At 43.7% G+C, this 215,715-nt stretch overlaps 4 protein-coding genes, 1 long non-coding RNA gene and 1 pseudogene across 9 annotated transcripts; 3 read left to right on the top strand and 3 right to left on the bottom strand.

Moving 5' to 3' along the window:
- The first annotated feature begins 69,567 nt into the window (after positions 1 to 69,567).
- On the top strand, positions 69,568 to 71,489 carry LOC307182168 (histone acetyltransferase KAT7-like; annotated as a pseudogene). Its single transcript has 2 exons — positions 69,568 to 69,826; positions 69,992 to 71,489. The product of its transcript is annotated as a histone acetyltransferase KAT7-like (transcript).
- Positions 71,490 to 75,554: 4,065 nt separating this feature from the next.
- Positions 75,555 to 75,734, top strand: CTXND1 (cortexin domain containing 1; the record flags this gene model as incomplete). The annotated part of the gene is made up of 1 exon (XM_079915149.1): positions 75,555 to 75,734. One exon carries the CDS (start codon positions 75,555 to 75,557, stop codon positions 75,732 to 75,734), a length of 180 nt encoding a protein of 59 aa, XP_079771275.1.
- A 7,387-nt stretch (positions 75,735 to 83,121) lies between these two features.
- Positions 83,122 to 84,737, bottom strand: LOC307182514 (annexin A2-like). Its single transcript, XM_079913848.1, has one exon. It carries the CDS (start codon positions 84,295 to 84,297, stop codon positions 83,629 to 83,631), a length of 669 nt encoding a protein of 222 aa, XP_079769974.1. The 5' UTR covers positions 84,298 to 84,737; the 3' UTR covers positions 83,122 to 83,628.
- A 4,821-nt stretch (positions 84,738 to 89,558) lies between these two features.
- Positions 89,559 to 126,209, bottom strand: FAH (fumarylacetoacetate hydrolase). The gene is made up of 14 exons (XM_079915147.1): positions 126,012 to 126,209; positions 121,588 to 121,698; positions 120,147 to 120,268; positions 119,609 to 119,658; positions 119,158 to 119,248; positions 111,726 to 111,823; positions 111,585 to 111,637; positions 106,684 to 106,783; positions 105,787 to 105,917; positions 103,907 to 103,982; positions 101,712 to 101,758; positions 99,150 to 99,251; positions 98,268 to 98,385; positions 89,559 to 93,651 (listed from the first exon to the last, which is right to left on the bottom strand). The coding sequence occupies exons 1-14, from the start codon at positions 126,090 to 126,092 to the stop codon at positions 93,572 to 93,574; spliced, it is 1,260 nt and encodes a 419-aa protein (XP_079771273.1). The 5' UTR covers positions 126,093 to 126,209; the 3' UTR covers positions 89,559 to 93,571.
- A 277-nt stretch (positions 126,210 to 126,486) lies between these two features.
- Positions 126,487 to 129,445, top strand: LOC307183114. The gene is made up of 3 exons (XR_013827362.1): positions 126,487 to 126,686; positions 127,377 to 127,473; positions 129,095 to 129,445. It is a non-coding gene; the product is annotated as an uncharacterized lncRNA (long non-coding RNA).
- A 6,978-nt stretch (positions 129,446 to 136,423) lies between these two features.
- On the bottom strand, positions 136,424 to 212,372 carry ZFAND6 (zinc finger AN1-type containing 6). 4 transcript variants are annotated; one of them, XM_079910064.1, is made up of 8 exons: positions 212,177 to 212,281; positions 200,556 to 200,631; positions 161,351 to 161,474; positions 153,244 to 153,414; positions 151,888 to 151,996; positions 150,914 to 151,014; positions 140,546 to 140,659; positions 136,425 to 137,706 (listed from the first exon to the last, which is right to left on the bottom strand). In XM_079910064.1, the coding sequence occupies exons 4-8, from the start codon at positions 153,395 to 153,397 to the stop codon at positions 137,558 to 137,560; spliced, it is 627 nt and encodes a 208-aa protein (XP_079766190.1). In that variant the 5' UTR covers positions 153,398 to 153,414; positions 161,351 to 161,474; positions 200,556 to 200,631; positions 212,177 to 212,281; the 3' UTR covers positions 136,425 to 137,557. The 4 variants fall into 4 exon arrangements, with proteins under 4 accessions (XP_079766192.1, XP_079766190.1, XP_079766189.1 ...); XM_079910063.1 differs by lacking the exon at positions 212,177 to 212,281 and adding an exon at positions 202,180 to 202,566; XM_079910065.1 differs by lacking the exon at positions 200,556 to 200,631 and having other exon boundaries at positions 212,177 to 212,305.
- Between the last annotated feature and the right edge of the window lie 3,343 nt (positions 212,373 to 215,715).

The raw sequence follows: 215,715 nt of genomic DNA, 5'->3' as shown, positions 1-215,715 counted from the left end.
GAAAGGGAAAACAAGAATGCCTCTCTGCTAAGTTGCTGTGGTCATCTATGTATGTCTAGAACGGTTGTTTGGGAAAAGAGCTGGAAAGAGAGGTGTGGACCTTGGAGAGAGAGACTTCCCCTACTGGGGTGTTCACAGAGTTCTCAGGAAAAGGTCTTCTGGGGCCTGGGCTGGTGGATTTATTTGTGGAGGTCTGAAATGGGTATCAGACCAAGAGGTAGAAACCCAACTGAGGACTAGGGAGAGATTTGTCTAGAGCCTGAGAAAAAGGACAAATCCTGAGGGCTGAGTACCTAGAAACACCACAAGGAAAGATGGGGTTCAGAGATGGCATCAAGGAACAGGTGGGCAGAGGGTCTGCTATCCAGGACCAGAGATCCACTGAGCACCCGTGTAATGGATTTTTATAACATGGGACATACTGAAGATTCTGTTGTTTAGCCCATAACTTTTCAACCAACTCAGAGAATGGCCGGCAAAATAATTAATGATCTTCTTGGACTTGGTAGATTGTAATATCCTTCCTGTCATTTGAGCCTTACAGGAGCTATTTGTTTTGAAGTAAAGATATTAAATTCATGCTTGAGAGGATTAAGGAAGGAAGACAAATGGCCTCAAATGAAATAAACTGCTTCTAATGGAAAATGCCTCTTGAATTGCTCTAGCATTGTTGCTCTCCAAATGCCTTTTTTTCCCTTTTGTCTGGGCCTTGGGGAGTTGGACACTGTCTACTTTGGGTCAGTCACTTCTCATGCCCAGGCCTGATCCTTCATCTGGGAAATGAAAGGGGTGAAACAACATCTCAATCCCCGACCTTTAGGGATCCTGTGATTTTCCATTCAGACGATCTCTAAACTTTAGGTTTGTATATGTATGATTGCTCACAGAATTAGAATTAGAGATTAAAGTATAAGCTTTGGGAGGTATGCGTTTTTATAGATACAGCTGGAGTGAGCCATACAGGTTTATTTAAAGGGGATTCATTTGCTCAAGAGAATGCATCCAAGTTCTTCCTTTTACTTGAGTAAAAGATAAATTCATGGCCTGAGTTCTTTTAAATTAGGTTTATTAAGCTTCAGACCACGCTCTGAGTGCAAATTAATGTGCTGTCGAGCTTTCAGCTTTATTTAATATCACTAGGAATAAATGTGATGAAATCACACTTTGTATTTCCTTTGATGGTACAGGAACTGAGATTAGGCAACCTTCCTGGAAATTAAAAACTAAATAGCTGTCCACGAATCACTCTTCCACAGGCACAATTCCTTTCTTTTCCATTTTCTAGCTCAATCACTTTTCAGATATTACTCTCTGATTTTGAAATCACTGGTCTCAAAGACTGGATGGCTATAAAGCCCAAATCATCTCCCTTCCTTGACCCATCATCACCTGTATGTCTGTCGAGTCTGCCTTTCTTGGTCCCGGAAATAGTCTCCAAAGAATGGCTTGGAGCAGTGCACCTCTGGGGACACAGCCAGCTGTGTCCCTGTCTGGAAGCCCCTGTGCCTCTCTCTGGAAGGGCCCAGGTCCCACTGCCCTGGTGAATGTATGAGGTTCACAGTGTGACAATGCTAAATAGCTTCTACGTCCGGCCTGATTGTGTACTCCACTCATACATGGATTCATCGGCAATACCAGGGCCCTGCCCTCTGCTGACCTCTCTGTGCTGGCCGCCAAGAACTCCAAGGAGGAGCGACAGTGCCTGCCCTGGAGGGCTCCTTCCTGCAGGGAAGTCTTCCCTTCCCTTCCCATCTGTCCCCGCCTAGGCTCTTTGTTCTCATGGCTGCAGGAGAGCTTAGAGAGCCTTTACTTTCCCTTCCCCATTCCCCTCAGATGGGTGAAGCAGCCCACTTGCTTTCACGCATACATTCTCAATAGCTAGGCTAGAGTCTGACAAATAGTAAATCCTCTAGATTGAATGAATTCACCATACTTTCCCAAGGTTCCTCCCCCATAGTGCTGTGCACATATAAGAGCCTCAATAAATATTTGTTCATTATTTAGGAAACAGAAGACCCCAGTTAGTAAATACCACGGTCATTATATCGATAGCAAGGGCATTGTACAGAGTCAGATAATACAGAGTGTGCTGAAAAAAAGAGTCACTGAACTGCAGGCATAATGGTTGACTTACAGAGACAGAAAGAAAAATACTTCATTGAAGCAGCAAGAGCAAATACATATTACATACAGTGTTTACAGGGGCCAGCTCCAGTAGCACGAAGCAGAGTAATGAAGGATGTATTGGGAGTTGAGAGGAAACCAGTTGATAACTGGTACCTGGGGCGGGGCAGGGGAGAAGACATTTAAACTGAGAGGTACAATCAACAAGAACAAATGGAACAGCCATACACAAATGGAACAAATGGAAACCATACACAAAACGGAACATAAAAATATATAAAGCAAACGTATTCGATATACAAAGAGGAACTAAAATCTTGCACATTGCCTGAAGCATTGTGGGTGCTCCATAACTATTGCCTAAATGGTTTTTAAATGATTTGCCAGGATCACAGTTGCAATCGGCTTCAAAGGATCCATTTCGAATGGCTTTGGCAGTAGACTCTGATAGAAGAAGGGCCTGAGGGACTTACCTTAATGCTGTATGTGCACAGCAACGCAGAGCTGGGTTTTGTCTGTTTGCTTTTTAAATGGTATGTTTCTTTGGAATGATTTTAGAAGTTGTTGGCTGATAGAGAACATGCATAAATAAAAACCCTGACAAAGTCATTTGGCATTGCCTTTGGTACTGGGCGATTTTAACACAACACTCTCAATGCATTACAGATAAAACAGATGAAACTTGAGAGACTGAATACTTACTGAATCAATGGCATTGTATGTACGTATGTATATATATACACATATATACACTGTGTATATATGTGTATATATATATATTTGTGTGTGTGTGTACATACAAATATATGTATCAAACTTTGACCTGTAAATAACATACCGTATTTTCAAGTTACAATTAATCGTTTACAAAAATTGATTTTAAATTTTAAGATCTAAAAAGTAGGAATTGCTGGAGCCAAATTTAACACTCAAGAAGCAATAAAACTACAAAACATAAAACAAAAAAATCCAAATGGATATTAAGAAACACTCCGCCAAATTCTACCGGATAAAGGAGGGGGAAGTGACACCGTGTTAATATAATTGAGTATCATCAGTCATTACAAATTACATTTCAAATGTTTTTGACATCTGTCAAAATGTTCAAGATACAACCGTGAGTGGAATAATTGTAAACATTCTTTACAGACAGCATGATCTCAAACAGACCCAGATATGAGCAATCTGGGTATGGATAGGCACAGATAAAGATACAATAGACCCTCGGTTTGGTTGACAGATAGGTTCTGATATCTTCAACACCTTCTATCTTTGCTGATAACATTTAATAACTGCATAAAAATACAATAAAACATTACAACACCTTTTCCTCACTTATATCATCAACGTAGCAGTTGGCTTGGGGCACGGTGTAATTGTGGGGGGGGGGGGCGCAATTCCCAAGAAATGATGTATTTGTTACTTCAGAGCAATTAACAGCATAGACAAAATGAGTAAAGAGCAGCAATGCCAATAAGTTACAGACGCCAGACCAGTGCCAGGCTCTCTTACCAGTTAAAACATTTTGTTCCACACAAAAGACTCACAGTACATGTACTAGTCAGGGCTCTTGAGGTTGCAAGTGACAGAAACTTAACTAAAACTGAATTAAGAGGGGAAAGTGGGAAGTAGAATCTATTGACTCTTGGGACTTCCCTGGTGGTCCAGCAGTTAAGACTCTGTGCTCCCAGTGCAGGGGGCCCGGGTTCGATCCCTCGTCAGGCAAATAGATCCCACATGCTGCAACTAAGACCCAGCGCAGCCAAATAAATAAATAAATATATTTTTTAAAATAAAGAATACATTGACTCTTATAACTGAAAAGTCCAGGGGTTTCCAGCTTTAGGCATGGCTGTATCCAGGTGCGCAAACAAGGTGGTCCGTCCCCATCCCTCTCTTGCACTGCTTCCCTCTCAGATGCCTTATTTGTATGTGTAGTTAGCTGGCAGAATTCTATTCTATGGGCCACCCCAATGGAAAGAGCACATCTCCCTTCCAGCCACTGTGGAAGTCCAGGAGCTGACTGCAATTGTGCTGGCTTGGGTCGCATGCTCACTGCTGATTGGAGGATGGGATCTGCCAGTTGGCCAGGCCTGGATGACTGTGCATCTCTGAGCCCACTTGGACTTAGCTCTACCAGAGTCACGTGGGCTAAGATGGTGGTGAGCTATTTGACATTTTTTCTTTAAGTTGCTTCCTCTAGCACATGTGAGTGGATACATACCTAAACGAGGACATGGACGACCCATCCATGTCATGAGCCTTCAAGAGCTCTCAGATATATTCAGACCATGCCTCTAATGTACAGAAAATACATAGCAGTGTCCAACAGAAATACAATGAACCACACACATAATTTAAAATTTTCTAGCAGCCAAATTCAAAAAGTAAAAAGAAACAACTCAGGGGCTTCCCTGGTGGCGCAGTGGTTGAGAGTCCGCCTGCCGATGCAGGGGACGCGGGTTTGTGCCCCGGTCTGGGAAGACCCCACATGCCGCAGAGCGGCTGGGCCCGTGAGCCATGGCCGCTGGGCCTGCGCTTCCGGAGCCTGTGCTCCGCAACAGGAGAGGCCACAACAGTGAGAGGCCCGCGTACCGCAGCAAAAAAAAAAAAAAAAAAAAAAAAAAAGAAACAACTCAAGTTAATGTAATAATATAATTTAACCCAATATGTCAAAATTAACATTATTTCAACATGTAATCAATATAAATAATTATTCATGAACTATTTACGTTTTCCGTTTTTTTCCATGCTAAGTCTTCAAACTCCAGTGTATTTAATGCTTCCAGCACATCTCAGTTTGGACCAGCATACTTTCGAGTGCTTAATAACCGCGTGTGGGTTACTCTCTCAGACAGCACAGATACACATTATAACAAAATGTTAACATTATACAACGTTAACAGTGACAGTGTTGTTTCTGGAGAGATGTCACTTTCTACTGCATATTTTCCTATATCTTGTAAATTCTCTATAAGGAGCATATATTTCTTTCTAAATAACGGTAAAGTAGTAAGAAATATGTCAAGGCTGTTCCTGTAACGTGTTCATTAATGGGATAAGGCCAGCTGAAGGGAAGTATCTCGTAATCTTCCCCAAGGGTCTGGCCCTGGCATCATTCCCCCATTTTTTTTAGTGATCAGAATAAGGACAGATGCTTCTGACTATTCGATTTGCCAGTAATGTGATGCTGAAAGCCTTAGAGGCTTCTGCAAGTGCCAGAAGCGAAAGGCCAGATAATCTCAACAAGCTGGAATGATGGCATGAATCGAATGAAACAAAATGTACACATGAAACAATGCATCCTTGATTGGGTTCAAAAAGCTAAGTGTCCATGTACAGAAATATGGAGGTTAGGGCTAAGGGAGGTCATTTACCAAAGGAATGAAGAGGTTAGGTTGACACTCTAAACTTAACATCAGTCAGTTGTTGAGGAGGCTACTAATACTGGGTACTGAGGCTGTATTAATAGAAGCAGAGTGTCCAGAACAAGGGAGCAGATGGTCTTGGTCTCTACTCAGCCATCCACCACGAAAAGTATCTCATTGTTCTGGGTACCAGGATTTGAGAAGGATGAATTCAGTCAGATTTTCCCAGAAGAAAACAAGGAGAGGGAACAACAGAAAAGAACTGAAGAGCTAGTGCCCCAAGTTTAGAAAACTGGAGGAAATATAAGGCACACTAAAAGATAGGAAAAAATGCCTGCCTCACCCATGATAAGAAGAGTACAAAATAAGGCAACACTGAGGTGCCTTTCTCCAGTGTTCAGCATGGCAGACATCGACAGTATAATGACATCATCCACTGATAAGATGACTGGGGTCCCCCTTCTACATTGCTGGAGGAGGAGTACATACCAGGCATATTTTGACACCCAGAGCAGATCATATTTTAATACCTCTTCCTTTGTATTTATTAACTATTTTCAGTAAAAATGAGGTCAAACAAAAAGTTATTGTTATGGCCAGAAGAGAGGTGCAGTTATTTTGTTTTCTTTCTTGAACTTCCCATCTCTAATGAATCATACCATAAAAAAAGATTAAAAGGTACAAAAATAATCATTACAGTACCAAAACAATATGGCTCAATGCTTTCTAATTTTGTTAACAAAAATTTTTAAATGTGTACATATTCGTCTCTCAGAGTAATAAGTAATAACATTGCAGTCTCTGTTTTTAAGACTAATTTTTGTAAATTTTTAAAGTTTTCAATGCAAGTAGAAGCTTTAAGTGATCGCACAGAAGGACAGAATTGAAGTAACCTGAGTTCTGTTTCTTCATCTTTATTGTCACTGCATAATCCTAGTTTATTTTTAATCTACTGGTTAAGCCCAGGCATGTGGAGGACCATGGGGGCTTGAGACAGGATTGCACCAGAAGCCGGCCCCCATGGACATGCACACCCCGATTCTGGAAACATTTGCCTCTCATCCTGCACCAGTCGCTGACTCTGAATGGGGCCAACAGTATAACAATGAGCCCTCCAGATTAACTTTCACGTAGATAGAATGCAGTGATTGCATGTCGATTGTTAAAACCCAATAGTGACTGCAGCAATTATTTAGAATTTAGATCCATCAGAGATCTGGGGAGGGAAGAAGTCTTTTATCACAGACTGTCGAATTTCCAGTTCATGGGGTCAAAAAGAAAGCACACCAATTTTCAGTTGCTTTTATTATTGGCTTTTAAGTTTCCTACAGACAATAGAGCCCTTGTTGCCTCTACCAGGGGCCGAATTCCCCCACTTCCCTGCCCTCCATACACTATTGGGAGGCAGCAGAAATTCGTACAATACCACCTATGGAGGAGAATGTAGAACTGTGAATCCAGGTTACAAGTGCTTTCACTCTTTCACCCAGCAATTCCACTTCTAGGAATTATACCACAGATGCTCTAGCACTGGCACGAAATAACATATATATATATGTGTGTGTATATATATATATATATATATATTTTTTTTTTAAACTTGCTTTTTAATTAATTAATTTATTTATTTATTTATTTTTGGCTGTGTTGGGTCTTTGTTTCTGTGCGAGGGCTTTCTCTAGTTGCGGCAAGTGGGGGCCACTCTTCATCGCAGTGCGCGGGCCTCTCACTATCGCGGCCTCCCTTGTTGTGGAGCACAGGCTCCAGACGCGCAGGCTCAGTAGTTGTGGCTCACGGACCTAGTTGCTCCACGGCATGTGGGATCTTCCCAGACCAGGGCTCGAACCCGTGTCCCCTGCATTGGCAGGCAGATTCTCAACCACTGTGCCACCCGGGAAGCCCAAAAAGAACATATTTTTTATTCACTGTAGTTTTAAGTTTAAAAGACTGGAAATGACCCAAATGCCCATCAAAACAAACTGGTTAAAAAAAAAATTGAAAATGGTGTATTGTATCCATAGGGTGGAATAGTCTGCCACTGGATGGGGGACAGGGTGCGTAGGAATAAATCTCTCTTCTGCTGAATCAGAGAGTCAAAAACAACAAGACGCAGAACAGTATGAATAATATGCTATCTTTTGTATACAGGAGGGAGAATGTGCACTTAAACTTACGTTTGGGTCTACACTCTGGAGAGATATGTCAGTAATTAATGACAGTCGAGGTGTGGGTGAGGAGGTAAAGAAATGGATGGATGGGTGGATGGATGGATGGATGGATGGATGGATGGGGAGAGAGAGAGATTCAAGAAGAAAGAGGTCTCAGTGGAGACATACGAGGTCTCTTCATATCTGTGCTTGCCCATCCACTTCATGCTCGTTGCATGTGTCTCCAAAGGGCAAAAGTAGGACCCCTAGGCTGAGGTTACAACCAGTGCTCTGTTTAGCTCACTGTCTGAAACAGACAAGCAGGGGAAGGAGGGTGGGGGGGAGGGAGAGAGAAAATGAGAATGAATTCAACTCAGCATTTGGTCTATTGTTTTGATGCTCTAGGGATTTGACTCAAACTTGGAGCTTTCTAGAAGCAGTTCACTAGTCTTTCCCTTGAGACATTAGCACACAGGTCTTCCTGACATAAGTCACTTAGACAGCTTACACTCCAGGCGTCCTCTTTGCAAAACATTACAAATTCTACCAAATCAAAGCAGTGGCCTGTATGTGAGTGATTTAACGACTTTCAGCACAGGGTTACGTTGCCACGCTGACTATATGGCACAGACAAATGTAGCCGAGGGTTTTTATCTGTTGAGTGTGTATTTTTAATGAAGAACCCATTCAGTTTGTCTTTCTGATGAATGAATTTAACGTCCTTTTCATAAACTTGGAAATATCTCCAGTGACTTCCCATAAATCAGTTCTAATGAGCTCGGCACAAAAGTTGAAAGTACAGGGGAAAGTTTAGGAAAACTCATGTTCACTCCCTTCCTCATTTGACATCAGAAATTGCTTCTCATGGTATGGTAGAATGAGTATCCTCTCCAGATGAGTGTGAGCGTGACATGTAATCATCAATTATTAATTCATTGCATTCTACAGAAAATGTTTCATTGTTGTCCCTCAGCTACCCCAGCAGGCGGAGGCTCATGCCGTCTTACCTGCACATCTGTATAAGCAGGATGGGCGTTGACACAGACTTCAGATGTTGCCAAAAAGAGAAGTAAGGCAAATGAGGGTAGAAAACAGTGGAGAGGCTCAGATCTTGTAAATTCATGTGCCTGGCTATGTTCACACGTGACTGAGAGTAACTCTAACATTGGTCACAGTTGCATCTCTGCCTGAAGGACAGAGACAGTCCTTTGGAGAGGAAGATTCTGAAGACTGCAAATGTATTATTAGAATCTTGGAAAGCATCCACCATTAGGACATGCACTGAAACCAGAGGAAATTGGTCTCCTGGATGAAAATAAGCAATGATTTCAGAGAGGATCCATGATTTGTTTTGTTGTAACAGCCCATTTATCAGGGAAATAAACATTTCATTGGAATGAAAAGCCCTGTAGCTCTTACTTCTGTATTTTCTTCAAATAGTATTTAACACGTGGGGACACAAACATCCAGACCATAGCATAAGGCAACTGTAGTCCTGACTTGCCAGTAAATAAATGTGCAATATGTTTCTGTCTCTGTAACGATTTCAATACTTTAGCTTCTTTCAAAAGTGTAGTTTGCATATTGGTCTGTTTATTTGAACTTGTCTCTGTTAAAATAAAGGCATGTTTGACTACAACATAGAGGCATGCTTGACTACAACATAATGATTTTTTTTAAGAGAAATAGTAGAGGAATAATAGAAGAAAGGATCTCATAACAGATGAAGTAGGCTAGGAAACACAAATCAAAAAGGCATTTTAAGAACAAATAGACAACGTTCTTCTTTATTTTAGCATATAAGTATTTTATCCATCTGGAATTAACTTTGATATATATGTCTGAGCTTCTAGCTTTCTTTTTTTTCTTTTGTTAAAAAATCTCCTCATTCGTTTTAGACCTTTCCAAAGTATCTCTCATTAATACTTCCAAGTTTAATATATGTTTGTGCTTTTTGCATTAAGGGGGAAAAGTTTGGCCCAGGCATGAGTCTTAAGATTGAAAATGGAAACAAGCCAATTTAAATCAGTATTTCACTGAGCAGCATTTAAGGCCCAAATCCATTTTCATTCCTTCCTTCCTTTAGCATGTACTTATTGAGCATCTACTTTGTGCTGGGTATTTCTTGTGCACCTATTTGGTACAAAAGAATTGTCAGAGGCCAGGACATAACTTTAAGGGGCTGAAGCCAGAGCTCAAGGCCTGTCCAGAGTGGCCACAACCAAGAGGGTGCCATTTGGCAGCCATACTGGGATCCCCTTGCCGAGGTCCCTGTGGCCCCTGACTTGCTTCCTTTGTATATAACTCCCCTTTGGCGGTTTCCCCAGTTCCAGAGTCTTGGTTGTAGCTCTTTCTTTATTTTTTATTTTTCCTTTTTACCTTTTGACCCCGTTCACCCATGTCTCCCTGCCCCTCAAGCCCCTGCCTCTGGCAACCACCAATCTGTTCTCTGATTCTATGAGTTTGGCTTTTTATTTTGTGCTGTGTTTTAGATTCCACATATAAGATAGATCATGCAGTATTTGTCTTTCTCTGATTTATTTCACTTAGCATAACACCCTCAAGCTTCATCCATGTGGTCAAAATGGCAAGATTTCATTCTTCTATGGCTGAATAATATTCCATTGTATATATGTACCACACCTTCTTTATCCATTCATCCGTTGGTGGACACTTAGGTTGTTTCCATGTCTTGGCTATGGTAAATAACGCTGCAATGAACATGGGAGTGCATATATCTTTTTGAGTTAGTGTTTTCATTTGCTTTGGATAAATACGCAGAAGTGGAATTGCTGGATCGTATGGTAGCTCTATTTTTAATCTTTGGAGGAACTGCTATACTGTTTTCCATAGTGGCTGCACCAATTTACATTCCCACCAACAGTAGGATCTTTCAATTTTTAAAAATTAATATTATTTTGGCCACTGCTATGAAATGTCACCTTTATCATGTACTAATTTCCTTAAAATATTTAGTTTCTTTCTGTTTATCTGCCTATTTCTGAACTATAACCAAACTGGTTTAATTATCATGGCTTTCAGCCAATGCTCATAGCAAAAGCACTGACATCATTATTTTTAATTCCTCAAAAATTTCTTGCCTCGTTGTGACCGTCTATTCCTTCCGATGAACTTAAATCTATTTGACAAGTTCAAAAATGATCTTCCTGTTTTTTCATCAGAATCACATTTGATTTATAAATTGGCTTTGAGAGAATTAATAACTTGAAATAACTATTCCATTGCCTAGGCATCTCTCTTCAATTATTCAAGTTTACTTTTATGTCCCTCAGTAAAAAACAAAACATTGCTAAAAATAAAGACTCAGCCAACTTCATAGTAAGTTTACTCTTTTAACATTTTATAAATTATGTTGCTATTTGCTCATGGAGTCTGTGATATTTCCTATTTAATTATTACTAGGACAAGTATGGATTTTTTGAATATTTATTTTGCAGCCAGCCACTTTATATTAATTCTTCCAGTTTTCCAATTTCTTCTCTCAGTTTTCTAAGTAGGCAATTGTATTACCTGTAAATAAGTTATGGTAATTTTTCCTTCTCCTTCCTCACGATCAAGCTTCTTTCCCTTTCTTGGTTGAATGACAGAGAACTTTCAAGGACAGGGGTATACTGAGAGTGGTGTGTAACATCATTTTCATTTTGTTCCTGGCTTTGAGGGGAAAGCCATCACACACTGGCCATTGTCTTGGGAGTTACTCCCCGCCCTGGCAGAATCAGGTTAACCCAGGTGTGTCCACCCCTGGCCCTGCTCGCAGAGCTTTCCTGCGGAGGAGGCTCTGGGGGCAACGTGCCCAGGCCAGGCTCCACCCACTGTGCTTTCTGCATCTCTTTACAAGCATCTGCGATCACTGGGTTTGGTTGATCTTGGAGGGATGTGAGTGGACAGCACTGCTTCTCATTGGAGGTCTGCAGGTCGACGAGGAGGCTCTGCTCCATGTCCCTTGTCCCCTCCCTGTGACCAGCGCCAGCAGATGAGCAAGGGCCTCTCTTCCCCTGGTGGTGGTCGAGGGGCAAGAGGGGAAGCAGAAAAGGGGAAGGACTTTTTTTTTTTTTAAAGAGGCATCTACTTATTTATTTATTTATTTATTTATTTGTCTGCATTGGGTCTTTGTTGCTGTGCGTGGCTTTCTCTAGTTACAGCGAGCGGGGGCTACTCTTCCTTGTGGTGTGTGCACATCGTGAGGCCAAGGCTGAGAAAAGGGAAGACTTAGCAATGACTCTGGGTAAGTAGCATCATGGCCAAGTTAACCAACCCAAGAAGAAAAGCAGGTCTAAGGAAGAGACGCCAGCTCCATCCACTCAGTCATTCACTGAAGAACCGTCACACCGTTTCCAGGCAGTGGAGGGGCATGGTGAGTAAACTCAGCCGCACCTTCTCTGCAATCAAACAACTGCTTAAATAAATGGAAAATTGAAATGTCGGTATGTTTTAATAAGTCAGGGGACTGGGGACTATGCTACGAGAGCTTATCACTGGGGGAGGGTGTTGACCGATCAGGGGAGCCAAAAAAAGCATCCTGGAGGAGGTACCATTTGACCTTAGACCTGATGGATGACGCAGCATCTGGAGACGAGCATCCCTAACGACTCAGCATAAGCAGTTAACTCCCCTCATTCTTTTCTCCCTTCCCCTTGCCCAGTTTATTTTTATATCACGTGTCACTTCTGAATATGTGTCATTGATGGATTTGCCCATTGCCAGCCCTCCATCCCCCAGTCAACCCTAAGTGCCAAGAAAGTAGGACTGTGATTGTTTTTGTTCACCGTTGTATCCCCCAGACCCTAAAACGGAGCTTGGCACACAACGGGCACCAGATACATATTTGCTGGCTCCGTGGATGAATGTACGTGGGGCTGGACTCGAGGAGGGGAAGACCTTTGCTGACTGCGGATTCAGCCGCCACACGCCACACGTAGGCAGGAGAGGAAGGCTTGCTGCTGGTACAGAGTCCGAGAGGTGGGTGAGCTCCGGGGCAGAAGTGGAGGGGCTGGACGTAGAACCGAGGACAGCCAACCCTTTGTACAGGACGGGAAAGTAGGGTGTGTGGGTACAAATGCAGGCGAGCCGCCAGCTTGGTGGTTGAAAGGGCGTGATCACACACAGGGATGGTAAGTGTGACCTTTAGAATAATACTTCGGACTCGTCATGGGCAAATGACACACGGACTCAGGTCCCACCGGTTGGAGGAGTGAAGTTGGGGGTAACGCATGCATTTTTTAAAAATTTTGATGGGGGTATAATTAATTTACAATGTTGTGTTAGTTACAGGTGTACAGCAAAGTGAACACATGTACATACATACATATATATATATATCCACTCCTTTTTAGATATACATATATAACATATATATGTTATACATGTAACATACATATATATGTTATACATATACATATATCCACATTTTTAGATTCTTTTCCCACATAGGCCATTACAGAGTATTGAGCGGAGTTCCCTGTGCTATACAGAGGTCCTTGTTAGTTACCTATTTTATAATAGTAGTGTGTATGTGTCAATCCCAACTTTCCAATTTATACCTCCCACCCTGGCCCCCCCTCCCCGGTAACCATAAGTTGATTTTCTACATCTGTAACTCTATTTCTGTTTTGTAGATAAGTTCATTTGTAGCCTTTTTTTAGTTTCCACATATAAGTGATATCATATGATATTTGTCTTTCTGACTTACTTCACTCAGTATGTGAATGCGTTCTTCCTGAACAAGTTCATAAGGACTTGAGCTAATCTGCAGGAATCTGTAAAATGTTGGTGGGAAAGTGTGTAGGAGGAGTTAGGACCCCTGCGTGTGACTCCCCTTGTTGCCCCTGATCCAGCATCACGTGACCCTTGGATAAGCCCCTCCAATGATGAGTTAAAACAAGATCATCTCTTTTACCAAATTCCCTTCTCTCACTTCCCAAGAAGAGAGATTGCCTGGTCCCTGTTTTCACGTCAAGGATGAGTGTACATGGACCAAGAGCTCCCACCCAGACTGGGCTGCTACCTGCATGTGGAAACTCGAAAACTTCCTTGGCCTTTAAACAACTCCTGGGCTGCTGCAACCACAGGAAGTGAAACAGCACGACTGGCCAATGGCAAGTGGTATCATTTGGTTGAAACTTAAAACAACAGGGCCCATATGGGGAGGGAATTATTTTTAAATGACTGAAATGTCTAATTTGCATAACTTATAGTTCTTGTTCCTATTTGCACCCAGTGGGTGTTATATGAATATTTGAATACTTTATGCCTGATTAATATCATTTGGTAGGACCTCTCGTTGTTGAGAAGGGTTTAGACCAATTGTTTTTTTTAAAGGCTGCCAGTATCTGGAAAAAGTGAAAAAGCATCAGAATGGATTTAGGAAAATTTTAGTATACCTTAAATGTTTACATTGAGTGAAACAACACTTTAAACATACACACAAAAACACAAGGCATCTGTATACAAACCTCATTTGGCAAGAAGGTGCAAAGTCAAATTTGAGAACCTTGGTGGCCCTGATCCCATACGCACCCCTACACATGCTCCACCCCCATCCCCACCCCATGTTAGGTCCTGTAATTGACATCATACACTGTTCGTTTGGTGGGCTCACCCTTCAATTGCTAAACGTCCTCCAGATAAACAACCTACTGGATTGGCAATCAGAAGACCAAGAATCACCCCTGGCCCCTCCCTTCCAGTCACTTTGGGCAGCACCTTCCCAGGACATGGAAAAACAAAGACAGCCAGGTAGCCTGCAGGGCCCTTTCAAGCCCTGACAACATGACTAGGTTCACTTTGGATTCCTGATGTTTTTTTGCATCAAGACTTTTAATTCATGGCACTCCACAGAGCTGGTGCTATTAAGATCAAACTAGCAAGAGGGAAGAGATATGGGAACATATGTATATGTATAACTGATTCACTTTGTTATAAAGCAGAAACTAACACACCATTGTAAAGCAATTATACCCCAATAAAGATGTTAAAAAAAAGATCAAACTAAACTTTCAGGCCAATGGTTGCTCCCTCTCACCCACATAAATGGCCTTACTGGACCTCGTGTTCTCTCTCTGCGTCCATGGCAAGTTCATCGTGGGTCACAGCAGCTCTCTACAGACATTGATTTGTGGCGGAGAAGGGGACACTCTTACTGAGCGACAGAAGGGGCATCCAGGCCTCCTGCGCCAGAGGCTGGTGGGGAGGCCAGACGCGTGCCGTCATAATCACGATCAAGAAATGCCAAGTTGGGCTTCCCTGGTGGCGCAGTGGTTGAGAGTCCGCCTGCCGATGCCGGGGACGCAGGTTCGTGCCCCAGTCCAGGAAGATCCCACATGCCGCAGAGCGGCTGGGCCCGTGAGCCATGGCCACTGAGCCTGCGCGTCCGGAGCCTGTGCTCCACAATGGGAGAGGCCACAGCAATGAGAGGCCCGCATACCGCAAAAAAAAAAAAAAAAAAAAATGACAATATAAGTTTATATGTTTGAATATGCATTGTGGTCACTCAGATGTGCAAAGAAAAGGCAGCTTGTTTATGCTGTTTCTGATGTAATCTTCCTCACGAACCCAGCCCAGCTGGGTGATGTCACCGGTTGGCACAATGCCCCTTTGCCCTGAAAAAAAGGCCCTGGGGGCTGAATTCTCCACCTTCCAAGCTGTCTCTTTGCCCTTCTCCTGCCCAGCAGGGGAGGTGTGGGTCTTTCAGCCTCACTGAGTGAGCTGCAGATTGGGTCAGAATAAGAGTCATGTTTCGTCCCCCTTTTCCCCGTCCCCAGCCTGGTCACAGGCTGAGGCCGAGTGAGGCAGGAATCCCTCACCCTGGGGTCCGGGCCACCCGGACCTGTGCTCACGTTCTGGGTGCTGCTGGGGCTTCTGCAGGAGGATGCAGAAGCAGAGTTTGGTGTGCACAATATTTATCAGGGATCCCACCTGTGAAAGCAAGGGGGAAGCAGGACCAGGCAGGGGAAAGCCAACCTGGGCTGCAGCCCCAGCAAAGTCCCAGCCAACCGAGCTGTTCTCTCTGGGGCAGGAAGGGGCCCGCAGAGAGGGCTGGGCTTTTACACCCCTGCCGGGCGCAGACCCCGGGACACCTAGGACCTTGGTGAGGCAGGTCTCGGAGGCTGAGGCGGTGCCCACGGGGACAGCAGGCCCTTCCCTGAGGGGGGTCTGAGGTGATGGAGAGCGGGAGGTACCTGGGGCTGCCTGGCTACGCTTTACTTCAGGCTCCTGCCAGACCTCAGCCTGGAAGAGAGGCAGTAGCCGCTCAGTGTTCAGCACCTCCTCCCCTCGACCTCCAGGATTTGGGCCTGGACAGAGCAAGCCGCAGCCCACACGCCAGCCGCGTCTCCCTGCTCCGTCCACAGCACCCCCTACCCAATACCGCAGCTTCCTCTCTCCCCAGGAGCAAAGGGAGAGCTCCCCAGAGCTCGAAGAATCTTCCAAAAACATGCCCCTTGTCACACACACCTTCACTGAGAGCAAAGCTGACTCCTTGGTGGTCAGGCTTGTCCCTCAGGCCACGTGGGGCTCAGCTCTGACCCAGACAGAGACTCAGATGCCCCAACTGGGGTCACTAGGGACCACAGACCAATCAGCCTGTAGCCAGGAGCTGGGTCCCGTGGACCAACACACCACTGGCATCCTTTCAAGGAAGAAGGGCCGTGACCAGCCCACCACCCAGATGGTGTTGACAGCAAAGGCAGCTGGGAAATAATCCACCTTCTGTAGGACCGTGAGCACAGAGAGGGGTGAGTCATTTTTCAGTGCCTGGGAAGCCTTTTCAGCTTGGCACACAGCAGATGGTGCTAAGGTCAAGACCAGGAAGTTATTCAGTTCACTGAACACAGATGCCATTTGAAACTCAGCCCAGCTTCTTGCAAATAGATATCCTTGATCACTAAAAAGACGGCCCCCACCTCCTCCCATTCCAAGCCCACTCCACACATCCTGGCCAAGTGCATCCTGGCACAACCCTACCCATGCCACCCACATACTCAGGATGGTCCAAGGTCTCCCCGCAGACACCCCCCACCCAACACTGTGCCAGCCACACTGTCCCACTCACTGCTTCTTTTCTTTCTTTTTTTTTGTTTTGCCGCACCACATGACATGCGGGATCTTAGCTCCCCAACCAGGAATCAAACTCGTGCCCCCTGCAGTGGAAGCACAGAGTCTTACCCACTGGACCGCCAGAGCCAGAGAAGTCCCTCACTGTTTCTCCTTACACATATAACTTTGAGATGTAATCCACATACCACAACACTCACCCTTTTTAAAGTATACAATTCAGTGGGGTTTAGTATGTTCAAAGTTGTACAACCATCGCTACTATTTAATTTCAGTGTATTTTCATTATCCCCTAAAGAAACCGCATAGCCATTAGCAGTCACTCCTGATTTCCCCGTTCCCCCAACTCCTGGAAACTACTAATCTAGTTTCTGTCTGTACAGATTTGCCTGTTTTGGACACTTCAGATAAATGGAATCATACACTATGAGGCCATCTGCCACTGGCTTCTTTAACACAGCATAATGCTTTCAATGTTCATCCATGTTGTGGCATGTATCAGTAATTTATTCCTTTTCGTGGCTGAATAATATTCCATTGCGTGGATATACCACAGTTGGTCTATCCATTCATCAGTTGATGGACATTTGGGTTGATTACATTTTTCTGACTAGTACTAATGACACTGCTTTGAATATCTTTGTACAGATCTTCTTCAACTTAACAAGCCTGAGGTTACATCCTGATAAACCCATTGTAAACTAAAAATATCATAACTTGAAAATACATTTAATACACCTAACTTATAGAACACCATAGCTTAGCCTAGCCTGCCGTAAACATGCTCAGAGCACTTACATTAACCTACAGTTGGGCAAAATCATCAAACACAAAGCCTATTTTATAATAAAGTTTGAATATCTTATGTAATTTATTGAGTACTGTACTGAAAGTAAAAAACAGAATGGTCGTCTGGGTCCAGAATGATTGTAAATATATCAGTTGTTTACCTTCGTGGTTTTGGGGCTGGCTGGGAGCTCTGGCTTCTTGACCGTACCCAGCATCAGGAAAGTATCTACTGAATATTGCTAGCCTAGGAAAAAATCAAAATTCTTTTCTTAAAAAAAATTTTATTTATTTATTTGTCTGCGCTGGGTCTTAGTTGCGGCATGCAGGATTTTAGTTCCCTGACCAGGGATCAAATCCTGGTCCCGTGCACTGGAAGTGCAGAGCCTTAACCACTGAGCCACCAGGGAAGTCCCAAAATTTGAAGTACAGTGTCTACTGAATACATACCACTTTCTCAGCATCGTCAAGTCAGAAAATCCTAAGTCAAACCATCTTAACTCAGGGACCGTCTGTACAAGTTTTTGCATGAACATGTTTTCAGTTCTCTCTGGTATATACCTGGGAGTGGAATTTCTCAGCACTTGTTAACTCTTATGTTTAACATTTTGAGGAAATGCCAAATTGTTTATCAAAGTGAATGTACCATTTTGTATTCCCAGCAACAGTACATGAGAGTTCCTATTTCTCCACATCTTTGCCAAAACTCTTTATTGTTTATCTTGTTTATTTTAGCCATCTTAGTGGGTGTGTAATCGTATCTCATTGTGGTTTTAATTTGGATTTGCCTAATGACTAATGATGTTAAGCATCTTTTCATGTGCTTCTTGTCCATCTTGAAGAGATACATGATGATGATAGATAGATAGATGATAGTTAGATAGATAGATAGATAGGTATTCTATCTTGTATACATCTTTGCAGGAAAGTCTATTCAGATCATTGCCCATTTTTAATTGGGTTGTTTGTCCTTTTTTTTTTTTTTTGTGGTACGCGGGCCTCTCACTGTTGTGGCCTCTCCCGTTGCGGAGCACAGGCTCCGGACGCGCAGGCTCAGCGGCCATGGCTCACGGGCCCAGCCGCTCCGCGGCATGTGGGATCTTCCCGGACCGGGGCACGAACCCGTGTCCCCTGCATCGGCAGGCGGACTCTCAACCACTGTGCCACCAGGGAAGCCCTTGTCATCCCTTTGTAGGTTTGTGGGGAATATGAAATTACCAGGCACAGGATAAGAGTATAGCAGACACAAACAATTGGGGTCCCCTCCTTCTTCCGTAGCTAGAAATGACAGGTTATTGTCCTGTAATCTGAACCGCCAGGCTCTCCTGAGGCAGGTCATCCGAGGGTCATCAGTGGTGGCCATGGCCATGGGAATTACTGTAAAGGGTACCCGGGACTCTCACCTCACTACTTCCTCGCTGACCCTTTTCAATGACAAATTCATCAGCCTTAGGGAAGAAGACAAGAACTGATCACAGACAGAGACTGAGTGGTCTGAGATTTCATTTCAGTCTCTCTCCTTTCCTACCCTAAGCTCAGAGCTTTTTAAAAGTCTTATCTCTCCGCTTTTCCTCTCTTGCATCAGCTCTTACCTTCGTGGGAGCACAGCTTACTTGAATTAGAAGTGCATCCCATCTGCTAGACAATGCTGAGGTTTGGAGTCTGGAGTTAGATAGAGGATATGGGGAGATGCCAGCAGTGCCTGGAGCTGTGCCTCATACCCAGCCCCGAAGGGGAAGTGGAGGCACAGGGAGTGAAGAGGCAAATGGTCTTTTTGGAGAGGGGATTCCTTATGGATCTTCAGGGGACTGTGGGCTTTTGAGCAGGCAGTGCTTCCTGGGAAGCATCCATCCAGACCCACTCCCTCGTAGGAGAGTCAGGAACCACAGACCTAGGATCAGGACTGCGATGAGAGCTCTGTGAGTTCCGGAAACTCTGCACTCCGCCCGCCCCCAGCCATTTGCTACTGCCTTCTGCTTGCCCAGAGAAGGAGCCCCTTAAAGCAACAGTGCGTGCCTGTCTCTGGAAGTAAAGGAGGAGGGAAGCTGGGGCTCAGCCCCCCTCCAAAAGAAAGCCCAGAGACACGGGTGGGATGAGGAGGCCAAGTTCTCAGAGGACGAGTAACTCTAGACTCCAGCAAGGATGGAAAAGAGGGTCCACAGTAACCGGGGACTCTGTAGCACCAGGGTTCCTGAAGGGCATCACCAACTCGAACCTAATCTTCCTGGGAGTCGGTACGAACCTCCACACCACCTCCCAACACACACACACACACACACACACACACACACACACACACACACACACACACACACACGGTCACCCGTTCTGGGCTGAAGGAGGAGACGAGGGGCCCAAAGATCTCTGTACTGAATGAGGCAGATCCCAAAGAGGTCAGACTCTTCCGGGCTGAACTTTCAAACTCGATGGTTCTCGAATCACCTGGGATCGTGCTTGAACAAAGACGGCTGGGCCCTTCCGCCCAGAGACTCTGATTCAGATCTGGGATAGGGCCCACGAGTTTGTACCGCTAACAAAAAGGAGAATTCCCAGGTGACGCTGATGCTGGGGTCCTGGGGCCACCCTTTGGGTTCTCAGGGGCTGCTGTGGTCAGGCTGCAGGAGCGTTGACAGACTGGAAGGGCCTTGGGAAAGCCCGGAAAAGAGAGGAGGAGTCATGGAAATCGGTGCATGACATCCTGGCAGGTGCCAGGACAAAGGTTGTGACAGCAAAAATAAATGGGAAAGGGTCAGATGGAGAGCAGTTTCTTTTGCCTGGAAAATTCTACAGCCCTTAAGGCTCCACCAGTCACAGGATCTTTTATGCTTCCTGTGAACCTGCTGGCATTCCTCCAAAAGTTAAACACAGAAAATTACTATATGACTCAGCAATTCCGCTCCTGGGAATATACCCAAGAGAACTGAAAACACCTGCCCACACAGAAGCTTGTATAGGAATGTTCACAGTGGCACAACAGTCACACAGTGGGAAACAGCCCCAGAGTCCATCAACTGGTGACTAGATAAACAAAATGGAATATTATTCAGCCATTAAAATGGATGGAGTACTGATCCATGCTACAACACGGATGAACCTGAACACATGCTGAGTGAAAGAAGCCAGTCACAATGGACTGATATTTTGTCATCCAGTCCTGTAAAATGTCTACAGTAAGCAACTCTATGGAAACAGAATGCAGATTAGCGGTTACCAGGGTCTAGGGGGTGAGGAGAAGAGGAAGTATCTATTTTATGGGTGTGGGATTTCTTTTCGGAGTGAAGAAAATGTTCTGGAATTAGACAGTGGGATGGTTGCACAACATTATAAATATACTAAAACCCACTGAATTGTACATTTTAAAACACTTCAGATTGATATGTACACATTGCTATATTTAAAATGGACCTACTGTGTAGTACAGGGAACTCTGCTCAATATTAGGTAACAACCTAAATGGGAAAAGAATTTGAAAAAGAATAGATCCATGTATATGTATAACTGAATCACTTTGCTGTACACCTGAAACTATCACAACATTGTTAATTAACTATACTCCAATGTAAAATAAAAGTTAAAACAAAAACAAAAAAATTAAAAAATAAAATACTTCAAATGGTGGATTTTATGTTATGTGCATTTTACTTCAATGAAAAAAAATTTTTTTAATAACCTGCTTACATTTTCTTTCTCTCTAGATCCCCTTCAGGAGGGCAAGACTTGAATCCAGGACTTAGAAAGGAGTGTTCACATAGGGAAGAGCAGACTTTGAGGGAAACAGCTCAGAGTGAGTGCCCTGCCTTCATTTACCATGGCTCAGTAACGCCTGTAACTATGGGGCATGGAGAACAATTGCTTCCGTCCCATACACACAGCTCCTGTTACACAGCAGGAAAATGCCAACCTTCTCTTGGGCATCTTACGTTAGAAGCAAACATGCCTTACAAACAACAGCCTTGCTCCTGGTGGCAAAAATCAGTCCAGGGGACCAGTGCTGCCTGGCTTTATTATGGAGTCAGCGGGAGGGGTGGGCAGCTGGCCGCAGCCATCAGTGAGACTGCAACCCAGCACAGACTTGATACAGACAACGCAGCCTTCCCCCACCGAGGCACTGAGTCACTGAGCTTAACACAGGGCACCTGAAAAGGACCATGCCCTTCCCTCCTTCACTTGTTTGTTCATTTAGCATTTACTGAGCAACTGCTACCCGTCAGCTGCTGTACTGGGTGCTGGACAGCGTTAAACGAGTCAGGTGTAACCGAGCTGCTTCTCCTCTACCTCTGTGGACACAGGGAGACTCAGGTGAGGCACCTGCCGGCCTGCTTCCATCTCAGGAAAGCACTTCTGCACACACTGCTGTAGCAAGCAGAGGTATGGGTAAGGTATGGGCTGGTTTATGCTGTGCAAAATTTAACCAACAGATCTAGTGGTTGAATGCTATGAAATCTATTTCTTGCTCAAGTTGTCCATGACCAGTAGGGGTCAGTAGGGAGCTCTGCTCTATACAGTCCTTCAAGAGCCCTGACTGATGGAAATTCTACCATATTGTGGCTGTACTGTTTGGAATCCATGGCTTTCTCCATCACCTGGCAGGAGAAGCAGGTGCTGAGAAGCCTTTGCATTGGCAATTAGAGGCTTCATCCTGGAGGGGACACACTCATGTCCACTCACAATCCATTAACCAGAAAGAGTCAAATATAACCCTCCCATGTGCCCAGGAGGAGAGAATCACTGTGGGTGAGCACTAGAAGCCTCCACGATAGTCACCTCCAGGGGAGAGCACTCATTTCTTCCTGTGGATTTGGTGGGTACAAATATCACAACAATGTACGTAGTAAAAAATGCAAAGGAAGGGCTTCCCTGGTGGCGCAGTGGTTGAGAGTCCGCCTGCCGATGCAGGGGACGCGGGTTCGTGCCCCGGTCCGGGAAGATCCCACATGCCGCAGAGCGGCTGGGCCCGTGAGCCATGGCCACCGAGCCTGCGCGTCCGGAGCCTGTGCTCCGCAACGGGAGAGGCCGCAACAGTGAGAGGCCCGCGTACCAAAAATAAAATAAAATAAAATAAATGCAAAGGAAGATGTTCAGAATCCCATCACCCTAACAAATCAACCATTTTTGATTTTCATGTTTTTTCTCTTCCTTCCACTATTCATCTGAATAAATAATTGTACATTGTTGAGTGGTTTTCATCATGTTTTGCTCATTATCATATGACAAACATTTTCCTACAATCTTCATTAGCATTACTCTAATAACTGGCAACCATTTCAATTGATGCGTCCATCTTTAATGACTTTTAACTATTCTCTCACCCTTGGCGTACTCATTATACACCAGGCTCCGCACTCACGTTTCACCTGTGCAACCTGGTTCAGTCCTCACAGCACTCCTAAAATGCAGACACCCGTTTATCCTCCTGTCCAGGGAAGGAACCCGGGACGTGAAGATGGTGAGTAAAGAGCCCAAACCCTCTCAGTGAATAAGTAGCAAAGCCAGAATTTGAACCCACATCTGTCTGGCTCCAGAAGTTCACCCGTGGTCACAGCCAGCTGGTCTCTGTTGTGGATCTCGCTTCCAGAAAACCTTCGAGTATCTCATGGCACCAGAGCTTTTGCTGTTGCCCTGCACCCCACAGAACCCCCCCCCACCCCTTCCCTGGCACATTAAGACCTTCCCCAAAGCGGGTTCCCAAAGAATTCCAGGTATTGGGATCTTTACTAAGAATTTTCTCCAGGAGACAAGAGAAGGTTACATTGTAAACCATTCAGCAAGACTTTCTGAAAGCTTGTTCTAAACGTGTCTTTCTCAGAATGTGTATATATATATATATATGTATGCATATATATATGTAACTGAATCACTTTGCCGTATGGTAGAAATTAACGCAACATTGTAAACAACTATACTTCAATAAAATAAAATTTTTAAAAAATCATGTCTTTCTCTCTTCACAAAATATGAGCCCCTCTGGCAGCTGTTTGATAATCCCTCCCTCCACCCCCTTCCTGCCTCTCCCCTGCTGCCTCTCTCCAGAGTCCTCCCCCTTATTCTGCTGGAGCTGCAGCTCCAGAACCTCCCGAAAACTTGTCCTCTGCTTCCCAATCCTCTCCCAGATAGTTTCCTCTGGCTGCATCTCTTTCTGGGCCGGGATCTCGTACCCTCTCCCGGCTCTCCAGTTCTCTCCACCTCCCGCCCCCTTCAGCAAGAGGCGATCCTGGATGCCCATCCAAGATGCAGGCCAGCTACGATGTTCCCCGTTTAAAAGGTGACAGGAGGGTGGTATGCATGACTAAGGTAGTCAGGGGTCTTCCATGCCATACCCTTCCCCTCATACTTTAGTGTATTTCCTGAGGGCACGTGGGTACCGCCCGGAAACAGGCTACAGAACAGCAGCACCTCCATACCTCCTCCTATGGTACGAGGGACCATAGGCTGGGCTGACATCTCCCTCCTGCACCTCCTAGCTTTTTATGGTTTTGCTAGTAGTAAGAATGATATTTTTTTTCACTGGCATTTCTAACTGGTTAGTAAATGCACAGGAACGCTGTGAATTTGGGATGTTTATTTTGTAACCTGCCAGTTCCTTGGAAAAGACTACTGTTTCACTCAATCTTCAGTTTGGATTTTCCATCTAAACAATCACATCTGCTGCATATAGTCATTGCTTTTCTTCTACTTCCCAATTTTTTTAAAGCCCCCCCCCCCACCAATTTTTTGTTTTACAAAGGCACAACTTCAGTGTTTTTACACCTTTTTCCTTTTCTTGTCTGATTGCATTAACCAGACTTTCCAAACCAGCCTCTTGGTCTTGCTCCGAACTTTGATGGAAACGTTTGTCTCGCTATGAAGCATAATGCAGGCGGATCCTCTGAGAGAGGTATCTGCTTTCCCATGAAGGAAATATCTGATGGGAACGCCTGTGAACGGCATATCAGAGAAGCCCAGGCTGGTCTGTGCGCCTGAAAGGGGCTCTTGGGCCCCCCTCCGCGCTATCCACGCTCTGGTCTGGGGGCTGAAGTTTCTCCCTGCGTTTCCGCTTGAACAGCATCCAGCTGCCTCGCCTTTAAAATGCCAGGGCGGCCGCGGCTCCGCTCAGAGCCCCCCTCTCGGCGGCTGGCCCGCGCTCGCCCGCGCCGCCGGGGCGCTGACTCAGCCGCAGCCCGGCCGCTGCCCGCCGAGCCGGGCCTGGACAGCTCCCTCCGCGCCCCGAGCCCCTGGCCGGCACGCGCCGCAGCGAGCGCTTGGGACGGCCTCGCCCGGTAAGCATTGCAGGAGCATCCCGGGACCCGCCGCCGCGGCGCCTGCGGGGCTGGGGCGCAGCGCGGTCCGCGGTGCCGCGGCGTCGCGCGGGTGGGTTCTCGGCCGCGGAGCCAGCCCGCCGGCCACAGGCGGAGGATCTGCTCGCTGGGGTCCCGCCGGGCCCCGCCGCCCCCTCCGCGAGGGGACCCGCCTGGCCAGCCGGGACCGGGACGCCCCTCCTGGTGGCACGGCGCCCGGGGCGCGCCTCGGTGGGCACGGGTGGGCTGGCAGGTGGCAGCAGCCTTGGGCCGCCCGGGTGGGAGCCGCGCCGGGCTCCGCGTTGCAGCGGCCCCAGTCCTGCTTCGGGGTTTGGGTCTCTAAAGCCTGGAAGAGCGGTGTGCTGTGTTCAAGGCGTAGTCACTCTCCTGCGCCGTCCCCTCTCCCTTTGGGGGTCCTCGGCCCCTCTCCACTGGGGGGTTTAAGGAGTCTCAGTTGAAACTGAATCAAAGTTAGAAATTTCTTTTCGTTAAGTTCAGTGCCTAAAATTCAGTCCCTTCTTGTAGCTGACAGTATACCTGGAACAGATTTTTCTCAGTGTAGTTGATGAAGGTCACATTCGAGGTAACTTCTGGGGAAAGTTCTGTTGGTGGCAGCCTTTCTAAAATGTCAGGCCCCGTTGGATTTTGTCCTGATCTGCAGCGAAAAGCCTCATACAACCTTTCAAATATTTTTTCCCTTGTCAGTGTAGAAGTGGAGAATGACTGGGTGATTTTGGGGGAATGCATTATGGAACTAAATTTTATAATAGTCTCCATTGCTCATAAGGAAAGTTCTGGAAGGGAAAACCTGTCAGGAAAGACCAAGGTGATACACCTTCTCACTAGATGCTCAGTAAGGTCACAGTGTGGCTTTGGACCCAGAAATAAAGTCCCAGGCAGGGCCTCTCCTGGGAGAGATTCCATTCTAGTCCACTTCTGCATCAGCTTGAAGGATCTTCTTAATCACTGTGTGGGTGTACCCGAACCTCCCCAGATTCCAACCAGAAAATCAGAGTATCTATGATGCAGTCTTACTCGTTTACATAAAATATGTACCCAGGAAATTAGGGGGTTGATGCCTAGGTGCCAGGTAACTTGGGTCTCCTGTACTTTCCCTCCGTCTCTTTAAGCCACCACTCGAGATGAGCTGTAATAACCTGATTGGTGGTCTTTGCAAACCTACAAAGTGGGTTTAGGACATCAGAAAGCCAAACATCCAAGGCCTTAGATGTCATTTACGAGTTGGATTTGGAATAAGGCTACATTTTCAGGGATGGCTCAGCCTAAGACGTGTAGCAGCTTTGAGGAGAAGGAAAATTGTCAAGAAAAAACCTACCCTGGAAAACAGTTCTGGAACCAATGACTTCACAGTTATCCAAAAGAGATATTGTGGGTCAGCTGTTAGTTGATTCTATATGATCTTTAATATAGTCTTATTCCAAACGATTCATTTCCCAGTCACTTTTTTTTCAGGTGTATTTAATATTTCTGAACAACGTCCAAGTAATGAATGCTTGAAGTATAATGTGTCTCTGAACTCAAATATGTTTGGAAATTTATAGCAAATTTCCAGCTATTAGATAGTTAAGATGTAAATTTAAAATAGACAAGGTTATGGTAAAATAAAGGGCTTTTAAGATAGTAGGAACCTGAATTAGCCTGAAAAGAAATAGTTCTATTAACTGCTTATAAGTTGTGATTCAGAGGACGGCATTTCTCTCCAGTTCATTTACTTACAGGGTTAATGAAAAACGTAGCCACTCTGAATATACTGCCCCGCTAGTTAATTTTTCTCCAACAAATATTTACACGGCCAGGCCACACTGTCACAGCACAGACTCAAAATCTGCAGTCCTTAGGTGGTCTGTGTGTAGTATCGTTCAAATTCGACAACATTTCCAAGATTTACATGGAGAATGAAATGGTATCAAGGAAAATGTCCTTAAATTATCCTGTCCGGCCACAATAGAAAGAAGAGTGTTTCTAAAATTGACAAAGTTCCAAGACTCTGAGGCTACTGCTCTAGTAAGTCCTGACGTGTAGGGAGACCATAATGGCTCTGAATTTTGGCATCGCAGGCTCTGGAAATGGTCCACGTCAGTGAATTTTTTACCTAACTGAAGTTCACATTAAAACATTAAAAGCGGCAACGTTTTCAAATATTTGATTTGTTTGGGAAGAAAATATCCCTCAAGTGCATCCCGTGCTTCCCTACAATTAGAAAGCTTGCTAATGAGAATGTATGCGTTTCCTGACGCCTGGGGACCAGCCCCGTGAAAATCAGTTATCTTGTGTCCATAGCGGAGAAGGAGCCCTGACATTTGCATCCAACAGATCAGCATTTGGTCCTGGCTCTGCCTGTGCTCAGATGACCTTGACTTAATCGAGATGCCTTTCTGAGCTTCTGTTCTCTCATTTATAAACCCTAGGAGAACCGATACCTAAAAGTCAGTTCCATTTGTTAAGTACTTACTGTATGCCAAACATTTTATACATGCTGTCATTTAATTCCCAGAGAAACAATTATCATTCCCATTTTCCTGATGAGGAAACTTATGATCAGAGAAGCAACTTGAATTACCCAAGGTTAAAGGGTAGGAAAGCTGCTCTTCCAGACTGGGATCATCTGATTTTGAAACCTATATTCTTCTGACATAGCAGATGAAGTTGCTAAAACGAAAACATCCCTGATGTAGAGTCAGCACTCAAAAAAAAAAACAAAAAACAAAACAGAACGGTAGCTGCCGTTAACTATGATGACCAGTTCCACTTTGTGAGGGTGAAGTTAAATGAGGTCATTCACGTTTCAGCCCGGGAAGTGGTCCCTCTGTAACTGGTCTCTATACAATCAGTTATGACATGGAAGCTCCTAACTCTTTCTGAGACTCGGTTTCCCTGTTTTAAACTTAGGAAACCATTGCCTTCTTTGCTGGGTGGTTGTGGAAATCATAGTTGGTGATGTATATGAAAGAGCCTAGCACATAGGAACGAAGCCCTTGTGGACCCCCCTTCCGGAGTCTGCCCCTGTCTTTACCACAGACATCCGTGCTCCATAGGTTTCCTCTGTGTGTTCTTGAACACAGGGCCCTATGCTGGCCATTCCTGAAGGCGGTCCCCCCAGGAACAATGATGCTTCAAGCCCTTCAGATGGAGCCCCCTTGGAAAACTTATTTCAAGGGAAATATAGAAGGCCAACATCCTTGATGGGAACTGGTGAAGTTGGGATCCCTCATGCCAGCATCTCATAAGAGACCCCTGTAGCACAGAGCGGCGTCCATACAAACAAGCATCCTTCAGCGTGCCTGTCCCCTCTAGTCATGTCCTGCCCTCTTGCTGACTCAATGACAAAAGAGTGAACGTGCCCCTGGGTCTCAGTAAATGACTGGTCTCAAGGCTCACGTTTCATGTTCAGTATATAGTTTACACTCTGTTCTTATGGGAATTTAAAAAAAAATTTAATTCTTTTGATATTTTTTAATGTTTACATTATTTTTAAGTATTTTATTCTACTCCATAATACAGCTTTGTGTTAATATAAAGCAAGGCAGCCTACTACCAACACCACTCTGGGAAGGAAGCGCCCTTCTATCCTGGGCCACACCCCCTCCATGGTATGCATACCCCAGGTAGGGAGGCCAGGCCCTAGAAGGGTTTGGACCCTTCCTCTAAAAGATCTGACTCCTAATGCCTTGGCACATAGAACCCTACAGACTCCAGAATGGCATTTAATCCTTGCCCTTGGGATGGCGTGACAGAAAGGAGCCCTGAGTTTCCCCTACAGATTGAGCAGGGTTAGAGAAGCAGCCACTCCTGCAACCCACGCCCATGGCAGACATTGGGATTGAAATATGATGTTGTTTCCGTGGACATGAACGTGGACATGCACAGGTAGCCATAACAAGTTGACCAGAGGTGACATTCTATTTGTCCTCCAGCGGTTGGCATTAATAGTCAACAAGTGTCCTGGAAGCGTATGGCCTTCATCATGACGTCCAACTCTCTCCGGTGACACTGACTTCTTGGCTCAGATGGAGCTCCTTGTGTTCTAGAAGACTGCAAACGGATTGGACACATCTGTCACGCCTCCTTCACTTGCCCAGAGCAGACGTTGCTAGTCAATCATGACGTTCTTTCCCACGCAGCCAGAATGAGGCCTCAGAATCGTCAACAACTGCCTGGGGTTGGCTCCTGAAATGGTATTTCGTTGGGCATTGTAGGCAGTAAGAAGATACTGCGGAGTTTTAAGGGGCACTGTGGAGTTTTAAGACATAGGAGTAAGATGACGGCCCCCTCACCTTTCCCCAAGCCCTCTTATAAGCCATAGGGACATTGACAAAAGCTACCCCTGTGCGGCCCAAGCTTGCTAAGACAGAAGTACCAGCCCTCGGTGGTGGCCTCTAGATTATCCTGATGCAGTGTTGCCAGTGGACCTCGGGGAGCTCCCCTGTGCCCACCTTGGGCTGCCTGCATTGAATCAGGTGTAGCTTGTACAAGCAGGACATCTGTGTTAATTTCCTGGGGTACTGTAACACGGTACCGCAGGCTGTGGGCTTAAACAAGAACTTACTTTCTCACCGTGCTAGAGGCCAGAAGTCTGAGATCAAGGTGTCAGCAGGGTGGGTTTCTTCGGAGACCTCTCTCCTTGGCTTGCAGACAGCCGCCTTCTCCCTGTGTCTTCACATCTGGCTTCCCTCTGTGTGTCTGTGTCCTAATCTCCTCTTCTTATAAGGAGCCCACTTGTATTGAATTAGGACTCACCCATATGACTTCCATTTACCTTCATTACCTCTTTAAAGACCCCCATCTCCAAATATAGTCACATTCTGAGGTCCTGGGAGTTAGATCTTCAACATATGACTTGAGGGGAGCCGGGGACACAATTAAGACCATAACAACATCTGAGGGAATGATGCTTGAACCTGGCCTGTTTGAGAGGGTGCGGTCCAGGCTGGCACAGTAATGAGACCCCATACAGAGGACCAGCCACAAGTACCAGGTCTCTGGAGGGCGTGGATGGACCTGCATCCACACCTCCATCATTAAGGCAGTTGTTCAGCTTCCAAGATGGCCCTCCTCTTGGAAATAGTTTGCTCCTCTCTCTTATTAACTGATGTTTGGGAAGGGTGCTCTTGTCCAGTGGGCCAACGAACTGGCCAAATGGACGTTCTGGATTTGACTCCCAGGAGGTGACCTGGGCTCCATCAGTATCGACCATCAGGCGGAATTGTCTAGTATGATCAGAGCATATGTCTCCCTTCCCTGTGCCCCAGTTACAACACTAAGATAGTCGTTCTCAGTGTCTACAGCAGAAGGGAGAAACATTGCCACCATTGGCAAACCACGCTTTGAAACTCCTGCACCTCCCCACTGGCCGCATCTCCAAGCGACCAAGGACAATATTGTTAATCAATATACATGCCCAGCAGACTGAAACTCTCCTAACAATCTGTCTTCTGGTTCAGCACTTTCTCTGATTTCTGAGAATGCTCCTTAGAAAGATAATGAGTATGTGAGTGTGGGGAGGTTGGGTCTGCAGTATTTCTATCAAGAATTGATTTCCGGGACTTCCCTGGTGGTCCGGTGGTTAAGAGTCCATGTTTCCAACACAGAGGGTTCCCGTTCGATCCCTGGTTGGGGAACTAAGATCCCACATGCCACGTGGCATGGCTAAAAAATAAATTTAAAAAAAATAATAAATAAGCATAAAAATAAAGATATCCAAAAAAAAAGAATTGATTTCCCCTCTTACCACTCCGCTCCCCATCCCCTCAGTGCCTCCACTCCCCCATTCAGACGAGAGGTTCCCCACCTGTGATTCCAAGGAAGGAACCCTTAGGGTCCTGCTCGGTTACAAAATGAGGTGCAAGGGATGCTTTGTGGCTTCCGGACTGGGTTAGAAAAGGCCATTCGAGTAATGCTGGGGACACGAGGGACTCTGGGTTTCCACGTTCCCCGGACCTGTCTCCAAATCTTAGCTCCACTGCTTACAGCTGTGTGACCACGGACAAATCACCCTGCCACTCTGAGCCATAGCTTTCTCACGCATAAAATGGAGATACGAACGCTGAATTCCGAAGTTCCAGGAGGAGCATACAGAAGAGAACATGTGAAATCAAGTAGCACCGCGCTTACCATGCAGCAGGCCTGCAGAAGCGCGTGTGCAATCTGACTCTGATTGTACCTGACGTTGCAAGAACGAAACAGAGAAATTCTCGAAGAATCAGCTGGGTGGCTCGTTGTAAGATTCACATTCAGAGGCTCAACCCGGCACAGAGCTGACAATGCATGTTTCAACAAGCTCTGAGAGAGATGATTAGCACGCTAAACTTTGGAGCCTAAAGTTTGAGAATCACACCCCCTGCTTGGGGAAATTAGCACTGTTTGCACCCCTGCTTGATTTAAACTGTGGACCCCTCCAGGTCCACAGCTCCTTCTGTCTGGACAGAAACACGAATGCTCTCTCTCCTTCTCGACCTAGAGAGGCACATTCGTTCCCACAACGGGCTTCACTCAAGGGCATTTTGTAATTTCCTGTTTTCCACAAAAGTCACGACACAGCCGGCTGTTAGCACAACCTGTAGCCAAAGCTTTGCTGTCTGGGCTGACGTGGCCTCAATCTCCATTGCACCAGCCCTGGAAAATCACAGAAGGACAAACAGCGGAGGCTGTATCTGGAAAGAAACCTGTGCTTCTGGGTCTAAGGCAATTGTGTCTTTGACCATTACTTTTTACCACAAAAGTCCAATTTCAATCTATTGCTCTAATTTCAATCTATATGTTCATCTTTGATCTGTCTTGTGGTATCTTCTTCACCTTTATACAGAGTAAACTTTGAAATTATCTCAGTTTGCTTCTTTGGAGGAGAAAGATTTTAATAGCTTAATAGCTGAGTCCTTTGGATTCAGAGCAAGGAAGGTTTACCCTTTATTTTTAAAGGTATTTGCTCTGAAAAAAATTTTTTTCTGGTTATTCAAGTTATAGATATACTTTGTAGAAGTTTGGGGAAATACCGAAAAATAAAAAAAGGAGGAAATAACAACTACCTGCGATCCCCAGCACATCACTATCATTTTGGTAGTTCCTCCTGTACATACCTTTTCCCCCATGTACACATACCTTTTTGGTGTTATTTCTCATTTGCTTGTTTACATAACTGGAATTTGTGAGCATAAAATCAATGACTTGTGTCAAGAGCAGAGGATGCTGTAGGGCTCGGGGTGGCCCTGGGGCAGGGCTCACTCTTGGAGAGAGAGTTTGATGAGGACTTTGGACGATGGGCAGGGTTTGAGCAGTACAGGTAGGCAGGGTGGCATTTCAGGCAGCGAGAGTGGTGGCAGAAAGAAATAGGGGCAGCAGGGACAGAACCTCAGGGTGGTTTTGAAACATGTCCACAAATTCTTTGACACTCATTCCATCAAGAGGTGGAGCCCGTGCTCCCCCCACCCCCACCCTACCTTGAGCCCAGGCGGGCCTTCGTGGCTGCCTCAGTGAATAAAATTGTTAACACGAGTTTGTGTGCCTGAGACACCGTGAGGATGCACAGTGAGGCCAAACAAACTGAAACATCGGAGTTTGGAGCGGAGAAAGGTTTATTGCAAGGGGACGGGTGGCTCATGCCCTAAAATGCCTCGAGCTCCCCGAAGGGTTTTGGCAAAACCTTTTTAAAAGCCAGGTGAGGGAGGGGATCGCAGAGTTCACTGATGGGCTGATGATGAGGGAACAGGGTGGTGTCACAGGGGTTAACTTTGTCAGTCCTTAGGCTCTGGGAGGCCTGGGGCAATGTGCTCATGGTCATCAAGTAGTTAACATCTTCCATTTGATGGGGGGTTTTCACATCTGCAAAACAACTCCGGAAATTTGCATCAAATACTGTTACCTAGGTACTTCAGAGAGGAGCTAAAGCAGAGAATCTAGGGGGAAGGAAGGCCCCCTAGGGTCCTGCTCGGTTACAAAATGAGGTGCAAGGGATGCCTTGTGGCTTCTGGACTGGGTTAGAAAAGGCCGTTCGACTAATGCTGGCCTCTCTTGGGACACTTGCTCTGTGACCCTTGAGCTGCCTGAGGTCGCCACGTGGAGAGACCACGTCACGGAGGGCAATGCCCGAGGAGCCTGCCTGCTCCAGCCCCCGCTATGAGGCTTCCCAGCCTGGATGTGAGACCCGTGAGCGACGGAGCCTTCCAGAGGACCCCAGCCCCACCCAGCACCCGACCTTAACTGAACGTCAGAACTCCGAGCAAGAACTACCCAGCTGAGCCCAGTCAGCCTCCAGCTTCATCAGCAAAACAAATGACTGTTATTTGTTTATGAATAAACAACCAGAATAAGTCTCTTCAGGGACCATGTTTATTCCAGTCTTGAGGCAAACACACGATTGCCAAGGCAACACGAGGATGTCTGGGGTCAGAGCCTAGAGGCTCTTGATGCCCAAGGCCTGATTTCCCCAAACTGCTCAGCTACAAGTCATCACCTGCAGAGGGATAGAATAACGGCACCATCATCTCTACATGTGGGCACTATGCTTAGTGCTTTCTGTGACGTCACTCCTCTAATCCTTATCTTGACTCTATAAGGTTGCTGCTGTAACCATCACCCTATTTTACCCGTGAGGAGACTGGGTCACCAACAGATTAAATAATTGACCCAAGGTGCGTTGCCAGGAAATGGGATCGGGGCTGAGATTCAAAACCCAGGGACTGGCTCCGGTTCCTAGTCTCAACCTTTATACTCTCTCCCTGTCCAGGGAGGGCTGGAATACAGACGAGATCGTATATCTGAAGGTGTAGGTACTTAGCGTATCAGGGGCTGAACTGACCTTCTCTGTGGCAAAGATCTAGTCCAAAGAGCTCCGGGAGGGTCTGCAAAAGCAGCGACATCACCAGGAAACTTATCAGAAACGTAAGTCCTAGTCACTGTGTCACCTTTGCTTTGATTGCAGAGGACTGTGTCTGGGTCTGATTAACCTTTCTTACAACCAGCACTGTGCAAAGCTATCCAATCCTTGCTGACCAGTCCACCAGCATCACCCTTTGCTGTGAGCCCTTCTGTACAGACTCAGAGAGTCTACCCAGTTTTCATCAATGACGGTCCTTTACTTTCCCGAAAAAGAGACCCCTTAATTTTCTGCATGTCCTCCTGGGAGAGGGAGGTCTGGCTCTGTCCCCCGTGTCTTACCTGCAGAGCAGGCAGCTACAAGCCCAGCCTGCCATAGTCAACCGTGTGTCAGGCTGCCCCTCCCCACGTTTCGGTTTATCAAGAATAATAAAAGGATGCTTTTAGGGCTTGTTGATTTCAACACATCCTTTACCAGCGTGTCCCCCATCGTCCTGAGCTGGGGGGTTTGCACATAAATTCTCAGGCCTCATCTGTTCACTTGAATCTGGCTTGCTGGGCTCAGAGGAAAGAAAGCATTAGCAGACTGTGAGAGGATTGCTCTATGTTCTGCAGAAAACAAGCCGACATTTTCAAGGACTCTAAACAGAGAAGGGTGATGAGTAATAACAGCTGGACTCATCTTCCCATTTCCCACACCCTTGGTGACTGGGATGTGAAATTCGGCCAGGTGTTGCGTGACGATCTCCGTGCGGACAGGGAGATCCAGAAGATGGACGCTGCGCTGCGCCGTGCTCCAGCGGAGCCAGACTCCTCTCGCTCTGCAGATGGCCCAGAGCGTCAGACTCCTCCAACACCCGCTGCTTTCCCCCAGGAACCGCCAACACCATTCTTTCCACTTGTGCAAAATGCTCTCCCATGTTTGTTTTGTTTTTTTGCTTTTTTAAAATAAATTTATTTATTTTATTTTATTTATTTTTATTATTTTTGGATGTACTGGGTCTTCGTTGCTGCGTCTGGGCTTTCTCTCTAGCTATGGCATGTGGGGGCTACTCTTCCTTGCGGTGCGCAGGCTTCTCATTGCTGTGGCTTCTCTTGTTGCGGAGCACCGGCTCTAGGCGTGCAGGCTTCAGTAGTTGTGGCACGGGCTCAGTTGTGGCTCGCGGGCTCCAGAGCGCAGGCTCAGTAGTTGTGGCGCACGGGCTTAGCTGCTCCGCGACATGTGGGATCTTCCCAGACCAGGGCTCGAACCTTTGTCCCCTGCATTGGCAGGTGGATTCTCAACCACTGTGCCACCAGGGGAGCCCGCTCTCCCATGTTTCCTGCTCCATCTAAGCCGGAAGCCCCGAGAGGTGGGTGTCACTGCCCCATTCTCGTGAGGAAGCACAGCGACCCACCCAGGCTGCCCCACTGGTCACTAGCTCAAACTGAGCCCAGTTTGAGATGGCCACGTCTGGTCTGCATGCCACCTCATCTCACGGGCTCCCAGTTGGGAGGCATTCTTTACCCAAGGGGGTGGAGAGAGATGCTTTTGCATCTGAAATTTTGCAGGAAAGGTAGGAAAGGAGGTGATGACACTAAGGCGTTTGGATTCTCTTAATGTGTCACTACCTGGCTGGCCCTGGAGAATATCTCTGACCTCTTGTCCAAGGCGTGTGCTGCAGCTCTTGGGCACCAACCTGTGAAGACTCCCCCATTTCAGGGTCCTGCCCACCCCACTCCTCATTCACCCACCCAGTGGCCACCCTTCTAGGTCTCCTGGGGCCTGGTTCAGAGAACAAGGCAAGGTGACAGTGGACAAAGGGAATTCCCTGGGTGGTAAAGTGTGTAGTAACCATTGGAGTGGCCACTGCCCAATGTGTAATTTTTCCAGCATACCTTGGAGAGACCTAACTTTGCATTTACCAAGCTGGGGGAGCTTAAAAGCTCCCAACAACCAGGCCACATAGGAGACCCTGGAGGCTCCAGAAGCCAGGCCTTGCTGGTTGTGCTGACCCACATCTGTTCTGGGGGAAAGGTCAAGGGAAATGCACAGCCTCCTTCCTGAGTGAAGAGGATGTGGTTGAAAGGAATCAGAGGATTGGCAGATGGAAACTACAGCTCAGCATGGTCACAGATGAAATCTTTGACAAGTCCAAGGCTCTGGACCTCCCTGGGTAACAAAGATTGCATGTTCTAACTCAAGACCTGCTTCTTTAAGCAACACATGTCTGGGATAGCAAAATCAAATATCTCCAGAAGCTGGGCAGGGGACATAATGACTGAAGGAGGCTGGGTCTAAGACAATAGGGAGTGGTAGAGACTGTGGAAAATGAGACCCAGGAACAGTCTAAAAGGGACACTGGCAACTTAGCTCCGACTACACGTTGCCGAGCAGATATGTAGGCCCAGGATTGCCAGACCTGACAATCTTCCAAAAGCAGAAATTCTGAATCTTATCTAAAATCTCCCAATGGCCAATTCTTTAAAATTAAAACAAAATTAAACTCATAGCCATTCTGCAGCCCAAGCATAGCATAACTTTGCCCAAATCTACCAGAGGACACTTTTGTGACCTTGGATGTCCACACTACGCTGACGTTGTCTGGTGGAGTGACATAGGAGACCCAATTTAGAAAACAGACAATTCAGAGCTGTTCTGGTGAGGAGTAGCCGGATGGGACCATATCTTGGCCGCCCTTTGCTGCCCCAGGGGGTGTTGGCCCTGAGACCGTGGAAACTGAGGATTCTTCCCCAGGCTCACAGGAGCCCCCTGGTGGGCCAGGAGAGTTTCTGCAGGTTTCAAACTAGCCACGAAGTCCCTGAAAGCAGAGTGAAGGGCGTCTGGGGTGAAGGAGCTCATTTCAGGACCCGTCCATCTGGCCTGCCTCTCAACAGGGTCAGTCACTTGGAGTGACCGTGATGCAGTCAAAATGCAGTCACTTTAGGGTGGTGTCCCCAAATCTTCTCAACCTATGTCACGTATAATGGGCTCAGAGATATCTGCCTGGATAAGGAGGTCTCTCCGAACCTCAGTTTCCCATCTATAAAATAGGAATACTAGTTCCCACTCTGCCCACCTCCCAAGGGCGTTATAGGAATGCAAATGGGATATGGATGTGAAAGTGTTAGATGTGAATCAAGGCAGAAGATAGGGCTTATTGCCATTTTGCGTGTCTGGGTTCTTGGCTAGCAAGAGCAGACGAACTTGACTTTGGTCCTTGTCTCCTCCTTCCCCAGCTGCACTAGGCAGGCATCCAGGAGGCAGGCCCAGCATTATGGATTTCTGAATGTCAGAAGTCACATCAGGACGCCGTGGTTTTGCCAGTGGCAGTGTGTTTCTGTCATGATATGGGTAGAACGGGTGGGCTACTGCAGAGGGCCCACACTGGTCTTGAGGGGTACCTGCCTCCTTGACAGTCAGAGAGCCCGTCCAGTCCTCCAGACACTGGGTGATGGCAGAAGGTAGAGTAGGGGCCGCCATCCTCACTGTCTCCAGCCACTGAGCATCCCCTCTGCTCAGAGGGGTGTATGGGGGTCCCTGCCCTCAAACGGGGGGAGGAAAGGAAGATGGGCACATGACTGCTGAAGCCTTTCTATGTTGGACCAGAGCACACACTTGAAGCCAAGCCATAAGGAACCCGAAAGGAGATCTTCAATTCACATCAGAAGGGGTGGTTTTGAACTTGGCCTGAAATATTTCTCTGGGGAGTGGGCTTTAGAGGCAGAGGGGTCTGTGTGAACAAAGGCATGGACGTGGGGAAAGATGATTTTTTTTTGGAACGAAGATTTTCAGTTTAAGAGGTAAGAGATATATTCATTTGTTCATTTTAATTGGCATTATTATACATTTATGATTTTTTAAGATTTTTTCCTGATTTGATCCAATGAAAAGACCAAGAAGCAATACACCCTCGTAGCACTGAGCATCCCTAGGACCCAGATTTTGGTACCTAAGTACAAGTTCCCATTAAAGGGAGCCAGTGCTCCTTAGGGAAATGACTGATTCTAGGGAATGTTGCTAACTGATGCCAAAGACATCTTGTTGATCTAAAAAGCAAAGAAGATTTCAGGGACTGAATGATGTCAAAAGCTTATAAAAACCAGATTAATAGGGCTCCCTCTGGTCAAAACTGGGACAATTTTTGCCTGATTCTACTTGACTTAAACGTATTGACTATGTGAAAATCTACTGAATCGATCAAAATATTGTGTTTGTGAAACACAGTGATTGGAGTATAATATATGAGAAAAGGAGAAGCAGGAGACAGGAAAGGAAGCGGAGGGGAGGGGAGGGAAAGAGAGGAGGAGAGGAGGGGAGAGAGGGAACGGGGGAAGGAGGAAAAGAAGTGAGGGGAGCGGAGCAAAGGCCACCCTCCCGCCTAGACACCCACTGCCTTAGGAAATCTGGACTGTTAAAAATAGGAAGGCACATAGCACAGGGAGATCAGCTCGGTGCTTTGTGTCCACCTAGAGGGGTGGGATAGGGAGGGTGGGAGGGAGATGCAAGAGGGAGGGGATATGGGGATATATGTATAGGTATAGCTGATTCGCTTTGTTATACAGCAGAAACTAACACACCAGTGTAAAGCAATTATACTCCAATAAAGATATTAAAAAAAAAATAGGAAGGCCTTTCCTGCGAGCTCCCTGCCCATCCAAACCCTATTTGTTCTGGAGGGGGTGGGGGTGGGACTCTGGTGGGAAGGCTTCCCAGGAGACATCCCTGCAGGGCTCCTCCTGCCCTGAGCACCAGCGCCCTGGCCCTGGGGAGTGGTCTGAGTGAGCGGTCACACCCAGGGGCCTTGCTGCCCATAGATGAGCCTTTGACCTCCCACCCACTTCTTAGTTGCTATTGGCTGGGCCATTGCTAGGTTTCTTTTTTTTTTTTTTTTTTTTTCCATATGAATAGAGGTTTATTATTTGTAGAGCACAGTTCCAATAAAACTGGGAGACTTTTCAATATCCCTCCCTTAATAAAGAAAAATTTTAGTAAACAAGATGACAAGGTATCCACATTATTTGGAGAAAAATTGTAACACACCTTGTAAAACAATTCCTGAAATTGAAGAAGGTAAATTAAAATGATTATTCTGGACTACTATGAATGATTTAATGTTTTATAGGTGAATTTCTTAAAAGTCACTGAAGTTTATAGCAGAGTTGTATTTTCTATGTGTTAATACCTGTGTGATACCCTGGGAATCTGTTTCTTTATTTATAAAGCAGAGGTGACGTGCCTCTCCCCACCCCCAAGGCCTTGGCCAGGGGGCGGTGAATGAGCACTAAGGCTTTCGGGCACAGCAGCTGGTATTGGCTGGATTCCAGCACTTTCACCCCGTAGCGCTAGTCTCCCAGCGGCTTCCCCTCAGGGCCTGGCACGAAGCAGGACCCAAAGGTGAAGGAGGCCAGGTTGCTCCTGGGGACTTCTCTGTGTCCCAGGACGTCTGGGTGGCTTCAGAATAACGATGCTGGCTGCTGAAGAGAAAAGAATGCCCCTCGTCAAGGGCTGCTTGAGCGTTTATTCACTGGTTTTATTTTCATTTACAGGTGACACGTGCCACTGGTTTTTATATCTTGTACAAAGTGCCTGCAATAAACATGCATTTTTTTTTTTTTTCTGGCTGCACCTTGCGGCATGTGGGATCTTAGTTCCCAGACCAGGGATCGAACCTGTACCCCCTGCAGTGGAAGGGCGGAGTCTTAACCACTGGACCGCCAGGGAAATCCCAAACAGATGTATTTTTAAAGAGCTCTTATCAATGAATCAGTGAGACAAATCAGCTTCTAAAATCCTTTTCCCCTTAAGAGATGTCTGGAAAGTTCTCAGGACTTCCAGAAGGGAGTCTCCGTGGAGAAACTTCTCACTTTACACGGTGATTAGGAACTGATTCCGCTGCAAAGAGCTTATCATTTGGTGGGAGGCGGGGTGCTGGGGGGAAGGTGAGCCTGCAGTTCAGTGTAACAGATCCGCAGGCCGGGGGATCAGTGCAGCGTGGGCTGTAAGCCATGTCCCCATCGGGGTCGCCTGGCGGAACAGGCAAAACAAGATAGCCATATAGAGAGGGAGAGCTCGGTCCTCCCTGGGGATGAGGGACGGGCAGACACAGATTTTATGAGCCCTAAAATTTGTACAATTCGGGGAGCCCTCCTTCATAAAGCCACACAAAAGTATGAAAACAAAATTAAGAACAAAAGAGAATCTTTATTTCGAATGAGGAAATAAATCACAGCCAATGACAAATAATAAAAACATTTCAAAAATATTTTTGTTTTCAAAAAAAGATAAAAACCCTACAGACATCACAAAATCCATAAAAATTAACATAATTTTATAAATTCACTGCTTGCCCCACCTGGATGACATTCTTATTCCTACATTTTGGGCTGAATTTTGATCTCCCCTTCCTATTTCAACGACTTTGGTAAAATCATTTCTACAGAAAACAGAAATCGTGTCAATCTCCTTTCACAGTTGGCCAAACTGATTTCTTGGGGGGAGGCTTAATTTCAAATGTTTCTTTTAGCTTCGCACCTCATTATTGATAATGTCTTAAATTGTCATATGTGAGGAAACCTCTATCATGGTTTTTTCACTTATCAGGGGTTGAGATTTCAAGGCATTTCCAGTCTTCTCAGTCGCGGACTGATCGTAGCTATTCTGAATGATGACACGCAGCCAGCTGTCTTTTTTTTTTTTCTTTTTTTTTTTTTTTTTTGCGGTACGCAGGCCTCTCACTGTTGTGGCCTCTCCCGTCGCGGAGCACAGGCTCCGGACGCGCAGGCTCAGCGGCCATGGCTCACGGGCCCAGCCGCTCCGCGGCATGTAGGATCTTCCCGGACTGGGGCACGAACCCGCGTCCCCTGCATTGGCAGGCGGACTCTCAACCACTGCGCCACCAGGGAAGCCCAGCCAGCTGTCTTTGATGTCCACACTACAGGGGGGTGTTCAGAGCTTCCTCACATCTTCATGGGTGTCAGTATTTTATGCCAATGCAGTAAGAAATCAATAAGAGCCACACAGATGGCTGAACTAGGCCATTTCAGGCCAGGAAGAGCGGACCCAAGACAAAGGTGTAAAGTCCACTTTGGGGAAGTCCGGGCAGCTCGGGGGGTCCATGAGGCAGGAAAGCACATGGGAACAGATGCAGAGTGGGAAACAGTGTCAGAGGCTGGCAAGCCTCTGAAAATAGACTAACCTGCCTTTGCTTAAGGAATCCAAGGCCTGTCCATGACCATCAAAGCATGGGAAAGCCAATACAGTGGATTCTAAAGATCAAGTCAGACAGGCCTCAGTTTCAATCTTCCCTGCCACTCTGTAGCCAGGGAAACCTAGCTACACATGGCATTTTTATACACAAGTCATGGTGGACCAGGTAAATATATTCCAGTGATCCAAACTGAATGTATTTCCAACGGAACTTCCTCTTGGCCTGATCCCCCAAATGCCGCTGATTCTCAAAGGCCTCAGACTGGAGGGGAAGTGAGCCCGGTGGTGGGCAGCTGGAGTAGGAAGATGCAGTGTTCTTAATCATTTGAAGTTAATATATCTTGCTTTTGCAAATTTTGCTAAAATACATGACCATGAGAACATACTGTGAGAGCACATACCTCCCAAGGTCTTAGAAGGGGCCCATGCAAGTGAGGGGCCCTGAAACTTAAGCACCATTAGCCTTATGGGAAAGGCACCTCTGAAGAGGGACATAGAAGATCTGGGAGGGCTTCCTGGAGGAAAGGGCCGTTGAGCTAGGCCTAGGAGACTTTTTTTTATTTCCTGTGTAACTGTCAATTTTATTTAGTTTTATTTTTTAATTTTAAAAAATTGCAGTAAAATATACATATCATACAATGTTACCATTTTAACCATTTTTAAGTGTATAGTTTAGTGACATCGAGTACATTCACATTCTTGTATAGCCATCACCACCATTCATCTCTGGAATTTTTCCATCTTCCTAAACTGAAACTCTTTGCCCATTAAACAATAACTTCCCTCACTCAGGCCTAGGGGACTTTGGCTGGTCAATGAGAGTGAACATTTAAAGTGCAGGGACTAGAAGGAACCAAGGTCCCCAGTGTGTCAGGAGCAATGGAGAGGGGGCAGGGCGGCTTGGGCAGAGCCAGGCCACAGCGGGCCTTGAAGTCTTGGCCAAAGGGCTGACTTGACCCTAGGGATGATGGAGCTGTAGCACGTTGGTGATTAATGCGGCCCTTTGACATGGCTAGTCTGGCAGTGGGCATCGGACAGAGAGGTGGGCCGCAGGGGACCAGAAGGAGGGACCCGGGTCAGAGCGCTAGGGCTTATGAAAGAGCGGGAAGGGAAGGTCTGGACAGGGAGGGCTTCAGAAAGCCGAGCCTCCGGAGCTAGGATGTGGCTGACAGAAACAAAAGGTCCACGAGAACCCAGGCAGCACTGCTGTCACCCATCACTCAGAATGTGAACAGGTGTCACTTGAAAGAAAAAGGAAGATGCGGCCAAAGAAATCTAGGAAACACTAATTATGAAACAGCTACACTGAGGAATGGATAAAGAAGCTGTGGTACATATATACAATGGAATACTTCTCAGCCATGAAACGAACGAAATTGGGTCATTTGTAGAGACGTGGATGGACCTAGAGACCATCATACAGAGTGAAGTAAGTCAGAAAGAGAAAAACAGGTATCGTATCTTAATGCGTATATGTGGAATCTAGGAAAATGGTAGAGATGATCTTATTTTGCAAAGCAGAAATAGAGACACAGACGTAGAGAACAAATGTATGGACACCAAGGGGGAAGGTAGGGGGGTGGGATGAATAGGGAGATTGGGATTGACACATATACACTATTGATACTATGTATAAAATAGGTAACTAATGAGGACCTGCTGTGTAGCACATGGAACTCTACTCAATGCTCTGTGGTGACCTAAATGGGAAGGAAATCCAAAAAAGAGGGAATATATGTATACGTATAGCTGACTCACTTTGCTGTACAGCAGAAACTAACACAACATTGTAAAGCGACTCTACTCCAATAAAAATTAATTTAAAAAGAAAACAGCTACTCTGGATCTCTTGGGGCCTCTAACACAGAAATCAGCACACTTTTTCAGTAATGGTTTGGATAGTAAATATTTTAGGCTTTGAGGGCCATGTGGTCTGAGGCCACTGCTCCCCCTGCCACTGCCATGCAGAAGTAGCCATAGATGTGTACACGCAGGTGTGGCCGTGTTCTAGGAAAACTGCACTTATGGACACTGAGATCAGTATTACATATCCTTTTCGTGTGTCGTGATTTCAGTTTTTTTGTTTTTTCAACTACTTAAAAATGCAGAAACCATTCTGATCTCATGGGCTATGCAAAAACAGGAGGGGACCAGATTTGGCCCACGGGCTATAATTAGCCCCTGCCACTGTTCCATATCGGTGCAGTGGGAACATCCCAGAGGGACCAAGAAATGGGGTGTTTTGCAAATGGACTGAGCAATACTCAGGGGATCCCTTCCCTGTTCCAACATGTTCCAGGAAATGTTGGGCTAAGAATTTGAACCTGCAGGATTCAGTATGGTTCTCAGCCGCTACAGTTTCAATGTTTGTGTCCCCGCCAAATTCATATATCGAAATTCCAACTCCCAAAGTGATGCTATTAGGAGGTGGGACCTTTGGAAGATGTCTGGTCGTGAGGGTGGAGCCCTCGTGAATGGGACTGGCACCCTTACCATAGAGAGAGTTCCCCGGCCCCTTCCACCGTGTGAGGACACAGTGAGATGTCTGCAGCCTGGCAAAGGGCCCTCACCTGTCTGTGCTGATACCCCAGTCCCTGGCTTCCAGCCTCCAGAAGTGTGAGAAATAAACTTCTGTTGTTCACAAGACACCCAGCCTGCGGTATTTTGTTATAGCAGCCGGAACAGACCGAGGCACCAGCAAAAGACAAGTCCAGATAGACAGCTGGCTGAGGAGTATTTTGCAGTGCTTGCTAGGAACCAGACTCTCTTCTTAGGGCTTTATGTATATTAATTCTTCTTAATCTTCATCACCACCCCATGAGGTTGTTACTGCCGCTCTTCCCATTTTGCAGATGAGCTAGCTGAGGCTCAGAAGGGTTCAGCAGTTTGCTCCAGGCCATCATCATGAGGGGACAGAGCCAAACTCAAGCCTTTTGAGAGGAGGAAGGGGTTGGCAGGGTGGTGGGGCGAGGAGAGGGCTGCCTTCACTGCAGAACTACACACTGGCGACTCCACGCAGCCAGGAGCAACATACCGGGACATCCCAGTGAAGATGGCCCTCAGGAGAGAGGTCAGGCTGGAGATAGAAACCGGGACTTGATTTCCCCTGCAGCCTTCCAGAGTGACGTCATGCAACTCACTCCCAGCTGCTCCCTGCCGGACAAGCCCACAAGTAGGTTACGCAAATAAACACGATTCAGGGGGAGCTCGTTCTGAGGTGCTGAGCTGAGGAGGTCAGCCAGCCTGGACAGTTTTCCCCCGGGAGACACAAGTGCACCATGGCCCTTGGATCAGGAGGGCACCTGTCCTGAATCCCTTCTATAGCTCACATTGGGATGTGCTTCAGGGACCCAGAGAGAGAATCCCATTTTCTAGGCTTCTGCTGCTCCGGTGTCTGACTAGGTCCCTGTCAGCACTGGGGTAACCCCACAGGATACCATAAATGGAGGAACACAGGAGGCCCATACACTGGTTCTGTCTTGCAGCCCCTCCCCCTGCCTCATCATCTCCCCATGACTCCACAAGGAAGAACAGCTGAGGAGCAGGGAAAGAACTCTGGTTGCAAAGCACAGAGAGGCTACGCAACCTGACCAAGGTCACACAGCCACCAAGAGGCAGAGCCATTACTCAAACTCTTGGGGTGGGGGCCGCCCCTCAGCCTGCTGCTCTCTGCAGCTCACTGTCCCTGCCTCACTGAAGAGGGCCACGACCAAGAAGCAGGCTTGTGTCCAGAACTGAGCTAGGGCGTCTGGAACACTGCGGGGCGTTGGGAGGGTGAACCGGTGCAGCAGTTGTGAAGAGGGGGGCATTTTGATAGAGGTGATTTGACACAGCCAAGGTGTGGCGTCCCGGTTTTTACTTCTAGATGTTGTGCATAATAAGCAGCCCATCTCACCCTGTCCCTGACCCAACCTCTGCCCAGGCTCCATCCATCCCTGACCTCCATCACCCTACTAATTTAGCACAGTGCCTGGTTTTTAAAAAATATTCAGTGATTTGTTTTCCGAGTTTCGTCCAAATGCCCCTGGTCTCAGAGGATCAGCCTCCAAACTGTCAAGTTTCCATAGCCAATCCCTGTCCCCAAACCCTCCCCACCCCCAAGAAGTCTGCAAATGCATTGAAGGAAGGAGGCTGGTGTTCCTTGGTTTCTGGCTTCTGCACGGTGCCCTACACGCAAGGACGGAATCGGCCAAACCAACCTGCCCGTTTTCCTGGTGAGGACACCAGGCTCGGTGACTCGCTCAAGGTCATTCAGCTTTTCCACAGTAGATTTGCTCCCATTCTGAAGGACACTCTTCTCCTCTGTTTATGAGAATGGAGGAGGTAGGTAAGGAGCCCTGTGATGGTGACCCCATTCCTGACCAGTGTCGGAACTCGTGGGGAGCCCTGTGGATCCCCGAGGGCTGTGGACACCCACAGGGGTGTCATCTGTCCTCACAGACATCTTTGCATATGCAGATGAGTCTAGCAGCTTGAAGGTGCGCAGCCACCGTGGCTGCCTGCCTTGGAGGGATCATTAATTTCAGGGAGATTAATTACTCCCGGGGACAGCCAAGTCAGTCACCTGCAGCTTGCCTCTGTGGGTCTGAGTCATTGTGGGGAAACAGGCTTGTGTCGCTCTCCTGAGCCCCTCGACCCAGCAAGTACAGCCAGCGGAGTGCAGCCCTCAGCCCTCTGATCCAGCTTTGGGTGGAAGGAATGCTTCTTGGATAATTCAGTCATTGTGGTTGTTCCCTTTTCAGAGGACACCAGGTGATTTGCTGTGTGGTTGGCTGTGTTTTGGGGAAGCCAGCAGAGAGCCAGGCAGGTGTGCAGGCGGAAGGTTGGGAGCATCTTTACTCCTGCCGTCATCTTGGGGGACTCACACCTATGGAGGGACCATCAAAACAAAAATCAAAGCAACAGCAAATATTTTCATCACGTGTTTACTCTCTGTTGGACACTCTGCTTAGCACTTTCGACATACATCTTCCTTTGTTCTTTTCAGAGATCCAGTGAGACTCATTGGGATATTTTTATCTCCATTTTAAAGATAAGGAGACTGAGACTTGAAGAAGTTACATCACTTGTCCAGTGTCACATGGCTGGTGCGTCAGGTGGCCAGAATCTGAGCCTGGACATCTTGTCCCAGGACCTGAACTTGTAACCACTTCACTCCCCTCCTAAGAAGGGGACTGGTTTCTGTTTTCACGTGAGAAAGGGCTTTGAGATGTTAAAACAGCAAAAATGGCTCAATGTACCTGAGTCAGCCCGACTGTTTATGAAAAGACACTCCCTGCTGAGGCTCTCCAGGAGGTGGAAGGTTTTCTTCGGGAGGATGAGGGGCACGAAGAACCATGCATTTTCGGGGAGTCCTGTCCCCAAGGTTGTGGTTGAGGCCTGAAAGGGCCGCCTGAGCAGAGCTGTTGGATCACATGTACTGCTCATCTGTGTCGTGCGAATCAATTTCATTATGAGGAGAAGAAAGGTTGATTCTCTCCATTTAAAAGAAAAATCTGTTAAAGGCTCTTTGCCGGTGTTGAAAAGGTAAATAATTACATAAGGGCACAAATGAAATTGCTGTGAAATTAGAAATGTAGGTTCAACTTTCTAAACATCTCTTTGGCCGCTGGTCTGATGTAAGACAGTTGGATCACTGCAAATGAATGAGACTTTGTAAGTGAGTCCTCCGAGCTTCAGAAAAAGAAGGGAAGTTCACAAAAGCCAAGGGTTTTCCCTTTTTCGCTGGCTGCCTTACCCACACTAGGCTGGTCCTCACTGCCACTACCCTCGTTCACAGCCCTCATCATCTCTCTGCTTGTTGATTGCCGGTCTCCAGGTGTTCAGTGTCCCAGGCAGACCCCATCCCATTCCTAGGGCGTGGCTCTCCCCATGCCCACCCCAAGTACTTCCCTCCAAACATAGGAACTTACTATTCAGAGCCATTGTGGATCCCCACGCCCCAAAGGCCCCAGAAGCACCACGCTATCCGGGTGCCCAGACTGGAACATAGTCTCATGAACCTGTTTAGCTTGGTAACCAAAGCAATCCCATGGTTATTGCTTTAACATCACCATTAATGGAAACGCGTTTCCAAAATATAAACTGTGCACAGGTATCAGCCATTGCTGTTCTCAGCGTGCACAGACCTTTCCCTGGTCGCAAGATGGAAAATGTTTTTACGAAGTTAATGGGCTTTTCTCTTTCACCTTCACCCGGTTCATCCTGGGCAACGATCTGCTGGAGAGGAGATTAGAATGCTACAGGCAGCCTGCAAAAGAAAGGTCACGCTCATATTCAGTTCCTGACACAATCAAAAATACAATTATGCAGCAGAATAATAGCCTTGCAAGCCAGGCTATTTTCCTGAGAAGAAATTTTCCAAACTCCCTTATTTCCTTCTTTATTTAGCAAATCACAAACCAACTTAGAGTAGTTGGCTCATAAATTTCTGCCGTGGTTTAGAACCTTGTCTCTGTTCTTAATGAGATATTAGCTGCATTCAAGAAGGCGAATCAGACTCAGGGGAGGTAAAATTAGGAAAAAAAAAAGAAGAAGGCAGGACAAAAAATGGCAGGGGGGGTGGTGAAAGAGAGATTGAAGGTGGTGAGATGTGTCCCCCAACTTCTCCACACTTGGACTTGGCAGGGCAAGGTGCATTGGAGAAGTTGAAGGATCACTGAGGACTGAGGGTCCTTGCCCCTTGGGGATGGTGAGACACACACAGAGAAGCAGTGGTCAGATGCCAGAGCAGAGTTAAACTCGATATCAATAACAGGAAGGCAACCGGAAAATCTCTAAATGTTTGGAAATTAAGCAACACACTTTTAAAAAACGTATAGGTCCAAGAAGAAAGCGCAATGTAAATTAGAAAATATTTTGAGCTTGTGGGTTACAGCTAAAGCACTACTTATGGGAAAATGGATAGCCCTAAATGCATAGGTTGGAAAGAGAAGAAAGGTCCAACTTCAATGATGTATGTTTCCAACTGAAGAAGGTGGAAAACGAACAGCAAAATCAAAGACCGTCAAGTAAGCGTAGAAATCAATTAGATAGCAAACATACAGCAAAGCCAAGGGTTAGCTTTTTTAAAAGATTAATAAAATCGGGACTTCCCTGGTGGTGCACCGGTTAAGAATCCGCCTGCCAATGCAGGGGACACGGGTTCGAGCCCTGGTCTGGGAAGATCCCACACGCCGTGGAGGAACTAAGCCTGTGCGCCACAACTACTGAGCCTGCGAGCCACAACTACTGAAGCCTGTGCACCTAGAGCCCATGCTCCACAACAAGAGAAGCCACCGCAATGAGAAGCCCGCGCACCGCAACAAAGAGCAGCCTCCGCTCACCACAAGTAGAGAAAGCCCGCGCGCAGCAACAAAGACCCAACGCAGCCAAAAAAATTAATTAAATAAAATTTTTTAAAGAAATTAATAAAATTGATAAATTGGTGAAGAAAAAGAAAGAAAATGCTAATTATTGATACCAGGAATTAAAGGGCAGCATTACAATAGATTCTACATATACTAGAAAATAGTGAGATGGGACTTCCTTGGTGGTCCGGTGGTTAGTACTCTGCACTTCCACTGCAGGGGCCGCGGGTTCGATCCCTGGTTGGGGAACTAAGATCCTGCATGCTCCGCAGCACAGCCAAACAATAATAATAAATAAATAAATAAAAATTTAAAAGAGCAAAGAAAATATTAAGAGAGTGGTATAAACAAACAACTTGCAGTCAATTTGACAATCTGGATGAAATGGATACATTTCTTGAAAAACACAGCTTAGCAAATGTAGTGCTCCGAGTGTGGTGGCCTTGAAGTTTGGCTTTCTCGAGCTCCCCTGCTTTCTGTGTGGCCTCTGAGACAGCACCGAGGCTCAGCACCCCAACTCAGAGACTGAAGTGAGCTGCACGGCCATCAGGCCAGATGGAGGAAAGAAGAGGGCTCAGAGACTCTACAGTCAGGGAGCGCTGGTGAGAAGTCATACCAACCAAAGAACCAAAACACCACCGCCAAGCTACAGCAGCTGACAGCATGAGCAAAGAAGAGTGAGATGGGACCTAGCCCCAGTGACCAGGGGACGAGGACAGCCACCACACCCAGTGCCACAGGACACATAATCCACACACCCCACCTCCCTGGAGCCCAGACACCACCTTAGAGAAGGATGAACTAGAAGACTCTTGGAAGGACCTACCTTTTTTTTTCCCTAGAAAGCCCGACTGTTGCCTTAAGGTGCTGCGTACAATCATCAGATCAGACAAAATTTAAACTGTGTTTGACACTTGGAAAAAGATTACTTCAATAACAGGCAAAAAAGAAAGACGTTACATTTTCTCCGTGTATCAGAGTTGTGATGGGAATGATTTTCAATTTTCATACATTGTCTCGTTTCCAAGAGGACAATAGAAGTGTCAATGTATAATTTTCAAAAAGTTAAAATCGGACTTGCCTGGTGGCTCAGTGGTTAGGAATCCTCCTGCCAATGCAGGCGACATGAGTTCTATCCCTGGTCCAGGAAGATCCCACCTGCCGCGGAGCAACTAAGCCCGTGCGCCACAACTACTGAGCCTGTGCTCTAGAGCCCACGAGCTACAACTACTGAGCCCATGTGCCTAGAGCCGGTGCTCCACAACAAGAGAAGCCACCACAATGAGAAGACCGCGCACCGCAACGAAGAGTAGCCCCCGCTCGCCACAATTAGAGAAGGCCTGTGCGCAGCAACAAAGACCCAACGCAGCCAAAAAATAATTAAAATTACGACTCTCATGCAAATATATAAAGTGAGCAATGATTTATTCAATTCATTAATGAAGAGACCATCAGGATGGTAAGGCTAGCTCCAAGAGAACTGGAAAAAGTAAATTATTCCAAGTCCCTGAAAGAAAGCTGCTTGAATACAGTTGCTGATTTACATACAAAATTTTTAATGTCTTACAGAGCAATAAACTGTAAGCTCTGGAGTGATCTTTTCTACCAGGCAAAATTCTTTGCCTTTGCTATCAGGCAAGAGTCATCTGCATTGCCATCAGTTTTCTACAAGTTACATCTACTCTTCAGATTTGTAAAATAGTATAATCAATAAATAGTAAGGAGCAGATCAAACAGAGGCCCGCAGCCAGAGAGAATCAATACAGCCTGGGCAGGCCTGCTAGACACAAGCAACACCCAGCCAACAGAGAAAGGTCGTTCAGCAATCCTATGGCCCCATTTCCAAATCTTGCACACTTTTTCTTAACAGAAATGGGTGAGTATATGTTGACATTTGTGCCATTTGGGAAGCTGTGAGTATTCAAGTGACAGGAACTGGAAGTCCTCATTCTTTTCAGTGTGACATCCTTCCCCCACCCCCATCCCCAGGGGCATTTAGAGATTCAGTGTGACACTGGTCCTCAGGCAGAAGGTAATTTGCAATTACACGGCTACAGATCTGCAAACAGAACTGATTCTCTACCTTATGTAATTCTGTCAGCTCAAGAATTCCAGAAGGTAGCTCTAGAAACGAATCAATTGATTTGAGCAAAGTCTATAAAAGTGTCTTGTTATTTTCTAATAACTAGGCAAGCCTTAAAGAAAATTAGGTCCAGGCCCTTCAAATAATTCAGAACAGCACCAGGAATCATACTTTGCACCACGCCCACCATTGCTGTTTTTCTCAACCAGGACACATACCTGCCTCACCCTAATCAGCTCCTTCTGCCTCACTTCAGTATAAGGCCTTCCAGCCTCAATGTGAAAGGATTTAGTATCTCGAGGAACATCGTCCAGCCCAGATGGAACTCTCTTTGTTTGAGATAAATATAAAAAGGAATTTTTTTAACGATATGTATGTATCTTTTATATTTTTTGCACCTGTTGTTCTCCCCTAATCAGCCCAAAGCACAGCATCTCAAGGATTATTCATACTTTGTTGTACGGCAGAGGTTAACACAACATTGAAAATCAACGATACTTCAATTAAAAACAAAAAAGCTAAAAGAGTGGGTTATTCAGCGTTTGACTACCATATACCACAGTAGAATTTCTTGGTCAAGTCAATATTGCTTTGAAAGCTAGAATACCAAGGGAATAGGAGGTTATCACCCTTTCATTTCCGTGAGACTATCAAGGTCATGGAGTTCTTCCATCCTACAGAGAGGATGCTCCAACACAATCCCCCTCCCCCTCCCATCTAGCCAGGCCAGGTGGCTTGTGGTCCCAGGGTGGAAGGAGAATACGGTGGAGAGAAGCGCTTCTCAGACTCTCCAGCGAAGACCCTGTTGTTGCCGGGTTTCCCCTAAACTCCCATCTGCGGTTTTACTGCGCATGATCAGTACTCAGCTTGTACCACGTGACTCATACCTAGCTGGTCAGTGCGGTGTCCCGGGAGAGAGTCCGCTGTCACACACTTGGGCGTTACTGCAATGTCAAATTGCTGTCAAAGTTTCCTAACACTCACTCTCAAGTCTGTGCTGACCTGGTGTGAACCAGGAAGTTCAAGGACAGACATGAAGCCTGCTGTAAAACAGACGGAAAGCCTGAAGCCTGTCCCTTCCAGGGCGAGAGATCATGGGAGGGAAAAGGGGGACAAGGAAGGTGAGCATGTAGAGTGGCAGGATCTTGTATCCCAGCCTCACATGCCTTGGGGGTCACACCTTAGGGGCTTTCAGAACGCCCAGCTACATGTAAGGAGCTCACAAACATGGGGCCAGGAGCTCACTTTCTGGGCATTTGGTGAGGGAAGTTGCAGGACCTAAGATAAACCCACTGATGGTGACATGTGCAGGAGAAGTGGCACAGAGGTGGTGAGATCACAAGCCCGAGGTCGTGCTCCTGGGTCCCCACTGCCTGTGCACAGTGTGCAGGGCACCTAGACATCACTGCGCATCCTGGGGTGTGACATGTGACAGGGTCAAAAGCCTAGGGTTAGGAGGAAAGTAGGACCGTGGATGAGGACCTGGAAATAGGGGCAAAGCCCATCATTCCAATAGTCCGGAAGGGACCAGGCACACTGCAGCAGTCACTGTCCTAGGGAACGGAAGCCAGCGAGGATCCAGAGGAGGACACGTGGATCTGAAGGTCCTTATTGCCCATTGCAAGGACGTCATAACCGCTCGTGGACACAGATGTCAACTAGAGGAGGAGGAGGGGGGAAGAGAGGCAGAACTCCGAAAGCCTGCACGTTTACCTAAAGATATGGACCATCGAAGTCAGCCTCAGTGGGAAGTGGAAAGTTGAACGACAGATAATGAATGAATGAATGAAACTGAAAAGCTGAAGAAAGTAGAAGACTGTGATATTGTTAATGAGTCTGTCCCGTACTGCTCACCAGGGTGGGTGCCTGTGAAGGACATTCAATCTGCTGTAGGGAGCACAGGTACTTTTTCTTTGCACGCCAAGGTTACTGGGTTTGTTTTGTTTTTCTCTGTAACATTAAGGAAGGAGCTGCAATTCAAGAGTCAGGGGAAGCATGTAGGAAACTATGTATTTCATAGAACAGAAGTAATTTTTAAATAGAATCTGCTAGGCGCACTCAATAAAACTCAGTAAACCATGATCCCAACAAGTAAGATATGAAGACTAGAGCAGTTCATAGACAAAAGAGCAAAGATATGGGCGGGGGTGGTGACGGTTGCTCATTTCAAAATGAAGAATTGCTTCCTTGTTTCCTTCTCTTCATTCTTTATATCCCACTGAAATTACCAAAGAAATAAAATGGAGACACAAACGCCTGTAGCAGTGCAGGAAAAGGAGTCAGGGTGTCCTCAGAGGAGCAGAAGAGTATAACAATTTCTGGAAGATGTGAATCAGATGGGAGCAGGTGACAATCACTGGTTGAATGCTCAACACTTATGTCAAAAGTTGACCCCCGGAGGGATGTGGGACTTATCTCCAGCAGCAGCAGAAGGCCCAGGGCCAGAGCATCTGCTCAGCCCTGGGGCTCAGGAGAAACTGAAAAACTCCAATCTGAGAGCCGTGCCAGGGCCTCCTGCACGAAAGGCTTGCCATTTGCCCCAGGGTCTCGTGCATGGACTGCTTCCTAAATGAAGTAGAGAATTTGCTCTTGGAGACTGCTAACCCAAGTACGAGGGCCAGGGGAGGGGGGGGGGGGCACCCCACCAATACTGAGGGGGAGGGGAACTCTTAGGAAAGAACCAGACCTTGCAGCAGCATCCGCAGGAGAAGGCAGGTTGAGCGATGGACATTAGAGAAAAACAAAAGGGTTTATAAAGCTCTGCCCCGAGCCCAGCAGGGAGGATCCAGGCCAGGAAGGTGCCCTATTCCTTCTTAATTGGCTGCAATTGGGGATTTGCTTCTAGAGTGGATTTTGAGCTGCCCACCTTCCCGTGGGAGGAGGGAAGGGCTAATCTCTTCCTTCTGTTTCTGGCCCAAGTTCCCTGAAATAAAATTCGCCTCGTGCTCCCCACTTCAGTCACTGTGCCCAGGGTGGACCCTACCTGTGGAGCCCTGCAGCTCTTAAGAGCAGATGGCTGGGTATGTGGAACCAAGGCAACTGCTGAAGGAGCCGCAGCGGCTTCCAATATAAATGGATCTCCACCTCCTTTCGTAGAAGTGAGCAGACAAAAAGAGGAGGACATTCAACATCCCAACGAGCTGAGCAAGGCTCAGGATAAAGCTAAAATAAGAAAATGGGGGTTTGGTAAAAAGAAAGACAATGGGGCTTCCCTGCTGGCGCAGTGGTTGAGAGTCCGCCTGCCAATGCAGGGGACACGGGTTCGTGCCCCGGTCCGGGAAGATCCCACATGCCGCGGAGCGGCTGGGCCCGTGAGCCATGGCCGCTGAGCCTGCGCGTCCGGAGCTTGTGCTCCGCGACGGGAGAGGCCACAGCAGTGAGAGGCCCGCGTACCGCAAAAAAAAAAAAAGACAGACAATGGAACAGGATAGAGAAGTCCATAAATAGATGGTTCTGGTTATCGATTGCTGTGTAATTTGCCACCCAAATCTTGACTTAAAACAATAGTAACCTTTCATTTTGATCACAGATCTGGGAGGTGAAGTCGGCTCCGCTAGGCAGTTATGGTTCAGGATCTTTCAGGGGGTGGTGGTCAGACGGTGGTTAGGGCTGGGGTCTTCTCCAAGTTCTTTCACTCTCGTGTCTGGCACGTGGGTTGGGAAGACTCACACAGCTGGCACTGGAACAGCCTGGCTCTTCTGGCAGTCTCTCCACATGGCAGCCCTGGGCAGTTCCTGGCATCATGGCACAAGGCTCCCAGAGCCAGTGCCCAAGAGAGAAGAGCAAAAGTTGTGTGACCTTTTCTAACCCAGCCCCGGAAGTGACACAACATCCCTTCCACCTCATTTTATTCACTGAGGCAGCCACAGAGGCCCATCCAGGTCCAAGGGCCATGGACTGCCCCTTTTGAAAGGATTTGTGGACATATTTTTAAATCTGTACCTCAACCCAGTTATATGGGTCACTTGACTTGCAGTGAAGGGGCCACAGTAATACAGTACGAGAAAACACGGTGTTCTCAATCATCGGTGCAAAAGAGATTGGATATCTGTTTGGGAAAAAAAAATGAACCTTGCTTAACACCAAACACAGACATTTATTTTAGGGCATGGCAACATATATAATTTCTGGGAGCAAACAGGAGATCTTCATGATATTAGGGTAGGAATAAAATTCTTTAAAAGGATATAGAAAGCACTCACCATAAAAGGAAAAATTAATCATCTGTATTTTATTAAAATTAAGAACTTCTGTTCACTAAAGACATCAGTAAGGGAATGGAAACGAAACACAAAGACTGAGAGGAGATATTTGCAATATATATATCCGACAAAAGTTTCTTATCTAACATATATGTCATGCCTACAAATCAGAAAGAAAAAGACCAATAGCCCAACAAGTAAATGCTCCAAAGACTTAAATAAGCATTTCACAGAGGAGAATAGCCAACTAGCTAAAAAGGAAAGGAAAAAACCCTCATTTCATATTAGGGAAATGCAAATAAAACCCACACTATACCCAACAGAATGGCTGAAATTTAAAAGTCTAAAAATACCAAATGCTGATGAGGATGCGGAGGGACTGGAATTGCTGGAAGGAATGTAAGTGTGAACATCTACGTTAGAAAACTCTTTGGCCAGATATGCAGAAGTTGAACATACAACTACTATACGGTCCAGCAACCTGACTTCAAGGAATACAACCAATAGAAATGGGTACGTATATTCACCAAAAGATAAACAAAGAAGTCCAAAAATTTCTTAGCAGCACAATTCATGATAGGCACAAGGTGGAAATAACCCAAATGGCCCACAGCTGTAGAGTGAAAAAATAAATTGTGCCATGATCACACAGTGGAGTACTTCACAGCAATAAAAAAGATCTATTGATAGATGCAGAAATACGGTTTAAAAATTATAGACAATAATTTGAGTGAAAGAAGCCAGACACAAAAGAGTACACACTTCATTTCATTTATAGGAAGTTTATAAACAGATAAAACTAATCTATGGTGATATCAGAATGTGATTTCTTCTGGGGAGCAGGATACGTGTGTGTGTGTGTGTGTGTGTGTGTGTGTGTGTGTGTGTAACAAATATGCCAAAGAAATTATATGAAGTAGTCATAACCACAATACCTCTATCATAACCAACAAAAATTAACCCCAACTCTTTAATATCATACAATATTTAATCCATGTTCAATTTCCCCCAATTATTTCAAAGAAAAATATAAACATATATATTAAGTACTCAGAAATAAGCAGAAAATGTGCATTTTCTCATGGAGAAAATGATAAAACATGATTAATGAACATGGATGAAAGCCTGAATACTTTTGTCATGAGTCAAAGATTCCATATCATAGAGATGGCAATTCCTTACTAATTAATTTATGAATTCAGCACAATTCCAATCAACATCCCAACAAAATGATTCTAACATATCTGAGGAGCCAAGGTACTCTTGAATAAAACTAGAAAGTGGAGGACTTGGACTAGCATATATCAAGATGTACTATAAAGTCATTGTAACATAGTTTCAGACAGCATCCTACTGGCACAGGGAGAGACAGTAAACAAAAATAGATAACGAGCCCAGAAGTGGACTCCTGTGTAGATGGAAACTTGAGGTTGCATTACAAATCACTGGGGAAAGGACTGACTGGTCAATAGATGGGGATGAGATGATTGTCTATCCATATGGGGAGACATAACTGTACACCTCCATGTCAGATAACATGAAAATCAATTTCAGATGGATGGTAAACCTAAGTAAGTAAGAAAAACAGAATGTCAAAATTCTAGAAAATATATATAGGAGAATACATCGAAGACATCAGGATAGGAAAGGGTTTAAGAAGTCACAGAAAGCATAAATTATAAAGGAAAAGATGAATGAGGCTGACTATATTAAACTTTAAAACAATTTGAGGGCTTCCCTGGTGGCGCAGTGGTTGAGAGTCCGCCTGCCGATGCAGGGGACATGGGTTTGTGCCCCGGTCCGGGAAGATCCCACATGCTGCGGAGCGGCTGGGCCCGTGAGCCATGGCCGCTGAGCCTGCGCGTGCGGAGCCTGTGCTCCACAACGGGAGAGGCCACAACGGTGAGAGGCCCGCGTACGGCCAAAAAAAAAAAAAAAATTTGAACAAGTATAAATAGATTCTATGAACAAAGTTAAAAGACAAGCCACAGACTGGGGGGAAATTTTGCAAAGCACAGGACCAATGAAGAAATATCTAAAATGAAGAAACAGGGACTTCCCTGGCTGTCCAGTGGTTAAAACTCTGTGCTTCCAATGCAGGGGGCATAGGTTCGATCGCTGGCTGGGGAAATAGGATACTTCATGCAGTGCGACACGGCCATAAATGAATGAATGAATAAATAAATAAATAAATAATAAATAAAATAAAATGAAGAAACAAACAAGAAAAAGAAAAGTATACCTAGGAATAAACCTACCTAAGGAGACAAAAGACCTGTATGCAGAAAACTATGATACTGATGAAAGAAATTAAAGATAATACAAATAGATGGAGAGATATAGCATGTTCTTGGGTTGGAAGAATCAACATTGTGAAAATGACTCTACTACGCAAAGCAATCTACAGATTCAATGCAATCCCTATCAAACTACCAATGGCATTTTTCACAGAACTAGAACAAAAACTTTCACAATGTGTATGGAAACACAAAAGACCCCGAATAGCCAAAGCAATCTTGAGAAAGAAAAATGGTACTGGCACAAAAACAGAAATATAGATCAATGGAACAGGATAGAAAGCCCAGAGATAAACCCACACACATTGGATCACCTTATCTTTGATAAAGGAGGCAGGAGTATACAATGGAGAAAAGACAGTCTCTTCAATAAGTGGTGCTGGGAAAACTGGACAGCTACATGTAAAAGAATGAAATTAGAACACTCCCTAACACCATACACAAAAATAAGCTCAAAACGGATAAAGACCCAAATGTAAGACCAGACACTATAAAACTCTTAGAGGAAAACGTAGGCAGAACACTCTATGACATAAATCACAGCAAGATCCTTTATGACCCACCTCCTAGAGAAATGGAAATGAAAACAAAAATAAACAAATGGGACCTAATGAAACTTCAAAGCTTTTGCACAGCAAAGGAAACCATAAACAAGACCAAAAGACAACCCTCAGAATGGGAGAAAATATTTGCAAATGAAGTAACTGACAAAGGATTAATCTCCAAAATATACAAGCAGCTCATGCAGCTCAATATCAAAAAAACAAACAACCCAATCCAAAAATAGGTGGAAGACCTAAATAGACATTTCTCCAAAGAAGATATACAGATTGCCAACAAACACATGAAAGAATGCTCAACGTCACTAATCATTAGAGAAATGCAAATCAAAACTACAATGAGGTATCACCTCACACCGGTCAGAATGGCCATCATCAAAAAATCTACAAACAATAAATGCTGGAGACGGCGTGGAGAAAAGGGAACCCTCTTGCACTGTTGGTGGGAATGTAAATTGATACAGCCACTATGGAGAACAGTATGGAGGTTCCTTAAAAAACTAAAAATAGAACTATCATATGACCCAGCAATCCCACTACTGGGCATATACCCTGAGAAAACCATAATTCAAAGAGTCATGTACCACAATGTTCACTGCAGCTCTATTTACAATAGCCAGGACATGGAAGCAACCTAAGTGTCCATCAACAGATGAATGGATAAAGAAGATGTGGCACATATATACAATGGAATATTACTCAGCCATAAAAAGAAATGAAATCAAGTTATTTGTAGTGAGGTGGATGGACCTGGAGTCTCTCATACAGACTGAAGTAAGTCAGAAAGAGAAAAACAAATACCGTATGCTAACACATATGTATGGAATCTAAAAAAGAAAAAAAAAAGGTCATGAAGAACCTAGGGGTAAGATAGGAATAAAGACAGAGACCTACTAGAGAATGGACTTGAGGATATGGGGAGGGGGAAGGGTAAGCTGTGACAAAGCCAGAGAGTGGCATGGACATATATACACTACCAAATGTAAGGTAGATAGCTAGTGGGAAGCAGCCGCATAGCACAGGGAGATCAGCTCGGTGCTCTGTGACCACCTAGAGGGGTGGGATAGGGAGGGTGGGAGGAAGGGAGACGCAAGAGGGAGGAGATATGGGGATGTATGTATATGTATAGCTTTGTTATACAGCAGAAACTAACACACCATTGCAAAGCAATTATACTCCAATAAAGATGTCTAAAAAAATCATTGATGTTATAGATCAATCCTACGCTTTTCTCTTGCTTTCCAATGAATTGTTTTCTCATTACCTTTTTTTCTCAGTAGTATCTATTACCACTTTTTTCTGCCAGTATTTTATTTGAAAGAGCTAAACATGCAGAAAGTTAGAGAGAATATGGAGAATATCTATATATTTACTAGCCAGTTTTAACCATATTTATATTTTGGTTTTAATATATTTAATATATATTTTATATTTAACCATATTTATATTTTATATTTATATTTTAAATATAAAAATATTTATATTTCCATTAAAAAATCAGAGTGTTGTTCATCATCCATTTCCAAAACAGACCCCAGGCACAGGCTGAGTTTTAAAAACTACTAAGGAACAGATAATTCCTCTTCCTAAACTATTAGGGACACAGAATTATACAGAAATCTTACTCTTGTGCTTAGAAATTAGCACAACCTTGATACAAAAATCTAACAGAATAGCACATCAAAAAATCAATAGATCCATTTTACTTAGTAATGGTTGTAATAAAATAGATAAAACATTAACGTTTGAATCCAGCAGTGTTTTAAAAATAGTATACAGAGTAGAACTTATTCCAGGATATAAATTTGGTTCAACATTCAGATATTTTTTCACAGACAGTGAAAAACTCCACGTTCATCTCAAAAGATCCTGAAAATCATTAGAATACTAGAATCAATAAGAACAGCTAGCATTTATTAAGCATTTACTATGTGCTGAGAATTTCCCATGTTTTATTTAATCCTCATAACAATCCTATGAGGTCAGTGTCATTATTGTCCCCTTTTTTCTATATAAGGGAACTAAAACTTAGAGAATTTAAGTACTTTGTCCAAGCTAGGAATAAAACTTCCTTAACTCGGTGCAAGTTATTTACCAGAAGCTAATAGCCAACACCATAATCATTGAAATAGGATTCCAACCCCTTGTTTGGATCTCCACCAGCCCTCAACTTTGGCAGTCTTGTCTCAATTTCCTAGATGTTTCTTTTTAGAGCTATGTTACTATGCAGTCCACAGTAGGACAGAGGCCCTGCTTATAACTGGCACAGACGAAAAACGCAAGATGAATTTTTCCCCTCATGTCTTCGCACTAGAGCCTACCTTCTGCCATTGGAAGGAATATAAGGAAATCAGAGATTTTTGCTGGAGATCATGGATACTGTCAAGTCACTGCTCTCCCCAGCAATCAGCATTCAAGAGTGCTGGTCCCATAAAGGGATCCTTGATCACATCATTTGCCCTCTCTGAGCCTCAGTCTCAAAATAATGACACTGGATTGGATGCTGTCCAAGGTCATTACTTCTGATTCTATATTGAAAGACTAATTATCCCAAACAAGGCTCAAGTTACTTTTGAAAATCGCAGCAAAGGAATTTGCTTCAGCTTCTTGGCCCCCCTGCTGCTAGATAACACTTGTAAAATTTGTAAGAAGGAAATGTGAACATCTCAATTCATGGCTGGAAATGAATTATGTTCCTTAGAAAAGAAACATCTCTTCCCAGTTTGCAAAACTTTGGGCTCTTGTCAGTTTACCCTTCAAACCCAGGAAAGCAATTTGTGGAGCTCTGCAGAGGGGATTTGCATTAATTTGGGGGAAATACTATCAACAGAAAGTGTTCCCTTTTGCCATATGTTTAACACGAGGAGCGACAGAAAACATACGCTCATGCACTTTCATGGAGCCCCAGCCCTAGCAAACAGGAAGACAGTCTTCAAAGTTTTCTAACGCAAGATGAGATAAGGACAGACATTTTAAAATCTCATATTGGTTCTGTGTAGCAGGATATTCAAAGAGATGGAAATTTAACATTTCTTTCTGGGAAATAAACTGCTGATGAGCAGACCTAGAGAGATGCCGGGGGAGGCGGGCATATTTGCATGAGGAGCCTGGAAGCCTCGTGAATGGAAACTGATTGAGACTCTACCCCTTTGTCCCCGAGATTCAAGTTCCAGAAATCTGCTTCAGTAGCTCACGATTTGCCTAAACAATATCCAGAGGGAGGAAAGAGCAACGAAGCCTCTGAAATAAAATCATTGTGAGGATAAAAGCATTAGGCTTGGAATTGGTGTCTCTTGAGAGAGGAATGGTTTGAATCCCTGAGGCTGTGGATCCTGGGATCCGTCACAGTCCAGCATCCTGGAGGCTGACTAGAGTCCCAGGAATGTGGCTCATACATGGGAGCGAATCTAAGGAGCTGTGACGGGGGGTCTCTTGACAGAGCACTTTGGAAGGCTGGAACAGCCCACACCTGGAAGAACCACCTACGCTATAAAGTAAGCTTCCTAGTTGTCCACCAGCTTCCTGAGGTGATGTGGCATCCTTTGGCCTCAAGGGGGCACTCCACCTGGAAGGCATGAGCAAACTGGCCTTTTGGTCATAAATAAGCACGCTGGGGACTTCTTAGTCCCCGGAAACATATTCAAAGGTGGTGACTTTGGAGCTTGAGCTGTTCAGTAGAAGTAGTAACAAGAAATGTGTTCCTGTTGTTTTGTAATTCCAAACTGGCAAAGAGGAGAGGAAGCCTAGTGGTGGCCACCAGGCCGTCCCCAGTTCTCAGAACAAGGAAGGGTGCCTCCCCAGTCCAGGGAAGCTCCAGGGAGGCCATGATGCACTGGAGGACTTTAGGCAGCTTCATGGACTTGACCTTGGTCTGGTTGCGGGACCCCAGCCCAACTTAGGCTAAGCAGAGGCTCTTGACAAACCCCTCACAGAGACTGTTTAATTTTGCTTTCCAATACTGCATATTTTTAGTCCGTTTTGACAATTTACATTCTAGAAAACATCCACATCATTGAATTTTTCAAATGTATTGGTGGAGTTTTACAAGCACTGCCTCTTTATATTTTTAATCTCCTTAGTGTCTATGGTTATAGCCTCTTTCTCATTCCTAAAGGTGTTTACTTGCCTTTTCTCTTTTTTTCTAGATTAACCTTGCCAGAGGTTGGCCCAGGTTCAAACTACACAAAGACCTTTCTCTATGGTTTATTTTTAATTCTATTGGTGCTCTGTCTTGTGAATTGTTAATTTCTGCTTTGAATTTTACTAATTTCATCTTCCAGATTTCTTTGATACTGTTTTATTAACTGTCCCAGTTGATGTCTTCTTTCCCTTTGTTTAATTCTTTTTGTTTAATCATGAAAGCTATGATTTTGGTCCTGAGTGTAGTAAAGCGCTGTCACTCACCTCACCCCCTAACTTCTAATATGTAGTATTCTCATTAGAGTGATTTTCTAAATATTCTGTAATGGCAGCTTAATTTCCTCATTAACTCAATAATTATTTTTAAACGTTATTTAACTCAAATAGCTTGTTGGTTTGTTAGTTTGTTTAATCCTTTGTGGTCGGAAAATACAGCCTGTAAAATTTCTACTTCTTAAAATATGTGGGTGTTTTCGTTGTAAATTGACACTAAATCAATTTTTGTACATGTTCCATGGACATTTGAAAATAATGTATATTCCCCAAAGGCAACAAAAACGTCTCTTCAGCTTACCAATTATATTATTCAATTATTTTTTGTCATTCTCCTAGTTTTATCTTTAAATATTCAAACACATATCTTAATCTACACTACTCTATCAATATTAAAATAGAACTGGCATTAAATTATCGAATTAATTAAAATTATTAAAATATTTACATTACCCAAATAATATTAAAAATGTATTATATTCTGATTTCCTTCCCCCTTCCCTCCACTAATTTTTATTGAAATAATGTGGAATTTTTAGATACAGATTATTTTTATAAAGTCTTTATGTTATGTAACTTTTATTTTTAAAATCTTTTCTTAACATTTACATTGTTTTATACCTATATTTATTATAATTATTTACACTATAGATTATTTTATTGGTTTTATTATTCTCTGCACGTTTTCCTCTCCCTTGAATCTTTCACTTTGAGTTACTTAGTGGTATGAATAAATTTATTCATTTATATCAATATTCATTTATTGAAAGGGGTACCTCTTCAAGCAAGTTATTTTTGGCTGGAAGGATGGAGGACTTGTATGCATGAGATGGGTACTTCAAATCCATTAATATCTGAAAATGACTTTCTGTTGCTCTCACAGCTGAATAACATTATTTTATACAGAATTCTTTGTTTTTACTCTTCCCCTTCAAAACCCTAAAAATATTACTTCCTGTCCTCAGGTAGTTAGTGTTATTGAGGAGGATCTGATGCCAGTCTATTGACATTATTTTCTTACGCTCTGTGAATAGCCTACTTTTCTCTCTCTCTTTATATCCTCATAGATTTTTTTCTTCCCCACTATCTTTGAAAGTCAGAGGTCACCAAGAAAAATGTAGGTGTAAGTCTCTTTCCATTAAAAATCCATTATATTCAATTAGTCCTTTTAAGCTACAGACGTAAGGCTTTCTTCAGCTGAGGCAACTTTGCTTCTATTATAATTTCTTCTATTCTTTCCTCTCTTCCTGAAATTCCTATTCCAAGTATAATTTAGCTCCTAGGTATGCCATGATACTTATTGTTTGAGCAATCATATTCACTTCTGTTTTCTTTACTTCTGAGACCTTTCCTGTTTCCTGTAAGTTTGAAAATGTCTGAGGCAAATGACAGAAGCAGTTCATGGACAGGATATGACAGGCCCTTCCCAGAGGCTTGAGAAGTCACGGGCCAGGTGTGGAGGGTAGCTGTGTAGTCATCATCTACTTTTCAGTGGAAAGCACAAGCAGCAGTCAGCACGGGGAGGAGACCAGAAGGATGCTGTGAACTGTGGGGAAGAGCAGAGAGACCTGCGGGCCAGACTGAGACCAAGAGAGCCTGGTGACTCAACTCCACATCCCCGTATGCACACCGAACCCAGGAGCCAAGCAGGTGACTCGGGAACACGGTCTGAGGACAAACAGAGGGGAGTCTGAAAGCAAGCTTATCAAAGGAGGTAAAACAAACCAGAGAGCAGGCTCTGAGCAGACCAGGAGTCATGTAAAGCTTTCCAGGTGTGTTTTGTCCCTGCGCTCATGCGAGAACGGGAAAGATCTGGGCCAGAAAAGGACCATTCTTGCATTTGATCCACATGCCAACCCCATGAGATAGGCACAATTAGCCCTATTTTATAGGCAAGGAGATTGAGTCTTGATGGGGACAACTTTTTCAAGATCCTCCACTAGTAAACAGTGAAGTCAGAATTTGAACCCACATCCCTGTGTCCAGAGTGTGAGTTTTCCTCTGGTGTCACATTGCCTTATCTGGCATTTTATATATATATATATATACACACACTGTAACAATGTAGCATTATTTTTTTTTTAACCTGCTCCTCATAACCAGTAGAAAGCTAGTGCCCTTCCTGGCATTATTCAGCGCACTGCCTTCCAGAAATGAAGACGATTTTTTTCAGGTGTTTTCTATTTGAGAGTGACTCTATAAGGAACAGAAGTTCACTAAGTTTACCACAAAGAATGGATCTTTTGGTGTAAGGACGAGAGCAGCCTTGCCCCTGTTCTCCTCTCATTGCCTCTCATGGTCTCTACTGACGCGCTTGCTCTGGCTCCTCCTGTTGCTGTGACTGCCGTGCCTGATGGATCAGCAAACTGGGAAGGGCAAGAGCTACAGCTCCCACTGCACCAAGTTCCAGGCCTCAGTTCCTGATGCTACGACCTCAGCAAGACCACTGATGAAACTCTCTGTATCTTTTTTTTTTTTTTAACTTTTATTTATTTTTGGCTGCATTGGGTCTTCATTGCTGTGCGCGGGCTTTCTCTAGTTGTGGCGAGTGGGGGCTACTCTTCGTTGCGGTGTGCAGGCTTCTCATTGCGGTGGCTTCTCTTGTTGCGGAGCACGGGCTCTAGGCGCGCGGGCTTCAGTAGTTGTGGCGCATGCGCTTAGTTGCTCCGTGGCATGTGGGATCTTCCCGGACCAGGGCTCGAACCCTTGTCCCCTGCATTGGCAGGCAGATTCTCAACCACTGCGCCACCAGGGAAGTCCTCTCCATATCTTTGTGCAATTTCTTTCCCCTCGCTTTCCCCGACTATATGGCTGCCTTTGTCTGACTTGCGTCAGTGCCCGAAGCTGCTGTGCTCTTGTTCCGTCTTCATTTGGGTTTTCAGTTCCCTTTTAAGGTGCGTTTTTCTGACAGCCTGCCAGTGAGTCACTCCTCCTCTAGTAAGTAGACATCATGTTCTTGTGTACCTTTGATTGATTTGTTTCCATTTCTCCAAACCTGGGGAAATAGAGCATGTCTTTTATAGATCGAATATAAGAATCAAAAGGATTGTGTACAGAAATGCCTTTCTCTTAAACCTCCACAGTGACTTCCTGTTGCCTATGTAACAAATGACCACAAGCTTAGCGGCTTAAAACAACAGAAATATATTCTGTTACAGTTCTGGAGGTCAGAATGAGTCTTAAGGGGCTAAAATCAAGGTGTCAGCTGGGCTGGTTCCTATGGAAGGCTCCAGGGGAGAATTCATTCCTTGCCTCTTTCACTTAGAGAGGCTTCCAGAATTCCTTGGCTTCTGGCGTCATCATTCCAGTCTCTGCTTCTGTGGTCACACTTCCTCCTCCACTGTAGCCAAAAATCTCCCTGTGTAATTACTCTTCTAGGACACTTGTGATTACATTTAGGACTCAGCCAGAGAACCCAAGATGATCTCACCATCTTAAGATCTTTAACTTAATGACATCTGCAAAGTTCCTTTTGCCATATAAGATAGCATTCACAGATTCCAAAGATTCAGTTGTGGACTTCTTGAGGAGGTATTATTCAATCTACTGAAGTCCACTCTCTGGCTTCCAAAGATTCATCTCTATCCTATATACATTCACCTCATCCTGACATCCCCAAAATTCTCAACCCATTATAGCATCAACTCAAAGTCCAAAATTATCAACTCCAAATCTAAATTAAGTATGGGTAAAACTTGGCATATGATCCACCCTGGGGCAAAATTCCATCTGTGGAACTAGAAGTCAAGTTATCTGCTCCAAAAATACAGTGGTGAGACATAGGATAACAGTTACACACATTCCCATTTTAAAGGAGGAAAAAAAATGGAAAGAAGAAAGGAGTCACCAGTCCCAAGCAATTTCAAAATCCAACTGGGAAAACTTCATTAGTTTTCAAGGTCTGGGGAATAATCTGTGACTCAAGGATCCACACAGCTCCGCAGTCTGAGCCAAAGCTCTTCTTCTCAGAGTCATTACTCTATTGTCCTGAAGGGAAGAACACTTTGTAGCTGACTAGTTTTATCATCCTGCTCCTGCCTGTAGAAATTTTAGAGTCCAATAGCCTTCCTTTGTTTTATCTTGTCTGTGTCCCTTTCGATTCTAGCCAGCAGCATTTCTTTTTTTTTTTTTTTTTTGCGGTACTCAGGCCCCTCACCTCTGTGGCCCCTCCCGTTGCGGAGCTCAGGCTCAGCGGCCATGGCCTATGGGCCCAGCCGCCCCACGGCATGTGGGACCCTCCCGGACCGGGGCACAAACCCGCGTCCCCCGCATCAGCAGGCGGACCCCCAACCACTGCGCCACCAGGGAAGCCCCAGCCAGCAGCATTTCTAATGTAACATCTCAAAACCTTTGTATATTACCCATGCATGTCCCAGGGATACACTCCATTAGATAAGAGAGTCCTCCAGAGATCTTTCCTGGATAATCTCATTTCTATTCCTGGTTTCTGCTGAGATGGCCAAGTGGCACATCTAATCTCTTCGGCACTAGCAAAAGGCTGTCCAGTCCCACCCTTGGCCTTCTGTTCAGAACACGCTTTCCTGATAGTGAATCTCCTAATTTTAGCATCTTGTGCAGTCTGGGTAGGGTAAGAGTCCTTGATGTAAACTTCTAGGCATTTCGAGTTCTCTGCACGCATGGGTGAAGCAGCTGCAGCAGCCCAAGGGCAGTCTTCTAAAAAACAGTAGGTGTGAGCTGTTAGGATCAAAACATACAGAGGCTGGGGGGTGTGCACACCAAATAGTTAAGGGAGTATGAGATCTAAGTGAGACCAACAGCATCAGCATCATATTATAAAAGTGATACAGCAGAACCGGTGTGACGGCTTATGGAAGTAGGATACAAGGCTGATGCGTTCTCTTGGCAGAAATACTCTCTTTTCTTCTATCCGAAACAGTGCTGCTTCATACAGCCTCCTTGCTCTGGAATGTTTCTTAGAGGTTAGGGATATTTAAATATTGGAAGATAACAAGTTCTCACCACAGTATTCCATGAATCCCATCCCCTCCATACATCCTTCCAGCCCTGGTAGTGGTTATGGTCTTAATCATCTCTTAGCACATACTCATCATTTCTCTCTGGCAAGCCTGTTAATTGCTCTGATGGAGGCGTGGAGCCACCAAGCGCAGTCCCACAGGACGACGTAATTGGTGTCGGGTTATGACACTGGACATCTTCTGTGTCCTGAGCAAATGTCATCCACTTAATCCATCTGTCATGTGGGGAAGTGATTCTGACAGGTCACGTTCCATAATGGCTCCACTACTATTTATAGAACCAGTGGATGATTGCACGTGAGCAGCTCCAATCTTTGTTACCTGATTGAATTCACAATGTCGGTACAGCCCGTTGTTTCTCCCCACAGTAATAAGTGACATGCTTTTTCAGTCCCCTTGCTCCCTCCCATTGGTGTCCAGAGGGCAGCGGCTAGGTGCAGGTTTGCATCTTCTCTGACCTTTCCTGTGAACCCACAAGGGGCGGGCCTGGCCTGGTTCCAGGCTGGCAGTGCCCCTCGGGCAGACTTGGACCCTGCCCTTGAGGAACTGACACACTGCTATGGACTGAATTGTGTATCCCCCCAAAATTCATATGTTGAAGCCCTGACTCCCAATGTGTTGGAGGTAAGGCATTTAGGAGGTAATTAAGGTAAAACGAGGGAATAAAGGTGGGGTCTTCGTCTGATAGGATCGGTGGGCTTATAAGAAGAGGAAGAGTGGGCAATGTCTCGCTCCCTCTTCCCATTCTCATATTGGGCTGGCCAAAAAGTTTGTTCGGGTTTTCCGTAAGATGTTACAGAAAAACCCGAACGAAATTTATGGCTAACCGAATACATTGAAGAAAGGCCATGTGAGGACACAGCGAGAAGGAGGCTTGTCTGCAAGCCAGGGAGAAAAGCTCTCACCAAAAACCAAACCCGCCAGATCTTCATCTGGGACTTCTCGCCTCCAGAATTGTGAGAAACTTAATTTCTGTTGTTTAAGCCACACAGTCGGTGGTATTTTGTTATGGTAGCCCTAGCAGGTAAGACACACGTATGTACAGAAATAAAGAAATATGTCAGCCCAGAGAGTAAGGTCTTGAGCCCCCCACTCCCAGCCCTGGGGTGGTACACACGTTTGTATGTAAATCCTCTATTTGTGTGCCCTTTGAATTGTGGCTGCCCTATTGCTTGTTTTTTTCCTAAAACCCTGACTGAGATACTGGTTTCCAGGGCCTATATTTGGACGGGTCACTTTGTCCTGTGACTTTCCCATGGCATCTGGCAGGACTCTTTTCCATTTGAATCTTCTACACCCCAACCCTAAAGCCGCTCACTTAGACAAGTGTGCTGGGTCGGCCCAGAAGCCATTCCCCTTCAGGGTCATTCACTCGCCCAGATCGGAACCCCGGACTCAAGCAAGCTCACCTCCAGCCGCCCCCAGAGCATGGCACACGGAGCATCTGGCTTGCGCAGGCGCCATGCTGAAGGATGGGTCAACTCTGTTGGGGACCACTGAGCTGGCCCGTGGGAAGACCAGTTCCTCAGCTCCCAGGGAACGGCAGCTGAGTTCAGCGTTGCATCACTCCTGGGTGTCAGGTCCTCCCTGGGAAACGGGGCTGGAAGGGACATGTGCCAGCCCAGTAATTAACATTAATGAGCACACGCCATCTGGAGGGTGGAAAGATGAATCTGTTCTTTGCATCCAAGTTCTTGGCATTCATTCCAGCTGGAAGCATCCAGAAAATGCTGATAATCTTCCTCTGGGGCATGTTACCAGGTTACAGGGACCAATTCTCGCCCCATACAAGACACGGGAGGGTCACGAGACAATTTCTCTGAGGTCTGACTTTTACAATTGGTGCAGGGTATCTGATATTAACTTAAGGCAGACCGTTGGCCAGGGATTTCAGAGTCTGTGTTTGAGAGGTCACACTGGGTGCAGCTGTGAAACACAAGAGCATGAAACTCCAGCATGTCCCTCCATCCCTGAGAGCCACCAAGGACCACGTGGCATCGGTGCCTGTGGCCCAAAGCACAGACCTGGCTGGGGTCAGAAATGTGAGTGTGCTCCAAGGTCAGCTATGCTATCACTCTGAGATGCTGAGAAACCCCTCCCCCTCCCTCAATTCCAGTCTCTTCATTTCTGAAATGGAGAGAGGTGGACTAGATCCGTATTTTCAAAGTATGGTCCAAGGAACCCTAAAAGTTCTGTGGGTGCCCTGAGTGGAAAATGGACACCACACTCAAGATGGTGTCACCACTGGATAGGGTGAGAGGAAGTGGTCCTGCATGCTCCAGTAGTTACAACAGAGGGATATATTTCTGGAAAAAGAAAAGACAAAAAGCAAACATGATTAGGCAATACAACTGTCCCTCAGTAGCTGTGGGGAGTCTGTTCCAGGATTCCACTGGATACCAAAATCCACAGATGCTCAAATCCGTTATATAAGATGGCATAGTATTTGCATGTAATCTATGCACGTCCTTCTACATACTTTAAATCGTCTCTAGATTCCTCATGATACCCGATACAATGTAAACACCATGTAAATAGTGGCAAATACAATGTCTATGTATTGAATACCTCCAGATGAGAGGGATGTCTGAGGACCTCATAACAGTAGTTGTCTGTCTGGAAATGAACTGGATTGCTTGGAGAGAGAAGTCGTTAAAAACGGTTCTTTGTGGTTTTCTTCTTGTACTTTTTGAATTTTGAACTGTGTATAAGTATTGTTTTATACAACGATGTTAAATATGATCCTCAAATAATTAAAAATAGAATTACCGTTGATCCAGCAACTCCACTTGTGCAAAAGAATTGCAACAGGAGAAGGCTCTAGACGCTGTGAAGCAGGAAGGCACTTGGGATCGTCCGCAGGATCGGGACGCTACAGAGGCCGCCACGGAGCCCGCCGGAGCCACCCTTCCTACTGCTGCTGCCGCCGCTGCCCGAATCGGAACCGGTGGGCCGCAGCCGCCGGCAATGCCGCAAAGGAAGAGGAATGCAGGCAGTAGTTCAGATGGAACCGAAGATTCCGATTTTTCTACAGATCTCGAGCACACAGACAGTTCAGAGAGTGATGGTACATCCCGGCCATCTGCCCGAGTCACCCGCTCCTCGACCCGGCTAAGCCAGAGTTCCCAAGATTCCAGTCCTGTTGGAAATTTGCAGTCTTTCGGTACCGAGGAACCTGCTTATTCTACCAGGAGAGTGACGCGTAGTCAGCGGCAGCCGACCCCAGTGACCCCGAAACAATACCCGCTTCGGCAGACTCGTTCATCTGCCTCAGAAAGTGAGCAAGTGGTTGACTTTTCAGATAGAGAAACTAAAAATACAGCTGATCATGTGAGTCTCCACCTCGAACGCCAGCTGGAAATGCCCCTTCTTCTGAGTCTGATATAGACATCTCCAGCCCCAACGTGTCTCACCATGAGAGCACTGCCAAGGATGTGTCCCTGAAGGACTCAGGCAGTGATCTCTCTCATCGCCCCAAGCGCTGCCACTTCCGTGAAAGCTACAATTTCAGCATGAACGGTCCTACACCAGGCTGTGACTCCCTAGGACACCTTACAGGAAAACACGAGAGACATTTCTCTACCTCAGGATGCCCTCTCTATCGTAACCTCTCAGCTGATAAATGCAAGCTGAGAGCACAGAGCCAGGATAAGCAGAGAGAAGAAAGGATGCTGTCCCACAGGCAAGATGGCAACAACAGGCATGCAACCAGGCACCAGGTACCAACAGAGAGGCAGTTGCAATATAAGGAAAAGGTTGCTGAACTCAGGAAGAAAAGAAATGGTGGGCTGAGCAAAGAACAGAAAGAGAAATATATGGAACACAGGCAGACCTATGGGAACACTCGGGAACCTCTCCTGGAAAACCTGACTAGCGAGTATGACGGATCTTTTCGGAAGAGCACAAGCCCGGGCTTCAGAGGGTCTGGAGAAGTTAAGGCTGCAAGGCCACATCACAGAGGGGAGCAACATGATTAAACCTATTGCTTTTTGTCGCTATGAGCTTGATACTTGGTACCATTCTCCCTATCCTGAGGAATATGCATGACTGGGATGTCTTTACATGTGTGAATTCTGTTTAAAATACATGAAGAGCCAGACAATATTCCACTGACACATGGCTAAGTGTGTGTGGAAACACCCACCTGGAGATGAGATATAATGCAAAGGTTCAATCTCTGTGTTTGAAGTGGATGGCAAGAAAAACAAGATCTACTGCCAAAAACTGTGCCTGTTGGCCAAGGTTTTTCTGGACCACAAGACATTATACTATGATGTAGAACCCTTCCTGTTCTATGTTATGACAGAAGCAGACAACACTGGTTGTCACCTGATTGGATAGTTTTCCGAGGAAAAGAATTCATTCCTCCACCACAATGTATCCTGTATCCTTACCACACCTCAGTACATGAGACAGGGCTATGGCAAGATGCTCATTGATTTCAGTTATTTGCTTTCCAAAGAGGAAGAAAAAGTTGGCTCCCCAGAACGTCCACTCTCAGATCTGGGGCTCATAAGCTACCGCAGTTACTGGAAGAAGTGCTTCTTCATTACCTGCATAATTTCCAAGGCAAAGAGATTTCTATCAAAGAAATTAGCCAGGAGACAGCTGTGAATCCCGTGGACATTGTCAGCACTCTGCAAGCCCTTCAGATGCTCAAATATTGGAAAGGAAAACATCTTGTTTTGAAGAGACAGGACCTGATTGATGAGTGGATAGCCAACGGGGCCAAAAGATCCAACTCCAATAAAACCATGGATCCAAGCAGTTTAAAAGGGACCCCTCCGAAGGCCACTTAAAGTGACCGGTTACTCCGAGCCAGCAAACCCCAGCAGTAGGAATCTGTACTCTAGGGATCTGTCTGTCATTTGTGTTGCTCTTGTGATTGGCAAGTACAGTATCCTTTGGGAAGGCCATCCCCCTCAGGACTGTCCTGGCTCTGACCTTCGTGTACACTGCAGACGCTGGTTCTGAGGAGCTGTTGTTCGGCCTCAGTGAGGTTGCCTGGATGGAATCTGTATTAGACTTGAGCGCAGATCCCTCGTGGCACTGACCCAAGGTGTTCTGTTTTGGTACTGTACCTGTCCAGTCACTGGTTCTCTCCTCTGACCCCATGAGTTCGTGTCGTATCTTCTAAACCTTGTAATAGTACTTCTTGCCACCCCGTCACCAGGCCACCAACTATGGTTACCGCCACCAGGACCTTCCCAGTTATTCCTTACGTGTGTGTTTGGAGGGGCAGGGAAGAGGTAACACTTCTGAGTGTGTGTGTGTGCTGGGAGGGGTCCCTTCCCTTTGGGTTCCTCTCACTTTAAGTTTTTTCCTCCATTTTTACTGAAAGACCTGTTTTTGATCAGTATCAGGCTGACCAGAGCCAGACACTTTTGAAGACTCGCAGAGATTAGTCTTGGTTACAGCACATTATCTGAATGCGATGGAGAAAAGAATTGAGAGGTGGTGATTCTGTACTTGGATTTGAGTTCACCTGTGGGCAGTGGGCAACGTCTTGGTGGAAGGGAATGGAATGCTACTTTTTGCCTCACCAGAAAGCGCTCAGTAGTAAACGTTTTCTTCTCTTTACTCCCTGCCCGTTTTACATTTGCCCAAATAATTTCCAGTTCTCCCTTTCATGCTGCATGTTAACTGGTTAATTATACTGCAGAGACCTTTTCACCAGTACCAGTCTGATACAGCACACCTATGCTTCCACATAAGTTACATTGCTTTTGTCTGAACATCCTTGGAGAAGTGACTGAAAATGACTTCCGTGTCTCAGCCCATGACTCAGCAAGGCAGAATGGTCACCGCTGCCAGGGTTTGCTTTTCAACACTGCCTCCCCCTCCCCCTAGGACTAAAGTGCTTATGCCCTTCCAAGAACTCCTCCTCCATTTCCTTTTTGGGATTTACCACCATTCCCCCATTCTCTGGCCTCCTATATTTGGTGTTGTTTAAGTGAAGGAAGAGATGCTCCCTCTAATTTCTCTCTAGCTCATTATAACCTGCTACCTTGGGGCAGCTTTTGATGTACGTCATGTCACCCTTTCCTGCAACACCACTGTCTTCATGTGGAGCCCTCACCGCAATCCCAACTCTGGTCACTTGTGCCTTTCTCTTGTCATCTTTGCACACGGTTTATATTCACTGTGGGTCGGGGGGAGCTAATTTTAAGCATGTTCAGTGGCAGCTCCCTGCCAGTTTCAGTGTCACTGTTAAAATTTATCCAAAAGCAACTTCACTGGGGGTTTTCTTAAGGGGTAAAGGCCTTTTACAGAAGCTAACCCTTCCCCACATGTGGTAGAATGTGCTGTTCTATATCTACTCCTCAGTAAAGCATGTTCTCTGTTCAAAAAAAAAGAATTGCAGCAGGGTCTCAAAGAGATGTTTGTACACCCATGTTCACAGCAGCATTATTCACAATAGCCAAGAGATGGAAACAACCCAAGTGTACATCAATGGATGAATGGATAAACAAGACGTGGTATACTCATACAAGAGAATTGTTATTCAGCCTCACAAAGAGAGAAGATTCTGACATTCACTGAGTGACTCCTGAGGACATTACACTAAGTGAAATAAGGCAGTCACAAAAAGAAAAATACTGTATCTTTCCTCTTACATGAGGTCCCTAGAGCATAGGACTGTGGATGCCAGGGACTGAGGGGAAGGGGGAATGGGGACCCGTTGTTTCCTGGGCACAGAGTTCAGTTTTGCGAGATGAAAAGAGTTCTGGAGATGGATGGTGGTCATGGCTCTACAGCGATTTGAACGTCCTAAAGCCACCGAACTGTGCACTTAACCACGGTCACTATGGTAAATTTTATGTCATATAAATTTCACCACAATTTTTTTAATGTTATATATTTTAAAAGAGAGAAGGAAACAAAAAAGCATCAGAATAAACTGTGGTTGCTCCCACCACCATGCTCAGGGAGAAGCTGCCCAGGCCAGACCTTCCTGCCAGCCCAGCTCATGGCTGGGAGTGGGCATCTTGGGAGGTAATCAGCCTTCTTCTGTCCTATTCTGTTCCAGCTGCTGCCAGTGTGGGTACCTGCTCTATAAGGGAAAGGCCACTGCTCTCACTGACTTCCAGCTGTGATGTCTGGTCACTCCCCCTCCCTCCTGGAGCAGCCCCACCCAGGGTGCGAGCCCACCCAGTGGCCCTTGTGAAGTGGTGATCACTCCGACCAGCAGGTCAGTGCCCTCTGGAAAGGGGTGAGGATGGAGACGATGTCTGAAAGAGGGGCAAGCAGGACTTCCCTGGCGGTCCAGCTCCTCTAACACAGGGGGCATGGGTTCGATCCCTGGCCAGGGAACTAAGATCCCACGTGTCATGTGGCGTGGCCAAAAAAACTTTAAAAAAAAAAAAAAAGGAGGGGAAAGCATAGTCACCTGTGGTTACAGATATGTCAGGACCAGCCAGCCCAGGGTTGCATAGGTGCCCTTCTGAAGTTGCAAAGTGGGTGGGGGAGATGGGTCCCCACTTTACTTTCCATCAGAGAAGAGAGAGGCATGCAGAGGCCTAGGGTTTGGGATGTGGGACCTTGGGTAAGTCATTTCCCCCCTTTCTGTAACTCAGTTTCCACGTTTATAAAATGGGCATACTGATACACGGCTAACATGCCTCCTGGGCTGTCGTGAGGATCAAATAATAAACTGGATGTGAAAGCACAATGTACAGCTCAAGGGCTCTGAAAATTCAGCGGGGGGTGGGCGGGGGAGGGGGTGATGATAACGAGCAGCAGTGCCCCTCGTCCTAAGCTCTCCCTGACCGCTGGGCTGCAAGGACGTGACCTGCTATCTTGGCCTGCTCTGGGGCACCCACAGAGCCAGGGACCATGCTAGATGCACTGAATCCTCACACCCTTGTGATGCAGCCTCGTGCCCTGTATTATCACAGCAGGGAGGCGTAGGCCTGATACAAGGATAACCTTACACTGCCCAGGACTGCACTGCAAGGCAGCTGGGCTCGGGGTCCACCTGACTGCCAAAACCGTTCTTCCTTCACACCCGCAGTTTATCAACTGTGACTCGGGGGCTCAGCAAAGGTCCCTCAGGAGTTCCAGAAGGCCCCCATAGAGGGGGAAGGGATGCAGACCCTTCATGCTGCCTGCCCACCCAACTCTGGGACAGCAGCTCCCCTTCAATCTATTCATGTATTGGGATTCAACGTTCATTTTCATTTGAAACGTAAGTTCTACTGCTTTAAAAAATATATATTAATTACCTAATTTTTAAAAATGCTTTCTGGGGACTTCCCTGGCGGTCCAGTGGTTAGGACTCTGCGCTCCCACTGCAGAGGGCACGGGTTCGATCCCTGGTGGAGGAAATAAGATCCCGCCTGCCGATGCAGCACAGCCAAAAATAAACAACGATAATAAAATAAAATGCTTTCTGATCACCCTCAGTCAGTGGCTTGGCAGAGTTGAAAGCATTATTATAACTCGTCCTAAAGGGTTTCAGAGGGTGGAGGCAACTTCAGGGGCTCCATCCTCAGCAGGTGCATCCGCTACAGCCCAGCTCTACCCCTGCTGGGACTCCTCTGTCACCTCCCCCACCCGCCAGGACGCACTGGCTGGGCCCTGGCACCTGGGTTGCCTATAAGGTTCAGGGCTGAGACCACGTAGGCGCCTGAAAAGGAGGCACGTGACCCTTCCTCTCCTCGCTCTCATGAGGGGGAGGGGAGGGGGAACAGCAGACTCCCATGCCAGGGGGACATATAAGAAGGGGGAGGGCTGTGCCTTGCCCACACCCCAGGCAAGTTGGCACGACCCTCCGGTCCCCACTGCTATGGCTCTCTGCAGGGGTGGAAGATGGTACCAGTCAACCGTGAGCCGGAGGAGGAGCCCGAAGCCGCTGCCGAGAGATGGAGGACCCCACGCCTGAGCCCGTCTACGTCGACGTGGACAAAGGACTGACCTTGGCCTGCTTCGTCTTCCTCTGCCTTTTCCTCGTCGTGATGATCATTCGCTGCGCCAAGGTCATCATGGACCCTTACAGCGCCATCCCCACATCCACCTGGGAGGAGCAACACCTGGATGACTGAGGCGCCCGCGGGCGGGGGCCGCGGCGAGGGACCGAGAGCCCAGCGCTCTCTGGACAGGGTTGCCCCAGGATGTGCCTCTGTCCCCTGGCCACCGGCTTTCCAGCCCATGGAGGCGAGAAAGGATTTGGCCACCCGGGGATGGAGAAGGTTCACCTTAGCCTTGCCTGCTCTCACAGGAGCAGCAGGGTGAGATGCTCGGGATGCTGTGGGTGTTGCAGCGGTGGGCCAGTCTGGGGATAAGAGCGCTGGACCGGGAGTCAGGAGGCCCGGATTCCAGTCTGGGGAATCACTGTGAGCCTAGGGGGCGGTCATCTTCCCTGGCTCGCGCACACCTTTTGGCATCGGATACAGGACAGTCACCCACCATCCTAACAACAGTGGTCTCGTTTTGAGGAAACTCTTGCCCTTAACATGCAAAGTAGCACACACACTGGGAGGCTCCCAGCACAGACGTTCACCTGAGCCCCAGCCCCTTCCCAGTGGGCCAGCAATGGAGCACGTGGTGACGTGGGAAAGGAGGTGGAAGGTGAACCACCCCAAATTCACAAAAGGCACAGGGGCTGCTTCCCAACAGTATTTTTTTAAACTAAAATATAGAGGGGTATATTTTTCCTGTTATAAATGAAATGTGTATTTTGGAAGTTTGGGAAAATACAGAAAAAATAGAAGGATGGGGGAAAATAACCCTTATAATCCCACTTCCCCAAAGCCGCCATTTTGATATATTTTCTCCCAGCATTTTTTACATGTATTTTTAAATAGTCAAAATCATACTGTGTGCATGACATTGTATCACTTCATATTAGAGCAGGGACACTTTCTCATTTCATCAAGCACTCTTTATAGCCATCATTTTTACTGGCTGCAGAGTATTCCATCAGGTGGATAAGTCATAGTTTCATAATTATCTCCTTTGGTCTTACATTTCTTTTTTTTTTTTTTCTGCTAACTTTTCCTCATGCAAAATTATTTCACCCAGTGACCTCTTGAGAGCACACAGTTATGAGATTAATATCGGACAGGAAGACCTGGCTTCTAGTCCTGTCAGTCACTCTAAGGCTGTGTGGCCTTGAGCAAGTCACTTCACCTCTCAGTGCCTCCGTTCCCTGATTTTAAAAAGGGGAGGAAAAGCCTTGCCCTTTTTGTTTCGTGTAAACCTCGTGAATGAAAGGACAGGAGTGGGAGTGCTTTGAACGTAAACGTGCTGTGGGGTGAGACAAGGGATAAGTTGTTGATAATGACTTCTCCCTCTTTTCCCACCCTTCTGTCACCCTCCCACCCCATCACCTATATCTAAGACCTTGCAGCAAGAATATTGGACCAGAGCCCACAAACCTGGTCCCAAGTCCCAACTCCTCTACTTCCTTGCTATATGACCCCAAATAACTCAGCCTCTCTGAGCCCCCGTTTCCTCATCTGTAACATGAGGGAATAACATCTACCTCACAAGGTTGTTGTGAGGATGAAATGAGAGAACATGGGCAAACATTGGTGTATTTTCTTGATATTACCACCCCAGGAGAAGCCAGGGGTCTGAGCTGGGAGGAAGAGAGGTCTGGCTTCCCCCCTCTCTGCAGAGCCTGGAACCCTGGGCTTTTTTTCAGTTCCACTGCTGAAAGGCCAAATCTCCCAGCCAGGACCACTGGTCAGAGGAATACTCACAGCAACCTCTCCCAGCACCTGACCTCAAGGGATATGGTGTCTATTAATTTATGTAATTATCATGGTCATCGGTATTCCCACAAACATAATATGAAGTTAAACTAGACCACCAGAATTCCCCTTCCTTCTGAATGCATTTATTCCATTCCTCTAAGGCACACCTGCCACCCCCATCAGAAGTGCCCTGCAGCTGTGAAGAAGCTCAAGGTTCCCTTCCCACCACCTGCCTCCCAGCCATGGGTCCCACTCCATCCCAGGTCACCTGGGAAGTGGGTTTCCAAAGCACCATCACCACTAGGTGACCCCTGAAAGTGAACAAGCCCACGGCTGCTCAGACAGCTTTCCAGGGCATATCCAGCTGTTCCTCCCTCCACACCCTCACCGTGTGGGATGCACAAAGGGACAGCTGGCAAAGGCAGTGGACCAAGGTGCATTGGAGGCTCTGTGTGAGAGGAGGATCTAGAGCAAGGACCTTGTACATAGCCTCAGGCCTAGCGGCAGCCTTCACTCTGCAGCCTACCTCAGAGATACCAAACACTTCTGTGAAAAGCTCATCAGCATAGATTTACAATGCAAATCAGAACCAACGCCCAATCAGCTAATAACAGATCCCAAGGAACAAGAAGAGGTCTTGAAGACCTCACTTGGAGATACTTAGAGCTCTCAGGAGTGAAAAACAGGTGCCTGAGGGCCGTGCTACTCAAACCATGATGAAGGACAAATAGCATCTACAACATTGAGGGGCTTGTTAGAAATCCAAAATCATGGACCCCTACTCCAGACCTACAGAATCATAATCTCCGGAGATGGGGCCCAGGAATCTCTTAGCAAGATCTACCGAGAGATTTGTATGCATGTTAAAGTTTGAGAAGCACCACCCCGGGAATCCTTTGGTCTCAATTATTTCTTTTCCACACCTAGATTTGCTAATATTTCCCACTCTATCTCTTGACTCTTTTTTTTGGTGGCAAAGGGAAATAACATTTCAGAAAAAGATGGAAAATTTCAAACTCACTCCAAATCCAAGCCTCCACAAAATAGTGATTTCTATTGTGTGTCCATGTGTTCCCTTCTAATCCTTGCCCACGTGCAAGATATTTTTTCATAAAAGGCTTCAGTTATGTCATTTAAATCAATATCTCCTAACATTTCGTCATAAGCATGTTTCTGCTACAGTCTTCCTATTTATCATTTTACTGGCTATAAACCACGCCATCTAGTGCATGTACATAGTTATCCAGAGTCCTATTAATAAGTACTTAGATTGCCTTCATTTTCCCTATTATACATGTTGCAAAATAAAAAGAAAGAAAGAAAGCTAAAGACAGATATGACGAACCCTGGGCTTGCTCAGGTTGGCGGAGAATAAATATTTAAATAACACCCCCTCCAGCTTAGACACACATGGGGGACGAAGAGTCATCTAAACATTTGATCATATTAAGGGGAAAAACCAACTGAAATGTCAAGCTCCTGTCGTTGCTTTAGCTGCTAAAGGATGGAGGAGATGGTCCTTTGTCATCAGAGCATCTTAGCCAGTTTCTAGCTAGCTGAGATGAAGTTTGGGGTTTGGTATGGAGAGGTAAACTGTCCAGCAAAAGAAATGAAGAGAATTTTTGAAGACTGGAAGCTGGCAGAGAGCAAATGAAAAGCATCTGTGGCATTGGCCCTAATCCAGGACTTAAGGCAAAATATGATGAGAGAGAAACTCCCCGCTGCAGGGAAAGGGTGATGGATTTTCCGGACAGTGGTGTCTCGTGGCTGATTTTACGTTGTTGCCTGTTCTGTGCTCTGCTACAGTCCCCCCATGTTACTCTGTGCTCTGCTACAGTCCCCCCATGTTACCCCATGTTACTCCAAACCCTCAGTAAAGTCTGATACACAATCCACTTTGTGGTTGTGGTATTTGGGGGCAATAAAGACATCTGGAAGGGGGTCAATGTGAAGAAATGTAATCTGGAAAGGGAGAGTCATCCCAGGGACAAGTGAGGTAGCAGAAATAAGCAGAAACAGGAAATCAACTATAGTCCAATAAGAATTAATTTAAAAAAATCAGAATGATGGTTGCTAGCGTAAATGTGACCCCTGAGAATGCTCAGATGGGCTGATATGAATAATAGCACACTCGTTTTACCAGCCTGGTATATCAATTCCCATCATCTCTATTTCATTTTTTTCCGATTAGTTGCTCAAATATCTACATGCTCTTATTGAATTGAAAGACCCGTGACTCCCTCTCCTATAAAATTGCCCCAGAATTTCGAGGCTAACTCAATCCAAAAGGAGCTGATCCTAGGGCTTCCCTGGTGGCGCAGTGGTTGAGAGTCTGCCTGCCGATGCAGGGGACACGGGTTCTTGCCCCGGTCTGGGAGGATCGCACATGCCGCGGAGCGGCTGGGCCCATGAGCCATGGCTGCTGGGCCTGCGTGTCCGGAGCCTGTGCTCCGCAACGGGAGAGGCCACAGCGGTGAGAGGCCCGCGTACCACAAAAACAAAAACAAAAACAAAAACAAAAGGAGCTGGTCCTGCTTCCAAATGTCAGGTAGAGAGAATTTCAAAGCCTGGTGTGTCCACTAGTGTGGTTTCACACCCCGCAGTCTAGCTGTTGAAGATGGGTCCTACGTGCGTGACGGATGACAACCTGCAGTGCCCTCTTTGGTTTATAGCCCAGTCTGCTGAGAGGCGCTCGAGTTAAGCTCACTGGTCCACATTCCCATGCTCATTCGTTCTGTCCAAACAGTACAGCCAGGTTGGCTGTGTTCAGAGGGACAGGACGGCCTCGGCCATACCCACCGGCCCCCTGAATCCTCACGTCCTTGATCACCATCAGCTAAGACTCTCCCTCCTTCCTGGGGAGTTTGTCTTTGGGACCCGTATCACTCAGAACACTAGCAGGAAAGAGATGCACACCCAAAGCATTAAATGAAGAGGGTTTAATGAAAGAATATTTCCAGAGGCTGGGCAGGGTTAAGGGAAACGAAAGGGGTTGGCAAAATGCCCAAGGACGGGCAACAGGGTGAGTCCATGACCACTTGGGCCTGAAGCGACAAGGGGAAGGGGTGTTCCCAGAATCCAGTGGAAGCTGTAGCAGTGGGAGAGGAGTCCCCCAACAAAAGCCAAGGCCACAGGTGGACAATCAAAGCGCAACCCAGTGAGAAGAGACTATATACCTTGACTTCTCACCTCCTGCCCCCTAATCTCCTATGCCATCGGCCAAGAACAGAAGCTAAAGGACAGGGGACTCTGGGTGATATCCTTCCTATATATTAGCGAACTAGAGCAAATGAAAACTAACCAGTACACTGCACCCCTATTACCACTCAGCACCCATCGTGGATGGGGAAAATATGTATGTCCCCAACATAGGGGAAATATAAATTTCCATCAACAACCACATTGTCTGAGGCTGCTATCAGCTTAGTTCCACTCCCCCCAGAACTTCCATTGTAACGTGTCCACCTCTAGGTGAGTGAATGAAACGATTCCTATAAAGCACAGCTGCTGGAGTCCCGTCTTCTGTGGCTGGTCAGGAGGCCTAGGCTGATAACCACAGTGTCATTCTTCTGCCACCCGTTCCATATCCCCTCGACCTTCTGGCGGTCCCTCCACTGCCGGAGTCTTTTATCCAGTGGAATGACCCAAATCTTCCTTCACAGAGGATCCAAATTCTAGGTGCACTGTCTGTTTTTTGGTTGCCAGTTTCCACTGATCCCCACCCCCTCAAAGAACTTGACAAGGCCTTGAAGGCCTCTCCTGGAAACATTTTTGAATACTCAGGAGAGAACAGGTGCCCTAGGACAGCGCTAGTCATGCTACGGTCGTAGGACGGATAGCATCAGCGTCACTGGGGAGTTTGCTAGGAATCTAAATGCATGCCCCCACCCCAGACCTACAGAGTAGGGTATGGGATGAGGAATAACGAGAGATTCCCCAGTGAATCCCTGGGTTCCAGAGCTAGCCCTCCTTGCCCTCATTGTGGAGCAATACCGTTTCTTCTGAGCTATTGGAATAAATCACCCTGACAGCACAGTGATCCCCTTCTCCACCTCCTAGTCCAAGATGAGGAGACCCAAATGGCTACAGGATGATCTCAGTTTCCGATTTAACAGACCCATGACTATGTTCCCTGGTGGAAATATTTCTTCTTTGTTACTAGGAATTTCCAAACCCACCAAGTCCAAGGTCACAGGATGGAAAACAAAAATTCTATAACTGGGTTATTAGGTATCCTAGTGAGAGGAATCACTCTCGCTTCCATCCCTTGGTTCCCAGACTAGCATCATCCAGCTCAAGGGAAGATGCCAACGTATATTGGTCTCTGGTTTAAGGTGAATACTGCATCCTGTAGGTCAGCCACCATACCCGAGCCTTCCACAGGCCATTCTAAATTTCACTCAAGCCAACTGCTTCTGGGTGATGAGGCATGTGGTAAACCAGTGAATTTCCTGGACATGAACCCACAGCTGCACTTCCTTCACAAGTGAGTTCTCAGGGACTTCCCTGGCGGTCCAGTAGTTAAGACTTCGCCTTCAAATGCAGGAGGTGCGGGTTCGATCCCTGGTTGGGGAGCTAAGATCCCACATGCCTCGGGGCCAAAAAACCAAAACATAGAACAGAAGAAATATTGTAACAAATTCAATAAAGACTTTAAAAATGGTCCACATCAAAAAAAAAAAAACTTTAAAAAGCAAACAGACAAGAAACAAATGGGTTGTCTGGTTGAAGGTCATGTTTGTGAGATACGCTGAGATCAATGAAACACCACAAGCGGCGAGGAGGGCAGAGGTGGCTAATCCGTATGCAGAATACGAATCTATTCCCACCACCCTCCATGATGGAAGGGGTCCAGTGTAATCAACTTGCCAGTGGTGGCTGGCCTGCCTCGCACGACCCATCCCTGGGGAAGGATGCCGTGCATCAGGGGCTGGGCATTGGCTTCATCCTGGGCAGGGTGCATACCCAGAAGTGATGGAAACCAGCCAGGTGGGCCTTAGTGAGGGAAAGCCCATGTTGTTAAACCCATGTACAGCCTAGCCTCCATCCCTTCCACTACGGTCACTTTGTTCACAGTACCACTGAGAACACACCAGAGTGGAGAGGGGAAGGCATCCTCAGTTTGGGTCATGGTGTCCACCTGATTACTGACAGTCTTCTCTGCAATGGATACCTTTTGATAGGCATTTAGGTGGCACATGAATATCTTCACATTCAGGGCTCCTTCAAAGACATCCTTCTACATACCTCTCCTCAAGACTGCCTTGAGTCCTCTCTTCCAATCTTACTGCAGTTGGGTCAGCACTCTGATTCTCCTACTGGGGAAAGTCAGAAGCTCCCGACAGCATCTTTATCTGCCACAGACACTTCCTGTACCATTGGGTCTGCTGGGTCTTAAGGCTCAATTGGTCAGGTAGCTTTCGTCCCAGCCTGACCGTTCTAGAGCCCTTGATTGCTCTGGGTCCCATTCCGAGCCAGCAGCCTTATGACGTACCCGGTAAATGCAGCAGAGTGGCACACACAGATGTGCTCCACATTGCCTCAAAAGCCCAAAGAGGCCCATCTTCCATGGATGCAAGGAAAAGCAAGGTTTCTCACCTAAGAGGGAATGTCCCAACATGCCTCCGACTGCTGGAACCCTAGAAAGTTCTCCAAGATGGCAGGCTCCTGGACTTCCATAGGGGTTTTCTCTCACCCTCTGGCAAGCATGGGCCGTGTGTGGTCCTTGCTACTTCACCAGAGCCGGTTGGCATAATGTCATCTGTATAATAGACACTCATGAAGTTCTGTGGGTTGTTAAGGTGAGCAGGGCCCCTACAATACAACAGAGAGAAGGAAAATGGCAAATCCCTGAGGTAATGCAATTAAGGGGTACCACTGTCCCCTGCCCGATGAAGGTGAACTCTTTTTTATTACCTTTATTTTTTTTTCCTAAAGTAAAAATTCAGTTTATTCATCTGTTTACGACACAGTACTCAGAAGGCAAAGTGTTTCACATCATAGATTTCACTTCCAACTCCTTGGAATGTTCATTTCTTTGACTATAAAGAGAGACTAGATCGGAAAGCCAGGTAATGCTTAGGCAACTAAACTAAGGATGGAGCGGGTGGGGTGGGCAGTGCTAACGTCATCCTCCCAGGGATGGGCACAAGGGGACTGTTAGCCACAAGCTGATTGTGTAGAACTGTTAGCTGGGAGCGCGGAGCAGCCATCCTGGACCCTTGGGCCATCGCGGGCTTCAGTCATCCCTACCACACAGGTACAGCAGCGCTTTCTGGTAGTCGCCTTTGGTGTCTTGCTGAATGTAATAGTACAGGGACTTGTCATACTTTTTCTTGAATTCAGATCTAATTTTCAACATGTCCACTTCACTGTGGGAGATCATGATTCTAATCAGGACCTTATCGTGAGTGCCCTTGCCCTTCATGGAGTTGTACAGTCTGTCAGCAAAATACAGGGGCTTGGTCTGAATGCACTGGACTCGGTTCAGGAAGGCATTTTCTGGGTCTCTTCTGACCTCCTTCTTGATGCTCTCCAGCATGTCATAAGGGCTGTAGCTCTTGTACCTTTCAAACACTTTCTGGAGGTGGCACACGCTCCACTCGGTCATGACGCTGATCCACTTGGGAACATTAGTTCCTCTCCTCTTCATGCCAGCATCATAGAGATCCCAGGCATCTTGGTCAATCAGTTCATAATCAAAGACATAGCCATCCTCTGCTCTTTGACCCTTTGCGAGGGCAATCATCAGCTTGCGGAAGTCACCAGATGTGTCGGAAATGATATACTTCTCCAGATCGGTCTTGTGCGTTTCCTTGTAGACTCTGTTGATTTCCTGTAGCTCCTGGTTGGTCCTTGAGCAGATGATCTCAATGAGGGAGTCCTCATCGGTCCCCAACCCCTTCATGGAGGCTTTCACATCGGAAGCGTCATACTGAGCAGGTGTTTTCAATAGGCCCAAAATCACTGTCTCCGGGTGGCTGGACGAGGCTGCCTTCAGTACTTATGCAAGTTCCTTTTTGGTCCTTCTCTGGTAGGCGAGGGCAATATTCTGTCTCTGTTCATTGCTGCGGTTGGTCAAAGTGTTAACGATGGTGACCTCATCCACACTTTTAGTCTTGATGGCCGTTTCAATGTTCAGAGTGTCCCGCTCAGCATCAAAGTTGGTGTACGCTTTGACTGACCCATATGCACTTGGAGGTGTGGAGGGATCACCCTCCAAGCTGAGCTTGCAGAGAAGTTCATGAACGGTAGACATTTTGAGAGAAGCTGGGCCGGGTGCAGTGCGCTGCGAGTGTTCCCAGATGCAGAACCTATTATCTTTATTGACTGGGATGCAGTAGGAAGTATTTTCTGGTACAGTGGTTCTCAAACTTTAGCGTGCATCGGAATCACCTGGGAAGCTTGAGAGAGAATAACCTACGCTGCTCTTCCCTGCCAACAGATCTTAGGCATGGCCCACCGAGTGCTCCAAAACCAACTCTCTAACTTTGAATACTTCAGAAAGGGGATCAGAGTGTCTGTCACCGATGCCCCTTGGGCTTCTTACAAAGTCTGGCCCGCTATCTCTCCTCCCTTCTGCACCAAGGACGGGGTGACCTTGCTAAGTTCTGTTGTACTCCCTTCTCCAAGAAAAGGAGTGCCCTGTGGCCCTAATACAATAATTAAGAGGGACCACAGAACTCAGAAGCCTTCAGCCTAACTACACAGAGAAGCAGCTGGTTGACACATGCCTCCCCCCCAGCCTCATTTCATAACAGTCAGCCCATCAAATGGGGAAATGTTGGGTTTCACCCTGATGGTAGAATGGGGGCTCTGGCTTCCTATGAATATATACTAAGGAAAGAATGACCCCAGAGGGTTAAGAGATGGGATGACACCCAGCAGGCTGAAATTTGGGTACATAAGCAATGCTTCGATGACCATTCTTATGCACATGATTTTTTCCTTCTCTTAGATTACCAAATACAGCTCTAAGATTATTTGAAAGAAGAGCTTCGTGTTGAGCTCATAGCTGTGAAACAGGGAACTCCTTGATACAACGCACATTTATGAGCAGCTACTGTTTAATGGGGGGTTTGGACACAAAGATGAGTCAAGCACAGTCCTGCTCTTAAGAAGCTCACTTCCATGGGTCAAAATCAAAGTTCCAACCACTGTTCCACAATTTGCCAGCCTCAATGTTAAATTTCATGAGGTTGATAGCGGTACTGTGGTTATGTAAGAAAATATCTCTGGGCACAAAGTGAGAGAGTAGCATTGACATACATACACTACCAAATGTCAAACAGATAGCTAGTGGGAAGCAGCTGCATAGCACAGGGAGATCAACTCGGTGCTTTGTGTCCACCTAGAGGGGTGGGATAGGGAGGCTGGGAGGGAGACGCAAGAGGGAGGATATATGGGGATATATGTATACATATAGCTGATTCACTATGTTATACAGTAGAAACTAACACAATATTGTAAAGCAATTATACTCCAATAAAGATGTTAAAAATAAATAAACAGATAAATAAATAAAATAAACATTAAAAAAAAAGAAAATATCCTTGCGCTAAGAATACACTCGGAAGTATTTAAGGATAAAGGACCATAATATATGTAAATTACCCTTAAATGGTACAGAAAAACTAGTCTGAGTATATACATTTACATATATCATATTGGAGAGTATAAACATATGTACATGTAAAGACAGAGAGCACAAATAACACAGCAAATGGGGTAAAATGTTAACACTAGTTAAATACGGCCAGAGACTTCTGGTGTGGTCTTTATATGGTGTTCTTTATACTATTCTAATTCTTGCAAGTTTTCTGTAAGTTTGAAATTATTTCCAAATAAAAAGATGTGTTTCAATGGTAATAAAATGTTACCGTTTCTCAAAAAAACCCCACAAAAACACCACAATTTACCAGGCTGAGAAAAGTGTTGCCCTAGAAGTTCAAAGTTGCGGAATCCAGTCTCAGCTCTGCCACTCACTGGCTATGTGAAATGAACAAGTCTCTTCGTTTATACAAAAACTATCAGAGACAGTGGGGGGTCCAGAGATGGAGGTAAAGAAGCAATAGTGCCTTTAGGCTTGGGGAATAGGCGGGCTTTCCCTGGGATCCATGCCCCGGAGGGCTCAGCATATCACAAACATACACACACAAATGAATATATTCAAGAGCACGCGGGCCCCTCTCCCCTCGGGACTCATCCTGGTGCGGCCCCACCTGTATCCTACGTAACCTCTCAAGAGTAATACTGCCCAGGCCCCAGGGGAACGCCTCTTCACACCTCTGGGCTGCGTCCACAAAATAAAAGTGCCCACGTGAATGCCACACAGCCCTGTGGTGGGTCACTGCCAGCGCTGGCGATGGGGGCGTCCTCCCTCCTGCGGGGGTGGGGGTGGGGGAGTGAAAGCACTTTGGTAAGAGAAGAGACTGATCAGGTCACTCAATACTTCCTCCTAGCATGGATGCAACGGACTCTTGCCCCAACCTGTATCATTTTTCAGTTCTACCCAAAATTCATTTTCTTGATTGTTTTCCAATTCGTGGTTCTGGCACGGGATTCACAACAGCTGCACGTGGCAATTAGGGCACATTTTGCAATGTTAACTAATTCATATTAATTTATATGTACATAAGTCTCGACGTAACATAAATGGAGCGTGATACTAATCCTTTACTTTGGCAACCAGATGGACACTGAACGCTAGGATTATAAATAGTTTTATTTTTATAAAAAGCACTTAATAGGATTTAATCGAATTTAAAAAAATAAATTTAAACATTTCAACTTGATTTAAATAAGCTTGATATGAAATGCTGATGTCCTTTAATTATAATTTGTATCTTGCCTTTTCATTTTAACAGATAATTTTGAATGTCAAAGAAAAATAACTGGAAATGAATATAAAGTAAAATTTTCAATTTTTAACATTTAAGGTGTTGATGAAAATAGCTACATTTCATATACTTTGAGTATAACTCATTTTACTTTGTAATCATTTACATTAGTCTGTCAATAAAACCCAAATTATGTGAAAAACTTGATTAAGATAGGATAATTAGTGAAATTAATTAATGAAATTAATTAATTTATTATTAATTTATTATTAATTAATTAATGAAATTAAGGCAAGAAAAACTAACTTAAAAATAAAATTTTATTTTAAAAATATTGATATAGCAATTCATGTATTTGTACATCTTTAACGCTCATTCCAACATCACCAGTCCGTCAACACTCTTCAAGTGCAATGATAATTATATTCATTTATATTTGATATTTCGCCAGTTTTCAATCATATAAAAACCATAGCTTTGCAAATATTTTTGTTTTGTAATTACGAAAATGTGTATGCCAAGGTAGGAGAATAGAGAGGATTTAACAGTTTTTAGCTTCACTTGTATCTCTTAAATATTGAGACATAAGTGGGTCTCCATGTGTATTCTTGGCCAAGCAGGGGTAGACTTATGAATACAACATAATCCCTGTTCCCAATCATCTCCCAGATAGTCATTCATTTATTTAACAAGTATATATTGAGCGCCTACTCTGTGCTAGATAATGAAGAACTTTCCATGAGCAAAACTGACTCTGCCCCCAGGAGCTTAAAATCTAATGAAGACAGACATTGCTCAAAAATCACAGACAGCAATAGTGTATTCATCTCCGGGATCAAGTCCTCTGTAGACACAGAGAGGTTCCATCCAGATCCCGCTTCAAGAAAGGTTTTATTGTTCCAGCTTTTATGTGCTGTTGGCAGAGAGCCTCAAAATAAGACTGGCCCCAGTCTTATTTAGCTTCTCTCTAAGAGCAGAAAAGAAACAAAGCCAAACAGACAAAACAGACCCTTCAAGCAACCATCATTTGTAACCATCTCCCATAGATCGGTAGTTCTTTGAGTTACTTTCTGCCTCTCCCTCAGCCCTGGGGTATCAGAGAGGACAGAGAGAGAGAGATACACAGAAAACAAACTCTTACTGTGGAATGCAACCCTGACACATTAATTTTTCTGGGGTTGCTAAAAGGAACACGCTCCCAAACTAAAGAAAGAAAAGAAAATTTTAAATGTAAACACTTCGGAGGTCCATTTTGGTATTGAGACTCTGAGATAATTATTAATTATGATACTTATAATCCTAAAGTTCCCAGACTTCCCTGGTGGCCCAGTGGTTAAGACCCCGTGCTTCCAATGCAGGGGGCGTGGGTTCGATCCCTGGTCGGGGAAGATCCCACATGCTGACGGGTGGAGCCAAAAACAAAAAAATCCTAAAGTTCCCTTGCCTTCAAAAACATTATCTTGGCCGAAATCCACCCTCATCCTCAGAATAGCTCTGAATGGCTTTTTTTAAAAAATTAATTTATTAATTAATTTATTTTTGGCTGTGTTGGGTCTTCGTTTCTGTGCGAGGGCTTTCTCTAGTTGTGGCGAGCGGGGGCCACTCTTCATCGCGATGCACGGGCCTCTCACTATCGCGGCCTCTCTTGTTGCGGAGCATAGGCTCCAGACGCGCAGGCTCAGTAGTTGTGGCTCACGGGCCCAGCTGCTCCGCGGCATGTGGGATCCTCCCAGACTGGGGTCGAACCCGTGTCCCCTGCATCGGCAGGCAGATTCTCAACCACTGCGCCACCAGGGAAGCCCTGTAAATGGCATTTTAAGGTAAACCAGCATGAGTGAGCAGGTGAAGGGCAGGGAAGTCCCATGGTGAAAGCAACAAGGCTCCTCTTCCCTTGCTCCCCACCCGCCCAGGGCAGGGTCTCCTAGGCCCTGGTACCCAGTGCCTGCCAGGCCCAGGGCAGTGGCACGCCCGTGAGTCCAGCCGGAGCCCTCTGACACCCTCCAGCAGGCCGCATCCTGGCAGAAACATCACTGGGCTTGCTCCTCAAGTGCAGTTTAAAATGGATTCTAGGGCTTCCCTGGTGGCGCAGTGGTTGAGAGTCCACCTGTCGATGCAGGGGACACGGGTTCGTGCCCTGGTCTGGGAAGATCCCACATGCCGTGGAGCGGCTGGGCCCGTGAGCCATGGCCGCTGAGCCTGCGCGTCCGGAGCCTGTGCTCCGCAACGGGAGAGGCCACAACGGTGAGAGGCCCGCGTACCACACACACACACACACAAAAAATGGATTCTATTCTCAGTTGCATAGTCATTCATTTAGATTCATCATGGGCCACTGGTTAAAACAGGAGGCGTGAATGAAGTATGAATTAATAAGGAAGATACAGTGATAATTACAGCCAATTTGCCTTGAGATGTTCATCACTGGATCTGTCACCTCCATCTATTTGATCAAACGTCTCTAGTTCTTAACAAACCATTGTGAAAAAGAGAAGATTTGGCCATGAAAAGCATTTTTGTCTATTTCATTACCATTATACACAGGTAGGTTTCAGTGAGCTCGGTTCCCGAACTAGACTATTAAATTCACTTCTCATCTGGAGCTGGCAATGGGAATTTTGAGATCGAGGCTGGAAAACAAAGAGGCTCATGTTGCTGAAGGTTAAGGGAAAGTCATCGTTGGAGAAATCCCACGCCAGACCCCCTATTAACATCCACCCTGTGTGTGTCTCAGACTCCAGGGCCAGATCCAGAGGGTTCATCCAGCATCACCAGCCCCTAAGCCCATTAAATGCACAGTGAGGGGTAAGTATGTGATCTCCATAGCTGGCATCAGCACTCTCTGGTGCCAGCGGGCAAGTGGACTGATAATGATTTTAGATGACTTTTGCCCACGACGCAGGGACCTCTGGTGAAGATCTGCCATGTGCAATAGCTCTTTAGGTGTATTTAGGTGAGGAAAACAAGATGGGTCACTCATGCATGTTGATGCCAGGAGATAGAGCTAAGGGAACAATCCCAAACACAAGGTGAGGAACAGAGATTTCAGTGGAGCAAGCAGGAGCAGAGGTGGCCCTGGGAACACAGCCCACAGGAATTCAGAACAAACCCAAGGAAGACTTCGGTCTTCCAAATTCAGAGAATACGTATTTGGATCAATCTTATCTAGACGGTAGGGCTCTGAGAGACCCTGGTGACTCTACAGTAAGTCCCCTACATGCGAACCTTCAAGTTGTGAACTTTCAAAGATGCGAACGTGCGTTTGCATGTCCAATCACGTTAAGTTAGTCCACGTGTCTGGAGTATATTGTCACGTGCGTGCATCCTCTACAAGTGTTTGTGCTTTTGTGCACTTTACTCTGCAGTACTGTATATAGTAGTACAGTATCTTTATTTCAAGGCCAGGATGTCTGGAAGCAAGTGAAAAGCAGCAGTATACAGCCGATTGTGTTAGTTGAGCACCTAGGCTAACTTTGTTGGACTTTCAAACAAATTGGACTTACGAACGCACCCTCGGAACAGAACTCATTCATATGCAGGGGACTTACTGTACAGGATTTCCACTGAAATCAGCAAAGCATTGAAGACCATGGCCCCAGGGCGCAGCTTCGTGGAATAAAATCAGCTGTGCAAGACCAGTTCAGCCTCAGAGCACGATGCTTCCCAGCCTGTGTGTGGCAGAGACTACGAGCTGCACCCCACCCCCGAGGATTCATTCTCCCCTTCTTCTTCAGCAGTCGAGCTCCGATTTTAAGCTGAGGAAGCAATGTGTTCAGTTAAAAGACTATATTCCCAGCCTTCCTTGCAATGAGGTGTGGTCTTGTGACTATGTTCTTGGCAATAAAACGCAAGAAAAGTGTAGTATGGGGTTCCCAGGAAGGCTGCTCAAAGGGTACCTAACTCATCTAGGAGGAGGGCCCTTCAGCCCTTCATCCCCCCAACCCTCACCTCTTTAATTTTTCTTTCTGCAAGCCTGGAACTTGGGTGTATTGGCTGGAGCTCCAGCAGCTTTTTGCACCATGCGGTGACCTTGAGGTTGAACCCCATGTGCTGAGGATGAGGGCCCTGGGTCCCTAATGACACTGTGGAGTTGCCATACAAACTCCAGACTTCCTGGCTCCAAAATGCTTTTACGTGAGAAAGAAATACCTTAATGTTCCTTAGAATTGATAAGCATGCTCCACTCTCAGGTCTTTGCACTGGCTGGACCCTCTGCCTGGAGCACTCTGCCCCAGATGTCCATCTGCCTTGATCTCTCACTTTCATCAGCTGTCTAGCAAAAAAGCACTAAGAACCAGAGGCATTAAGGCCTTCTCTGACCACCCTGTTTATAACGGCACCCATGTCTCCCATTGTTCCATAGAATCTATCCCCATCTGTCATAGTGTAACCAAAAGTGGGGTCCGGCTGCTAGCCACTCAAAGCCAATGAAGAGGCAAGGTTGGTGGAAAGGAAAGTTTGCTTTACTTTGGATGCTGGGGGTGGAGGTGGAGGGCGGACTCCTGTCCTAAGGCTGACTCCCCCCCAAGCGACAATCAGGGGGCAAGAGCTTTTATAGACAGAGGGAGGAGGCTACATGCAGAAACAGCTCTGACAGTCATCTTGAAACTGGTCATCGGTGGTCTGACCACTGTCATCTTGATGGTTTTAAGTACAGTTAATCTTCAGTTCCAGGGTTGGTTTGTTTCCATTTCTTTGAGGCCAATTCTTGGAATTGTGGCAATTTATGTCATGGCTACAGTTTGGTCATCTTGTAGTTAACTTCTCCACCTGGTGTAGGTTTCAGTATCTATAACACAGCTCACAGGATATGGCTCAGAATATTATCTATAGCCCTTGAGAAGGAACTAAAGGTCCTTGACTTTGCTTAATGACTAAACTATTATTATTTGGTCTCCTTTGACTGTTTTCCTTTGTTTATGCATTTTCTCACTTCTCTGATTAAACTTATCCTTTGGCTAAAGTTTTTCCACAGACAGGAGGCAGGAGGAGGACATGGTGGGCACAGACCGTAGGGTCCTGCTCCATTTCAATAGTACGTATCTTTTCCTTGCCCATTTGTTTCCTGTCCATCTCCCTCCGCTAGGAAGTAATCATCACAGGGCACAAGGGCATCACAAGTCACAGCTATTCTGTGACTGCTGCACCTCTTGTTCCTACTACAGTGCCTGGCACAGAGAAGGCACTCAATAACGATTTGGTGAATAAATGGATGAATGAGTAGCGTGATCTAATGGGCAGGCTCCGCAGGCTCAGTCATCCTCCCAGGCCCTGGTGTGGGGTCCATTAGGCCCAAGATGTGTCACCAGGCATCCTCTTCCCCTGTGGTCACCAGGAACCAGGCTGCCTGTCTGCAGCGGGCAGGGCAGAGGAGACGGGGCAAGGCTCACTCTCCTGACTCTGGTGGGCTTGCAAGGGGAGAAAAGCAAGCCCCTGGCCCTTTTCCTGCCCTCTCACAGTTCAGGTGTGTGAACCCTTGACTTGGGGGCTCAGCCAAAGGTTCCTAATGTGCTGATACGGCTACAGGGCCCTTGAACCAAGTCTGCACCCCACATACATCCATCAGTCGGTCCCAAGAGGTACTGAACGTGAGGGGTGCTGTGGTGCGTAAATTTACGTGTCAACTTGGCTAAACCACGGGACTCAGATATTTGTTCAAACATCAGTGTAGATGTGGCTGTGAAGGTAGTTTCCAGGTGAGATTAACATCTAAGTCAGGGGACTTTGAGTAAAGCACATTATCCTCCACAATATGGGTGGGCTTCATCTAGTCTGCTGAAGGCCTTAAGAGAAAAAAGCCTGAGCTCCCTGGAAGCGGGGACTCTCCAGCAGACCACCTTCAGACTCCAGCTGTAGCTCTTCCCTGGGTCTCCAGCCTGCGGCCCACCCTGCAGATTTTGGACTTGCCAGCCTCTACAATCACATAAGCCAGTTCCTTAAAATAAATGTCTCTCTCTCTCTACACATCTACTTGGTCGCATTTCTCTGGAGGACTCTGAGCTAATATAAGTGCCGTTCTTTCTTCCACGTTCCAGAGAATACTGGGAGCTCTAGAATGTCTGAGGAGGAACAGCAGACCCTCAGCCTCGCTAATAAAAACTAGAAAACGAACTGGTCTCTCAAGGGAGCGGTACACACCTTGACCCACTGGGTCAAACCAAGAACACGAGGAGACGTTGCACACTCAGAGCCGTGCCAGGCCCAGACGGAGAGGGAGCACGACGGCTTTATTTATTACTGAATGAAGAACCAGGCCTGCGGCCTCAGTGGGGGCCCCTGGTCCCCCGCAGGGAGGTGGAGAGGGCAGTGCTCAAGGCTTGTGTTTCCAGGAAGGCAGAGAGAACCTCAGGCCGCTGAGAGGGCAGGCAGCACTTTTCCTGCACACTGGCCAAAGCCAATGCGGTACCCGTCCCCCTGGCACTGTCCTGCAACAGAGGAGGACAGGGGTCAGCCACGAAGCCGCTGGGCTCAGGGGAACCAACGCCCAAGCGGCCACGGTGCCGGTCAGCACACAGCTGGGCCCAAGGCAGGAAGGCGCCATCTGAATGACAAACAGGTATTTTCGACAGAAAAACCACCTTCTCCAGAAGCTGGGCAGAGCTCCAGGAGCACCAAGATGGAACTCCAGGCCCGCCCTACTGTCAGGGACCCTCACAAGCGGTGCAAGGATGGCACAGTGGCTTTCCTGAGAGGTAAAGCAATAGGTATAGGTCAACTCTCCCTAAGTAAGTCTGAGTTCAAATCCTAGGCTTGCTAATTAGCCTGAGGCTAGACTGACTGGGTTCAAAGCCTGGCTCTTCCACCTACTGGCTCCATGACCTTGAGTCCCCTTGGAACTCAGTTTCTTTTCTTTTTGTTTTTGTTTTTTTTATTTTTAATATTTATTTATTTATTTGGCTGCATTGGGTCTTAATTGTGGCACATGGGATCTTCGTTGTGGCATGCAGGCTCCTTTAGCCTAGTTGCAGCACGCAGGATCTAGTTTCCTGACCAGGGATCAAACCCGGGTCCCCTGCATTGGGAGTGTGCAGTCTTTACCACTGGACCACGAGGGAAGTCTCTGGAACTCGTTTCCTCATCTGTGAAATGAATCTAATGATAGTACTCACTGCGCAGGGCTGTTGCAAAGATGATATGAGTTAATACACAGAGAACTCCAAAAGAGTGCCTTGCCCAGGGGAAATGCTCAGTGTCAGCTATTATGATGATTATAAGCTGGGGGATTAGGGGCAACTTGTTTAACCTCTGAGCTCAGCCCCCTTGTCTGCAAATGGGAATAGCAATCCTTACCTCTCAGGGTTGTGAGGATTTGATGAAACACGTGGCTGAAGCCCTAGCATGACATCTCCCAGAGCAGATGTTAAACAAATTCACTCAATTCCATTTCAACAGAAAGGCAGAGAGGAGGAGACCCTTGTCCCTGGACCTGAGAAGGGTCCATTGAGTGGGAGCAGCTGTCTGAGTCAGAACAGACAAGTCTATGAGGAGCTGGGAGAGCAGCATGGAGGAAACAGGAGCACAAAGGAGGGAACGTCGGAGCTGGGACTTGACAGGTGGATACGAGTTCACCAGGGGGGACACAATGAAAAGGGTGTGCCAGACAGAGGGAACAGCGTGTGCAAAGACACGGAGACCAAGGCGAGAGATGCACGAGGTGCACTTATTCAGTGAAGCTGTTGTGTGGGGTCCCCTGAGAAGCCAGAGTACAGAGTATTCTTAGAAGCCATGTTAAGGAGTTTGAACCTCTTCCTGAGGGCACTGAGGTGACTCAGGAGTTTTCAGCAAGACAGTGAAAGCTGTGTTTTACAGCTATGTTTTAAACAGCGCCCTCTCCAGTGGCCCCTAGAGAGAAGACAGATGGAAGCACATAGGTTTACGAGTGTCAGGCCTATACAGAGGCTCCAAGGCTCCCCAGATTGAGACGCTTCTCAAGCACCACGAGCCACGGCAGTGCTGAGGTGACGGCCACCTGCCCATGACGAACATGAGGGCCACTGCAGGGGATGCCCGTGACCTTGAGTTACACAAAACACCACCAGACCCCCTCACCTGCCAAGGACGACCCCCAAATCTGGAGTTAGGCCTTCTGCTACCCAATGTGAAGAAGGGAAAGCAAGGAGTTGCGGTATTCCCACAACTGAGAGAAACAAATCGAAGCTCACTGCGGAGAGGACTCCCAGCCAACTGAACACTGAGACCAAAGACAGCTTTGGGAGACGGGGTCAGGGACGCCTCAATGAGCCCTTCCAGTGAGTGCAGGGACAGTCCTCACGGCCACCTGTAGCTCAGTACAGTCTACCCAGCCTGTCTCCTCCCACTTCCTCCCACCTGCCCAATCATCCCACCGGTCCTCCCTGTGAGGGCTGCTCTGACTGCTGGCCTTCTCTGGGGAGGTGGCAGCTTGGACACCAGCAACATCCCCAAACAAGCCCCTCACCCTCCCCGGCATCACCGAGGCACATCCTTGCCACCCCAGCACTGACCCTTAACACGCAGTGTCACCTTTTGTCCAGAGCAACATCCTTGCCTATTCTGTTTCATTATTTTTCCATCAGTCACTTTAGAATCTCAATGCTCAGAAATATTCGTGTCCCTGGGGGGGAAAAAAAGCCTATGGAAGCAAAACCTGGCAGAAATTCATCAATCATCTATCAAAGCATCTCACTCCAAGCTGCAGCATTTTTTTTTTTTGGTACGCGGGCCTCTCACTGTTGTGGCCTCTCCCGTTGCGGAGCACAGGCTCCGGACACGCAGGCTCAGCGGCCACGGCTCAGGGGCCCAGCCGCTCCGCGGCATGTGGGATCTTCCCGGACCGGGGCACGAACCCGCGTCCCCTGCATCGGCAGGCGGAATCCCAACCACTGTGCCACCAGGGAAGCCCTAAGCTGCAGCATCTTTAAAGCGCCTTCTTCCTGGAGAGCTGCAAATACTCAGAGGGTGTCTTTCTCCTCCCCACTCCAATGCCGGGTGCTCTGTCGTTCACATTGCTCCTTCCTGCCCTGGGTTACAACAGAGCCACCACCCCCAGCAAACAGCCCTGCCTGCTTCCTGAGAACAGATGCACGATTACATCCTGGTGGGAAAGCTGGCCACTTCCTCCCCATTTTACAGCTGCCAAGCAGATGGTCCACATGGGGTTTCTTAACGTCAGAGACGACCTTCTGAGTCAGATGATTCTTTCTCATGAGAAGCTGTCCTGTCCACTTAGGATGTTTAGCAGTATCCCTGGCTGCCATTCGGAGACAGCCAGAACTGTCTCCAGACGTCGCCAAATGTCCCCCAAGGGGCAAAGCCACTCTGGTTGAGACCACTGGCCCAAAGGATGAAAAGTGAGGCTCTGCACCCAGCTGAGGAAGGTCTTTCCAGGCTCCCAAGCTGCTGCTCTCCAGTGCAGGGAGGAGAAGCTGGGGGCAGGTGCGTTCAGGCAGGGACAGAGGGCCCCGAGAGGCCAGAGCATGAGGAAAGTTTGCACCCAAGTCAGAGCGTGTCACCGAGCCCTGGGCAGAGGGGAAAAGCAGCTCCCTGCCTCCCTGGGTTGGGCTCCATCAACCATGGAAATGGAAGCGAAAAGTATAATCTCCTCTGGAATGTTATCTGATCTCACTGGCCCTTTCCTGAAATCTGACCCTCTGCCTATTCCCCACTCCATCCCACCAATGGGAACGAGAACCCATAGCTACAGCTGCAGCCCAGTTTTCCAGGAAATAGGGGTGACAATAGGACCCAGGAAGGGAAATGTGTGGTCGGCAGGCAGAGACCAGGATGTGGAGAGGGAGTGCAGAGAACGGGTGCCCCCTTAACCTGCCTGCAGGGCAGATGGGCGTGGCTGATTCCCACGCTTCAGGTAGGGACTCCTATTAAGGAGGAGTCAGGATGCTGGGCATTCTCAAAACCGGGTTCTGGAAAAAGCAGCAATGACAATGAGGACAACGGTGAAGACCGTCACCAATTTTAAGCACTCACAAGGTACCTTGCACCTTGTTAGGCTCTTTAGATATTATCAAAGGGCTTAAGAATTGGGGTTCTGAAGATAAGCTGCCTGGATGCGAAATCTGATTCCATGACTTACTGGTTGCAAATCCTGGGCAAGTTATTTACCCCCTGCAAGTCATTTTCCCACCTGTAAAATGCAGGTGCAGCAGGGACAGTGGAACATGACCCCAGGGGGCAGATCCTGCGCTTGCCTTGTTCACCCCTGAACCCCAGCATGGGAGTCACAGCAGCTGCTCCAGAAACGTCCCCTGAAGGAATAAACTGGTTCGTCTCATCCTTACAACCATGCTGTGAGGTTAACTACTGTATCTATCATCAACTCCATTTTAAAGATGAGGAAACTGAGTCCAGAAAGGTTCAATAACTTGAGGAAGGTCACAGGGCCGGTGGGGATGTGGGAGTCCAACCTGCACCTGACCCTGAGTAGCGAGCTGCTGACCACGGCGGCTCCTTCCTCTCCAGCAATGATATGTGGTGGACAGAACGACCCCCCCAAGATGTAAGGGGTGCCCTGACCTCCTCGGAATGGGCTGCTGGGAAATCTCGTCACTAACTCAGCCAGGTCATAAGGCACAGGGTCATAGGGCACAAGGTCATAGGACACAGGGTCTTTGCACTGCCGAGTCCAGAACAATGGGAACCTGCCATTATTTTAGAATTTCGCTCAGGGAGGAAGGAGACAAAGCGGGACTTCTGCAGTCTTTTTGGTTCGGGGAGACTCCGATTTAAAGTCCCTGGCAGGGACTTCCCTGGTCATCTAGTGGTTAAGACTCTGCGCTTCCGATGCAGGGGGCCTGGGTTCGATCCCTGGTCGGGGAACTAAGATCCCACGTGCCGCGCGGTGCAGCCAAAAGATAAAAAAAATTTTAATTTAAACCAAAATAAAGTCCCTGGCAGGCAGCGTTGGGGCAAAGGCCAGTACAAGCAGACACAGACCTGGGACTGCCAGAGTGGGGACGAGTTGGGACAGATGGCTTCCTGGCCAGACGGTTAGGACAGCGCCCGCGGCCGAGGAGGAGAGGACACTCGCGGGTCCCGGCCCCCTCACCTGTGATGATGACTTCATCCCCGTCCAGCAGAAACTTCCTGGTCTGTCCATTCCCCAGCTCTATGGCTCTCGTTCCCTTCCACGACAGCTCCAGCATGCAGCCAAAGCTCTCTGGCTCCTTCATAACGGGAAAGGGAAGAAGGTGTGATATGTACTTACATCATGGTGAGCGTGGCGGAGCTGGTGTGGGCAATGGTTAGCAAGGCGGGGGCCAGGGGATGCTGGGAAGGGGCGGGGGATCCTGCGGCCCTCAGAGACCCTGCCTCGGTGGGACCACTGCAGAAGTGTCCTCGAGGCCGGGCACTCTACCTGCCCTGCTCACTCCATCCAGGACGCGGAGGTGCGGGATGCTGGACAAGTGTGCCCAGGCCCTTCCTGTCAGGCCCCTGCCGGCTCCAGAGGCTGCGGCTTACCCAGACGCTGTCGTGCCTGACCCCACCCACTGGGAAGAGATTCTCCATCAAAGAGCCTGGAGTCTCGACCTTGCCGGAAGTGACTGGTACATGCACCACCCAAAAGTCATCACCAAGGGCTCGTGGAAGGGGGCTGGGGGGAATCAGTGGGCCACTCCTCCTGGGTGGGGGCACTGTGAGGTGGTGACAACCAGACACTGTAGTGGCTTCCTGCGTCTGCCCCCGTGTCGCTCTCACTCTCCCCCAGGACACAGACACAGCCTCTCATCCCTACACCAGCCTCTCCTGAATTTGAAAAGGAAGGCCCTCCTGCACCCAGAGATGGATGAAGCTCTGAGTAGGACAGAGTTGAAAGATACACCTGCTTCGGGCTGGAATCCCTTCTCAGGGGAGAGCTGAGGGCCCTGCAGTCTGTAGGGGGAATAGGGGTGCCCCAGGTGGGCAGCCCCCAAGGCAAGCAGATACTCACCGGCCCGCTGATGGTTCCAGAAGCCAAGAGGTCCCCCGGCCGCAGGTTGCAGCCGTTGACAGAGTGGTGAGTGAGCTGCTGCAGCATTGTCCAGTACATATACTGCGGGCGAGGGACACAGAGGTGGGGACGGGCAGGGTGGGCTTCTCCCAGCCTCCTGGAGCAGTCTGCCAGCCTGCGCCACTCACTGAGGCCTTCCCTGGGCTCTCACCCGGCCCTCAGAGCAAGGACAAGCTGTCTTCCTGCAGCTACCCTGTGACCCTCCCCACCTCTCTCCCCACCCCTTCACCAGCAACAGACCCCGCTCCTCTGCCCCTTCCAGCCCTCCCCTAACCCACCTTCTCCACGAAGCGCTCCCCGAGGAGCCGACCTCACCGCTCAGACCCTCAATCTGCAATGTGCTCATCTGTCCATAATTCCACCCTGTCCTGAGATTACCCCTGAGTCCTAAGTTGACAAGGTCTAGGTCCTCGTCATAGCAGAAGCTATGCTCAAGCTTCTCATGAGCAAAGACCTCCTTTCCATTCTCCCACCCTGGGCTTTGGAACAGACACTGGGCAACAGAGCTGAACGACTCAAACAGGACCTCAGAGCACACTGAGGAATGAAGAAGCACTGAAGGAGGTCAGGCTTGGTGGGGGCAGGCTGGGGACCACACGCCCCCCGAGCAGCTCAGAGGCGGCACGCCTGCGCCTCTGCAAGGTCACAGCTTCTCAGATCTGCCACTCCTGGAGCGACACCTCCAGGCAGAGGAAATCTTAGAAGTGGATTCTTACCCAAGAGACCCCTTAAAGCAGGCCCCCTTATTCCTTCTTAGTAGCCTAAGGAGCCCAGAATAAAGTTAAATTAGAAGGGAGACTGGAGGAAAAAGGAATACATTGAATCAGAGGATGTTCAAATGGCCAACAAGCATATGACAAGGTGCCCGGCTGCAACAGTCTTTTTTTTTTTTTTCTGCGGTACGCGGGCCTCTCACTGTTGTGGCCTCTCCCGTTGCGGAGCACAGGCTCCGGACGCGCAGGCTCAGCGGTCATGGCTCGTGAGCCCAGCCGCTCCGCGGCATGTGGGATCTTCCCGGACCGGGGCACGAACCCGCGTCCCCTGCATCGGCAGGCAGACTCTCAACCACTGCGCCACCAAGGAAGCCCTGCATCAGTCTTTAGGGAGATGCAAACGGAAATCACAGCCCCCCAGAAAGGCGGAAATGAAAAGGCCGGCGACGTCACATGTTGACTTGGATGTGGAGCAGCCAAAACGCTTACATGCTGCGCGTGGGAGCATAAATCGGAACAAGCCCTTTGGAGAAGTGTTTGGATGTACCCCTCAGCTGAGTATGGACACATATCCTCTATGACCCAGCAATTCCATTCCTGGATATCCACCCAACAGACGTGCACACATACATGCACCAGAAGACTTGGACTAGAATGTTCACAGCAACTCTCCCCCCGAAAACGGAAACAACCCAAACGTCCACCAAGAGTAGAATGGAGTGCTCGCTTCGGCAGCACATATACTAAAATTGGAACGATACAGAGAAGATTAGCATGGCCCCTGCGCAAGGATGACACGCAAATTCGTGAAGCGTTCCATGTTTTTACCACACACACACAAAAAAGAGTAGAATGGAAAAATCCATTGTGGAACATTTATACTGTGAACACGATACAACAGCTAAGAAACATGAACTGTCACTGCAAACTGCAACATGGTTGAATCTCAGAAACATGATGTTAAAACAAAAGAAGCCAGGGCTTCCCTGGTGGCGCATTGGTTGAGAGTCCGCCTGCCGATGCAGGGGACACGGGTTCGTGCCCCGGTCCGGGAAGATCCCACATGCCGCGGAGCGGCTGGGCCCGCGAGCCATGGCCGCTGAGCCTGTGCGTCCGGAGCCTGTGCTCCGCAACGGGAGAGGCCACAACAGTGAGAGGCCCACGTACCGCCAAAAAAAAAAAAAAAAAAAAAAAAAAAGAAGCCAGATAGAAAAGAGTATATACCGTATGATTCTGTTTTTATAAAATTTACAAAACAGACAAAATGAATGGAGGGTAAGAGAAGTCAGGAGAAAGTTTACACCTGACAGGGAGAGCGGTGATGTGCCTGGAAGGGGCCCCAGGGCACAGCTGAGGTCCTGGAGGTTTCCCGTTTCTTGATCTGGGTGCTGGTTGCACAGGGATGTTGTTTTGTGAGAATTCATTGAGCTGTACACTCATAACGTGTGCATTTTCATATCTATGTGTTATGCTTCAATTAAAAGTTCACTTTAAAAAAATAAGTCACTCTGATCAACCCAGCCCCTGGCAAGACAGAAGTCAGGGACTAGCCCCTCAGAGGAGTATCTATTATTCCCCAGGAAAAGCACTGGCCGTGTCCATGCAGCCTCCATCTGGAGGGGTCTCTGTGACCTCCTGGCCTCTTCGGAAAGATACAGGGCCATGGAAGCTCTAGGCCCACACACTGACCCATCATCATAGCCCAAAGTGGATGCTATTCCCCTGGTCCTCCCAGGAAGAAAGGTCTCCCTCACTTCCAAAAAGCAGTCTGCCTAACTTCAAAGCTTACCTTAAAATTGGACCTGCATACGGTAGCTGCTTGGTTCATTCCTTCTCCTGTTGGGTAGACAAGACAAGTAACATTGACAAAAAGACCTAATTCTATTCATCAAGGAGGGAGGGACCCACCTCGTAGGGGGAATTGTTTTGTGGTTTAAGCTTCCCATTGTCTAATGTGATTCTACCTAAAGAGTCCATGAACCAATGAGCTCATAGGATATCAGAGCTGGGAGGCGTGCACAGAGAGGATCTAGTCCACGGATGGCAAAGAGATGCACACAAGACGCCATTTCCTCCTCCCACACCCACGGCAGACAGCACAAATTGATCACAGTTCTGGTATCCTCTGAGATCAGATGTAGCCTCAGAACCCCGCTTAACACGATGCTCCTGGAAGCTGATCATCAACTGGAGATACTGTACAAGTCGAAACCAACTTGCCACGCCCACCAGAGCCCTTTGGACAGCTGGGGCCATCTGTCCCCTGCCAGACTCCTCCCATGATGGATAATGTGTTACTATTTCAACAATATTTATTAAACCATTACACACCTACTACACACAAGGTACCAGGCCATTGCTGTACCATTTCTGAAGCGTGCTAATAATCAGAAAGCTCTTCTACCCCCTAAGGACGGGCCTTCCTCCCCTGGCCCTGTCTTCCTTTCTGAGGCTGCACAGAACAGGTGAGCTCATCGGCCCCATGGAAGGTCAGGGTCCCCCAAGCCTGCTTCACCCAGACCCCAATTCAGAACATCAGAAATGCACATTCAGGACTGGTGTGGGGAAGGGTCTTGGAAGCCATCCCTGCACCCGGTCCTCCCTCTTCCAGGTCTTTCTACATCTCTGGGCACTGCAACTTCTTGATAATCTTGTCCCTTTCTCCAACAGTGCACTCCCCTGGATGTTTCCAGATGGTCAGGAGGAAAACAAGAGAGAAATGACCTCCAAAGAGGCATTTGTGGGTAGGAGGACACCAGCCTAGGGCTTATGACATTTGGCTGTGGTCTCAGCCTTTCCATCGGCCGGCTAAATGACTCGGGGTGAATCCCTTTTCCTCTCTGAGCCTCACTTTCCCAATTGATAACGTGAAAGAGTGGGACCAGCACAGTTTTCCAGGGGTGCTCTGGCGGCTACGAGGCTCTTCCTAGGAGCCCTTTCTTGTGTGGAGCGACCTCCCCCCGAGAGAGACAGCTCCTTCCTCTTCCTGGCGGACACAGCCTGCTGCTAGAATCACCTCCATGAAGGATGGAGACCCTGGAAGCTGCAGCGAGAGAGCCACAGCAGAGCCTGGGGTATGTAAACAGGACAAAAAGAGGAGAGAGATCTAGGAAGAAAAGAGATTGGCCAGAGTGTGGCCCAGGAGGTCTGTGTGCAGCCCCCAGACTAGCCCTCTCCCAGCGCCAAGGGCCCCCCTCAGGATCAGAAAATGACACCTGATTCTACCCAGGTGCAGGTGCTGTTCTAGACCTTGATGTGTATCACCTTGCTTACCGCTCACAATTACACCTTGAAATCGATACCACTATTATCCCACTTTTCAGACGACAAAGTGGCACAGACAGATTCAGTAACTTGTCCAAAGTCCCACCGCTGGGCAGGGGCAGAACCAAGACTCGAACCCCAGCCGTGGCCTGCAGAGCCCAGCTCCCTCTTACTACTGCTCCACTGGCCTGTTACCTCAGCCCAGCTGGGCAGCCTCAGGGGGACGCAGGCCCTGCTGCGAGGCTCTCAGGGCTGACTGAGAGCAGGACCCGGGGGCTAGGTGTGCTGGCTCCGTGTGGTCCCGGAGGACAGAGCCAGGCCCACGAGGACAGGCTTTCAAACGGGCACTGGACAAAAAATGCCACCCAAGAGTGAGGGGTTGGCAGTGGCGTGTGAGCAGAGGCTGGGCAGACTTTGGTCGGAGAGGCTGGAGAGGGGATTCGTGTGGAGGGTGGAGGTCCCAGACTCCAAGGTTTCTGGCCCTAACAGCTGAGAGCCCGGTGCTATGGGGCTAAGGCCACATGGGCCCAGTGCGGCTCGCAACGAGCACAAGGGTGTCCCTTCCCATCCTTTACAAGAGCCCCACGTGTCTCCCAGTCTGCAGCAGGTGGCACCCCATCCCCTCCCCCCTTCAGAAGCTCAGCAGCCACCTGGGCACTGGCACTTGGGCACAGGGGTCCACCCAGCTGCTGGACACACCCTTCGACCCCACGACAGTACCTTTCAGGGTGACAGAGAGGTTGATGTCGAACGTGTAGGGCTGGTCGTGGCGGAGATACGGCAGGGGCTTGGGGTCCTGTGAGGGCAGAGCACAGCACAGAGGGGCTGAGCCCCACAGCCCAGCAGAGCAGCTGGCAGAGAGAATCTGAGGGAGAAGGGGTGTCCCCTCTCCAGGGCCCAGCACTGTGTCCCTGGACACTGGGGGGCGAGGGTGGTCATGTGTGCTGGACTCTGGGAAAAGCAGCCGAGGGAGGGGCCGCGGCAGGTCAAAGGTAGACAGAGGACCCAGAAAGCCCGGGAGGGGAGCGCTGGGTAAGGGGGACAGTGGGAAGCGGACAGTGGGAAGGCCAGAGATGCGGGAACAAAGCCAGGCCTGCAGGGAGAGGCCAGGCCAACAGAAAGGAAAGGCGGAAGGCAGGGGCGGCCGGCAGAGGCGCTCAGCCCTTCTAGTGCTGGATTCAGTGTGCAGGCAGCTTTGGTAGCCAGAGCTTTGGTAGAAGGTCTGAACTTTGGCCAAAAGCAGCATTTTCCCAAAGAGCAACCTGTACCTGAATCACTAGTGGGCCATGAGACAATGCGGGGTGATTTTATTTTAATGGTTATGTGTTTCTTTTTATGATTAACTTGTTGGCTAGTAATGAAGATAGGGACATAAAGTTCCTTTTCTAAATACATTATGAGAGTTTTCATATGGAAGCTGAAAAAGCATTTAATAAATAATTGTTCAGAAGTGGCAAGGGTCGTGAAGGTTGCACGTAAAGGGTATTTGGGAAGGGCTGGCATGAAGGGAGACAGAGCCCAGAGGTCTCTGGCGAGGGTGCAGCAGTGCCTGTGAACAGACATCTGGACCAGGGATGGAGCCGGGAGGGGACGAGCAGGGGGTGTGGCAGCAGGCCAGGCGGTCCTGGGAGGGCAGGACTCACCAAAGACGGAAGAGACAAGTCTGGGAGACTGAAAATGATGGGGAGGGAGATGCTGTGGCAGGAGCGGTAGAGGAGGGAGCAAGGGGACAGGGTGAGAGCCGCACGGGAGCTTCACGAGGCACCGGTCTGTGGGGAAAGACTCCAAGCGTTGAAGCACAGCTCCCTGGGATGACAGGAAGGCTGAGAGGTGTCCACGTGTGAGCCAGGCGAGGGGGAATGGGACCGGGGGAAGGGCAAGGCTCAGAGCTCAGCTAGGGCTGCCCCCAGGTGGAGGACGGAGTCGGCTGGAACATCACAGGACTCTAGGAGATACAGGAGAACCAGGACAGGTCACATGCCAGAAGCCAGGGGGAGAGAGCGCCTAGGAAGAGTAGGGGGCCACCAACGGGTCCACACTGAAGAGGGCACAAGGTCCCCGCACTGACCAAGGTCACTGGGCACTTTGGTGAGACCACCGGTGCTGATGGGGTGGAAGCAGCGGCTAGACTGTGACAGGCTGAGGAGGGCTAGGATTGTGAGACGGGCCTGGACAGTGGTGCAGGGACAGGAGGCTCAGGGAACACAAGGCCGAGGCTCAGCGCCAGGACGGACGCCTGGCTGTCGGACCCCATGCTGCATTCTATCAGTTGGGCTCCAGGGGGCGCCATCACACAGAACACAACTTGTTGACCTGGAAAGTTGTGCAATGTGGTGATACTGGAAGGGACGCCTTTTCCTGCCAACTGGCCAGTTCCCGGCCTCAGAGGATTCTAAAGGTTACAAAATTCCATGTTCTCCTCAAGAACTGTGCAGGGGGCAGGGAAAGCACAAGGCAGAATGATTAGTGCCATGCCTGCCTGGAGGTCCCCATAACCAGGACCCCCAGCACATGGGCATCCTCCAGGCCCTCTCCATGCCTGCTGGGCAAACAGCCTCGGAGGCAGAGGGGCCTGGACTTCTTGCAGAGGGCGTGCTTACCTGCTCCTGGTTGGGCACAGCAAAGGGCATAAGGGCATCCATGGGCACCACCCACGGAGAGATGGTGGTTCCAAAACTCTTCCCGAGGAACGGCCCAAGAGGGACGTACTCCCACTTCTGAATGTCTCGAGCTACAGAAGAAAGGCCGAGCAGAGCTTACAAAGGCTGACCGGGCCCCGCGGCAAGGCTCCCCCCTTCCCTTGACCAAGGAGCACAGACACTCAGCACAGCCCTCCCCCACCCCCGTGCTCTGGCCCCAACCAGGCTGGCTGCCCCAGGACCAAGGACAGAGGTCCTCTGAGGTCACTGTGCCAAGCTGCAGCAAAGAGGAGGATGACCAAAGGGCAGGCAGGATACTTCCCCATGAAGGGGCTGGAAGCTCATCCTCATATGGGGAGGCAACACTTGCTGAGATTCACGGCACCACGGTCCTCCTACCAATGGCAGAGGGGCTGAGATGGGCTCAGAAACTGGGCCCAGAAACTGCTCTGTTTGAAATCTTAGCTCAGCAACTAGCTGAAGCCGTCCTTGTGCCTCATTCCTCACCCGTGTAAAACAGGAGTAGTAGTATTATCAGTGTCTCGCAGGGACCTGACAGGAGAGTCCATGTGACGTATTCAGCCCTGGGCCTGGCACAAAATTGCTCAAGCGTACTAGCTGTGACATCAGCCTTGTCCCTGTTCATCTTACAAGAAAACCGGAGCTCAGAGAGGTGAAGTAACTGGCCAAGAGCTCAGAGCTGAGAAGTCTGTTTGATACCCAAGCCTGTGCTCTCAGCCACTTTGACCGGCACCAGACCCAGGAGACCATCCATGGCTTCCCAAATACCCAGCCTTCACCCAGAGCAGAGTGCGCGCAGGAAACTCAACACCAGGATGCCCGACATCCCGTAATTACCACTCCAGTCGTTCATAAGGACCATTCCAAAAATGTGCTCATGGGCCTTAGAAATGGGGATCGGCTCTCCAAATTTGTTCCCGGGGCCTACAAAGAAAGCCTGACAAGGGGAAAAGTTGATGAGAATCTGGCTCTGACCTGCTGCCCCAGGTCACTTGCCTGGAGGGTAAAGGTCAGGTATTTCCAAACCCTGGCTAGGGACCTGGACCGTTGTGTACGAATCCACAGTTTCTATGCCATGACCAGCACCCGAGTAGATAGACGGCTACCCCGGGGACATGGTGAGCAGCTGCGGGCCAGTACCCACCCAGGGCCCCCACTCACGGCCCCTGATCACCAAGGCAGCCCCCTTTCCCTCCTTCAGCCCACCCCACACCTCTGCCCTTTCCCCTTCACCCGATACCGTGCTCTGCATTTTAAGGTTTGACAGCTACACCAGGCTTGTGAAAAATGAAAATATCAGGGTTTGTATTCGTCTCACAAAACTAAGAAGGCCTCTGTGATGCAGCAAAGAGAGCCTGCCAGGGCGTACCCCACACCCCAACCTATCACCCACCGTCTCAGAGGAAAGCATCATCAGCACAACGTCCAGGAAACAAGAGAATATGTAGACATCATTGGGGGGAAAAAATTGAGAAGATAACTCAAAAGCACACAAAATCAGCTATGACATTTGCAGGACCTAGGTTGCAGTTATATCCATTCTGTGACAGTGTTTAAATGTTGCAAATTTTTGTCAAGATTCTAAAGAAAAAAAAAAAAGATGCCATCTTATAGAGAATCTTACCACCATCGTCAAGATTATCTGTGCTCCCTACCTGTCACTGTTTCTCCACACTATGACTTTCTATTTTTCCTCTGCCTGAGACCATATGGGACCTGGGACCCTTTGCTGCAGTGCTTGCACCTGGACAAACCTCTCCTTGAGCAACAAAATGCAAAGAAACTATACGGGACTAAAAATAACTGGGTGCATGCACAGGTGGGGCAAATTATGGACAAAAAGATACAAAAGACCAAAAAACCCAAGTGCCATTTCTGAAGAGCGGGAACAAAACCGGTGTTGGGAACAAAAGCAGGGTACTGCGCATGCCCCCTGCACACAACACCACCTAAGGGGTGGGCAGACCACCTAAGACAACCCTCCGGCCCAACCCCTGGACACACCCCTACCCTCACCCCAGATAAGGAACAAGCTCGGCTTGCCCCGCCCCCCCCGCCGCCCCCACACCCACCCCCCCACCCCGCTCAGGGAGCAAGCAAGGGAAACTGTTGTTTGTTCTCGCTGCCCCCCGCTGCAGCAGCAGGGGCCCCAATAAAGCCTTGCCTGAATTTGTCTGCCTCTAGTCAATTTCTATTAATTAAGGAGGCCAAGAACCCTGGTCGATATCATGCCCACCCCTTCCACCAACCCCGCCCCCCTCCCCCGGAAACAGGAACCAACACAGGTGAAGCATCTGTCTGCAGAGTCCTCCGTTCCCCCAGAGAGAAGACCCTGGCCCCCAACCGGGGGTCCCTGCTCTGGGGGATCTGGGTTGGGAGACCTCCTCTTAGGGTTCACGGGGCAGCCTCACAAAGGCATCAGGGGGCAGAGGGCTGGCCGGTAAGGCCCTGCTGGGACTAGGGGACTAGTGCCCACCTGTTCCCCTCCTCTGGACAGAATCTAAAGAAATCACAAGGCAGGGCTGGAACTACAGGGAGGTCCAGCCTGCCTCCAATCAACCTAGATTCCCACGCCCCCAGCCCTACCAGCGCACTCCGCAGCTCCTTCCCTCCACCTGCATGAGGAGACACTCTGAGCATCACCTGAAGCCCTGAGTGCTGACTTTGAGAAGCCCCCTCCACGGCCTGCCCGCACCTCCCTGCCCCGGCCTGGCTCTGCTACCCAGCATCCGATGACCCGGCAGAGACTGAAGACACTGCCGGTGTCCCGGGACACTCCCCTCCAGTTCAGCTCTTCCTTCCCATCTCTTTCCCGGTCCCTTGACCTTGGGGGCTTCCTGGAATTCAGTGTCCCTCTCAGAATGCACAGCCCTGCAGCATGAGGGGTCCTTGGGGTGAGGGAACCAACTGGATTGATGTCAACATCTGGCTGTGAGATGGCAATCTTGCTGTGCAGGATGTTACACTGGGGTAGAGTGTGTGAAGGATTCTGGAGCTCTCGGTACTGTTTCTTACACCTGCACGTGAGTGTACAATGATCTCAAAATAAGTTTAGTTTAAAAAAATGCACAGCCCTGAAATAACCACAGTTCTGAGGTTGTGCAGGTCCAGCCACAAGTGCAGTGGGGCTGATGTAGTTGATTCTTGTTATTGGTAATAATTATATTCTATAAAGTCATTAGAAACACCGAGTTAGCAAATACAGGTATATCGCTTCTAGGGGAAATACGGGGTTACGCTCCTGCCAGCCTCTGGTCACAACATTCACATCAACAAATCAGCATCTAACCTTGCTTTGTGTGTGCTTCTGTTTAAGGACAGCTGGTTTCATTACAGGACTACCTTGGTCATATTTCAGGTTGGTGCCAAACCACCACAATTAAGCGAACATCTCAATAAAGCGAGTCACACGAATTTTTTTTGGTTTCCCAGTGTTTATAAAAGTTAGTTATGTTTATGAAATAATGCCATTTGCAGCAACATGGATGGACCTAGAGATTGTCATACTGAGTGAAGTCAGGGAGAGAGAGAAATATCGTATGAAATCGCTTATATGCGCAATCTAAAAAGAAATGATACAAATGAACTTATTAACAAAACAGAAACAGACTCACAGACTTAGAGAATGAACTTATGGTTACCAGGAGGGAAGGGTGGGGGCTGGGGGGAGGGATAGTCAGGGAGTTTGGGATTGACATGTACACACTGCTATATGTAAAATGGATAACCAACAACGACCTACTGTATAGCACAGGGAACTCTGTTTGGTATTATGTAACAACCTAAATGGGAAAAGAACTTGAAAAAGAATAGATACATGTATATGTATAACTGAATCACTTTGCTGTACACCTGAAACTATCACAACATTGGTAATCAACTATACTCCAATATAAAATAAAAAGTTAAAAAAAAAGAACTTTAGAAAAAAAATTCAAAAATTAACTGAAACTCCAAAAAAAAAAAAAGTTATGTTTACACTATACTATAGTCTATTAAGTGTGCACTAGCATTAGGTCTAAACCATCAATGTACATATCTTAATTAAAAAATAATTTATGGCTAAAAAATGCTAACCATCATCTGAGCCTTCAGTAAATCATAGTAGTGACATCAATGATCACCGATCACAGATCACCATAACGAATACAATAATGATGAAAAAGTTTGAAATATTGGGACTTCCCTGGAAGTCCAGTGGTTAAGACTCCGTGTTTCCACTGCAGTGGGGCATGGGTTTGATCCCTGGTTGGGGAACTGAGATCCCACATGCTGCCTGGCATGGCCAAAAAAACCCAAAAAAGTTTGAAATATTACGAAAGGGGACTTCCCTGGTAATGCAGTGGTTAAGAATCCGCCTGCCAATGCAGGGGACATGGGTTCGAGCCCTGGTCCAGGAAGATCCCACATGCCGTGGAGCAACTAAGCCCATGTGCCACAACTACTGAGCCTGTGTGCCACAACTGTTGAAGCCCGTGTGCCTAGAGTCCGTGCTCCACAACAAGAGAAGACACTGCACTGAGAAGCCCGCGCTCCACAACGAAGAGTAGCCCCCCTTCACCGCAACTAGAGAGAGCTGGTGCCTGGCAACGAAGACCCAACACAGCCAAAACTTAATTAATAAATTTTTTTTTAAAAAGAGGGACTTCCCTGGTGGCACAGTGGTTAAGAATCTGCCTGCCAGTGCAAGGGATATGGGTTCGATCTGGGACGATCCCACATGCCGTGGAGCAACTAAGCCAGTGTGTCACAACTACTGAGCCTGCGCTCTAGATCCAGAGAGCCACAACTACTGAGCCCATGTGCCACAACAACTGAAGCCACGCGCCTAGAGCCCGTGCTCTGCAACGAGAGAAGCCACCGCAATGAGAAGCCCACGCACCACAACAAAGAGTAGCCCCCGCTCGCCACAACTAGAGAAAGCCCGCGCACAACAATGAAGACCCGACGCAGCCAAAAACAAATAAATAAAATAAATTTATTTAAAAAAAGAAAAGAAGAGAAATATTATGAGAATTACCCAAATGTGACACAGAGACACAAAGTGAGCAAACGCTGTTGGAAAAATGGCACCAGCAGACTTTGCTCGATGCAGGGTTGCCACGAACATCCAATTTGTAAAAACGCAGTATCTGTGAAGTGCAATGTAGCCAAGTGCAGTAAGACAAGGTCTGCCTGTATGTGGTCGATTCGTGAACGTGAACTCAAGGCACAGGCACTGTGAGGCCCCAGGGCAGCTTATCTAGCACACACGTTTTCTACAGGATGCGCATCACAACTTTCTTGTGCTTGGGAGCTACCACCTCAACGAAAAGCACAAAAATGGAAAATAACGCGGCACTGAACAGACAGTAAAAAGGACACTTGTTTGCAGTACGAGAGCTCAGACACGAAGGCAGAGCCGGGCCTTGTTCAACCTCAGATGGGGACACGCACATCGGGAGACTCAAATTTTTTGCCACCCTGTGCATGCCCTCAGGTGACCCCCAAAAGCTCCCGCTAGTATTGATTTGGAGGCTACGAACGAACTGTTAGTGAGTAGGTGAATTTTCAACTACGGAATCAGTGAATAATGAGGATGGACAGTACTTCCGATGGCCCAGTGGGGACCCAGGACTGCCATTAACGTGGCTGAGATGGGGGAACGGCCTGTCGTCCAGGGCGGCCATCCCAGGGAGCTCTCCTGCCCTAGTGTATATACAGACCCTACACCAATAAAACATCAAGACATGGCTTACTGTTTCCAACTCGAAGTCCAAGAGTTTGCAGGCACCATACACAGGAGGCTTAGCTGGAATCATACCAGAAAGAGGCTAGTGAGTGCCAGGCGTGGAACTCAGGGTGTGGGGACACAGAGCGGAGCACGGCAAGGTACTTACAGTCATCGGGTCTCATCTGTCCCTTGGGCCTGCGGATTGGGGTGCCAGACACCACGACGGAGGAAGCACGGCCGTGGTAGCCCACTGGTAAGTGCAGCCTGAGGAAGGAAGGAGAGAGAAAGCATCAACACTGTTACACGTGCAAAGTAAATTTCAAAATGTTTTCAAATTAAAAATGAAAGGGAGAAGGAATAGTCAGGGAGTTTGGGATCAACATGTATACATTGCCATATTTAAAATGGATAACCAGGGGCTCCCCTAGTGATGCAGTGGTTAAGACTCTGCACTCCCAATGCAGGAGGCCCAGGTTTGATCCCTGGTCAGGGACCTAGTCCCACATGCATGCTGCAACTAAGAGTTCCATGCCACAACTAAGGAGTCCATGTGCTGCAACCAAGGAGCCCATGTGCCGCCACTAAGGAGCCCACCTGCAGCAACTAAGACCCAGTGCAACCAAATAAATACATAAATATTAAAAAAAAAGTGGATGAGAAAAAGAGAGCTTTAAAATGGATAACCAACAAGGACCTACTGTATAGCACAGGGAACTCTGCTCAATGTTAAGTGGCAGCCTGGATGGGAGGGGAGTCTGGGGGAGAATGGATACATGTATATGTATGGCTGAGTCGCTTTGCTGCACACCTGAAACTATCACAATATTGGGGGTTTTTTGGTTTTTTTAAATTCATTTATTTATTGGCTGCATTCGGTCTTTGTTGCTGCGTGCGGGCTTTCTCTAGTTGCGGTGAGCGGGGGCTATTCTTCGTTGCGGTGCGCGAGCTTCTCACTGCGGTGGCTTCTCTTGGTGTGGAGCACAGGCTCTAGGCGCGTGGGCTTCAGTAGTTGTGGCACACGGGCTCAGTAGTGGTGGCACACGGGCTTAGTTGTTCCGCAGCATGTGGGATCTTCCCGGAACAGGGATCGAACCCATGTCCCCTGCATTGGCAGGCGGATTCTTAACCACTGCGCCACCAGGGAAGTCCTTATCACAACATTGTTAATCGGCTATACTCCAATATAAAATAAAAAGTTAAAAAAAAAAAGAAAGGGAGTCAACATACATACATGGTTCAAATATCGAAAGGTACTCCCAAGTGTCCAGCAATAGATAAACAGATAAGCAAGAATGAGGTCTATAGATACAATGGAATATTGCTCAGCATTAAAAAGGATGGAAATAATGACACAGGCTACACCACAGGCGAAGCTTGAGGACATTGTGCTAGTGAAACGAGCCAGACACCGAAGGACAAATACGGCCTGATTCCACTTACATGAGGTACTTAGAGGAGTCAAATTCATAGAGACAGAAAGTAGCATGGTGGTGCCCAGGGGCTGGCGGGGCGGCGGGTGGAAACGGGGAGTTATTCTTTCATGGGTCCAGAGATTCAGTTTGAAAAGATGAAAAACTTGTGGAGATGGATGGTGGTGATGGGTGCACAACAATATGAAGGTACTAATGCCACTGAACTGTGCACTTAAAAACGCTTAAGATGTAAATTTTATGTCATGTGCAATTTACATTTTTCAAAAAAGCAAAAGGTACTTAAACAGTGGGAAAAAGTATGATTTCCTCCCATCCTCGTCTCCAACATCAATATTGGTGCTGATGCAAATACACGCAGAATAACTGAAATGGTTACTGTGTACGTACTCTGCGCTTAGAATACGCAGCATCACACGGGGTGCTTTCCTGTTGTTTCCCTTTTCATGCCCTCCTCGCAACAGCCCTGCACGGTAGGCGTTATGGGACAGCGCTGAGCAAACTCAGGCTCAGGAGCGTCCAAGGCTTGGCCGAGGTGACCCCGTGTGAAGTGCTGCCATTGGAATTCAAACCTGGGTCTCTCCGACCACAAAGTTCTGCTGCTTCCCCTGTAGCCCCCTCCCTACCTACTACAATGGGACCCGGGGACTAGATCATAAAGCTCAGAGCGGGAGAGCCATCCAGAGCACAGGAACACCGTCAAGAGCTCTGTTTATAAGACAGAAATATGGGAGAGGAAATGAAAGAGGAAAGAACTTCCAAGCATCCAAACACCATCATAGGTGATTTACGGTACGGGACGGTACTGCTAGGAACAGACCAATTGAACAGACCAATTGAACAACAGACCAACTGAACAAAAGAACATAATACATAAAAAGTGAAAAACGTTTTTGCATGACAAGATAAGTTAGATCCTGTAATGGGTAGAATATGGTTCCCTGGAAGTATGTCTACGTCCTGACCCCTAGAAGATGCGAACTCGACCTTATTTGGAAAAAGGGTTTAAGTTAAGGATCTTGAGATGAGGTCATCCTGGATTAGCCAGGTGGGCCCTAGATCCAGTGACAAGTGTCCTTATAAGAGGCACACAAGAGGAAACAAAGTGAAGGGGCGAAGGCCCTGTGTAGACAGAGGCAGAGTCTGCAGTGATGCTGCCCAGGAAGGATGGCCTGCAGCCACCAGAGCGGGACAAGCAGGGAGATGGCCTGTCCCCTGGAGCCTCCAGAGGGAGTGGGGCCCTGCCAAAACCTAGATTCCAGACCTGCGGCCTTCAGACCCGCGAGATAATAAATGTCTGTGGTTTTAGGCCACCCAGCGTATGGAAGTTTGTTACACCAGTCCAGGAAACGAATACAGACTCACACCTCACATCACACACAAAAGGAAATCCCCAGTGGATTATAGATCAGAATTTATGCAGAGTAAGGCTCTAAGAAGTACTAGGGAAAAATACTCCCCAAATCTTCAAATTCCTGAGGTGGAGAAAGTCTGAGCACGACATAAAGGTAAATGCCGGGCTTCCCTGGTGGCGCAGTGGTTGAGAGTCCGCCTGCCAATGCAGGGGACATGGGTTTGTGCCCCAGTCCGGGAAAATCTCACATGCCGCGGAGCGGCTGGGCCCGTGAGCCATGGCTGCTGAGCCTGCGCGTCCGGAACCTGTGCTCCGCAATGGGAGAGGCCACAACAGTGAGAGGCCCGCGTACCGAAAAAAAAAAAAAAGTAAATGCCATGAAGGAAATGATGGACATGTTTGACTTTATAGAAAGGTAAAATTTCTGCATCAAGAAAGAGCAAATAAAGTAAAAAGATGCCACATTGGGAGAAAAGAGTTGCACCGCATTACAACAAAGGGTTAATTTCTATTCAGCACAAAACAGTCTTTCAAATTAATAAGAGAGCACTGACTGTGTAGAAGAGTATCTGTGAAAGAATCTCTAAGCAGCTGATAAAGGTTTTGCCTTCAGAGAAAGGAAGGAGGATGAAGGACAGGGTGGCAGAATCTTGCTTTTTTCCCACTGTTTACCCATACATTCCTTTGGAATTCCGGACTATGTACATGCATTGATGATTTTTTGTAGCTTTTAGTTTTTTAAATGTTTGAATATGTATTTTGCAATATTTATGATATACAAAAAGATATAATAAGACAAATAACCACACAGCACCAACAGGCTGTCTAAGCCAATTAAAAACGCCCCCTTCATAAGGACCTCCCTGGCGGTTCAGTGGCTAAGACTCCGCGCTTCCGCTGCAGGGGGCATGGGTTAGACCCCTGGTCTGGGAACTAAGATCCCGTGTGCCACGTGGCCAGAAACACCAAAAAATAAAAATAACACCCCCTTGGTAGCCCTCCCGGCCCCTTCCCTCTGCTTCCCACCCCTCCTGACCCCACCCCAGAAGGGGCCACCACCTGGAATTTACTGTCCCTTGATATTTCTATACACTTTTACCACTGTCTAGTATTTTTCGCATCTTGTTAGATAAACGGCAATTTACCATGCATTTGCCTTATACTACCTAATCAAAAAAAATCTATTTTCGTAAAAACTGAGGTAGATTTAAGTTTATTTACACGGAGCAATGTCAATGACATATTAAAGTGAAAAACGCAAATGTCAGTCAGCATGGTCTCGTTTTGTTAACTAAAGAAATGAAACGTGTATGTGGCCGTGCGTGTCCGTGTGTGTGTGTGTGTGTGTGTGTGTGTGTGTGCGCACCCGTAACCTGGAGAGGTGAAGGCGATGGGCCAGCCACCATTCAGAGTAATGGCCTCTGGGGAGTGGGTTGGGGGTTTCCCTCTTCTCCCCCTTTGCTCCCCTTATTGGCTTAAGTTATAAAATACAACTGTGTGCAATTACATTCCACGTAATGATTCAGACAGCACAGAAGTTAGTCAGCTCTCCCCATCCAGCCACTCCCCTGAAGGAAGTAAAGTTGGTCTGGAATCTATTATTCTATGGACTTTTCTCTATGCTCATAGCAGTCTCTGCAAATGTGTGCATGTGTGTGTGTGTAGGTGTATGTACGAGTGTGTGTATATGTGTAGGTATGTGTGTAGGTATATGTGTGTGTACATGTATGAGTGTGCATGTGTGTGTGTATGTGTATGTACGAGTGTGTGTATATGTGTAGGCATGTGTGTAGGTATATGTGTGTGTACATGTATGAGTGTGCGTGTGTGTGTGTGGCTCAATAATAGCCTCTCAAAAGATACCAAGGTCCTGGGACGTCCCTCATGGTCCAGTGGTTAAGACTCCATGCTTCCAATGCAGGGGGAGTGGGTTTGATACCTGGTCGGGGAACTAAGCTCCCATAAGTCATGAGGCACGGCCCATAAAACAAAAAAGATATTCAGGTCCTATTCCCTGGAACCTACAGATGTTACTTTCTATAGCAAAGGAGACTTGCAGATGTGATTAAGTCAATAATCTTGAGATGGTAGAGATTATGCTGAATCATCCAGGTGGTCCTTAAACGTAATCATAAGGGTCCTTACAAAGGGGAGGCAAGAAGGTCAAAGAAGGAATTAGGACAATTGCAGATGGAACTGAGACAGGATGGGACCTGGGACCCTTTGCTGCAGTGCCGCAATCCTTGCACATGGACACACCTCTCCATGAGCAACAAAATACTAAGAAACTGTATGGGACTAAAGATAAATGCGTGCATGTGCATACACAGTTGGGGCAAATTCTGGACCCAAAAGATACAAAGAGACCGAAAAAATCCCAACTGCCACTTTTGAAGAGCCTGGGGCAAAAACAGGGTGTCGGGAGCAAAAGCAGGGGGCTGCGCATGCCCCCTGCACACACCACCACCTACGGGGTGGGCAAAACACCTAAGCCACCCCCCTGGCCTGACCCCTGGACACACCCCGACCCTCACCCCATATAAGGAACAAGCTTGCCCCCCCTTGGGGAGTGAGCAATCAAGGGAACCTGTTGTTTGTTCTCGCTCCCCCACGGCTGCAGCAGGGGCACAATAAAGCCTTGCCTGAATTTCTTGTCTGGCCTCTAGTCAATTTCTATTGCTTGGGGAAGGCCAAGAACCCTGGTGGGTAACAGAACCAAGAGGGTGGAGTTATCTGAGGCAGGGGTCCCAAGCCAAGGAACGTGGGCAGCCTCTGGAAGCTGAAAAAGACAAGGAAATGGATTCTTCCCCTAGAGCCTCCCAGAGGAACCAGCCTTGCCGACACCTTATCTTTGGCCTAGTGAAGCTGATTTCAAACTTCTGACTTCCAGAACTGTGAGAGAATATATCTGTGTTGCTTTAAGCTACCGAGTTTGTGGTAATTGGTTATAGCCACCACAAGAAACTAATACAGTATGAATGTACATATATTTTTCTTTGTCTTTTTATAAAAATGAGAACTCACTTTACACAATACCTTCACTTCATATATCATGAAAGTGGGGCTTCCCTGGTGGCGCAGTGGTTAAGAATCCACCTGCCAATGCAGGGGACATGGGTTTCAGCCCTGGTCCGGGAAGATCCCACAAGCAGCAGAGCAACTAAGCCCACGAGCTACAACTACTGAGCCTGTGCTCTAGAGACCGCGAGCCACAACTACTGAGCCTGTGCTCTAGAGCCCGCATGCCACAACTACTGAAGCCTGCGTGCCTAGAGCCCGTGCTCTGCAACAAGAGAAGCCACTGCAGTGAGAAGCCTGTGCACCGCAACGAAGAGTAGCCCCCGCTCTCCGCAACTAGAGAAAGCCCGCGCGCAGCAACAAAGACCCAACGCAGCCAAAAATAAATAAATAAATAAAATCTATTTTAAAAAATATATATGTATATCATGCACATGACTTTTGATCCTAAATCTTTCTTTCGACAGCTACAAAACATTTCATATTGTGAAAAGACCATGATTTTTCAACTAGTCCTCCACCAATAACCATTCAGATTGCTTCCAGCTTTGGGTCCTTAGAAAGATGCTGGTAAACATCTTTGCCCTTGAATTCAAACATTATTTCTGTAGGATAGATGCATGAAAGTAAGACTGTGTGTCCAATGGTATGCACACTTGAAATTTTTACTTTATGTACTTTATGTATTTTCTGTTTCGGTTAATCACAACAAGCATATATTACCTTTATAATAAAGGATATATGCATAAAGTAAAAAAGGCACAGCCGCCAACTACTTTGCATCAAACATTGAGAGAGAAAGCCCGTTTGCTCTTACCCTGCAGAAGGAAACGGGCTGGGACTCCCCCACTTGGCCTGGACCATGCCCAGGGCCAGAGTCGTGACTCACTGGCCTCCTGCAGTCCTAGATGCACCCTGGCCTTGTTCTGCAACCTTGGCCTGGTTGCTTAACTTCTCTGGGTCGTAACCCACTCTCTTCCCCCTTCTTCCTCTTGGTTCTGACAGACGCAGCCCCTTCTGGCACAGCGTATCTGAAACACCCACTAAAAGAGGGGAAAGTCTCTGTCCACCCCAGTAACTGTGTGTGGCCCAGGGCACTCGGCCTGGGGCGTGTGCCTGCCACTGTGCTCTGAATAACCGTCACATCTAGAGGACAACACACAGCAAAGGGCAAGGATCTTGGCTCTGCGTTCTAGGCTCTGGCAATGGCCTTGACTTGGGTGTTAGGAGACAGCCTTTGGCCCTGTTTGTCCTCAGGCAAGTTGCTCCTTCTCTAAGTCTGTTTCCCTTCCTGTGAAATGGGGGTGTCAGTCATAGCCTTGGCGACCCCAAAGAACCCCTATGAGGATCAAATAAATAAATGCAGCCCCCGTTTCGAGCTGATCACTTTTTGAGAAAACACAGCACTGGGCACACTTGAGGATTCTCATTCTTCGGAAGAGTCTAAGTATGGAGAATGCTGGCATGGAAGACTTGCCAATAGAACCGTAATTCACAGCTTACAAACAAAAGGATCCGGAAGGATGTTAGTGAGTCAGGATCTAATTCCAACCCGTGTTCTCTAGATCAAAGAGCTCAAGGGAAGTCCCCATGATCCCATAGCAGGTCCAGGGCTGAAGGGGGAGGAGGACCAGAGTCTGAGGCCACTGTTTCCAGAAGTGGTGACATCATGGTCATTGTTAGCTTTCCTCCCGGGTTTCCTTAACCTGAGAGGACTTGGCAGCTCCTGGGACAACACGCTGCCGGGCACGTAAAGACAGACTTGGAACTTAGCCACACACTGGTCCAGAACATACCAATTGGGCATCAACGGGTTCTCTGTGCCCCTGAACATGACTCCGACATTGGTGGCGTGGTGCCGAGAGGAATAGAAGTCCGTGTAGTCGCCTGCGGGGGAAAGGTCGGGAGATGCCGTCAGTGACCTGGATTCCGCAGGTCGGAGAAGGGCCAGTTCCCAGGCAGGGTCGGAGCGGGAGAACAAGGAGGGGTGGGCGGAAGGGGCCAGGAGAGCACGCCAGACATGCAACACAAATTCGCCTCACTAAAAATTCGTTTTGAGAACTCCCAGTTGAGAAACGAAAAAGAAACAAGGAGCCCAGACTTCCTGAAACAGACAATGGAATTTGCAAAAGAGTGGCAGACCCCCCTCCCACCCGCGGGCTCCGCTCGCCAGGCCTTTGCTCCAGCTGTGCCTGCCCCGAGCAGCCGGCTGCTCCGTGTGCATCCTGGTAAAGGGACTGGACTCACCTATGGTGGCCGGAAGATGCATTGTGGCAGAAGCCTGGGAGGTGAATGCACTGAAACACAGAACAAGGGGCTTCAAGGTCGAGCTTTGGTCATTCACAGGCTCAGCCTAGATCATGGCCCAAGTCCTGCTCACAATCTCCAGCGAGCACTTCCAGACTGGCCTGGGGCCACCCCAGGATGGGCATCCACCCACTAAAGACAAGTTGCCTCTCCCCCGCTTCTAGGTTCCACTCTAGACAATGGGCTATATTACCCCTTGTTTGGAAACCAGACAAGGACACAAATGATGCTGAAGAGGAATGGCTGAGTGAGCAAGGGAGTGGGCCGGTGGGCCAGGCATGGCCTGGACACCCCAGTCCAGGCAGAGAGGGAATCCCAGGCGGCCCAGAGCCCTCTCACCAAAATGCAGCCCAGGTCCGGGCTGGATGAAGCCAAGGCAGCCAACCCGTGACTCAGAACGTCCCTGACGACCACACCGTCCTCTTCCGACAAGCCAGGTCCCCTCCTCCCCACCCACCACGGTCCACGGGCTCCTCACCGCTTCCGAAGCTCTGTGTCATCTCTGAGCCTGGCCTGGCTGGCGGACAGCAGGTTCTGCAACAATCCTCTTGCCTCCTTCCAGGCAGCCTGACCCAGGCCCATGAAGCTGTTGAGAGCTGGCTAGGACCAAGATGCACAGGAAGAAAGAAGATCACACGTGGGAAAGCCCCTTGTGCTACCCCTCCTACTGACAGGAGAGAGCCTGGCCAGCTTTCTGGGTCCCCTGTCACTTATCCCAGTTCATTCCAACTCTCAGGACTTTGGTTCTCAGTTCTGTCATCTGTTCATCGAGCTGGGGAGCTGTGTCATCTTTCCTGATGGGGCTTCATCCCCTCATGGACTTGCAATTGGCAAAGCCTGGGAGCTCCTATCTGGGACAGCTGCCTGGTTAAGCTTGGCCCCCGTGTGCAGTGAAGATGGCCGCGTTCCTCCAGTGGGGGCCTCCGGTCTGCAGGGGTACTGCAGTCTACACCAATCCCCTTCACATAAGTTAAGAAGAGGTTTCTGAGCCAGTGAAGTGTAGCAGAAAAAGCACTTGTGGATTCTCAAGGCCAGAGTTCCAACCCCAGCTCCAGTCCTTGCAGCCATGTGACCTGGGAGAATCGTGTCCCGTTTCAGATTAGACCCTCATCCATCTAATGAGGATTCCATTCCTACGCCAGAGGGTCGTCATGAGAATTGAACAAGAGATGTGTGTAAAACTCCTGACACATAGGAGGTCCTCAATATATATCATCTTCCTTCCGTGGAACGGGAGGGAGGATGCACACCAAAGCACTGGACTGTTTACAGGGAAGTAAATTCACGTCCATCACTCGTGTACGTATCCTTCAGGCTGACTCCTAAAGTGGTGGCAACACAGAGGGCACTTGGGGCAAGCTGTCCATTCTTCCCAGGCTGGAATCAAACCTGGAGGGCAGGGCCCATGGCTCCCTCCCTCGGAGGGCCCAGCACCGGCCTGGAACAAGCAGAGACTCAACCAGCTTAAAATGAGGAAATGAACCAGTTATTGGAGAGCATCATCTCAGAGACAACTGGGGAGGGCCTAGGACTGCGGAGGAACTGACACTCTTTTTTCCGGACGCGCAGGCTCAGCGGCCATGGATCACGGGCCCAGCTGCTCCGTGGCATGTGGGATCGTCCCGGACCGGGGCACGAACCCGCGTCCCCTGCATCGGCAGGCGGACCCTCAACCACTGCGCCACTAGGGAAGCCCGGGACTGACACTCTTCTCACCCAGGAACCCACCCTGCGCTGTCCCAAGGCTACCTCCTGCCAGCCTGTCTGTCTCACAGCCACCCCCCAACCTTACCCGAGTAAAACCTCTGAGCCCTCAAGGCACTACCTCTCTCAGAAACGGAAGGCAAAGGGCATTTTCTTAGTGGCATTTGCAACAAAGGCCACTGAGATCCAGGACAAGCCATGTCACAATGTCCTACCTGATCAAAGACATCCTGGTGTTGGGAGAGGACAGGCCCAGTGAAGAGGTGCTTAATGACACTGAGGTCTAGGATCTGGTCACCAATCGCCACGCCGATCCTTGGTCTTGGCTGGGAGGAAGGTGGCATGGTCAGCACTGGGCAAAGCCTCAGCTGGGCTTGGCTCACTTACCCAGCAAGTCTGTCTGTTTACGAGCCCCTGGCTCTTGTCTTTACATGGCCCTCTGTGGAGAGGGACTGAGGAACTGGATCCTTAGCACCGTACCCCAGCTCCCTTTGCCTCTCAGAGGGCTGAAATTGACCCTGTGATCTCTGTCCGGGAAGAACCTGGTGCCATGTCTGCCTCTAGGACAAGAAGGGAAAAGAATCTGTGTTTCCTCAATGGAAAATAAATCAAACACCCCTTGGAGTGGGTAAGTTGAAAGAGGCCTAGTCCAAGCCCCTCATCCAGGCAAAGTCCCCAGCAAAGCTCCTCAGGTGTTGCTTAAATGCCTCTGATGATGAAAAGCTCACCACCTCACCGGGCAACTGGATTATTTCTCAGGTTTAACCTAGGCCTTCCCTTGGGGGCAATTCCTCTGCACGGCAGAGCGTGTCCCAGGCACAGTGCTGAGGGCCAGGGGCTTGGACTAATGAGCTCTGTTATGGCTCAAACAGAGCAGAGCTCGGGTCACCGGGGAGCATGAAACCAGACTGCTCAGAGCAGGCAGGAAAAGTTCCTTTCTGCACCATCCAATCCCAGCTTCAGCCCTGAGTGTGATAACGTCGCAAATATTTGGCAAAGCCTGACCTTTGTCCACATGGCCCTGAAATTTGCTCATCAACAAGGAACTTGAGAGCACGTCTGCAGACTCGACCTCCTAAAGCTCTGTCCTGAGCTGAGCTTCCAGCTCTCCTGAACCACCAGCTTTGCCTTTTCAGTTCCAGGGAGTTTAGAGGTGGGGCTACTGGCTGGCCTTATCTCCAGTGGCTGCTCATTTCAGGGGGCTGAGAGAAGATGGCTATCCCTCCGTGCACAGGGGTAGACCGGAGCCACACCCTCACCTGGCCCTGAGGCCCCGGGCAGACCCTGCCCATGAGGAAGCTGCCTGGAGAGGCCGGTCCTCATTCCCAGCTCCCTGGGCCTCATCTCCCTGGGCAATGAGCTGGGCCACCTGGACCCCAGCGGCTGCCCACTTAAGGGATATGCAGGCAGACTCCTGGGCCACTTCTCTGACCCTGGCCCCCACACCAAGCTGCAGGAAGGAGCCGAGGCCACTGAGCAACATCAGAGACCTAATCACAAGAGTGGCTGCCTGCCTCTTCGGCTGCAAGCAATGGCGAGAAGCTGCCCTTGTGTTCCAAACCCTGGCAATTGTGAAACCACATGTTGAATCTTCTAGACCTAGACGTGAGGACCTGAGACAGTGAGTCCCTCTACTTTAACTGTTGGGAGTTATTTTCTTCAGTGTTAGACTCCCGATCCCTGGGGTCCTGCCTACTCTGTCATTCACCATCTTATCATTTTGGACAAGTCCTTGGTCCTCTGAGGGCCTCAGGTTCCCATGTATAACCTGAGGGAGACAAATTAGTAAGAGATATCCTAAGTCTAACTTTAAGAGAATGCGTGTGCATTGCCTCCGCTTTATAACATTTGGTCATATCCGACAGCATGTTGTCCAAAGGAGATCTTTACCCACCTCCCAGCTTGACAGAGGGAAAAGCATGGGGTTTGGGAGCTCACAGCTGTGGGGTGCAACCCCAAATCTGCCTCTTACTGGCTGTGAGACCTGGAGCAGGACTCTTAGCCTCTCTGAGCCTCAGTTTCCTCATCTATAAAATGGGGACAGTAGCACAACAGCAAGTTTGTAGTGAGAATTCAATTAATTAACATCTGTAAATCTCTTATCACCAGACCAGACACAGGGCAGACATTCACTCAGACAAAACAATTTATGGAGCATCTCCTTCAGCCCAGCAGTACACGAAGGCTGCAGAAGCACTGACGATCGAGGAGAGACATGGTTCCCACCCTCCAGAAGCAAAAGGAAGCACACGGTGAGGTGACAGACGATAACTGTGGCTGGAGTTCAGTGAGGGTGCTTAGGGGACAGCTCTCTCTGAGGAGGTGACATTTAAGCTGGGCCCAGAAGAGTGAGAAATCAGGCATACACAGAGTAGGAAAAAAAGAGTATTCCAGATAGAAAGAGCAATACGTGTGAAGGTCCTGAGGCAGGAAACTGCTCTTAGAAAGTTCCAGAAACTGGGACTTCCGTGGTGGTCCAGCAGTTAAGACTCTGCGCCTCCAATGCAGGGGGCCTGGGTTCGATCCCTGGTTGAGGAACTAGATTCCACACGCTGCGACTAAGAGTTTGCTGCAAACTAAAAGATCCCCAGTGCTGCAACTAAGACCCAGCGCAGCCAAAGTAAATAAATAAATATTTAAAAAAAAAAAAAAAAAAAGAATGTTTCAGAAACTGAAAGGCAGCCAGTGTGGCTAGAGAGAGCAGAGGGTCTGGAGGCAGAGGCAGGGCCGGAACCATGGGGACTTGAGCACCTTGGCTGTCAGCTCCAGATTACTGCAGCGTCTGTTTCTCAGAAGCCACGGTCCCTGTCTTCACAGAGAGAGCCAGGGTCTGCTCTACTAGTCCATGAGCAACCCACGATGGAGGGAGGGTGTCCCGTGTGCCTTTGATCCCCAACTCCCAGCCCAGAATCTGGCCCAGGGTTGAAGTTCATAAGCATTCACTGAATAAAAGAATGACTAAAATGAAAGCCGGATTAATTCACTATTGTTCCACCCAAATTATGCACGGCTGGCCACTGGCATGGAGGAGAGGGAGGCTGTGCGTGGGCGACTAGGTCAGCCTGGAGAGGCAGCCACCACCTTTGGAATGTCCAGTGCCTGCAGCCATAGCTTCAGACACAGCCTGTTCCACTTGAAGGCCCTCAGCCTTCTGCAATGCCCAGGGGGCCCACTCCCAACCCCCAGCACTCCTTTCAGAGGGCAGTGAACCTCCCTAGTGGCTGTCCTTGCACATTCTAATGTGGAACAGCTGGGGCATGGAGTCTGAAAGCCACTAGCCATACCCTAAGGGGCATTCATTCCAGAATCTTCTGGGAGAGCAAGTCAGAGCACCCCCCCCCCCAAAGGCTTCTGCCTAATGGATTTGTGGAGTAAAGGTTGAGGACACACAGCTGAGGACAAAGTGTCAGAGGAGTGCAGGGGAGGGCTCGCCAGCAGAGTGCACTTGGCTAACGCAGGTTAAGGTTTAACATGCCTCTTATTTGTATTTGCAGCCCTCCAGGGGACTGAGTGTTACCTTTTTGCATCCTTGCAACAACTGGCCAGGCCAGGCAGTTGTGAAACCACATGTTGAATCTTCTAGACCTAGGCATTTTTTGCCATGGGGGCAGGGAACCCAGTTTCCAGGAAGGGGCTAACTGACAGGAACTCCATTTAGCAAACAGTTCCCGAACACTTGGGCACAAGCAGATTCTGGGCTTCTATGAATCAGGAGTTTACCTTTAAAGTTGGGAGCAGAAAGCTAAGCCCAAAATACCATGAATAAATCCAGGGGAATCTGCTTTCCCCACACAGGGACCTTCTTATATATTTGTTGATAAACCCCCAGTTTTCAAAGATTTCTTTCTGCCAATCAGACTACACTTACTAAGTGAAATTTCATTTCTCTGCCCAAAAGGGCTTCTTCTGATCAGCAAGGGAATGCCAGGGAGCCCAGGGAGCTGAAAGAAGGCCAGCTGGAAGTAAAGAAACGTAACCTCTTAGATCCCAGGCCTCTACTGCCAGCAAAGGCGCTCATCCCTCCGAGCTACTGAAAATACCGGGTCAGTTAATATTTCCCGAGTTCTAGGGTTAGAGGCTAACCTGGGAGAAAACAACCGGTTACAACGTGGTGCCTTGGGGGGAGACAACAAAGCCAAATGACTTCGGAGTAGGCAGTATGATTGTGTTTCAACTCCTCTGTAATAATAAGAGAACTTGCTCTGCCTACCCGAAAGGGGGACTCATATGTACCGTTTCATTTTGCGTTTAATTCTCACACAAACCTGCAGAAACTGAGGCTGAGAATTTCAATAACTTGCACATCTAGAAAGTTACCAGGAGGGATCTGAACCCACAAGTACTCTCCATGATCGGCCCCTCCAAAGAAAAAAGGCCCTTGCCTCCACCCCACCTCCCATCGCACTCCCCAGGGAGGAGAATGCGAGGCACCGCTCGTTAGGCCCCAAATGACACCGGCGGTCTTCGCGAGAGGCGTCTAGCAGGGAAACGACGGGCCCGATGTCCTGCTCCGTCGGGTGCTGGCGGAGGTGGCAGGGCTGGGCTGAGGCCAGGGGCGGAGCAGGAAGGTGGCGTGGGGGTCCCGGGCGGAGGGGAAGCCCTCCCTCCCCGCGCCCGGAAGCCGAACACTGCAGCTCACGTTGCCTTTGGTGGAGAAGACGCCGTAGGGCAGGTTGTGGATGGGGAAGTCGGAATCCTCGGCCACTGGGACGAAAGACATGCTGGTGGCACGGAGCAGGGTGGCGGGCTGCGAGCTGCGCGCGACCAGCAAGACTGGATTCGCAGAGGTGGTCAGGCAGGGTCGCGCCCCCTGCGGGCTCCGCCCCTTCAGGCCCGTCCCTCCAGAGCTCACGCTGTGACACGGTAGGACCCTGCCCGCCCCCTCCTAGGGCTCCGCCCCTCCTGGAGCCCCCGCCCACCAAGAGACCGCCCCTCCACTAGGCCTGTGCCTCAGCAAACTCCACCCCTGCACAATCCCTCCTCTCCCTGTCACTCCAGCTTCGCAAGCTCCACCCCCGCACGGTCCTTCCGGGCTCTCCCACTACAGTTTTGACCCTTCGCAAGCAGCCCCGCCTCCTCTTTGAAGGTCCTCGTCCCGGAGTCCACCTCCCGGGAGACCTCGGTCCAGCTGCCAGGCCCAGGGGCCCTGGTTCTACCGAGAGCGATCCCCAGCTTGGCGTTTAAGGCTCTGCCCCTGGTGACTTCAGCCTCGTTTTCCCCCGGCTGCGTGGCCCGCTCTTCTGCTCAACAGAAGTCTTGTTGGGTTTCCGGGACACAGCAGACCCTTTGACGCCAGACGCTGCCTCTGGGGCTGGTACAATGCTTCCAGTCTCGTCCTTTCTGCCTTCATAAACCATGCTAATCTGTCAGCTATGGCATTTCCACTTTATCGGGGAAAGGAACAGTCGTGCCTGTTTTGTGGCTTACATTAATGAGATTAATATTCTAGAAAATATAACTCACCTGTTTATTTCATATTCTAGTGTTAAAATGACACTGACAAGATGTTTGACCTTGGACAAGTTACTTAACCCCTTTCTGCCTCAGCTTTCTTCTCTGTATGACATTGATGATCATGGTTTCTACTCCACAGAGTTGATAGGAGAATTGAATTAATTATGGAGCATTTGTGCCTGGCATAAAGAAACTATTTGTGTGTAAAGATTGAAAGGGGAGACTGAGAAAAAAAATACAGAGAGAAAAGAAAGAGAGGGAAAGGGAGTGAGGGAGAAAAAAATGAAGGAAGGGAGGGAGAGAAGAAGAACAAATTTACACCTTAATCCTCTTTGCAATGCTGGTGACTAACAGCAAAAAGGAGGAAGATTTGAGATCCACCTCTGACAGCACCAAAAGTGTTTAGCTTTAGGCAAGTTAAACTCTCCAATCATCCGTTTCCTCATCTGTAAAACAGACATAATAACAATACCTACTCCAGGATTTCTGTGATGGTCAAATAATGCCTGGCACAGAGTTAGTTATCAATTAACTACTTTTTTACCCCCAGGGACATCCAACCAGAAAGGTAGCCATTTCTTTGTGTCTGGGTTTTGCTTTTCTTTTTGAAGAAGACAATCAAAAAAGGAGAGAACACAGCTATAAAGGTAAAGTGGTCAGCACTGTCTGAAAATACATTTATAATAGAAATGCAATTTCTTAGAAACCTAACAAAATTATTTCTTTAAGTGGGTTAAAATTAAAGTATAGGCTGCACAATACTCATCAATACACAAACCAGTATTTGCAACACTGACTTTTGATTAATTTGCTTGGGAATTCTTGCGACAGTAGAGTCCAAAGTTAAAGAATTAATGGATACACAAGCAGAGCTGTCTGAAAATAAATTTGAAAACCAATTTAAGCCAAAATCCTAGAAATTATTTTTAAAGGTGGCAGAATCATCCTAAGGTTTGTAAACATAACAGTTTCCCTTCAAAAACATTTCATAATGAATAATAATGATAGATGGAAAGACCTAAAAGTAAATAAGAAGTTGCACCTCCTTTGCCTGCAATGTCTTGCCCATATCTCCTCTCATCCACTATCCTGCTCCCTAAATCAGGTTCAGTCATCTTCATTCTTCAAACACATTTGTCAACAGCCAGTCCCAAGTCTCCCAGCTGTTCCTCCCTGTCTTCCTTCCTCTGTCCTCAACTCTAAAACAACGCTGCCTTTTCAACAAGATCAGCAGTAAAGTGTGTACCAAAGAGCTTGTAGTTAGAATCAAGTATTAAAACTGTGGGTGACTGGGACTTCCCTGATGGCGCAGTGGTTAAGAATCCACCTGCCAATGCAGGGGACATGGGTTTGAGCCCTGGTCTGGGAAGATCCCACATGCCTAGGAGCAACTAAGCCTGTGCACCACAACTACTGAGCCCGTGTGCTGCAACTACTGAGCCCATGTGCTGTAACTACTAAAGCCCAAGCGCCTAGAGCAGGTGCTCTGCAACGAGAAGCCACCGCAATGATAAGCCAGTGCACCACAACAAAGACCCAATGCAGCCAAAAAGTTAATAAAAAATTTTTTTAATTAAAAAAAGAATACATACACACAACTCTGCAGAGTTAGGGAGGCTGCCCTGCAGTTTGGCTTGGAGAGAGGAGAGGCTGGGTTGGTGGCATCATGTGAGATAAGAGGGCCTGAAACCAGAAGGCCTGAGATGAGGGGGTATTACAAGTAGGGCTGGCTGCTGAACCTCCTCCCTAGGTCCAGATGGTTGGAGCTGACCAGTGGTCACCCTGCAAGGGGCTCCCTCTTGCTCAACCTGTTCTCGGCTCTCATCTCCTGCCCCGAGTGTCTGTGCCAAGGGTAGACCTCAGTTTTGGTTAAGTCTGCCCTGGCGGGGGGGGTGGGGTGGGGGGATGAAGGGCAGTCTCTGGCAGTGGTAGATGTTCTGACTCATTCTGGCAGGTTCCAGAAAGGGGAAAAGAAACAGGACAAGGTCCCAACTCTTGTTCTGTGGCCTTATTATAATAAGAAGCCTTCTGAAATGGAGCAGGACGCTATGGTCTATGCCCCCCATGTCCTCCACCTGCCTTTTGTCTGTGGAAAAACTTTAGCCAAAGGATAAGTTTAATCAGAGAAGTGAGAAAATGCAGAAGCAAAGAAAAGCAAACAGGACTAAACAATAATAGTTCAGTCAGTAAGCAAAGTCAAGGACCTTTAGTTTCCCCTCAAGGGCTACAGATAATATTCTGAGCCATATCCTGTGATCTGTCTTGTAGGTACGGAAACCCGCACCAGGTGGAAGAAGTTAACCACATGATGACCAGACTGTAGCCATGACATAAGCTACCACAATGCAGAGAACTGGCCTCAAAGAAATAGAAACCAACCCTGGAACTGAAGATTAACTCTAGCTAAAACAATCAAGATGACGCTGATCAGACCACCAATGACCAAGTTCAAGATGACTGTCGGAGCTGACTGTGCTGTTTCTGCATGTAGCCCCCCGCCTCCGTCTGTAAAAGCTCTTGCCCCCGATTGTCAGTGGGGGGAGTCAGCCTTCGGACAGGAGTCCACCCTCCTCCCCGCCCCTCCGTTGCCAGCATCCAAAATAAAGCAAACTTTCCTTTCCACCAACCTTGCCTCTTTATTGGCTTTTGAGCAGCGAGCAGCCGGACCCCACTTTTGGTTACTCTTCCAGGCAGCACCTAATACCTACAGAATTCTAGTGACTCTTTAGCTGCAGGGCAATAAACTATTTACTTGTTCTGTACTGGCCCTGCCCCTCCCCTTAGAGACAGGAACTGTCTTTCTTATTCTTTGTGTAGCTTTGTCAACGCCCAGCAAAACACCTAGCACAGAATAGGTACTCCATAAATACTTAAGTAAATAATAAGAAACTACTGACTAAAGGCAATGAATCAATAACCAGTGAGCCTCCTCCCCTGCCCCCCACCCCATCCAGGCCCTGGGCATACTGCACAGCAGCTTCCTTATTTTCTGAGCATGGGCTGTGTGAGCAATGGGCCAGGAGCTTCCCCTGAATACTCACAAGCTAATGAAAGCCTAGATGATAAAAACCATGTAAAGAGAAAACTTTTGGGGGGAAGGGTGTAGGGCTGATGTGTGTATGGGAAGGGGTGTGGGCATGAGATAGTTGAAGGGGGAGGAAGATTTCCTAGTTTTAAAATAGACTTGCCAACCCACTAATTATATATAGTGCCTGAAGACACCAAAGCTGTTCTCTATTTGGAAAAAAACATTTGAAGTAACTTGCAAATACACTATATTTTTTCTTTCTCCTCTTTTGGGAGGGAGTGTGTTGAGCATGTACATTACAACAATTATAAAAAAGAGTTTTAAGGAAAAAATATTGCCTGTAATCCCACCATCCTACAGTTTTCACATTTTCATGTTATTTGCTCGTTCCATTTGTTATGCACATGATTTTTCCATCTTTGTGAACTTTACAGAGAGGCAATTTTTCAGTCTTTCCTTACATTTTTCTCCTGAACATTTTTCCTTGTGGTCAAATAGGTTTCATTATTATCATTTTCATCACCTGAAGAAATTGCAATGTTCGGGATTGTAATAATAATGGAGCCATGAGATCTGCATGCACAAAATGTTTTCCTTTTCCTACACTTTTGCCGGAGGGTAAATTCCTGGGTCGAAGGGTATGGGTGCTTTCAGGACCGGAAGTGAGTTTTGGCACCTCCATCACGAAGGGCTGGTTTGAGCCTCTGTAGCACCAAATTCAGTACCTCCCTCGGATGCTAAAATGTAGCACCCAAGAGGCTCCAACAGCTGCACTGCTGGCCTCGTTCACACAAGCATGCCCCTGACTCCCTTACAAGAGAACTGGAAAGGGCTTTCTGAATCCAGTGCGCAGATGTCTTGCAAGGGCTCCGAGAGGCTGGCAACTGCCATCCAGATAAGCAGGAAGTGGACTCTGCCTGCACTGGGAGAAGGAGGGTGGCCTTTTTGGGCAACCCTAAGGAATCCATCCATTCCCTTCTCCCCACCCTACAAATTTCACTTGCACTTGAATTACTTGAGTCCAGTTGCAAGGTCCTCTAAAGGTTGAACTCCTTGGAGAGAACAGAATGTCACTCATGTTTGCACATGATACACAGCCCTCTGATGCTAAAGTGTATGGTATACATGCCAAACACATGGTGTCCCCTCTAAAACGTTCACAATAAGCATTTCTGAGCCTGAGCCTTAAGGAGAGAAGATATTTGCTTCATTGAAGAGCTCGGTCTCTATCATAGCTCCCTTTTTGTTTGTTTGTTTTGTTTTTTCCTCTTTTTCTTGATAATTCTGAAGTAGACCCAAATGAACCAGCTCAATCAGGGCTGGGTTTTTTGCAAGACAAATTTTCTTCTTCCTGCCCTCTTTTATTCTGTCTTTAGTCTGCTTTTATTGTTTCCATGTTTTGATGGAATACTACCTCAAAGCCATATTGGATTTAAGCAGGATCTGAAAGACCCATAAATAAGCAGCATGTTAAGTAGAGAGAATATCAGTGACAACTGACTGGATAATAATGTGTACCATACAAGGAGCTTTCGTTTATTGTTATCAAAGCACATGCAACTTTTCAGATCCTCCTTCTCTGTGATTTCAACAAGATACTTATAACTTTGTTTTGCTTTTTTGTATGAATACTTATCGAAGAGTTTTCCCATCCAAATTTTTCCTTTTCCCATCTGAATTTTCAGGGTCTTTTTGAGCTTTAGCTGTGGGTCACATCCTGTACCCAAAAATGCAGAGAAATTTCAACATTTAACATGTACTCTGTATCCAACCTGTTTGGCATAGTTGCAGAGACAATTCTCAGTGCCTCTCTCCCCAAACACTGCTTTCCTGTCAACAACAACTGCCCACTGAAATATGTCTCTCATAAACATCTCTGCTCCTTCCTTTCTAAGAAAACCCAGAAATACAGCACTAAGTTTAGACCGGCTTCTCTCTTACCTAAGGTTTTCAGATCAAAAGCTCTACTCCTGGGCTTCCCTGGTGGTGCAGTGGTTGAGAGTCCGCCTGCCGATGCACGGGACACGGGTTCATGCCCCGGTCCGGGAAGATCCCACATGCCGCGGAGTGGCTGGGCCCGTGAGCCATGGCCGCTGAGCCTGCGCGTCCAGAGCCTGTGTTCCACAACAGGAGAGACCACAGCAGTGAGAGGCCCGCATACCGCAAAAAGAATAAGTTAAAAAAATTTAAATTAAAAAAAAATTTAATAAATTTATTTAATTATTTTTGGATGCCTTGGGTCTTACTGCGCGCAGCCTTTCTCTAGTTGCCGTGAGCGGGGGCTACTCTTCGTTGCGGTGTGCAGTCTTCTCATTGCGGTGACTTCTCTTGTGGAGCATGGGCTCTAGGCGCGCGGGCTTCTGTAGTCGTGGCTCATGGGCTCTACAGTGCAGGCTCAGTAGCTGTGGCGCACGGGCTTAGTTGCTCCGCAGCATGTAGGATCTTCCCGGACCAGGGCTCGAACCCATGTCCCCTGTACTGGCAGACAGATTCTTAACCAATGCACCACCAGGGAAGTCCCTTAAATTTAAAAAGCCACGTATAAACTAGTGGTTACTCTACTAGACAGTACACCTATAGACTCTGCTGTATGTAGTGGTGTCCCATGGCCCTGAAATTTAACGTGACTTTTTTCTTTTTTAAGGTGAAAGGTGTGCTATGCTACCTAAAAGTAGACCAAACCAGAAAGCCAGAAGAAGCAGTCCCAGGCATCCTCTGCAGGGGTCTCTACAGAGTTGTCTGAACCTACCAACAGAGGACAGCCACTTTCCTTGTCTTTTTAACTAATAGACTTTATTTTTTACAGCAGTGTCAGGTTCACAGAAAAATTAAGCAGAAAGTACAAAGAGTTCTCATATACACCCCTGCCCTGACACAGTTTCCTCTATTATTAACATCTTGGATTTGTATGGTACATTTGTCATCATTGATAAACAAGTATTGATACAATATTATTAACTGAAGTCCAAGGTCTACCTTAGGGTTTTTTTTGGCTGTGCCTCGTGGCTTGTGGGATCTGACTTCCCCAATCAAGGTCGATCCTGGGCCCCTGGCTGTGAAAGCACCCAGTCCTAACCACTGGACCACCAGGGAATTCCCAGGGTTCTGCTTTTTGTGTTGTACAGTTCTGCGTTTGGACAAATGCATCCTGTTATGTATACACCATTACAGTGTCACGTAGACTGTTTCACTGCCTTAAAATTCCCTGTGCTTCACCTATTTATTCCTTCCTTCCTCTACCTAAACCCATAGCCACCACTCTTTAATGTCTCTATAGTTTTGCGTTTTCCAGAATGTCATATAGTAGCAAGCCTTTTCAGACAGCTTATTTCACTGAGCAATATATTTAAAGTTCCTCCATGTTATTTTGTGCCTTGACGGCCCATTTCTTTTTATTGCTGAATACGGTTCCATTATATAGATATACCACAGTTTACTGGTACATCTGAAGGACATCTTCGTTGCTTCCAATTTGGGGCAATTATGGATAAAACTTCTAAAAACATTTGGGTACAGATTTCTGAGTGGACATAGTTTTTAATTCATTTGACAAATACCTAGGAGTGCAACTGCTAGGTTGTAAGACTCTGATCAGCTTTAAGGAACTGCCAAACTTTCTTCTGTCCCATGTTGCATTCCCATCACCAATGAATGAGAGTTCCTGTTGCTCCACATCCTCAACAGCATTTGGTGTTGTTTTGGATTTTAGCTATTCTAATAGGTATGTAGTGCTCTCTCATTTTAATTTGCAATTCTCCAATGACATATTATGTTGACCATCTTTTCATTTGCTTATTTGCCATCTGTATATCTTCGATGAGGTGTCTTGATGTTTTGACCACTTTTTTTTTTTTTTTTTGCTGTACGTGGGCCTCTCACTGTTGTGGCCTCTCCCGTTGTGGAGCACAGGCTCCGGACGCACAGGCCCGGCGGCCATGGCTCACGGGCCCAGCCGCTCCGCAGCATGTGGGATCTTCCCGGACCGGGGCACAAACCCGTGTCCCCTGCATCAGCAGGCGGACTCTCAACCACTGCGCCACCAGGGAAGCCCCTTGACCACTTTTTAATTGGGTTGTTTTCATAAAGAGTTATTTTTATTTTTAGAAGTCTTTTATGTGTTTTACTACTATTTTCTCCCAGTCTGTGGCTTGTTTTTTTGTTCTCTTAACAATGTCTTTTGCAGAACAATTTTTAATTGTAAAAAAGTCCAACTTAAAAATCTTTTTCATGAATCATGGTTTTGGTGTTTTATCTAGAAACACCATGGAACAACTAACCATCTACATTAGAAATGGTCAGCCATACTAGTAAGCTGAGTTACTTAGAACTAAAGTCGCAATTAAGCAATTTGTATAATTATCTTTAAAAAGGATTACCTCTTTTGACTCATTTACCTGTATTTTGGACTTTTTCCTAAATATTCAATAAAAGTTTTTAAGAATAAACCATGTGCATGGAGAAAAAAAATAACAAACAAATCATTGCCAAAACTCCCGATTTTAACATGTGGTCATAAAAAAGGTTCATAATTATGACTTTGGACTTCAGGTACAGGAAATTGGATTAATCATAATTCTTGGTTCATAAGACTCTCAGCATTGGCTCACACATAGCCTGCTTTTAGTTATGTCTAAAAAAGTCAAGGCCTTGATCATATGGTACCACATGCCTGGCCTCTTCCCATCTAAGGATATCATACTGAATTTTGTCATCACTACCCTGCCTTCTCTTCATATAAATTCCATCTACGTGACTTGCAAAAAGGTGTTGGCTTACTATCTGGTACTTCTATTTTGTTGTCTGTAGGGATCTCTAGTTCTGATCACTGTATTTCTATTCCATTGTAATATATCACATTTTATTTACCCATCATTCTTCAGTGGGGACTTGAGTGGTTTCTGGATTTTTGCTTTCTGTAAACAATGCTATGAAAATTCCTATGTCTCCTGTTACACCTATGTGCAAGTTTGTCTTGGGTATACACTTAGGAGTAAAATTTCTGGATTATAGGATGTTTGAAAGTCCAACTTTAAAAGGTATTAATTACCAAAGCATTTGAAGGATTGAACCACTTTTGGTTAGTATCAGGAAACTTTAAGAGATTGTGTGGAATCCCTCCAACACTAGATACTGCAAGACTTTTACATTTTTGCCAATTGAATGAGTGTAAAATAGTATTTTACTATGGTCTTGATTTGCACTGTAACTTCTCCTGGTTTGAAACTTGGCTTTTCCCTTTCTTTGAAGATACCTTAAGGTATTTTTGGTTTAAAATGCCTCATTTTAATAGACAAATTCATCAATAATACTTTCAGTTAATGCTTTGTGTCTTAAACAGTCCTTCTGTATCCCAAGGTCTAAGCAGTAATCATCTTTTTTTTTTAAGAGTTTAAAACTTTTGTTTTACATTTAAGACATTAATTTTTTTCCCCTATGGTATGACATAGGGATCAATTTTCACCTTTTTCCACACTGAGTTGTGCTCTCAGTATCTAATAGTCTCCTTTCCCCAGTGTGGTGTCCCACCACTCTTATACCAAGTTCAGCTCATGCATGGCTTTTTCTGGGCATTTTGGTCTAATCTACTGGGATTCTGTACAGCCCTTAGCTAATACCACACTATTTTAATTAACATGGCTTCACAGTGAGTCTTAACATCAGCAGGAAAAATGCCCACCTCCCTGCTCCTTCCTTTCTGAAATGTCCTAGCCTTTTGCTCTCCTTTATCTTTTACTTTAGAATCACTTTAATAAGTTCCAAGAGAAAACTTGGTGGGATTTTTGATAGGAATTGCTTTGAATCTATAGGTCTATTTGGGTACAAATGACATCTTCATGATATTGTCTGCCTAGCCACGAACATGTCTATTTTTTGAGGTCTTAGTTATCTCTTAATGTTTAAGAATTTTTTCTTAAAGAGGTTTTCAACATACATTGTTAATTTCCTAGGTACTTGGTATTGTAAAAGATGTCCTCCAGTTTTCTAGTTGTTTCTGCTATAAAGAAATGCAACTGCCTTCTGAAAATTAATGTTACACCTACCACCTAACAAAACCCTGTATTTCTGGTACTTTCTCTTTAGATTTATTTGGGCTTTCTAAAAAACAAACACGTAATGTACAAATAATGAGTTTACTACTTTCTATTTCTTATAAAATTGGCTAGGATCTCTGACACGATTTTTAATATAAGCACTGATAGTGGAAAACCAGCCCTTTGTTTCTGACTTTAAAGGGAAATGAATTTTCCTCTTTTTGGAAGATGCTTGTCTTTTGTTTATTTGGTTTTACATAGAAACTATCACCTTAAGGAAATTCCTTTTTAGTCCTAATTTATCAAGGGTTTTTATCATGAATGGGTATTAAATTCTAATAAATACTTTAACTGGATCTATTGAGATAGTCATAATGGTTTTCTCTTATTTACAGATTTCAATGCTAAGCCATCATTACATATGACATATGAAGGTACAATATACATACTAAGAGTACACAAGTAGTAAGCAAACAAATGTAAACATAGACATTTGTATTGTAAAATACTATTTTAATCTGTTTACATATTTCAAGTTTTAAAAAGGTTGGCGGCCAGGTAAGTTTGAAACCACAGGACAAATGGTCTTTTGGAGGTCTTTCTACTTCACAATTCTCCAACTGCCGTGTTTGAGCTATGCTGTTTGTTTCTCTAATCCTACCAAAACGAAGCTTCTGCTAGATGCTAATTCAGTGTGACAGAGTTCAGAACAGAGAATCAGACAAGAGCTAGAAAATATGACATGTTCGACTCACAGGAATGTAAGATCACAGTTTGTCATCCTAAGATTACTCACAAACAGATGTGAGTTCATCTCACAAAATTAAGTAAAGTAGAAAACTGAAGGACCAAAGTCAAAATGAACTACCAGAAAGAATAAGAGAAAAAGTAATACAAGGGAACATTATGGTTTTCCTTTTTATTTAATCAAAGACTGGTAGATAAACATAAATACAGCACAATTACTTCAGATCATTCTTCATATTGTATACACACAGACCAATGAACACAATCTGAAAGAAACCTGCAGTCAGCAATGAAATGCATACAGCTTTTCCTTCCCTTGCTCAAAAAAATTTAAAAACACACAAACTTAGAATCTCTTCAGCACACACTCTCCTGTGACAAATGATTCAGACATAAATAGTGGGTGCAAAGAAACTATATGCTAACATATGTATAACCTTTGTTAATGAAAAACAGAAGCAGCCATAATGATTAAGATACATTCAGTTACTGATAACTAGTTGTGCCCTAAAGGGCATTTATCAAAAGAGAAATCGTGCTGCAGAGAAAAGCTATATATACATACACAATGAGAAAATAAACTGCAAGATTAACGCATGCATGTTTAATACTGGAAAAATCACAGCCCTCCAACATTTCTCCACGTTTGTTATAAAAGCCCTCGGCACTCAACTAAAATTAAAATGATCTTAAAAGGATAATACTTGTAAAGTTTACTTAAGTCTTTTCAGCCACAGAAACTGCAATGTAAATAAATGTTCAGAGTCATTTTCAAAACAAAAACAAAAATCTATTCTTCTGATGACATGCATGATTAAAAGGTCTATGCAAGATACATTGCTCTACATTCCCAACGACTAGGAAAAAAAACCTCAAGTCAATTTTTAGTTTGCAGATGGTCAAAGGATTTTGTATTCCAGGAGTTCAAATCTTCTGGATCTTTTCACCAACAACTACTGGATTTTCTTTTCTGATTTTCTCAGCAGCATCAGCTTTGTAATTGTAAGAGCAATTGTGTACATCTGAGTAACGGTGTACACCACAGTAAACATTTCCACACCGACATTCAAACCCTGAAAATGGATTAATACACATACGTGAGTTGAATGGAAGGTCTAAAAATATTAAACTCTCTAGCATAATTAATGTTAAAAAGATCATATATTTAGGGCAGCAATCTAAAGAATCATTCCAAACAAGCAGTTTCACAACCTAGTAACATTCTCAAAATCCATAGCTGATAGCTTCATTTCTTTTTCCTACCTACAAATACAAATACAAGTTTGTATCAGCAGACCAAGTCATAACCACTTCTCTGAGCTCAAGTTTTCACCCGTGACACAAATTGCTTCCTATCAAAAACAGGGTTGCTAAATTGAAACACTCCTCAAATACTACAATGTGAAAAAATAAGCATACTGTCAGAAGGCAATCTTAAGATTTAATTAAGGAAGAGGAAATGAAACTTTTGACAGAACTGTTAACAAATAGCATAGTATATTAGCTTTCCTTGGCTAACCTCCAATGGAGAGGTGAACTGTAATCTGGCTGAGTGATTTACAGCATGAGATGTTACGGTTGCCTAAGCCTGAATCTATTTACTAACACAGGCAAATTACTTGACCCTTAGCTTCTGCATCTCTAACTTTGGAATCGGTTACAGTAAGAATTAAATGAGGAAGTATTAAGTGCCTAACATATAGTAAACATGCAATAAATGCTACTGATTTTAGGGAAATGCCCCAAGAACTGAAGCCAAAACAGAGAAATAAGCAGTGTGGATAGTCTTTAAATAAAACCAGTCCTGCACCCCCAAATTAGGATTTTATGGTATGATGGAATTACTGGAAATGGAAGATAGGAATCAAAATTTTAAACATTGACATTTGATGTAAACTTCCTTTACCAAATTTTTTTAAACTTCAAAAAGATACTCTGTAACTTCATAATTTTCTTTTATTTTTAAAATTTTATTATTATTTTTTTGGCTGCACCACACAGCTTGTGGGATCTTAGTTCCCCGACAAGGGACGGAACCTGGGCCCTCGACAGTGAAAGTGTGGAGTCTTAACGACTGGACCGCCAAGGAATTCCCCTATAACTTCATAATAATGAATGAAAAATGGAGCCAAGAATAATACTAGACTGACAAGACAGAAATTACTAAGTCGCAGCCTTCTTTCTAATCGTGAAGTCCAAGTTTCTGAGGTTTAGAAAGACAGTATTTGATGCTAAATATGTACACTTTAAAATGCCTTACTTGTTCACGTCTGTACTCTTTAAATAAATACATTTGCCAAGGCATGGGCCAGTCTTAAACATCTCTGATATCAGACTGTAAATCTCCTTTCCTCTTTATCTACACCTTAGCCAGATAAACCTTCCTAAAACACAATTTACTCAAAATCTTATCTCGGGCTTCCCTGGTGGCACAGTGGTTAAGAATCCGCCTGTCAATGCAGGGGACACGGGTTTGAGCCCTGGTCCGGGAAGATCGCACATGCTGCGGAGCAACTAAGCCCATGCACCACAACTACTGAGCCCATGTGGCACAACTACTGAAACCCGCGCACCTAGAGCCTGTGCTCTGCAAAAGAGAAACCACCACAATGAGAAGCTCATGTACCGCAATGAAGAGTAGCCCCGGCTCGCTGTTACTAGAGAAAGCCCACGCACAGCAACAAAGACCCAACGCAGCCAAAAATAAATTTAAAAAAACAAACTTATCTCCTCTTAAGCCAATTTCTTAGAGTATTCAGCACAATGTCTGGCACATAGTAAACAATAAATGGTAACTATTTATAGCTGCAACTGTTCCCCATCAATTAACCACAGTACACATCATTAGCCTTATCTCTATGGTGGTATCTAACCCCCTTCTTCATATATTTTGTGCTACAATCCCCTTTTACGGTCCCCTAAACATGCCCTATCCTTTCTGTGAGCTTTTGTTCAAGGTATTTTTTTTTTTTTGCCTGAAATGCTCCCATTTCCATCACTTATTAAGTCCTACTCATCTTTCAAGACCCAGCTGAAACATTCTACCTTCATGACTTTGATGGGCCTCTACTCCTCTTCTTTTATATAAATTAATCACATCCATCCCTGAATTCCCAAAGAAATCTATTTGACTGCACTTAAATGTACTCTCTTTGCCAAATATCCAAGTAATATTTCAAACATTTTCTTCTCCCGCTCTCTCTCTTTTTTTTTTTTTTTTGCGGTACACGGGCCTCTCACTGTTGTGGCCTCTCCCGTTGCGGAGCACAGGCTCCGGACGCGCAGGCTCAGCGGCCACGTCTCACGGGCCCAGCCGCTCTGCGGCATGTGGGATCTTCCCGGACCGGGGCACGAACCCGTGTCCCCTGCATCGGCAGGCGGACTCTCAACCACTGCGCCACTAGGGAAGCCCCTCCCTCTCTTAATAACAATCCCAGCTAACAGCTCTGTTACAGTAGTCAACATGTATTGATTACTTATTGCGTGGCAGCACGCGGCTATCACCTTACATATGAGCTCTCTGAACCCTCATGACAACCTGTGACTAGCTACTTTACATAGAGAAAGTACTTCACAGTTCACCAAGGACTTAAATATTCTCTCACACACAACAATTTCGGCTCTCTGAAGGCAGGAGCCACATCTTTGCCCCTTCACAGCACCTGGCGCACTGACCTTACCTGTCTAATATTCTCAAACTCAGCTGAAATGAATTTTTAAAAGAAAAGCTATTCATTTTACTATTAGGTATGTAATTAAAGCTACTTTTATTTAAGAAAATTCAGAAGGTGAAGCATATCTATTATTAACTCATATGGGAACAAAAACAATCTTAATTGAAGCCATTAATAGTAAGTCATGCATCATCATAAATAAAATCTTAATTTTAAATCATGTGATTTAGGCCCTTACCAGTAAGTCCCACTTTCTTCCTGCACATGAAACAGCGATTCTTTTTTTGTTTTGGTTTTTCAAGAGACTTGCTTTCCTCTTCAGATGGCTGCTGTGCCGTTTCTGATACTGAAGCTGATAAAAATAGGAAGGTGGTAAAATTTAATTATTCAATGAGATTTTGAAATTTGGGTGGTTGTTACCCCTCACCCCACCCCCACTGATCTGTTTATTCAGAGGATAACTGAGTAATTTATCTATTTACTAGCATGGAAAGATGCTCACATTAAGTTACAAAGTAGTTTATATAATATGACCCCCTTTTGGTGAAATGCATATATGTATGTTAAGTATGCATGTATGTATACACACATGGAGAAAATCTAGACTATACACTGACTTGTTAACAAGTGACTATAAAAGCACTATATTTTCTAAAATTTCTAATAATTATGTATCTGACCAATAAAAGACATACAAAACACAAATACTACTTGGGTATTCTAAGGGAGTGTGTAAGAAAATGGTCACATGCAAACTTCTAAATACTGTTGAGCTCAGAACTATGTAGACTTCAAAGAGAATAAGGGGAAAAAGTCTGAAACCAAGATTTAGTGGAATACTAAGTATGTTCAAAATTCTCAGAATGTTTCATATAAAACCTTTAAAATATTGAGAATAAGATAAATTGATTAAAATGTTACAATTAAGATAATAAATTGATTTAAGTGTTGAAGCCAAGGCCAGCTGCATCAAAATTCAGGTCTAATTATTGCCCCTAAATCCTAACTAATGTGACCCCTGCCACTCCCTCTCACTAACTACCCTGGCCCTCCCAAATGCTGTTACTAGAGTTAGAATCTATCAGGTGACCTAGCAGACATGGTATCTTGTGCTAAAACAGTCAGTGACTTGCCAGGGATCAAGGATTTAACCTCTCCAATTTTATCACCAACCAGTCCTCCTTCTTCAGTAATCTACTGCTTAACCAATCTATGGGACTACGCCAGGTACCTCTGCTGTGTACAACCAATTCAAAAGGGCTTCCTTTCTCTCATTTCACCATTCAATTGCCCTTTAAAGCCTCCAGGAAACCCTGTCTCAGTTCTCTTGCAACGTTTCATTCTGATTACCCTTAATTCCCTTAAGTACTCTCTACCAAATTCTGGGCACTTCACATGAGCCCCCTCTTCCATCCATGCTTCACACATTGCATCCAAGTCATCTGCCTTACATGAGAATCTAATGATGTGCCCTCCAATGTTTAAAATTCTTTGACGACTCCCCACTAACCCCCAGGATAAATAAAGCCCAGAGGTCCTTCAGGATTTTTCTCATCCTTCTTTTCTAGCCTTGTCTCTCACCATTCCTCAACAATAATCCATGCTTCAGGCATAGTGAAGTATTTGCAGTTTCCCTGAACATACTAAATTCTCTCTTACCTCTGGGTTTTTTGTAAAAGTTGTCCTTTCTATGTGGAACACTTTTCCTATGCCCCCTTGTCCCTCTCCTCCTTACCTGGCTAACTCCAATGTGTCTTTTTTGTTTAAGCTTATATTATCAGCTCTTACTCCATTCCCTCCCCCACAACTTAGACTAGGAAACCCTACTATGCCCGGTAGCACTTTCTGCACTATTATATTATAAATGCCTTCCCCCCCCCCCCCCCCCCCGGTACGCGGGCCTCTCACTGTTGTGGCCTCTCCCGTTGCGGAGCACGGGCTCCGGACGCGCAGGCTCCGCGGCATGTGGGATCTTCCCGGACCGGGGCACGAACCCGTGTCCCCTGCATTGGCAGGCGGACTCTCAACCACTGCGCCACCAGGGAAGCCCTGTAAATGCCTATTTGACTTTAACCTGCCCTTAACCTTTCAGGGCAGGAACCTGTCATTTTCATCCTTGTTACCAGTGCCTCCTACTACACAGCAGGCATTCAATAAATATCTGTTGAACTGAATTAGTACTGAGTTATTTACCTATTGTATTTATGTGCTCCATTTCCCCAACTATACTGTAAGCCTGCTGAGAAGAGGGATAGCATCCTATTCCCTGTTTGAATTTCCAGCACCTATCACAGTGAACTACACACAGTAGATGCTCAAACATTTGATGCAATGGATTCTAACCTGCTTATGTCAACACATTATTAACAAAATATGACAAAAGGCAAAACACCACAAACTAACAAATAAATATGCATGAATGAAGAACTCTATAACATGATTATTCCACCTGGACATTCTAAAGCTAGATGGGAGACAGTGCTACCAATATCTACATTTTTTTTTTTGAAACAAAATGTGGATACATAAAGCCTTTTATTTTTAATAAGTAAATACCCCTAGAATGTAAGCTCCATGAGGGCAGGGGCTGAATGTCTCGCTTACTGTTTTATCCCCAGCTCCTAGAACAGTATCAGATAAGGTTGGGCTGTGTGTAAAGAGCTCAAAAATAGTTAACTTGCAATCAGAAAAGAATCTATTCTATTTATTACCTTTGAAATCTATAAGGCATACCTATTCTCCCAAGCAAGTCTGATACTCAAATATACTAATATAAATAATGCTTTACTGGCAGTAACAACACCACTATCCCACAAGATTACATATTTAACAGAACCAATTTAGCTACTGAGACACAAACTTTGGTATCTGGAATAGTGAAAATACATTTACCTACTATGGATACAAATGCTACTGCATACCTCAACAGAGACATTTCACAGTATTAACCCTAAAGATCTGTCAAAGCAAACGGTTTCTCTTTAACTGAGGTAACTGCATAACCTTTGAAGTGAAGGATCAGGTGGCACGCTAAAAGCTTATAAACTAGGGTTCAAATTTGAGGCTGACCAATGTCCACTATATCCTCATCAGACTAAGGTAACCTTAGCTTACCTGCAGTTAATGGCTGGTACCTGAATTTAAACATTTACCAAATGAATTCATGGGCAAGATGATAACAGTATTTTGTAAAAGTCTAAGATTCTTAGAAATTACTCCTGTTTCCCCAATTTTCATGTGAGATTTAAGATCAAAGCAAACCATAATTATCAAACTCTAAGTTACGTAAAAGGAAACAATCTTTTAAAACGGCCATACTAAATAAATAAATAAGCAAGCAAGCCATACAGTAGACTAAGGGCCAAAGGGCCATACTCTTATTGAACCTGAAGCCAAAATAAGGACAGTTTCCTCAGAACTAGGCAGTTTTTCATATTCTGAATTGAGAATTGTAAACAGAGAATACCTACTTGTTAATGATAAAGAACAGGTGGCTGCCTGTGTTGCATCCAGTGGTCCTAAAGGGCTATTTGGGAGGCCTATGCAATGGCATAAAGGCTGAGAGATAAACTGTACAGCACTTGCTAATAATTTTTAATGGTAATCTCAACTAGACAAAGTCTTCTGACCACTACTTTAAAGATACTTCAAAAAGCACCAGGCAGGTAAAACTGGTTTAACTACCCACATGGAGGACCACATTCAAGAGGAACAAGGCCCTATGCTCTGCATCCTGTGGAAGGAAGGAAGGAAGGAAGGAAGGGAGGGAGGGAAGAAAAGAAAGAAAAGAAAGAAAAAAGTACACAAATATAACAATGAGTACATAAAACTATTTAGCACTACCTGTTTGGGGGCATAGTCAAGACACATGGTGAAAAATAAAACTGAACATAAGATGACATTATTACGTAATCCCCAAACATTATCTTACAGTAGATACAATATCTATGTAATATAGCATATATACCTTACATATATGGATATATGTTATATATATAACATATATCCATATATATAACTTGTCATGACAAGTCTCATTCAAGGATTAGACTAAGCATTCTGAGGGTGGGGACTATTTCTGTTCACCACTGTATACCCAGTGCTTACACAGAGTGGTTGCTCAACAGATACTGAGTGAATAAATGTACACTTTTACAATGACCCATTGGGATAAAATTCATTTCCCTTCTCTGGACTTCACTTTCTTACCTGCAAAATAAGGGGGAGAACAAAATGATCTTTATGTTATTCTTAGCTCAAAAATCCATTACAAGCCTTCCCTGGCGGCGCAGTGGTTAAGAATCCGCCTGCCAATGCAGGGGACATGGGTTCGAGCCGTGGTCCGGCAAGATCCCGTATGCCGAGGAGCAACTAAGCCCCTGCGCCACAACTACTGAGCCTGCGCTCTAGAGCCCATGAGCCACAACTACTGAGCCCATGTGCCACAACTACTGAAGCCCGTGCGCCTAGAGCCCATGCTCCGCGACAAGAGAAGCCACCGCTATGAGAAGCCTGCGCACTGCAACAAAGAGTAGCCCCTGCTCACAGCAACTAGAGGAAGCCCTCGCGCAGCAACGAAGACCAACACAGCAAAAAAAAAATCCATTACAAAATGAAAATTTTTTTTAATATTCAAGAGAAAAATTAGCCTGCATAGCGGGCTAACGGTCCAAAAAAAATAGGGTCCAAAAAAAAATAATGAGAATCATATATTTAATTTTATATTTTCTAGCAGGTATGTTAAAAAGTAGAAACAGATAAAACTAATTTATGTTATCATTTAAATAAAAAATCAATATGAAAAGTATTAACAGAATATTTCACTTTGTCTTTTTTGCTACTCAGTCTTCAAAAGCACTGTATATGTTACAACTAGAGTGTAACTGGCAAATAAATATGCACTAAATATCTAACTTCGGACTAGCCACATTTCAAGTGATCACATGAGGCTAGTGGCCACCATCCTGAAGAGAGCAGCTCTGTAAATGAGATCAGTTTCTAATAGCAGCTATCTGGAGGCAAAACACTGTTAAATGAATCCTTAAAATACAACTTTGTGTCATCTTATAACAAACAAAAAGAAGCAACCAACCTTCAAAATGGCTCTCTTCCCTTATAATGGATTAGAACCCAATACCGTAGAGATTTTCCATGACCTGATTCTAGACAATCTTTCCAACTTTAGTTCCAACACATACTTGTCTGAACTGGCCACTCTAGCAACTGTTGTTCTATCTCCCAAATTTCGTGTTTTCCTACCAGTATGCTTTTGCTTTTACAAACTCTTCTCCAGCAAAAAAGCCCTCTTCATGGTGCCTATCTTTCACATAAATGGAGTCACACAATACGCTGGCCTTTTGTACCTGGCTTCTTTTATTTAGTATATTTTCAAAGTTCATCCACGTTGCAGCACGTATCAGAACGTCATTCCTTTTTACGGCCAAATACTATTCCAGTGTATGAATATACCACTCCTTGTTTATCCAATCATCTGTTGACAGCCATATGGGTTCTTTCCATATTTTGTTAATTATGAATAATGCTGCTATGAATATTCTTATATAAGTTTTTGTGTGAACACATTTTTTCAATCTCTTGGGAATTAGGAATGGAATTTCTTGGTCATTTAGTTAATTCTATTTAACTTTGAGTTAACTTTTTTAACTGTCAAACTGTTTCCCAAAGTGGCTGCACCATTTTACATTCCCAACAATAATGAATGAGGGTTCCAATCTCTCCACATCCTTAACACTTTGGCCATTTTTAGATCTTCTTTGGAGAAATGCCTATTCAAACCCTGTGCCCTTTTAAAAATTGGGTTCTCTTTATTGTAGAATTATATTTCTTTATATGTTCTAATCAGATATACAATTTGCAAATTTTTCCCCTTTCTGTGTTGTCTTTTCACTCTTGATAGTCCTTTGAAGCAAAAAGGTTTTTAATTTTGATGTAGTTCAATGTGTCTATTTTTTCTTTGCTGAGCTGTAGGTGTCATGTCAAAAGAAACCTAATCCAAGGTCATGAAGATTTATGCCTGTTTTCTCTTACATGTTTTATAGTTTTAGCTCTTACATATTGGTCTTTGATGTATTTTGTGTAAATGTTTGTGTACCGAGTGAGGTAGGGATCCAACTTTATTTGTTTAAATGGCCCAGCATCATATGTTTTTTCCCTATGGAATGATCTTGGCACCACCTTGTTGGAAAATCAATTGCCTGTAAATGTGAGAATGCTATTTCTGGACTCTCAATTCTATTACATTGATCTATATGACTATCCTCATACTAGTACCATGTAGTCTTGATTATTGTAGCCTGTATTAAGTTTTTAAATTGGGAATTGTTAGTCCTCCAACTTTGTCCAGATTGTATTGGCTATTATCACCCACTCTTTAAAAATCAATCTCTGATTTTTAATCCATACAAATTCCTGATTTTTAGTTGAAAGGGACTATTCCTCTCTGATTGCTCTGAACCACTGATCTGACAATTCAACTTGGTATGAAGAAAGGAACCCTCAGAGCTGAAAAGACTATGAGAATTCTAATTTACTCTGCCACTCAGTGCAGAGATCCCCTCTACTTTGTTCCTGACAGTAAGTCAGCTCTCTGAAAACACTTCTGTGACAGAGAGCTCACCACCTTAGTCATGATTACATTCTACTGATGGAAAGCTTCAATATTCTCTTATGCTAAGCCTCCCCAAACACTGGTATTATACAGAATAAGAATATCCTTTGTAGTTATTAACAAAACACATTTCATCTTATTTCACTGACTTCTAATAACTTCTAAGGTGGACATGGTTATGATTCTCCTTCAAAAGTAATTAAAATAAGGTTCAGAGAAGAGGAGGTGTCAAGATATGAAAACAGAACTTCTGAATCCAAATTCCATATTCTTTTTACTCTGCTCCAATACCTGAGGGACTGAGAGGTTAACTGAAGTTAAGCATATTGTTCTAATAGAAATGAAGTATGATAGTTTAGAGTGCACAAAGACACTTAAAAGTTTTCATTTTTAAAAAGCTAAACTGGGACTTCCCTTGTGGTCCAGTGGTTAAGAATCCGCCTGCCAATGTAGGGGACATGGGTTCGAGCCCTGGTCTGGGAAGATCCCACATGCCGAGGAGCAACTAAGCCCATGCTCCACAACTACTAAGCCCACGCTTTACAGCCCGCAAGCCACAACTACTGAGCCCACACACCACAACTACCGAAGCCTGTGTGCTCTAGGGCCTGCATGCCGCAACTACTAAAGCCTGCGCACCTAGAGCCCGTGCTCCGCAACAAGAGAAGCCACCGCAATGAGAAGCCCGCGCACTACAACCAAGAGTGGCCCCCACTTACGGCAACTAGAGAGAAAGCCCATGTGCAGCAACAAAGACCTAATGCGTCCAAAAAAAAAAAACTTGAAAAAAAATTTTTTTAATACAAAGCTAAGCTTTCATAAACTGGAAATCTGTCATTCCTAACTGATACTGTGTAAGTGAGGTACTGTTGTTTATTAAGTTAAAAGGCATAATTAAATGAGAAAGATGCAGTAATATGGTAAATTCTCAGGTAAACATGAAAAAAATTCTTCAGAGCTTCTCCGTTAAACAGGAGAAAAATTATTCAGAGCCGTGAGGACAAAATGGAAGCAGTACCAACCACCTGGTGGCAACTTACCTAATTATAAGCAGAATACCTACAGAGAAAAAAAGCTGTTTCAAGGACACTATTCTGAAAACTCCAACGACAATGTTAGGAAATTCTGGCTTAGGCACACAGATGCTACTCTTGTACCCTCTTCTACCTGGGATGATCTTCCTATCTAAAAAAATTTCCCTTGAGGAATACAAGTGGAATAATAAGGAAGAGAAGAGATACCTGGGTAGGTCACCAAACCAGTTGATCCTACCCTGGGAACTGAGGGAGGGCTGGATATGGCAACAGAAACACACACAAGAACATCCTAGTCCAGGAAGCACCACAACTGTCTAGTGGAAAGAATAATGGCCTAGAGTCAGGTGCCTAGGTTCCAGTTACAGCTCAAATGACCACAGGACTTGAGTCAAAGACTTCTCTTTTCGTCCATGTATTAAGTAGATGGAAAAAATATTCTCTGCATTTGTTCCTATCAAATAGGGAAGTCACAAGTACATTATGTGTTATGAGTGTATGTGTATATATATACACATATTCGTGTGCATGTTTATAATAAAAGACATTTTTAATTCAACAGTATATTTTTTAAAAACTAGGCTGTTAAGAGATTTTACCCATTGAAAACGAATCCTCTCAAACTCAGATGAAACTTACATCTGATTGTTCAAAGATTCTGCTATGCTGAAATTATGAATGTTAAGTTTTTAAAAGGTACTTAAAAGTTAATACTGGTTTAACTTAAAAGTCACTGAAATTACAGTGAAAAAAGGAGGCTATACAATTTAAAACCCCTCTACAATTTCTCCTAATATGGCATCAAGACCACTGTTTGCATTAATGTATCTATGGCTATGTGGAGAAAACTGTATTGTTCTCCATACACCATAAATGTCACTTCATATTACATTAGTTCACACAATCTTCATTTTTTGTCAAACTTGCAAAACAACTGCTATTTTATTCTTTTTCTTAAAAAAAAAATAAATTTATTTATTTATTTTGTTTTTGGCTGCGTTGGGTCTTCGTTGCTGTGTGTGGGCTTTCTCTAGTTGTGGTGAGCAGGGGCTACCTCTTTGTTGTGGTGCGTGGGCTTCTCATTGCAGTGGCTTCTCTTGAGGAGCACGGGCTCTAGGGTGTGCAGGCTTCTGTAGTTGCAGTACATAGGCTCAGTAGTTGTGGCTCAAGGGCTCTAGAGTGCAGGCTCGGTAGTTGTGGTGCACGGGCTTAGCTGCTCTGCCGCATGTGGGATCTTCCTGGACCAGGGACTGAACCTGTGTCCCCTGTCTTGGCAGCCAGATTCTTAACCACTGCACCACCAGGGAAATCCCTGCTATTTTATTCTTAAGCAGCATATATTTTCCCACTACCAACATTCTAAAATTTGTTCGATTGTAAGACATAAATAACACCTTCATGGTTGGCAGCCTATTCTCATTCTTCCTTACTTAGCTCTCTCTCAAAATTGCTAAGCAACCTTTGCTTCTTGAAAACTCTCTGTTGACATCTGTGGCCTAAAACTAACCAGGATCTAGATGACTTCTTCCTCTCCCCTTTGCTGACTCATTATCCTACTTGCTCTTCTTGATTTTGCCTCTCATTTTCAACCTATGCCAAGGACTTCCAAATCTCAGACATAATACTGATCATACATTTAAATACCTATTAACTATCTACAACCTCCAATTGAGATTTTAAGTTTTGAAATTTGACCACTTCCAATTTACTCTATCTAAAATCTTGTCTAACCATTACTTCTTTCAACCTCCCTGTCGCAAACAACCACACCATTGCCATTTCAACTGTCATACAACCGAAAGCTTTAATACCACCCCTGTCTTATTTCCCACGTCTAATGGATAACTAGATTTGGGGAATTTTTCTATTTCTGTTTTTAAAATATTCCTTATCTCTGCCCAACCTTAAACTTTCCTATTTAACTAAAAAATAAAAATTATTCACCTAATACTTATGTTATACTGGAATACTTATGTTGGTCAGACAGTATATTTTTCTATGGCAAAATCTACAAAGAGGCAAATTATGCCAATCATTTGTTGGGCATGAAATCAGAGGAAGGGGAATTAGCTAGCTTAACTGAATTTAAACTTCAGCAAACTTCAGCTAGGATTGCCAGATATATCTGTCACCACCCTGTGAACACCATGTACAATGGAAAGGTTTCACTGGGCATGGCATCTTCTCCCTTTAAATCATGCCATAGGTAAAATGACACACAGCTCATCTTTGGACTTGTCTTTCCAGAGTATCCTTCTCAATTTACACATTGTTTCCACACAGTAATAGAATATAACTAAGCACAGATTTTTAACAGCATTCTAAATGCCTCCTCCACCATCTCTGCCCACTAAGAAAGCCTTCAAACACATTTTCAAGTCTTCCTAGATCCACTTCACTTTAATCCACATAATGTGGATATAAAGAGCATGGGCAAGAACAAGAGACACCATGCTATAAGTAAGAGTAACTGAATGTGACTGTTGTGCTGGAAGTCACACACGGGGAAAGAGGGGGTCACTGCCAGTCAAAATAATCAGTCACTTAGATAACCTGAGTCAAAAGCAAGAGATTCCTCTCAAACCAGCAGCCCCAGTTTGCTGGGAGAGGAAATAGTATTTAGGTTAAATTGGGCAAAACAGTAAAAGAGAACAGTATAATACCACCACTTATTCATTTAATTATATTTCTTAAACAAAACAGATTTTTAATTTTCTATGTTTATGCTGATGACCTAATTATATATAAGTGGGAAATGGCTCCCAACATTGCAGTCAATTAAATACTTGAGGATATAAAATATTCTGCTCATAAAGAAAACAAACGTAAAAATACGTTATCTTAGGCAGGTAATTTAAAAAACATACGCATCTAAGATAGCGCCTGGCTTGTAATATTCAAATGTTAAATAAATGACAAAATATACGCTAGTTCATGTGCAAACCTTGCAGGTCTTCTGTTTCAGGTATTGCTTTATCCACAGATGTACTGTCCACTTGGGAAGATGCTACAGATTCTGATAAAAGTGACTGATTTGATACAGGGCTAGAAAAGCAAAAATATTTAGATTTTAAAAGATGATCTCTATGCATGAAGAGTAACTAAAGTGATTAATAAGTAAGAGTTCACATATGTAAGTAGATCATTAAGACAAGAATTAATCAGAGATACTTTTTTTTATAACTTAAACATAACTACAGAGCTTTGAAACTTGAGACCAATTTGGACCAGAAGTTTATTGCTTTGAAAATAAAGCAACAGTATATGTCCACTGTGTATGAATTCACTAAATGAAAACTAGTATGATAAAGACATAATTCAGGAACCCTAATACAAAGTTCTATATGATACACTTGCATAGCAGAACTCCCATCATAAACTGGAAAAAGGAACTTCAGAGTAGAAACTTAATATCTGTTTCCTAACAGTAGAGTAAGAATAAAACAAACATTTCTGTGTTTTCAGGCTTCTAAATGATGTGACTTCAAAGTTAAAAAGAAAAAATACACTACAGTACAAATAGGTATCAGTACCACATCATGATATTAAACGAAGGGAACCTGTGACAAGACTGTACTTTTTAATACAAAGCACTAGTACTTGCATAATAAGCCTACGACTAGAAGAACTGAACATGCTTCAGAAGGACTTCAAGGGTTGGTCAGGATATATTATGAAGAGAAATAAAGAAAAACCTGTCTGAAAGGAAATCTGAGACTTAAAAAGACAACTCCCTACTCCCACCCCAATTTAAAACCAATAAAAAGATTTTTCTGACTAGTCACTAATAATAATAATTTTATGCCAGTTAATCCTAAGCTGACTACACAGTTTTCCTTCTTAACAGAACTGATCATATGGAATATATGCTTTACTTTTCAATAGCTTTCCAATCACACTTCAGAGGCTACATCTTACCTTGGCTGCATAGATGAAGATGTAGAGTCTAACGCCGACTGAGTTTCTGGGACACTGCCATCTGTGCACTGAACTGGTAAAGACTCAGACAGACTACTGACAGAAGGTGCTGTAACAGGACCACATCTCAGGTTAGTGACTCTGTACCCTGGGCAGGCCAACACCTCATCTACAAAAATCAAGATCAGTTTTCCACGAAATATAGTATATGGATTTTGTTTTACTATATAATAAGCCGGTTCATTACTTTAGTTAAAATTTTTTCAATAGTTTGCCTATGAAAAGAATGCTGATTTTAACCAAGGAAACCATATACAAAATGTATATATCCAAAATTAAACTACGATTTCTTAGGACTGATTATTACCCAAACCCTTTAATTCACAAATGTCTTCCAAGTACTAGCGCACAAATATTTCAAATAAAAAAGAATTTTGCAGTAAGGCAAACATAAGTTCAAAATTAAAATCTGTGCTCAGGTTATATTATTCTACCTGTTCTTTATAAGGCAGAAATGTAGATGATGACTTAAAAAACAATAATTTATATTCATTTGATCTTAGCCTTAAGTAAAGAAGTTTTGATTAAATGATTCTAGCTTCTGGCTTCAACATGAAGCAATGATGAGAAAGACTCTACACACAATTTTAAATGAACTAAGTAACAGCCTGCACTTTCATTCACCACGAAAACCTATACATTTAGGCATTAAGCTACATGAGAACTATCCTAGATGAGTACCATTAACACTTTACTTTTGCAAAGCTTATACTCAAAATCCTCATGATCCTTCTTACACAACTACTGAAACAAAAGCCACTTCATTTCCAGGAAAATCCTTTGACATAAAAATGCATAAAGAACTCAAATGAACTGGGGATGAACATCCCTTTCTCTGAGTCAAACTGTTACATCTCTCCTTCCTAATGGAGAAAGGCTTTTTCTACAGTCAGCTGTGGCTATATATAACTCACTCTTTCCTTCTACAACTGTCTTGGCTTCAAAAGTCATCCTAGATAAAAGAAGCAAGGTCCTCGTACAGCCCTCACTCCCTTACACCTTATTTTCCAAGACAGCTATATATACTTGAATGAAGTGTGCCTCTATTTTAATAAGATAATAGAATTCTCTAACACAGCAAGTAAGAAGTAGTTCTTTTCAATGGGTAAAGATACTCCTATTCCTGTTTCCCTACCACTGATAATCACATTATGTAATGAGACATTTTCCTGATGTAAGTGTAGTAAAAGAAGTAAAATGTGAAAGTAGAAAAAGGTACTGGGTACCCTGTGCTATTCAGGTATATCTCAATTATGAATAGTGCTGTGTTTTACTTACCAGGTAAGAATTACTTACCAGGTGGGCTTATTCTACCATTACTACTATTCTGTCTTTGAAGATGTTCTTTATAACATACTGAACACATGCCATTTGTACGAGGGTTTCCATAAAATCCGCAGCCAGTGGAACAAAGCATAGGCACTTGGCTGTGATTAGTTTCTTGAGCCATGTTCCTCTGTTGCACACCTGAAATTTACACAGAATTAGCAAAGAACTCAGACACACACTACAATCATACATTATCCAAATTTGCTTTATATAATAAAGGAAAATGCACTTATACTCTGCCCTAAAGCACTCTGTGCAGCTGCCTCAACACATAGGCTGAGGTAGAGACAGAAAAAAATAAAGATCAAAAGGATACAAACTGAACTTTTATCTCCGACCCACTGTATACAAGTCGGTCTGTACTGGTTCAAAAAATGTTATGAACTAGAGAAGGGAATCTGTACTAAAGACTCCGCACCATCAGAATGTTAAGGAAAATCCTTTAAGTCTAGGTTCAGCTTGGACTCCTAGTAATGAGAAATACAGTTCGCTATGTGTTATATTATTAACTTTTAAGCATTTAAACTTTTGCTGAAAGTTCATGTTTTAACTTGCATAATGTTTTCTGTTTAAAAAGCATTGAACAGAATATCAATGCTGGTGAAGATGTGGAGAAATTGGCAGAACACTGGAAAAATGAGAAGTTGTGTCAATCTTTTTGGAAAGCTATGTGGCAACTCACCTTAAGAGCCTTGTAAAAAGATTGCCCTTTTGAATCAATTCTCGTTCAACAGAATAACTAGGCTATAATCAGGAGAAAATTATATATACATACATATGTATATATATATACATACACACACACACAAGGGATGTGTTTTACAGTATATTTATAATGCTGAGAAACTTAAAATAACTTAAATATCTAATATTAGGAGAATGGATTTTTTTCAAAAGTTAAGCAGTCATTAAAAATATTTTAGAATTCTTTTTGAAGGAGGAAATTGCTGATAATGAATGAAAAAGCACAATATGAAATGTATATACAATATGTTGCCAATTAGGACCAAAAAATGCATCTATTAACCATCAATAAGGATAAGAAAGAATATATCCAAGGATGGCAAAGCTAACTGTGATTTTTTTTTTTCTGATTTGTACCTTCTCTGTACTTTTAAAATCCTCTTAAATGAAGATACTACTTATGTAATTGGGAACAAAATATTTATTTATTTTTAGAGTTATTTAAAATTTAAAAACTAACAGGCAGAGGAACTGTTTGGGAACCACACAGGCAATAATCAATTACAGCAGATGGAAGAACCCCATGTGCCATTTCTCCCATACAGCAAGTGGTTCTTTGGCATAAATAACGTGAGAAGGTAATAAGAGGTTCTATCTCACTCTATTAAAAAACAAAACAAAACAAAAGCCTCACAAATGAAATGAAGTTTCCTCCAAAATGCGCGTATGTGTATTTACAGATGAGTGTATGTTCAAAGATCATACAGGACAAGACTAAGCGAAGGACACTGTTCTGCCACTGAAGTTTCCCTGAATTGATAAACATTCACTGTTTACCATTAACAGATTTTTTTTCTTCACCTAAATTATTTGAAAAGACAGTTGTAGAATGGGGGGAGGGTATTTAATGCAAATTTCAGAACCAAGAGCAATAATGCATTTGACTCTACAAAACAAAGCAGGTTTAGCATTTGCCTTTAAAAAGAAAAACCTAAAACTGTTTAGAATCTTTAGACCTTTAGGCCTAGGAATATAAATAAAAGATCTTTAGGGCTTCCCTGGTGGCGCAGTGGTTGGGAGTCTGCCTGCCAATGCAGGGGACGCGGGTTCGCGCCCTGGTCTGGGAAGATCCCACATGCTGCAGAGCAACTGGGCCCGTGAGCCACAATTACTGAGCCTGCGCGTCTGGAGCCTGTGCTCCTCAACAATAGAGGCCGCGATAGTGAAAGGCCTGCGCACCGCGATGAAGAGTGGCCCCCCCTTGCCACAACTAGAGAAAGCCCTCGCACAGAAACGAAGACCCAACACAGCCATAAATAAATAAATAAATAATAATATCACCCCTGATTTTAAAAAAAAAAAAAAAAAAAAAAAAAGATCTTTAGGCCTAGGAATGTAATTTGGGATTCTGACAAACATCTTTTTTACTTCATGATGGCAAGTCATTTCAGAATCTAATCTTGGCTGCTCTGCTTTATACATTATGCTACTTTTAAAAACCCTCCCTTTCCTGTAGTTCTGTAAATACATATACAGTGTATCAAACTAAAAAAAATCCATTAACAATGTTAGGATAGAAAAGCAAATGTCAAACATTTTGTTGATTTTGGGGGCCTATATTCATGAGGAATAGTGTGGTTGTCTGGTTTGGAATCAGGGTAATTGCTCAAAGTCATGGATGCAGCTAATAAGTGATGGAGCCGAGATTCAGTAGAAGTCCAAGCTCTAAATCAGTGGTTCTCAATGTTTGCTCCTTGGACCCCTGGGGAGGTCAAAACTGTTTTCATACTAATGCTAACTAGTTTGCCTTTTCCACCATGTTGACATGTGCATTTGCGGTACAAAAGCAATGGTGGCTAAAAACCTGGAGCTTCATCAAGGAGCCAAACCATAACAGTGGCAGTGAAGTATACTACCTTCTATTCTTCATCACCACACTGTGACAATAAAATTATTAATTTTATTAAATCTTGAGCCTGAACACACGTCTTGCTAATATTTTTTGTGACAAACTGGGAAGTACACATAAAGCATTCCTGCTGCATATAGGAAGTATGATGACTGAAGAAAAAGCACTTGTGCAATAGTCTGAGTTACAACCTAACCGAGTCACCTTTTTCACAGAACAAGTTTTTTATTTCAAAGAACGAATGACAAACTCTGGTTATTCAGACTTGAGTATGTGGCAGATATTTTCTCAAAAATGAATGAAGTAATAAGCCTGTCACTTCAAGAAAAATAACTAATACTATTTATTGCCGAGGACAACATTCAAATGAAAAAAAGCTTGACAAGTTTCTCCAATTTTTAGAGAGTCTTTGATGAGGTCAGTGGTTATATTAATGACATGTGAGTAGTTGGTACTACTATTGACATTTGGAAGGTCTGCGTAAGTCAGTAAACCAATATTTCCTAAGTGACCAATGTATGACAGTACAAAATTATTCATGAACAAAAGATTTATTCAAAGTGAAAGAACACTGGATTTTAGAGTAACAGACAAAAGGTTTTTATATAGTATGAGATCCTACATTGCAACTATCCCTTTAAGAAACTACAAATTGTTACATTTTGGTGTAATATCGAAGAAGAGAAACCTCTATTATCTGAAAAGGTTATTAAAATACTCCTTCCTTTTCCAACTACATATCTGTATGACACCAGCTTTTCTTTTTAACATTGTAACAGAATGAATGCAGAGGCAACTATGAGAATCCTGCTGTTTGCTATTAAGCCAGACCTTAAAGAGATTTGCAAAAATGTGTAACAATGCCACATTTCTCACCAAACCATTTGGGCAGGGGGGAGGGAGAAATGGTTTTTTCATAAAGTATTTTTAAATAAATTAATAAATATTTTGTGATTTTTCTCACTTTAATTTGTAGCATGATAAAATTTTCGCTAGATATGACAAACATAAACAAAAGCTCTTCAACGTGCTCAATAATTTTAGAGAATACAAAGGTTCTGAAACCAAAAATTTTGAGAATCCACTCTGTAAACCATCAATGCAGGCAGAATCACCTCAAGAAGGCAAGCACTGATCCTCTGGGGAATGAGAGTACCAAAAAAAAAAAACACCCCTTACTATTTATGTATAAAACACAGCTATACATATAATACATAAATAGATAACTATTATATATATGTGGAATTAAAATTTTATGGAGGTAGGAAGCCAATTAGGAAAAAACTGTTTTAAAAGGCTCCTGGGGATGGGTGGGAGGGCAATAAAGGAAAAAAGATTGAGAAACACTTGTTTTTTGGCTGCGCCGTGTAGCTTGTGGGATCTTAGTTCCCTTACCAGGGATGGAACCCGAGCAGTAAAAGCACCGAGTCCTAACCACTGGACTGCCAGGGAATTCTCGAGGAACACTGTTCTAAATCACCAACTATTCTATGCTACCTATTAATGACATTAAAATGATATGTTATAAGAATTAAAGAACCTTCCCCACCGGTACTGATAAATCTTTCAGTATATACTGGCAATGTACAAGCATCCGGAGAAGATAAATATCTTATTTCTATAAAAACTCAAGTAAATATTCACAGATTAAAAGTACAATATGACCACCAAGTTTTTTATATCACAATCCCTGCTTCTGAATAGTAAGACTAAAATTTAAAACATGTAACACTAGCAATTTCCCCAAGCCAAACTGCCCTGCACAGTTGCAAACTAGCAATTATTTTCATAAGTCAAGAGCTTTCTTATAAAAAGCTATTATCCTGGCAGATAAAAAGCACAAAAGATTTCACAGCTTACTTAAAAAGAAAAGAAAAAAAGAGAGAGAAAGAGAAAAAGGAAAAGAATCAGTGTTAGTTATTCATTTTTAGGCCACAAAATGTACCTTTCCATGAAGATTCAGGAAAAGACCAAAAGCCATAAAAGGGTATCTTAGTTTATCTTTATGTGTAGTGGCAAAGATGGGGTAGCTATGGAGAAACTGGAAATCTCGCATCCCCTTGCTACTGTACCTTTTTGGTAGGTAAACAATTTGGAGGACCCATTAGCTTGGCATTCAGGAAAGAAAAAGAGGAAAGAGCATGAGAAGGCAGAACAATTCCTTAATTGCTCTATGTATTGTGGGATTAGAAAACCACAAATCCAAGGAGGTAAAGAATGAGATTACCAGACATACAGAGAAAAATGGATTAGCATGGTGTAATTAAAAAAAAAAATTACAAATTAAAGAGAATTCAGAAAATGTGATTTCTGACTCTTAACATTCATAATTAAACCTACAACTGACTGTCCTCCCTACCCCACTCGGATAGTACTTAGTTATTCAGAGCTTACTATGGGCCAAAAACTGTCTTTATTGTTTTATTTATATTATCTCATTTAATTCTCTCCAGAACCCTATGATGTTGGTATTACTGATATCCCCATTCTTAAATGAGGAAACTGATATTCAAAGAGACTGAATAACTTGCCCAAGGTCACATATCTAGTAAGCAATTAGGTCAATGTCCTTTTTTTTTTTTTGGATCTAAAAAAACAAAGAGAATTACTTTCAAAGTCCATCCTGTCCCTGCCAAACATAAATTCATGAGCATTTATGAATTCTTATTCTTTTCATTTAAAGATAATTTAAACTTTCATTCATTTATTCAACCTTAAGATATTATGCAGCTTTAATTAGCTTAACCAAGTTCTTGAGAAAATTTGTTTTTCCTTTAAGTCTTTTAACCTAAAAATTCTCATTAGCATAAAAATTCAAGATCAAATATTAAGATTGCAAAGAAAATTCATTACCAATTATTCAAATTCTGACAAAAGGACAGCAATGAATGAATGCAACACAGACTCAATTGTAACTGCAAATACATGTCAATTAAACTTATTTCCCTCTGCTTCATCCCATAGAATTTTAAGTCACCAAGTTCCAATAATTTTCATTCTGAAATATCTCATGCTCTTTTCTTCTTTGCATCCCAATTCTGACTTTATCACTTCACATCTGGGTTATTTTAACAGTTTTTTTCTTCTGTTTTACTGCCTCTCCTCACAATCCACTTATTTAAATTCTCCTAAAACACTCAGTTCTCATCGTATTACTTCTGTTCTAGTTACTAAATAATTTCCCCAGAAAGGAGTACTAGACCTGGCATTCATGCTCTACATAATTTACCTTAACCAGCCCAATCTCCCTGGAAAGTAAGCTGAGTGAAAAGTGAACAGGCTTGGGGGTCAGATCCCAGTTTTGCCGTTTTAATTACCTATAAGAGCTTGGACGTGTTACTAAACTTCCTTAAGTTCAACTCCTTAAAAGTGTGCTCAGGTGCTTGCTTCAGCAGCACATATACTAAAATTGGAACGATACAGAGAAGATCAGCATGGCCCCTACACAAGGATGATACACAAATTCGTGAAGCGTTCCATGTTTTTTCAGCCATAAAAAGAAACGAGATTGAGTTATTTGTAGTGACGTGGATGGACCTAGAGACTGTCATACAGAGTGAAGTCAGAAAGAGAAAAACAAATACCATACGCTAACACATATGTACGGAATCCAAAAAAGAAAAAAAAAAGGTTCTGAAGAACCCAGGGGCAGGACAGGAATAAAGATGCAGACGTAGAAAATGGACTTGAGCACACGGGGAGGGGGAAGGGTAAGCTGGGACGAAGTGAGAGAGTGGCATTGACATATATACACTACCAATTGTAAAACAGATAGCTAGTGGGAAGCAACAGCATAGCAGAGGGAGGGAAACCAGCTCGGTGCTTTGTGACCACCTAGAGGGATGGGATAGGGAGGGTGGGAGGGAGATGCAAGAGGGAGAGGATATGGGGATATATGTATACGTATAGTTAATTCACTTTGTTATACAGCAGAAACTAACACACCATTGTAAAGCAATTATACTCCAATAAAGATGTAAAAAAAAAAAAGGTGTGCTCAGAACTTCCCTGGTGGCACAGTGGTTAAGAATCCGCCTGCCAGTGCACGGGACACGGGTTCGAACCCTGGTCCTGGAGGATCCCACATGCCCTGGAGCAACTAAACACACGTGCCACAACTACTGAGCCTGTGCTCTAGAGCCCACGAGCCACAACTACTGAAGCCTGGGCGCCTAGAGCCCGTGCTCTGCAACAGGAGAAGCCACCGCAATGAGAAGCCGGTGCACCACAATGAAGAGTAGCCCCCACTAGCTGCAACTAGAGAAAGCTGTACACAGCAACAAAGGCCCAATACAGCCAAAACTAAATTAATTAATTATTTTTAAAAGTGTGCTCATATTTATTTAAGACAGTGTATACAGAAAGCTTCCATATAGTGCCTGGCACCTAGCAGAAACTCAGTAACTGCTCTAACTCTGCTCTGCCTAAAAGCAGAGGGTCCTTTTGCGCCTATCTGTTTGAAACAAATCATCCTCGTTGCTGGAAACAAGCTTCCAGCTCATACTGCTCTTTCCTTCGTAAATGTTGTCCGCTTCTTCACTCTGCCTATAACAATCTTATTAAGGAATCAGCTTAAATTCTACTTCTTCTGGGTTCATTTCTGTCCACCTCGATCCTCCTCTGCTCTGTATTCCTACAGAAGCTGTCTGTACACCACCCTTTTGGGGCACTTAAGCTTACCATTACTCAAGTGCTTTACAGGTATACAAATCATTTCCCAGTTAAACAGTTTCTTCTTCAAATCCCCTTTATGCCTATATGAATATTACAAAATATTTTGTTGAATAAACACATTTCATTATTGTTAGAAGTATTCACATCAGGTGAAAAATGGTCATTTTCCATTGAAAAGGGGCGACAACAGATTGATGAAAAATGTTTCAATCACAGTACTCATAATTTATATACTGAAACAGTCATTCAGCAAGAATGATCAGTAACCCAAGCCAGTTACAAAAGGCATATATAATTTTTCATTTCATTGTTCTTCTCCCTGCTCCTGAAATAAATAGGGAGGATATATAATTTATAATGATGACTTAAATACAGAAGTTGTTAACTGGCAAACAAGTTAAATCTGACCCACAGGCATGTCTGGTAAGCCAGCACATATTAACTTTTAAAAATTATTGTTAGCATTCAGAAATTGGGGAATGTCAAATAAAAATCCCAGGTTTCCAGCTTCTCTTGAAAAACAGCAAGACCTGACAACAGTGGACTGATGTTCCCAAAATTAAAACCAATCAGCTAGGACCCTTAGATAGAGCTCTTAGATAGAGCTTATACTCTCCAATTCAAGGCTACCTTCACTTTCAGTTACCTAATCTTAACCTATGATGATACCTATCATATGGGCAACATACATATGTTCTGGAGGTCAAGAACCTTTGCAGAGATTACAAAATATCTAGGAAAGTTCATAAAGCAAATAGATCAGAAAGTATGACTCAATATAGAACAGTTGAGACGAATGCTACTCACTCTGATAAAAGTATAGGGACTTTGGATTAGGGTTCCTACTGCACTGAGGATGCTTTGTAGTTCTCTCTCTGTATAGCAGTCCCCAGTTCCCTATGTCAGGTTGTCTTTCCTGCTGTTTCTTGGGCTGAAAGACAAAAAGGCATGAGTCCAGCTAACATGAGAATAACATCTTTGAGGATACTATATATTCCTTCCCAGCAAATAATTCATCAATTTCAACATACTAGGTTGTGTAAGGATAAGAGACTCCAAAGCTAATTCTAATATATACAAACCTCCCAGTTATTGATATAAGGAAAGTTTTCATTGACTGGCATGATAAATCTCACAAAAAGAAGCCACTGTAAGTGTCTCCAGTTGAAGAAGACAGGTTTCAGAAAAACTCTGATTGGCATTCCCATCATCTGACTCTAATTTGTCACATTCTGCCCAAAAATGTATATATCAGTTGTTGGCAAACCTTTTGGTAAATGACCAGACAGTAAATATTTTAGGCTTCAAGACCATACAGTCTCTGTTACAACTACTCAATTCGGCTGTTGTCGTGTAAAAGCAGTCACTGACAATATGTAAACAAATGAGCTATACTTATGGCCACCAAAATTTGAATTTCACAGAATTTTCACATCATAAAATGTCCCTCTTTTGATTTTTCCTCCCACCACTTAAAAATGCAAAAACCATTCTTGGCTCATGTGCTGAACAAAAACAGGTGATGAACCAAAAATCCGCCAACCTCTGGATTAAATAAGCAAATGACTTTAATGCGGTCATCACTGAAGATGATGTGGGGAGGCTAGGTAGACATGGGACTCAAGCACAGGTAATATTATTAACTGTGGGAGTCTCTAATCCAAGTAATGTAAATTTAAAGTATTATTTGCTCTTGCTAAGCCTCATCTCTTATTTAAGTATATGTTCATCACCCAATAAGGGGAAAGAACTATGAAAGGCAATATTTCATCCAAATCTGTATCACCAGGTATAGTTTATACAGAAAGCTGTAGCTATGATGTGAAAAATGACAGTAATGTAATTGGTACAAACTGTCCTCTATTTTAGCACACAGTTTTCTATTCACCAAGGCTAAATAAAATCCGTGGTATCTTAATAATTATAAAATCATTCAATAACTGGACTGGGAAGACATCCATATTCCTGAAACTGATAGTTTCTGTCTGCCTGGTATGTTTCCTTCCTCTTTCAGATTAACAGAACCTCTTGTTCCTGTGGGAAGACCATTTCATTTGCTTTGGGTAGGCTTAAGCCCTCCTCCTCAGGGCCAGACCTGTCTCAGTGATGGGCACGTGATCCAAGCCTGGGCATTATGACTCAATCTGAGCCAATCATTCATTCCTCCTGGATTTTACTGGTGCTACTGGGAAAGAGGCAGACTTTGCTCTGAGATTACATTGAAGACAATACAATGTAAACCTGGTGCTGCTGGTGGCCGTCTCTGCCACAATGGAGAAAGAGGCCGCATAATTAATTAAAATAAGGTAAGCAAAGCCAAAATGGGTAGGAAGGAGACAGCCAAGACAAAGGCTTACTGAGGACAGCTCCACCCCTCAGACTTCCCAATTATGTGAACAAATTCTCATTTTGCTTTAGTTTGCTTTGGGCTTCTGTCACTTGCAATTCAAAGTCCTTACAAATGTTATAATCAAGTTGCTCTACTAAAACTTTCAAACAGAACAGAATAATCAATGCATATCAAAATGAAAGATACTCCCATTAGTTCAACTGAGATGTCCTATAGTAAAGAAACCTACAAAAGTAACCAACAACTCCCATTCTTTTTTTCTTTAAACATATACAAGTCCCAAGTGTAAAGCTTAAATTTTCACAAATTGAACACAACTGGGTAACTAAGCACCCCAATCAAGAAACAGATTATCGGGCTTCCCTGGTGGCACAGTGGTTGAGAGTCCGCCTGCCGATGCAGGCGACACGGGTTCGTGCCCCGGGTCTGGGAAGATCCCACATGCTGCGGAGCAGCTAGGCCCGTGAGCCATGGCCGCTGAGCCTGCGCGTCCGGAGCCTGTGCTCCGCAACGGGAGAGGCCACAACAGTGAGAGGCCCGCGTACAGCAATAAAAAAAAAAAAAAAAAAAAAAAAGAAACAGATTATCATCAGTACCCCTCAAAAGCTTCCTCATGCTCTTTTCCAAATATTATCCTTTCCCCAAGGATAACCATTATGCTGACTTCTAATACTCTAGATTCGCTTTTCCTATTCTTCAACTTTTAATAAATGGAATTATACAGTGTACACACATTGTGTCTGGCTTCTCTCAAATTGTTTTTGAGATTCAACCACGCTAATGTGTCCAACCACAGTCCACTCCTTCTCTTTGCTATCTAGTATATTACACTGTATTACACTGTATGAATAAACCACTATCTACTCTAGTGATGACAGGGATTTGGGAACTTTCCAGCTTATGACTATGACAAATATTGCTGTTATGAACATTATTTTATGTGTTTTTTGACTAACATACATACACATTTCTGCTCAGTATATACCTAGGAGGGGACACGTTGGGTCACAGGGTATATGTATGTTCACCTTTAAGCAGATACTACCAGTTCCCAAAGCGGGTTATACAAATTTACACACTCCTGGCAACGTTAGAGCCCCTGGCAAAGTATGAGCATTCCGGTTACTCCATACCTCACCAATACTTAGTACTGCCTGCTATACTGGGCAAAATGGTAGCCCCAAAGACATGTCTATGTGCTAATCTCTGCAACCTCTGAATACTATCTTATATGGCAAAAGATGATTAAGTTAAGGATCTTAAGAAGAGGAGCTAGTCTGGATTGTTCGGTTGGGCTTAAGATGCAATCACATGTATACTTATAAGAGAAAGGCAGAGAGAGTTTTGAGAGACACAGAGGAGAAGGTGATGTGAAGACAAAGGCAGAGACTGGAGTGATGTGGCCACAAGCCAAAGAATGCATGCAGCCACTAGAATCTGGCAGCAAGAAATGTATTCTCTCCTAGAGCTTGTACAGAGCATGGCACTGCCAACCCCTTGATTTTGAACTTCTGGCCTCCAGAACTGTGAGAGAATAAATTTTTGTTGTTTTTAAGCTCCCTAGTTTGTATTAATTTGTAATTGCAGCCCTAAGAAATTAATACATCTGCCTTTCTATTTTAAATATTCTTAAAATCCTCTTTTGTTAAGTGTCTAAGTTTTCTGTGCACTTTTTTCTGTTGGATTGCCTTTTGCTTACTTTACCTTCCACGATGGTTTGTCTTTCCATTTTTAATGGTGTCTTGAAACCAAAATTCACCTTAATATGATTTTGTTAACAATTATCTTTTATAGTTAGCTATTTTAAAAATCTTTGCCTACTCCAAGGTCACGAAGATGCTCTCTATTTTCCTATTAATTTTATTATTTTACCTTTCACATTTAGATCTGTAATCCATCTGGAGTTGATTTTTTGTATGGAATAAGGTAGGGATTAAGATTCATGTTTTTCTCCATACGGTTATCTAATTAACCCAAATCCATTTATTGAAAAGACTGTCCTCTCCCTACTGCACTGCAGTCTCACTCTTGTCCATACATGGGTTATCATACATGTAATGCGGGTCTTTTCCTAGACTCTCAATTCTATCCCACTGGTCTATTTTGTCTATCCTGTTTCAAGTTATTATAGATTTTGGATAGCTGGTATCAGTTTTATTCTTCCTCAAGATTGTGTTGCTTATTCTTGGCAGTTTCCACATTTCCATACAAATTTTAGATTCAGTTTGTCAATTTCTATGGGAGGGGGACCTGTTAGCGTTGTGCTGAATCTACAGATGTACAAACACAGCAGACTCTTAAATTTAGGTCTTCTTTAAGTTCCCTGTAATGTTTTGACAGTGTTCATGCAGGTCTTGCATATTTCTTGTAGATATTCCTAGGTATTTGTTAAAAGGCAATACATGGTATCTTTTTAAAATTTCATTTTCTATTTGTTGCCAGCCTCCAAGGTGGCCCCCAATGATCCCCATGCCTCCTGATATTCTGGCCCTTTGTAGTCCCCTCCCACATTTTATCAGTGTTGGTCTGGATAACCAACAGAATACTGTGGAAGTGTTGGTTTGTCATTTCTGAGTCTAGTCATAAAAGACACTGTACATTATGGCTACTGCCTTGCTCTCTCTCTCTCTCTTGTAGATCACTCACTCCAGGGAAGGCGGCTACCACTGTCATAAGGACAGCCCCACTTGCTGAGAACTGAGGTCTCTGGCCAAAAGGTGCATGAGTGAACTTGGAAGCAAATCCTTCAGCCCTGGTTAAGTGTTTGGATGACTGCAACCTTGGCTAATCTCTGAGCTGCAACCTCATGAGAGACTCTGAGCCAAAATTATACAGCTAAGCTACGTCTATATTCCTGACAGAAACTGTGTGAGACAATAAGTGTTTGTTGTTTTAAACCATGAAGTTTTTGGAATAATTTGCTATATAGCAATTGATAACTAATATAGTTACTGGTATATAGGTCTCCTTGCTTCTGTTCTTATCTTCCTATGGTGTATTTTCAATACAGCAGCCAGTGATTATATTAAAATCTAAAGCAGATCACACTGCTTGCTTACTCAAAATCCTTCAATTCACCAAGTAAAAGCCAAACTCCTTACCATGACTTAAAGGCTCTTTTATAATCTGTTCCCCCATTACCTGACCTCCTCTCCCACTCCTCCCTGATCATATACAGATATGCCAGCTATGCTCCTGTCATAAGGCCTTTGTAACTGCTGTAACTTCTACCCTCCAGAAGTCACTACAACTAGGTCCCCTCATCTCCTTCAGGACCTTTGCTCAAATGTCATCTTTTGAGAGAGGGCTTCCTTTACCCCATTTAAAATTGCAACCAGCATCCTTTATTACCCTTTCCAGTTTTATTTTTCTTCAATGCCTTTGATCTTAATTTACTATTAAATTACACTTATCTCTCGTCCCTTTACTAAAATGTCACCTCTGTAACAGCAGATTCTGTCCATTTTATTCACTGATGCTTAAAATAATGCCTGGCACATGGTAGACATTCAATATTTGTTGAATGCATGAATGAAACTGTGCTGGCAAGGTAGCGCAGCCTTGTACTACAACCTGTGGTAACCAAGAATTTACCACAAGGCAAACAGGCTGCAATAGGCTCTTTTTAAAGAAACTGAATTTGCTGTTTGAGAAAAGATCTAGATTTGCCAGCAGGGCCCAATACATATGTTATACAGTTTGTACACTGAACAAAGATGCTTAGCCTCACACTCTAAGTTTTGGGGTATCTTTTCTAATTCATTTCACTCAGAGAGAGGTTCATTTAGCAATTTGCTTAAGTTGGCATACCAAATCTAGTAGTTTTATAATTAAAGTTGCAGTCAATTTTATGTTCTCAAACCGACCTAGGTTCCATATTGCATATCTTAAAGAATTAGTTACTATCTGCACAAGGCAACCCAATACCTTTTTTTGCAAAATGGGGAACCCACTCAAATTTTCCCATTGGTTTCCACATTCATGGGCTTTCATTCACTTTTATTCTCCAAAAGACTAACAAAATAAGCTCTATGTATGCAAGATCCACTTGTATGAACCTTCTTTTTATTTCTTCTTCTCTGACCTTAAACCTCATAACTCAACACGCATGACTTTGTGCTTCACCTCTCTGTCCCCAGCCCCTTTAAGAAATCTCTTCTCCTAAGGCAAATCTCCAACTTAGTTTCCAATACTTGTAAATGAATGTTTCTCCCTGATTTCTTCCATTGTATGGTCAATCTCTGAATTTAAATCTCTCCTGTTCTTCTGAAACTTTGTATAACACTTTTTATACAAATAACCGGATTTACCATTTGGTTTTATTTAATAATATTTATATAGTGCTTTATGTGCCAAGCACTGTTCTAAGCACGTTTATAAACCTCAACTCCTTTATCCTCATAACAAACCTAGGCAATAGGTATTATCACCATATCACAGACAAGCATGGAGAGGTTAAAGTAAATTGCTTAAGTCATACAGCTAGTAGTAAATGATGGAACTAAGAGTCAACCTTAGCAGTCTGGCTAGAGTCCATGCCCTAGGTCAGTAATTCTCAAAGCTTATCTGTGGACCCCCTGGGGATCCGATCCCTGAGATTCTCTCAGAGGCCCAGGGGGTCAAAACTATTTTCATAAAAATAAGAACTTGTTATTTGCCTTTTCACTGTGTCGACTGGCAGCGTAAAAGCAAGGGAAGGTAAAACAAGCTGGAGCCTTGGCTTCATGCACCAAACTGTACTAGCAGTCAGCAGCCACTGTATTCTTCATCACCATACTCTTACCTTCTTCCCCCCCAAAAAGTACCACTTATGAATATTCTTGATTAAACAATAAAAGTACTAATTTTATTAAATCTTGAAACTAATTATACTTCAATTTTATTAAATCTTGAAACTAAGTATTCTTCCTCTTTGACCTATTGTGGGATACTGGTACTGCACAGTAAAGTCTTCCCTCATTCTAGTTTCCTACCCACATACCCCAAATTGAAGTCTACCCTTGGACAGAATCTGGGCATACGGCTCTTAGTTTCTCATTTCAGGGAAAGGCCTACTAAGGACACATACCCCACAAACTCAGAGTTATGAGAGCTATTTATAGTAACCAACATCGAATTTCAATATGAATTGAAATATGAACGATGAACTAATAATATAGTCTGTAAAGACTAATAGAAAAAGAGAAAAACCAAATAAAATACACAAAATGATTATTTAGTTTTTTCAGGGTTGTATCCCCAACACTGTATATTACGAGTTGGTAAACTTTTCCTCTAAAGGGCCTGATAAGTAAATAATTTAGGCTTTGTGTGCCATATAGTCTGTGGTAACTACTCAACTCCACTTTAGTTGTGAGAAAGAAGCCACAAATATTGTGTTAGCCAAAAAGTTCGTTCGGGTTTTTCCATAACATCTTACAGTCATAAATCCAAGACTCCTTCTTTACCCACAGCTCACAAAGGGCAGGTACATAAAAGGTGTCCTTTGTCTCACAGACAGTGATCGCCTGTTAGGAGATCTCTTAATCTTACTTCCTACCGAGCTGATTTCTTGATTACAAGTGTGAGGGAAAGGTTTCTAACATCCTCCTACCAAAGTTTATAAAAGGATACATTGATTAGTAAGTGCTTATACCTACTACTTATACTTATGGGGCAGGATAAAGTAAGTACGGTATCTTATCAGGGGAGAGAATCCTGTGTGTCTGGAATACAGGATGGACTAATCCTAGAAACAGTAAGGCCATATAGTGAAGGCTTTGTATCCACGCTAAGGTGTCTGAATTTAAACCTATAAGCATCACCCTATAATGGGACGGAGGGTTTAACAAGTGCTGTTCACTAAACACATCACTATGATTTTTTATATACTTCATGGTGTGTTGAAAAGGATTTAAGGTGACTTTTAAAATGCATGCTATATGACATTAGACAGAAGCAAAAATGGTCAATCCAAGACAAAGTGGTAGAAAAAATGAGGGGTCAGGTATATTGTCAAAACAAAACGCATGCCCATAGGGCTTTTTTACTAATTAGAAGCCATTCAGCTGACTCTACTCTTCCTAACAGCCAATGCAAAGGATATGACTAGTTAAGAGGTACAATATTCAAAAGAAAAATGAAATCATTCACTCAGAAATACAATTAACCTTGACTCAGATAACATAAGAGTGAGTATTTCACATATAGTTTATAAGGAGAACACAATGTGATATGTGGTATGGTCAACAATATCTGTAAAGTAAAATACAAGTTTCTGGGGTTGTTTATTAGTACCACCTTTCAAGATAAACCAGTATCATGGTCAACTTCAGTTAACAGCCAGTCTACAAGCAGCCAGAGTCAAAAATAAAATCTTAAAACATCTAAGGGTGTGTATGGGATTATGCATGCTTATCCATTCAGGCAATCATTCACTAAATTAATTTCTCATAAGTGTGCTTTTACTTCTTATAACTATGCATTCTATCAATGATTGCCAAGGCAGAGGGCACAGGTGAGGAGAAAACTGAGATGGTAGATTGGGTTGAACATTTCTGCTTCAAGAACAGTTCCTTTTTACTATTTTTAAATACCAGGTTTCTGTAAAAGACTTCATTTGAACAAAGGGTTCAAATGGCTAAAACAAATACGGAAAAACTATTCTAAGCTCCTGATTAAAAACATACAATGCTCAACAGTAAGCCAATCTAAGGTTAATAGAATATCATGAACAGTTTAGGGCATAACTACCAGCCCAGTCAGACAGCCACTCCACCTCTGAATTAAATGCTCTGAGTGAGGTATCCATAGGTCATCATTTAATCTTAAGTTCTCCAAACCTTCTCCCTAAATTAAAAAATCAGATTAGAAAAGTACATACTTCGATATGCATTAGTAAGTACTCACTGAAAACATTAGCTGTTATGTACTAGACCCTGTGCTAAGCACTTTAGATGAACTGTCTCATTTAGTTTCACCATATCTGTATGAGGAAGGTAATATTATCAGCCCCCTCCCTGCTTCCTAATCAGTTAAAGAAATTGCAGTTAGACTTGCCAACTATTGACTCCTTGTTAACATTCCCTTTTAATACAACCTGTACTACCTACAGGTCTTAACTCTTGTTGCTCCATTGGTACCATGGGATAATATCTCCAGAAAAGTTATGTAGACACGGGTGAAAAACTGACCCAATGAACCAATCTGAAAAGGTTGGGGTGGAGAAGAGGAAGAACACCAAACACATAGAAAGGTACCAAAGCTGTAAACTTCTTGCCAATTCCACAAGATTTTCACATATCTTTTAAAATAATCTCCCCCTTTCCCATTTTCAGTTAGAATGGGTATCTGTTCAGATGTGTTCAGGCCCCTGATTAGATTCCAGTAAACAGCAAGTTCTTACAGAACATAAAGCTGTGTTTCTACTTCTTGCTACAACCTCCCCCCACAACACCCACCATGTTTCTAAACACACAGTGAGAGTGATGGTCAGTGCTGAAACCCAGACTACTTTTAGGCTTTAGTAGGATCATCCCGAACACAGGAGATTCTCTTACAATAAAACCACTGACACCTAATCCTTCCTGAAAGACTTAATGCACCATCCATAACACTACCAGTGCTTCTAGATTAGAAAGCACTCTACCAGCATCTAAATGTAAAAAAATGGCTCACTTTAATCCAAGAAGCAGTCACTACCGACAGAACTCAAAACCTGCAACACCACTTAATTCACCCATCCATGCCTTTATTTTAAAATAACATTACAATGACTTTGCTGAATTTGCTAAAAATCACTTTACCTAAAACCCAAAGAAAATATACCTAACTTTCACCAACATTCTTTAAGACATATTTTTGCTTCCTTTCCTCCTCTTTTGTGGAGTTACATCTGATGCAAGACCAATCTTTCATGTTCCAGACAAATACAGCTGTGTGTCATCAAGAAATGTCATGTTTAGGGACTTCGCTGGTGGCGCAGCAGTTAGAATCCGCCTGCCAATACAGGGGACACTGGTTCGATCCCTGGTCCGGGAAGATCCCACATGCCGTGGAGCAACTAAGTCTGTGCACCACAACTACTGAGCCCGCATGCCACCACTACTGAGCCTGTGTGCCTACAGCCCGTGCTCCACAACAAGAGAAGCCACTGTGGTGAGAAGCCCGTGAACTACAACAAAGACCCAACACAGTCAAATAAATAAATTAAAAAAAATTATTAATTATAATTTAAGTTATTTAATTATTTCCAAGAGCAATTTTCTATATTAATATCTAACATCATATTCCCAAAATACATTTTCATGACTGTTTGGTTAAAGTATTAATTTTAAAAGGCTGAAATCAACTGCAAAATAAAGGGATCTAAAGATTTATATTCTTTTGCTTCACAGGAATGGAATAATGATGAAAAAAGATGCATGGTTATTAAGTGATATTCTCAAAAATATTTTATAAATAAAAATCTACCACCCACTCTACCCTCAACATCGCACCCACCAGAAAAAAAATAGACCCTAAAAAAATCTCATCACACTGATGTGTTATCTTTAAGCACTTTAGATTTAAAAAATTTTAAATTATTATGCCTAATTACATAGGGTTACAGGCTTAAGTCTACTCACACAGTTGAGGTTGATGAGCAAACAGCTGTCCTGTATCTTGAGACAGACATTAGCTTCCTGCCTTCCCTACCCTCATAAGCAGCTAAACTTTGAGTTTTATGCAAGAAAACATTTTAAAGCCTTCAGTGTTTTACTGCAGCAGACTTCAGATTCATTCTTGTAACACATTTAACATGAAACAGAGTTGAGACAGTTCAAACTGACTATGTACATTTTAATTGTCTAAACTTTTAAGGAGTGCTTTCACTATTATAGCTATATAAAAAGGGCTGCTATGTAAAATTAAGAAAAACATTTCATTTGCTATCTGACACCAATGTATAATTTGACAATATGTAACTTTAACATATAGATTTTTCTTCACCTGGCCACAGGCTAGGTAAGGAAGAATTACTTTTTATAATCATTTGTACCCAAAGTAAGCAAAACTAGGTATTTTTCTTTTTTTCTAAAGTTTAGCTAATTTCTTTAGCATAAAGAGCCACCAATTAAAGAACAACTTTTACAAGGAGATAGCGGGGTGCCCTCAGTGTCCCAAGAATATCCTTTGGGATCCTCCTGACTGGGGAGAAAGAGACTCTTGGTCCCGTTGTGACAGAAAGAGGAGCCATATTTCTAACATTTACAATGAAGGGTTACACCACATTTCCCCACAGATTAAAATTTCTATAGTATAATTACTGCGACAGGTTACTCAAGTGTTATAGAAAGCTTGTCTGGAAAATAAAACTGTGTTCAATCAATATGTCCTAAAATAGCTAGATAACTATTTTCCCCCCATAAAGGTATATTATTAACCCCAATTTCTATAGTAAATTTTAGGAAAAGTTTTAGGATTTTACAGAGTAAATTTACTATTTATATTAACAACATGGCTTTAAAACATCATAAGAAATAGAATCCAAACACTCAAAATTCACTGGCTAATTTTTAAAGTTTTACTTAATGCTGAAAATTGACTGTGTATTTGCTATGCCATAAAAGATGGATAAAGGTTTTAGGATTCATTCAAAATAACTCAAATGTTTCTTTATAGGGCTTCCCTGGTGGCGCAGTGGTTGAGAGTCCGCCTGCCGAGGCAGGGGACACGGGTTGGTGCCCCGGTCCGGGAAGATCCCACATGCCGCGGAGCGGCTGGGCCCGTGAGCCATGGCCGCTGAGCCTGCGCGTCCGGAGCCTGTGCTCCGCAACGGGAGAGGCCACAACAGCGAGAGGCCCGCGTACCACAAAAAAAACAACAAAAAAACCCCAAAAAACCCCCCCAAAAGATCGAAGCTGGTATCACTGAAAACAGGACAAATGGACATATGCCTCCTGATGTGATGCCCTGAGAAGCACATAGCAGTAATGTAGCATTCCTGCCCAAACTACTATATTTCCTAAATTTCATCACAAGGACACATGAGAGAAACCCAGATTGAGGGATATTCTATAAATAAATGGTCTGTCACTCTTCAAAAGTGTCAGTGTCATAAAAGACAAAGAAAGGTTAAGGAAATGGTTCTGATTAAAGGAAAATAGAGACATGACAACTAAACACAATGAATATTGTGGGTTGGATCTTAGACTGGAAAAAAATTATTAAAGAACATTACTGAGGAAACTAGAGAAATCTGAATGTGGGCTGTATATTAGAGAATTGTATTATATCAGTGTTAAATTTCCTTGATATGATAACTGGAATGTCCTTGAAAATATAAGAATGCTGTTTTTAGAAAGTATATGTCTAAGTACTATATGGTAAAGGGACAAGATGCATGCAACTTATTCTCAGTTAGGGAAAAAAAATAATATAACAGAATGATAGCACAAATGTAGCAAAATGTTAACAATGAGTGAATCTTGCTGGGGGTATATGGGAATTATTTGTATTATTAATGCAACTTCCTATAAATTTGAGATTATTTCAAAATAAGACCTAAGAAAAATAAATATTTGGACCTGATGTTCTAAGGATTTCAACCAAATACCTAACAATAACAAGTGAACTATTATTTCCTATCTCATCTCCATACACTCAAACTCTAATTCAATGGCAATCTAAACTGATTTGTGATTATCCATTTTAATCAACTGTAAGAAATAGTGCTCTCATTGAAAACATCAGATGTGAATGCTTATGAGTCAAGTGAATGCCTCCTCTCAACCTTCTTATTCTATTGCAGTTAAAGAGACAAACTTCTCCAATAAAGCAGGGCTATTCCTCAGTTGGATATGCAGTAGCAGGTGTGTCCTTGTTAAAAACTCCAAATTAAGTTAATTTCTAGTTATGCCAGGTAGCAAAGCAATACCAAAGCAAGAGTTGAGTGATCAATAATATACAAGGGAAATACTAAAACAAACGTCCCACCCAAACTCTGTAATGCCAATAAGAAGCCAGCAAAGCACACACTGACCTACAGAGCATCTGGAAAAGACAAGATAACAAAATGTTTATCACTGAGAGGCCAAAACACAAATGGATAAAACACAAACATTTCAGTGGCATAAAACCACAAAATAAATTAAAGGAGAGGGAGGAAAGAGGTGGAAAAAAAAGAGAGAAAATGAATAAAATAAAATGTGCATAAAGGAGAAAATCCTCACTATCACCTCACTAATTTCATGTTCTTCTTCCTCTCCAATGGCTTAACCTATTTTCCCTTGTTTTAACTTACTTTGGATTGTCTTTTACCTACTATAAGAGTCAGTCTTTGTAAGGCTGCGACAGTTGTTAAGAGCACCGCTTTGACTATATTGTAATTATTTGCAGTCTATGCCCGTACTCCATTTTTGTTTTACTTGTCAGGACGCTCAGAACAGCAGTCTCTCTAGTAGGAAATCTCACAAACAATCCACCTTGTAAAGGAGCAGAATAGAACAACACGTCACTTAGCTCACAGTCTAACAGAGACAGAGGCAGGAATTGGAGGGGTAGATAGCCAGCAAAACTGAAGGGTCAGGACAAAGCTGACCTGGGACAAAGGGCTGAATTTTAGTCTCCTATACTAATCTGGATATACCCTCTTATCAGGTATGAGCAACGTTAACTGGTACAATATTTACTGGTACTTTAGTTAATTCCAGGTCTGGAACAGTGTTACTGAGCCATGTGGCCTTCTTTCAGGCAGGCTCTATATCAGATTAATCTTTGTAACTCAACAGCACCAAACATTACCTTGTTAAAAAAAAAGGCATTTTAATTTTAATAAGTACTTGTAGAATGCCCAACTGCAAAACAGGCAAAATTATTTTATTCCACTCCCTGCCTTCTCTCCCTTTTTCTCAGGTAGCATGTGTCAAATACTCTACCCTACCCAATCTACCTGCTAACTCTCCAAATTTTTCCTCTGACCTCAATTCAAACTCCGTTTCCCTAAATACTGCAGTAAATGCTGTTATAATAAAAGGATTAGAATAACCCACACCGTGAGTGAAATCTGACCAACTCAAAATAACTTAAGAAATATGGGATGTGTATACGGGCATTTGTATGTATACATATGAATATATTTGGGAGGGCAGGGAGCAAGTTTTCAGGTATCACCTGCTTCTAAATCAATCCTTAACTACACTGCAGAAGAGATTATAACATATATAGATGAGTCAGCAAATACAGCTTACTTCACAGGTTTCATTAAGTCAGATCAACATGGTCTGCATCTCAATCTCCAGTAAACCCCTAATATATGACATGACAAATCATGAAGCTTTATCTGTAGCTTCTTCTGTATTTCCCTTAAGTCATGTGTACTATACAGGTCCCTATTCTGAAGAGAAAGGGGGTGCTATAGAAAGAAATGAAAAAAGGCTCCAAAACAATAAAGTTTAGTAGGAGGTGGAAATACTAGGGGGTAGGGGACAGGAAGTGTATAAAATAGCCATGGTTCAACTAGCCCATTCAAAATTTAGCATATTCTTAACACAACATTGTAAATCAACTATACTTAAAAAAAAAAAAAGCCCTTTGAGAACAACTGTGCTGAAAAGAAATTAGCATATTCTTATAAATTTGAGTTTTAAATAAGGAATGCCATTTTATAAGACGTTTTAGTTAAGGGAAAAGGTAATAGCCTTTTTTGGGGGGAAGGAAGATAAAGAATAAAACAGAAGTATAAGAATAGGAGTAATAGCTGGCAATTTGACTCTTTCCCTGAGATAAATTTTGACCTTCTGGTTTAACATAAATTTTTCTATCTCCCCCATCAAAACTAAGAGACAAGGCCTTACATTTAAACTACAGCAAAGCTCCCATTTACAGGTATTTACACACATGTCCCTGAAAAGACGTGTACTCAATTGTTCATAGTGGCTTTATTTATAGTAGCCAAGAACTGGAAACAATCCAAATATCCTTCAAATGTGAATGGATAAACAAATTGCAGTATATCCACACAATGGAATACTATTCAGTAATAACAAGAAAGGAACTACTTATGAACATAACAACATGGGTGAATCTCCAAATTATTATGCTAAGTGAAAAAAGACAGATACGACTATATAATGTATGAGTCAATTTATATGAATTGCTACAAAAAGCAACTATGACAGAAAGCAGATCCAGGGACCAGGGGTAGGAGACAAGATTAACTCCAAAGTGTGACAGAAATGCTCCACATCACGATCAAAGTGATGGTTACACAACTATTTTCAACTCTCGTAACTAAAACTGCACATTTTAAATGAGTAAGTTTTATTGTATGCAGATTTATCTCAATAAAATTGCTTTTTAAAAATAATAAGAGGGCTCCCCTGCTGGTGCAGTGGTTGAGAGTCTGCCTGCCGATACAGGGGACACGGGTTCGTGCCCCGGTCAGGGAAGATCCCACATGCCGCAGAGCGGCTGGGACCGTGAGCCATGGCCGCTGAGCCTGCGAGTCTGGAGCCTGTGCTCCACAGCGGGAGAGGCCACAACAGTGAGAGGCCCGCGTACCGCAAAAAAAAAAAAAAAAAGAAGAAGAAGAAGAAGAAAGGACAATGGAGTAGAGAAAGTCATTTTGGTTCAAAATATTACTCAGATTTATACCTATGCTAGGTAAAGGATAAATATTACAAGTATGAGTTACACCAAGATGAGCCACATAACTAATGAGTTCAAGTTTCTGCAAGTATCAGTTTTCCACTAAGTAATTATTTTATTTTTTACATTTTAAAATAATTTTCTAAAAAATTATCCTCATTTAGATATAAGCAGAAAAACAAACTTTTCCCTTTCTTACCTTCTCTCCATATCAACTTCTTATATAATTTCCAAAACCTGAAAATGATTTGGTACCTTAAACAAGATCAACTTGGACTGCTTTTTAAAATAACATGTTACTGGGGCTTCCCTGGTGGCGCAGTGGTTAAAAATCTGCCTGCCAGTGCAGGGGACCAGGGTTCGAGCCCTGGTCCAGGAAGATCACACATGCCCCAGAGCAACCAAGCCCATGCGCCACAGCTACTAAGCCTTCGCTCTAGGCCCAGCGAGCTACAACTACTGAAGCCCGCGCGCCTAGAGCCCGTGCTCCGCAACAAGAGAAGCCACCGCGATGAGAAGCACACGCACCGCAATGAAGAGCAGCCCCTGCTCGCCGCAACTAGAGAAAGTCTGCACACAGCAACAAAGATCCAATGCAGCCAAAAATAAACAAAGAAACAAATAAATTTATTTTAAAAAATAAAAGGCAGCATAGCTTATTCCTTTCATCAAGAATCACCTCTGAATGTTTCCTAATTCTTCATAAAATACAGAAAAAGCAATTTCCCCACACTTCTTTGTCCAATTACTAGTTATGCTACAAACTAATTTGTGTTCCTGAAGAGTTTATTAGATAAGAACTTTCATTAAAAACAAAAGTCCTTCTCCTGAAGAGTTTAGTAACCAGTAATCAAATATAAAACCTAAAGATTACCTTATAATAAGCTGGGTAATTTGAGGTCAAGAGATTTCTTCAGAGAACTTAAAAGAATCTTAAAGTATTAAAAAAAAAACCCTGTAATTTGACACATTTTTACTCATTTACTACAAAGTTGAAATGCTCAAAACAACAGCTATTTTTTTAAAAAAAGAGTAGCCTTTTATTTAAACAATTTTTCTCAATTCTATTAGTATAATGGTTATATCAAAATTGCCAAGATAAAACACTCCCGGGTAAACACCTTCAATGAACCCATTCACTCATCACTGACTATATGCAGAGTTGTGAGGGATACAAAAAAAATAAGACACAAATCCAGCCTCAATGAGTTAGGTGTGGTCCTTTGTTCTCATAACTCTTACCATTTAAAAGTTTGAATAAATTAAACTGCTACTACCCATCTAATAAAAATGTTAATTTGAATAACTGGTGTTTTAAATACCATGTTCTGTTCACTGAGAATATATAGTTGATTTTTTAAAAGTTTCCAATAAACGTCAAACCATTTTTTGTCTATAAATCCTCTTGCATTTATCCCAGTTAATAGTTATCTTGCAGATAAATATTATCTGTTGCAAGTGAGATATGTATATATGGAGAAAAGTAAATATAAAAACACCACTACTTAGAAACAAAGCACATGTTAATACACAAGCCACTTTCCTGGTCAAATTTAGACCATGTAATTCAGCCCACTACATTTTAATAACACGAAATTTTAGGAGCCATCTGTCTTGCTCACCACTGTATTTCTAGTATCTGGCACACCTGCATAGAACAGGTGTTCTAGGCACTCAAATGTTTATACAATGGATTAACACTTGCATTTACCCACATCACGAAAACAAACCCTGAACCCCTATATATATCAATTATAGGAAATCCAATCACCTGTGTAAAAATCAAATTACCAGTCTTTTCCATCTTTAATTTTTAGGATCTATCTGGGAATGCTTTAACAGTGTAGAATACACTAATCCAGTTTAAATTAGCTCCTTTCCTCCTTCAGGCCATTAAATAGTGAAGCGGATTAATCTATGACAATCTAAAATTAGTGTGCCAGATGACAAGTCTGTGTTTAAAACTTTCTAATTTGTACTATATTCTCTTCAGGAATTTAATGTAACCCATAGGTCATTTAAAACATAAAAACTATATACAAATACAATCAAAGTAGTCTCTTTTTCACAGCATTACAACATCCTATGTGCGGGCTTCCCTGATGGCGCGGTGGTTAAGAATCTGCCTGCCAATGCAGGGGACACGGGTTCGAGCCCTGGTCCGGGAAGATTCCACATGCCACAGAGCAACTAAGCCTGTGTGCCACAACTACTGAGCCCGTGAGCCTAGAGCCCATGCTCCGCAACAAGAGAAGCCACCGCGGTGAGAAGCCCACTTGCCGCAACTAGAGAAAGCCTGCACTCAGCAACAAAGACCCAATTCAGCCAAAAAAAAAATCCTATCTGTATATTTTCACTACTTCTAATGCTGAAAAAACCACCAGTAATTTAAGTAATTTTCAAGTCTCCCTTAATTAAGAAAAAAAGCAGCATATTAGCTTTAAAACTACTTAAAAGTCAACACGTGAATCTCCACTGATCTTGTTTCAATATTACATAGAGATCACCTCGATAATTTTAAGTTCCTATGTTAGTGATACCTGTAACTGTTTGGCAGGCCTAAATCAGTCATTCCAAGATCAGGCTTTTCTCTTCTGTTTCCATGTGTAGTTAAAAAACACAAAATAAATTACTAGGCACCATACTCTTTGAAGCCATTTAGCATTCAGCTGAAAATTGTTTCTACTTCATCAACAATAGGCCCTATAATAGCTCCTCATTTATTTGTCTTAAATCTGCTGGATGAAGTCCAACTAGCTCTAACATTAGCCTCAATATACTGCCAGGAAGTTAAAGTCCCAAGGACCTGACTTTAAGTCATACAGAACCAAAGACCAAGGAGAGTATGATTCAAAATTTCAAGAGATATGCAAGTTTAAGAAGTCTGAGTTTTCCTCAAAGGCAGAACAGTCTGACATAAATCTGAGCAATATTTTTTTGGATGCATCTCCTAAAACAAAGGAAATAAAAGCAAAAATATACAAATGGGACCTAATTAAACTTAAAAGCTTTTGCACAGCAAAGGAAACTAATGACAAAATGAAAAGACCAATCTACTGAATGGGAGAAAATATTTGTAAACGATATAAACAGCTCATACAACTCAACATCAAAAACCAAACAACCTGATTAAAAAATGGGCAGAAGAACTGAATAGACATTTTGCCAAAGAGGAAATGCAGACGGCCAACAGGCACATGGAAAGATGCTCAACATCGCTAATCACCAGGGAAACGCAAATCAAAACCACAATATCACCTTACACCTGTCAGAATGGCTATCTTCAAAAAGAACACATATAACAAATGTTGGTGAGGATGTGGAGAAACGTGAACCCTCGTACACTGTTGGTGGGGGTGTAAACTGGTGCAGCCACTGTGGAAAACATGCGGTTTCTCCAAAAACTAAAAACAGAACTAACATATGACCCAGCAATTCCACTCCTGGGTGTGTGTGTATATATATAGATATATATGTAAAACATCCCAAAACACTAATTCAAAAAGATACATGCACCCCAATGAGAAAATGAATAAGTATTTAATAGGAAAAAAAAACCCTGGCATCACGCTCTCTGCCTCAATCATTTCCAGAGGGTGAGGACCTAACCACATGGGAACACCGTCAGTGCTATCCTCCTATACTAACAGAAAAGACAAAACAAGCCCTTCTTCACCAAGATGGCTATTTCTCATAAAGAACTGAGAACTGTATGAACTTTTCCCTGTTTTTTTTTTAAATAAAAAAGGTAACACATGAGGCAGGTGTACAAAAGTTTGATTTCATAGAACGAAGTTACAATATATCCATTATGCCTGTATTATTCCAAGGTGAATTTTGCAGAGAATAACTTGTGTGGTTAATGTGGTTAACGTGGTTTCTTTTCTTGCTTTTTCTAAACTTCTAAAACCAACTATGAAATAAAAGTTTCCATCAAAAAGATGGAGTGACCATTCAATATATATTCTGATTAAGCAAATGTAAACTATGAAATAATTAGACCTCCTGGGATTATGATCATTTAAAAATGCTCAGCTGGCGCTTCCCTGGTGGCACAGTGGTTGAGAGTACGCCTGCCGATGCAGGGGACACGGGTTCGTGCCCCGGTCCGCGAAGATCCCATATGCCACGGAGCGGCTGGGCCCGTGAGCCACGGCCGCGGAGCCTGTGCTCCGCAACGGGAGAGGCCACAACAGTGAGAGGCCCGCGTAAAGAAAAAGAAAAAGAAAAAAAAAAAAAGCTCAGCTGTGGCTAACACCTTATAGACACTCTGAGGTATAATTATCTTGCTACCTATGTACTGTGAATGTTACTTAAAACCTTTTTATCTCTCCTAATTATTTAAGAAGCTAGGTCTAACAAATAGGTAATAAAAAAATATTTCACCTGCAGTACAAAATAATTCTACCTTTTCCTATTAATAAACACTCAGTTTCATTTTCCTCTGCTAAAAAAACTGACAGTCACTTAGACTCATCTGACACGCAAGATTTCTAGTTAGTATGAAATATATTTGTTTCTATAGTTATTCATACATTTTTGTTTTGTCTTAAGATATACCATAAATGTGAAATCAAGTGGCCACAACCAGCAAACCAGCATATTGTTCTCTCTTTACTAATAAACATCCTCAATTTATGTAGCATTCTCATTTTAAGAGTTAAGGTACTGAAAATATAAAACAGTTTCTACCCCAAAATGTCAAATGAATAATCACTGCAACTGATTTGGTCTTAACTTGAGAAATAAGCTTTCTCATTATCAAACAGTAAAATTTTAAATTCTAGAATTTTATCACCTGTTAACACTCACGGTCAGAGTGAGGTATTAAAGGTATGCATGTATTGAAAAATGGGATCTGTTTTTTTTTTTTTTCTTCTATTTTTTTGGCCACGATGTGCAGCACGTGGGATCTTAGCTCCCCGACCAGGGATCACACCCATGCCCCCTGCAGTGGAAGTGTCTTAACCACTGGACCGCCAAGGAAGTCCGGAATCTGTTTATTACAGACAACCAAACCAAGGATATTGATGACAAATTGGCAAGGCTCTGTGCTATTTTTCTAAAATATTTTACTCCTGATTTTCATGGGAAGACAGCACTATAAAAATTTTATCTACATGGAACTCATTCTGTAAAAGGAATCTGACAAGAGGTCCTGGTAACCCATTTCCTTCAAAGGGATAATTATTCTGAGAAAACTATCAAATTAGAAGAATAAAATATGGTTGGAGTTTAATCATATACAAGCTGGCAATTAAACATCTAAATTCATCAGGGATTCTTGTGATCATTTACATTTTCTCTGATTATCATTTACACTTTCTCTGATTTCATGTGCATGTCCCCCTTGCCCCATTTCCTCTGATAAATAAAGCAACTAATGAATAGTTACTGACATCTTACTGACTAAAAAGACAATATAAATTCAAAAAGAGTCATGTACCACAATGTTCATTGCAGCTCTGTTTACAATAGCCAGGACATGGAAGCAACCTAAGTGTCCATCGACAAATGAATGGATAAAGAAGATGTGGCATATGTGTACAATGGAATATTACTCAGCCATAAAAAGAAATGAAACTGAGTTATCTGTAGTGAGGTGGATGGACCTAAAGTCTGAAGTAAGTCAGAAAGAGAAAAACAAATACCGTATGCTAACACATATATATGGAATCTAAAAAAGAAACACACAAAAGGTTCTGAAGAACCTAGGGACAGGACAGAAATAAAGACGTAGATGTAGAAAATGGACTTGAGGACATGGAGGGAGGAGGGTAGGCTGGGACGAAGTGAGAGTGGCATGGACATATATACACTTCCAAATGTGAAACAGATAGCTAGTGCAAAGCAGCTGCATAGCACAGGGAGATCAGCTTGGTGCTTTGTGACCACCTAGAGGGGTGGGATTGGGAGGGTGGGAGGGAGATGCAAGAGGGAGGGGATATGGGGATATATGTATATGTACAGCTGATTCACTTCGTTATACAGCAGAAACTAACAAAACATTGTAAAGCAATTATACTCCAATAAAGATGTTAAAAAAAATAAAGAATGACTGCTCAGTTAAAAAAAAAAGACAATATAACATTTAATGAAATCTTACTCTGGAATTAATTCCTTTGATGATTTCTTTTCCTCCTACTTGTCAAATGGGTCACACCTATGATGATCATTATCTTCTGAATCAAAACCTAGGATGTGTGATCTAACAGGATAGAATATTTTATTGAAAAAAACATGTACCTTTGGAGAGGGTGTAGAAAAGGGGCAGAAACATCAGGGTACCTCAAATTTCTGTACTGCTTCCAAGTATGTGACTGTATTTTATGGATGCCAAAAAGTTGATATTTCTGAAATATTTCAAAAGTTTAGAAGCCAATAAAAAATACTTGAAAACTGGAATGTCCAAAGATTTATGGCTCCTGGGACCTGTATCTCAATATCTCATCACCTGCTATTTGTCTTTTTATCTACAAAGTTCAAGTTTCAAAGCTCTAACTAGCAGGTCTGAGTAAATGTCTTCCAAGTATGACTCTAGCCTAGAACTTTCTCCAGAGTTCTCTTTTTGCTAACTGCCTAGAAATTCACTTAGATGTCTCATCAACTCTGTCAGTTAAAAAATCATGGGGCAGGACAAACTAAGAGAAGCTAGTAGCTAAATCAGAGTAGCAGGACAAGATAAGAATAGAAATGAGAGGGTCCATGATAAATTCTTTACCTGCATTGTCTCCTCTAATATTCACAATTTTAAGTAGGAATATTATCACCTCCATTTTAGAAATGAGGGAACTGAGGCCTCGTGAGATTATGGAACTTGCTCAGGTCAAACAGCTAGTAAGTGGTAAAGCAAGGATTTGAATCCAGGGAGTCTGACTTCAAAGCCCACGCACCTATACATGCTAAAACCCCAAGAAGAGACACGATATAGATTCTAACAGGTGAGTTGTAGTCACTGGTCAATTCAAGAAGCATTCCCAGAGCACCAAGTACGTGCCAGATACAAGGGAGACCAAAGAAAGATCTGAATTTAAATCCCTGCTTTACCACTTAATAGCTATATAACCCAAGTCTCCAGCTTAACTCTCAAATGATTCAGAAAAAATATGCCTATATTTGTACACACACACACACACACACACACACACACAGAAGACAGAATATGATAAAGCAGATGGGACAAAGCGTAACAATTGATAACCTAGGAAAAGGGAATGGGAGCTCTTTGTAATGTTTATGCAACTTCTATATGAAACTAAATCAAAATAAAAAGTTATAGAAAGAGCTTCCCTGGTGGCGCAGTGGTTAGGAATCTGCCTGCCAATGCAGGGGACACGGGTTCGCGCCCTGGTCTGGGAGGATCCCACATGCCACGGAGCAACTGAGCCGGTGTGCCACAACTACTGAACCTGCACTCTGGAGCCCACGAGCCACAACTACTGAGTCTGCACTCCGGAGCCCGCGTGCCACAACAACTGAGCCCATGTGCCGCGGCTGCTGAGGCCTGCGTGCCTAGAGCCTGTGCTCTGCAATGAGAGGCCACCACAACGAGAAGCCCATAAACCGCAGCAAGGGGTAGCTCCCGCTCAGTGCAAGTGGAGAAAAGCCTGCACGCAGCAACGAAGACGCAACGCAGCCAAAAATAAAATAAAATAAAAAATTTTAAAAAGTTGCAGAAAAATTCACAATGGTATCAAAACATAAAATTCTGTGACTTTCTCTGGTAGCATTCAGCAGCTTAGGTTTAAAAGCAGAGTATATAGGGCTTCCCTGGTGGTGCAGTGGTTGAGAGTCCACCTGCCGATGCAGGGGACACGGGTTTGTGCCCAGGTCCGGGAAGATTCCACATGCCGCAGAGCGGCTGGGCCCGTGAGCCATGGCCGCGGAGCCTGTGCGTCCAGCGCCTGTCCTCCGCAACGGGAGAGGCCACAACCACTGAGAGGCCCTTGTACCGCAAAAAAAAAAAAAAAAAAAAAGCAGAGTATATAAACAGTAGAATTGCTCCAAGACTAGAAGCTAAGAATACTGGGAAGAAAAGTAATTGAAGAAGGAACTGAAGCTAAGGAAAAGACGAAACAACAGGTGTTGAAAGTGGATGTCTTAATCAAGCTTAAGACTAAGTGTGGTGGGAAAAAGGGAGTGAGAATTGGAATGACAGGAGGCTACAGCCAGAAAAATAGGAGATTAGCATTCAACATTAGTTATTCGTCATTTAAGAAATGCAAATTAACCCCACAATGAGATGCCATTCCACATCTACTAGAATGGTTAAATTCAAAAAGACTTACTATATATACTAAATGTTGGTGAGGGTAAAGTGAAACACTCATGCATTACTTGGTAGGAATGTGAAAGACACAGAAACTTAAGAAAACAGTTTAGCCATTTCCTATAAACATGCAGTTATCACATGACCCACTAATTCCAGTTTTAGGTTTCTACCTAAGAGAAACAAAAATGTTTGCCACGCAAAAACTTACACATAAATGTTCATAGCAGCATTATTCAGACTAGCCAAACACTGGAAACAATCCAAATGTCCATCAGTTGGTAAATGGATAAATACAATATGGTATATATCTACACAATGAATACTATTTGGCAATAAAAAATGATTAAGCCAAGACAATTCAATGGAGAAAGGACAGCCTTTTCAACAAACAGTGCCAGGAAAATAGGATATCCACGCAAAAGAATGAAGCTGAACCCTTTACCTTATACCACATGCAAAAATTAACTGAAAATGGATCAAAAACCTAAACATAAGAGCTAAAACTACAAAACTCCTAGGAGAAAACATATGGCAAAAGATATAAACACTGAATTTGGCAATGATTTCTTGGATATGATACCGAAAGCACAAGCAAAAAAAGGAAAAACATAATTTGGACATTATCAAAACTGTAAAATTTTGTCCATCAAAGGGCACTATCAACAGAGTAAAAAGACAACCCACAGCATGGGAGAAAATATTTGCAAATGATTTACCTGATAGGCAATTAATATCTAGAATATATAAAGAACTCCTACAACTCAACAAACAACCTAATCCAAAAATGGGCAAAGGACTTGAATAGACATATCCCCGAAGAAGGTACACCCAAGCATGGACCATAAGCACATGAAAAGAGGCTCAATATCACTAATCATTAAGAAATGCAAATCAAAACCAGAATGAGATACCACTTCATATCATTAAGATGGCTATTCTCAAAAAGTCAGTACGTTTTGGCAAGGATGTGGAGTAATTGGAAGCTTCGTGCGTTGGTGGTGGGAATGTAAAATGGTGCAGCCTCTATGGAAAAGAGCTTGGCAGTTCCTCAAAAAGCTAAATATAGGACTGCTATGATCCAGCAATTCCACTTCTGGGCATATACCCAAAAGATTTGAAAGCAAGAACTAGAACAGATATTTATATACTAATGTTTATACCACCATTACTCACAATAGCCAAAAGGTAGAAACAACGCCATGTCCATGGATGGATGAATGGATAAACGAAATGTGACATATATACATACAATGGAATATTATTTAGCCTTGCAAAGGAGTGAAATTCTCATATATGCTACAAGATGAATGAACCCTGAAGACATCATGCTAAGTGAAATGAGCCAGACACAAAAGGATAAATGCTGTTTAATTCCACTTAAGAAAAAAGGAAAAAAAGGGGGAAAAAAAGAAGAAAAAAGAAAAGAAAAAAATGGACCAAGCTAATTATAGATACGGAAGGGAAAAAAAAAGAAAAGGATGAAGCTAATGATAGACGGATATACCTCAAAAACATCCTAGGTGAAAGAAGCCAAACTCAAAAGACCATGTATTTTATGATTCCCATTTATATGAAATGCTGAGAAAGAGCAAATCTACAGAGATAGAGAAGCAGACTATTGGTTGGATACCCAGGACTGGGGATGGAAATGAGTCCTGTTTAAAAACAGACTCAAGGGATCTTTCTGGAGTGATGGAAATGTTCTAAAACTGCAGCGTGGTAGTAATTACACAACTCTGTAAATTTATTAAAAATTACTGAACACTTATTAAATGGGTGAATTTTATGGTATGGAAATTACACCTCAATAAAGAAAAAAATTTTACTCACCAAATTGGCAATCACTCAAAAATGAACATACCTACTGGTTTATTATGCAGTTAAACTAGCTTTTATTGGGTTGGCCAAAATGTTCATTCGGGTTTTCTGTAAGATGGCTCTAGTAGCACTTAGTTGCCTTTAACTTATTCGAAACAATTTTGTTAGATTGTATGTGACAGCTGTCATATCAGCATGCATTAGAAAAACTTACCAAAATTGGTGAATTTTTGTGTAAACATTTTTGGCATACGCTTTATTATATCAAGAAAGGTAAAAATGCAACTGAATTGCCAAAAAAGATTTGTGCAGTGTGTGGAGAAGGTGCTTTAACTGATCTAATGTGTCAAAAGTGGTTTGTGAAGTTTTGTGCTGGAGACTTCTCGCTGGACAATGCTCCACGGTCGGGGAGACCAGTTGAAGTTGATAGTGATCAAATCAAGACATAATTGAGAACAATAAATGTTATACCACGCAGGACCATAGCCAACATACTCAAAATATCCAAATCAAGCGTTGAAAATCATTTGCACCAGCTTGGTTATGTTGATTGCTTTGATGTTTGAGTTCCACATAAGTTAAGCAAAAAAAAACCTTCTTGACCATATTTCTGCATGCAATTCTCTACTTAAATGTAATGAAAAAGTTCTGTTTTTAAATTGTGACAGGCGAAGAAAAGTGGATACTGTACAATAAGGTGGAATGGAAGAGATCGTGGGACAAGTGAAATGAACCACCACCAACCACACCAAAGGCTGGTCTTCATCCAAAGAAGGTGATGTTGTGTATACGGTGGGATTGGAAAGGAGTCCTCTATAATGAGCTCCTTCTGGAAAACCAAACGATTAATTCCAACAAGTACTGCTCCCAATTAGACCAACTGAAAGCAGCACTCGACAAAAAGTGTCCAGAATTAGTCAACAAAAAACGCATAATCTTCCATCAAGATAACCCAAGACTGCATGTTTCTCTGATGACCAGGCAAAAACTGTTACAGCTTGGCTAGTAAGTTCTGATTCATCTGCCGTATTCACCAGACATTGCACCTTCAGATTTCCATTTATTTAGGTCTTTACAAAATTCTCTTAATGGAAAAATTTCGATTTCTTGGAATACTGTAAAGGGCACCTGGAACAGTTGTTTGCTCAAAAAGATAAAAAGTTTTGGGAAGATGGAATTATGAAGTTGCCTGAAAAACGGCAGAAGGCAGTGGAACAAAAGGGTAAATATGTTGTTCAATGAGGTTCTTGGTGAAAATGAAAAATGTGTCTTTTATTTTTACTTAAAAAACCGAAAGCACTCTTTGGCCAACCCAATACATACTTTCTTGGTGAGAATATAAAGTAGTACAACTTTTCCCCAGAACAACTTAAAAATGCATGTACACTTTGACCCAAGATTCCACTTCTATGAATTTATCCTAAGGACATACTGATGGCAGCACTGTTTCTCAGAGTAAAAAAAATTACTCCCTAAGCAAAAAGGATAGCGGGTTGGTTAAACAAACTATGGTACTTCATACAACAGAACACTATGGAGCCATTGACAATGATGTCATCACTTAAGAGATTTATGTAAAGCATCTTTAGTGCAGGGGCTGTTTCCTTTAATGTTGTATCTTTAGCAACTGGCACACTGCCTAGCACAGAGCAGGCATTAATATGCTTTGAGTGAATAAAGAATAATTACATGGTAAGATTTCACAATAAACCCTAAAATTACACACACATAAAACATCTGGGTGTTTTCAACAGTATTTGCATTATGACTCCTCATTCCAAAAACTTTAAAACATATGTGTAGAGGAAAAAAAGATATAGGCAAAATATCCATTTTCATCTCTAGATAGCTAGATTATGAACGATTTTTTTTGTCTATTTACTGAATTTTTAGTAATTATCATGTATTATACTTCTATACTCAGAAAAAAATTTCTGGGGTGGAATTGTTTCAAGCAGCGATAAGGTCTCAGGCTTGGTCTTTGGAATAGATTGCTAAAGCTCTGTGGAGACAGAAGTCAGGAAGTTTATAAAAATTTATTAAAAGTTTATTGATTCAATAAATATTAAGTGAGCACATTTATGTGCCAACCACTGTTCTAGGCACTGAGGATAAAAGAATACATTAAAAAAAAAGAATACATTAAAAAAACCAAAATCCCTGAATTCATAGAAGTGGAAAGTCACTTGGATGGCTAAACAGGAGAAAAAAGAACTTAAATCAGGTGCCAAAATCCTCAATAAACATGAAGATGATATAGATGAGACAATGGACAGGAGAAACAGTCATATTAGAAGGATCACAGGATTTCTGCTTGGAAGAGCAATGGTTTGACAAAGGGAGTTAGAAAACACAGACCTCACTCCCCTTTTAAGAATCAACAGCCACCGCTTGAGAAGACCACAGGAAAGTGGCGGTCTTTGGGAAAGCTTCAGTTAGGGCAGGTGACAAAGGAATATTCTGTGAAGAGTTAAGTATCTGAAGCAACTGAGATGTCTTTCAGTAGGGAAATGGATTAATACACTGTGGTACAACCACACAATGGAATATTATTCAGTGCCAAAAAGAAATAAGATAGCAAGCCATGAAAAGACATGAAGGAAGCTTAATGCGTATTACTAAGAGAAAAAGCCAAACTGAAAATGCTACATATGGTGTGCTTCCAACTATATGACATCCTGAAAAAGGTAAAACTTTGGAGACAGTAAAAAGATCAGTGTTGTCAGGGGCAGAGGAGGAGAGGGAAGGGTTAAACAAGAGGAATATAAAGGATTTTTAGGGCAGTGAAAAAACTCTTATGATACTAATGATGCATACATCTCCTTGTATGTTTGCCCAAATCTACAGAATATATAACAACGAGTGAACTCTAAAGTAAACTATGAGCTTTGGGTGATAATGATGTGTCAATGCAGGTTCATCATTTTTAACAAATGTACCATTCCAGTGAGGAATGTTGATAATGGGGTAGGCTATGCATGTGTGGGGACACAGGTGATACACAGGAAATCTCTGTACCTTCCTCTTAATTTTGCTGTGAACCTAAAACTGCTCTTAAATATTAAAACTAAAAAAAAGGTAAACTGTCTGATACAATGTTCAGTATATGTGTTGTAATTATTAAATTAATCCTCTTTAACATTGTTGTCACCACTTCTCTGCATAGAAGCTTTTGATAGTTCACCACTGCTCACAGTCGCGTCATTCTCACATACAGAGTGTATTTGCCATGCCTCTTCATCACCTGAAGAATCCCATGAAGTTGGAGCTTCCTGGGCAAGTGGAAAATTACATAGAACCTGCTGAACCAGGAAAATGTGGAAGGGAGCATGTCCCTCTACTACTCTTCCTGCTTTACCATTTTGGGGTGGTCCCTTTCCAGGTGAACAGAATTAAAGCTTTTGCTCTATATCCAAAATAAAATTATATTAAATTTTTAAAAAGTTGGTAGCAGCACTGCATCACCTGGGCAGACTCAAACATATACAACCTTCAACAATCATTTTTTTTAAACATATTTATTGGAGTATAATTGCTTTACGGTGTTGTTAGTTTCTGCAGTATAACAAAGTGAATCAGCTATATGCATATCTCCATATCCCTCACTCTTGCGTCTCCCTCCCACCCTCCCTATCCCACCCCCCTAGGTGGTCGCAAAGCACCGAGCTGATCTTCCTGTGCCATGCAGCTGCTTCCCACTAGGTATCTATTTTACATTTGGTAGTGTATACAGGTCAGTGCTACTCTCTCACTTTGTCCCAGCTTACCCTTCCCCCCCCCCGTGTCCTCAAGTCCATTCTCTATGTCTGTGTCTTTATTCCTGTCCTGCCCCTAGGTTCATCAAAGCCATTTTTCTTTTTTTATATTCCACATATTTGTGCTCGCATATGGTATTCGTTTTTCTCTTTCTGACTTACCTCATTCTGTATGACAGACTCTAGGTCCATCCACCTCGCTACAATAACTCAATTTCACTTCTTTTTGTGGCTGAGTAATATTCCATTGTATATATGTGCCACATCTCCCTTATCCATTCAACTGTTGATGGACACTTAGGTTGCTTCCTTGTCCTGGCTATTGTAAATAGTGTTGCCTGAACACTGTGGTACATGACTCTTTTTGAATTATGATTTTCTCAGGGTATATGCCCAGTAGCGGAATTGCTGGGTCATATGGTTGTTCTATTTTTAGTTTTCTAAGGAACCTCCATACTATTCTCCATAGTGGCTGTACCACTTTACAACAGTGCAAGAGGGTTCCCTTTTCTCCACACCCTCTCCAGCATTAATTGTTTGTAGAGTTTCTGATGATGGGCATTCTGACTGGTGTGAGGTGATACCTCATTGCAGTTTTAATTTGCATTTCTCTAATGATTAGTGATGTTGAGTATCCTTTCATGTGTTTGTTGGCAATCTGTATATCTTCTTTGGAGAAATATCTGTTTAGGTCTTCAGCCCATTTTTGGAATGAGCTGTCTGTCTTTTTGATATTGAGCTGCATGAGCTGCTTGTATATTTTGGATAATCTTTTGTCAGTAGCTTTGTATGCAAATATTATCTCCCATTCTGAAGGTTGTCTTTTCATCTTTTTTATGGTTTCCTTGGCTGTTCAAAAGCTTTTAAGTTTCATTAGGTCTCATTTGTTTATTTTTGTTTTCATTTCCATTTCTCTAGGAGGTGGGTCAAAAAGGATCTTGCTGTGATTTATGTCAGCATGCTCTGCCTATGCTTTCCTCTAAGAATTTTATAGTGTCTGGTCTTACATTTAGGCCTTTAATCCATTTTAAGTTTATTTTTATGTATGGTGTTAGGAAGTGTTCTAGCTTCATTCTTTTACATGTAGCTGTCCAATTTTCCCAGCACCACTTATTGAAGAGGCTATCTTTTCTCCATTGTATACTCTTGCCTCCTTTATCAAAGATAAGGTGACCATTTGTGTGTGGCTTTATCTCTGGGCTTTCTATCCTGTTCCACTGATCTGTATTTCTGCTTTTGTGCCTATACCATACTGTCTTAATTACTGTAGCTTTGTAGTATAGTCTGAAGTCCGGGAGCCTGATTCCTCCAACTCAGTTTTTCTTTCTCAAGACTGTGTCGGCTATTCAGGGTCTTTTGTGTTTCCATACAAGTTGTGCAATTTTTTGTTCTAGTTCTGTGAAAAATGCCATTGGTAGTTTGATAGGGATTGCATTGAATCTGGGTAGTATAGTCATCTTCACAATGTTGATTCTTCCAATCCAAGAACATAGTATATCTCTCCATCTGTCTGTATCATCTTTAATTTCTTTCATCAGTGTCTTACACTTTTCTGCATACAAGTCTTTTTTCTCCTTAGGTAGGTTTATTCCTAGATATTTTATTCTTTTTGTTGCAATGGTAAATGGGAGTGTTTCCTTAATTTCCCTTTCAGATTTTTCATCATTAGTGTATAGGAATGCAAGAAATTTCTGTGCATTAATTTTGTATCCTGCTACTCTACCAAATTCATTGATTAGCTCTAGTAGTTTTCTGGTAGCATCTTTAGGATACTCTATGTATAGTATTGTGTCATCTGCAAACAGTGACAGTTTTACTTCTTTTCCAATTTGGATTCCTTTTATTTTTTTCTTCTCTGATTGCTGTGGCTAAAACTTCCAAAACTATGTTGAATAATAGTGGTGAGAGTGGGCAACCTTGTCTTGTTCCTGATCTTAGAGGAAATGGTTTCAGTTTTTCACCACCCAGAATGATGTTGTCTGTGGGCTTGTCATATATAGCCTTTATTATGTTCAGGTAGGTTTCCAGTATGCCTACTTCTGGAGATTTTTATCATAAATGGGTGTTGAATTTTGTCAAAAGCTTTTTCTGCATCTATTGAGATTATTATATGGTTTTTATCCTTCAATTTGTTAATCTGGTTTATCACATTGACTGATTTGCATATATTGAAGAATCCTTGCATTCCTGGGATAAACCCCACCTGATCATGGTGTGTGATCCTTTTAATGTGCTGTTGGATTCTGTTTGCTAGTATTTTGTTGAGGATTTTTTCACCTATGTTCATCAGAGATACTGGCCTGTAGTTTTCTTGTTTTGTGACATCTTTGTCTGGTTTTCGCATCAGGGTGATGGTGACCTCGTAGAATTAGTTTGGGAGTGTTCCTCCCTCCGCTATATTTTGCAAGAGTTTGAGAAGAATAGGTGTTAGCTCTTCTCTAAATGTTTGATAGAATTCGCCTGTGAAGCCGTCTGGTCCTGGGCTTTTGTGTGTTGGAAGATTTTTAATCACAGTTTCAATTTCAGTGCTTGTTATTGCTCTGTTTATAGTTTCTATTTCTTCCTGGTTCAATCTCAGAAGGTTGTGCTTTTCTAAGAATTTGTCCATTTCTTCCAGGTTGTCCATTTTATTGGCACAGAGTTGCTGGTAGTAATCTCTCATGATCCTTTGTATTTCTGCAGTGTCGGTTGTTAGTTCTTTCTCATTTCTAATTCTGTTGATTTGAGTCTTCTTTTTTTCTTGATAAGTCTGGCTAATGATTTACCAATTTTGTTTATCTTCTCAAAGAATCAGCTTTTAGTTTTATCGTTCTTTGCTACTGTTTCCGTCATTTCTTTTTCATTCATTTCTGATCTGATCTTTATAATTTCTTTCCTTCCACTAAGTTTGGGGTTATTTTTCTGTTCTTCTTTCTCTAATTGCTTTAGGTGTAAAGTTAGGTTGTTTGAGATGTTTCTTGTTTCTTGAGGTAGAATTGTATAGCTATGAACGTCCCTCTTAGAATTGCTTTTGCTGCATCCCATAGGTTTTGGGTTGTCGTGTTTCCATTGTATTTGTTTCTAGGTATTTTTTGATTTCCTCTTTGATTTCTTCAGTGAGCTCTTGGTTATTTAGTAGTATATTGTTTGGCCTCCATGTGTCTGTATTTTTTATAGTTCTTTTCTTGTAACTGATTATCTAGTCTCATAGCATTGTGGTCGGAAAAGATACTTGATACGATTTCAGTTTTCTTAAATTTACCAAGGCTTGATTTGTGACCCAAGATATGGGTCTCTATCCTGGACAATGTTCCATGAACACTTGAGAAGAAAGTGTATTCTGCTTTTGGGTGGAATGTCCTAAAAACATCAATTAACTCTATCTGGTGTATTGTGTCATTTAAAGCTTGTGTTTCCTTATTTATATTCTGTCTGGATGATCTGTTTATTGGTTTAAGTGGGGTGTTAAAATCCCCTACTATTATTGTGTTACTGTCAATTTCTCCTTTTATGGCTGTTAGCATTTGCCTTATGTATTGAGGTGCTCCTGTGTTGGGGGCAGAAATATTTATAATTGTTATGTTTTCTTCTTGGATTGATCCCTTAATCATTATGTACTGTCCTACCTTATATGTTTTAATAGTCTTTATTTTAAAGTCTATTACATGTGATATGAGTATTGCTACTCCAGCTTTCTTGTGATTTCCATTTGCATGGAAATTTCTATCCCCTCACTTTCAGTCTGTATGTGTCCCTAGGTCTGAAGTGGGTTTCTTGTAGACAGCATATAAGGGTCTTGTTTTTGTATCCATTCAGCCAGTCTGTGTCTTTTGGTTGGAGCATTTAATACATTTACATTCAAGGTGATTACTGATACGTATGCTCCTATTACCATTTTGTTAACTGATTTGGGTTTGTTTTTGTGGGTCTTTTTCTTCTCTTGTGTTTCCACTTAAAGAAGTTCCTTTAGGATTTGTTGTAAAGCTGGTTTGGTGTTGCTGAATTCTCTTAGCTTTTGCTTGTCTGTAAAGCCTTTGATTTCTCTGTCAAATCGGAGTGAGATCCTTGCTGGGTAGAGTAATCCTGGTTGTAGGTTCTCCCCTTTCACCACTTTAAATATGTCCTGCCATTCCCTTCTGGCTTGCAGAGTTTCTGCTGAAAAATCAGCTGTTAACCTTATGGGGATTCCCTTGTATGTTATTTGTTCCTTTTCCCTTGCTGCTTTCAGCATTTTTTCTTTGTATTTAATCTTTGATACTTTTTAATATGTGTCTCAGCGTGTTTCTCTTTGGGTTTATCCTGTATGGTACTCTCTGTGCTTCCTGGACTTGACTATTTCCTTTCCCATATTAGGGAAGTTTTCGACTATAATCTCTTCAAATATTGTCTCAGACCCTCTCTTTTTCTCTTCTTCTTCTGGGACCCCTATAATTTGAATGTTGGTGCATTTAATGTAGTCCCAGGGGTCTCTCAGACTGTCCTCAATTATTTTCACTCATTTTTCTTTACTCTGCTCCCTGGCAGTTATTTCCATCATTTTATCTTCCAGCTCACTTATCTGGTCTTTTGCCTCAGTTATTGTTACTGATTCCTTCTAGAGTTGGGTTTTTTTTTTTTTTTTTTTTTTGCGGTACGCCGGCCTGTCACTGTTGTGGCCTCTCTCATTGCACAGCACAGGCTCCGGAATGCGCAGGCTCAGCGGCCATGGCTCACAGGCCTAGCCACTCCGCGGCATATGGGATCTTCCCCAACCAGGGCATGAACCCGTGTCCCCTGCATCAGCAGGTGGACTCTCAACCACTGTGCCACCAGGGAAGCCCTAGAATATTTTTAATTTCAGTAACTGTGTTGTTCATCACTGTTTGTTTGCTCTTTAGTTCTCCTAGATCCTTGTTAAATGTTTCTTGTATTTTCTCCATTCTGTTTCTGAGATTTTGGATCATCTTTACTATCATTACTCTGAATTCTTTTTCAGGTAGGTTGCCTATTTATTCATTTATTTGGTCTTGTAGGTTTCTACCTTGTTCCACTGTATGTGACAATTTTTTTTGTTTCTTTTGTTTTTGTTTTAAATAGGTGGTGCTGTATTCCTGTCTCACTGGTTGTTTGGCCTGAGATGTCCAACACTGGAGTTTGCAGACAGTTGGATAGAGCTGGGTCTTGGTGCTGAGATGAGGACCTCTGGGAGGCCTCACTCCGATTGATATTCCCTGGGGTCTGAGGTTCTCTGTTAGTCCAGCTGTTTGGACTTGGAGTTCCCACCACAGGAGCTCGGGCCCGACCTCTGGCCTGGGAACCAAGATCCTGCAAGCCAGTCACTGGGGGTTCCTCCTGTCCCCTTAGGTGCCCATGGTCCCCCACCAGTGCCTGGTAGGTGTCCTAGTTGTGAGGAGACACAAATTCTGCATCCTCCTAGTATGCCATCTTGACTCTGTCTCCTACAGCAATCATTTTTAACAAACCACAATTTGGCACTCAGTAATACACAATACTGACTTATAAGATAGGAATCCTTCAGAGAAAGACCAGTCTTTTAGCACTTTGTAAACTCACCTGACTAGTCAACTGGGTTTGACAACCAACTAGCCTCTATGCATACAGCTAAGAACTGGCTTACTGTAACAATTATTTTAGGCAATTAATGAGACCTTTTCAGTGTAGGTTTCCACTTTAATCTGCCAAGACTTATTTTTCCTATTAAAAGTGAATGTATTTTATAAAGTTCTATAGCTATCAAGATTTGGTTCTCATTCAGAAGGGGTACATTATATATTTTAAGTAACTATCTAAACATTTAAGAGAAATAACTGTGTATTCTTATTTATCAAAGCTAAGTAATACATTATTTTCAAATTTCTTCTGTTTTATTATTATTATACGAATGTATTATAACATTTAACATCTATTAAATGAGCTGTTAGTTGATTTTATTATTTAAAAAAAAGCAAAAGATTACTCTGGATAGTAAAATATACCAAATTAAAACTTGAGAGTAGTATGGCATTTTCCACTTCTAAAATACTTTAATGGTAAACAAAAACTTCTGTTTTTATAATGGGCAACCATGGATTTTTATTAAAAATTTATAATTACATTAATTCCCAACTATAGTTAAGAAATCAAACCCTTCAAAGAGACTATTATTTACCTATATTTACAAAACCTCTATCTACTTGCTCTTTTTCTTTTAACACCAAGTTTCTTTAAAAGCTATAGATTTAAAAGGTTCTTGGGGTTTTTTGGTCCAGGGGAGGTCCTTTTGCCTTAAAATATGTTGGAGGGAGACGGTGGAGAGAGAGAGAGGAAAGAAATAAAATAACTGAAATGAAAATGATTCCAAGTCAACTATTTCTCAGTTTATCTCAATTTTCTTTCTAGGCAAGATTCACTGCAATATTTAACTTTTTTGATGATATACTTGATATATAAACAAATATATGGAGCCTACTTCCCTACCTATAAGTTACTCAGTACCTCATATGACTTGTGTTCACAGGTAGATTCTTTATACACCTGGATGAAAAAATGAACACAACGTCCTGGCTAACAGCTATTTAAGGAGGTCATTAGCATTTCAAATAGCTCAGATAAAGTGCTTTCACACTTTCCCTAATCTTCCTCTTACACAACTAGGTCTCAAGCTTTTATTAAATGTGAGGAATTCAACAGCTTTGAAATTCAAAACTAACCCCATATGGAAAACTACTTTTATTTTTCCTATGTCTCATTCTTTTATCTTCTTACATTCTAGGGATGCTAAAATGTCATATCTTTTTGGAGTGTTCCAAAAAATTGTCAGGAATTCTTCTTTGAAAATGTTTGTTTTCCTTAAAGCAACTTTAGGCTCAGGCAACAAGTTTTTGTTTTTTAGGTCGCACCGAGCAGCGTGTGGGATCGTAGTTTCCCGATCAGCGATCGAACCTGTATCCCCCTGCAGTGGAAGCACAGAGCCCTGACCACTGGATGGCCAGGGAAGTCCCTCAGGCAACAAGTTTTGAGTATGTCTTAGAAGGAGGGACTGCAAATAGTTCGGAATGGTGTGGGGAAAAAAGATGGAGAAGTAAGGCTTAGCTTAGGAAGGCACATGGCTGGGTGGTTAAGAGGAAGGAGTCTGATGTGGCAAACTTCAGTTCAAAGTATGCTAGCCACTCACCAGCTAAGGCAACCCTGGACAAATCAGCAAGCATTTCTAAATCATCTCACTTGTGTTTTTAATTAATTTTTATTGGAGTACAGTTACTTTACAATGTTGTGTTAGTTTCTATATAACAGCAAAGTGAATCAGCTATACGTATACATATACCCCCTTCTTTTTTAGAGTTCCTTCACATTTAGGTCACCACAGAGCACTGAGTTCCCTGTGCTATACAGTAGGTTCTCATTAAATCATCTCACTTGTTAAATGAAGGTAACAATACTTCCCCTCTTAAGATTGTTTGGTGACAACCTCAGAATACTTAGCACAGAATTAGCTGGTAGTTAAGAAAGTTCAAAGGGCAATAAGAAATCACTAAAGAATTTTAAGCAGAGAGACATATGTGAATGCATAGTGAAGAATGTATTATAGAGAGCCAAAACTGGAAGTGAAGATCAGTCAGGATGCTGTTTTAGTAATCTGAGAAACCACAGCATGACGTGTGCTAAGATGGTGAAGAAAAAGAAGGATGGATCCTAGAGGTACTATGGGTTTAAAATCAATAGGAAGTTGTGGCTAACTGGGGATGAAGAAAAGGAAGAACCAGAATGACACCTGGGTTCTGGCATGGATAGTAATACCCACTTATTGTGAGAGGAGGGAAAAAAGGGCTTGAGGGATGCTGCTGGGGAGGACAAAATAAGCAGGTAAGTTTAGCTTTGTTGAGTTTAACACAGGTATGGAAGAAATATTCATGAGCTGGGTGAACAGAGGTCTCAAGTGCAAACAAAAAAACTATTCATGATGCCAATCTCAGAATTGTTAATATATACAGGATGTTAACTGAAGATATGGGACTGGAGATTACCCAAAAAGTATATAGAGAAAAGTGTTAAGGTCAGAATCCTACAAAATTCCAATACTTAATGGTTGTAAAGAGGAAACATTTGCAAGGACAGAGATCACAAACAGAAGGAAGCCCAGGCATATCATTAAACTTATGGGAGGAGTTTCAAGAAATAAAGAGTAGTCAGTAGTGCTAAATTTTGCTGAGAAATCAAGTACTGACCAAAAAAACAAACAAACAAACAAAAAAACATGGGAGTAGGGGAAGTACCCAAGATGCTTATTTGGGGAGGGGAAAAAAAAGGTATAGAGAGATAGATGGATCTGTTCCCTTCTACCATAACATTACTAGCCACAGTAATGTTTTGAGTTCTTTTTTTTTCCTAATGACATACAAATGCAGAAAATCAGATTCAGCCAAACAGGTTAATATACACATCAGTTAATAAATAAGCATTCCTAAGTTATTTAAAAACAAAAACAAAAAAACCCTCCTAAAACATTTACCTACTTTTATAAAGAAGCCATACAGGAAAAACATTGCAAAACTGTAAAGTCCCCCTATTACACAGAACAAAGAGACCTTGTAATTACTAAGCCACGGTTTCTAGGCTCTTTCAAGTTTTACCAACTTGCTGCCCCTTAACCTTTTTCCTTATGTCATTAAGAAAATGAAAAATCACTGTATTCCCCTTGAATGGAGATGAACAATAGAGACTTTGATTGCATTTAATATCTCCCCTCTAGATCACTTTTTTTCTCCATTCTAAAAGAATAAAATAGGGCTATCACTATTGTTATCTTGCCTCAATATTAGGTCATTTAGAGATTCTTCTCCCTCTAGAGAACTGGCTTCTACACTCCGAATGAAACTAGTGTACTAAAAAGGATACTCCCTAGTTCTGCAACCAGAGACCAGTACAGTAGAGAAACAATTAAAGATTATCTGTTCTCAAGGTTCTAATGTTACCAGAGTACTAGAGGAGTAGGTAAACCTTTATGTTGGGTACCCATCAAAATGTAATCTACAGCCAAATTTGAATGACTTTCACTAAAATTGTTATATTTACAAGTACCTTCATCTCTATCTGGCAGCAATAAGATGAATCTCTTAAGAAGAAAATTAAATGCATCTTCTCAAATTCAGAACAAAAGAAATATGATATAAATATTCAAGCACCAACATAAATTTTAAATATTCAGGTGAAACTTAAACATTGTTCTACTCATGAATACAGTATTTAGATTATCTGTATAAAATTCTGACACATCTAGCAAATTTAAATGCAGAGAAAATGTATTTTGCAACAATTATTTCATTAATTAAAAGTGATGAGTTTTAAGTTTTTTCTCTTCCATTCCAAATGTTAAGAAAACCAAAGTATATGGAAAAATCAAACTCTTAAGCCATGAAAAACAAAATAGGCATTAAAAGAAAAACAAACAAACAAACAACACTTCCCCCTGTAACAAACAAAGTGACCAACATACCAACGTTAGCTCTGAAAATTAGAGATACTAAATTTATCAGCAAAAATTTACAGAAAATAAATTACTTAAATTGCAAAATGAGCTAGACTATTTAATTCAAGATTATACATACATGCTCAACTACTGGTTCCATCAGTGAGTTAGAGCTTAACTCATGACTTAATACTGGCTCCCATTTATAAATTAAAATTAGAATTTTTAAACGTCTTACAGAATTTTGCTTTAAAACAACTTTTTAAGTTTATTCTGGTGCATTAGTTAACAAGTTCCTATCCTAAACAATTATAGCCTATTCTATTTAACAGACTAGCTGGCAAGAGTACATACATAATGCAGAAGTTATTGTCAAATGGAGAATGCTCTTACAGACAAACGGAAACAACACAGGACTAGTAACACACTACGTGTGTGTAGTCATTTTACCTTCAATTGAAAGCCTGTGAAATACTGGAAAGGTGTAATATATCATCTTAAAACCTTGATCTATACACACTAATTGTTTCTATATTGTACTTAAAAAATCAGAAATGTGCTATTCATACCTGTTCAGAGTTAAGTCAAATACTACCGCCCCCTCTCAAAAAAATGTTTCTGATGTACTTTCTTAAAAGAAAATACTTCTTCTGGTATGTGCTTACCAAAGAAACATGTACTGAGGAAAGCTGGCGGGAACAACAATGCCAATGTAAAACATTAAGCCCTCTACTTAAATGAAGCAATACATAACAATATTAACCAACAAAGATATAATTACTCACTTAAGTGGGTAAAAATGCTCCCAATTTCCTTCAGCTGATCTTAATGTCCAGAGAATGGATTTAGATCCATCTACATCTTGGAAAATGGAATTTAAAATAGGCTATTAGTTTAGGCAAAAACTAATCAACAAGTCAGAGAGCTTCAGAGGCACACTTTAATGAGAACACTTCAGGGGCTACCCATTAGAGAAATTTTTGAAGCACATTCTTCTGGTGGCAATATAAATTGGAATAACCTTTTCGAAAGGCAATTTGGCTACTGAAGTGTTTATATCCTTTGATCTAGGTAAGCCCACTCCAGGGGATTTTTCCAAAAGAAATAAAGAGGAAAGTATTCTAAAATGTACACAAAGAGGTTTGTTCAACGCAATACCGTTTAAAATGGTGAAAAATTAGGAACAATCTAAACGTAAAACAGGTAAAAGACTAGGTAAATTAAGGTCCCATTAACCTAAGAGAATTACATAGCAAATGAAATGAAAACAATTTTAACAATACATGATATAGTTTAACGAAAAAACATAAAACTGCCTTTATTTACAATGAGGGGGAAAATAAAAGAATATGGTAAGGTGCAGAATAGAAGAGGGGGAAAAAAATAAGACCACCTCATGATGATCTTGTGGATATCTGGGTGACTTTTCTTGATTTTATTATTACTATAGTATTGCTTATGCAATAGATAGAGCAGAAAAGCATTAATTTAAAAACTTTTACATGATCTGGAAGAAGAAGCATAGCAAATACAAGTATACTGATTATTCAAATTATTCTATACCTTAATTTCTATGCGATCAAAGAGCAACAATATAAAGACATGAGCCTCTAAAGGAAACTTCTGGTACTGAAACATACTACAATTATTTCATAAGTAAGAAATGTCACTAGATTCATAGATACCTTTTTTTAAGTTTTGGTAGTCTACCTATACCTCTGAAAAATAGAAATCCATCCATTTCCTGTTTCAAAAGGGTGTCAATTACTTTACGTCCACCTTTGAAAGAAATGAAGTTTGAAGGAAGGAGAAAGTTTTTACCTTGTTCTATATAAAATGAATCCATGATCTTTTAAAAAACAAAACTAAAATTATAAGCATATTAAAAATGCCAACAATATTGCTAGATTTAAAGTATACTGAAGTTTTTAAAAAGGGGAGGTATGCTGGGGGATAAAAAAAAAATTAAACAGCTGGCATTTCAACTCTTTAAAAAGGACCAACTTAACCCTACCACATATATCTTTTAGCAACTTAATAACATTTTAAGTTCAAGGAAAATGACATATCAAATAGACCTCCTCAAGATGTCATTTACAAAAACTGACAAATGACTCCTCAAACATCCAATCCAAGAGAAAAGCCTGTTACTGGAGATGATTTTTATTCAAGTATTTTTTTAATGACACTTAAATTCTGAACTCAAAGTAATGATAAAGAAGTCAAGTTTGATTCTCTGAACACCTATTTCCTGTCCAAAGAGCCCTTTTGTTCTGCTTCCCTGCTTAATTTTAATGTTCAGTTTGCATCAGAAAATAGCAACAATGACAAAACCTAACATACACAGAAGCATAAAGGAGCAAAAGTGTAAAATAAAGGATCATTAAAAGATTAGAACAAAAATCCTACCAACAAAACCTCCACAATTTTCTGTTTGCTTCACCTCAGATTAACTTCACTTGAAGCTGTACTCCAAAGCAACCAAACCTGAATACCAAGCTCCACCTTCTCCAATTTTAGTGGCTGAAGAGTAAAATCTCCTCCCTGTTAGTGAAACTGATAATTGTGATTGGATCCGGCTAATATCCATTATTTTAAAGAACTTTTCCTTGCTAGCAGGTTAGGTAAACACTCTAAAACCCCCTGGATAAGCTGGTTTCTTAAAGGAACAGTAGGTAATGTTTCAGTTTTCCCATCACATACTATTTGCTTACTCTTTTGTCTAGGTAAAAAATAAATAAACCAAGTAACAGAAATGAAAATCTCACAGATGCAGCATTAATTTGCAGTTCAGCAACCAACTGTTTAAAATACAATGCTTTTAAGCTAAATCATTTGATATTTTTTACAGAGCCTGAAGGTGAAGTTATGCTTTATAAAGACTCCTTTTTCAATACAGTTCACATTTTGTATGAAAATTTTAAAACGGCAACAGAAAATCCATTGCAAAATTTTGCTAATAAGAACAAAACAGTCTTTTCTCTAAGACTTAAACATAAAACCACATCTTAAGTGAAAATACATAGCACTAAAACACTGAATGCAAAAATTTCATTTCTAAGCTATCAAATTCACTGATACTTCTGTTCTCAGTATCACAAGAATAGAATGAAATTTTCAGTGACATCAGACTGATAATTCTATTTGAAACTGAAGAAAAATGAGGCAGAAACATTATTTCTATATTACCACATTTACAGGTCTGACATTGCGCGTTTTTGCAAGGATAATGCTTATCCACTGCAAATGGATATCTATAAAAGGAGAAGGCAACTTGTTCTAATGAACATGTTCAGGTATAAAGTTTGGAATGGTTTAAGCTGGTTTTTTAAAAAATCATTATTATTTTTTTAAGAGATGGTTGGACACTATTTTGTACCCTACTTAAGTATTACTTTAACGTGGCATGGAAACCCTAAGATACAGCTGAAGGGTATACATACACCTCTTAAAACAGTAAGTTATGTTAAATGTTATTTTTACTACAGAGATTCTGATTTTTCAACAAAAAAGACCTACAGTCACTTTGTACATTACTAAATTTGCTGTATTTTATTATGTTTATTTTAATTAGAACTGTGTGTTTTTAGGAGCTTGACCCATTAACTACTACTCTGACATTAATCATTATCTGACTGAATGACATTTAAATAATATTAAGCTCTACCAAAAATTGACTGATTTATAAAAACACATTCAAAATTAAAGCAAATTAGCGTAGCTCCTTCTTAAAACATATTCAGTAAGTTTATATAATTTTAAATTTGAATTTAGTTTTCTAAGTTAAAAACCTTTCAAGCATTTTTCCTCAAAGAAAATTCATATATTAGAACAACATAAAGCCAACAAACTTGTTTTGAATACAAAGAGAAGCCTTTGTAAGAAACTGAAAATTCACATAATTGCAACTAGACATGAATATGGAGTAATACCCTGCAGAAGCCCAAACAGCTGCATAATCTATTATGCCTTTTAAGTGGACAAATTGAAAGAGCCAATTCACAGAGGTCTAGTCCCAAAATCCTTTGCAAGGATTCATGGCTGTGAATGCCCAGTACTTCACGAGTCAAGTTCAGGTTTTCTTCCCACTGTGTGAACACTTGCAAAAGGACACTGGAAGCAGAAGAGGTACAGGAACAAACAATAGAAAAAATACATAATTTGAGTTACAGCATAGAACTTGAGTTAATCATAAAACAAGTTTTAGATGGCCAAAATTTTACAGGGTTATAGAAAAAAAGATGGCAAATATTTTAATCTTAAAATGTGCCAAGCATAAAATTAGTAGACAGTTATGGGAACCAAAAGAACCTTTGTTCTAACGCCAGATTTTCACATTGAAGTTAATTATCTGTGTAAAACAAACGCATAGAACATACACTAATTTAACACCAAAACCACTCTCAATCTATAACCAACAGAAAAGAGAAATATAGACTTAGCTATTCCAGATTGTTCAAAGATCTCCAGGACCTACTTGAAAGAACTTCAAGTTGATAAATATCATTTTAGGTGGCTTACAGGTTAAAATTAAGGGTATTTTATTCCTCTCCTAAATCCATAGTAGAAGAAAACAACAGCAAAAATAAACGAAAAGAAAGCATTACCACAACTGAGATTATTTGAAAACAATATTGCTTCATAGGAACAGGGAGGCTGCAAAAGCTTCAAGGCTCCCAGATTGCATGTGACAATATCACTTTTTGAACATCAAGTATTCAAAGGACGTATTGTATATTCTTTGTGGGAGTTCAGAGGTTTTCCCAAACCTATCAACTGAAAACAATTTAGAAGAGCACAAGCCACTGAACAACTTGGTCTCATTTCACTTTTGATTAAAAAGACCCTATATAAAGAATCAATACTTAGACTATTAGGAACAACTTTTGGTACAAACAGAGCAGGGTGAAAACTTCCACAGAATTTTTAAGCACTGAGAATAGCTCAAACTATTCTTCCTACAACAGAAATTAATCCTTGGCAGTAGTATCCCTGGGTGCTATATAAATATAATTACAGGTATAATATAAAATATACTTTATATATAATATAAAATATAAATACAGGTAGTTAAGGCAGTAGTAGGTGAAAGGACCACCCTGACATTAGCAAAAACATGACTAGGGTCACTAAGGGTAAAGTCTGAAAAACACCAACTAACGGAGGAAGAAAAAAATTAAGAAATAGTTCCCTGACAAATACATGGTGTCTACAGAAGTGAGGTATGTATTTGAGTTTGCAACTCCTGATGACTACCTTCTAACTCGTTAAGGGAAAAGAATACAAGGTGAGAATCGGGGAGAGAGGGAGGGTGGTGATGGCCCATTCAGCAAAATACTAAACACAAAGGAAACATTAAGAAAATAAACAGATTAGAAAGCATAAACCAAGCTGATGTCTTTTATAAGACAGTAAATTGCTTTAAATCTAAAGGAATAAACAGGTTACCAATAAAGTAAATTAAAAAGGAACAGAGATCATAGTATTGAGACCGAAGTATAAGTAAAGGAAAAAGCATTCATAATCCTCAATTATTTAGATTTAATAGTCATAAATTTTCAAGTGCCAAATAACACACAATAGATATAGAAAAATGAAAGAAAACAGATTGGCAGACTTTAAATTCCCCTTTCTTTAGCAGCCTAAGCCAAGGAAAAAAACCCAGAAAAACCCAAAAAACCCAAAAGACGAATGATGCGTAGCAATTATTTCATAAGGATAATTTTTATATAGCTATCAAAAGAAAAGCTTCTCTTCTCAAGTCACAGGAAAACATATTTAATTTTAGTCATGAAGAAAACCAAAAATTTTAAAAAGCACAAGTTGAATAGGGAGCATTCTCTACCTATTGAAAAGTTTATTCATCCATCAAACTTTTTGAACACCTACTATATGCTGGGCACCACTAGCTGCTGTGGATGCCATGGTGAACTGTCTCTCCATTGTAGAAACTTACAGTCTAGAGTTAGACCAGTGCTGTCCAGCAAAAAAACAATGCGAGCCACATACTATTTTCCATTTTCTAGTGGCCACGCTAAAACATTTCAATAAAGTTAAATTGAATGTAATATTTTATTTAATGTAAAACATGTAAAAGCATTTTTAAAAGTAATGAATTATTTCAATATGTAATCAATAATTTAAAAATTGAGCTCTTGTCCCTTTTTTGTGCTAGAAATCGAGTTCTTATTTCATACTTACAGCACATCTCAATTCAGACTTGCCATATTTCAATAGCCAGATGTGGCTACTTAAACTTAAATAAAATACCGTAGCTATCAGCCACATGATTATTTATAAATTAAGATAAATTTTCATCGTTGTAAAAGACTCTTTATCTCTGCTGTCCATTATAATAGCCACTAGTCACATGTGGTTACTGAGCACCTGAAACGTGACTAGTAAGCCTGAGGATATGAATTTTTTATATTATTTAACTTTAGTTAATAATAAACAGCCACAAATGGCTAGTAACTACCAGATTGGAAAGCACAGCTTTAGAAGAAAAAGATGCTAAAACAAACCAAATGTGTCCAATGTGAAAAGATTAAATATAGCCAACAGAAGAACTTAACCTCTTTTGCCAGCATTAAGGATTAATTCATCAAGAAAATCACAATTAAGCAAACGGGGACAGCATATGCAAAGATCCTGAATGGGGAAAAAGTGAAAATACAGTAGAAATAATGAAAGAAAGTATCAAGGAGCAAAACAAAGTTATTTGCAGGCGACTGATTTGGATCATGGAATATAAATAGGATAGGAAGGTGGCGGCGAAGTGGAAGCAGCCTTACCACTTGGAAATAAGTCTTGCAATAAAGTCTGTCCCACTCTCTTCACTCAGTAAACTCCAGTCATTCCAATCTCGGTCAAATCCTAAATCAAGCCAGGTACTTTTCGTCCCCTTTGTGCTAGCAGTTCCCTTTACTTGGGAAACTTCCCCCAGCACTTTCCTGATCTTAGAACTCAGAATCACAGTTCCAAATTTTCTATACAGGACAAGCGTTAAGGCAGTAATCCAACTGGAAGATACGGGGTGGAGGGGGTAGGGTGGAGTTTGAAGCTGTCTGCAAGGCAATTTTTACAAAAAACTTCTACAGAAAAAGTTCAGTGTGTCATTTTTTTAATGTTCTGACAGACTGGGGAAGCTAAGAAAACTCCTCAAACACACTTTAGTATCACCACTAACTTTAAACATTATAATCTCAGGACATCCAACTAGCACCTTCTAATCTCTATCAGCACACCCTATTTCTTTCCTTCCCAGCACTTGTCAAAATCTGGAAACTGTTTACTCATTGGTTTGTTAATAGCCTAGCTTTTCCAACAGACTGTAAACTCCATGAGAGCAAAGACCCTGTGTCATTTTCATCCTTGTATCCTCAGCACTTAGCACAATGTCCAACTAGCATGGAGCAATGGTTTAAAGAATGAAAACTGCAACTGCAGGGATTTTAATAAAAATATTTCTTGTCAAATTTTAAGGAACAGAGCTAAAACTAGGCTCAAAGGAAAACTTAATGGCATTAAAATTCTTTTCATTATACAACATAAAACATTAAGTGTAGAAATAACACAATATTTTTTTAATTTAAAAATTCAAAACCAAAAACCTAAAAAATCAACTAAAACGACCCTAAAGAATCAACTAAAAAACTCGAGGACTAACAAAGCAACAACCAAAAATTTGGGGGGAAAAGGGGGACGGTAAGACTTAACAATAACAAAATAAAAACACATTATTACTCCCAGTTACTAAAACCATGTGCACTGATTTATATTGAATAAAAGCTAAAAAGAATAAAAGGTAAAAAGAACCAAACATATATGTATTTAGTATATGACAAAAGTAGCTTTATTTGAAGACAAAAGAAAAAGTTTTCTTTAATGGGGCTGAAATAACTGATTGACTATTAAGGAAAAATAAGGACAATTATTTCACTTCACATGTTATGTCAAAATAAATCCTGGATGAACAGAAGAGAGATAGATATGAAAAATGAAACCACAAAACAACTAGAAGAAAACAGTTATCTGGGTAGGAGAATCCATTAAATATGAAAGTAGAAGCTAAATATAAAAGGAAAGTATTAACCTAAACTTCTTAAAAGGTAAAAACTCTTCTACATTATTAAAAAATATATATCATAAACAAATGAAAGGCTAATGAAGAGCCAGGGAAAACGTTTGCAGTATGTGTCAAACAGTGGCTATCCTAAATATATAAAAGGCTAAAAAGGGTATCGCAAACACAAAACACCACCCCAAATGAGCCAAAGACAAACTAGATGTCCAACACCTATATCTCTACTCATTATCATAATTAATTAATCTAAGAAATAAATAATAAATCTTATGGAAAGGAAAAGAAGGAAAGAAAATACTATTTCTTGGTAAAGATATGGAGGAAATGTGTATTCTCTCATATTTTCAGTCAAACTTTACACAGGTTTGGTCAACTTCATACTATAATGTTAGTCAAACTTTTAAGACAAGATTTGTCAGTATTTATGAAAAGACAAAAAATGTTCATATCCTTTAAGCAATTTTAAGACAGGCTGAATCATAAAGGAATGAGAAATACATAGTAAGATTTAGCTCTTAAGATGTTCTTTACCACATTATAATAGTGAAAATGGGATAAAGTAACACGTTATACACAACAGGTGACTAGTTAAATTACAGTATTTCATAAGATGAAATGGTATGCACCTTTTAAAAATTAATTTTTAATATATGGGGACCTAATGATAAACCTAATGATAAATAAATGATAAATCCTGTGGCCCCCAACAGTTTACATTCAAGCAGGGGATACAGACAATAACCAAATAAATCATTTCAGATGTTAGGTTGTAAAAGGAAATGAAGAAGGGTAACAGAGTTGTCAGGGAAAGTGGTCTGAGAAGGCATCTCAAAAGGAGTGACTTTTGAACAAAACACGACTGAGTGTTCCAGGCAGAAGGAACAACAATTTTAAGAACTAAGCTTGGCATGCTCACGAACCCCCAAAAAGACCAGTATCACTGGGGGTACATGAGTCAGGGGAGAGTGGCAGGATGTAAGTGTATGAAGCTGGCAGGCCTGATAGTCTCGAGCAGCACCATCCAATCTGTAGCCACAGGCAACGCCAGCCTAAAAAGTACCTAAAGTGGAAAATACACAACGAATTGCGAAGACAGTCTGAAAAAAGGTAAGTAAAATACCCCATTAATAATTTCTTATATTGATTACTTGTTGAATCATAATATTTTTCGGTTAAAAAATATTTCACCTGTTTCTCTCCCTTTTTTTGGTAAATGCAGCTATCAGAAAATTTTAAATTTCTTATGTGGCTCGCATTTGTAACTCCTACTATATTTCCATTGGACATCGCTGGTCTAGGGTATAAAAAAGTTTGAATTTATTTTGTGTACTGAAAAGTTGTGGAGGGTTTTGAGTCTGGGAATAACATAATCTAATTTATACATTTAAATGATTGTTCTGCACAGGAAAAGCAAGTAGACGGTAGGAGACAGATTGAAGAAAAGGTACCAGTTAGGTGACTACTACCACCATCTTTTGTACAACAAAGATGTTGAGAGGGATCATATTTGGGGTAAGTTTTGAAGATAGAAGCAGTCTAGTATTGTTTACAATTCAACATTTAGTTGTTTAGGATATGAAGAATACACAAAAACAGAAAGACTGGGGGTATACCTGCCAAAATGTTAATGATTATTTATTCTTTGTAACTTTTCTGAAAGTTTGAAAAAAAAATGCCCTTATAATCAAATACAAAAGTGAGTTGTTTTTTTAACACGATAAAATAGCCCTATCAAAACAAAGCATCGTGACATTTGTCTGCAGGCTGCATACCCTGTTCAAAACACACACACACCCCATCTCTCATGCCTTTAAACAAAAAACAGCTTATTCAAAGATATACATAACCTCATATTATTTACACACCGTTTTCAGGAAGTTAATACTGCTCCCTAATTTGTCTTTGCATTGCTGTTTGCATGATAAATAAAAGCACTCCCAAATCTGAGGCAAAGGAAATAAAAAGTACTTAAATGTGTGATTAACATATCCTGGTAAATACTCACCACACACCTTTCTCCAAAAATGTTCCCAAGGACACACTCAATGTAATTCCAGAGAATACACTTTGGTCCTAATCCTTTTCCTTAAAGGCTCTGCCATTCGATATGTGTGTGCTCCCCTTAACTAAAGTCTGCATAACTGAAAGGATAAACTTAGGACAGGTTTCTTTTACATGAGTATACTAAGGCACAAGAGAAGTTTTAAGTAATTTGCCAGAGACTACAAAGGGGGAAGGAGGAACACAGAGTGATTTATTTTATACCCAATCAAGTGTTTTTTTCTACTATGTTTACATTTTGCACTGAAAAAGGAGGTATCAAATAGTGCCAGACTTCTTACCACGGGATTTCCAAGGAAAAGAGTCATTGTATACAGATCAACAGGAATCCTGGGTTCTCATGCAAATGTTCAAAAACTGTGAACCAACCACTACGGATATGAATCTTCCATTAAAACATAAAAGAGAATCCTAAAGTTTTTCATTTATTTTATTTCTAGTATTTCAATCTCTTTTACTCCTGACTACCTAAAATTTCCCAATGAAATCTACATTCACTCTAAAGAAACTCTGGCACTTGTGCACCAGGAGCCAGGAAACAAATGTTCATAAAGCACAGCTGTTGACAGCAAAACAAAATCAAAAACATAATCTGAAGTCCCATGAGTTACGGAAGATTAACACAATATTGTACAGCAATGAAAGGACTGAACTACAGCCGCATGCTACTTTTATAAAGCTCAAAAGAAAAGCAAACTAAACACACTGAGCACACAAACGTTATGTGATGAAACTTTCTAAAATATGAAACAGAATGGTAAACAAAATCCACTACACTGAAATGATTACCTCAGTAAGAAGAGGCAGAGGTATAAGACAGGTAAGAAACTCATAAACATATGCAAGTTTTGGTAATGTTCCAGTTATTGGTTTGGGGGTGCAAATCAGGAGTTTTATTATATTTTATCTCTTTATACCGCACTGTGTGTATTCATACTCTTGTGGTATCAAATATACTTTGAATACTTGGCTTCTTAAAAAAGGGCTTTATGGAGGTATAAGTGACATACAATAAAGTGCACACACTTTAAAGTGTAAAATGTGATCTGTCGTGATAATTTCACAGGAAATTATCACTACAATCGAGATAATAATCCAACAACCCCTAAATACTCCTCCTGTACACCTTTGCGATCCGTCTCATTAAATGTGTTTTAAAACGTTAAAGAAAAAAAGTTAAAAGACAACCTGTTTGGGAATTTTGCAGAAAGAGAACATTTTCCCCTGAAGCCCTAGACTACGGGAAACTTGGCAAGTGTCCTAAAATTGGCAATATAAATATTACATAACTAACCTTAAAAGTGTTCGGGATTTTACATTAAAAAGTCACATTCCGAATTTGATCTGCAAGAGGACTTTAAATCTCTTTCTCGGAGCATTAAACCATTAAAAACTAACCAGTTTTTACCGCCAAACAACTTTAAACATAAATGGTCTGTGTGTAACCCTAAGCCCTTAACTTCTTCACAATGTTGAACGACCTTCTAGCTGTGAACATACATCATCAGAGCACCTTAATCGTGTGGTTTAGCACAAGCTTTCAACGTAAAAGTTAAAATTATTTCAAACACAATATTCTGCTGTACTTGTTTACGTAGCTAGACGGCAACTTGAAAATAGTATTTGAGAGTAAAATTCAGAAATCCTGAGTCCACCAAACAGAAGCAGAGGAAAAAGAGACCGACCCCAATCCCCTTTTCTAGTCCGACTTGCTAGACTTTCCTCCTCGCCGGCTTTTGAAAACACGGCAGGTGAAAAACATTTCAAAAAGGACTCAGGCTCGGAGCCGCGGGGCGGGGAACTTGACCGGGGCTGGTGACAGGGACGCGCCCGAGGGTGCCCGGCGTCCCTCCGACCCCTCACCCGCCAACTGCTTGGCACCGGGTGCGAGCGGCGAGCGCAGCGGCCCCCGCGGCCCGCAGGGAGTAGGAATCCGACCTCTGCGCGCCAGCCCCCGCCCCCGGCGGTAAGCCCCGGACCGCGAGCGCCGGGCGCGCGCCCGAGGGGGACGGCTGCGCCCCGGCCCCTGCCCCCGGGGCCGGGAATCCCCTCGCCCGTCAGCAAACGCCGGCCCGGGCCCGCGAGCGAGCGGCCAGCCCACCACCTGCTGCGCCCGCCGGCCGCCCTCAGCTTCCGGCTCCCCCGGGCCGGGAAGAGCCGGGGGAGGGCCTCGTCTCAGCCTCAACCGAGTGGGGGAAGGGAGTGAGAGGGGGAGGGGTGGCGCCGGGCCGCCAGGGCCCTGTGGGCCGCGGTCCTCACCTGGCGGCGGCTCTCTCCGCCTGACGCGCTGCCCGCCGCCGCCGGTCGCCGCCGGTGAATGGGGACAGGTGAGGCCACCAAAACCCCGCTCGCCCCGGCCCGGCCGCCGCCACCAGCCCCTCCGCCTGCTGTTTATTAAACTTTTCTGTTTGGTTGTTCGGCCTGTGACGCGGCCGCCGTGGAGAGCTCCGAGATTGGCCGGCTCCTAGCGCTGACGCGGCACCCCCCGCCCGCAGCCTAATTATCACCGGCCGGGGCGGAGCCGCAGGCCGGAGCCCGTGATGAGGGGCGGGGCCAGGGCTCGGAGCGCGCAGCGATTGGCTAGGGCCCAGAGAAGAGGCGGGGCGGAGCGAGGGGAGACGCTCCTCCGCCCTCTCCGCCTCCACTGTCCTTTCCTCCGGTCTCCCTGGGTTCCTCTTCCTGGCGGCGGGAGGACGTTTCGAGGCGTTGTGCGGTGATGTGTTGGGTCGGGGGCAGTAGGTTCAGGTCCCTCTGCTACCTCGAAGGGTGTCCCATGTTCCTGTCCCGGGTTGAGGCGCCAGAAAGAGTTGCGCTCCACCTGCCAGTTGTGCAAGAGGAATTCCGAGCTCTCCCCACGTGCAACCTCGTGCCCCCACTCCATCTTTGCAAGCGCAAAGTCCAGGGTCCGGGTGCGTACTCGAAGGCAGTACTCTGCCCCGCCCTGAGCCATGGCTTGGAAAGAGAAGGAAGAAGAGAAGCGCACGTGCACACGTGTGCCACACACACACACACACACACACACACACACACACACATGCACCGATACACACGCCCCCACAGGCACCCAACTCCCAGCGTTTCCAAAAGCGCGTGTCCGCTTCCCGGCTGAGTGGAGCAGGCCGCGCTACTACGCTGGGGCGTGGGGTGATGAGAATGGCTCCCCCGCAGTTTCTCGGCCTTCGGGCTCACGTGCAGTTCAAGAAGTACAAGATCGGAGTTCGAGGATATTCAGTCCTACCGTGAAAGAGGGGTTCGGATGGGGCCGGCAGGTAGGAGGCGGACCGAGTCCTGAGGATCCTCTTTAATTTTATATTTGATGTTTTGTTCATGAATCTTTTTTTTTGGAACTAATTTTGATGTTTAAGAAAATATAGTATTAGGGACTTCCCTGGCGGTCCAGTGGTGAAGATTCCACGCTTCCAATGCAGGGGGCGAGGGTTCGATCCCTGGTTGGGGAACTAAGATCCCACATGCCTCGCCAAAAAAAGTGAATGAATTTAATTTTTAAAATATATAGTAATTGAAATATTATTTATCTTGATTACTGAGCTTTTTGGTGCCCCTTTAAATTTTAAGCTTGAAGTATCTCACTATCCTCACCCTAGTCGGGTGGCGCTGGGGGGAGAGATTTTGAGGTGACTGACTGTAAAGGTAAGGTGTTTTGAAATACGGCTTTGGGATAAGAAGCAGTTAATTATAGAGGAGAGATAGGGGCCAGAAAGAAGTTTTCAAGGAGAAGGTGGCATTGGTTTTTGGCACTGAAGAGTGCATACGGCCCAGCCTGCTGGGAACCAAAAGAAGCATTTTCCTGCTCTCCTAAAGAGGCTGGAAGATGCAGTGTGGGGGTTTGAAGAACAGAATGTGAAATGTTATGCGGTGTCAAACAGATGCTTCAGGAGCAAGGTAAGGAGTGCTCTGTGAAGTTACACCTAGTGTAAGCCAAAGAAGGGGGACAGTAGTAAACTGGAGGGTCTTGCCCAGGACCTAAAGGTATTCAAAATGTGGTTTTAAAATGCATTCAAGTTTAATTTTAAAAACATACATACAAACAATGGACTAATGCAGCAAAAGAGGATTTTGCCCAAGGACATCATCCCTGATAATGGGGACTGGAGATCAGGTTATAATGGAGACTAGAGATGGTGTTACGGTCAATTATTTTACAGATCTTCGAAGCCAAATTGAGTAGTTGACTTTACTTAGTGGGAAATGGGAAGCCATTATAGAACAAGAACTATAAGGAGAGGAAATGGTGAATTATAAAAGTTTGGTGGATTCTTCTGGTACTAGGAATAATTTTGCAGCCTGGGCCACCTGGGGTACTTTCAGCTGTTCACTGCCCTCTTGTCACTGGGTAGAAGAACTATATGAAAGGAACTTAGGTTTTTGGCCAGGGTTCAGATCCCTAATCAAACGTGTTACTCAGAGACATTGAGCAATACTCAGACTCTCTGGGTCTCAATTTTTTGAGTCTGGGAAACATCAGCAAACAAAACAAAGATCACTACCTTTATAGATTTTTCATTCTAATGGGGGAGACACGAAAAACATAAGTATGTAAGTTAGAAGATGGTAAGTGGTATAGACTGAAGAAAAAGTAGAGCAGGGTAGAGGCTGTGGGAGGGTGGGTTGCAGTGTTAAACAGAGCAGTCAAGGTAGGCTTCATTGAGAAAGTGAGGTTTGAATAGAATTGTAAGAGATGAGGGTGTAGTCCTGAATACCTGGGAGAAGAGCATTCCAGACTGAGAGAACTGTTAGAACAATGGGCCCCAAGGCAGGAACGGCCAGGAAATTGGTGTTCCTAGAGCCGGGTGAGCTGGGGAGAATAGGAGAGGAAGTTAGGGAGGTAGGGAGGACCTACTCACGTAGGGCCTGGGGGGGTCATTGGCTTTTACTGTAGAGCCAGTGCATGGTTTTGAGCAGAAAAGTAACATGATCTGACTTAGATTTTAAAGGATCATTCTTCCTGTCATGTTGAGAGTGGACTAGGCGCAAACAGGGTAGAAGCAGGAACTTTTAGGAGGATACTGTCTGCATCCACGTGAGAGAGAGCGGTGACTTGGACCAGTAGAGCCAACAGAATTTCCTGATAGATGGGACGTAGTGGGGGACAGTGAAGAGTCAAAGGTAACATTCAGGTTTTTGGCTTGTGCAACTGAAAGAGGGAACAGGATGGAGATCAGGAGATTCTTCTGGCCCACGTTGCATTCGAGATTATGTTTACACGTCCGAGTCGAGATGTCAGGTGGGCAGTTGGATGTATATCGCTGGAGCTGGGGCTCAGGTGAGGGGAAGATATCGGTTTGGGAGTCATCATCATATAAATAGTACGTAAAGCCTTGAGACTGAGCAGGAAGTGAATACAAAGCAGACCAAGGACTGAGCCCTGGGGGTTCTGACATTGAGAGTTCACGGAGAAGTGTAGGAATTCACAGGGGAGACCAAGAAGGAGGAAACAGGAGGTTGGAGGAAAACAGAAAGAGTTTGGTGTCCTAGAAGCCAAGTGAAAAAGTGGGTTAAGGAGCAAGTATCAAAAGCTGCTGATAGTTCAAGTGTGAAGAGGACTGAGAATTGACTGTTGCATTTAGCAACATAGAAATCACCTTGGAGAATATAGTTTAGGTGGAGGGTAAAAGCCTGATGGGAGTGGCAATAGTATTTATTAGGGATTTGATGGGGGGCGGTTAATGCAATAATATGTGTGAAAGAGCTTTGTGAACTGGCAAGGATATGATCAAGTTCCTAGGGATTTTATCTTAAATTTCTTTTCATTCAGATTCTTGCCCAGTTTATCATTA

This window comes from Stenella coeruleoalba (assembly GCF_951394435.1).
Source record: "Stenella coeruleoalba genome assembly, chromosome: 2".
Taxonomy (NCBI): domain Eukaryota; kingdom Metazoa; phylum Chordata; class Mammalia; order Artiodactyla; family Delphinidae; genus Stenella; species Stenella coeruleoalba.
The sequence above is the reverse complement of the archived record's forward strand: the minus strand, read 5'-3'. Positions and strand labels throughout refer to the sequence as shown.

Excerpts from the sequence above, each read along its gene's own strand:
- LOC307182514 (XM_079913848.1), bottom strand. The coding sequence starts at position 84,297 with ATGAAGGGGTTGGGGACCGATGAGGACTCCCTCATTGAGATCATCTGC.
- ZFAND6 (XM_079910066.1), bottom strand. The coding sequence starts at position 153,397 with ATGGCTCAAGAAACTAATCACAGCCAAGTGCCTATGCTTTGTTCCACT. Across the intron at positions 151,015-151,887 it reads TCTTCATCTATGCAGCCAAG|CCCTGTATCAAATCAGTCAC; the intron begins GTAAGATGTAGC and ends TTGCTTTTCTAG. Across the intron at positions 137,707-140,545 it reads GAAGAAAGTGGGACTTACTG|GGTTTGAATGTCGGTGTGGA; the intron begins GTAAGGGCCTAA and ends ATCCATTTTCAG.
- FAH (XM_079915147.1), bottom strand. The coding sequence starts at position 126,092 with ATGTCTTTCGTCCCAGTGGCCGAGGATTCCGACTTCCCCATCCACAAC. Across the intron at positions 111,638-111,725 it reads ACAGATGAGACCCGATGACT|CTAAGCCTCCTGTGTATGGT; the intron begins GTAAGTACCTTG and ends GTATGATTCCAG. Across the intron at positions 101,759-103,906 it reads CCTCTCTGTCACCCTGAAAG|GAGAAGGAATGAACCAAGCA; the intron begins GTACTGTCGTGG and ends TCTACCCAACAG.